This window comes from Pipistrellus kuhlii, unplaced genomic scaffold, assembly GCF_014108245.1.
Source record: "Pipistrellus kuhlii isolate mPipKuh1 unplaced genomic scaffold, mPipKuh1.p scaffold_m20_p_2, whole genome shotgun sequence".
In the NCBI taxonomy this organism is placed as follows: domain Eukaryota; kingdom Metazoa; phylum Chordata; class Mammalia; order Chiroptera; family Vespertilionidae; genus Pipistrellus; species Pipistrellus kuhlii.
Window position 1 is genome coordinate 129,738,998 of NW_023425515.1, and position 203,360 is coordinate 129,942,357.

The 203,360-nt window shown below is 39.2% G+C and overlaps 5 protein-coding genes, 2 non-coding genes and 1 pseudogene across 9 annotated transcripts; 4 read left to right on the top strand and 4 right to left on the bottom strand.

The window, feature by feature from the left end:
- Positions 1-2,492: 2,492 nt before the first annotated feature.
- BTBD8 (BTB domain containing 8) lies at positions 2,493-80,815 on the bottom strand. 3 transcript variants are annotated; one of them, XM_045584352.1, is made up of 18 exons: positions 80,286-80,815; positions 72,066-72,263; positions 69,057-69,289; positions 62,050-62,167; positions 53,034-53,123; positions 39,388-39,468; positions 37,832-37,928; positions 31,599-31,687; positions 31,091-31,193; positions 21,151-21,333; positions 20,358-20,495; positions 19,339-19,468; positions 16,787-16,848; positions 10,063-10,771; positions 9,730-9,814; positions 8,969-9,108; positions 4,761-7,040; positions 2,493-3,485 (listed from the first exon to the last, which is right to left on the bottom strand). In XM_045584352.1, the coding sequence occupies exons 1-18, from the start codon at positions 80,807-80,809 to the stop codon at positions 3,019-3,021; spliced, it is 5,727 nt and encodes a 1,908-aa protein (XP_045440308.1). In that variant the 5' UTR covers positions 80,810-80,815; the 3' UTR covers positions 2,493-3,018. The 3 variants fall into 3 exon arrangements, with proteins under 3 accessions (XP_045440308.1, XP_036301991.2, XP_036301994.1); XM_036446098.2 differs by having other exon boundaries at positions 9,730-9,817; XM_036446101.1 differs by lacking the exons at positions 69,057-69,289; positions 80,286-80,815 and having other exon boundaries at positions 9,730-9,817; positions 72,066-72,253.
- LOC118724817 lies at positions 66,335-67,819 on the top strand (annotated as a pseudogene).
- A 7,183-nt stretch (positions 80,816-87,998) lies between the features above and the next one.
- Positions 87,999-89,693, bottom strand: LOC118724106 (lysophosphatidylcholine acyltransferase 2B-like). The gene is given in 2 exon segments (XM_036447018.2): positions 87,999-89,601; positions 89,604-89,693. Coding segments are annotated over 2 exon segments (1,644 nt in total). The 3' UTR covers positions 87,999-88,047.
- Positions 89,694-92,384: 2,691 nt separating this feature from the next.
- EPHX4 (epoxide hydrolase 4) lies at positions 92,385-125,181 on the bottom strand. Its single transcript, XM_036447019.2, has 7 exons — positions 124,906-125,181; positions 122,182-122,267; positions 116,738-116,895; positions 115,216-115,344; positions 111,313-111,416; positions 108,215-108,363; positions 92,385-92,872 (listed from the first exon to the last, which is right to left on the bottom strand). The coding sequence occupies exons 1-7, from the start codon at positions 125,134-125,136 to the stop codon at positions 92,641-92,643; spliced, it is 1,089 nt and encodes a 362-aa protein (XP_036302912.1). The 5' UTR covers positions 125,137-125,181; the 3' UTR covers positions 92,385-92,640.
- LOC118724108 (guanine nucleotide-binding protein G(I)/G(S)/G(O) subunit gamma-5) lies at positions 106,757-107,173 on the top strand. The gene has a single exon (XM_036447021.2). The coding sequence runs from the start codon at positions 106,848-106,850 to the stop codon at positions 107,052-107,054; it is 207 nt and encodes a 68-aa protein (XP_036302914.1). The 5' UTR covers positions 106,757-106,847; the 3' UTR covers positions 107,055-107,173.
- LOC118725062 lies at positions 109,813-110,015 on the top strand. Its single transcript, XR_004989813.1, has one exon. It is a non-coding gene; the product is annotated as a small nucleolar RNA SNORA73 family (small nucleolar RNA).
- A 9,264-nt stretch (positions 125,182-134,445) lies between the features above and the next one.
- Positions 134,446-164,547, bottom strand: BRDT (bromodomain testis associated). Its single transcript, XM_036447507.2, has 17 exons — positions 164,331-164,547; positions 163,041-163,178; positions 161,503-161,617; positions 160,960-161,132; positions 160,084-160,425; positions 158,231-158,359; positions 157,386-157,574; positions 155,683-155,855; positions 154,925-155,214; positions 154,721-154,834; positions 154,396-154,527; positions 142,511-142,572; positions 140,992-141,163; positions 138,620-138,717; positions 136,447-136,652; positions 135,522-135,696; positions 134,446-134,756 (listed from the first exon to the last, which is right to left on the bottom strand). Exons 1-17 carry the CDS (start codon positions 164,517-164,519, stop codon positions 134,688-134,690), a joined length of 2,766 nt encoding a protein of 921 aa, XP_036303400.1. The 5' UTR covers positions 164,520-164,547; the 3' UTR covers positions 134,446-134,687.
- Positions 164,548-194,841: 30,294 nt separating this feature from the next.
- LOC118725091 lies at positions 194,842-194,976 on the top strand. The gene has a single exon (XR_004989838.1). It is a non-coding gene; the product is annotated as a small nucleolar RNA SNORA66 (small nucleolar RNA).
- Positions 194,977-203,360: the final 8,384 nt, after the last annotated feature.

Below are 203,360 nucleotides of genomic sequence, written 5' to 3' on the forward strand. Positions count from 1 at the left end.
CTAAGGGATCACTACTTAAGCAAAATTCTTCCCTATTACCTATTTAGAGATGTGAGGTGAAATTGAATAGCTTTTTAATGTCTAGCAGTTTAAGAATAATGTTTTCAAGACCTTAACACTGGGAAGGAGATGAAGTTTCAATGATAAATTTCTGAACTTCTGAGGTACAGTAGTTTTATTTAAAAATAACAAAGCAGCCAAAACCGGTTTGGCTCAGTGGATAGAGCGTCGGCCTGCGGACTGAATGGTCCCGGGTTCGATTCCGGTCAAGGGCATGTACCTTGGTTGCAGGCACATCCCCAGTAGGGGGTGTGCAAGAGGCAGCTGATCGATGAGTCTCTCTCATTGATGTTTCTAACTCTCTATCCCTCTCTCTTCCTCTCTGTAAAAAAAAAAAAAAAAAAAAAAAAAAAAAAAAAATCAATAAAATAAATACAAATAAAAATAACAAAGTAATTTCACATTTGGAGAAAAAGAAAACACAATGCCATGGGTATCTGTACTGTTTTTGACAATCATATACCCGGTATTATTTCTTTATACTACAAGCTATCTATGAATGTATTTGTTTCCAGGTTTTATGATAAAAATCAAATGAAGTGTGTTATGTTGTAGAAATACTATCAAACTGAAATAAGGAATACTGAATTGTATTCCAGCCCACAAATTAGCTGTGGGACCATGGGCACTCTTTTCATTCCTCCGGGCTCAGAGTCCTCCTTTGGAATTTGAAGGGATTAGACTAATGACTAAATTTCCATCCAGCTCTACAATACAAAGTTCTTATAGTAATGTATTTTAACCTTTTTCTTTTAAAAAAATGTTTTGACTTTTTTAGAGAGAGGAAAGGAGAGAAAGAAAGAAGAGGGGAGAGGGGAGAGGGGAGAGGGGAGAGGGAGAGAGGAAAACAGGGAGAGAGGGAAGGAGGGAGGGAGGGAGGGAGGGAGGGAGGGAGAGAGAGAGAGAGAGAGAGAGAGAGAGAGAGAGAGAGAGAGAGAGAGAGAGAGAGAGAGAATGAACTGAGGGTCCAAATCTGTAACCCGAGCATGTGCCCTGACTGGGAATCCAACTGGTGACTTTTCAGTGCAAATGACAATGCTCAGCCAACCGAGCTGCACGGCCAGGGCTTAACCTTAAAAAAAAAAAAAAAAAATAAATAAAAAAAAAAAATATATATATATATATATATATATATATATATATATATATATATATATATATATAGATTTTACCTTCAGTAGAAACTAAATTCTCTGAATGGGAGGGGGCAGGAATCAAACCTTATTCATCTTTGCAACTCAGTGCCTTGAACCAATGCCTGTTTGACTTTTTGAATGAATGAGTCTTCTACTCTGCTTCTTGTTAAAAAAGAAAAAAGGCAGAACAAATTTATGGTCTAACAGGTTAGTAGCTAATTGTATTATATAAGAATAACAACTGGTGTGCATTCCTATGATTTTTTATACTCAATATACAGATTCTATTGTTGATCACTTGAAACTTTGTTCAGTTAGAAAAGACATTCTAAACTAAAATGTTTCCTTACTTCTGACATGTTTTAGATAAATTATTAGTTACAAAGCTTTTCAGAAAGGCTAATTCTACTAACTCTCATCATCAGAAGTGCAATGCCCACCAATATCAAGTAGGCATCCAAGTGTTCACTCCCCGGTATCATTTGTAGAAAAGATTTTGATGTTTGCCTTTGTAGCAAAATTGCAGACTGAAAGACAATTTGATCAGCTTTTCAAAGTAGAGTATATAGACACATGGAATAAGCAAGCATACATATGCACGCACACACAGTTTAACTCAACTGTTTCATGTACCCATTTTCAAATTAATATTTAGAGCAGGCATTTACTGCAGGTGCAGTTCCAAAACATCTCTAATATATTGTAGAACGGAAAATGGGAGAAATTACCTAATTATAAAGGGAGTCTGTCTTGGTAAAACGGATGGAGAGTTTTCCCACTTCTTGTGAACAAGGGCAGATGTCTCTCTCTAGATATGTCCCCAAAATTTAGAGTTACAGGGGATTCCATTTCTCTGTTTTAATGACATGGCATTGAAACTTGAAATTCATCATTTCCTAGACCTGAATTATTGGGAAGTGAAATTTTTTCTTTAAAAAAATTTTTTTTTAATTTTTTATTTTTTCAATTGCAGTTAGACATTTATTTTATGTCAGCTACAACATAGTGGTTAGACAATCATATACTTTACAAAGTGAACCCCCTAAAATTTCAAGGCACCATATATAATTATTTCAATGTCATTGACTATATTCCCTAGGCTATAGTTTACTTCCAATCTTGTAACTACCAATTTGTACTTCTTAATCCCTTCACCTTTTCATCCAGCCCCCAACCCATGTTCCCTCTGACAACCATCGGTTTGTTCTCTGCATCTATGAGTCTGCGTCTGTTTCATTTGTTCATTTATTTTGTTCTTTAGATTCCACACATAAATGAAATCATATGGTATTTGTCTCTGTCTGACTTATTTCACTTAGAAAAATGCCATCAAGGTGTTTTTTTTTTGTTTGTTTTTTTTTTAATATTCAACTGTCAGCCTCAACCACACCAACCTACCAACCCAAGTTTGAACGTTACAGATTAACTCTACATAATTGACACAAGCACAATACGTTTTTTATTATTAAATTACTATGTTACCATATGCAGAGCAAAAAGTAAAGGAACAAATCTACTTGTGCATTCACATTTTCAATTCTTGAATGGTAAGTGAACAAATGACCACTTAAAGAAAAACTGAAGGGCTTCCTTATAGTCTTCTAATTTTTCTAATAAAACATGCTCAAAAATGTTAGAAAAACTTGTTTTCTATGAGTGATATAATATTAATAAACAAACTATGCTTACTTCAATAAATTGGAAAGACTCCCTCAATATTAAGGGTAGTGTATCTCTGGCTAATGTAATTATTTGGATACAATATAAACATCAAAAAATAAAGGGGTGGAATAGTTCAAAATTTTCCAAACTATTAGTACTCTTAATGCTGAGTTTCCAATTCCAGAATTGTCCATTCCCCTTGGGGTGAACAATCGTCAGAGGAAAAACTAGCCATGGTGATGCTTGCTGAGGAATCAAGTGGAGAGGTTAGTTCACTCCATCTGTTCAAAGTGTCAACATGTGCTTGACCCTGAGGTTTTGAGCTGTCTCGTGCTAAAAGTAGTGTCTGATTGATTAGATACTGTGCTAAATTTAAATCTTCAGGAACAGAATCTGTGATATTTAAGTTTGAATACTGTTCAGAGAGCAGTTGCTTTAATAGTGTCCAATCTTGTTTTGCAAAGTGTTGATCATCTTCAGAATCCATGTCTGTAATGTGTGTTTCTGATTCCATTTTCTGCTCAAATGCTTCTACTACATCCATCTCATATATTGGAGAGAGGTTTTTTGAAGGCCGATGGTCATACATGTAGTTTTGTGCCAGTGTATCACAATCATCTATGTCTCCTGAAATAATTCATAATACTACACAATGTAAAAATTGCACATGCTGGTACCCTCAGAGTTCTGTAGAACAGTACTTAACATTATAGTCAAAAAACAACAACACAGAATGGGAAAAATTACATTTATACAAAACTGACAAGATTTTTGAGGCAATTCTTTCTTTCTATCTTAAAAAAGTACACAACTCAAAGATAATGTTTAGCAGCAAAATAAAAATTGGTAACTAACAATAATTCTCATACTTTAGTTTGAAAACTTGTGGTACAGAAAACAATAGAAGTTATTTAAATATAAACCAAGAATATGCACATATATCTAATTCACTACAATAAGAACTTAAAGAAGAAGAAAAAAGACATGGCTATTTGATGGTGACTTTTAAGTCAGTTCCAAATGGAGAATAAATACATTCTGTCTAAAGCCTTATTTGTATATTGCACATGCAAAGGAGAATGCAAGCAAGGACAAACAAAAAGAGTACAACTTTAAGGAGCTCGCCATTCTTGCGATTTTGCTCAATAGGGACCATGGATCAGTAATTTTTCTTAGTTCTGATATACAATAGCTACTCAGTCAGTGACTATTGCATATTTTAAATGTGGGTTATTAGTTCAAATTACTATAATAAGGACAACAAACACAAAACAATTAGACAGGAAATCATCTATACATATGAAACAAGCCTGGGCCTTTTCATATTATCATTGCTTCTAAATATAATCTCTTTTAGGAAATTTATCTTTTTACTTGAAAATTTTATAATAGAATTATAGTGATCCTTAAAGTTTTGATCTCTGTAAAATGTATATAAATTGTAATTAATGTAGTTAAAATAGTTCAGTGCATTGTTACATATTACTATAGTTATTGCACAGATCTCTTAGATATATACTATAATCCATAAATTATATCCAATGTATAATAAAATTTCTAATAGTCAAGAATTCCTGTTAAATTAGACATAAATAACTAAATAATAGCAATCTAAGTTTTTCTCTTTATTCTTTCATGTAAAATCTCTTAAGAGTAAGTTAGCTCTAAGAAATCACCAAAATTTTTACTAGATATTGATTCTGCACTAGGATTTTAAGTGAACAATAAAGAGTAACTAGCTCATTTTACTACTACTAAGAAATTTAAGTTTTCATTTAAAATTTGAATCTGTCGCTTAAGTAATTATTCTATCTGACTAAAATATAACATTCAGGGCTACATTTTTAAAATTCTATAAGCTAATTTTCTTATGGATTTAACACCGCTATTTCTGTACATTACCTGCAGATAAAGCAATATTAGCTTTTTCAGTGGCTGTAGAATGGCTCTCTTTCACTTGACTTTCCTGAGGCAGAAGCTGACTCCGATAGGAGTCCGGAAATTTTGTAGAGCTGTTCTTTGGTATGTCAGAACTGGGTTCTCTTTGATGGAGTTCCAAATGACATGGTCTCTCATGAGATTTTGTATCACTATCTGAGAGTTTGCTGCGTTGCTGAATGTCATTATCTATGTTGCTTCCATTGTTTACTTTTTTATTTTCTGGAAGAAGTTGTTTGTCTCCCTTGGATAGGACATTGATTGTATACATTTTTTCTGTGGCTGAAGCATTCTGTTTATCTCTTCTTGAAGAGTCAATGCCACTCAAGCCCAAGAGAAAGCTTTCATTTTCACATACATTATTGCCTTTATCTTGCTTATGTTCTAAAAAACTGCCTTCACTTCCCTGTGAGTCTCTGGAATAGCAGGTCCTTCCGGGATGTTCACGAGAAATGCCACTGAACACATCAGAAGGTGAAAGAGAATCTACGGAAGGCTGAAAGGGAGTATGGACTTCCCCTTCATCAGACCCCAACTCTTCACATTCATCTACTGAAAGTAAAACTGACCTTTTAAAAATTTTAGTTGCAGAAAATGCGTGACTTTCATTTTCAGTTGCATCTTCAAAAGCTAAGTTAATGATCCCCTGAAAATGCTGAGGAGCTGAGTTAGATACAGAGAAATTTTCTACAATGTTTTCAGCTTCAGATCTTTCATCTTCTGTTTCATCTGCTGAGGAGGAAACCTGGTCTACTTCCTGAGCAAAGTGGACACTGCCTCTTGGAATGTTTTCTCTTTCCCTAGGGTGGACTGTTGTAGATCGAGACCAAATTTCTGGCCTTTTCCTAGGAATCTCATCATCACTTGTCGAATTCACTTGGAAAAGATCGTTACTACTTTGCTTTTTCATTTTTACTTCAATTCTTAAGTTACTATCATATATTTTTAATTCTTCGGGAGTGCTGGTGTCACTGCTACTTCTCCCAAGAAAATCATGGCACAGCATAGTGCCACACTTAGAAATACCTCTGTCATTTGAGCCATCATCATCCTGAGACCCGCCAGCATCATAGTCTTCAGACCTGGGCTTTATGTCGTCAGAGGACGTGGTAGCACTGCCAGTGTCAGACTCAGGACTCTCTCTCTGATGCAGAACACCGGTACTCACATTCCAGTGACTTGCAAATGGAGCTTCTGGATTTTCATGGCTCTCTGGAGTTTCTATTGTTTCCATATCTTTAGGAGAATTTTTCCCTGATATTTGTTCCAAAAAACACTGGGAGGAGTCTGCTGTAGCATATTCATCTTCATTCATAGCAGCGCCATCAGATAACTGACTAGAAACTGTCTGTCCTTCATGAAAATTAGATTTTATGTCATCTTGAATACCGTGTGAGGTACCATTTGTCCTTTCAGGAACACAAGGTGAAGCGCCTTTCACATACTTGATGCTTGACTTTTCGTTCGGGTCTTTTTTCCCTACAGGCTCCTCCTTACCTAACACTGAATGCATTTGCTGAGCGTTTGTTGAGTCTAAATCACAAACTAGATTAGAGTTCAAGAGGCTTTCCTTTGGGTTTGAAACCATGGATTTTATGGCAATGGTGCTATAACATTCTGGATCTACACAATCACTTCCATCAGAATGACCATGTAGTTTAGATGTGCTGCAATGATCTGTCTCTTTGTGATTGGAAAACTGTGTTTCACTTTTATCTGAACCACTCTGTCTTGATTCCAATTCATGTTTTATTGCTTCATCCAGATTTGAAATATTTTGGCATTTCAATAACAACTTCTCTCTCTCTTGATTGTTTAATGGCTTTTGTGAGTCAGGTGCGGGTAATGCTTCTGCACCACTGATTTCGGCTGTGAGGTTAGTCAGAGGCTTGTGAGGCTTCTGCTCAGTAACACCGCCATTATTATTACTTTTTTGGACAACTGAAATTTCACTTTTTAAAGGTCTTTGAGAAGAAGGCTGACTCTTCAATATGACCTGTCCAGGAAACATTTTCTGTTTTGAATCTTTATTATTCAAAGTTTCACCTTTCTTAGTTAGGTTTTTAGGTACTGCCACTATTTTTGCATTAACCTTAGGCAAAGTTGTGTGCCCTTGCTTGACACCTATTTTTCTCTTAGGTATTTGTTTATCTGTTGTACTTTGGTTCATCTTTGCTACACTTCCATCAGACTGCCTTGAAGAGACTGAAGATTTTACTGAATTGGGTGATTCTCCTTGGGAACCTAGAAAAAGAAAATTAAAAAGTATAATATACCTTCCAATTTATAAATAAAGTTCAATATTTGGTTTTCAGTTACTTTAGAAGAAATAAAATAATGAATGGTAACATACCTATAATCAAATAAACAACTACAGATTAGGAATTAGTAACATAATCAAATAAAATAATATTTTTTCTATTGTAAATATAGAACTATTCCAGAATCTTAGTAAAATTATTAAAATAGGATCATTCTTCCTCAAGTAAAGAGCCTTAAACTTATTCCAGAATTGAATTTGCATAAATATATAGGGGTGGAAAATTCTAATTTTCTTATATCAAAAGAATAGCACAGGACTTCTTTTATGATCTTTTAGGGAAAAAAAAGACTATATTCCACACAGTTGAAAAGGAGAACTGAGTTAAATATAAATGTTAAAATTGCTGCATTTTCCCCCCAAACATGAACAAAACTAATTTATTTCTCATAACAAGGTAATTATTATTGTAGCATATTAGGGTTAGCAACTTAGGTATGCAGCTGAAACTAAAACTGGTAATGGAGGGTAAGAGGATTTACTTAGGGCGTCTATTTGTTAATACTGGTTAAAGTCCTAGAGATCACTATCAAACAGAATTACCAAATATTTCAAAACCTGAATAATTTTTCTCTGCCTTATTTTTTATTTACTTTCGGTATTAATCCATTATTTAACTCAAAGTTATTTTTAGGATTTTACAAACTGCTCCTAATGCATATTAATTTTTAAATCAGTTATTACATTAGCAGATTATGCATTTTGATCAGCAGGCTTTTCTTTCTTAGAACTTGGATAAACAACAGGCACAACAAAGATTCCAGAGGAAAAATTCTTCCTCCGATGACTTTCAGCTCTCTATACAGTGCCGTTACTTTTTAAAGAACTCTTTATTATTGGTTTTGCAGATGGAATTCCTAGTTATCAAACTTTGTAGAAACATGGATATAACATTTAAAATGACTAGAAATGCAGATAAAGTAGTGACTCCCATAATTATCTCTCACAAAATAACAATAAAAACCAAACCAACACCCCAGAATACCAAAATAGTCATCTGAAAACTAAAGTATAAGATTTCATTTCTATAGCATGAAACGAATGTAAAATGAGTGAAACCATGTTACAGCTTATTTATAACTGGAGGCCGGTACACGGATTTGTGCATGGGCCAGACAGGATGTACACGCCCTGGAGCCAACCTCCGGAGGTCCCTCCCTGGCCGGCTGCACCTGGGGCTGCGCCGGGGCTGTAAGGGTGTCTGCAGAGTGAGTGGGGTCACTCCAGCAGGTTGGGTCCCTCAGCCTGGCCTGTGGGGATTGGGCCAAAACCAGCTTTCTGATATCCCCTGAGGGGTCCCGGATTGCAAGAGGGCAGTTCTGAGGTGACACATCCCAGAATTGAGCTTCCTTTTCTCTGGTTCTGGGTGTGTCACCTGAGAACTGCAGCTGCCAAATCACCAAAGCTTGGCAGCTCCCTCGGTGAGCGTCTGCCCCTGGTGATCAGTGTGCATCATAGCTACTGGTTAGAGCGTCTGCCCCTGGTGGCCACTGAGTGTCATAGCTATCGGGTGGATGTCTGAACAGTCAGATGGTCACTTAGGCTTCTCTATAATAATAAAAGCGTAATATACTAATTAGACCGGACGTCCTTCTGGATGAGGCTGGGGCTGCGAGGGGAGCCTGGGTCCCGGATGCCTGCTGGGGGCCAGAGGGAAGCCTGGGTTCCGGGTGCCAGAGGGAAGCTGGAGGGGAGCTGGTGCCAGCAGCTGGGAGAAGGAAGGCCTACTTTTGCACGAATTTTCGTGCACTGGACCTCCGCTATGTATATAGATTGCTGCTCAAGTTCCAAATTGGAGGTCAGCCTTTTCCACTTACACAAGGAAGGAACACCAGGACTTGGTTAGCTTTACCTTGAGTTTTAGCAAGATTAGATGGGGCATTCCTTGTCCTCTGTTGAGCTGCAGCACATCCATTGTCATTTCCTCTTTTCTTTAAAATTGCCTGAGGTACTTGATCACTATATCCTTTGCTAGCGACCTTCTTTAGCACACTAAGAAAAATGATTTTTATTGAGTATATTCCAAAACATAAGCTTTAAAAGGTTCATACATAAAATACATTTTTTCTCACAGAAATAAAAATATATCTTTTCTGAAAATAAAAAGCAGCCGAAACCGGTTTGGCTCAGCGGTAGAGCGTCAGTCTGTGGACTGAAAGGTCCCAGGTTCGATTCCGGTCAAGGGCATGTACATTGGTTGTGGGCGCATCCCCGTAGGGGGTGTGCAAGAGGCAGTTGGTCGATGTTTCTCTCTCATTGACGTTTCTAGCTCTCTCTCTCCCTTCCTCTCTGTAAAAAAAATAATATATTAAAAAATATATATATATTTTTTTAAAAAAGCACACATATGTGCATATGTCTTTAAATTTATAAAACTGTAGATCAAGTATGATAAAGCAATGCATAATCAAGTGGGACAAGTATAAATTACTTGCAACAATCATCATTTTGCATAACTATACTAACTTCTTTTAGTAAATAAGAAAAGTTTAAAATACCATTGTGTAAATATGTTACATTTTCTAACAAAAAAGATAATTAAAATATTTAGCTAGACGTTAGTAACTTTCAGAGAAAACTAATGGATAGGTAAAATAATGAATGAAGACTTACCTATTATTTATATTAGTTTCTTGTTCGTGAATACTTTTTTTATTGGAAGTTCCATTGGTAACTTTCGAAAAAGGTCGAGATTTTACTGCTGTAAATTAAGGAAAAGTGAATCATGAGATGGAACACTAACCATGTAACAATTATGTAAAAAGTCACTGGTCAGGCAGTAAACAAAATTAAATATCGATGAGTGAAGAACTGGGTTTTCTCTGTTTGCATGAATACATGTAAATAAATACTTTTTTGCATGTGAAACTAAATAAAACAAGTTATTTTTTTCTAGGAACTTCAACTGTCAGAAGCTTTTTTTAAAAAAAGTGTGCTAAAACCCACCTACAGTGGATGTTTTGATTCTCTCTACAAAGTTTTTCTCTGTCTGTCCTGGAGACTCAGAAAAGGACAGTTCATGATCACATGGCTTCTCTTCTCCTATTGATCCGTTTTCTTTTGGCTCATCCAGACATTCAGTGGGAACCAATAATTCCACACTTGAATTTGTAGATCTGCTGGAGGGTCTTGCGATTCCAAGGCATGGAGAATCTTTCCCTGTGGCTTTCTTCAAAGGCTTTGCTCTGGCTTGCCCATTTGAGTTGCCAGTGAGTACCTTGGGTCTGGCACCTGTAATTTGTCCTTGATTTCTCACTCTTTTTCCATTTAGTGCAATTCTGTGTCCATTTGTTGCTGCTATTGCTGATCTTTCCATAACTTGTCTAGGTGATATGTTTGCTGACTTTGCATTATCGTTGTTCTCTGTTCTGGGTTTTATTATAGCTTTGGGCTTTCCAGAAATATTTCCCCCACCAGATTTTAATTCTTTTGTAATCTTAGGTGCTATTTTTATACCATTCTTTTCCTTTAAGTCATCATGCTTCAAAGTTGTATTTATAGTATTTCTATTAGTACTTGATGAATGTCCAGATGCTCCTAATCCATCAGATTTCATCTTTTGATTAGCAGAGGGGCACCTCCAGCACGTTTTCTTATTATTTTCTCTCAAAGATTTGTTTTTTTTAACACCAGAGTCAGAAACTTGTCTCCTTTGCTACAAAGAAGGAAAAAAAAATACTTGTAACTTGACTAGAGTCTTTGACATATACTTAACATTTAAGTAAGCCAGTTCTGCAAAGAAAAAATCCCCAGCAAAGTTCATAATTTAGTTCCATTCAAACATGAATTGTCTTTGGTCACTTTGAGCAATACTTTCAATTTTTATTTTATTTTATCACATTACCTTAATCAAATCTAAAATACAGCATAAAATATTTAAAACCTATACTTCTTTAAAAGGCATATTACTTAACTTTATAAAGTTATGATAGAGAATTAGTACCTGACGGTGTCAGGATGGCTTGAGAGAATAACAACAACCTCTAATATCTTTGAAGGTCCACTCTCAGGTTCTGTGCTAAAACCCTTTTCATACATCATCTCACTTAATCTTAAAATAACACTATGGGATGGTTGCTATCTCTATTTCTTAAGCAAGACACTGGGGATTAAAGCAAGTATGTGATTTACCCATGATCATATGCTGATAAGGAATGGAACTAAGACTTGACTTCATAATTTACTACTTTAAGTAGGTGGTCATTTATATGGTATAATTTGAGAGATATTATCAAGCTTTTCATAAAAAAATACCAAAAAAAGTTTTTTAATAATTATTTTGTTAATCTTCATTTAAGAATATTTTTCCATTGATTTTTTAGAGAAAGTGGAAAGTGAGGAGAAGGGAGAGAGGAGAAGGGAGAGAGGAGAAGGGAGAGGGGAGAAGGGAGAGGGGAGAAGGGAGAGGGGAGAAGGGAGAGGGGAGAGGGGAGCGGGGAGCGGGGAGCGGGGAGCGAGAGGAGAGAGAGGAGAGAGAGGAGAGAGAGGAGAGAGAGGAGAGAGAGGAGAGAGAGGAGAGAGAGGAGAGAGAGGAGAGAGAGGAGAGAGAGGAGAGAGAGAGAGAGAGGTGAAAGACACATTGATTGGCTACCTCCTGCACGTGCCATAACAAGAGTGGGGAGACACAGCGATTGTTTGCCTACTGCTTGCGCCATGACCAGGGCCAAGGATCAAACCTGAAACCCAGGTACATGCCCTTGATGGGGGATCAAACTCAAGATGCTTTAGTGTGAGAGCCAATGCTCTAACCTAGGGGTGTCAAACTCAATCAGAGAAGGGGCCAAAATCTAAAATCCAGCCTAAATTGCGGGCCGAATGGTTTACTGAAGAGTCATAAACTGTCATTGTGATGGAAAAGCAGCGGAGTGCAGTGATGACAGCGCAGTGCGGGCCACATTGCAAGGCCTGGCGGGACGGATTTGGCCCGCGGGCCTTGTGTTTGACACATGTGCTCTAACCACTGAGCACTCCAGAAAAGGTCAAATGCCAAAAATTTTATCCACTGTGGTAAGAATTGTTTACTTTGGAGTCCTCATATAAAAAAAATAAATAAATAAATAAAAAGAAAAAGAAAAAGAAAAAGAAAAAAAGCACTCATGAAAAACATAACACATCACATCTGAAAAGTTTTGTTTTTAAAAGAAACAAGATACTGCCCTGGCCGGCATGGTTCAATGATTAGAACATCAGAACAAACACGAAAGGGTTGTGGGTTTGGTTCCTAGTCAAGGGCATGTACCTCGGTTGCAGGTTTAATCCTTGGCCCTGGTCATGGCGCAAGCAGTAGGCAAACAATCGATGTATTTCTCTCACATTTATTCTCTCCCACCACTCTTTACTCTCAAAAAAAAAAAAAAAAATCATCGGATGAGGATTAATAACAACAAAAAAGGGAACAAGGTAGTAATACAGAAAAAAGATAGTAATACAGTTTTGGTTATCTTAAGAAAGTGGAGAAAAAGGATCCTAAGAATAGGTAAAATAGGGAAAAGGGGAAAATAGAAAGGAACTGAAGACAAATGTACCTATTTCATCATTTTGTTTAGAGCCAACCTTGATATGGGAGGGAGTGAAAAAAATTTTAAATTGGTAGAAAATTTTAAATTATTTTGCCTTTTTAAAAATTTTGAATGCTTTTCCCCTGCTTTGGAAAGCTGTGTGAGATTATAGAGGTGTGAGGTAGAGCTTGTGTTATCTTTATCTTTGTGTCCCTTAGCACTGTGTCCATCACATACTAAATATACAAAAAATATGGTGAATGTTGTTAAACCTGAGCATGTATTGTAAAGTTCAAGGTTTAATTATTTCTAAATGTAGAAAGCTTCCAATTACATTAAAATTTTGTCTAAGTTATAATTAACATCTATGTTTACACATCCATATATATAAAAGCTTAAGTGACCATTAAGACTGAGCAATCGGAACGACCAGAACTACTGGTCAGCCAGTTGCTACGATGTGCACTGACCACCAGGGGGTCAATGCAGGAACTGCCCCCTGGTGGTCAGTGTGTTCCTACAGAGGAAGCGCTGCTCAGCCAGAAGCTAGGCTCACGGCTGGCAAGCGCACCTGCCACAGCATCAGGAGCTTCTCCCGACCCCGTGGCAGCACTACTGAGTGGTGGCGGCAGGCACAGCAGACAGGGGTAAGTGCCAGCGGCGTGGTGCCTGGCCCCAGCTTGGACTCTCCCCTGGCCGTCGCCGCTTGGTGCACTGCTACATCCCTGGGGGATGTCCGATTGCCAGATTAGGCCTGGGGATCAGTCCTAAACTAACAGTTGGACATCCCCCGAGGGGACCTGAATTGCAAGAGGCAGGCCAGGCTGAGGTCCCGTGCATGAATCCGTGCACCAGGCCTCTAATAAATAAATAATAACCTGGCTAAGTTTAGGAAAAAGCAAGATATAAGAAAATCATTAGTTCTTGTCCTATCTCTGCCACTGACTTAGGATATTTAAGAAATCATTAACATCTCTAGGCCTCAAACTATGCATGCTGAGAGGGTGGAGACTGGTCCAATTCAGAGTAGTGTATAATATTTATAAAGTTCTCACTTTTTGTTTTCTTGATCAAATCTTAGCTCAAAAATATTTATTTTTTTAAAATTGGTTTGAGAGAGAGAGAGGAAGGTGGGGAGGGGGGAGAGAAAACACCACATCGATTTGTTGTTCTACTTATTTTTGCATTCACTGGTTGATTCTTGTATGTGCCTGGGATCAAATCTGCAACTTTGGCATATCAGGATGACACTCTAACTAACTGAGCTGACCTACCAGGACTCACTATCTTTTAAGAGACTTCTTTCTTTTTATTTATTTATTTAAAATATATTTTATTTTAACAGAGAGGAAGAGCGGGATAGAGAGTTAGAAACATCGACGCGAGAGAATCATCGATCAGCTGCCTCTTGCACACCCCCTACTGGGGATGTTATCATTTAACAATTTCACATTAACACACTACATCATGATGGGGTTTCAATTTATACACACTTCTAGCAGTCTCGACTTACGTCTGCAAAGTTTCCATATAGGACCCATATACAAATGGTCGACTTGGAATGGCCACATGTGCTATTGACAAAAATAAGGAAGAAGAGGGTAACCCTACAAAGCAATCTCCTTAGATATCCCTTTTGGTTTTAGTACTATTCCTTCTGGTTTTAGCTTTTTAATGTAGAAAATTTAAACAATCAAAAGAAGAAAACAGTATCATGAATCCCCATGTACCTATTACCCAACCTAGACAATCATCAACTCTGGGCCAATTTTGTTTTATAACTACCCCTGTTTTAGTATTATTATTATTATTAAATATTTCTATTTCAGAGAGGAAGGGAGAAGGAGAGAGAGGTAGAAACATCGATGAGAGAGAATCACTGGTCGGCTGGCTGCCTTCTGCACGCCCCACATTGGGGACCTAGCCCGCAACCAGGGCATGTGCGCTGACTGGGAATTGAATTGTGACCTCCTGGTTCTGAGCCATGCCAGTTGGACACCCCTGTTTTATTTTGAAGAAACCCCAGATATCATATGTTTACCCTTAAGTGTTTTGATACTAGTAGTCTTCTTAAAAACTTTTCTCTGCCTATAAATGTGGAAGACACATTTATTCATTCCACACTTATTAAGCACTTACTATACACCAGATAATTGTACATAAATTATTTGACTTAATTTTCACAATAATCCTGCTAGGTTTTATCAACCCATTTTATAGATAAGCATACTAGGAATCAGAAAAGACACAGATAATAAATGTGAAGTCAAGATTTAAACTCTCTGATTCTATGTGCAGTACCCATTTTGGAATATCTCTGCCTTCCTGAAGAAAACATATTAATCTGTTTTTTTCTTTGTGGTTAAGAGTATAAACCCTTGTTCAACCTGAAAATCCGGGGGACACAGAAGAACAATCAGACTCTGTTCGGTTTTGCTGTAGGGCAAGGAAGAAGGAAAAGCCTGGTTGATAACAGTTAGTAGGACAGGGGAAAGGAAGGCAAATAGGCTAATTTTTAGGACCTTAAAAAATCCACAGGGTACACAGGAAAAAATGTCCACAGATGCATTTTCTTGAGTATGTTCAATATAACTATTTAATAAGCCTACAGAGCACTGAGGGGAAGTCTAGTCATGTTCTATGAATATAAAACTTGGGGATAATTTGGATAAAACTGAATTCAATATTGTTCTTTATTGTAGTGCTTCTCAGAGCTTTTGCGTGCTAGTGTGCACCATTGGTCTCTAAGAGGAGCTATGCTGTGCAGCAATTCTCAAACTTAGTTGATGATACATATTGGTAGGTTGAACATGAGGGAGCTGGTATTCTGTGGAACACACTTTGGGAAATAATCCTAGGAATTTTACTGGCAAAACACTCCAGTGTCCCAGTTTTTCACAGAAGACATTTGGAGCTTGACCTCTACGTCAAGCCAGGGGAGCTCTCAGTTGTGGCTTAGAATTGTGCGAGTTCTTACCTACTGGCTGATGAGGAAGAAAAGACTCCCTATCCCACTCTGCAAGGGCAGTATGCTATTTGCATTCAAAACTGGAAATCTCAATGTATGTCTCCCTGTCACTGTAAAATGCACAATACTAGGTTAGTATAATTTCGGACTTCAAATATATTATTGAGTAACCATCTGTAAGTTCGCTAGCTTGGACCTCTAACCATTGCTAATGACATTTTTGGAGAAGAAAAAAGTATTTCATGTTATAAGGAAAATACCAAGTAATTTATGTGTGTGGTAAAAAACAAACAACATAAAATTTACTCATAACCATTTTAAGTGGGCAATACAATCATAACTACCGTGTTTCCCCGAAAATAAGACATCCTCCGAAAAATAAAACCTAGCGCATGGAAAGATAAGCATCCCCTGAAAATAAGACCTAGAACAACTTTGGGAGAAAAAACTAATATAAGACACTGTCTTATTTTCGGGGAAACAGGGTATATGCTTCTTGTTGTGAATAAGATCCACAGAACTTTTTCATCTTACAAAACTGAAACTCTATGTTCTCCCAGGCCCTAACAACCACCATTCTACTTCCTATTCCTAAGGTTTTGACTACTTTAGATACCTCATATAAGTATACTAAGTAATTTTTAGAATATTCTAAGCAACTTTTTGGTACTAGCTGCCTTTTTCACACCAAATATTACATGAATTAAAATCTTAGTATAGAGAAAAGTGGGACAACCAAAATTTCCTTTTGTTAAGAAATAGGTTAATTAGAAAAACAGACATGAATTAGGTCTAGAATTCTAGACAATTTCTGATATACTGGAATAGCTCCAATATGCTAGCTGCCAAAAAAGTTTTCAAGGAAATAAAAAAGGTAGACAATATTATACTTTCTATGCCAGCTGGATATAAAAAATTCACATCATTAAAAAATTTATGAAATGTTCACTAGATTAAAAAAAGACCCAAAATTATTTCAATTAAGGAATAGCTTTAATTGAAGAATAGATTTTTAAAAATTATCTTGATGGGGGAGGGAGGGAGGGGGGCAAAAAAAAATCATTAAAATATGTAAAAAAAAATAAATTAATTAATTAATAAAAAAAATAAAAAATAAAAAAAAATAAAAATTATCTTGAAATAAAATAATAAAATTTAAATTATTTGGTATCGTTTCTCATCCTACAAAATTTTTAAAGTTTACCTGAGAGCTACTGAATATAGGCTTTTTACCAAGTCTTCGATCATCACCTTTGTCAAATGCAGCTGTAAAAAGAAACATGAATTTATTTTTATCGGAGGCACTATTATTAACATAAAAGTAGAGGTAAAATAGTATACTAGCAGAAAAAGGGTTTGTCTTGATAGAAAATAATTTTAAAATAGCTGAAACCCACCTAGTACACACAGACAATTCCCTATTATACTAAATTTTTAAAATCACATTTTGAATCTTATTTTTTGTTCCTTATGAAGTTTGTTATTAAAATTAATAAGAAATACAAAGTTGCACAGAGAAGATTCATACATTTTATAAAAAACAAATTTTTTAAGTTGCAAAATTTTTAAAATAACTGGTTTCATTTAGTATTTCTAATTTCAAAAAACTATAGATTGTGGCAAATGTGATATTTTATGGAATATTAAATATGCGAAATGTTTATCCTAAAAATTGTAAAAATAATATTGAAATTAATTACAAATATTTTCGGTTTTACAAGTATATCATGAGGAAGAAGGAAAGAGAAAAAGATCCTATTGAAATGGAAAAAGAAACAATCCTCAAACTCATGTTCTTTTTAGAATCACATAATCATTTTATTGATTAGGTTTATATTGGGATACTGGAGAAGTCATGTTTATGTTCTTCAAATAAGAATTTGAATGACATCAGGAAAGCATCTAGAAATAATGGTACAAGAGCTGCAGTACAGTTTACCTAGTGCATTTTTGCCTTTTGAAGCTTATGAGGTTCTAAAATATATTTTGAAGAAATACATATACTTTCCAAAATTTATTTTCTTTTTGTTAAAACAACTAATGAAAAATTCATTAAATTATCTGTAACTCTATCATGCATCTTCTACTATCTCTATTCTATAGGATCTGAGGTATAAGACAAAGCAGAGTTGTAAAATGGCATTATCAGAACTGATTTATAGTTAGCAAATGACTTAGCACAATAATACACAGGAAGAAATTTATAATTTCTTCCAAAGGTCAGTAATTCAAACTAGAATAAAGAAATGTTATAAGAAAAACAACCTAGAATCACCCCTTTCTCTGGAGTTTCCCAATACAATAATTATCCACAAGTCAGGAATAATTATAACTCAGCACATTTAAGATTTTAAAAACATTATTTTGACACTGTAATTGATTGAAAAGTTTTTTTTACAATTCGTTGGATTACCAATATTTTGTTTTAGATATGTGTGTATGTATGTATGTATGTGTGTGTGTGTGTATATATATATATATATATATATATATATATATATGTAATTTTAATTAGCATTTTAAAGAATTAAGATAAAGAACATTGTTTGAGGCTCAACTTCAGTATGAAATCCTCTAAAATGGAGAAAAATAAAGTTAACTGCCAATCAGAAGAGAGTTGAATGACACCTACTCTGGGAATGCTGATCTTATTTCTTCACATTATACAGATTTTATAGTAAAGGTTAAATTTTCATTTAAAAATCAGTATAGATAGAGTAACAAGGAATACATTTCTTAATTTCTGAAGACTTTGTGAATTTTGTTGTTCCATGATTTTGCTTGTTTTTGCTGTTGTTTTTGGAATTTCTTTGAAAAGTGTTCCTGAGATCACATCTAGCTACAATGTTATGCCTGTAGCACAAGACAGAGCAAATCATATTCTAATTAAACCATTAAAGAATTCAACATATCTACGTACCATAAGAATATATCATATCACATATGGCTTCCATGTTTTATAATAAAAAATGTCTGTCTCATAAAATACAGTCTCTAGTCTTTCTTAACTTAAAATGTCTCAAAGTACACTTGCTGAATCTGCCAATATATTTTCTAAAGCACCTGCTTTAACCCAAAAATAGTCATGAAGCCATTTTTAGTTCCATACCCTCAACATTTTATTTGAATATTTTTTAAACAAACACACATTCTGAGCTAAATACATCTTTTGTTTAATACTAATGTCTCCAATGTTATCTGTTAAATGTCAGAGACCGCTGTGTGGCTCCCGAGGGACACTCCGCAATAGCACACACCATATCACTGAACCAATCAATTGTGAAATTAACCCCCCTAATCTAGGCAAAAACCACAGGAAAGGGTATCTTATGCAAAAGATGGAAAAGCTTATGAAACAATATTTTAAAAGCAAGAGGAAGTATGATGTTTGGGAATCTGTTCTACATGGATTACATTTTCATACACTTTAATCAGTCTTTTTAAGTAAAACAAGAATGCTTTTAAGCAAATTTGGCTGGAACATTGTTGTTAATATAAAGTAAGATAAAAAATTTATATATTAACATACATATAAAACATACACATATATATATATATGAAATGAGTTTCATTTTCTAAGAATAGCATAAGAGTATGATTTATTAAAACTGCCTAAACATACTATCACTAGTTTTAATCAGCAAGCCATGAATGAACAGAAACAAACAAACATTAATCCTATCACTTATTAGAATCCCCTCAAAATATTCCTTGCCACAAAGGTTATAAGAATAAAAAATCTCAGGGCTAATATACCTGCTTGGATTTTCTGTTGATCATCTGTGCTCATCAGCTTCCAGCTTTCTGTATGACGAACAGCATAGAAAGACTGAACCAGGAAGAGCCACAGCTTATCACGCACAGCCTGGATCTTGCACGTAAAACCCTGCGTTCAAGCAACAAATCAGCAGCTGGTGAGAGCCACATTGTCATAGCAACCAGTCATTATTCCTTTCCGAATCTACTTATTCCTAAGCTAGATCAATGATGTCATCACTTAGATTTTCAAGATCGTCGGGTACATGTTATTTATGAAGGCTTACTCTTCACAACAGAATTTTACAGTGAACATGAAGCTAAACCTTATCCTTTCAAACTAAACATTATTTTAAACCACCAACGGCCTTTACATGAATACCTTCCTCAGCCATTTCAAATCCACTATGACATTACAAGGTCAAATACTCTATGCAGTAGTAAAAATACAATGAAAATTTTTTTTATCACTTTTGTTAAATATAAAAAGTCAATAATTAGCAATTAGCTTAGTAATTACCATTAACTGCATTTAAAAATAAGTAACATTTTAATTTTGCTTTTACCCAGTCAATACTATTTTAATATGATTATTTTAAGACAAAAAGGCATTATGAATATACTACAAAAATAAGATACTGATGATTAAAATTTCTAAAAAATTATTTTAAATCCTGTTTAATATTTAGAAATTTAAAGTAGTGACCAGAGAGAAATACTAGAGCTATGCTATATCAATTAATATTGTTAAATACAAAACTATATCTAGAACTAGCCAGTAAAATTGCTAAATTCCAACCTTTTATAATATGTCCATTTGGAGGAAAATAAAAATGAAAATATTTTTGTATTGTAAGATAATACCAAATATACACCAAAGTAGAGACTATAACCAATCCACATGTATCCATTACCTACTTTCAACCAAGCAACATTTAAAATGGGCATATTTTTTTTTAAATCTTAAAACAGTTTAAATGTTAAACCATTTTAATGAACATTATTATTACATTCAATACCATTTCTTTTATACTGTCGGAGTTCAGTAACTTGTCCAGAGCCATAAAAAGAGAGCAACTATTCTCAGTGGTAATGTTTTCTTCGATTGCTTTTAAAATTTTGTCCAACAAATCAGCTGTGCTGCTCATTGCTTGTGACTATGAAACACAGAAATTGATATTTAATAGAAATATATGTAAAATGTGTTAGAAATGTTAAAGTCTGGCATTACAATAGACCATTCATCAAAACTGGCTGTTCGAAATCAATTAGAAATCTTACTTCCTCTGTTAAAATAATATAATTATAATTATAACAACTATTATTTAATAATCCCTTTCCGTTGTTAAAAATACCTTCACACATACACACACTTATCTTAAAAGCCAAAATCATCTTAAAAATAGAGTTCAAAAACAAAAGTAGTTCTTTATTCAATGACTACATTTGGAGAAAGTGGGTCTCCAAGAAAACAAAGAATTTTGCATGGACCATAATTGTATTAGTGGCCAAAACAATTTATGACTTTAGTTTCTAAAACTTGGCTTATGCTGATAGAAGGTCAGAGTTGGCTAGAGTTACATTGGGCTTTGCCAGGGCACACAAACCTGTCCCTTCCTGCCTTCATTATCTTGTGAGCCAAAAATTCTGTCCGTCACTGCTCCAAATCCTACGCAAACCTGCCATCTGCTATGGAATTTATTTAAGCCATACTAATTTAATCAATGACAACCTGCATTTTAAAGTGTTGCATAATTATAATCTGAATGCAAAGATGGAACTAAACATAGGATATAATTTTAGACAGAGTACCTGTAAGAGAAGAGCAAAATTTTCACTCTGAATGATCTTGGAGAAGTTTTCTACAATAAATGCAATGCATTCTTCCTGTAGCCGAGATGCCATGGTCAGTGCTGCTTCGGTCCACTTCACTCTGGGCAAACTGATGATTAGCCTGTCACTTTCCATCAGAAGAAAAGCAGCATTCTTATCATTCTTTTTTTTTATTTTTATTTTTATTGATTTCAGAGAGGAAGGGAGAGGGAGAGAGAGATAGAAACATCAATGATGAGAGAGAATCACTGATTGGCTGCCTCCTGCATGCCCTCCTCAGGGAATCAAGCCTGCAACCTGGGCATGTGCCTTGACTGGAACTGAACCTGGAACCCTTCAGTTTGCAGGCCAACGCTCTACACTGAGCCAAACCAGCTAGGGCCTTATCATTTTTATAATTTGAAAAATATTGGAAAAAAGTTAGATTACTGCTCATAAAATCATTTTCCAAGCATATAAAATACTTTTGTTTTCTTATAATGCTTCCTGCAAAAAAACCCACAAAATTTCAAGTAGCTAATACCTTTATCATTAGTTTTACATGTAATATTTATTTATTCATTCATTCAGAATTATCCCAAAGGGCAAACTTTGAACTTGGAAGAAATCACCCTTTAAAAAAGCTAAAACAAACCTGAAAGCAAGTTATAACTATAAAGAAAAACTTACTTTTCCTGAGATTTTCACTATCGAATTAATTTTTTGCATTTATAGGTATCATCCATAAATGTATAGCTACACAGGCATAGCCTTAATTCTTTCATGACTATAAAATACACATTCTTTATTACAATTTTAGAATGGCTAAAATTACTTATAATCCCCAGTGATTTTTCCCCCCTCTTCTCTAAATGAGGCAAGACCCCTCGTTTATGTTTTATTCATTTACTGAAGATTCATTTTTTATACCATAGGAAAAATGTTCACAAAAACTAATCTCTATAGATAATGGAATGACAATATACAAATAACATGGGCTCCAAGAAAAAGAAGAAAAAAACAACAACTTATAAATTACATCTTAGTTATATTTGGTTTCTAGGTCTTTAAGAATTTTTTTTTTTTTAATTTTTACTTTTAGAGAAAGGGGAAGAGAGAGGGATAGACATCAATGAGAATGAAGCATCACTGATTAGCTGCCTCCTGCATGCCCCCTACTGGGGATTGAGTCCCAAACCTGGGCATGTGCCCTGATTGGAAATTGAACTAGTGACTTCTTGATTTATGGGTCGACACTCAACCACTGAGCCACACTGACCAGGCTGATTTCTAGTTCTTAAAACAATGCTTGGTAATAACTATTATTGAAATATCCGATAGACTGTAGCAGATTGAAAAACATAGCCATAAATTTTTTATAGCTCCTTCCATCAAGAGGTAAAATCTATTTCCTCATCTCTTGTATTCAGTCTTGCCTTTTCACTTGCTCACACAAATAGTGGTGTTGTGCAAGTTCCAGAGCCTAGGCCTTAAGAAGCCTTGCAGTTGTTTTTACCATCATGGAATTCTGGGACCAGGAGGCCATTACAGAATCCTGGTAAGAATGACCACATGCAACAGGAGGCCCAGCCTCCAACTTAGCTATCAGCTGAAAGCAGTGCCGGACGGAGCTCAGGCAAGATCAACTAAAGATTCACCTCATCAATCCACAGAATTGTAAGAAATAATGAACTGTAGTTTTAAGCCACTTAGTTTTGTGGTGGTTTGTTACACAGCAATAGATAATAAATCTGGAAATAACAGCCTGAAATCCTTAATGCAGGCTGCATGAGATAAACTTTGCATACCCTCTGTAGCTTTCAGATCTGAACTCAAGCACTATTTCTTCCCTGATGTAGGTTCCTGACCTACATCAGATTCCCTTTATACCTGCCTCAGAGAATCTGTCCCTTTTCTTGAAATCATTTCCAATCGTATCCTATATAATAAAAGGCTAATATGCAAAATGTCCCCTGGTGGTCAGTGCACTCCCAGCTCAGCCAGAAGCCCTGAGCTGGGCTCACAGCTGGTGAGCTCAGCATTGCTAAGGATGTCCGTGAAGCGGGTCTAAGCTGTCAGCTGGACATCCCCTGAGGGCTCCAGATTGAGAGGGCACAGGCGAGGTTTAGGGATGCCCCCTATGTACGCATGAATTTTGTGCACTGGGCCTCTAGTATTTAATACTTAACTATTTGATTAATATCTGTCTCTCCATTAGGCCGTATGTTTATTGGGTGTAAAACCATATCTGTTCTTGGCTCACCATTATATCCTCAATGCCTAGTACAGAAATGGATTATACAAAAAACAAAGACAAAAACTAACAAACAACAACAAAAAAAAACACACAAAGAAATGGATCATAGCAGATACTCAAATATTTGTTTATCTCTAAGCAGTATCAGGGACTTAGAATCTCTAAGTGAATTCCTAAGCTGAATTAAGTTTAATTATTGAACATCAAGATTTAAAATGTTCACCCACTTATCAAGAATTTTTTTTAGGTGTATAGCATCATAGTGGGGGCCATTTAATTTTTTTTGTTTTGTTTTGTTAATCCTCACCCGAGGATATCTTTCCATTACTTTTTTAAAATATATTTTTATTGATTTCAGAGAGGAAGGGAGAGGGAGAGAGAGACTGAAACATCTATAATGAGAGAGAATCATGGATAGGCTGCCTCCTGCACATCCCCTACTGGGGAATCAAGCCTGAAATCCTGGCATGTCCCCTTGACCAGAATCGAACCTAGGACCTGCAGGCTGACCCTCTATCCACTGAGCCAAAATGGCTAGGACTCAAGAATTATTTTAAAACATTATATACTTCCCTTGCTTTATTAATTAGAGTAAAAAGAAACCATACTTTGATGTAATTCAAGTCTTTTAAAATTATTTTAGTACCATTATCATCCCTTTTCTCATCTGGTGACTCCTTGAGTAACTGCAATTACTAAGAGTTTTAGGCAATAGCCCAATTTGTTGTACTATAGAGATTTTTTTTTTTTCTGGTAGTAGTGCCAAGTGTAGGGTATTCAAATAAACTTGGCAGGTATCTACAAAATGTTTACTACATACATATGTTATCTGCTCTGACAGTAATATCTTTTTCAAAATACAGATATAGAGTATAGTTATCACGATTTAACTTGCAATCTACTTAAAAATTAAAATAAGTGTTATGTGAGCTTATTCCACACTTATCTGAATCCATGATGATATTAAATGTCAGAATAGCCTGAGGCTCAAAAGAAAATGTAATATAATTCTAGACCAAACACATACAATTTTAATTCAATAGTTAACAGAACACATCATTCAAACTTCAAACAAATATAGGGTAATACCAAGAAAACTGACCCTCTCCTTCCTGCCCCAAGTCACCCATTTTCCCTTATCCCAATCAATATTATTCAATATTTTCGGTATCTTTCCAGAGTTATGTACTAGTGCATACAAACATAAATATATGTAATTTTTCCTTTATTTTCCTCAAACGGAGGCATTAATATGCTTAGTACTCTGTACCTGCCCTTTTACACTTAGCATATATCTGGAATATTTTTGTTATCAGAATGTAAAGAACCTTGTTACTGTTTTAACAATTATGTAATAATCCATAATATGGATATTTCATAAGTCATTCACTCAGTCCTCTTATGGACATTTACATTAACTTTTTTTTGCTATTGCTGTAATAATGTTGTAGATAACATTATTTCACACATATATAAATAAATCTGTAGGATAAATTCTTAGAAATAGAATTGTTGGGCCAATACTACTAGTCTTAGACTGGGTCTGCCTAATAACTGAGCCTGAGAAACAGGCTTGCATGTTGCATGCACATAGTTTATTTTAAAAAGTAAGAAGACTGTTTGCTTTAATATTTTTGGTAACAATTTAAATTTTAATATGAAAATAATAAAAAATATTCTATTTTTTTATCAAAAGCTAAATATATATTTTATTTGGTAGTGAGTTATATAGTAAGTTCTTTATGTATTTTGGAGATTAACCCCTTATTAAATGTATCACTGGCAAATATATTCTCCCATTCAGTGGACTGTCTTTTCATTTTGCCAATAGTTTCCTTTGCCTTACAAAACCTTCTAGCTTGATGTAATCCCATTTGTTTATTTTTTTCTATTATTTCCCTTGCTCTAGAAAATGTATCAGAAAAAAATATGCTGTATTTTTTCACATATAAGATGCTATTTTTTTCTAAAATTGTTAGACTGAAAATTGAGGGGCATCTTATATACAGAAGTCAGCTGTGCAGGTGTGTAGCTGCCCATACCTTGTCAAACAGGCTTCCTCCAATCATGAGCCTTATTGTTAGTGGAGGTGGAGGTGGAGGTGGAGAGTGCACAGATGTAGCAGGGACTGGAGCGTTCTGAGCCCATAAATTTGTCAAAAATTAAAAAGATAAATACTGGTAAGAGGTTGTCTTACTTTGTAAAATTCAAAGTGAATGTAATCAGCTATGCAAAAGAGAATGGAAAAAGAGCTGCAGAGAGACAATGTGACCCTCCTCCCACTGAGAGTATGATCAGACAGTGGAGAAAACAGGAAGAACAACTCCTTAAGATGCCAAAAAAGGTCTTAAGAGGAAAACCAGCAAAATTTCAAAATATTGATTTCTTAATTTGGGGTTGGAAAAGCAGATGGTGTCTTATACATGGGGGTGTCTTGTACATGGAAAAATACAGTAACTTGAGACATATCCAAGATTTTACTATCTTTTCTTCTAGGATTTTTATGATTTTGAGTTCCATTTTTGAATTTAATTTTGTGTATGGTGTAAAAAAGTGATCTAGTTCATTTTTTGGTACATATTTGCCCAGTTTTCCCAACACTGTTTATTGAATGGACTATCTTTATCCAATTGTTTTTGCCTCCCTTGTCAAATATTAATTGACCATAAAGGCATGGCTTTATTTCTAGACTCTTTATACTGTTCCACTGATCTTCATGAAGGCCCATACTTTTCTAAAAATAAAGGATGGAAGCAATTGGTTTTAAAACCTGGCTTTATAATTTACTGGCACTGTGAACTTGAATAAAAGCACTTACCTCTCTGATTCTCCTTTCTCGTATGTGAAATGGAGATAATAGTACCTATTTTACACAAAATTTCAATAAAATAGCCCCAACCGGTTTGGCTCAGTGGATAGAGCATCGGCCTGCAGATTGAAAGGTCCCAGGTTCGATTCCAGTCAAGGGCATGTACTTTGGTTGCGGGCACATCCCCAGTAGGAGATGTGCAGGAGGCAGCTGATAGATATTTCTCTCTCATCGATGTTTCTAACTTTCTATTCCTCTCTGTAAAAAATCAATAAAATATAAAAAAATTCAATAAAAGTGCTTTTTGAACTGTAAAGGTTTAAAAAAAACCCAAAAACCTACCAAATACTACTACTATTACTACTACCACTTGTCCTTCTCTGCTTCCTGTTCCTCCCCCTCCTCCTAATAGTAATAGTAGTAGTGGTATTGGTAGTGATAATGGTGGTGGTGGCATTCATATACATAAAGGAATTGTTATAAGGTCTGAACTTATACAATTGGGGAGAGGGTTAAACCATCTGTGTAGATGATGTGGTAGTTTGAAGTCCACAGGGAAGGCAGTCAAGAAGGGAAGATGGACTTAAAGTGAAGACCAAGGACAAGCCGATATCTAAGAGCAGATGCTGTAATCCACAATGATGGACCCATTTCAGCTCCCACTGACTCCAACCTGGATGAAATGGGGGTCCTTCAGGAGACGTTGGCATCCTTCATCAAGGAGGTAAACACATCCATGGCTCAGGAGAAGAAAGCCCAAAAGAGGATACAGGGCAAGGTGAAGCAATTGCAGGCCTGGCTTCTGTTCCTCGCCAACAAGGTAAGTCAGTAAACAACCAAAATATACAAGCTAAAAGTGCCTGCTCCAATATTCCTGGTATTAAAAAAAAGGCTACTGCTGCTTCACATTTACCTTACAAATCTCATGCCAAGTTCTCTTGTGGCCACTCTAGAAATATACAGAGAAGGAAATTCTGGGAAGCATGGTTCATTCATACTTCCTAGACAAGGTACCATGTCAACCTGGCACCCTTTAAATCATATTTAATTGCCAAATAGGGATAGTAAAATCACGCTTCTGCCTAATGTAACTATCTCCTATACAACAAAGAGGCTAACCCCTTACTTAAAAGAAAACAAAAATTCTCTTGTATTGCCTTTAAATAATGTTCACTGTTCTTCAGACTACACTCCTCTTTGAGTCAGTAACTTAAATATGGAGATATAAAGCTAATATTAACATTGTCTTATATTAGATGGTAGGGGAATAAGACTATAAAAAATACTTGGTTTAATATATATGTACTAGAGGCCCATTGCACGAATAGATTCATGCAATAGGCCTTCCTACCTTGGCTTCCAGCACCAGTTTTCCTCTGGCACCCAGGACCCAGGCCTTTACTCCGGCCGGAGTCTGCCACGTTTGCTGCAGAATCCGGCCAGAGTCTGCCACCTTCACTGCAGATTCTGGCTGGAGTCTACCATCTATGCTGTAGACTGCGGCCAGAGTCTGCCGTCTCCGCTACAAACTCCAAAGTCTGGAGTCTTCATCTTCGCTGAGGCCAGAGTACCGCTCCTGTAGATCCCCTTACCCCTTGCCCTCCCTTCTCATAGCAGGCATCCTGCCCCACCCAGCCACTATGCTCCTGGAGCAGCTGGGTGGCCGCCATCTTTGGCCTTATTTGCCTATTCTCTCCTGATTGGCTAGTGGGAGTAGCGGAGTGATGGTTAATTTGCATGTTTTTATTTTATTAGTATAGATATAAAAAGGGAAATGAATCATATTTATATCATAACTATTACAGTGCTCATTTTTGTAACTGTTCATTTGCTCATAGCTGGCATTTATATCTACCTTTTCCCACTACACTGCATATTCCCTTTGTTCTCAGCAAGTACCTCTGCTATTTGTAGTTTGTTATCTGGGAGTATAACTATACTCTATAATTATTCTTTAATTCCTAAAGAATCTGGGCCATTATCAGCGCTGCCTAAATTTGGTTGTTAGTTTTCCATTGATTTTAATCACAGGACATGGGAACACAGCATTCCAAGTGTATATATCATTTGCTGTGGACTTCCTTAGTAAGAAGTGACGCTGTGTGAAATACCACGATGGTGGAAAGGCATTTGTAAGTCCCTGGATAGTGGCTTTGTCAGAAACACGAGGAGCAATGAAGGCAAATTCATATCCAGAGCAAACGTTCCACTGAGAACAAAGCGCTGCTTTTTCCATGATGTAGTCCAATGTAATTAACCTGCCACCAGGTAGGTAGACAGCCGTTTCTCTTGGGGAATGTTGCCAAAGAGAAATTTCAGTGTTATATTCAAATCCATCTTAGTGAGTAAAAGTTCATGCTGTTGAGCCAATGATGACTTCCATCCCTAGTACCAAGTATCTTTTGTTCATAAACCAGTACATATCTTCCTGCTTCTCTAACTGAAACTTGCCTAATGAATTTGGCACATGGGAAGGAACGTTTAAGGATAGGTTTTTCAGAAATGGCTCTGGGTTATCTGGAATATAGCTTTACCTTTATAATTGAAATATTGAAAGTATCTATATACAAGTGAATAAAGCTCTTGAAGTGAAATACAAACAAGAGTATTCAGGTTATAGGAGGATCCAAGATGGCTGCTCGGGTAGACACCTAACCGCAGCAGCAGACAACAATTTCAATGGAATACAACTAAAATGTAGAGTGGACATCGCCCAGAGCTACAGGTAGTCGACTGACTGAAAATTCTACAAGAAGGAAAGAGAAAACCAGAAGGAAAATCAGAGGAGCTGAAAAAAAGCCTAAGGTACGGAGACATGCTGCGCGCAGCCGGAGAGGAGGAGAGGGCTGGGTGCTGCCTGGCGTTCCCTAGCAGGAAGCAAATAAAACCCCCCAGCCTGGGCTGAACCCCCGAACCGGCAGCGCTGAGCCCGTGATATGAGCCAGACCCTGGGGACCCAGGCTCCGGCGGGGGAGATGGGGCTGTGAGGTGGAACCCCAAGCAAGCAGCAAAAAGCAGGGCCCCCGGAGTCGCGCGCACATTGCGTGCAGAGGACTGAATGTTGACTCTGATGCTGGATTACCCTAGCGGGAAGAAACAAAGCCTCCGGCGGCACTGAGCCTCAGTCCGGACTGCTCTGAACCCCAGTCCTGGACCAGACCCTGGGGACCCAGGCTCGGGCAGGGGGAGACGGGGCTGTGAGGCGGAATCCCAGAGGAGTGGCGAAAAGCGGAGCCCCCAGAGTCGCGCGCACTGCGCGCAGAGGACAGTCTGCTGACTCTGATCCTAGACTCCCCTAGCAGGAAGGAAAAAAAAAAAAAAAAAAAAAAAAAGCTCCAGACTGGAGGAATGCGACAGGGAGCAGGAACCCCTGCCGGACACTAGCCAGCCGGGCCCTGGCAGGGAGCTAGGCGATGGGGCACCCAGGGGGGGGGTGCCCCTGAGCCTTCGACCTCTGAGCGCGGGCAATGGAGCAAAGGCCGGGGGCTGCTTCCTGGGCAGCGCCGACCCCAGCAACAGGCTGAAGCAGCGCAGGAGCCCGCGGAGAACAAAGGAGTGCCACAGGCCAACCTACTGAGCTCCCAGGACAAGGAGGAAGAAACCAAAGTTCTCAATGTGAAGAAATCAAGTGAGAGCAAAAGATAGTAAAATTACTTAAGAAAGAATACAAAGAAGATCTTGAAAAATCAAAGACTAAGTCAGAACTCAACTCACCAGCCAACATTGCAACATAAATGCGTTTAAAAAAAAAAAAAAAAAAAAAAAAAAGGACAGAATGTTGGAACAGCGGCGGCCAGGCCTAGAGTGCCCAGGCACAAAGCAATGGCAACTGGGCCCGGAGCAGCAATAGCCAGGCCCCAGAGCAGCAGCAGCCAGAACCAGAGCAACAACAGCCAGCACTGGAGCAGCCAGACCAGGCGGAGGCAGCCAAGCCCAGGGAGGCCAGTCCAGGAACACCCAGACCCGGAGTGGCCGGGCCCGGAGAAGCCGGGCCCAGAGCAGCCGGGTTGGGAGCAGCCAGGTCCAGAACAGCAGTAGCCAAGCCTGGAGCATCCAGGCTGGGAGCGGCCAGACTCGGAGCAGCCGGGCCCGGAGCAGCGGCTGCCAGGCTGGGAGCGGCCAGGCCTGGAGCAGCCGGGTCTAGTGTTGCCAGGCCCGGAGCAGCGGCTGCCAGGCTGGGAGTGGCCAGGCCCGGAGCAGCTGGGTCGGGTGCGGCCAGGCCCGGAGCAGCGGCTGCCAGGCTGGGAGCGATCAGGCCCAGAGCAGCAGCAGCCAGGTCCAGAGCAACTAGGTTGGGAGCGGCGGTGACCAGACCCGGAGCAGCTGGTTGTGGAACGAACCAGAGCAACAGAGGCCAGGCCCGGAGCAGCCAGGCCCGGAACAGCTTGCTCCTTGCCTGCCCCTGCCCCACGGCTGTCTCTCAGACATGGCTGGAAACTTTTGTGGGAACTTGAGGGTCTGCTGAATCAAGTGATGAAGGCTTAGATCTGGATATGTTGAGTTAGTATAGGGCTGGGGTGTTGATCTGTGTTGATCTGTGAGTGTCTTGGGTGGGGCCTGGATGAGGCTGGTTGACCTATTTGGAAATGTCTTTTGTGTGAAATGTATCATTGGGCATGTGGTGGTATTATTGATATGAGAAAATGCTAAGTAACTGATTTACTATCTGAAAAGGGATTTACTATCGGGGAAAGAGAGGGAGGAAGAGACTGAACATAAACTGCACCTATGGATGAGGACAATGGGGAATGGGGAGGGGGCGAAGGGTGGGGTGGGAACCTGGTGGAGGGGGGAAGAAATGAGGAACCTTTGTAACAATATGAACAATAAAGATTGATTAAAAAAAAAAAAAAGAGTATTCAGGTTATACTTACTAAAGACTGAATCAACATGGTGAGACAACGTTTCTGAATCTCAGGAGGTACATTTGCAAAGTTTCTCTCAGACCAAAACCTTGCAAAATGCTTTACAATCCACCTAAATAAAAGAATCTCAAGTTAGAGAAATAGAAGTATTTTTCATTATAATATTAAAAAATATTTGTGTTTTCAGTTTTTACATATATATGTTTTGACTAATGTTTACAGTTAATTTTGTGAGCTCCACAGTGGACTTGACTATGCTCTTTTTGGTAAATATATATTTTAAATCCACTTTTGTTTAACATAAGTAATAATGGTTGGGCTAAAATAAAATTGATCCCAAGCACCTTGAGCAATACCTAAATCAATATGTCTATAATTATTACAATTAGGTAAGCATTAAGTTACATATCATGCACCCAAGAAAACCAGCCAAGTGTAAAATTTTCCCAGAAAATTAGGAGAATGGAAGAACAGAAAACCTTAATTAATAGTAACAGCACTCCTTCAGATCACTTACTTCATGCAGTCAGCAAAAAGACTTTCCACTCCAACTGAATGAGAGATAATCAGGCATTCTAGTACAGACGCCAAGCTTCTGAGGACGGGCTGGAATTGATAGAAAGCACTATTTTGTTCTTTTTCAACTTACAGAAGCTAAGTATTTGATTCATATAGATGATCTGATATATGTACCCAAGTTGCAGAATAACATATCTGTAATTTAAAAATCTGTTATTCTTTTAAAAGAAAGTATTACTAATAACTTCTAGTTTTATAGAACAGCATTTGAGTTCTTTTAACTGCCAGAATGCACACAATTTCTATTCTAATTTCATTTAGCTTAAAATTTTAAAGCAAAAGTGGCATAATTTCTAGCACATTACATTGCAATATGATTATTTTATCTAATCTGCTTCCTAAAATACAAATATAACTTTTAAGTACCTGTGCAATGGAAGGTCCTACACTGACCTCAGATAATGACAGAATATAATTATATCAGTCGGACATCCTTAGTGCTGCCACAGAGGCGGGAGAGGTTCTCACCACCACTGCTGCGCTCACCAGCCATGAGCCCAGCTTCTGGCTGAGCGGTGCTCCTCCTGTGGGAGCACACTGACCACCAGGAGCAGCTCCTGCATAGAGCATCTGTCCCCTGGTGGTCAGTGCATGTCATAGCGACTGGTCGTTCCACTGTTCAGTCAATCTGTATATTAGCCTTTTATTATATTAGATATATTTTACAAGCACATTTAAGAAGGAGCTAAAATAATAAAATGTAGATACAAATGAAAACAACTCACTGCTCTTAACATTAAGCCTCTGTGCTACATGCTGCCCACTGTCACATATTTTCAATTTGTTTGGACTAGTTCCTAAGCACATTTATTGCCCATTAGGGTAAATAAAGTTCAACTTTTCTTTGTACAAAGTAATTAATTGTGATTTAGGGTTTAGACAATAAAGACCAGCAATTAGCCAATTTGTGTATATAATCTCTAAATACATACTTCTTGAGATACCCTACTTTCAGAATAAAAGTTTCTTCAGAAATGTCTCCATCATAGGCCTAATAAGTTCAGTGATTTCCAGCCTCTTAAATTATGAATTGCTATTAATTTGATTGTTAAATACCCATTTTTCTTAAAGTGTTATATTAGTGTTTAATAAATTTAGTATAACTATTCTGCTTTCCATATTAACTCAGCAGAGCTGAGTAACTGTGATAGTGACCACATGGCCTACAAAGCCTAGAATATTTACTATCTGGCCTTTACAGAAAAAGTTTACTGACCCCTGGCTTAAAGTGTTAACTTTAGCTTTCCAAGAATTTTACTTACATGGAAATGCTGATTCCCAAGTGTTTTGTATAAATGGGATGACTCACATTTAGTTATTTTCAAACCCTACTTGTAGAATGTGGAAAGACATATATTTAAATTATTACTTAAAAAATTTTAAATCAGCCGAAACCGGTTTGGCTCAGTGGTAGAGCGTCGGTCTGCGGAATGAAAGGTCCCAGGCTCGATTCCGGTCAGGGGCATGTACGTTGGTTGCGGGCACATCCCCAGTAAAGGGTGTGCAAGAGGCAGCTGGTCGATGTTTCTCTCTCATCGATGTTTCTGGCTCTCTCTCTCTCTCCCTTTCTCTCTGTAAAAAATCAATAAAATATATTTTTAAAAAATCGGTGGCTTATATAATTAATGTTAATTTGAAAACATAAGATGAAGATCTTTAAAAAAAAAAAATTTAAATCAGTGGCAAAAAATATATAAATCCTACTATAACCCTATAAGTAGAGTCCCAAAATCATGTAAAAGGCAAGACTATAAAGTTAATGAAATAACCAAAGCCAGCTTGCCAGGAGTTCCAGGTCAGTTACCCACTATATTACACCCAAATCTGCATTACTATGGAGAGTTTTATTAAAGGCTTACTATATTTAAGTCACTGCCAAGAAAATGCATAACTGAGATCTAGACATTAAAATTACATATTTAAAGATGTTTCACAAATATATATTATCAAAATATATAAAGCAAATAATTTAAAGATCAGGTCAATGAAAAGAGAAATATGTTACCACAACAATACAGACTATATGAAAATAAGTAAAAAAAAGTTTTCAATAAAATACTGTGTTAATAATTTTTAAAATTTCTTTTTCTGTTACTTTAATGGCATCAAATATTATGCCTTTTGTGTTTTAAAATGGAGGGCATTATTGGAAATAAAATATAAGAACATGCATACAACCCATAAGACCATCCATAAAAGAGATTATTTTTTAAATGTTAGATGTAACTGGTCTATAAGGATTCTCAGTTCAGAGAAGATACTAACATAAAACTTCTTTTTCCCACCTAGCCCTGTCAACCAGGCTGTTTTTAAAATCTCCCTTTGTCTATCCCTTAATGCCTTATAGGCAAATTTCAGTAGCTTGTGGTTACTTTTGATATTGAAATTCAGTATACTGCTGTTAAGCATCTATCTCGTATCTGACTTAAATCATTGACTACACTGATAGTAGAATGTATGGAATAGGGCAGTTGCCCTGCACCTCCATATTCTAGGTCTAACTCCTGTGGAAGAAGGCGATGGGTGGCTATGGTCACCTCAAGTAACTACCAGAGACCAACATGGTAGTAGGGAGATGTCCTTGATTTTTATCTAATTCAGATGTTGGTGTGTTGGTGGCCTGGTCTGATTTGGTGGCTCTTTTAGGAACAGACTGAACTTCACCCTAGTCTGTCAGTGGATAAAGATTCTTCTAGTGGTTCATGATGCACAATGAGTCCCAGATGGGAAACAGTGTCACCAGGCCCATCCTCTAATCTTCATGAACCACTAAGATCCTTCTCATTCAAAACTTCAGTACTGAATCTTTGTGACTCATGAGGCTTTCTTCCCCAAAATCATATTTATTCAGTTTGTAATGAAAAAAAAAACAATGAATATTTAATATTAAAAGAGCATCTTTTACGTTGCTGTTAGAATAGTAATAAAAGGAGAGCATATCCAGAAATTAGATGACCAAGTATAATTCACTCTCCAGTAGGATATCAGGTGTCGAGTAAACTCCCCATACTTTTTTCTATTAATGATAATAACTATTGTCCCTAATCACCAGGTTAATACTGGCTTCTCCAGCAAGCCTCCTCCTCCTTTTAAAAATCTCCACATTCAAATATACTCTTGTTGATTTCTGGGGCATATTCCAGGCTCTCCCCAAAAACCTCTTACCACTTCCTTTTTTACTTTAATGGAAGCTCTTGAGTGGGCTGGGTTTATATCAATAGTTATGGTAGACATCCCTCTGGGGGAGAGAAGACATCTGTAGTCTTTATTTGGGATATGCTTGGATCTCCCTCCTAACTTTCATTTGGCTGGGAAGATGGGGGAAGCAGATGAAAGAGAAGGAAAATATTTCACCAGAATTCTTCACTTTCTATAAAGCTGAAGTCACCACAGACTGCCATCATGCTAGCCCCTTTACTTATAGAAACTGGAATAAAGAGTTGAGTAAAGATAGCTGAATTTAACTGTTCCTCAGTAAATCCTGAGAGTGGTAGTGGTGGTGGTGCAGGACCCATCTCTTTATGGCTCTGTTTCAGTACATGGGGTACTTCCTTAGCTACAACAATATAGAAAGCTAGGAAAAGTCCTACCCAACACAAAAATCTAAATTTAAGTATTATTGAAATTATTAAAATGATCAAATTACAATTCATACAATGTATATTGTTGCTTCAAGTATCCAATAATAGGGGAATCCTATACAATGAAAGAGTAATAAGCAAGTTGACCATCACTCCAACACACAAGATGGCCACCCCATGTGGTCAAAGATGGACGCCCTCATGTGGACACAAGATGGTCTCCACAAGATGGCCAGCAGGGGAAGGCAGTTGTGGGTGATCAGGCCAGTAGGGGAGGATAGTTGGGAGGGACCAGGCCTGCAAGGGAGGGCAGTTGGGGGCAATCAGGTCTGTAGGGGAGCAATAAGGCTGGCAGGGGAGAGGTTAGGGGGTGATGAGGCTGGTAGGCATAAGCAGTTATGGGTAATCAGGCAGGCAGGCAGGTGAGTTGTTGGGAGACAGCAATCCTGGATTGAGAGAGGGCAGTCAAACATACTTTGAGGGAACTCAGATTGGAGAGGGTGCAGGCTAGGCTGAGGGACACACCCGTAACCCCACCTGTGCACAAATTTCGTGCACTGGGCCTCTAGTATTGATATAAACAATTCTTCTAAGATATTTTGTTGTTGTTGATTATAAAAGTAATAAATACCATTGTAGAAAATTTAGAAAATACAAAAAAGCTATAAATCCTATATAATAATAGAGTAATATGCAAATTAACCATCACTCCGTGATAAAATGGCAGCCCCCATAGCCACAAGATGGCGGCGCCCAGTCAGCTCAGCATCGCTGCTGGAGTGTCCGGCCTGTCCGCAGGATCCACCTCCCTGCTCCACCACTGCTGCAGTGTCTGGGCCTGTCAGCTCCACTGGGGTTGGCGGGGACCAAGCAGCGAGGCTTGATCCACCCCCAGACACTGCAGACATAGTCCAGACAGCAGGGCTTGGGGGCATCCTTAGCACAGCGGCAGCAGGGAAGACCCAGGCCCAGGAAACAGAACCAGGACAGCAGGGCTTGGGAACTTCCTTAGTGGTGGCTACAGGAGCACCCCCAGGCCCGGCAGTCAGAGCCCAGGCAGCAGGGCTTGGGGGCTTCCTTAGCACAGAGGTGGCAGGAACACCCCCAGGCCCGGCAGTCAGAGCCCAGGCAGCAGGGCTTGGGGGCTTCCTTAGCACAGAGGTGGCAGGAACACCCCCAGGCCCGGCAGTCAGAGCCCGGACAGCAGGGCTTGGGGGCTTCCTTAGTGTGTCGGTGTCAGCGAATCCCCCAGGCCTGGCAGACAGAGCACACTGCAGGGCATTGGGGCTTCCTTCTCATGGTGCATGGCAGAGGCAGGCAGAGAGCAGAGAGCTGGGTATGGCAGCTTTGTCTCCATGGCTGAAGTGAAACCTTCAGGCCCGCAGAGAGCAGAGAATCATGGGGAGTGGGCCTAAATCATCAATAGGACATTCCCTGAGAGCTCCTGGATTGTAGAGGGTGCAGGTTGGGCTGAGAGACCCCCGTGCATGAATTTCGTGCACTGGGCCTCTACTAAGAATATAAAAATAACCTATAGTCACAGTATAAATTAAAACAATGAAGAATAAAAAATAATGTACAGCCTGGCCAGTGTGGTTCAATGGTTGAGTGTTGACCTATAAACCAGGAGATTATGGTTCAATTCCCGGTGAGGGCACATGCTCAGGTTGCAGGCTTGGTTCCCAGTATAGGGTGTAAGGAGGCAGCTGATCAATGTTTCTCTCTCACTGATGTTTCAAATCATCATTGATGTTTATTTCTCTCTCTCCCTTTCCCTTCCTCTCTGAAATCAATAAAAATATGTAAAAATAAAGTTAAAAACAATGTACAAATGGAATCTGTACCAATACACAGTATAGGATCTTTTTTTAGACAATAAATATATGTTTACATAAACTAAAACTTAAAAGTCAGTATTTTAGAAGAGAAATATATTCTATCCAAGTACATATTATAAAGAGAAGTGGTAGAAAAAAGGAGTATAATTTTAGGAAAGTATAATTTTGGCAGCACTGTGATAATGTACCTTGGTAAATGTAGAAGGTAACCTGGATTCCTGATTTCCTTTCTCTTATTTCCAAACCCTGAGTCCCAGATGTACAATTTTCCATCTTGAATTGTATAGGACACTCCTGTATCCTTTCAACAAACCCCACTTCAATTTAATTTAATTTAAAATGATATTAATGTCTGTTTTGTTTTGTTCTTAAAGTATAGCACATCAGTTACTTGTCAACTAAAGTTCCCACTAATTAACTAAATTTTTAAGATTTATCGTGTTTTCCGGCGTATAAGACGACTTTTGAAACGAAAAAAAAGTCAACTGAAAATCGGGGGCAAAAGACCAAAATTGCACAAAAATTACCTGCAGATCTTGACGGCAAAGTAAGTCTTTTCTTTGAAGTGTGGGGTAGTCTTATACAGCGAATATAGGCCTAAACCTATGTTTTAACTGTAAAATTAGGGGGTCGTCTTATAAGCCGGAAAATACGGGTAAACACTTTACTGTCAGAGTTAAAAATTAGTAGGTAATAATGTGTGACTTTAAGGCATAAGTACTGGGTAAAGATTTCTGAAACTCAATAATTACCTTCTGAAAGAAATTACAGTAATCTCTTCTTAAAATATAGATTGCTACTTCTTTTAATCCTTCTAGTCCATACATATCAGCCATATTGAGTATTTTACTAAAATAAAAGTAGATATTGTGTTAATTCTCCATTTTAAAAACCAAGGCAAATACATAGTAACTTCCTACTAATATATGATGTATTTTAAAAGAGAAAAATATAAATTATTATTATTAATTTAATTATAACCTTCTGCCCTATATAATAAAAAAAAGCCTTTATGGATTACAAAAAGGCCAAAAGTTGAAAGCACTGTCACAAGATTTGAATAATGGAGAATATGAAGAAATAAATTTGAAAATGTTTCAATCAAATTCCTCTCAGATTTGCAGATATATCTCAAAGCCCAGGAAACTGCTTTGAAGCTGTTAAAGTTATAAATGCTTTGCAATAAATCTGTATAATAAAAGTTTTAAGGTAACAAATTGATGCTTATCAGATTGAAATGCTTACAAATGACCCTAAGATTAGAGACATCATGCAATTATTCAAGAGATTTTCAGTCACTTCTTTCACTGGGCAAATATTTCTGAGCACCCATACATACTTTAGGTACTTAGGAAACAAACAAGCCTGGAGAGCAAGATAAAATTCATATAGGTTTCCAGGGGGAAAAACTTCAGTACTGAATCTTTGTGACTCATGAGGCTTTCTTCCCCTAAGTCATATTTATTCAGTTTGTAAGCAAAAGAACCAATGAATATTTAATATTAAAAGAGCAGCTTTCACTTTGATGTTAGAATAGCAGTAAAAGGAGAGCACATCCAGAAAATCAGATGACCAGGTACATTTCACTCTCCAATGGAATTTCAGCAGTTTATATGGCATTTCACTATAGAGCAATTAAGAATCACATCATGCTTTAACCGGTTTGGCTCAGTGGATAGAGTGTTAGCCTGTGGACTGAAGGGTCCCAGGTTTGATTTTGGTCAAGGGCATGTACCTTAGTTGTGGGCACATCCCCAGTAGGGGGTGTGCAGGAGGCAGCTGATCAATGTTTCTCTCATCAATGTTTCTAATTCTCTATCCCTCTTCTTTCCTCTCCGTAAAATATCAATAATGATTTTAAAAAAAGAATTACATCATTGTTGGTCTTTAGGATGCCTATATTCTTAAATTGATTTTAAGGTTTTTCTTTTTCTGTTTTAAGAGACATGCTAAAGTTAAAAAATAAAGTAGTAAAATAATAGTTCAAAATTTAATAAAGGTTCAATCAATTTTGTTTTATATAATCCTCTCATTTATTTTCCAAAACAAATATAAGGTTTTTCTAACATACTTTAAGTCTAATAAAGACCTTTCTTAATCTTATTACTGTGAATTGATAGAACATTTTTTTCTTCTAAAAACAGTAACATTATTTTTAGATAATCCCAAATACACACAAGATATGACAAAACAGGTGATAAAAGTGAAGCTTCTACTTCATTGATAATCTGAAACATAGCTCAACAAAGCAGAAGCCAAAAAATAGTAATACTTTTATATTTAAAATAATCAAAAAAATAATACATACCCAACATTAGCTTTGTCTGGAAAGTCCAAAGTTCCTCCATATATAAAAGACATCATAACATTCATTTCTACATAGTTTATACTGAAAATAAAAAAAAGAAAAAACTAATCGCAAATCCAGAAATTAAGGTTTAACTGATACTAATTATACATTCTATTTTCCCATAAACTTTTAGCCAAGATAAAGTTTTAATCTCACTTTTATCTAAAGAATATATTCTTCAAATAACATCCATGCAGGTATGCCATTAATTTAATATGAAGTATGATTGAAGCTATGGCCTTTTATATGTTTTAAAATATTATTAGCATATTATCACACCACTCATTATTTATTATTTATTGTGGTTTAGCCTCACATTTTCTCTCATCAGTTCTATGATAAAATCCTTTTGATACTGTTGTAATAAACACAGTTATTAACAGGGAAGGAACAAAGGAAGGCAAATATTATAGGCATGCCCAGTAAAGTCTGGTGACACAGGGAAGGGTACTTGTCAGTCACACCAGGGAACAGGGCAGAGTAGATGTGGTGGTCACTGCAAGCACAGGAAGACTTGAGATACATAACTCCCAAACAAAGGAGTTCCCTCTCTTGCCTCTTGCTCGCTCTTGTGTGCTGCGCTCCTGGTCTCTTTTTGCAAGGGGTACACTCCTCTGCATTTGCCCACACAATAGACTGATGGACTGGAACTAGCATGATGCTGTGCTGGATCCAATTCCAACATGGAACGGAAACTAGACTCTGGCTTTGCTTCTAGCACTGCTGAATCCCCAAGTTGCATATTTTCTTGGACTGGTTTAAGGGAAATGGGACTTTAGAAACTGAGGGATATAATTCCACACAAATAAAGCTTCCTACCACATCTCATCCTCCCAAAGGGGTCTCCAGAAATGCTTATTCCAGCCGCACCCCAAGAACCCCACTCTCACTAGCAACAGAAAAAGGCATTCTCTGATAACACTCTCATATGGGTTTTTGGCCTAAAATAATCTCCTTGCTTTCTATTTCTCACACTGCCATTAGAGTGACTTTGCTAAAATATAAATCTGATATAGTCCTTCCATTTCAACAATTATCCATAGTCCACAGGAAAAAAAAGTCCAGATACCTTAGCGTAGTGCACAGTATTCTTTATCATCTGACTCTGGTTCTCCCTCTCTAGCAGCTGTTCCAAGAAAAGTGAACTACTTATTTCCTATACCAGAACTACTTGTAATTCCTTATATCGGGTCTAGTAATAATTGATGTCGTTTTTAAACATCCGTTTAAAATCTTGCTTGGCGTTGACTTGTATTGACATAACCTTCAAACACGTGGTATCTACAGAACGTGTGAAGTGCAATTAACAAGTTTTGCTTGAAAAAGTTTGTGTTTGGTTTGGTTTTTGTTGCAAAACTAGGGCTAAGAAGATAGCGGATGAAGAGCATATTCGGCACTGCATGCTTTACGAGTTCCAATTAGGAAGAAAAGCAAGTGAGGCTGCAAAAAACATCTGTAGTGCTCTTGGTCAAGATGCAGTTAGCGCCAGAAAATGCCAGCGTTGGTTTGAGAAATTTCGCGAGGGAAATTTTTCGTTAGATGACAAGAGTGGTCGAGGCCGTGTGTCCAATTTTGATCAAGAAGCTCTTCAAGCTCTTTTGGTGCAAAATCCTCAAATTACCCAACAAGAGCTTGCAACAACTTTAAATTGTTCACAAAAAACAATTTCCAATCAATTGCGTGCACTTGGCAAAGTCCAAAAGTTTGGAAAATGGGTTCCTCATGAGTTGACCGACAACAACCGTAATCAGAGAGTCACAATTTGCAGTTCGCTCCTCTCTCGTCAAAACCGTTTGCCGTTTTTAGAGCAAATTGTTACCGGAGATGAAAAATGGGAGCTGTATGTTAATTTGAAAAGGCGGCCTCAATGGTTGGACAAAAATGAGGCTCCGCAGCCCACGCCAAAACCTGACTTGCATGCGAAAAAAGTGATGTTGTGTGTTTGGTGGAATTTTAAAGGAATTCTTCATTATGAACTTTTACCATCTAACCAAACCATTACAAGTGCAGTGTATAGTGCCCAATTGGAAAAGTTAGCCCAAGCTTTAAGAGAAAAAGAACCCGCGCTGATTAATCGGAAGGGCGTAATTCTTCACCACGATAACGCAAGACCGCATACTGCAAGAATCACTGCTGAAAAACTGCGCCAGTTGGAATGGGAAGTTCTCCTTCAACCTGCATATTCTCCTGATATTGCCCCTTCCGATTACCATTTGTTTCGTTCTTTGCAAAACTTTCTTCTTGGAAAAAAATTTAATAATGAAGAATGCCTCAAAAATGCATTGACCGAATTTTTTGCATCAAAATCACAAGAATTTTACAACAGAGGGATTAAAATGCTTCCTGAGCGTTGGGCACAAGTAGTAGAAAACAACGGCAACTATATTGTTGATTAAATTTTGTCGTATTGTTTAAATAAATTCGATTTAAAAAAGTATTAGAAAACGACATTAATTATTACTAGACCTAATACATCCATGTCTTAGCACATATTGCTCACTTGGCTTAAAATGCTCCCCTGTCATCCGGCTGGTATGGTGCAGTGGTTGGGTGTCAACCTATGAACCCTAAGATTTTGGTTCGATTCCTGGTCAGGGCACATGCCTAGGATGCCAGCTCAATCTCCAGTAAGGGATATGCAAGAGGCAGCCTATCAGTGATTTTCTCTCATCATTAATGTATCTATCTCACTCTCTCCTTCTCCCTTCCTTTCTGAAAGAAACAAAAATATACTTTTAAAAAATCCTCTCTATTTACTTCATCTTTCAGACACAAGACATATGATTCTTTATCTCTGATTGTTTCCTTAATGCCCTAAGGCAAAAAAAATCACTGACTGTTAAACACAATAATAACTAACATCTATACTGAGCACTTACTACGAGCCAGTCACTGAATTTATATTTTGAATGCCATTAGCACATTTAATCATCGCAACTCAATAGTAGGCACCATTATTAGTCTCATTTTATAATGAAAAAATGAAATTAAGTAACATGCCCCAGGTCAAATGGATAGTGATGGATTGGAATTTAAATCCAGACATTCGAGACTCCAAAGCCTGGGCTCTTTTATCAAACTGACTTGTAATATCTTTATCTAGACTGAGTTATGTGAGGGGAGGGTTTGAATTTTCGTTATCCTTGCATCTCTAGTAGCAGAATGTAAGCACTGATTCACTATCCCAGAATGAGAAGATTTCCCATTTCCCACATAGCACAGGAACTATGCAGTGGAATCAGGGTGGGGACAGTGCTGATAAGACACCCATAGTTTGTTAAGCATAGGACCTAAGTATCTGGAATGAATAAAAGGAGGAAGGCAAGAAGACAAGAAATGGAGTCCCACAGGGCAATACTTAGAAATGTGTTTGTTTTGATTCTATGGCCTTAAATAATACATGCTTAATAAATGTTTGATGAAACGTTTAAATAAATGGCTTATTAGGGCACTGATAGCATCTTTCAAAAACTGAGTTATAATATATGTAAATAATTTAAAATTAATTTTATAAATATAAATTTGTCCTTATTATGGCTAAGTACTGGTTTCTACTGATTCAAAATTCCAATCTTTAATACTTAGGAAAAAAGTCAATCCCTGAATGTTCTCATTTATATACTATGTATATGACAAGAATAATTTTGACATATTATCCATAGCCTATTATTCTAAATACTAGCATAATTACTAGAATGTATACTATTCCATACACTTTTCCTCAAATATCAAGAGCCATTCTTGTCAATGTTAATGAGAATTAGCCATTTATGTTGAAAGAATGGCTTAAGACTTGACATATTTAAGCAAAAAATAATGATTAAATAAAAACAAAAGTAGTTTTGCCAAAACCGGTTTGGCACAGTGGTAGAGCGTCGGTCTGCAGACTAAAGGGTCCTGGGTTCGATTCCGGTCAGGGGCATGTACATTGGTTGCGGGCACATCCGAGGTAGAGGGTGTGCAGGAGGCAGCTAGTCGATGTTTCTCTCTCATTGACGTTTCTAGCTCTCTATCTCTCTCACTTTCTCTGTAAAAAAATCAATAAAATATATATATATATATTTTAAAAAGTAGTTTTATTAACATAAATAGCAAAATCTAGACATATGAGTCTATGTATCAATATATGTGATAGCTATAAAAACAGCAAGAAACCATTTTCCTGCTGTCTTGACAGGTGTTTTACTAATACTTTCTCAGTATTGTGTTGTAAGTCATTTATATTTTTACTAAAAGAGTCTGAAAGATATGATCAACTGACCTAAAAGAGTAAGAAGTTACTCCAAGAGCACTCAGTTTAAATGGGAAGAGTTAAGCACTATTTCCATTTAAACATAATCAGAATAGAAACTTATAGGAAATGAAAACATTACATATATTCAGAATCAGAACAAAGAAAAATGTATGAGGACAGAACTCTAAGATCAGAGAGCAAACATACTCCTATTCTACTAAAATCTCTGTGCTTCCAAAAGTCCCAGATCCCTATGTGTGTGGGTTAAAGTAACATATGCACTCCAGTCATTCGTTCATTCATCTGTTCACATTCAATATTTATTGAATGATAGGTTCTATTCTAGACCTTGAGGATAAAGAAGCATGCATTCTAGAAGTAGGACATGGGCAATAAATATGTAAACAAATATATAAAGAAGATAATTTTAATAGTGAAAAGTATCATAAAGACAATACAACAGGATAATATAAAGAAGAGCAACTGGAAAGTTTGGCTGTAGCTGCTTTAGGGGATCGTCTGGGGAAAGCCCAAGGACCAGATCATGCAGGGTCTTCTGGGTTATGGTAAAGATTTGGATTTAATTCTAATTGTGATGAGCAGGCACTGAGGATTTTATCAGAAGAGAAATATGATCTGATTTATATTTCAAAAGATCATACTGAAGGTTCAGAGCAATCTCCAGAAATCTCCTAAGGGAGATGAGATAATCCAATTTCATGCTTCAAAGCCCCAAGCCACCACTGGAGGACATCTATGTATAGAAAATGGAAATACGTGAGGTTTCTTTACAGAAATACTGCCGTGGTTCAGTTTCCAGTATAGGAAGTGGTAAATCTCTCCCTTCTTCCACCAGAACAGGAGAACTTCCAAGTATACCCTTCCACTTCCCAACTCTGGGACATGGGTAGAAGTAGGGTTGGTTGTAGGACTCTACTATTCCGACCTCAATTTATTGAAGGCTGTCTCACTGGAAAAATATAACATGCATTAATGTCTTTGAGTTATCACTCATTAAGAACACTGGTTCTTTTCTGTGAGGACAGACAGGATTTCATTCTAATCTGTTGCAGAAAACATCCTGCAGACATGTAAGACTGGCCCAGTTCCAAGAGAGGCTGAGGACCAAGCAAAGCAGGCATTGCTGTCCTGGTATCGGGAATGACCCTCACTTGAACCCATTTGTCTCTAGAAAATGAGAACAATCTAATTTGGGGGGTGGGGAGGGGGGGAAAGAAGGCAAATATTATTGAGCACTACATACTATGTACCAAGCACTATGCCAGATTGTTTCCTTGCTATATTTCATTTAATCTTTTCAACAACATCAGAAAGTTCAGGGAAAGTAAGGAATATTCCTAAAGCCATATAAAAAGTTTGGACTGGATGTAGGAGTGCCTTTGAGAACACCAAAGCTCATTCTACTATACTACACAACCTATGGAAACACCTATCCAGATTTACAGTGTAAGTTAATATGAAAACAGAATTTGTTAATATATACAAATCCCTAAAAGATGTGAGTTTTTTTTTAAGTAAAATTTTTAAATTCCCTTTACTCTTCCAATGGCTTTTATTTAATTATGATACTAATAACATTTTAGATAGTAATTTGAGACATTCTTCTTTCATTTTCGTGTTAGAAAACCTTGCTTTATTCATCAAAGTAAGAGAAATGGAATTCATTTCCAATGTGCTAGCATGAGAAGTGAAAAAGCCAATTGGGAGTGAGCCCCCAATGCTGATACAGCAGCTCTGGGTAAGATGAACCAGTAAGAAGCAGAGACTTACAACAGAAGTGAAGAGGAAATACTGAAAGAGGAGTGAGCCTGGTCATTGATGGCATTACTGCACCAATTTGGATGACACTTGAAACAAATTTGGTTTCCTCTATTTGGCCTTCCCTTGAATAAGCTGTTAAAGTCTGTCAGTAGTAGTCAAGCCGTATTATAAAAGTAAATATCCATTACCTCCATCATAATCAAAGATGGGGAATTACAGGTGAGGGAATAGGGACCAATAGTTGTTGCCACTAATTCTTTCTTGTCTACTGATCTCTTAGTAAAGAGACATCATTTTTTTAAAAAAATATATATTTTATTGATTTTGTCCAGAGATAGGGAGAGAGATAGAGAGTTAGAAACATCGATGAGAGAGAGTCATTGATCAGCTGCCTCTTGCACACCCCCTACTGGCATGCCCGCAACCAAGGTACATGCCCTTGACCGGAATCGAACCCGGGACCCTTCAGTCCCCAAGCCGACGCTCTATCCATTGAGCCAAACCGGTTCCGGCAAGACATCATTTTTTAAAGCCTGTGCATTTTGAATGTTTAATGGCTCATGAGGGTTAAGGACTGCCTTTATTCCTATTGCTAAACTCAGAAGTAACCGTGAACAGTATAAACAGATAAAGGTGGAGCAGCACTGCTTGAAGAGGCACCCTTTCTAACGGCCTTCCCCTTGGACCCAATCCCACACCTGTGCTCCCGAGCACACCCACCAGGATCTTTAGGGTCCTGTGAGATAAAGTTTGAAAGTCACTGATTTAAACAGTGGAGGGCTGGTTAGCTAGCTCAAAAGCACATGCCAATAGGGAACTTCTAATTTCTTCAGTGACTGTGATGGAATAGACTCTGAATTAAAACATGAAATGCATATTTAGCATAAGCACTTATTACCCAGTGACCCCCAGGAACACATTTAACTTATCTGATCTTGTTTTTATTTATCTGCAATATGTGACTAGACCTGCTCTCTCAAAGACTGATTATAAAAATGAAAGGGCAAACAAAAAAACAAATAAATAAGTAAAATAAAAATGAAAGGGCATTGCAGAGACCGGTTTGGCTCAATGGATAGAGCGTCGGCTTGGGCACTGAAGGGTCTCGGGTTCAATTCCAGTCAAGGGCATGTACCTTGGTTGTGGGCATATCCCCAGTAGGGGGTGTGCAAGAGGCAGCTGATCGATGACTCTCTCTCATCGATGTTTCTAACTCTATCTCTCTCCCTTACTTTCTGTAAAAAATCAATAAAATATATTTTTAAAAAAATGAAAGGGCATAATAAATGTGAAAGAAGTCTAGAAAATATATGGTGTTATATTGTAAGATATTATTACTGCTGAGGACAGAATTTATTATTGCTGGAGACAGAAACAAATATATAAAACAAAAGGTATCAGGTAGTAAAAATTATCACTAAGTGTACAGGAACTAAGATTTCTTCCAGGAAAAAATTAGACATGTACTTTCTGTAAAATTACTTTCCCTCTCTGTGGAATAAAGTTCCACAATCATATGCTTTTGTTTCAGAATTTACAAACAATATTTCAACTATGTTTAACAATAATTAGCACTACATAGTACATTTATACCTAGACAAAAGGCCCATTACACAAGATTCGTGCATTGGAGTGGGGAGGGATCCCTCAGCCTGGCCTTCACCCTTTCACCCCGATCCCTCGGGGATGTCTGCCTAAGCCAGCAGGTGGACATCCCCCAAAAGGTTCTTAGTGCTGCTGCGGAGGTGGGAGCGGCTCACACCACCACTGCTGCACTCGCCAGCTGTGAGCCCGGCTTCTGGCTGAGCAGCGCTTCTCCTGTGAGAATGCACTGGCCACCAGGGGCAGCTCCTGCATTGAGTATCTGTCCCCTGGTGGTCAGCGCTCATCATAGCGACCGGTTGTTCTGCAGATTGATTGTTTTACATATTACGGTTTTATTATACAGGATTGCAGATACTGTCACAATTTTTTAAAATTTTATTTTTCAAACACAGTTTACATTGACTATTATTTTATATTAGCTTCAGGTGTACAGGATAGTAGGTAGATATTTCCAGTTCCCACCTGAAACCATACATAGTTATTACAATATTATTGACTATATTTCCTATTATGTATTTTACATCCCCGTGACTATTGTATTACTATCAATTTTTACATTTTAATCCCTTCACCTTTTTCACTCAGTCCCCCAAATCTCCTCCTCTCTGGCAACCATCAGTCTGTTCTTTGTATTATGAGTCTGTTTCTGTTTTGTTCATTTATATTGTTCTTCAGATTCCACATATAAGTGAAATCATGTGGTATTTATCTTTCTTTGATGGACTTATTTCATTTTAGCATACTACCCTATAGGTCCATCAATGCTGTCACAAATAGTAAGATTACATTCTTTTTTATGGCTGAATAAAATTCCATTGTAAATATGTACCAAGCTTTTTTATTCACGTGTCTACTGATAGGCGCTTGAGTTGCTTCCATATCTTAGCTATTGCACATAACAATGCAATGAACATAAGGGTGCACATATTCTTTTAAATTAGTGTTTTAGGTTTCTTCAGAAATATTCCCAGAAGTGGAACTGCTGGGTCATAAGGCAGTTCCACTTTTAATTTTTTGATGAAACTCCATACTGTATTCCTTAGTGGCTGCAAGTCTGCATTCCCAGCAACAATGCATTCCCCTTTTCTTCACATCCTCACAACACTTGATGTTCATTGATTTATTGATGATTGCCATTCTGACAGATGTCAAGTGATATCACATTGTGATCTTACTTTGCATTTCTCGGATGCATAATCAGATACTTCTTTTGACCTTTATCTCACTATACAGAATCACATGATTTTTAATGAATACCAAAAAGTTGTACTCTGAGTCAAATTAGTGTTTTCTCTCCATTTACTAGTACATTTTTTATGGAATTCAGTTCTAATGAGAATGGATTAATAGTTTTTAAAAATGATGTCTAAAACATCTGAAATATAATCCCTGAACAAGTTTCCAAAATTATACCCCAGTAATTATTCCTAGGATTGACACACAGAAAGACTCTGGCCTCTGCTAGCACTATCCCTATATCCAGGGATATTTTAAGTTCACCAGAAAACAAGAGATCTTATCAGTAGAGTACATATATCTTTCAGGTTGGTTTTCAACAGTGCAATTCATCCATCTACAATGTTACCAATTCATCCATCTACACATTCCTTTTATCTCAAGGATAAATTTTTTTTAGCTTGGTGATTAAAATCTTCCATAATCAGAAACTACTTGATTGCCACAGAAAGGGGGTAAAGAGGTGAACAAAATGGTTAAAGATGTTCAAAAGATACAAAGTTATAGTTACAACATAAATCCTGGGGTTGTAATGTATGGCATGGTGTTTATAGTTAACAATACGTATTGTATATTTGAAAGCTGCTAAGAGACTAGATCTTAAAAATTCTCATCACAAGAAAAAAAATTACAAGTATGGGTGGTGGTGGATGTTAACTATCATTTCACAATATATACATAATAGAGGCCTGATTCACGAAATTTGTGCATGGGAACGGGGGAGGAGGGTGTCCCTCAGCCCAGCCTACACCCTCTCCACTCTGGACCACTCGAGGGATGTTAAACTGCCCGTTTAGGCCCGATTCCACTGGGATTGGGCCTAAACAGGCAGTCAGACATCCCTCTCACTATCTAAGACTGCTGGCTCCCAACTGCTCACCTGCCTGCCTTCCTATTGCCCCTAACTTTTTCTGCCTGCCAGCCTGATCACCCCCTAGCCACTCCCATGCCAGCCTAATTGATATATTACTGCTCCCCTGCCAGCCTGTTTGCTCCCAGCTTCCCTCCTCTGCCGGCCTGGTCACCCCTAACTGCCCTCCTCTGCAAGGTCAATAGTCTCCAACTGCACTCATTTGCAGGCCTGGTGCCTCCCAACTGCCCTCCCTGCTGGCCATCTTGTGGTGCAGGATCTTTGACTACATGGGGGCAGCCATATTATATTTGGAGTGATGGTCAATCTGCATATTACTCTTTTATTAGATAGGATAGAAGCCTGGTGCATAAATGGGGGCTAGCTGGTTTGCCCTGAAGGGTGTCCCGGATCAGTGTGGGGGTTCCCTTGAGGCATGGGGCAACCTGAGCGAGGGGCCTGTGGTGGTTTGCTGGCCAGCCACACCCCCTGGTGACCCAAGCTGAGGCCCTAGTATCTGGAATTTATTTACCTTTTACAATTGAAACTTTGTAGCCTGGAGCAGAGCCAAGCCTCCTGCTCACTCCGTGGCCAGCAGCCATTCTGTTGGAATTTATGTATCTTCTATAACTGAAACTCTGTAACATGGAGTGGAGGCTTGGGCCAGTAAGGGTGTATGGAAAGCTTTGCTTCCTCCATTTCCAGGGGCAACCCTAGCCTCCCACTCTTTCCAGCTCCATGGCTGCTGCCATTTCTGTTTCGATTTGTTTACCTTCTATAATTGAAACTTTGTAGCCTTGAGTGGAGGCTTAGGCCAGCAAGGGCAGGCAAGAAAGTTTGGCTTCCTCCATTGCCTGGAAAACCCAAGCCTCCCTCCTGCTCTCTGTGGCTGTAGCCATCTTGGTTGGGTTTATGTGCATACTCTCTCGGATTGGCTGGTGGGTATAGCAGAGTGATGGTTAATGTGTATATTACTCTTTCATTAGGTAGGATAGTGAATTATTCATTGTATGCTTAAGAATATTATGCTACATAATAATATCTCAATAAAATGTTTTTAACTAAATGAATAAAAAAGCTCAGTTAGAAAGATAACAAGGTTACATACATAAAACATTCCTTTTTCCTTTTTCTTTTTGTTAATGCCCACCCGAGAACATTTTTTCCATTGATTTCTAAAGAGAGTAGAAGGAAGGGAGGGTGGTTGGGAGTGAGGGAGGAGGTCAGAGAAACACTGGTGTGAAAGAGAGACATTGATTAGCTGCCTCCCACAAGTGGTCAAACCTGCAACCCAGATAACTGCCCTTGACCTAGGAATCGTACCTGCGACCCTTCTGTGCACAGCTTAACATTCTAACCACTGAACACACTAGCCAAGACAGCAAACATTCTTTTTTAAATATCATCAAAGCAGTCATGTTATGTTTTGATAGTATATTAATGAAAAAACAGGGGGAAAAAAGAATTTTATGCATGTGGGGGACAAATTAGTTAGGAAGTTTATTTTAGTAGTAATATCAAGTAAAAACTTGGTGATTTTATATATATCCTATATAATAAAGAACTAATATGCTAACTAGACCGGTGCTGCAAGGGCAGAGCCCCTTGCACAAATTTCATGCATTGGGTCTCTAGTAGATAGATAGATAGATAGATAGATGATAGACACACACATAGATATTTATATCCTACATTATTTTTCTTTATTACCATTTCATTAGTATCTAGTCTTCTTTTTTCTTTTAAAAAAAACACACATACACTGTAATAAAAGCATACACATGATTTCATGGATACATAACTGAAATCACTAACAGTGGCAGTTGCTAAAACTATACCCAAAAGTTAAGCTGCAAAATATATTGCTATATGTGTATTGAAATTGTGGTAATATAATTAAAATGTAACCATGGTGACCCTAACTGATTTGGCTCAGCGGATAAAGTGTTGGCCTGTGAAATCAAAGGTCCCAGATTCGATTCTGATCAAGGACATGTACCTTGGTTGCGGGCACATACCCAGTGGGGGGTTGCAGGAGGCAGCTGATTTATTTTCTCTCTCATTGATGTTTCTAACTCTCTATCCTCCTCCCTTCCTCTCTCTCTAAAAAAAAAAAAAAATCAATAAAATATATTTTAAAAAAATAAATAAATAAAATGTAACCATGGTATGAAAGATAATGGTTTGGGCTCTTTTTTATACATGTTTCATTTCTATTATGTGAATAAAATACAAAAAATAAAACACATTACATATTCTTACAAATGTTTAAAAATTCTATGCTTTATAGAGGGGGATTTGGGGCATATAAGATCTTCCAAATTTGGAAACTACCTGGTTGCCAGAAGCAGGAGGTATAGGATGAAGGTAGCCTAAAGGTACTTTTAGTTGGTAAAGGGAACCAGATTATTGTAACCTAGAAGACTCAAGATTATATGCCTGTGTGACAAATACAAATCCAGTAAGAAATCATGAATACTTTCCATGCATCCACTGTTACAGAATTGCCAGTATCACCATTCCATACCTAAGCCTCTAACCAAAACTGACCCCATCAAGGAAACATCTATGGTGAAAATGATGCAGAACTGAGAAACTCCCTCAGAACTCCCAGGCAATTTTCCTACTGAGAAAGTCCTCTCTCATACTGTACACTATAGAATCTTGCACTTATCATCTGTGACCAAAATGCTCCATTTCACCATTTAAGGAAGTAGTACACCTTTTTTTTTTTTTAATGTTAAAGGCAATAAACTTTAATATTTCAAGAAAAACTGTTTTAAATATGTTACATGCAATAAACATGAATATTTCGAGAGGAAGTAGTTCATCTCTTAATAACTGTCTTGAAAGTTTAAATAAAGTGCCATTAATTATATAGATTCATCATTGTACTATTCTAGATCACTGAAATCCACATCTTTCCAAATTATTCTTTAAAGAAGAAAATTAAGAAAATATATATATTTTTAAATTTAAAAAAGAAAGAAAAAAGAAACTGTAGACAGAATATTTGTATTCCCCACCCTCTTAAATTCATATATTGAACCCTAACTCCCCAGTGTGACTGTATTTGGAGACAGGGCTTCTAAGGCAGTAATAACAAAAACAGATCCAGACACAGGGAAGCATCCATCAGACTGTCAAACCTCAGAGGGAAGGTAGGGGAGGATGGGGATTAGGGGGAGAGATCAACCAAAGGACTTGTGTGCACGCATATAAGCCTAACCAATGGACACAGTACGGGGGGGGGGGAAGGGGGGGGGCATGCGTGTGGCAGTGAGGGGATAAGGACACATATATAATACCTTAATCAATAAAGAAAAAAAAGGTTAAATGAGGTAATTAGGGTGAGGCTCTGCCTGATGTGATAAGATTAGTGTCCTTATAAGAAACACCAAAGCACTCTTTCTCCCTCACCTTCCTTTCACATCCCCACCCCGCCCCCATGCACTGAGGAAAGGGATGAGCATACAGGGAGAAGCAGCTGCCTGCAACCACAAGACTCATGGTAAGACCTCTCACTAGACACCGAAGGACCTCGTAGGCACTTTGAATTTGCAGAACTGTGAGAAAATTGTTGTTTAAGCCGTCTAGCCTGAGAAGATTGATACACTATCTCTATTATTTCTAAACGAGAGGTCCGATGGAGCCTCAGCTCCATCTAGAAGGTCATCCGGAAGGATGTCCAGAAGGTCGTTCGGCTGTCCGGTCTAATTAGCATATTATGCTTTTATTATGATAGATGTTCCCTACTTCCTCATGTTTTCAGAAAATGTACTTTGTAGATTTCCACATGAAAAATATTTCACTGAACTTACAGAAAAATCAGATTCACAAAAAGTGCTTCATATTATTTGTAATTGTTATAGTCAAACTTATAAAAATTATGCTTACCCTTGAAGAGTAATGTACTCTTGAGAACTTTCAGCCCAACAGCCACTCAGCATCGCAGCAAAATAACTACATCTGGAACTTAAAATGGCTCTAAAGAAAGAGGAGGAAAACACAGGTAAACATTTACATATTATGCAAATGTAATTTTTAATGAAACTCTTCATTTTTACCTTTTAAAATATGATAATCTATTTTTCTTGTTCGTATTCACTGATAGTATCATTACCATAAAAATTATACTTATACCTAAGTATTTTGATTGCTTGATTATAACATTAAACCCAATGTCCTTCCTATCTTTATAATTTTTTCTCTTGAAAGCTCTTTAATCTTAATTAAAAAATTGAAACTATTTCCATTAAATAAGAGAGTAAAATCATCTACAAATGGAGAAATAATGACCAAAGGGTATAACTTTCTTGAGGAAATGTCACTAAGAGCCTAGAATTTTAAAGGACCCAAGTTTGAGTTCAGAACTCACCCAATTATGCTCAAGAATGACTATCTTAGGTTTGAGAAAATGACAGTGAAAACATTTTCTTTTGAATCTCCATTCTATCTTCTGAGGTAAAATATTAATTCATTTTTTGTTTTATTTTTCCATCACCATTTATCCCCTCTTTATCTTCTTTCACTTCCACCTCCCTTCACTCCCCTTGCAATCATCATACTTGTCCATGAGTTCTCTCTTTTTCTTTTTTGCTCAATCTCTCCATCCACCCAACATTCCCCCAGCTTTTTCCTTCATTTTCCAATTCCATAAATATCTATTAACTTCTATTCTGTGCTAGGCACTATTTTAGATGCTGGAAATAGCAGTAAATGAGATACTATAAAGAACTAGGTTACATTATAGTAGAGAATGGGCTGGAATAGTGAAGGAGGAGAGGGAGGAGAGAGACACTTTTGGCAATGGCCTACTAGGTTTTCTCAGACCAACCCTCCTGCTGGAAACAGCTAGGAAAATGGGCAAAATGTATATCTTAAATATAAAAAAAAAAAAAGAAAGAAAGCATGACTTGAAGGCATCAGAAAGCTACTGTGATGGTAGCTTTTAAGACAAGTTATGAGAGAGAACACAAGTATTTGAGGTAACTTTTTCCATTGAGGCAATTGCCAAATCCAAAAGCAAAAGCAATGGCTGAGAGGCAGAAAGCTGAGCACAGCTTCTAGCACTCTTCACTGGCTCACATGCACACAAATAGGAATTTGGTGTCCATCAAAGAGGGGAGCCTTTGGTGGGTACCCCAGGATTACAGGTGGGCTCAGAAAGGCTACACAACAAGGGAGAATAGTGAGTGGGAAATGGACAAGCCCTTATTAGAACTGAAGTCTAGATCTGAATCAGCTGAACTCCTGAATGAATTAAAGTGATCTAAATCCAGCCTAACTGCTGGTCAGAAGCAAAAGAAAGTCCTGTAGTCATTAAAATAACTTTACCCAGAGTGTCAAATTACTTTTATAAATTCTCAAGAAAATGTTCAGCAATTAGCCAAAGACTATAGGCCAGGTGCACGAAATTTGTGCACTGAGGGGGTGTCCCTCAGCCCAGCCTGTGCCCTCTCACAATCGGGACCCCCTGGGGGATGTCTGACTGTTGGTTTAGGCCCCCAAGGGGTCCTGGATTGCGAGAGGGATGTAGCAGTGCACCAAATGGCAGGTGGCCAGGGAGGAGCCAAAACTGGGGTTGGGTGCCTCACTGCTCACACTCATCCTGGCCCACCACGGCTGCTGCCTCAGTAGTACTGCCATGGAGTCGGGAGGGGCTCCTGCCGCCGCCACAGCTGTGCTTGTCAGCCACTAGCCCGGCTTCTGGCTGAGCAGCGCCCCCCCCGTGGGAGTGCACTGACCAACGGGGCAGCTCCTGCCTTAAGTATCTGTCCCCTAGTGGTCAGTGCACATCATAACGGTCGCTTAGGCTTTGTATATATATATATAAAATCAGGAATAATAATCCACATCTAGAAAAAGAAGACATTTCATTCACACTGGTATCTAAAAGGTCAAGTACTTAGAACAAATAAACAAAAAAGTGTAATAGCTCTATATTAAAAGCTATTAAACATTTTTGAGATAAAATTTACAATGCCTAAGAGAGAAAGAACTAAACTACACTCATGGACTTGGAAATCCAAAACATGACCATTCTACCTCAATCAATTTTTAGATTGCACACAATCTTGATAAAGTTTTTTTTAGTAGCAATTGGTGACCTTATTTATTTTTTAATAAATCTTTACTGTTCAGATTATTACAAATGTTCCTCATTTCCCCCCCCTCCATTGCTCTTCTCCACCAGGTTCCCACCCCATCCTCTGCCTTTTCCCCACCCCCCACTGTCCTCATCCATAGGTGCAGTTTATGTTCAGTCTCTTCCCGCACCCCCACTCCTCTTTTCCCCGAGAATCAGTTCACTCCCCTTCCATACCTCTGATTCTATTATATTCACCAGTTAATATTGTTCATCAGATTTTTTTAATTCCCTTGGTTTTTAGATTCACTTGTTGATAGTTATGTATTTGTTGTTCATAATTTTTATCTTTATTTTCTTCCTCTTCCTAAAGAACCCCCTTCAACAATTCATATAATTCTGGTTTGGCAGTGATGAACTTCGTTAGCTTTTTTTTTTTTTATTAGTGAAGCTCTTTATCTGGCCTTCGATTCTGAGTGATAGCTTTGCTAGGTAGAGTACTTTTGGCTATAGGTTCTTGCTATTCATCACCTTGAATATTTCTTGCCATTTCCGTCTGGCCTGCATGGTTGAGAAATCAGCTGACAATCGTATGGGTGCTCCTTTATAGGTAACTACCTGCTTTTCTCTTGCTGTTTTTAATATTGTCTTTTGCTCTTGGAATTTTAATTATGATGTGTCTTGGTGTGGTCCTCTTTGGATTCCTTTTGTTTGGGGTTCTGTGCACTTCCTGGACTTGTAAATCTAATTCTTTCACCAGATGGGGTCATTATTTCTTTCAGTATGTTTTTGGTATCTTGCTCTCTGTCATCTTCTGGGACCCCCATAATTGTGATGTTGGTTCGCTTGAAGCTGTTTCTGGATTCTCTTGTCTTCTTGCTTCTTCGGAGGAGTGTCTTCTGGCTCTTTATGCTCCAAATCTTTGACTTGATTCTTGCGATCTTCCATTCTGTTTTTAGGACTCTGTATAATATTTTTTTTTTCAGACAATGTATTCTTTATTTTTAGTTGATCCCTTATTTCTAGTTGATCCCTTTTCATATCCTCATAGGTCTCATTTATTTTATTGGCCTTTTCTAGGAAATTCTTGAAAAACCGTATAAGCATGGTTTTGAACTCTATATCCAGACGCTTTTTGTCCTCCATTTCTTTCGTTTGTGATCTGTTTCCTTGTCTCAGCATGTTCGCAGCTTCCCTGAGTTGGTAGCCTTAAAAGTCTCTGTGTTCAGCTTGGATGGGGTGGAGTTTCAGGGTGGAGGCACCTCTATGAGAAAGGTGCCCTCAAGTTTCACCTGCTACTAAACAGTCTAGGCTCTCCCCCAATGAGCCCGGAACTGGGGTTCAGCTCAGTTGAAAGTGGGGTTGGAAGTGGGGTTCAGAGCAGTCTGGAGCTTTTGTCTGAGCCTGGGTCCCCAGGGTCTGGCCTAGAACTCGGGTTCAGTGCAGTTGGAACTGGGACTCAGCACAGTCTGGAGCTTTTGTCTCCTTCTCGTTAGGGCAATCTAGCAGCAGAGTCAACAGTCCATCCTCTGCGTGCAATGTGTGCACCTCTGGGACTGCCTTTTGCCGCTCCCCCGAGGTTCCACTTTACAGCCCAGACTCCCTCCTTATGTGTCTGGGTCCCCAGGTCTGGCCTAGAACTGGGGTTTAGTACTGTCGGATCTGGTGTTCAGCACAGTCCGGAGCTTTTATCTCCTTCCTGCTTGGAAACGCCAGCCAGGCACTCAGCCTCCCCCTCCTCTCCGGCTTAGTTCTCTCTGCGCGCAATGTACCTCCGTACCTTAGGCTTTTAAAGCTCCTCTGATTTTCCTTCTGGTTTTCTCTTTCCTTCTCATTGTAGAATTTCCAGTCAGTCGACTTTCCTGTAGTTCTTGGTAATGTCCATTTTGTATTTTAATTGTGTTTTATTGAAATTGTTATGTGAGGCTGCAGTTAGGTGTTTACCTATGCCGCCATCTTCGTTTCTCTCTGATTACCTAATTTAAAAATATATATGGATGCCCTAGCCAGTTTGGCTCAGTGGATAGAGCCTGGCCTATATGCCAGTCCCAGGTTTGATTCTTGTCAAGGGCATATACCGTGGTTGCAGGCTTCTCCCTGCCCCTGGTTAGGGCACGTGCAGGAGGCAACCAATCAGCGTTTTTCTCTCTTTTATTCTCTCTAAAAATATAAATTAAAAAAAATATCCTCGGGGAGAGTAGGGACATCTGGGGGAGATAAGAGATCAACCGAAGAACTTGTATACATGCATATAAGTACAACCAATGGACAAAAAACTCTGGGGAGGGAGGGGATGTATGGGAGGAGGGGCAATGTTAAAATATGTACACAGATAATAATTTAATAAAAAAATAAAAAAATAAAAATAAATTAAAAAAAATATATATCCTCCAGTGAGGATTAACAAAGAAAAAAAAGTAAAAGGATGGCTCAGACCTGCCTCCCCCCCCTTTCTCTGCCCCCATCACCTATCCTTCTCTGCCTCCTCCTTCTCTATCCCCTCCTTTCTCTGCAGCGCTGCAGCCTGCTCGAGCTCCAGCTCCTCCACCACCTCTACATGACCTCTGCCCCTGAGAAGCAGCTGCATTGGGTCTCCCCCTGGGCTCGGGCTGCAGGCCTGGCAGATGGCAGATGAGGGATATGGTAGGGGGTAGTGGGAGAAGGATAGGGGGAGGGAGAGAGCGATAGAAACACCAATGACGAGAATAATTGATGGGCTGCTACAGTACTCTGAAATACATACCACCTTGGTTCCAAGACCACCTCTCACTGGCTGTTCCCTGCCAGTCACTTGGCATATCAGGGATAATAAAATAAGCCTATTCCTGGGAGAGAGGGCCTTTTCTGATAGGTGACTTTGGCTTAGGAACTTTCTACCAACCTGTCAAACTTTCCTCAACTGCACTGCAGTCTAAGATGCTTCTACCAAGCTTCCTTGTCTCTCCTGTCTCCCTTACTCAGGGTCCGAATAACATTTCAGTTTAACAGCTCTCCTAGTCACCTCTAGATTCTTTCCCAGGTTCTCTCACATGCATTTACCCTAATAAATTTCTTGCAAGTCAAATTCCATCTTTATGTCTGCTTCTCAAAAGACTTGAACTAACACAGCAGCAAGCTTTTCCATCTAAGTAAGAATAAAAGCATCTGGGGCTTAAACAATTACCCTCACCTGAAGACAGAAAATTAGAAAACATTCCCATTTAAGCAGGGAACAAGCCTCAGTTTAAAAAATAATGCTGTAAATTATTTTTAAAATCTTTGTCAGATTTTTCATTTTCCAACATGCCAAAACGATTTTCTATTTTTGATTACATTTAATTTCAAATGACAAGGCTGCTTCTGGCTCTGTTGAGATGCCCTAATTTCCCCCTCGCTCTTGCTTTAGTACATTGCTATTCAATTCTTCCTGATGTTAGCTGAACTAGATTCACTACTCCAGGCAGAATAATGGCCTGGATTACTCAGAGAAGCTCTAAAAATGATTTTTTAAAAAGAACTGTTTTCTAAAATACTCTTGCTTCCAATATTTTTTTTCCTTTTTATTTCCACATAACGTCATAAGGATTAAATCCAGAGTAGCAGATCCAAACTTTTTGGAGCTGTCACTATTACACACACCAATTCTTGGCAAATATTTTAGAGAACATAAAATTTTAAAAAAAGGAAAGTTAGCTTTCTTTTAAAACATCCACTTTAATATCCAATGACTATAGCTTTCATAGGTTTTGCCTTTCCTAAGTAAAGTAATTATTTGTAAAGTGTAGCAAGTGCCCTATTATCCAACACAATTAGAACTGATAGTTGCTTATTTAATAAAAACAAAAATCAGGGGAGAGTTTTAAAAATGATTTGTATATATCATAATCATTTTATTCTCATTCAAAATATAAATATGCATTCATTCACAAATCTTTTAACATAAGGCCAATCTTTTTTTAAATGTGGATTTATTGTTTGGAGCTTCATATTTCTTGCAAAAAATATACCAATATATGCTCCCTCTGATTTATAGTTAAACTGTTCTAAACTAAGAAGGAAATTTCAAACTTTTATGAAGCAATCTGAATCATTTTAGAGTTTTATAACTTCCCTTCAAATTTTTCTGTTTCATCTATACTGAATTCAATAGCAATTTTTAAAGTGCCTCTCCTTTATTAAATCTTTCCAAAGCATTCACTTTTAGTTTTCATTGGAACAGTACCTCTTTCTTTTCATATTTCATATATCATTGCTTCATGTGATATTTCATTGTTATGACATCAAAATAATAAATTCAAAAGGTATTAAAAGGTTTGCTAACAAACCCAAGTGACTCTTGGAAGACACAAATTCACTAATAGGGAATGGAAATGTGTAGGTATCCTAGAAAATGACCTAAGCCTTGAGAGTTCTGCCTAACATGTTATTATCAGGTTCTATAAAAAAACATCTAAAGAGCAGCTCTAGCCCAGCTGGGAGTGGCTCAGTGGTTATCCGTCAACCTATGAACCAGGAGGTCATGGTTCATTCCCAGTCAGGGCACATGCCCAGGTTGTGAGCTCCATCACCAATAGGGGGCATGCAAGAGGCAATAAACCAATGATTTTCTCATCTTTGATATCTCTCTCTCTCTCTCTCTCTCTCTCTCTCTCTCTCTCTCCCTTCCTCTCTGAAATCAATAAAAAATGTATTTAAAAAAATAAGGAGCAGGTCTAGTCAAATTTAGTTAAGAGGCTTTTATAAGTAGTTTGTTTCCTTACAGGCTTCCAGTGGCTTTTACTTTGTTCCCCATTGCTACTGCCCACAAAGACCTATAGTAGCAAAGAATTTTGCCTCTATTTCTTCTATGGTTCCTGCACATGATTTATCACTGTTTTAAGCCACTCAAGTAGACCATTTATAACTAATAATTAGTATTAAGACTTTAGTAACTCACTTTATTGCATGGTAATTTGGAGTTTTATTATAATTAGTAGTGGCTTGGTGCATGAATTTGTGCACATTGAAAGGAAATTAATTAAAAGAAAATATTTTAATAATGCTATTTGTCCTTTCTCTGTAACAGAAGTGTCAACCAAATTTACAATTGACAATGACAGATAGAAACACATGTGTGTGATTGTATACTAGGCAACCGGCAATCAGAGGAAGGTGACACCCCATCACACCTCTGCTGTTGCCACTGCCGGTAGCGCAAGTCTCGGCCAGCCGTGGTTACTTGAACCTCAGGTGGCCCTAGGCGGTTGGACAGCTGACATCTGAGGCTTGCCTGCACCTCAGACCATCTGTGGGTGGCTGGGCAGCCGCTATCCGAGGCTTGCATGCACCTCAGGCTGGCCCTGGGCGGCTGAAGGTACAGGGGAACTCTGGAGGCAGGCACATGGAGTGGCCGGACCCACCTGGTAGTGGGTCCAACTGTTCCATGTGCCTGCCACCCAGGTGGGGCTGAGGGGACAGGGCACTGCCATCTTGTGGCTGTGGGTGCTACCATATTTGAGGGTGTGGCAGTCAATTAGCATATTCCCTCATTAGATAGGATTTTATTTTATATAATGAAGATTTTATAAATATTAGGAAAATGTGTATGCATGTAATTAAAAATATATGTTCCCAGAGAGAAGTTCAAATTTTGAATGGTAAATAGCCTGACTGAAACTGGCAATCCTAGAGTTTAGCAATGTAATGCTGTCAATTAGTGGGCAAAACCAGTATGAGTTTTTTAAATCCTCACCTGAGGACATGATCCCATTGATTTCAGAGAGAGCAGAAGGAAGAGGGAGAAAAAGAGAGATAATAAACATCAATGTGAAAGAGAAACATTGATTGTTGCCCCCCATATGTGCCCTGACTGGCTAGGTATGTGTCCTGACTGGAAATTGAACCCTTCAGTGCGTAGGATAATGTTCCAACCAATTGAGCCACACCTGCCAGGGCACCAGTATGATTTTTGAAAGCACAAACATTACTACTGTTGGCTTGATGAGTGCCTGAAATCTAAACCCAATGCTAATATTATTAAGGCTATGCACCCTTGCACCTCGAGGACTGCTTCTTGCCACTGCAAATAATCTGGTTCTTCCTCTTCGGGAGCACCAGCATAACTTACCAACATTCTCTCTGAAACACAGAGAGGGAAAGAGAAGAACTGTCTGGGTTCCTGTTTTCTGGTTCTGATTCTAGTCCACTGTGAGGACCAGCTGTACTTCTGTCCCTTGGGTTCCAACAGAAAATCTGCATTTCTTATTAAAATTTTTTCTTCTTTTAAGCAGATTTTAATTACTTGCAAAAAAAGAACTGGACCAACACAGGCAGCAGAATTTAATTTGAATGTCTAAGCAACCTAATAGTAAAGCAGACTTTTTTTTTTTTTTAAGTACATTGAAACCTCCTAATCAATGCTATTCACTAGAATCCATTTTGAATGAAAGACTGAACTGAAATGCATTCAGAGAAAATACATTTCATTTATGTAGAAATAATCATTCTTAATACTATAATGCCTGTGAAATGAAAAACTGCATTTAATTACATTTTCTGTGACAGTGGCTTTCAAATCTATTTTAGGCAGCAGAATATTTTCTTCTAATGAAAGCTTAGGTTCATGCCCAATGCAAAACACAGATCTGCTCTGTCTGAAGCATGTGCACATGCTGGGATTGAGGCTTGTGTGCACCCACAGGCAAAGAACCTGATAGCCAACCCCTCTCCTGTCAGAGACCCCTGAAGGATCAACATGGAACCCCTGTGTAATCAGAGCCGGAAAGCCACTGTGCTAGAAAAACAGTCACCCGTTTACACTTAATACTGCCACAACCGAGACACCAAGCCAATCACATGCCTAGTTACCTGTGAGCTTTAAAACTTTTTCCATCCACATAAATATCAATATCTGGGCAACAATGATTCATGTAAAGATTCAATAAGTCTTTTCCCAATTCAGATGCAGGTTCCAAGTCATGAATATCTTTAAAAGAGAAAACAAAACTAAAAATTAGTTTATTTAATAATATAAATATTTAAAAAATATTTTAACATTAACAAAAGGTTTTTTCACATAGTTATCTCTTTTTTTTAAATTATTTTCTTCTTCTTTTTTAAAAAAAATATATTTCATTGATTTTGTACAGAGAGGAAGGGAGAGAGATAGAGAGTTGGAAACATCGATGAGAGAGAGTCATCGATCAGCTCCCTCTTGCACACCCCCTACTGGGGATATGCCCGCAACCAAGGTACATGCCCTTGACCGGAATCGAACCTGGGACTTGCAGTCCCCAAGCTGATGCTCTATCCATTTGGTTCGGCCACATAGTTATCTTGATTAGCTATTGAAATAGAGCAACAATAACTGGAATATTTAAGTGGAAAGTTAAAAATAAAACAACATCTTAAATCATGTATACTTCTGCTTTGAAATAAGTATTTCCACTTATATTTAAATATAGATATGCCTTTAAATGTAGATACACATTTAAATATAGGTAATGGCATCATAAACTTATAAACCAAAATAGAAACCACTGCATGAACATCTGACATAGAAAATAAGAAAATTTTCCAATTTTGGTATTTTTCCTTCCTATTATTGGATTTATGGCTAGAATTATCAGTGAATTTAATTAAAATTCAACTGAAATAAATGGGATTTATAGAACACTTAGTATGAGTTTAGTACTATACACAGTATGGAGAGGTATAGAACATCAATATTTTATAAATTAGCTCTACTTCAAAAGGTTCACAATTTAGGTAGTGGGAAGTAAAATATAAAACATGTATACAAAAAGGAAAAAGAAAAACACTACTCTGTATGTCATAGCTTTGTCAGTCCAGAAACTTTCATCAGTACATCTGGTAAGGATCAGTCACAGGAGACAGATTCCTACTAACCAAAATTACAAATTAAGTATTTATAACCAGAATGCCAATATTGGCTCTACTTATCAAAAGAGATCCAGAATTTGACCACTGCAAAATGGCACCCCCAAACTCCTTAAGATGGCTTATGAGTAAGGTGACCACATACCTGGTTAGCCTGGGACACTCCCAGTTAATGCCTATTGCTGCCCCAGAATAATTACCAACAGCAGTAATAAATTTTCACCTTTCACTCTCTCATGAGGGTCCCAGACTAGCCAGTAAAATATAAGATCATCCTTTATATAAGGCTCTTCATAATCTGGCTTCTGCTTATATCTCCAGGCTCGTTTCTTATTGTAACCATTTCTATCCTCTACTTACCTCCACTCTCACAACAAACCACTTCTAATTTTCCAAATATGCTATCTACCTGGCTCTGTGCCTCCAGACATGTTTCCTTTGTCTAGAATATTCCCCTCAACTATTCTTCCTTTTAGGACTTAATTCAGACGTCACTTTCTCCAGATAGTTTTCTTTAGAAGTTTAACTCCAGGTAACATATGCCCTATTTGTGTCTTTATCACACTTTGTACATAATCCACCTATCTCCTACTGTTACTGTTGTACCTGTTATTAATATTAATAATAGGAAAGGAGCGATGTGGAGGCCAGACATTATAAGCATGGTCACCTGGTCAGCTTCACAAGGAGGCTCAACTTCATATTCTCCAGGGAACCATGGGCCCATTCCCTACAATCACTAGAGGAAGAGGTCCAACAGAGGGGAAGATGGGTACATGCACAATGAAGTTGGGGTGACACAGGAAAGGTGCTTACCTCTCAGTCTAACCTGAAACAAAGATAACTGGCTAGGGGATGGAGCCACTGCAAGCCCACAATAATCTGGATACACATACTCCCCAAACAAAGGAATTCTCTTGGCTGCCTCGCTCCTCTTGCTTTGCTCCTGCTTCTTGCACTCACCCATGCTCCCTCCATAGCCATGTGGCCTAGAAACCACATGGCCCAGGCCATGCGGACCCTACATGCAATGGATTGCAGCTGTGAACACAACATAACTAGCCTATGCTGGAATGGACTATGCAAATGTGGAGCAGAAACTGGGCAATGCCTTGATCTTAGCTCTGCTGAAGACAAAAATGGAACTTTTTCTATGGTGGGACGGAGGGAGATTGAACCTTGGAAATGCAGGGGTTTAACTCCACAGAAATAAAGCTTTCCATGATACCTCATCCTCCCACGGGGGCCTCAGGGAGTTCTTGTTCCTACGGCACACCAAGAAGTTCACTTCCATCAGCAACAGCACCCCACAGATAACACTACTACATTGTAGGACAGGAACACTACCTGTTTTGTTCACTTGTAAATCTTCAACTCCTAGCACAAAGTTGATACTCAATTGAATACTGTGATGAATAATTCAAATGACCTTCCAGGAACAAATAGCAAGTGCAAAAGCAAAGTGACTAAATATAGTTTTTTGGAGGGAAATACCAAGTAATTCAGTAAGACAAGAGCTAATGGGATACAAGGGGGTTTTGAAAACAGGATGGTGTAAAGTTCTAGACAGGAGCCAGCTCACAAAATCCCTTTACACTGCAGGAAAGAATTTGAGATTTATATTAATGCTGTGTGACACCACTGGAGAATTTTAGTAAGAGGAGTGCCACCAGTAGATTTGCAATCAACAGACATTGTTCTATATGATATAAATGGGTGGCACAATGAGAGGCCTGGCAAGCAGCTGGGATGCAAATTCTCAAGGAAAATAGCAAAGTCCTAAAATAAAGAATTGGCAACATGATATATAAGAGAAGTTTTTACTTAGGAGGTAAATCAATAGACAGGTTAATAAATCAACAGAAGGGTACAAGGAGAGTAAATGAATAGAAACATAGTATAATACTAGGAGCCCAGCGTATGATGTGACACCGCCCACCATGAGTTGCTCCCCAGATCCTGCAGCAGCCACTGCGGTCCAGCCCTGCCTTGTTCTCTGGGCCCTGCCTCCCTCTCCAGCCCTTGAAGCAGCTGTGACACTGCTGATCAGACCCTCCCCTAACACAGGCACGACCTCGACGCTGCGCACACAACCTCCTCCTGTCTGGCTGACCCGTTCCAGTGTCCCAGTTAATTAGCATGGTTCTCTATTTTATATATGTGGATAATTCACACTGATGGGGTATTCAAATAAAGAGCAGGTTGGGAGAGGTGGATGATAATGTCAGGTTGGGGAAGGTTAAATTTTGAGATATTTAAGGTATACAGGGTGGAAGAAAAGTAGATTTACAGTTGTGAGATTATTCTTGTATTATTAACTGTTGTATTATTTTTCATACAAACAACTGTAAACCTACTTTTGCTTCACCCTGTATTTAGATATATGAAGTTCAAAAAAAATAAGAACAGCAATTATCTAAAGGGCAGAAAGATGGTGTGCTAGTTAAAGAGAATGAGGAAAAACAAAGAAAATCAAGAGAGCACAATGTCATAGAACACAGAGGAAGACTCGAGGAGGGTGGTATTGGCAGTATGAAAGACTGCAAAGAAGTTAATAAAATATGGACAAGTGTCTGTGAAACTGGTAAACATGGGCATTTTCTAAGGAATGATGGAGAAAGTGGTTAAAAGGCAGGGGGTTGAGGAGTAAAAGAACTCTTTTCACTTATACTAACTTGTTTGGCTGCTTTGCTGGGTTGTGGTGGGGCCACTGCAGAGCTCTAAACTACAGGCAGGAAAAATGGGTAACAAATACCAGCTCTGCCCAAGTCTATATGTATGGCTTTGGGAATGTCCTTTAATCCTGAGCCTTGGAATCCTGCCTATAAAAGCAGTCTGTAACCACTTCCGTCTTTGTTTATCTGAGACTAAAGGAGATAAAATATATGAATGAATATATCTCAAACCTAGAATAGACATTCATTCGTTCGTTCATTTTTTTAAAATATATTTTATTGATTTTTTTTTTTTTTTTTTACAGAGGAAGAGAGAGGGATAGAGAGCTAGAAACATCCATGAGAGAAACATATATCAGCTGCCTCCTGCACACTCCCCAAGGGCAACCAAGGTATGCCCTTGACCGGAATCGAACCCGGGACCTTTCAATCCGCAGGCTCATGCTTTGAGCCAAACCGGTTTTGGCAAGGTGAGCATCCTTCCACCCAATTTCCATACGAGGCCACCAGGGCCCAGGGAGCATGCCCACCCATTCCCGGCACCTCTGATGGTTCTGCCCATCTCTTGTCCCTGCAGGTTCGGGGTGCCCGCCCCCCACTAGCCCCAGCGGAGGGGCTGTCCCCGCCCATGGGCCTGGCCGAGGCCCTGCGCCACCTGAGCGGCGCCCTGGCTTCCGAGGACGGCAGGGCGGGCGATGAGGAGGCCGGGTCGGGGCTGTGCCGCAACGGGTGGGCCCCGGACCTGGCCCCGGCCCCCGGGCGGTGCCGCGGGCGCTTCGTCAAGAACGGCCACTGCAACGTGCGCTTCGTACACCTGGGAGGCCAGGGCGCGCGCTACCTGAGCGACCTGTTCACCACGTGCGTGGACGTGCGCTGGCGCTGGATGTGCCTGCTCTTCTCCTGCTCCTTCCTGGCGTCCTGGCTGCTCTTCGGCCTGGCCTTCTGATTCATCGCCTCGCTGCACGGCGACCTGGCCGCGCCGCCGCCGCCCGCGCCCTGCTTCTCGCACGTGGCCAGCTTCCTGGCCGCCTTCCTCCTGGCGCTGGAGACGCAGACATCCATCGGCTACGGCGTGCGCAGCGTCACGGAGGAGTGCCCGGCCGCCGTGGCCGCCGTGGTGCTGCAGTGCATCGCCGGCTGCGTGCTCGACGCCTTCGTCGTGGGCGCCGTCATGGCCAAGATGGCCAAGCACAAGAAGCGCAACGAGACGCTCATCTTCAGCGAGAACGCCGTGGTGGCGCTGCACGACCGCTGCCTCTGCCTCATGTGGCGCGTGGGCAACCTGCGCCGTAGCCACCTGGTGGAGGCCCACTTGCGGGCGGGGGAAGGGTCATTCGTTCATTCTTATTTATTCACCACTAGAGGCCCAGTGCATGAAATTCGTGCACGGGGGGTGGGGTGGGATGGAGATGTCCCTCAGACGAGCTTGCCCCCTCTCCAACCCAGGCCCCCACAGGAAAATCCATAAACCGGCCATCAGACATCCCTCTCACAATCTGGGACCGCTGGCTCCTTACCACTCACCTGCCTGCCTGCCTGATTTCCCCTAACCACCTCTGCTTCCCTGCCTGATCGCCCCTAATCACCTCTGCCTGCTAGCCTGATCTCCCCTAACCACTCTCCCCTGCTGGTCTGATCGTCCCTAACTACCTTCCCCTGCCAGCCTGATGGCCCCTAACTGCCCTCACCTGCCAGCCTCATCACCCCTAACAGCCTCTGCCTTGGCCCCCACCACTGTGGCTTTGTCCTGGAGGACCAGACGACTGGAAGATGTCTGGTTGACCGAGTCTAATTAGCATATTATCCTTTTATTATAGATAATACAGTATGGTGAATAATCAGAGTAATATAACTGAGCTAAAATCACTTTGTTATTATTATTGAACTAATCAGTAACAAAATCCTTTACTTAACTGATCATTCCATATACATTCAATTCTGCTGTAACACTTGTTTTGAAAACATAAGTTTGACCCAACAAAATTGATATATTAGGGAACAATCTTAGCATAACAGAAAATTTTCATTTGATTAGGTACAAGTTCATCCACGAGAAACACTAGGTCAATGCAGAAAACTGTACCAACTGAACTGAGCCATGGAAAAATTCACAAAGCACACATAAACACCTAAAACATCCACTAGATACCAGTTCACCGCATGTTATGAGCCACACCCATACATACCTGGTGTTACAAATTCCCATCTTATTTTAGGGGGAGTTCAACCAATATTTGGGAAACTATATATTCTATTAATATATTTGTATTTCTACATGGTCCGGTCTTTCAGAAGGGAGTGCTGGCAAATTTGGATAAAAGATTAACAGTAAATATGCCTTGGAAGCCAGAGATAATGTGATGCCCCTCACCCCCAAACCATTTATTTCCTTACACTGCCTTCCTCTCCCCTCACCAGGGATGTATTTACCTTCCAAAGTAAAGTTCTGTCTGTCTGTCTGTCTCTGGTTTGGAGGACGGGCAGATCTGCCAGAACACTGCAAAAGTCACTGAATTTCCATGTTCCTCTCCGTGGTGCAATCCCCCTGCATGTGAAGGATAGCATCCCGGCCTCCCCACAGAACCTTATGGGAACTGGGAGCAGAAACTAGCACTAAAATGCTCTGTGCATCATAAACAGCTTGTTCTCTGACTCAGAGATATCAAGTTTCCTGTTAGAACAGTTATTATTTCTACATATCTGTATGTCTATAGCTATATCCTTAACATCCTCCTTCCCCACCATTCCACAATTCACGAGCTGCAATTCCTCTGACATGCACTCTCACAAACAAGTAAAGGTTTTTTTCAAGTCAAATGCCATATTTATTGAAGTATTTATATATTTCTTAACCTTTAAACATGTTTAAAATTAAGCTATCATTTTTACTATGTTCCTATCTTTAAAAAAATGTGTCATGGCAAAATTTTTAGTAATTTTTTGTGTCATGACAAAGAGTAACAGTTATTTTTGTGTTGCATGGTGTTTTTTAAGAAATGCATTACATTGTATTATAATAGAACGGACTATGATTAGAATAAGGATAATAACATGTGGAGGCTTAAAAAGATAAATGTAAATTATGTGTATTTATTTATAATAATTCCATCTCCAATTACTTGGGAATATGAGAGTTGACCATATTATTATTTTCATTTACCCATAAAATTTACTTTCATTTAATTTATAAAAAGAGCACTAGAGCTTATATTTGAAGTATGCTTTTATCTAATTATATCAAAATATAATTACTTTCATGTCCACAAAATTTTATAAAAATCAACAAATAAAATGCCTTACCACTGGAAATAAAACTGTCCTCTTCATTGTTGATATCTGGAATTTCATGCTTCAGAAGAGAACAATCAGGTGATGTTTTATCTAAGAGCTCTAAAGATGGTCTTCCATCATTGTCAGTATACTTTCCAAAACTGAAGTCATGTTTAGTTTGTGGTAACCCACTCTCTCCTATCTTTTTCCTAAGAATTTCCTTTTCATAGTTTTTTAAGTTTCTGTTTGATGAGTATACAATCCTAAAATACAAAATGTAAAATATTAATAGAAAGAATGATGGTTCTTAAAAACTAGTTTCTTATTGTGCAGCTTTCATATACAACAACTACATAATTTAAAAACATTTAAGCCCTAGCCGGGCTGGCTCAGTGGATAGAGTGTCAGACTGCAGACTGAAGGGTACCAGGTTTGATCCAAGGCACATGCTGAGTTGCAGGCTCGATCCCCAGTAGGGGGTGTGCAGGAGGCTGTACATCAATGATTCTCTCTCATCATTGATGTTTCTCTCTCTCCCTCTCCCTTCCTCTCTGAAATCAATAAAAATATATTTTTAAAATTTAAAATCTGAACTAACTGTAGAAAAGTCTATCTAAAATAGCAGAAAGTTTGAAAAGTAGTCTATAAATTTTTTTATGTTAAAGAGGAATATATAATGCCAACAAATTAGATAAACTAGATGAAGTGGACAATTCCCAGGAAGACACACCCTACCATATCTGACTTAAGAAACAGAATAGCCAGGCCAGTGTTGCTCAATGGTTGACCCACAAATCAGGTCATGGTTTGATTCCCAGTCTGGGCATGGTTTGTGGGCACTATCCCCAGTGTGGGGTACGCAGAAGGCAGCCCATCGATGGTTCTCATCATTGGTATTTCTTCCTCTCTCCCCCTCTCCCTTCCTCTGAAATCAGTAAGAAAAGAAGAAGAAACAGACTATCTGAGTAGACCTAAAATAGATAAAGAGATCGAATTAGTAATCGAGAATGTACCACAAAGTAAAACCCAGAACAAGTTGCCTTCACTGGTGAACGCTACCAAATGTTCACAGAAGAATTAACACCTTTACAAATTTTTTCAAAGAGAAGTAGTAGTTCCCAACTTATTCTGTGAGGTCAGTATTATCCTGATACAAAAGCACACACAGACGTTATAAGAAAAAAAACAACCATAGACTGGTATCTTTAGTAATAAAAATGAAAACATCCTCAACAAAATAGCGAATGGAATCCAGCAACATATAAAAAGAATTATACATCACGACTAATTGGGATTTAACTTAGGAAATCAAGGGTAGTTAAATATATGAAAATCAATGTTATATGCCATATTCTATGGCCTGAATGTCTGTTCCCCACCCCTGCAACCCATCAAAATTCAAATGTTAAAACTTAATGGTCAGTGTGATGGTATTAAGAGGTGAGATCTCTGCTAAGTGATTAGGTCATTAGGACAGAGCCCTCATGAGTGGAATTATTACCCTTATAAAAGAAACTTCAAAGCTCTCCCTTGTCTCTTTCTACTATGTGAGGGCACAGTGAGAAGTCAGCAGTCTGCAACCCAGAATAGGGCCTTCACCAGAACCCTACCATCCTGGCACTCTGATCTCAGACTTCCAGTCTCCAGAACTGTGAGAGATAAATCTCTGTTGCTGATAGGCTACCTAGTCTGTGGTATTTTCATATAGCAGCCTGAATCCAGCCTGAATGGACTGAGACAGCATATCAACAGAACAAAACCTACATGATCATCTAAACACCAATAAACACCAGAAAATGCATTTAACAAAATCCAAAATCTATTCATGACAGAATACTAAACAAACTAGGAATAGAAGGGAACATGCTCAGCCTGATTTAAAAAAAAAAAAAGAAAAAAAAAAAAAAGAACACCTATAGCTAACATCATACTTATCAGTGAAAGACTGAAAGCTTTCCTTCTAAGGTCAGCAAAGATATCAGCTCTCACCACTTCTATTCAATATTTAATTGGAGGTTCTAGTTGAGGAAATTAGGCAAAATAAATAAATAAATAAATAAAAGGTGTCTGGATTGGAAAAATAATACAAAGCTTAGCTGGTGTGGCTCAATGGTTAAGCATCGACCCATGAACCAGAAGTTCGTGGCTTGATTCCCAGTCAGGGAACATGTCTGGGTTGTGGGTTCAATTCCCAGTAGGGGGTGTGCAGGAGACAGCCAATCATGATTCTCTCTCATCACTGATGTTTCTCTCTCTCTGTACCTCTCTAAAATCAATATATATATATATATATATATATATATATATATATATATATATATATATTTTTTTTTTTTTTTTTTTTTTTTAAAGAATACACAAAGCTATCTCTATTTACAGATGACAAACCCATATTCAGAGGCTGAATTAATCAGTAATGGTCAATGATTTAATCATTTGTGCCTATGTAATGATGCCTCCATAAAAACCCTAAAGGGTGGGGTTCGAAGAGGTTCAGGTTGGTGAACACGTAAAGATATTAGGAGAGTGGTTTGCCCAGAGAGGGCATGGAAGAACTTGTGGCAAGGTCTGGAGATATTCTGGTTGTCACAACCTGTGGGGGAGGAGCTCTAGGAAGGATGTGGAGGGGAAGTGCTACTGATATCTAGTGGCTACAGGCCAGGGATGCTGCTAAACATCCTAAAATGCACAGCACAGCCCTTACAAGAGAATTATCTAACCCAAAATGTCAACAGTGCTGCTGTTGAGAAATTCTGGCAGAGAGTAATTCACTCAAATTAACAGATAGCTCACTACTCATTTCTTCTCTCTCAGGATCAATCTCAAGTTAGTATGTAGCCTCTACCAATACTAAGTCTCCTGATATTCTAATACTAATACTTAGCCTCTACTAATACTAAGTTAAGATAATTTGGAATTTAAATGAATGGATTTTTCTTAGAAGTTTATAAAAATATATGACATGACATATACATGTTTTAAAAATGATTACACATTAGACTTAAATATAAGAGAAAAAAAGGTAAAGAAAGCACTTACTGTAAAAATGTTCTAAATTCTGAAGCTTCAAAGTTCTCCACAGCAATAGGCTCATGATTTGTTAAATTATTTGATATTTGTCCAATACTATGAAAATAGAAGTCAGGAACCCTTGCAAAAAGGACTGCTCTGTGTGCTTTGAACACAGTACAACCTATAGAGAAAGTAACATCTGTATGGATTTCTTCCCTTAGAAGCCTGTCAGGAATAAAAAGGAACAACAGTTTAATTAGTGATACTCACTGATATATAATACTAGAGGCACGAAATTTGTACGGGGGTGTGTCCCTCAGCCTGTCCTGCACCCTCTTCAATCTGGGACCCCTCGGGGGATGTCCGACTGCTGGTTTATACCTGCAGGATCAGGCCTAAAGCAGCAGTTGGAAATCCCTCTCACAATCCAGGACCACTGGCTCCTAACTGTTCACCTGCATGCCGGCCTGATTCCCCTGCCAGCCTGATCCCCCTAACTGTTCTCCCCTGCCATCCTGCTCACACCTAACCACCTCTGTCTTGGCCTAGCCACCATGGCTTTTGTCTGGACGGATGTCCGGAAGATCATCTGGAAGATGTCCAGTCTAATTAGCAAATTACTCTTTTATTAGTATAAATACCCATTTTTATAAAGTAAGATTTAAAAATATCACAAAATAAATGCAGAGGTAACATAAAATAAATATGTTAATATAAAAATGAGTTTGTTCTTGGTTCATTTCGAAGAACACTATTTAATATTGGCTATGAGTCTAATTTTCCAAAAATTATATGTGAAAATCAAAGTAATTTCACTAAACGAGTAAGACTACTTTTTCAAAAAATATTTTTTATTCCTTTTAATAATAGTAATATTTATTTCCTGCTATTTGTGTTGATTTTCTATTTTAGGTTTATTTTGAGAAAAACAAAGTAATAATATAGTTGACATTGTGCAGAATCAATTTTTTTAAAATCTTACTAAAACTGAAGTAAAAAAAGTAAACAGTTAACAACGCCAGCAAACCAGATACAACAATAGATAATACAGATTAGAAACCGGTACATTTTGTTCTGACCACTGTTAAATACCAAGTCTGAAATGCAGACTTGGCTTCAAAATGTGACATTTAGCCCTTTTCCACCACCACCCCCGTAACCAACACAACTAACCATTCTCTGATCTATTATTAAAATGATTTTAAACCCATTCAAATTATTTTATTAATGTACAGACATAGCCCACTGATAATATGTGTGGTAAGGTGAAAAAAGAACAGAAATCAGCATAATAGAAACTGTGATAATATAATCTTTGTCTCCATGGTAAGTTTTTATTTTACTTCATATTACTATAACATTATCATCAACAAGATATGTATTCTCAGAGGACTTGTATTTGCAGGGTATAATTGGCAATCACACCAGTTCACTATAGGAGTCCAAGTAATGGATAAAGATATCCATTACAGTGAAAGCTTAGAATGTTGCCATTAACACACTCCCCTAAGACCAAGCTAATGGCTCTTTTTCTGTTCCCATCGCACTCAGTACATACCTCTATTACAGTACTTCTGTCATTGCATCATCATTTTTTATGTGTCTTTTTCCCTATTAGACAATGAACTTCTCAAAGGCAAAAATTGTGTTATCTATGGTATACACTAAAAGCTCAATATCTGCTGTTAAATTTTGTTGTATTTTATCCTAAACAAGACAAATGCTTCAGAGCAAAGCTTTTAGAAAGTTGGAAATGATGAGCAAACAGATGCATTTTAGTCAACATTTTCATCAATAATTTATTCTCATAGTTGATTTTTAAAGTTATGCAAAAATATATTGGTTTCACAAAAATTAATACAAATTCAAATTGTACAAATAATTATTCATTCTTCCCACCAACCTTCTTTCCATCCCCCACTTCACCAAGGAAGTTGGTAGCCATATAATATTCACTAGAGAATCTGTTTTGCTCATAATAGATGCTCATGAGTATTTAAAATGTTTTAAAAATTAATGTGTTAAAAATTGTTAATGTGAATAGTTTTTTATTTTATAAAACTACTTATATCAGTTACAAGTAACAACATCTGACTTGGACCTCTTAAGAGAGGTTTATTGGCTCAGCTAATAGTAAGATCTAAAGGAAGGACGGGTTAGTGCAGTGGTTGGCAAACTCATTAGTCAACAGAGCTAAATATTAACAGTAAGATTGAAATCTCTTTTGAGAGCCAAATGTTTTAAACTTCTTCTAACACCACTTCTTCAAAATAGACTCGCCCAGGCCGTGGTATTTTGTGGAAGAGCCACACGCAAGGGGCCAAAGAGCCACATGTGGCTTGTGAACCGCAGTTTGCAGACCCCGGGGTTAGAGCAAAGACTCAATGATGTCAAGGCCCAGCTTCTCCCCACATCATTTCTCTACCAACAGCTACTATATTAGCCTATCTAAAGCATTTTAGACTGCTGATTGAACCTAATTATCACTAAATATTTATTGGACAAGTACTATGTACTAAGCACTGGGGACATAAACATGCCTAAAACAAACAAAGTATCTGCCCTCAAAGAGTATATAAAATAATAGTAGTGAGGGCATGCCTGAAAATTGAAGAGCATGATATATTCAATAACACAAATAAGTAAATATGTCTGTTCAGAGACAGACATAAGAGAAACCTTATAGAGAACATGAAAACCAAATGGGATTTTCAAGATTGAGTAAGAGTTGGTCAGAGAAACAAAGCAAGGTAGAAAGGAGTTCCTGATATCTATGAGTGTAGAGCTACAAATTGGTCAGCAAAGTATTGAGATGAGAAATGAAAGATGAAGCTATAGGGATAAAGATGAATAAGAGGCAAAGAGCCTGGCTCAGTGGTTGAGTGTCAACCTATGAACCAGGAAATCATGGTTCTATTACCGGTCAGGGCACATGCTTGGGTTATGCGCTTGATCCCCAGTGTGGGGCCTGCAAGAGGCAACTGATTAATGATTCTCTCTCATTATTGATGTTTCTATCTCGATCCCCCTTCCTCTCTGAAATCAATAAAAATATATTTCTTATAAAAAAAGAGGCAAAGAGGCTAACTCTATCTTACAGTTGAAGGGGAATCACCAAATGGTTCAAAACGTGAATAAATTTATTTTTCAAAATATCACCTGTTAGCTGTGTATTATAGAAAAGGAATTATGGGAACATGAGAATGAAGAATGAAGATGAGAAGACTACTATACAGCCCAGATGAATGATGTAAAGGAATTATGCCAGGAGAAAATGAATGGTGACAGAAAGTAAGGATATAATTAAAATATATTTAGGTAATAAAACTGGCAATAGTTGGTGACTGGATGTAGAAGATGATGGGAATAAGCCAGGATCTCTCCATTATTTGGTTTGGACAACTGGATGCTGGTGATGCCACCAACCTTTAATCTATTATATATCTGTCCTCCCAATTTCCTTACTATACTCCAGACATATTTCCAAAGGTCTCTTTGATATGGCTTTCTGAACATTCACCATGTTCCTCCCTTTCAAATGTCCTAATATTTGGCACCATCTTCTATGTTTTCCTCTCCCTGTTCCTCCACATGTAACTGGTCACCAAGCTCATCGATTGCCATATGAATCCCTTTCACCTTTTCTACAATATTTATGCCACCATTATGTATCTCCAACTATTACAAAATCTCCTGGCTTGTTTCCTTTTTTCAATTTCTCTTTCCTCAGTTCAAAACCTAAATACGTTGATCCTTTATTTAAAAATAAAAACCACCAATCGGGTGTACCTGAAACTAATCCTATATAATAAGAGTAATATGCAAATTGACCATCACTCCAACACACAATAGCTGCCCCCATGTGGCCAAAGATGGCTGCCCCCATGTGGACACAAGGAGGCCACAACAAGATGGCCAACAGGGGAGGGCAGTTGGGAGGCACCAGGCCTGCAAGGGAGGGCAGCTGAGAGGGACCAGGACTGCAAGGAAGGGAAGTTGGAGACAATCCTGCAGGGGATGAAAGTTAGGGGTGACCAGGCTGGCAGAGGAGGGAAGTTGGGGGCAAACAGGCTGGCAGGGGAGCAATTAGACATCAATCAGGCTGGAATGGGAGTGATTAGGGAGTGATCAGGCTGGCAGGCAGAAGTGGTTAGGGACAATCAGGAAGGCAGGCGAGCAGTTGGGAGCCCAGTGGGATCGGGCAGTCGGACAGCCCTCAAGGGGTCCCATATTGGAGAGGATGTAGGCTGGGCTGAGGGTCACCCTCTCCCAGCCACGTGCATGAATTCTGTGCACCGGGCCTCTAATATAAAATAATACTTGATGTTAAAAAAAAAAAAAAAAGCCCCCCTAAAACCAATGGCTTTTCATTGCCTCCACATACATTCCAAACTCTTTACTGAAAAAATGGCCTCCATAATTTAGTGTCACTTTATCTATTTACCTCATCTACTGTCACTCTGATTGCCTGCCAAACCCACAATCCCCTCCTAAATAAAGCTGCCAAATTTGTTTATTATTTATATACTAGAGGCATGGTACATGAATTAGTACACCAGTGGGGTCCCTCAGCCTGACCTGCAGGGATTGGGCTGAAACTGGCTCTCTGACATCCCCCAAGAGAGCCTGGATTATGGAAGGGCACAGGCCAGGCTGAGGGATCCCACCGGTGCATGATCGGAGCTGGGGAGGGACCATGGGAGGGCTCCAGGATGTGCCTGGCCCATCTCATCCAGTCCCAATCAGCTGGACCCCAGCAGCAAGCTAACCTACCAGCTGGAGCATCTGGTGGTCAGTACATGTCATAGCGACTGGTCAAACAGTCGGACACTTAGCATATTAGGCTTTTATTAGCACCACACGATCCTAATACTCTTAACCACATCTGAATGGGCACAGACTGAGCCAAGGTTAGCCATTAGCCAATGTGGTAGTTAAACAAGTAAACTCTGGCAGAAATATTCTATAGTAAACAGGGACCAACTGACCGCACTCTAAGTGTTGTAAAGCTGACCCAAAGTAGAGTAAGAAAAAGAAATGTGAGAAGCAAAGATGAAGGAACAAAGTTACTGGAAGATCAGTTTATATCAGAGAAAGCAGATTGGGTTCAAATTCTGGTCATGTCACCTTGGGCGAGTAACTCTAATATCTCTGGAGCCAGACTGTCAACATTCTTCTTCCAACTCCACTGCTTGTTCTCTAATGCTCAGTTTCCTTGTATGATGACAGGTTTAGCTCTGTGGATGGAGCGTCGGCCTGCGGATTCAAGGGTCCTAGGTTCGATTCTAGTCAAGGGCATGTACCTTGGTTGCGGGCACATCCCCAGCAGGGAGTGTGCAGGAGGCAGCTGATTGATGTTTCTCTCTCATTGATGTTTCTAACTCTCTATCCTTCTCCCTTCCTCTCTGTAAAAAATCAATAAAATATATATTTTAAAAAAATGAATGGGGATAACAAGATTTACCTTACAGGGGAGTTTATAAACCATTATGTATCAGTCCAGGGTCTAGCTAATAATAGGATGGCAAGAAGTATTATATATTTTTACTACAATTGTCCTGAATAATTGTCCATTTCACAGTTGCTGTTATATCCCCAGCAACTTTCCAATTCTCCATCAGATCTCAGATTTGGCTTTTTTTTATGTTGAAACTGTTTCCTGTTTTGCCTTACTTCTCCATATTTCCTAAGGCCTCAGGTAATCCAAAGATGTTTCTGTTCCTTGCTGTTTAGAAGAATCTAATACAACTTGCTTCCCAAGATTATATCAAGCTCTTTCCAATCTCCATTCCCCTCTGCTTTCTCCCTTACTAATCTCTACCTAATCAATTTTAATCAATCCCCAGAGATCATTCAGATGCTACCTTACAAAGCTTTCTACAACTCACGGGGGTCCCAACATCACTTTAGTTTGGTTATTCTCTCTCTCACTAGAGTGTAAACACAAACACCAAAGCCATATCCTATTAATCTTTAATTCTACAGGAGTTTGCTCCTAACAGAGCCAGATAGGTGCTTCATTACTATTTGTAAAATAAGTCAACGATATTGCTGTGCTTGAAGAATTTAGCATTTAAGGTGGCTGGGTATGTGAAGATTTTTTGTAATTAAAAAGATGCTGCACCTATTTTTTAATTTTTACTTTTTTAGAGAGAGTGGGAGGAGAGTGACAGAGAAGAGATATATCAATGTAGAGGTACATGCCCTTGACAGGAACCGAACCTGGTACCCTTCAATCCAAAGGCCTATGCTCTATCCACAGTCAAACTGGCTAGGGCGTGCACCTGTTTTGTTTTTCAACTAGAAATCCGGTGCATGAAAATTCGTGCACTCAGGGGTCCCTCAACCCAGCGTGCATCCTCTCACAGCCCAGGATCCCTCAGGGTATGTCCACCTGCTGGCTCCCCAGGGGATTGGGCCTAAGCTGGCAGATCTCTCTCTGGTAGCCTGGGAGCCCTAGGGGGATGTGCAACTGATGGCTTAGCCAGGGGTCCTCAAACTTTTTAAAGTGGGGGCCAGATCACGGTCCCTCAGAGAGCTGGAGGGCCGGACTATATGAACTACTAATTCCTACTGTAACACCTCGGCTGCACTCACTGCCCAAAAAACCTGGCGGGCCGGATCAGGCTCCTCTGCGGGCCGCATGTGGCCCTCGGGCCGTAGTTTGAAGACGGCCGTAGTTTGAAATAGCCTTAGGTCTACTCCCTGCAATCACATATCCTTGGAGCTGTGGAGGAGGCAGGAGAGGCTCCAGCCACCACCGCTTACAGCCATGAGCCCAAATTGTGACTGAGCAGAGCTCCCCCTGTGGGAGCACACTGACCACCAGGGGGCAGCCCCTGCATTGAGCATCTTCCCCCTGGTGGTCAGTGCTCCTCACAGCAACCAGTTGTTCTGGTCTTTCTGCCCTTATGGTCAATTTGCATATTACCCTTTTGTTATATAGGATAAGAAGTTGGGAGCGCAGGGTCCTGTCCTTAACTGCTGCTAGAATGAAGATAAATTCTTCACCTGCTGTACTTTGAACCTAATTTTCTTTATATAAATTAAATACATTATCTTCCTTAAATTCATGACACTTTCTGCTCACAATGCAGCCAGAAGAATAAAGTCACTGAAGAGGAGCACCTCATCCTTAGATACTCGCCCTAGAAACAGAACAACTTCAGACTTGTTTTCCCCATGTTTTCCATCCATCCACCACTGGTGGAGACAAAGGAGCATCTCTGGTGGATAGGTCCATTCAAATTTAAAGGAAATGTTTTTAACCTTATAAAGTTCATTTTATAGCTGCTGGAGCCTTTCAAGTGTGAGTGAAAGTGCTTTTTAAAAACGTAGAAAGCTGCACAGCTGTTATTAGTAGTAACTAAGTTTACTCTAGCTCAGTAGTTCTCACAGTGTGGCTCAGGCCAGCAGCATCAGCATCACCTGGGAGCTTGTTAGAAATGCAAAAACTTTAGGCCCCACCTGGACCCAATGAATCAACCTATGGTCTGGGTCTGGGACCTGGTACATGTAAATTTTAACAGGCCTCCAGGTGATTTTCATGCACGTTAAAGTTCAAGCATCAATGTTTTGGTGAAAATGGAAATTAGCTGGAGGATACTTCTAAGCTTCATTTTCTTTAGAAACTGAGGTGACTTTGGCTAGATTTACCGTAGTCTGGGTTAAGTGTCACAACAACCCTCCCTCTGCTTGGGTCTGCAGGGAGCTGCAGCCGCTGGGAGCTGTGGAGGGTTGTAGGTGGAGAGGGGAAGCAGGTGGCAATAGGGAAGTATTTCTATGTCAGCATTTGTGATGCATTGTTTAAAGACAGCTTGGAAGAAAGAGACCTCCACGGCTCCATCCAGTAACTTGTCCTATTTTTCCTCACTCTAAATATTCTTTTTTTTTCTGCCTAATTTTATAATTTTTTCATAAAACTGCTTAAAGCTTAGCAAAACGTTTACGTCCCAGGACCGCGAACCCTGGAGGCACCCCGACCTTTGGCATCCATGGGCGCCGCAGGTAACTATGGTGTTGATTTTGGTTTTCTTTTGGAACCTGGTACGCGGTCCCCGCGCAGCTCGGGACAGGTTCTTGCGGGGAGGCGAGCCGCTCCGCGGGGAGGAGAGCGCCGGGCCCCGCGCGGCGGCCCGGGGCGCGGAGAAGCAGGCGGGACGGCGCCGGAGAAGAGCCGCGGCGTGGTCGGGGGGCGGAGATGGGCGCGCGGGGAACGGAAGCGGCTGAGTCCCCGCCGCCTCCTACCTGAGCAGGTCCTGGCTGAGCCGCTCCGACACCTCCGCCTGCAGCCGGCGCCGCTCGCACGGCCCCCTCCGCGGCGGCCCCGGGGTGCCCGCTGCGGGGGCCCCCGCCGGCGCCGTCGGGGCCGCGCCGCCCTCCCCGCGCCGGGCCATGTCCCGCGGAGGCTGGGGGCGCCGGCGGGCTCCCGGGGCAGCCTCACGCTCCACCTCCCGGGGAAAGGGGCGGCTCCGACCGACCGCTCGGCTCCGACCGGAACCCGCCCCCTCGGGGGGAAGGGGGCCGCCTCCCGTCGGTGTATAGACGGTCGCTGACGGCGGAGCCCGGGACAACCCGGGGGCGGGCCGCGCCGGCACGTGACCCGGGAGGCTGTGCGCAGGCGCAGCAGCTGTGTTTACCTCCGCCGGCCGGTACCGGCCCCTCATCGCTCCAGCGGCAAACTGTTCCCTCGGGACTAGCCAGCCCTTGGTGTTCCTCATCCCCGCTCCTCTTCGTTGCTTTCGGGTTGTTGCTAAGTCATTCATTTTCATAAATGTTTCATTGAGAGCTAAGATCTAATCAAACCTGCAGCCTTTCTGTGCTATGAAGGATGTCCAGAGATCACAATAATCTAGTCACTCAGTGAAATGGTTAATATTTATTGAGTGCTTATTAGGTGAGAAAACTGCCCTACCTGCTTTACATCTATTAATTCAATTAATCCTCACAACCACCATTTAGGTAGGTACTGCTATGAGCTCAGTTTACATATAAGGAAACATGCACATTTAAATGATAAAAATGTAAAGAAACACAAGTGAGTGGAAATATGAAAGTCAGGAAAATAGCTTGATTTTGGGGAGAAGGAGATGATTGTAATTATGCTTGGGGGGCTGGGGAGCTGAAAAAGTTTTATGTCTTGATCCAAGTGTTAGTGACAAGAATGCTCATCTTTAAAAATATTACGTATATTAATGCCCTAGTGCAGTGTTTTTCAACCTTTTTTGGGCAAAGGCACACTTGTTTCATGAAAAAAATCACGAGGCACACCACCATTAGAAAATGTTAAAAAATTTAACTCTGTGCCTATATTGACTATATATAAAGTAATTCTCTTGAATAGGAATCAAATAAACACAAAGAAAGTATTTTATAATTACTTTGTTATGAAATATTAAGTAAACAAAATAGTGAAAAATTATAAAATTCTTGTCTTGTCTGCACCTACGGCACACCAGGCAACATCTCGCGGCACACTAGTATGCCGCAGAACAGCGGTTGAAAAACGCTGCCCTAGTGGGTTTGGCTCAGTGGACAGAGCATCAGCCTGCAAACCAAAGGGTCCCAGGTTTGATTCTGGTCAAGGGTATGAACCTTGGTTGTCTGGGAGACCTTGTTGCAGGCTCCTCCCCAGCCGGACCCTGGTGGGGGCTCCTACAGGAGGCAATCAATGTGTTTCTCTCACGTCGATATTTCTCTCTCTTTCCTGCTCTCTTACAAGCTCTCTAAAAATCAATCGAAAAATATCCTCACATGAGAATTTAAAAATAATTAGAAGAAAAATATTATATGTATTTAATATATATTATATAGTTATGTATTAACTGTTAACTACAAATTGGTTTAATCTGTATCTGTTTTACAATAAAAATAATTTTGTGTTACGTATCATGTTAAACATTTGAGTAAAAAAGTAGAGTATAATAGCCCAGCCCATATGGTTCAGTGGTTGAACATTGGCCCAGGTACTTAGAGGTCACCTGTTGGATTCCAGATTAGGGCATATGCTTGGGTTGTGGGCTTGATCCCCAGTAGCGGGTGTGTACTAGAGGCAGCCAGCAGCTGATGGATGTTGATGTTCTCTCTCATCCATCCATGCTTCTATCTCTCCTGCTCTCTTCCTCTCTCTCTCTCTCCCCCTAAACTCAATAAAAACATACTATGTTTAAAAACAAAAAACCTGTAGATTATAATAAATGACCCGGAATTCCGCTTATGGTTTGATGGAGGGGGCTTTGCTGAGGGTCACATTAAGCTTCGAGTGGTTTCAGGGGCGTCTTTAAGAGTCAGCAACATGGCAGAAGACATCAAGACCAAAATCCATAGCTACCCTTTTAACAGCCACTTCAGCCAGAAACTGTTAGCCAAACTACCTGGCCCTCCTCCACTGTGAGAAGGCAGTGACCGCTAGGGGGGGTGATGTCTCCATGTGCAAATGGCACCAGCCTGTGTGCAAGTCCCTCCACCCCATATCCTGGGACCACCACAGGGCAAAAGGCAGCTTCCTGAGAAGATCTGAACTGGTTACATCCCACCCTGGGATCCTGAACCATGGGTTAACTAATATTAAATACTTGCTGGAAAAGTGAAAAATAAATAAATGACTGATATTTTATATAGTTCATTTTCTAATTAGATAGCGTTTTAGGGTTAAGCAGATGTTTGAGTAATGTACCATTTTTTTTTTTCAATAAAGATATACCTTGGCATCTGCTTTTAAGTGAAAATCTCTTATTCACCTTACTATTTTCCAGAGCATCTAAAAACTTACTGTATTTGAATTACATGTGTGTACTATTACCATGGAAATATTTGTATCCTCCCCGAATTCAAAAATGGAAATCTAATCTTCCATGTGATGGTATTTGGAGATGGGGCCTTTAGAAGGTGACCCGATTGTAAGGGTGAAGCCCTCAGGAATGGGGTTAGTAACTTATGAAAGACACTCCAGAGAGCTCTCTCCTGGTTTACTGAGGACTCAGCAAGAAGATAGTCACTCATCTACCTACCAAGAAGCAGGCTCGCACCAGACACCAAGTAGGGCAGTGCATTGAACTTCCCAGCATCCAAACTGTGAGAAATAATTGTTATTTAAATTACTTAGCTATAGTATTTTAGTTGTGGCAGCCCAAATGGACTGAGACAGTAATGATTATGAAATATCATTTAATGATCCCCTCTTCTTGAATGAGACCTACATGGAAATTATCTGAAAACAATCATTGGTGTTTTTCTTTCCCTTTCCTTCAGCTTTCCCCATCTGCTTAACTTTCTCCCATTCATTTCTTCTTTAAAATACCAGGAAGCTAACTAATGACGTTTAAGCTTTAGGGGCCCTATTTGCACAAGCTCATTCCAAATTTCTCTAAGTAAGGTTCCTAGAAATGTGTCTACTTGAGTAAGTTGTGGTTTTTTTTTTGTAAAGTTGCAAAACTAAGAGATGGTGACCAAAAATGATCAAGACTTACTTCTTAGTCAAATGTCCCCTCATATCTGATGACACTGAGTGGCTACAGGCAATTTTGAGACTTGGCCACAATGAAACTAAGTTGGGGATACAGTAGTTTAGATCAGCAAGGAATATTTATTGAATATTTATTGAAAATCACTTCCACATTTATGAAAGTTGCTCCCTGTTCTAGTGTAGGAATGTCTTCTAGGAATACCTGTTGATTCATCCCATGTGGTGACCTGAAGTGACAGAACCCAAAGTCATGTCATTATGTGAAGATGTCTTATAGCAAAGGGTGCTGGAAGTATACGGGTAGTGAAGGGGATGCACAACAGTAAGTAGAGGCTTCAGTTCTCATTGGTATCTAGTCAGAACAAAAGGGTTATTCTCAGTAATGCAGAACATGCAGTTTTTCCCTTTCTTTGAGAATCACACAAATAGAATTTGTCAGAATTCCTGTATTTATAACCTTTGTTTGTGATATTAGCTTTCCAGAAGTTGTAGACTGCCCTAGCCAGATGTATCTCAGTGGTTGAGCATCAACTCAGGAACCAAGAGGTCACGGGTTCAGTTCTTGGTCAGGGCACATGCCCAGGTTGCGGGCTCGATCCCCAGTGGGGGACATGCAGGAGGCAGCCAATCAATGATTCTTTCTCATCATTGATGTCTCTATCTCTCTCTCTCCCTCTCCCTTCCTCTCTAAAATCAATTTTAAAAAAAAGAAGTTGTAGTCTGTTGTGATTTTTCTCTCTCATTTTATATGATACTTCCATACCTAATAATAATAATAATAATAATAATAATAATAATAATGGACAGCCATACCATATATAACTGTTTCAATGGTATTCCCAATACTATATCTTCCTCTTTATTTTTATTTCCTCTTATAGAATAAGAACATTTGGGCTACTTTGAGAAATGGTAAGGAGACATTTAGCCAGCAAATCTTTTTTTTAGAGAGAATAAAAATAATTTAATGTACTTATTTATTGCCAGTGGAGCTCTTAATGAGATATTTTCTCTGCAAACATGAGGGAGAAATGATGGGCTATAATGTTCCTCTGGCCTTTCTTGAGCAGAATAAAGGCACTTATTTTCCCTTCTGGCAGTACTTCACAATCCCCACTGTTTCAGCCCATGTGGACTGCCATAACAATATCGGTGCCTTTATTTTACTCAAAGTAAGTAAAATAAAGCAGTGTTTTTCAACCTTTTTTGGGCAAAGGCACACTTGTTTCATGAAAAAAATCACGAGGCACACCACCATCAGAAAATGTTAAAAAAATTTAACTCTGTGCCTATATTGACTATATATAAAGTAATTCTCTTGAATAGGAATAAAATAAACACAAAGAAAGTATTTTATAATTACTTTATTATGAAATATTAAGTAAACAAAATAGTGAAAAATTATAAAATTCTTGTCTTGTCTGCACCTACGGCACACCAGGCAACATCTCGCGGCACACTAGTGTGCCGCGGAACAGCGGTTGAAAAACGCTGAAATAAAGGCACAAGATATTTCTCTGTGCCTCTCTCTTCCTCTCTGTAAAAAATGAATAAAATATATTAAAAAGGAAATTTTACTCAAAGTAAGTAAAATAAAGGCACTAAGTAGAAGCATGCTAGGTAAACAAAGTTTATGACTAGATCTCTTATTCTTCTACCACTAAGTTACACTAAAATAACTATATTGATCCTGGAAGGATGGCGTCTGTGGTGCAGGAGTGTGACTCTGCACAGAGGTCCTGGGGGATGTCCCCTCAGCTCCCTCTCCAGAACCACAGACCCCAGTCTCTCCTCACACAACTGGCTTCCATCTGGCCTCCTTACTCTGGATTCCAGGAGTTGTGGTTCAGGCACAGCAAGGTAACTTCCATTGGACAAATCCTCATACTGATAATAAGTTTAAAAGCTAAGAAATATGTAAGAAAATAAAAATTTTGCCGAAGCCGGTTTGGCTCAGTGGATAGAGAGTCGGCCTGCGGACTGAAAGGTCCCAGGTTTGAGTCCGGTAAAGGGCATGTACCTTGGTTGCGAGCACATCCCCAGTAGGGGGTGTGCAAGAGGCAGCTGATCAATGATTCTCTCTCATTGATGTTTCTAACTCTCTATCCCTCTCTCTTGGTAAAAAAATCAATAAAATATATTTTAAAAAATAAATAAAAATTTGAAGGCCCTAGAGAGGAACCAAACTAAACAGAAACTGGTGGCTATGATCCAAGAAAGCGAGCACACAGATGTCACTAATCAGAGACCCCATGCCCAAAGGAGACATCACCCCTGTGCGTGAGGAAGCAGAGAAAAGGCAGCAGTGCATTTCATGTACTAGTAGGTTTATCATTGAAAGGGCAGAGCAAGGCTATAAGAACTTCCCTTTTTGTCGGAGAGCCAACCCTATGTGCACTTAGTGGTTATCTCGATGCTGGCCTTGTGCGCCACCCTTGACCAATCAGGAGGTAGCAGGGCATAGCTCAGACCCAGGAATATGTTAATCATTTCCTGTCCTTTGTGCCGTAAGAACCTGCTGTAAAACCCTGACCTGGAACTGACCAATCGGGGTCAGCCAGCTCGGGTCTGACCCTCCCCCTCCCCCATACCCCTATAAAGCCCTTTGTTCTGTTGAAGCTCGCTCTCTTTTCCACTTTGCTGCTGCGCTGGTGTATGTGGGACTGAGCTTGGGCTAGCTTGAATAAAAGGCTCTTTGCTTTTGCATCGGACACGGCTCCCTGGTGGTCTTTGGGGATCACAAAATCTGGGTATAACAATCATGATAAACTCTCAGGCTGACAGAGGGTGGACTCACGTGGACTGATGAACAACGGGTGGTGCCATTATCAGGTACTTTTCATATGGAAAAAAAAATACAAAATAGACTATAGAATTGAACCACCTTACATGACAGAATATTAAACACATATTTCATATGTCCACCTACTGATCATTTGCTCAGATGAAACATTAAGGTTAGCAGTTTACACATATAACATTCTGTTGGCTATTCTGTCATTATTGCAAAGAACATGTTTGCACTATGTACATTTATTAGACTGTCGGTTACTGTTAAAATCCCATAATGGTGGAGAATCAAAACCTCCCAGTTAAAAATAGCTTTTGTGAGAAAAAAACAAACAACAACATACAAAAAAACAACTACCATGATGAGAATTAGGTCTTCTGGACATACGGGAGGGGAGAGAGGGGTGAGCTGTGCGGACACCAGTGGTCGCTGATGAACGGGATTTTTGACCTGGAACAGGCAGTGTTCCCCTGAGCAGCATGGCTTCCCCGGGTTCTTTGTCCACTGGAGTTAAAGAATGGAGCCATGGATGGAAGAGGGTAGAGGAAAGGTGGAGATTTATTGAAGAACAAGCACAGACTCCCGCGTATGGAGGGGAAAGAGTCCCCCTGAGTTCCTTTTTCCCGATTTATAAAGGCTGCAGTTCTTGTGCCTTCATATCCCCTCTGATTGGCCACCATTCCCTTTGATTTGGTCACTATAGCAACTCCTGAGCTCAAAGATCAAACTTCACATGGGATGTGTGAGGCCCTCCTACTTTATTTTATAAATATAGACCTTTGGCTACTCGCAGTTCCCTTATCTTATGGAAATGTAACTTCTGCCTTTCCCTTGTCTTATGGAAATGTATCATTTTGCAACTCCGTAGCCCTGTGTTTTTTCCCACGGACCCCCTTCATTTTAAAAATTCCCTAAACCTGCCTATTTCAACCCTAAACATTCCTATTTCACCGAGGGTGTCAAGATGACTCCTGACCCTTCTCTTTATCTGTTCGTGGGGCAATGTTCTACCTCTTCCATCACCAGCTTTCTCCTGACACAACAGTTACTGCTTCACATTGCTACACATGACACATCCCTTCTTAGATTCTAAAGTACACATTTTCTCATCTTTCAAATATCTAAAATAATTGTAACATATCTTTAAAACCAGATATCAACAGTCCTAGCTGGTTTGGCTCAATGGATAGATAGAGCATCAGCCTGCAAACTGAAGGTCCCCAGATTTGATACCAGTCAAGCGCACATGCCCACGTTGTGGGTTCAATCCCCATTGTGGGGTGTGCAGGAGGCAACCCATCACTGATGCTCTCTCATCATTGATGTTTCTCTCTCTCTCCCTTCTTCTCAGAAATAAATGAAAAATATATTTAAAAAAGAAATTCTTTAAAAACAACAACAAAAAAAACAACAACCAGGTGTCAACAATTGTTTTATAATAGAAGTATACATTTAAGGATCTTTTTCCTTTGTCCCTGAAATTATGTTAAATCAAGGAAATGAGATATTTATTAATACTGCTGCTATAGGGGGCAATTCTACCTTAAAAAAAGAAAAGAAAAAAATAGATGCTATAAACTCTAATTGAAATATACATGCCTTAAGTACATTTTAAATATCACAATTAAGTGCCTAGGCAACTTCGAGTAAACACAATTGTGTTCTTCCGCAAAGGAATATTTTTATTTCATAGCGTCTACTTGGAAGGTACTTGCACCATTTTCAGGGCTGACTTTAACCTTTCGATACAGTGATTAAACTTGTTCTCGTGGTAATGTATATATATAGGCTGCCTGGAGTTCTAAATATGACTTAAATAGATTGGCATATATTGGGTGCTTCAAAGCAAATTTCCTAAAGCTCCTGAATGAAATGTACTCTGAGTTCCGTCTCGCTATTCCCTGAAAGAGATCGGAAACATCCAGGTCGGTCACCCCGAAAGCTGCCTGAAGTATACCGGCGAGCTCCGATTGCGTTATGTAACCATCCTCGTCCATATCAAAAAGCTTGAATGACATCCGCAGGATCTTGTCCGTGTTGGCAGGATTGCACAGGACAGCCAGCCCTACCACGTACTCCCTGAAGTCTATGCTGCCGTCGTTGTTCCTGTCGAAAAGGGCGAAGAGTTGTCGGAAGGGCTCTGAGATGGGGAGTTTCAGGTAACTTGCGAACTCTTCGATCCCTATCTTCCCTCCTTTGGAGGCAACCGCGATGGCAGCGTACTCGTCCAGATGCTGGTGAATGCTATCCCAGTCTAACTTCAGCTTCCGGCTGATTTTGGTGAATTCCACCAAGCCCGCTTCCATGGGCAGCTGCAGGTGGCCTGCGCTGATCATCAGCTTGCAGTCCTCGAAGGTGTGGTCTGTCACGGGCACGCCCAGGGCGTTGGCCATGTTGACCCTCACCGCGTTGGCAAAGAGGATGGGGTCCTTCTTCTCCTGGTCGCTCGGGGTGTACACGGGCATGAACTCGACTTCCACCCTGGTGAAGAGCTGGCTCAGGGTCAGCATGCACAGCTGGAAGGCCGTGAAGCCCTGCCAGGTCCAGGTCACCGTGTCCAGGCTGTTGGGGTACCGGAGCAGCACGGGCTGCACGGGGACCCCCGGCGAGAAGGCCCCCAGCTTAAAAGTGACCAGACACGTGCGGTTGGTGCACACGCCCTCCGGGAAAATCATGATCTGCGGCCACTTGGGCTGGGCGATCACGCGCTTCAGGATCTCGTCCCGGGTGGTCTTCCTGGAGTTGGGGTCCTCCCGAGTCACCAGCACCGGCTGGGTGCTCAGCAGGAACTTCCCCGCTATCGGGATGCGGGCGTTCTGGCTCGCCGAGACCACGGAGGGGATCCCGGCCACCACGCAGGCGATGGCATCGAAGAAGGAGGAGTGCGGGGCGGTGACGAAGATGGGGGCCTCGCTCCACCTGGCCTTCTTCCCCTTCACCTTCACCAGGAAGCCCAGCACCAGGAAGCACGCGCGGAACAGGAAGCGGAGGGGCCGCTGCACCAGCTTCCTCCGCCAGCTCCGGGCGGGCTGGCCGCGGCGGGCCGAGTGGCCCAGGGTGGACAGCACGGTCACGGGCCAGAGGATGGCGAAGAGCACGGCCATGCAGGACACGCGCACCGGCACCAGCAGGGTGCCCAGCAGCAGCAGGGAGGCCCAGCGCCACGCGCTGATGTGCGTCTGCTGCAGGAACGGGTTGGCCACGGCGGGCGGGTACAGGGACTTGCTCCGCAGCAGCCGGCTGCAGGCCTCCCACGCGTCCGAGTCCGAGGAGGACGGCTTCTGGGACATGGGGCCGAGTCCTCGGGGAGGTCTTAGGAGGCCAACCCCCAGAGCGGGGACCCGGGCCGGCCCCCAGAGCGCACGCCGTCCCCTTCCTGCTCTTTCTGGTCACACATCATTAGAACTTAGAGGCAATTGTGTGTTAATAGGACGTGATGTATTACCTTTAAAACCCCAAAACATGTTAAATGGTGAATGATGTAGCAGGAGGGTTAGAATCATATCAACGGGACAATAAGTCTTTGCTTTTTGTAAACATCTTCATATATATATATATATATATATATATATATATATATATATATATATGTATGTTATGTGAAGATTTTCACATAACAATTGCTGACGTTTAAATTAAGCACATAGTATATAGCTACTAGGGCTATATTCATTTAAATATATAAACCTTAAAGACAATTTTTACTGTGAGATTTGGCAACTGGTAAGTCAAATTCAATTTTCTCTCCCTACAGTTGATTTCTACAGAAACGTTCTCTGGTTTAACGGTGGCACCCTTCAGCCTTTATCTCTAACAAACACTCCTCTACAGCCATTGGAAATTAGGCCATAGCCATGGTCATAGGCCAGAATTAGCCATGGAGTGTTTGCTTCAGACTCTTAATACTATTCCACACGAACCAATCAGCATTTGAGACAGACATAAGGAACAACAGCAAACCTTGCGATTACCTTTGTCAGTAACAAGTTTTCATTAAAGTACATCAGGATTACTTCATTGCGCCAACCACGGTCAGCATCCTGTCTCTTCCCTTTATTGCTGTCTTTTGGAAATGATCAATGGGAAGTATACTCAAAGCTGGTGTGAACCAGGCTCCCTCTATACTTTGTAGCATTTGCAACTCTGACAGTGCTCTATCGAATATTCCTGTGTTCACTACTGGCTAAGTTAAATTCGTTTTCTTAGAGTTAAAAACCTTAAACTGAAGGTTTCTGAGATATGTTTCTATTTCTTGGAGCATACCAGATTTGCTCCATGACCCTCCAATCTGCAGGCCAGTGCTTTAACCACTGAGCCAAACTGGCTAAGGCAATATGACTAATCTTTCCTCTACATATGTGGACACCAGAGCCTGTTAAACAGAATGTGATCTGGGTAAAGATGATGGGTTTACAACCAGATGGATCTAGTTCAGATCCTGGTTCCAACACTGTGGTCATTGGCCAACCTCATTTTCTCATCTGTAAGTTGTTGATACTCCCTACCTGGGAATGTTGTTATGAGGCACAAGTATAATATATATAGAGAAAAGTGGGCTTTTATTAGTAAATACAAGTTGTTAGGATCCAATGATGAGAATTCTTAGGGACATTCCTCTTTCTTCTGTCACTATCAGAACTATGCTTAGGGAGGGAAACATTCCTGTCACCAAGGAAACACAAAGTAGTCTCTAAAGGCCATGGCCTGGCAACAGCAGTGGTTGCCTCCTTTGCCAGAGCGACCCAAGAGAATGAATAGTCCCTTGAGCTGGTATTGTTCTCTATTCTGTAACTCTTCCCACTTCTATTTGTATTCTCATCACTATTCTTGAACCCTTGTTTAATTAACTGCATTCTGTAAGGGAAAGTTCTATATTACCATGACATCTTTCCTTTATATTTCTCCCACAGTGGGAAGATATTTATTAAGCAGTATTTGAATTCCCACAATGAACCAGTCCCTTTTTCTAGATGCTGGACGTATCAGTTAACAAAACAATAAAAAGGCTCTGCCCTGGGGAGCTTAGAGTCTAGCGCACAGAGGAAGACAGCATTCAGTTCTTGTTGCCTGGAGTGGGGCAAACTGACACTTTGATACTTTTTCTAAATCTTTCACCAATTTAGCTGAAGAATTAAGGCAAATAATTTAATGCATATGCTTTCCTACTTTGCAATGATATATATATACATATATATATATATATATATATATATATATTCATATCATCTCTTTTTAATCTTCCTAGTATAAGTAGTATTTATGGTCTGTTTTAAGAGTGTATACTAGTACTTATCTAGTCATATTTGCCTTCAAACTAATAAATATACTCTAAATACAAGAAACCTGTTAGTAGAAAATTTTAATGGTTAAAAAATAGTTAAAAGAACTTTTGAACAATAAAATAAAAATTTATACCATTGCAGGTTTGCCTTTTAATATGGCTAATCTTTTTATTTGTTTGTTGTTGTTAATCCTCACCTGAGGATATTTTTTCCATTAATTTTTTAGAAATAAAATGGAAGGGATGGGAAGACACACAGAGAGAAATATAGACGCAAGAGGGAAACATCAACTGGTTGTCTTCCGAAGGTACCCCAACTGGGGCTGGGAATCGAACCTGCAACTGAGGTATGTACACTTGACTGGAATCAAACCCAAGACCCTTCAGTCCACGGCTGACACTAACTACTGAACAAAACTGGCTAGGACAATATGACTAACCTTTAATATAATATATGTAAAAGGCACCATATGTTAACAGGGTAAAGAATGCAAAAACTTGCCCTAGCTGCTTTGGCTCAGTGAATAAAGTGTCTGCCTGTGAACTGAAGGGTCCTGGGTTCGATTCCAGTCAAGAGCATATCAGGTTTGCTCCATGACTTCAATCTGCAGGCCAATGTTTTAACCACTATGCCTGGGTTGCAGGCCCGATCCACAGTAGGGGGAGTGCAGGAGGCAGCCGATCAAAGGTTCTCTCTCATCATTGATGTTTCTGTCTCTCTCCCCCTCTCCCTTCCTCCCTGAAACCAATAAAAATATATTGGGGGTGGGAGGATGCAAGAAACCAAAACTAGCCACTCTACCCAACTTGCTTTTTGTACAAGTGTGTGCATTTTAAGGCAGGTGGTTTTCTGTGTAAAATACAATAGAGGAAAATCGACATTATATTACCAGTTCACACACATTCTCAGATTTTTTTTTTTCCAGCAATAGTTGTCAGGATATTTATTGATGATAAAGCATGTGAAAGCAATGTTTTCCTAGTGAATTTCACAGAAGTTAATGAACAATTTAAAAAATATATTTAGAGATTTTATTACCGACCTCCCATAGCAGATAAAGACAAGTCAATCTTTTTTCCTGGTTTCTTCTTTTAGAAATGTCCATATCAATTTGTTCACTATGTCAGGTTGTTCTTGCTGAAGCCAGTGACTGGCTTCTGACAAAATAGTTAGCCTGAAATAGTTTTTAACATAAATCTTTGTGACTTCAGCCATTTCAACCTCCATAAATGCGTCTTTGTCTCCCCACAGTAGTAGTGTTGGAGTGGTCACCGTGTGATGTTTGAGAGGCAGGCAGCTATAAAAACAAAACACGTGGGCTTGAGACTCATTTTAAAAGCTAATGTAACTTTTTTTCATAATGTTCCTTTAGGTCACACATTCTCAAAGGGAGCTAATATCGCCACCAAAGGGGTGACAATTGGCTCTTAAAAGATTGAAAAAAACATCTGACTCTACACATAAACCACGGATATTCATACAGTATATAAGCAGATATTAAAATTTCATGGGGTGGGGGCAATTAGGGAAAAATGTCTGCAAAGGCTCCTTAGGGAGGTGATGAAAAAAATGGTTGAGAAACACTGCTTTAGGCAATCTATACAATAAAGTATTTAAACAGCTACTTAAGAAAAAAACCAATAAAATTTTTTAATTGCAGGAGGCTAGCAAAATTTATAATGATATCTATAAATTATATACAAAATTCATTATTATGAGGAATAATTTGCTTTAAAAAGACACCAAAATTTCTGAATGGTGTGATGAAGAGAGATTTAAATAGTGGTTTTGTTTAAATATATTTTAAATTGTTTGTTAGATAAGTTAAAGCATTTTATGTGAAAATTGGAACTAGAAAGTCAGAAAATATAGGGTGTCTCCCCCCAAAAAAGGCACTTTGAATAATTAAAGGCAGTGTTTATTAAAATACATTTCATTTTCAAAATTGAGCTATCAGCTGTTAAAGTGTATATACATTTTGGAGGACACCCTGCATATATGGACTTAGCTTTCATACTATATGACACTATATTTATTTTGCAAAAAGAATCTTTTTAAAACAAAGTTTTATTTTATATTTTCTTAAATACAGAAAAGTATAAAGAATAAAATCATGCATGGTTCCATCATTAAAAGATAATCTTTGGTCATTTTCTATGCATATATTTAAACCCATATTATGAATACAAGGCAATAAATATACACAGTATACATATTCAAATTTTATATTAAACAATAACTTAAGACAGCATAATAACCCAAAAATGACTTGACTATTTTCTTATAATTGAATTATTTAGATCATTGCATCACTTTAAGCATCCCCTTATTTTAAGTAATGATATTATGAGCATTTTGTGCACAGTGAATCTTTGTTGGTATTTCAGATCATTTCTTTGGGTAGCCTTGAAAGAGGAATTCCTTGGGTAAAAAGTATAAGTACTTTTAAAGTTTCTGATACCTTCTGTTACACTGTTTTTCAGAAAGGTCGGATGGTATTAATTACATTCTTGCAGAGAAGAATGAGAAGGAACATCTAGCTACACACTCTCCAGCACTGACAAAGATTTTCACTACTTATCCAAAAGTTTGACTTGTGGTTACTTGGGGCTGGTAGATGCAGCTGGGATGTGCAGGATATAACATATGCCCACCAAGGACTTACCTTTTAAAGCCCATGCAAGTGGCCATCATTTGGCTGTAATGCTCCTAAAAATTCTTTGTGAATGGCTAACTGATAGAGAAATATATTCTATACTTAATTGCTATACAAACTTGCATGCCACTTAAGTTCTAGAGCTCATAAAATGTTCAAAGGTAAACCATTTTTTAACAGTTATCTGCATAGCTGAGCATGTTATAACACAATCAGTAAGACAAGGGGTGTTTTAAAAAGCTATTGGTCAAAAAACAAAGAGAAACAAATTCTTCACCAGATCAAATTAAAATTAAAAGGGAGGAGTTTCTAGAAAACTAAAAAAACACACATATTCTCTGGTCCTGAGAATTCAAACTGCTAAATTTTACATGAATTACAAGTTACATGTAAAACAAAGAAGGTATAGCTTTGTGACTACAGTTACTAATATTGATTGCTTATTTGAAAGTGGCTAAGAGCGTAGATCTTAAAAGTTCTCATCCCAAAAAACTAAATTTCATGATGATATGTGGTAATGAATGTTAACTACTTATTGTGGTAATCATTTTGTGATATATGGAAATATCAAATCATTTTGTTGTATACCAAAAGCTAATATAATGCTATATGTCACTTGTACCTCAATAAAAATAAGTAATAAAATAAAACAAAGGAAAACATTAAATTTTTTAAACAAAATTGGTTTTAGTATGTTAAGCTAAAAAATTTATTGGGAAACACAATAACATTTTCTGATTAAAAGTGATTTGAGTAAGTATAGAAACAATTTGAAAGACCTACAAAACTGTAACAAGGAGTAACAATTATTGCTCTACATTCTTAATTATTTAACCTATAAAAACATATTTAACATACTTATTCCAAATCAATCTGAATTTAAAATGTTACTCCTCCAGAGTCTGAGTAATCAGATGATTTGTAAGTATGAAGGCAGCATTTTCCATTACTTTTGTATGTGAAAATATTTCATTAGTTTGATTTAAAAAGATAATGTAGAAAATAATAACACTCACCACTCAGCTCAAGAAATAAAACACTGTCCTGGTTGGCATGGCTCAGTGGTTGGGGCATCAGCCAGAGTACCAAAGGATCATGGATTTGATTTCTGGTCAAAGGTCGGCTCTGGCATATGTGTATGTGGGAGGTAACTAATCAACGTGTCTCTCTTACATTGATATCTCTCTCCTTATCCCTCTCTCTCATCCTCTCCCTCCTTTTCACTCTCTCTAAAAATCAATGGGAAAAATATTCTTGAGTGAGGATTAACCAAAAAATCCTATATAATGAATGCCTAATATGCTAAGTGTCCAGTCGTCCATTCAACCAATCAAAGCGCAACCAATTGCTATGATGTGCACTGACCACTAGGGGCAGATGCTCTGACCAGTAGGTTAGCTTGATGCTGGGGTCTGGCTGATCAGGACTGAGCAAGATGGGCCTGACATGCCCTAGAGTAGGGGTGTCGAACTCAGTCAGAGAAGGGGCCAAAATCTAAAATCCAGCCTAAATCGCGGGCCGAATGGTTTACTGAACAGTCATAAACTGTCATTGTGATGGAAACGCAGCAGAGTGCAGTGATGACAGCGCAGTGCGGGCCACATTGCAAGGCCTGGCAGGACGGATTTGGCCCGCGGGCCTTGTGTTTGACACATGTGCCCTAGAGCCCTCCCAAAGTCCCTCCCTGGCTGGCCAACCTCCTACATCCCTCCCCGGCCCTGATCATGCCCTGGTGGGGTCCCTGGGCCTGGCCTGTGTCCTCTTGAAATCTGGGACCCCTTGGGGGTTGTCGGAGAGTCAGTTTCAGCCTGATCCTGCAGGCTAGGACTAGGGACCTATTGATGCATGAATTTGTGCACCATGCTTTTAGTAATAAATAAAACACTAAAAATATAATTAGATCTCAGCCCTCTACTGGGGACTGAGCCTGAAACCCTGGGCATGTGCCCTGACCAGGAATTGAACCATGACCTCCTGGTTCATAGGTCAATACTCAACTACTGAGCCACAGAAATGCCAATTTCTGGACCCTATCCCAGGTTCACTGAATCAGAAACTCTCAGGGTGGGGTTGAGCCATTTATGTTTTAACAAGCCCTCCAGATGATTCCGATACAAACTAGACTGAGGATTAGGAGCAAGGATTAGGTTGAATTTGGTTCTTACAATCCCCATGAATATTTTAAACTCATATGTGTTAGGATACCTCGACCCCATTCCTCTGGTTCCTTAAGAAGAGATTTTACTTAAGCCCTCCTGGATCTTTGCCCCACACTCGATTGGTGAGTGACAGTTGTTGGTTCTGGGTTTTGGGCTGGTAGGTCTATTCAAATACTATGTCCTGAAGATAAGAGGTTTGTTTTTTTTTTAATTATTATTATTATTTTAATATATTTTATTGATTTTTTACAGAGAGGAAGGGAGAGGGACAGAGAGTCAGAAACGTCAATGAGAGAGAATCATCGACCAGCCTCCTCCTGCACACCCCCCACTGGAGATGTGCCCGCAACCAATGCACATGCCCTTGACTGGAACCGAACCCGGGACCCCTCAGTCCGCAGACCGACGACGCTCTATCCACTGAGCCAAACCAGTTTCTGCAAGCTTTTCTATGGGCAAACTGCTCTAAAGTCTCCACTGGCAGTAGGGAGTTAGCAAGACCATTTCAGTTTCATAGTGAGCCATAGCCTTCACGCTATCCTTTGTCAGTAATGCAGGTGACAGTTTATTTTTCATCTACCGACTCGTGATTGATTTCTCAACTAGTTCAGATGTTAGGCAGGAAAAGGGGGTCCTCTGGTCAGATGCCTCCAAACACAGTATATGTATTTCTGTAAACAATGTAGAGAGAGGTGTTTGGCATTTTAAAACTTTATTAAATAGCATATGGCACATATCCCCCCACAACTTGCTTTTGTGCCTTAGCATTACATTTTTTGAGATTTATCCATTGGTGACACATGCAGTTCTTCGTTTTCACTCTTGTGTAAAATTCCATCATATGACTATACCACAATTGATGCACTCGCCTGTTAATGGACATTAAAATTCTCCCAATTATTTTGATAATTCAAATGATATCGAACTCATTCTTGTACATGTCCACTTGTGCACATGTGGAAGAGTTTCCTCACAGTCCATCCCAGAAACAGAATGCTTCCTCAGAGAGGAGCACGTCTTCCACCTTACTCGATATTGTCAAGTTGTTTTCCAAACTGACTGAATGCTTCACAAGCAGCATATGAGAATGCACTTTGCTCCACATCATTGCCAACAGTTGTTCTCAAAAGTTTAATTTTTTTCCCCCCAATCAAATGAGTGTGAAATACTCCTCATTTATTTGATGTGGCAGAGATTGCTTCCCCAAACTTCTTCCCTTCCACTCTAGTGATAAAGCCCCCAATTTTTAGCCGGACAAAAGGCCACCAGAATAAAGACTTGACTATAATACATTCCCCCGGCTTCTTGCAGCGAGGATATTATGAGAAATAGTGTGTGTAGCTTCGGAGTTGTTCCCATTCCCCAACTCTGCCCACCCACTGCCACTTCTCTTTTCCCCGTTTATACTGACTAACACGCAGATGTGGTGGAAAACCATGCTGGTCCACACAAAGAAGGGCAACACTGTAGGAGTGGCAGAAAAACAAGACAAAGTGTGCAGGTCTCTGACCAAAGAATAACAATAACTTTGATGACTTCATGGGACCCAGCCACTATACCAGCCTAGACTTTCTCTGTGAGAGAAATAAATTCTATCTCTTTTTGTATTACTTTAGATCTCTGTGACAAGCAGTAAAACTATGTTCTATAGCTGACTGCTAGTAAGGTTGACCATCTTTCATGGTACTGACCATTAGATTTCTCTTCTGTGAACTGACTTTTATCCTTTACCCATTTTGGGATTGGACCTCCTTTGTCTTACTGATTTGGAGACATTCTTTATAAACTCTAGATATTATTAATTCCGGTTTAATTATGTATTGCAAGTAACTTCTCCCTCTCTGAGGCTGCTTCATTATTTTATATCTTTTTATATAGTGACTAGAGGCCTGGTGCACAAAATTGATGCACGGGGCGGGAGGGGGTGGGGACTTCCCCTCAGCCCAGCCTGCACCCTCTCCAATCCAGGACCCCTCGGGGGATAACTGGGACTGCTGGCTCCTAACCACCCACCTGCCTACTTACCTGATCATCCCTAACTGCTCTCCCCTGCTGGCCTGATTGCCCCTAACTGCTCTCCCCTGCCAGCTTGATACCCCTAAGTGGTCTCCCCTGCTGGCCTGATTGCCCTAACCGCCTCTGCCTTGGCCCCCGCCACCATAGCTTTGTCCAGAAGGATGTCCAGAAGACGTCTGGTCTAATTAGTATATTGCCCTTTGATTAGTATAGATATTTTTAATTTTAATGTTATCCAAGTCACCAGTCTCCTTAATTTGAGCTATTTGTGTTCTATTAAAGAAATTGTGCCTTCGCTGGTTTGGCTCAATGGATAGAGTGTCAGCCTGCACACTGAAGGATCCTGGGTTTGATTCCAGTCAAGGACACATGCCCACGTTGCAGGCTCAATCCCCAGTAGGGTGCATGCAGGAGGCAGCCAACCAATGATTCTGTCTCATCATTAATGTTTCTAACTCCCTCTCCCTTCCTCCTGAAATCAATAAAAATATATTTAAAAAAAATACCTTTCCCACCTATGGTCATTAACATTTTCTCCGATATTATCTTTTAGACCAGTGGTTCTCAACCTTTCTTTAATACAGTTCCTCATGTTGTGGTGACCCCAACCATAAAATTATTTTTGTTGCTACTTCATAACTGTAATTTTGCTACTGTTAATGAATCATAATGTAAATATCTGTGTTTTCCGATGGTCTTAGGCTCTACGGCAGTGGTTCTCAACCCGTGGGTCATAACCTACAGGTTGAGAACCGCTAGCAGGGTCTCCTGTTAATGGTTATAATTAATACATAATCATAGTTGTTTTTAAAATAAATCCAGCTTCCATTTAAATCTCCATTAAATAAATGCAGCTGCCATTTAAATCTTCCATTAATATCTCCAATAGTAATTGTGGGTTTTCATTTTTCCTTGTAAGTTTGTCAGTTTTTGCTTTATTATTTGATGCTTTGTTATAAGTTTACATGTATTCACTTTTTTTGCAGGCTAGGTCCTGTTGCTAGTCTGATTCCTAGTTCATTTTGGTTCTTTGGCTTCAAAATCTGAAAAGTCCTTTGACAAGGCTATAGCCCTGGGGAGCCTTAGTGTGATAAATGGAGGAGATTTTCATACCTGTGTATGATGTGCTGTGCCCTTCTGTAGTCATTATATATGGTAGAACTCTGATTTTAATGATGTACTTAATCTCGATTACCCTATATAAAAGAATGGTCTGAGGGAGTCATCTGAACTTTGAGGAAGTCTGATGTTACCTTCATCCAGCTAGATTTAACTTACAACAACCCAGGCAAAAGTGTCTTCGCTTTTATATAAAAGTATGAGCTTATGCCGTCACAGGCTTGCTCCCCCACCCCACCCCTCACACCCCACCCGCCCTCTCTCTACACTAATTAACAGGATTCTTTAGTGATTACTCTTGGGAACGCAGGTCCTCCTAATGAACAAATGGTTGGTAAAAGAACCTAAGCAAGATGAAAATAATTTCCCTTTTTCCTGATAGCTGCTTAAAACATAATAGTTTGTATCACAGAGCTCTCTTAAAACTATCATTCCTGTCCCGTCCAAAATTTAGACTGCATGAAACTGTGTCATTCTACTTTCTCTTACAGTTATCTTTACAAATGTTATTTGTAAAAAAACAACAACAACAAAAATAGAACATGGACTTCAGACAATGTTGCTATATCCTGTAAAATGGAACCAGTAGCCTCTGTCTGCCTTTCTGATCATTGCCTTGGTTGATAAATTATTACCTACAAGTACCTTTTATGTTTAAAAAATATATATTTTATTGATTTTTTACAGAGAGGAAGAAAGAGGGATAGAGAGTTAGAAACATCAATGAGAGAGAATCATCAATCAGCTGCCTCTTGCACACCCCCTACTGGGGATGTGCCCGCAACCAAGGTAAATGCCTTGACTGGAATTGAACCTGGGACCTTTCAGTATGCAGGCCAATGCTCTATCCACATCTATTACCCTGCTTCGGCTACAAGTACCTTTTAAATGAACATCTCTATTTGCCAAAGTTATAACTATACCTACATGTAAGTCTTGTTAGTAAAAAAAAGGCTTGGATTTATTTCTTCTCCCCTCATTTATATAATCTCAGGACTCCTCTTGGATTCCACATTCAAAGAGCTTGAGAGATTTTGTTTTATTTTTATTTTATATTTTTAATCTCTATTGTTGAAAGTATTATATATTGACCCCTTCTAGCCTGCCCCTGTTACCCCGGCCCCTTTCCGCCCCAGCCTTTACCACCCTATTGTCTGTGCCTATGAGTTATGTATAGATGCATACAAGTTCTTTGGTTGATCACTTCCCACCCTCCCCCACCTTCCCTCTGAGAGTCTACAGTCTGTTCTATGCATCTATGTCTCTGAGTCTGTTTTGTTCATCAATTTATTTTCATTAGATTCCACATATGAGTGAGATTATGCAATACTTGTCTTTCTCTGATGAGAGATTTTGTTTTATTTAGAATAACACCTACTATAACTTTTCCCTATACACTTAATTTCAACTTTTGTGTGTCTTTTTGCTTTAATTTTTACTAAATCCAATTGATATTTTGTTTTTTAACTGGAAAATTGAATATGTTAATATTTCTTGAGCATACTGAAATTGTTGTCAATATGTTTTCTATTTACCCTGCTTTGCTTCCTTTTTCTCCTTTCTTGCCTTTTTATTTTTTTTAAATATATATTTTATTGATTTTTTACAGAGAGGAAGGGAGAGGGATAGAAAGCTAGAAACATCGATGAGAGAGAAACATCGACCAGCTGCCTCTTGTGCACTCCCTACTGGGGATGTGCCCGCAACCAATGTACATCCCTTGACCGGAATCGAACCTGGGACCTTTCAGTCCGCAGGCTGCTTCTCTATCCACTGAGCCAAACTGGTTTCGGCCTTTCTTGCATTTTTAAAAAATTATAGTTTTTTTTAGCCCTGGATGGCATTGCTCAATGATTAAAGTGTTGGCCTGCACACCAGAGGGTCATGAGTTCGATTCCCAGTTAAGGGCCCATACCTGGGTTGTAGGCCCAATCCCCAACTCTGTCAGGGTGCATGTGGGAGGCAATCAATCCATGTGTCTCTATCACATGATGTTTCTCTCTCTCTCCTCCCCATCCCTCCACTCTATTCTCTCTAAAAATAAATGAGGGAAAATTAATAGTTTTCTTGTCCCTCTCTATTAATTAGAAAATAATACGTTATATTTCTATTATTTTATTTTTCAAGAAAAAATTCTTAGCATATACCATATATTATATATGAATGGTTTCTAATTATCATCTATCTATAATTCTATCCTCTATGTCAAATATAAACTGTCTTTTCTATTTTCACTTTTTTCTCTCTCTCAGCTACATTTTGGTTCTCTTTCAGCTCTTTCTGGTCTCTCTTGATATTACCTTATTCTTTTCTCACATTTTTTATTCTTTTATGTATTCAATAATTTGAACATGATTTTTAATCTCTGTCCTAGAATTTGAAATATTAGGAGTTCTGCCACATTAGATCTAACTCAATGGTGGATTGGTATTTGGATTATGAACTCATCTTTAGGGGACTTAATCTGTGAGAACAGTGTGAGTCTGAGTTGAGATGTATTCTCCTGAGAAGCTTTTTGTTTGTTTCTGCCAGGCTTCCTAGAGAATATTATAATCTACGATCACATTAAAAAATATTTTTCCCTAAGAATTCCAATATTATGGAACTAGCATAAATTCAAGCCCCTAAATCTTTTCAAGGCAGGCTGTAGTCCCCAATTCTCAATGGAAATCCTTTTTCTCCTTTCTGGAGTTCAAACCCAAATAGACAAGCCCCCGTGTCTTACCTTTTACTCTATACTTTCTCCTTGATAATACCTTCTGCAATGAACGTTTCAGTTGTCTCTGTCAACAGCTCCAATATTTTATCTATTTTCATCCTAGATTCCCTCCTGCTTCCCAGACCCTGGTATCCAACAACCGATTTGAATATCTAAGGCACCAAATCAGATTCAACTAGTTTAAGATCAATAAAATTTATGACCTTCCCCTCAAAAGTATTATAGCACCCTTCTAGTGTTTTCTAGTTTAATGAATGGCACAATTATGCATACAGTTGTTCATTCCACAAATCCAGGAGCCATCTTTGCCAGCTCCTCATCTCCCCACCCAACCTATGATATGCCTCTATCAATTACGTCTCTTATTTCACCATATCTCTCTTAAATCTACCCAGTTTCCCAATCTCCACTGTTTTCAGAGTACTTCAAGCTACTTGTTCCCCACATTCATTCCTCCAATGCATTCTCCACAAAGAGTGAATTTATCCAAATACAAATTGAATTGTTTCTTTTTCCTGCTTGAAACTCTCATTCACTGGCTTCACTTTCATGGCTATCAAGTCCTTAAATGGTCTACTTGGCTTTGGGTGACCAGTGCTGCCTATCTCTCAGACTCAGCCTCATTCCACTGTCCTCTTCTCACTCTCACTTTCTATACTTCAGCCAGATTGGCTCTCGTTGTGTTACTTAAAACCACAGCCCTCCATCTTCCCACACGGTTTTGGGACAAGCTGTTTCCTTTCTCTGGGAGGCTAATTCCCCTACCCTGAACTTGGTCTAGTCAGTACTTAACTCATCTTTTATTTATTTGTTCAAGCATCATTTCTTGTCACTTTCTTTCAAAGTTTTTATATTAGTTTATAACCATATAGTTATTACTGTGAATATTTGCTCGATAGCTGTTTTCCCTACTTGACTATAAGTTTAGTCAAATCAGGGACCTTATCTAGTTATTTTCATTACTATACTCTGAATTCTGGCATAGCCATAACATAAAGAATGCTTAATAAATATTTCTTGAGTGAATAAATAATCATGAAAAATATAACTAAAATATACATCTGTTTAAACAATCTAAAGGGAGAGATGAAGTGAATAGAGTTATGGATAAAACTAGTGACAACTATGTTGGGATCCATTATACTATTTGTTCTACTTTTCCAGGTTTTTGAAATTTTCCATAAAAAAGATTATTCAACTTACAAAGTCATAATACTTCATTTGAATTTGATAAGTGGTGAACTTCATATTAAAAAAATTTAGGTAACAGTGGCTTTGTAATACAGTTTGAAGTCTGGTATTGAGATCCCTCCTACTTTACCCTTCTTTCTCAGGATTGCTGTGGCTATTCGGGGTCTTTTATTGTTCCAAATGAACTTTTGGAGAGTTCGTTCTAGGTCCGTGAAATATGCCGTTGGTATTTTAATGGGGAGTGCATTGAACCTATAGATTGCTTTAGGAAGTATGGACATTTTGATGATGTTGATTCTACCAATCCATGAACATGGTACATTCTTCCATCTCCTTCCATCTTCCTCTATCTCTTTTTTCAGTGTTGTGTAGTTTTCTGCATATAGGTCCTTTACTTCCTTAGTTAAATTTATTCCTAGGTATCTTAATTTTTTTGGTGCGATGGTAAATGGAATTGCTTTTTTAGTCTCTGTTTCTGTAGTTTCACTGTTGGTGTATAGAAATGCCATGGATTTCTTGGCATTAATTTTGTATCCTGCTACATTGCCAAATTCATTTATTAAGTCAATTAGTTTTTTAATGGAGTCTTTTGGGTTTTTTATGTACAATATCATGTCATCTGCAAATAAGGATAACTTTACTTCTTCTTTTCCAATTTGGATGCCTTTTATTTCCTCCTGTTGTCTAATTGCAATGGCTAGTACTTCCAGAACTATGTCAAACAGGAGTGGCAAGAGTGGGCATCCCTGTCTTGTTCCTGTTCTTAGAGGGAAAGGTTTTAGTTTTTGCCCATTGAGTATAATGTTGGCCGTGGGTTTATCATATATGGTTTTTATTATTTTGAGGTATGATCCTTGTACTCCCACCTTATTAAGAGTCACTATGCTCAATTAATATTTGACAAAGGAGGCATGAATATACAATGGAGTCAAGACAGTTTCTTCAATAAATGGTGTTGGGAAAATTGGGCAGACACATGCAAAAGAATGAAACTAGATCACCAACTTACACCATACACAAAAATAAACTCAAAATGGATGCAGGACTTAAACATCAGACGGGAAACCATAAAAATACTAGAAGCATCCACAGGCAGCAAAATCTCAGATGTATGCCAAAAGAACTTCTTCACTGATACTGCCCCTAGGGCAATGGAAGCTAAAGAGAAAATAAACAAATGGGACTACATCAAAATAAAAAGCTTTTTTACAGCAAAAGAAACCATCAACAAAACAACAAGAAAGCCCATGGTGTGGGAGAACATATTTGCTAATAACACCACTGATAAAGGTTTAATCTCCAACATCTACAGACAGCTGATACAACTAAATAAAAGGAAGGTGAATGATCCAATTAAGAAATGGGCAATGGACCTAAATAGAATATTTTCAAAAGAAGACAGAAGGAAGGCCAAAAGGCACATGAAAACATGCTCAAAGTCACTAATTATCTGAGAGATGCAAATCAAAACAACAATGCGGTACCATCTCACACCTGTCAGAATGGCCAACATCAACAAATCAACAAACGACAAGTGTTGGCGAGGTTGCGGAGAAAAAGGAACCCTCGTGCACTGCTGGTGGGAATGCAGGCTGGTGCAACCACTGTGGAGAACAGTGTGGAATTTCCTCAAAAAACTGAAAATGGAACTCCCATTTGATCCAGTAATCCCACTCCTAGGAATATATCCCAAGAAACCAGAAACACCAATCAGAAAGGATATATGCACCCCTATGTTCATAGCAGCACAATCTACAATAGCCAGAATTTGGAAACAGCCTAGGTGCCCGTCAGCAGATGATTGGATCCAAAAACTATGGTACATCTACACAATGGAATACTATGCTGCCATAAAAAAGAAGGAATTCTCAGCATTTGCAGCAACCTGGATGGAATTGGAGAACATCATGCTGAGTGAAATGAGCCAATCAATGAAAGAGAAACACCACATGACCTCACTCATTTGTGGATAATAAAGATCATTATAAACTGATGAACCAAAAGATAGATACAGAGACAGTAAAGCAACAAGCAGCTTGTCAAATTTCAGCGGGGAGGGGAGGAGGATCTGGGGGAGATAATAGATCAACTGAAGGACTTGTATACATGCATATAAGTACAACCAATGGACATAAAGCTCTGGGGAGGGAGGGGATGGCTGGGAGGGAGGGAGGGGGGAAAATAAAATAAAATTAAAATTAAAAAAAAAAATTAAAAAAAAAATTTAGGTAATGAGGAGAATCCAAGATGGCTGCTCGGGTAGGCAACTAGCCGCAGCCACACACAACAATTTCAACAAAATACAACTAAAATATAAAATGGACATTACCCAGAACTACAGGAAAGTCGACTGACTGAAAATTCTACAACAAGAAGCAAGGAGAAAACCAGAAGGAAGCGCGGAGGAGCTGTAAAAGCCCAAGGAACGGAGACACATGGCGCGCGCGTGGAGAGGACAGAGCCGGAGAGGAGGGAGGCCGAGTGCCTGGCTGGCGGTCCCAAGCAAGAAGGAGAGAAAAGCTCCGACTGTGCTGAGCCCAGCTCCAACTGCTCTGAACCCCAATTCTAGGTCAGACCCCGGGGACCCAGGCTCATCCATAGGGAGCCGGGCTGTAAGGCAGGACTCCGGGGAAGTGGTGAAAGGAGGTCCCGGAGGCGCACACACTGCGCGTGCAGAGAAGGGCTGGCCGGCTGTGCCGCGGGATTGCCCTGACGGGAAGGAGACAGGGGCTCCAGACTGCTCTGAACGCCACCTCCAATCCCACTACCAACTGAACTGAACCCCAATACCGGACTCATTGGGGGAGAGCATAGATAGTTTGGCAGCAGGCGAAAATCGAGGGCACCTTTCTCTCAGAGGCGCTCGCAACAAGTACTGAAGGACCCTGAGTCTCAGGAGTCGCATAGGGCGGGGCTGACGGAAGCCAAGGCTGTAGGCTCCACCCTGAAACCCCGCCCTATCAGGAAAGCTGCCTGCGAAAATGCCTAAACCAAATAGATCACAAACGAAAGAAATGGAGGACAAAAAGTGACTGGATATAAAGTTCAAAACCACACTTATAAGGTTGTTCAAGAATCTCCTAGAAAAGGCCGATAAAATAAACAAGACCTATGAGGATATGAAAAGGGATCAACTAGAAATAATAAGGGATCAACAAGAAATAAAGAATACATTGTCTGAAATAAAAAATATTTTATGGAGTCCTAAAAACAGAATGGAAGATTGCAAGAATCAAGTCAAAGATTTGGAACATAAAGAGCCAGAAGGCACTCCTCCGCAGACGCAAGAAGGCCAGAGAATCCAGAAAGTTGAAGATAATGTAAGAAACCTCTGGGGCCCCGCCGTCTGGCCCCCGCGGACCCGCGACCCGCCACCCGCTTCCGACCCGTCAGCCCGGCTCTCGTGTGCACCATGTCTGGTTCCTCCAGCGTCACCGCAATGAAGAAAGTGGTTCAGCAGCTCCGGCTGGAGGCTGGGCTCAACCGCGTGAAGGTTTCCCAGGCAGCTGCAGATTTGAAACAATTCTGTCTGCAGAATGCTCAACATGACCCCCTGTTGACTGGAGTATCTTCAAGTACCAATCCCTTCAGACCCCAGAAAGTTTGTTCCTTTTTGTAGTAAAATGAATTTTGAAGGTGTTCCAAACCACTTTTCTTAAACCGGAGAATATTCAAAGAGAGCTAAATCTGAAGCCTGTACAAAAAGCTTATCCTATAACATGTGCCATACTATACAAACTTCTGCTTTTGTCAGTCCTTAACATCCACCTCTCTGAATTTTCATAAATTTCTATTTCACAAGAATGATTATTTTATATACACTGGCAGCAGCATACAAATAAAATACTTAGTATAAAAAAAAAAAAAAAAAAGAAACCTCTGGGACAACTTCAAGCGAACCAACATCAGAATTATGGGGGTCCCAGAAGATGAGAGAGAGCAAGATATCGAAAACATACTGAAAGAAATAGTGACAGAAAACTTTCCCCACCTGGTGAAAGAATTAGACTTACAAGTCCAGGAAGCGCACAGAACTCCAAACAAAAGGAATCCAAAGAGGACCACACCAAGACAAATCATAATTAAGATTCCAAGAGCAAAAGACAAAGAGAGAATATTAAAAGAAGCAAGAGCAAAGAAGGTAGTTACCTATAAAGGAGCACCTATACGATTATCAGCTGATTTCTCAACAGAAACCATGCAGGCCAGACAGGAATGGCAAGAAATATTCAAGGTGATGAATAGCAAGAACCTACAGCCAAAGATAATCTATCCAGCAAAGCTATCACTCAGATTCGAAGGTCAGATAAAGAGCTTCACTAATAAAAAAAAGCTAAAGGAGTTCATTAGCACCAAACCAGAATTATATGAATTGCTGAAGGGGGTTCTTTCAGAAGAGAAAGTAAATAAAGATAAAAATTATGAACAACAAATACATAGCTATCAACAAGTGAATCTAAAAACCAAGGAAACTAAAAAAAAGAAAATCTGAGGAACAATATTAACTGTTGAATATAATAGAATCAGAGGTATGGAAGGGGAGTGAACTGTTTATTCTTGGGGAAAAGGGGAGAGGGGGATGTGGGAAGAGACTGAACATAAACTGTGCACCTATGGATGAGGACAATGGGGGGTGGGGAAAGGGCAGAGGGCGGGGTGAGAAGGGGGGGAAAGGAACATTTGTAATAATATGAACAATAAAAATTTATTTAAAAAAAATAAAAAAATAAAAAAATTTAGGTAATGAAAATATTATTCAACCGAAAATATTATACTGACCTGAAGATATTTCGGAAATGGTTAATTGGACCAGTTAATGCTCCAGGCTGGGAAAACACATAAATATAAGCTTCAAGATCTTCCGTGGTTAATTGACAACCTTTTCTTCTAATGCCAGTGCGATGGCTGGTAAACAGATGTTTCAAAGCCTAATTTAAGTGGAAAGAGAATGATTAAAACTTTTTGTTTCCTATGGTATACTCTTGAGTAGAAAAGAGGTAGACTAATATATAAATATTTGCTTATATTTTTAAAAAGAAAGAATAAAAAGATGAAACAAAAACTAATTAAAATGGTTTTCTATGTGAAAGGGTAGAAACAGAGAAACAGGGGAAACAGAGATGTAAGTGAGACCTCTCTGTCCCTTGTTTTAGAATTTTGACTTAAAGTCATATAAATATTTGATATTGAATGTTTTATATAAGTTTAGAAAAAAACAATGTAATCTTAAATTTGCTTTGAAAATATGAATAAGAAATCATGATTTATTTTTATTTTATTTTATTTTTGTCTCTAAAAAATAGGTATGTCCAAATTTGGCCCAATGGAAAGATCTACAAACAATGAAAACCCAGTTGGACACTCAGATTGTGGTCTCTAAAATACCATTTTCTACTAATAGGTCACTTCCTTTGATAAATGTCCGATTCCAGGTCTGGGGCAGAAAATAAAAGAAACCTAGATCATTAAAAAGCAAACTATCACTGACTAAAGTGCTTCTGTCAAAAGGACACAGGAGCTGCCCTGGCCAGTGTGGCTCCGTTGGCTGAGTGTTGTCCCATGCACCAAAAGGTTGCTGGATCTATTCCCAGTCAAGGGCACATGCCAAGTTTGCAGGCTCGATCCCAAGTAGGGAGCGTGCAGCAGGCATCGGATCAATGGTTCTCTCTCACCATTGATGTTTCTAGTTCTCTCTTCCTCTCCCTTCTTTTCTGAAGTTAATAAAAATCTATTTTAAAAGAAGAAAAGAAAATTCTTCTTTATAGAATTCCAGTTCATAAAAGCAGAAAGAATAATAGAATTAGAAAACCACCAATTTGCAAACCCTAATGAAATAATGTACCAAGCAATGATGATCAAGTTCTACTAAAATTATTTAGTGAAAGATTGCTTGGAAATTTTGGATAGGCTGACAACTTGTGAGCCCACTGTTCAGTGTAAGCATAATTACAACAGACACCTAGACATTATGTACTCCCCTGATGTGATAACAGGAAATACACAACTATGCTTATCAAATTAAATGTATAATCAAGCCTCTGGATCACTAACATCTGCAGAGTAGAAAAAAAACAAGGTTTAGCAAAATAACACCATATTGAAGAAGTCAGCCAAATTAAAAATGTAGATCATTCCTCAGGACAAATTACTAAATTTCTTTAATAATAATCAAAGTTGCCCGGAGGTCACATGAATCAATTCCTGGTCAGGGCACATGTTCAGGTTCCAGTCTTAATCTTCAGTGTGGCGTGTGCTACAGGTAGCCGATTAATGATTCCCTCACATCATTGATGTCTTTATCTCTTTCTCTCCCTTCCTCTCTCTGAAATAAATTTAAAAAAAAACTTTTTTTTTTAATTGTGTTAAACAACAGAAACCCAATGTGGATACCTTGGGAGGTTACTCTTCCAGACTCTGTCCAGGTGGCATACGGAAGCATAAGGCTCTGCCCCAAGACGGGCAATCCTTTTCCACGACATTGGAGATAAGCCTGTCCCTTGAATTTGTACCTACATATTCCTATGGCTTCTCAGAGCCCTATAGATAATGACTGAGGAGACAAATCATTCAGGAAACATCTGGTATACTAAAATTTAAATCTTAAGTAATATCTTAAATAGTCTAATCTTCTGGGGTGGGTGTTGTTATGTTTTAAAAACAAACAAACAAACAAACAAACAAAAATAAGGAACTGTGATAATTTTAAAAGCCATCACAACCAAATACAATGTTTGGATCTTGTTTAGTTTCTGATCCAAACAAATAAAGTGTATAAAGACAACTGAGACAGTAAGGAAATTTAAATGGGTATTAAATGATATGACAGTTTTTCATTTTGGTAGGTTTGTTAATGGCATTGGAGTTATGTGGGAAAGACAAGTCATAATTAGCAGAGATATATGCAGAAGTATTCTTCAGGTAAAGTAATATTGTCTTTTTTTTCTTCTTTTTTTTTTAACCTCCCTAAATTCTTACTACTATGTTGGACATACAAGAAGCAGTCAGTGCCCTTCTAAGAAATAGGACTCCTGGTGTCAGGGTACATGGTACCCCAATAACTGCTTATTTTGTTTCAGGGTTTTGTTTACCTCCAAGGGCTTCCACTTTTTCTGTCAAACTCTCTCACCTGGCATTCATATTCCCTTATCTCCCCTATGGGTTGTTCTCTATAAAGAGGTATTCCTATAGGCCAGTGGTCAGCAAACTCATTAGTCAACAGAGCCAAATATCAACAGTACAATGATTTCTTTTGAGAGCCAAATTTTTTAAACTTAAACTTCTTCTAACTCCACTTCTTCAAAATAGACCTGCCCAGGCCATGGTATTTTGTGGAAGAGCCACACTCAAGGGGCCAAAGAGCCACATGTGGCTTGCGAGCCACAGTTTGCCAACCACGGCTACAGGCTGTAGGCTCTCAAAAAAAACCCCCAAAAACTGAGCACTCAAATACATAAACAGATTTTAAAAATAAGTAAGCCTATAAATGAAGCCTTAAAAGCATTTATTAAGTTTTAATATTTTGTCTACTTTTCTTTCTTAAGATGGAGTTTAATTAAATTTTTTTTTTTGCATAGGAGGAAATACCTAACACAATATAACAGATGTTCAATAAATGATTATTTAAAATACAGCAAAACAACACAAGCAGGACCAGTTCTTTTCTTTTTTTAGTGTTTCAGTCTATCTTTATTTTTAACTTCCTAATTTTGTCATCTTGGTGCACCAAATTTTTTTGTTTTTTTTTTTGTTAATTGAGGTATAATTGTCTTATAACAGTTAGTTTCAGGTGTCCAACATAATGATTTGATAGTGTACATGTTGCAAAATGACCACTTCAATAAGCTCTGGCTAACATCTATCACTTACATATGACTCACCTTGAAATCATTTATTGAGAACATAAATTCTGGGAACCATGGTATCTGGAAGAAGTAATAACAGCTGGATTTGAACAGCTGGGTAGGGTGTCGTAAAATATATTCTGAAATTAAAATGTCATGTTAGACCTTCTCCAAGGAATATAAAAGTAGTTACTATTGAAAGATCTAATTTTTTAAGGCAATTTCACCCTTGAGATAATCCCTTAAAAGCATTCACAAATAAGAATTTCTGTGTAATTTCTCTTTGGAACAATTTTTAAGTTCTTATATTTTATTATGGGTATTTCTGGTATTTAGAAAAATTTATAGCACTTCAAAGAAAGAAGGAAGTTTCCCTTTGTGAAGTCTTGACTCAGAACAGAACAGGAAACTCAAACAACACCGCCATTCTTTTAAGGTCATTATCAGTGACCTAGCACTTTCCCTAGGGATGCAAAGGGAGGTCATTTTCAACTGCTTAAAAGATTTTCCTTTTGGGTTGATTTGAATGCCTTATCCATTTGACCTCAACAGAAAAGAAAGTGACCCCTATAAATTTACTCATGAATTCAGAAGATTCATACATTCAATGAATATTTGAATAGCTACTGTGTTTGAGGGGATTTAGCAGTGAACAAGACAAAAGATGTTCTCATTAACTCACACAATAAATAAATAATGAATACTTAAAATAACATTTTGATAGCAACAATACCATAAAGAAAACAAAACAAGGTAATTTGATTAAGAGTGATGGTTGGGCAATCATGCACAGATCTAGAAAGAGCATCCAGAAACAGAACGTAGATCCTGGGCCTGGCACATTCAAGAAGCAGAAAGGCTATGGTGGCTGGTGGGTAGAGAACAAGAAGGAAATGGTATGAAATGTGTCAGAAAGAAAAGCAGAGGTGTAGGCAGATAGTGCCAACAGTGATAAAGATTTAAAAATGCTTTGGGAAGACACTGAAGTTTTAATTTGGAAAGTAGTGAAATCATGCATATTAAATGGGCATATTCTTGGATAAGTGGAGTATTGTCATCATTGAACAAGGTTTTGTCAGCTCTGCATTAAGAGATATCAATACACCTTTAACAGATTTGACTCAGTGGATAGTGTCAGCCTGTGGACTGAAAGGTCCCAGGTTCGATGTGGGTCAAGAGCATTGATTGCAGGCACATCCCCAATAGGATGTATACAGGAGGCAGCTGGTCGATGTTTTTCTCTCATCGATGTTTCTAGCTCTCTATTCCTCTCCCTTCCTTAATGTAAAAAAAATCAATAAAATATATATAAAAAAAAGAGCGATCAATACAATTATAAGCATACTATTGACAACTTCATATTGACCGGGGTTGATCCCATTGATAAAACAGTTTTAGCAATATTCCAAGTTTTTGCTGAAACGACCAGTTACAGTTTATCTAAAACAATATTGACTCTGGGTCCTGATCAATTGAGCAAGGATGTAGTATGACTTCTGTTGATTAATGAAATGGGAAAAAACATGACATATCTCAGTTTGATATTTGAGTCCTAAACATCCATCCTATTGCCTCAACAGAAGACAGGTCAATTGGATATGAATCTAAAATTGGACTCTTACACGTCCTTATAATGTATAATATTTAGGTAGTCATGGTCTCCTTTTCCCTGACCTGCTTAATTTTGAGGAAGAAACAGAAATACGTTGTTCTGAATTTTTTGTTCCCAGAGGTTGCTGTGGGTTGTAGCAATACCCGAACCCCCGAAAATTTGACAAGTCTAGTTAAAGAGGACAAAACTACAATTTCTGCCAAAATCAAATAAAAATGTTCCTACCCATTGTTCACAGGTCTTTAGTCAGTTTTAAGATTTTATGAATTCCCTTTATAACAGAAGTTTTCAAAATATACCATAGTCCATGTATATCCCTGTGGATCCCAAAGACCCTTTTAAGGAATCTGGATGGTCAAAACAATTTCATAACAACACTAAGACATTATTTAGCTTTTCGCATTTGGTTGCCATTTGCACTGATGTTCCAAAAGCCATGGTAGGTAGAACCTGTGCGCAAATCAAGGCAGTGTCACGAAACAATACTAGTAGTCATCGTTTTCTTCACTACCACACACTGGCAAAAACAAACAAATACATAAAACTAAATGCCAGTTTCACTTAGGAATGTCCTTGATGAAACAGCAAAAATTATTAACTTTATTACAGTCCCACCTTTGAGTACTTGTCCTTTTAACATTGTGATGAGACAGAATGTACACACAAAGCAGTTCTGTTGCACACCCAAATCCAACGGAAAAGCACCTCTTAAGGAAAAGCACCTTTGCAACTGTTTGAGTCTATAAATGGAATTGGCTGCATTTTTTACGGAACATCATTTTCACCTGAAAGAAGGACTAACAAACTATTAACAGTCAGACCGGGGCATGTGGCAGGTTGACTCCTTGAACATCAACAGAGCAAGCCTTTCACTTAAGGGGAAACGATCAGCAGTATTTGCTGCCAAAGATAAAATTCAAGCTTTCAACTGAAAATCAGAATTTTGGAAACTTGAATCTGCTGCTGTGAGCTTGACAGTTTTGGAACACTTAATGGCTTTTTAATTAAAAAAAAAATAAAAATTGGGGTAATATTAATGAACATGAGATATAATGAAATGTTTCAAATTATTGAAGATCTAAATAACTCAACCACTATCTTCCAATGCATGATGAAAAATCCATTCAAAGTGATAGAGACACCAATGGATTTTAACATAACCGAGCACAAAAAGTTCATTAATCTGACATCAGATTTCACATTGTTACTAACCTTTACGGGACTACCAATTTTTGAGTTTGATGTAGTGGTAAAGAAGAAAATCCACAATTCTCTGAAAAGGCTATTAAAATACTCCAGCCTTTTTCAATTATAAATCTGTGTGAGACCAGATTTCTTCATATCCTTCAATTCAAACAACATATTGCAACAGATTGAATGCAGAAGCAGATCTGAGAATCCATCTGCCTTTTATTAAGCCAAAAATTAAAGAGGTTTGCAAATATGTAAAACAATGACACTATTTTCTCACTAAAATTTTGTTTTGAAAGATGTAGTTAGTTTTCATTAAAATGTTGTTGTTTTTTATGTTAACATGTACTGGAGTTATTGGTGTTTTTTTTTTTTTTAAGATAATTTCACACATATATTTTTCAAAGTCTCATTTTAAATTTCTAAAAGCTCAATGGGCAATGGGTCTTTAATAACTTTTAAGATATAAAGGAATCCTGAGACCAAAATTTGAGTACTGCTGCTTTAAAAAATGTTGCCATTCCTGATAGCGAAAGCTGTCAGGTGAAAGGAGAACTTACTTCTAGGCTGTCAAAATCCATTACCACCTAAGACTTAGAATCTAAGTTGTGTTACTGCATCTCCTCCTTTAACCCTCTGCAAGTTAGCAGTAAATTATTTTCTAAAAATAAAATTATGCAAGCAAACATGAAGCTATAGTTTCTTAGACTCTAAATATTAAATATTTAAAGCACATTGTCATGTGCTAACATATTTTAGCCATTTCATTTTTAAAATATTATGTAATTTTTTTAAATGTTGATAATTAAATTTTGCTGTTTTTATTTTTATTTTTAAAAAAATATATTTTATTGATTTTTTTACAGAAAGGAAGAGAGAGGGGTAGAGAGTTAGAAAAATCGATGAGAGAGAATCATCGATCAGCTGCCTCTTGTACACCCCCCTATTGGGGCTGTGTCCGCAACCAAGGTACATGCCCTTGACCGGAATCGAACCTGGGACCCCTCAGTCCGCAGGCTGATGCTCTATCCATTGAGCCAAATCGGTTTTGGCAAATTTTGCTGTTTTTAATCCAGAGTGTCAGTGGCAACAGTGAATTGTTGTGTTGGCAGTTCATAATGGAAATTTAAGCTCACCTGTAAATACATTTGGATGAGGGAAGTTAATAACAATAAGCTTCATCACCATTTCAGGATAACAGATGGCAATTAGCCAGGCAATCATGCCCCCCCAGTCGTGGCCAATAAGAACACATTTGCTATAACCTGTAATCAAGAAATAAATATTGACATCATTGAAAAGAAACAGGTAGGCTCATCATTAACTCACATAAAATAGGTTCACTTCTGAAACTAATCTTCCCACTATTCTACCCTAATTATTCACCCACTTTGTGTAGGCTCTGAGTTTGGTATTTTCAAAACCTGTAGGTATGTCTGCATCACCCAGGTAACTTTAGAAAATTCAGGTGCCCAAGCTCCACTCTAGACTTAGTACAAATTCAGAATCTCTCCAAGGAATATAAATATATTTTAATCTGAAATAGTTTGGACACCACTATTACATGTGATTAACCTACCATGTAATTAGGTCATAAACAAGATTATTTGAGTTATTTTTGAATGTTGGAGAATTTCTAATTACAGTAAAAACCTAAATGTCCCACCTATGTCCAACTAGTAAAACTTTATTTCAAAGAAGCATCTATTTTTCTCCCTAATTTTCCAAATTCAATGTTACAACTCAAAACAGTAAAACATCACTAACTTGGGACTGTAAGGTCAAATTGAATTAGTGGAAAGTCTTAATTATTGTACTAAGTACATACAAGTTTCATTTCATGTAATCATTACAGTTACTTGAATTAGGTTAAAATACTGATTAGTAGTGATTTCCTACAAGATTTTCTTTGTTTAGATGGATAAGATTAATTTGTAATTTATTTCTATAGTACTTCAAATTAATTTTTTCAAATAAGTATTTTTCATCATCATCCCACCACTATACTAACATGCACACACATACACACACAGAAGAACATCTTGTTTATATTATTGATTTGCCTAGAAAATTGTACGTTGACAAATTTAAGCCAGGTCTAAAATATAAATGAAATCTGGCTGTTGGAAATCTGTGTCTCGGAGTCTATTTTATTGTAATCAGGCTAAAGGGTAACACTGCATTGATACCCCCAGACCCATTCATTTTTTTCTCCTCTAAAAATATTAGCTAGGCCTTGGCTGGTTTGGCTTAGTGGATAAAGCATCGGCCTGCAGACTGAAGGGTCCTGGGTTCGATTCCGGTCAAGGGCACATGCCCAGGCTCCATCCTCAGTAGGAGGTGTGCAGGGGGCAGCCAAGCAATGATTCTCTCTCATCATTAATGTTTCTCTCCTTCTCCCTTCCTCTCTGAAATCCATTTCAAACCAAATTTTGAAAGTAATTTTTGGCTAGTGGAGTGAATAATTATTCTGGATGTGTTATTTTAAATTCCCTGAATAAGCATTTTGATCTGGAACCCCAAACCGTAGTAACAGAATTCAGATAACAACCCAGGTAGGTGAAAAAGGCATCCTCCCAAGGAATTAGGTTAGCACTTCACAATTTCTTGAATCATAGTCCCTTAAAAAGAATTAATACTATTCTTTTAGTAACCCACCTAAGGAGTCTAAAATATCCTTTATATCTGTAATTAGACAGTCCAGTTTGTAATTCTCTCGATGAATGGGAGCGTCTGTTTCTCCATAGCCTCTCAAATCCAGCGCCACAACTCGGTATTCACTTTTAAACTCCCTTAGCTGGTGACGCCAAGAATACCTGCAGGATATAAGGAACATTAAATATACCACAGTGACTATTACAAATAGTAGCATTATAGATTTTCTAAGTGGAAAACTACTAGAAACTCCTTATCTTGAGAAAGGTTGTAGAGCTTAGTATAAGCAGGAAAGAAGAGACCTGTTTGAGAAGGGAGCACTGACATTCTTTATTACAATTATTTTTTTTACCAGCTCCAGTGGGGCTGTATTTACAGGAACTTCAAAATACCAGATATTAAAAGCAATGTAATTATATCTGCACTTAAGAAATCAATTTTCTAAGCTTTTCTTAAATAACTAGAGGCCCAGTGCATGAAAAGTCATGCACTGGACGAGGTGGGGTGGGCTCAGCCTGGCCTGCCTCCTCTCACAATCCGGGAATCCTCAGGGTAGGAGGCGACCCAGTGACCAGGGGAAGGAGATGCCCCATCACACCTCTGCCGCTGTCACTGCCTCAGCCAATCCTGGTTACACCTCGGGCCAGCCCTGGGCAGTGGGGCAGCCACCATCTGAGGCTTGCCTGTGCCTGGGGCTGGCCCTGGGAAGCTGGGGAGCAGAGAGGACTGGGGGACTCTGGAGGCAGGCAGGCCCAGCCTTGCCATGCACCTGCCATCCCAGCGGGGCTGAGTGGAGTAGGTGCCGCCATCATGTGGCTGTGGGTGCTGCCATCTTTGAGGGCGTGACAGTCAATTAGCATATTCCCTCCTTATTGGCTGTGGACACCTCCATCTTTGTGATGGAGTGAGGGTCAATTAGCATATTCCCTCTTTATTAGATAGGATATGGGCAGCTATCAGGGAATATATACCTATAAATACTTCTGTTATTGCAGAAATATTTGATTCTCTAAAAAAATGTATAAGGTGAAAATTTATTTGCCAAAAAGTAGATTTTACTCATCTTACTCCACTGTTAGATAGGGCTCAGTGTTTTTTAGTAATAACAGTTTACTTATGAATGAAAAAGTCTGAAGATTCCAGGCAGATTATGGCTTAAAGAATCCAATAAAACAATTGGTTAAAATAAACCTCTTCTTGCTAAAACAAAATTCTTCTGTGGAGAAGATCCTACACAAGCAAGCAAGCAAGCATGATATTAAAAACATTTAACCATCAAAATGGTACCAGCGCTGACCAATTAAAATGGTCATATTGTGATAGTCATATTCTGAGATGTCTGTTGGGCAGGTATTCCATTTGTGCTAGTTCATGGAACAGCAGAATTAATTTAAATACAGAGATCCATGAGCTTTTCTTCTTCCAATAAGCAAAATCATTTTGGATAACAGAAATAAAAAGACAAAATTTTCAAAGTAATTCTCTATGTTATGGAGCTCAGAATACGCATTAACAATTTGCATGCACATTTGTTCATAAAAATATAGTGTAAAATTATCTATCTGACACAAGTCAAATGGAAGATTGTCTGAAAAGATTTTTGAAGTGCAATAGGCAAGTGAGATTATAAACCAACTAGAGGCCCAGTGCACAAATATTCATGCAAGAATGGGCCTGCCTTCCCCTGGCTGCCATCACTGCCTTCACTCTAGCCTAGAGTTGCCTTTCCACCTTCCCGCCTTCCCCATGCTGCCCAGAGGGCCGGAGTGGCTGGGGTGGTGCAGAGCACATGTCTTGTTGCCATGTCGTCTGTGTATGCAAATTAACGTGCCATATTTGTTGGGTTAATTTGCATACTCACTCCTGATTGGCTGGTGGGTGTTGTGAAGTTATGGTCAATTTGCATCTTTCTCTTTTATTAGTGTAGTGAGAGACTGCAATGTGATATGATACAAAGCAATAAAATCAGTGAAGCAAATCAACCACTTTATATCAACAGACATCAGGAAGGGTATCAGACACATATTTGGAATTATGAATGGATACAGAATCTTTGATCTATGATTTATGAAAATCTACAAAATCATTACCAATTAAGATGGATTTTAAAATGTTAATAAAAGTATCTTTCTTAGCTAGGCCATAGTAAAATTATTAATCTTTTCTTTTAAATATATTTTTTATTGATTTCAGAGAGGAAGGGAGGGAGAGACAGAAACATTTATGATAGGAAAGAATCTTTGATCGGCTGTCTCCTGCAAGTCCCACACTGGGGATCGAGCAGGCAACCTGGGCCTGTGCCCTGACTGGGAATCAAACCATGACCTTCTGTTTCATAGGTTGACACTCAACCACCTAGCCATGCCAGCTGGGCAATATTGTTAATCTTGCCGCTGGGTTGTAACAAACAAATGAAGCATTTTGTTTCCTTAACATACTCATCTGTCAACACATCTGATATTATTATTTTCTCATTAGCTTTACTTAAGATTTTGAATTAATTTTTTATGCCTTTGTACCTAATCAATAAAGTTCTGAAGATTTAAGCTATTAAATATTTAATTAATCACGTTTCCTGCCCATCCTTGCTAACATGATCTTAATTCAGGCCTCCACTGATGCAACAACCTATTGATTGGTCTGAGTCCACATCATTCCCTTCGGTTCTTTCTTCCATGAAACCAAAGTGATGCAGCAAAACCACACACTCTCTCGTGTAATTTCCTCACTTAAAATATTTTCTCGACACCTTATTAATCATATGTGAAGTTCAAACTCCTTCTGGCAGACAAAACCTCCAAGATTTGACTATTACCCAATTTTCCAGCCCAGTTACTTTACACCCTGTCATCTGCTATATAATAAAAAGAGCTAGCATCTACATCATTCTCACCACGGGCCTGCACCTTTTGGTATACGGGACTATCTACTCCAACCTACTGAGCCACACTGGCCAAGGCCCAATCTGTACTTCTTAATCCCTTCACCGTTTCACCCAGCCCTCTGCCCCCTGTTAAAATGTGCATTGTTCAATGGGGGGTGGGGAAAGGACAGAGGGTGGGGTGGGAACCTGGTGGAGGGGAGCAATTGAGGGGGGAAGAGGAACACATTTGCAATAATCTGAACAATAAAGATTTATTAAAAAGAAGAAGAAGAAGAAGAAGAAGAAGAAGAAGAAGAAGAAGAAGAAGATAAGGGTAACCAAGGAGCTCAGTACTGAGTCATTTTGGGGACATCCTATGATCATTATAGAGTTATGACATTTGTATCTCTTACCATATGTTGATTCCTTCTTGTAGATGTGTAACCCTTGTTTGTTAATAGAGTAGTGCCATATTTTTAAGTGATTAGCATTTTTGAAGGTGAATGTGCACATTAAATCTCATTATAGCAAATAACTAGAATAAATTCATGATGGGGGAATTTTTTGACAGACAAAAGTAAATAAAATAAATAAATAAATAAATAAATAAAATGTGCATTGTTTTAATATCTTAAGTATCTGTGTTTTCATTCAGAATTCACTTAAATAGAGATTTCAAGGTAGAAATTTGATTAAAGATGTTTATAATCTCACAATACTTTACATTTAAAATTGTATTAGAAACTATGCAAACATAACACCTGCATTCTCATATTAATAATTAAAATAGCCTTACAAATAAATTTAACTATTGCCATTATCAATGAATGGAGTTAACAATATCTTAAACATTTCTAAGAAATAGCACAACTGCGCCGGGACTGGTTTGGCTCAAGTGGATAGAGCATTGGCCTGGGGACTGAAAGGTCCCGGGTTCGATTCCGGTCAAGGGCATGTACTTTGGTTGCGGGCATATCCCCAGTGGGGGGTGTGCAAGAGGCAGCTGATCGATGATTCTCTCTCATCAATGTTTCTAACTCTCTATCCCTCTCTCTTCCTCTCTGTGAAAAATCAATAAAATATATTTTAAAAAAAAGAAATAGCACAACTGCTATTTTAATAAACTTCAGAAAAATAATTTATAAATGTAATCTTCCTAGAGTTCATAAATAAAGCATAATTGACTTACACTTCAAACTGAAAAAGAAATCACATCAGTGATTAGATATAATTAAAACAAAAACAACCCCTTTGATACAAGAATGAGACATATTGCAAAATCTGTAACTCCTGGAAATATTATAAATAGACAAAATAAACTATTTCACCCACATTTTTTTTTAAGCTTTTGGGAAAAGCAGAGAACTCTTTTTAAGAAACCTCTTTCCTAGTTATTGCTCTTAACGTAAGGAGGGCTCTGGTTTCCCAGGCTGGCCGTTTTCAGATGCAGACCATCCTTTCCCCCTCACAACAGAGGCCAGCAGTCATCAGCCTCTGTGCTCAGCTGTGCGGACGAAGAGCCCTCGTTTGCCTGTGCACTTGAATAATGACAAACGCGTTCCATACAGCTGGTGATGAAGATGACCGAAGAAATTGCTGGCATCAACTCACAGTATTTTTTAAATGATGCAGCAAGTAAGTGACTGAGGCAGAAGTCACTGCCCATGTTACTTTATGCAGATCTGACTAATGCTTCAGACTTACATTTTATAGCTGGACCTACATACACATGCTGATTTGCATGGGCTATTTACCACCCAATTGTCTCCAGATGAAAGAAAATAAAAAGTTAACATGGAAATAACTTATGTTTATTTATGCAGGAAAATCCAGAGTGGAGAAAAATCTTATTTGGGGAAAATCTTCTCAGGATAAGGCATCCATAGTCTTTTTTACTTTGGAAGAATGGTGTTTTTGTTTGTTTGTTTGTTTGTTTGTTTTTTGCCATCCTCCATTCTTTTCTTCAATGCCTAGTGCACTAGCATCATCAAAGCTCCTATATGATAAAAGCCTAATATGCAAATTGTTTGACCAGGAATTTGTTCACTATGATGTGCGCTGACCACCAGGAAGTGGCGAGGAACACAGCAATACTGGCAGCAGGTGGCAGTGGAGGTGCTGCCAGTGCCAATGGGTCCTGATGGGTCCCAATGAGAATGGGACCATGGCAGAATGGCAGAACAGGTGGGTGTGAATGGGGGCCGATCACCCGGCAGATAGTGACCAGCCGCGGTGGCAGCGGGCGGTGCCACTATGTGGCTCCCAGATGTTGAGGGAGCCAGGGCGGGGGGGCTGGAGGGGGGCAGCCTTGATTGATCACCTGATAGGCAGGTGAGATAGTGGAGCAGATGAGGGGGTGATGCCAGGCCATGGTGGGGTGCCAGGTGGGGCTTCAGGGCTGCGAGGCTGGGGGCACGAGCTGAGGCCTGATCCCTGCAAGCCCCCCTGAGGGACCCCACCAATGCAGGAATTTTTGCACCAGGCCTCAAGTTTCTTAATAAAGTCCCTGTATGTATGGCACTCTGATAAGCAAAGTATTTAATGCTAAAAAAAAAAAAAAAAAGCATTAAATTTGTAAGTTTACCAGAATTCTGGAAATCCATGAAGTAGCAGCATGAGTGGTTTGCCTCTTTCTCCAGCAGCAACATAATGAAATCTCAGTCCAGAATCCTGCAGTAGAAAACATGAAGTTTAAGTCATGATGTATGTTGTTAAAGTAGTAGTTAGTATTTCCATTTCATAAAAACACACACTCACTTGCATTATTTTTAATATCAAGAAATAAAGATCCCATAGCCAGTTTGGCTCAGTGGACAGAGCATCAACCCGCAGAATGAATAGTCCTGGGTTCGATTCTGGTCCAAGGGCATGTACCTTGGCAGCAGGTTGGATCCCAGGCTGGGTGGGTGCGTGCAGGAGGCAACCAATCGATGTGTTTCTCTCACATCGTGTGTCTCTCTCTTGCTCTGTTTTCCCCTCCCATTCACTCTCTCTAAAAATCAATGGAAAAATATTCTCGGGTGAGGATTAACAACACAAAACACCTTTTAAAAAATAATAAAATAAATATTACTTTTCAAAGAGAAAAAAACTTTATGATTTATCAGTAGGATGAATTGACAGACTTACTTTGTCAACATTCCCTTTATGGTACCTTCCCTTCTTCTACTGACAAAGTCAGTTTACATATTACCAGCTTCTGAAACAATGTCACAATTTGTGACTTTCATTTTACTGCTGTGTCACATCTCATCTCATTCTATTTTTATAGGATGTGTAAATAATTCCGATTTGAATTTATATTCCTGCCATGTTTACCCCCTACTCAAGTACTTTTCTCAGCTTGCCCGTCAAGAGCTATGCCATCAGTTATGTAATTCACACCTTCCTTCCTTATTTTTAGTCCTCTCCTTCCCACATTTTTATTTTAAGTTGAGAGTAGCATGCTGCTTGCTCCTCATGTCATCTCTGTGTATTTGTAATAGCAGAACGCTCTGAGTCCCCAAGTCTTCACTCTGCATGTGGGAGACAAGACTGCCCAGGGAAATAAAAAGCATGGGAATGAGACAGGAATACAGTGAATCAAAGCAAACCAAAGGGAGAAGAGTGGATGTAAAAAGCAAGAAAGAGAAACAAAAACTCATAAAGAACTGAGAAAAGAAAGCAAGAACCCAAAGCTGGGCACAGACACTGGCATTATATCAGGTTACCCAAGTACTTGGGTTTTCAGATATGAAAAAATCTTAAAAGGCATCTAACCCAACCCCATCATTTTTGCAGATTTAGAAACCGAGGACCAAAGATGGTAACACAGATCATGACATTGGTTAGGAAGAGGGCTGTGGCTAGAACCTACCAGGACAATGTCTTCCACTCCTTGGTCTGTGTCTCTGGGAAACCCTTTAGATGGCCAGTGAGAAGAAAGGCATTTCAGATGAGTTTTACACTACTTTTTCTCCTCATGTAGAATGAAGAAAGTAAATCTGACTTTAAATCTGACTTTGCCCTCAACTGCAGAATGCCTTCCTAGCACAGTAACTTCTTTTCTTGGTGGTGAGTCATGGAAGGTAAAATACTGTGGGCACTTGATTGAATTTAGTGAACAAATTACTTTACTGCACTTACCAAGTGCCAGACACTGTTTTTTGTTTGTTTGTTTGTTTGTTTTTGTTTTCAATTTTCACCAGAGGATATTTTCCATTGATGTTTAGAGAGAGTGGAAGAGAGAGGGAAAGACAGAGAGAAACATCGATGTGAGAGAGACATTAATTGGTACCTCCTGCATGAGCCCTGCCTGGCCCTCTACCAGGGCCTGGGCAGGGAAGGAGTCTGCAACCAAGGTACATGCCCTCGACCAGGGTTGAACCTGGGACCCTTTAGTCCACAGCCAATGCTCTATCCACGGACCCAAACCAGCTAGGGCCAGACATTGGTCTTTTTGGTGGTTGTTTCACAAATCTGAACTCTTTAATGATGTCATGGGCTGAATAAAGGCAAGAGAGGCATACCCCTTGGCCTTCTGGACTCCAGCTGCCGGATAATCTAGCTCCTAACAGGAATCCTCCACGTGGTGACACACATGTCCCCTCATTTGAAGCTGGTTTTGAATCGCCTGCGAGTCAAACTGTAGGGTGCATTGCAAAGGGCCCCGCCTGAAGCCTCAGGAAACAGAACATCGTGGCTGCGAGGAGCCCTGGGACCAGCGCGGACATGGATGAGTCTGCATGCATGGTAGGCACTTACTTTTAATTCCACTCCTCTGGACTCTAAGCTCATTAGTTGGCTTCCTTGTCCACAAACATACACCACTTACTAATGATTTCATGCCGCTTCGGTCATCTGTGAATGTTTTATTCTGCTGATCTGAATAAACTCCTGATTTCCAACGACTTATTCTATTTGCTCTCTTAGTCTGTCATTTGGGCAAGGACAGACTCCTGAGTCTTTAGGGCGCCACCTGGAACAATTCCCCTACAGCCGATCTGAGCTCTAAAGGGCAAAAAGGGTAAGGGAGACAGCTTCCCCTTCCCATTTAACCTATTCCTCCTCCTCCCTTCTCCTCCTCCCCCTCCTCACCCCCTACCCCCACCCCACACCCACACACAAGAAACAGAGGACGTAAACACTCTGCGGCCACACCTCTCCCCTCTGGCCTCCCTCTGGCGTCTTGGTGGTCCCCACCGCGTCCCCTGCGAGCCCGGATCCACCAGGGGACGCCGGGCCGGACGCCTGGGAAGGTGCAGCCCCGAGCCCTCCGCTCTCCCCGGAGCCCCGTTCCCTCCCGCCCCGCCCGCGGCCCGGCCTTCACCTTGAGGCGCACGTAGCAGTGGGTGCCCAGGGAGGGGTCGCTCAGGCACCGGGGCGGGTGCCCCCGCGCGCCCCGCCGGAAGGTGCGCGCGGGGCCCCGGCCGAGGCTCCACAGGAGCTGGAGCAGGTGGGCGGAGGCGCAGAGCCCGCCGTAGCCGTAGACCAGGGACCAGAAGAGCAGGGACCGGATCGCGAGCAGCAGGCGGGGCAGGCAGTCCCGCAGCCTCGCCATCGCCCTGCGGGCACCGGGGCGGCAGCGCTCACACCGGCCGCAGCGAGCGCCTGTCCGTCCGTCCGTCCCGATCGCCGGATCCGCGCGCACCTCCTGGAGGCCCCGCAGCCGCGCCCGCCGCCTGCCCGCGTCGCAGTCTCGGGAATTGCTCTCCCGGGCGGAGAGGTCCCTTGGGACCGGCGGGGCTGCGTGGCTGGCCTGCGGGGAAATGGTGAGGCTGCCAGGCGCCCCAGGTGCCCGGGGGGCAAGAGTCTCTCTTGTTTTTTATTTTTTAAATTTTATTTTTATTGATTTTTTTTTACAGAGAAGAAGAGAGAGGGATAGAGTTAGAAACATCGATGAGAGAGAAACACTGATCAGCTGCCTCCTGCACACCCCCTACTGGGGATGTGCCTGCAACCAAGGTACATGCCCTTGACCGGAATCGAACCTGGGACCCTTCAGTCCGAAGGCCGATGCTCTATCCACTGAGCCAAACCGGCGGCTTCGGCAAGCCTCTCTTGTTTTGACCAGTGTTCAGATGTTCTCCTGCACACTTGCCTGTTGGAATTTCATTAGGCCTTGATCTGGATCATGGGATTATGATTCAGAGAGGGGCAGAAACTGGTTTTCCTACTACTCAGCGGACATTGTGACTTGATTCGTTCCTAACACTTTCTGAAGATGCTGATATTCTGCAACTATTTCAGTCGTTATGTTGAAGAAGACCGGGGACACACACACACACACACCAAGCAACACTTGGAGAGTCTGGTGGGCTTCGAGAAAAATGAATTCAAATTCTAAGCAGAATTTTTCTTTTTAATTAAAGAACTAGCCCTATGTGTGCTTAGCGGTTATCTCGTTGGAAGCTTGTGGTCTTGAAAACAACACTGTTCTATCCGATTAAAAAATACACCTGGCATGGCAAGAGAGTATGGGCGTATCTAGTCTCTGGCCTACAAGGTCAGACAGCTAAGTTTATCTTCCTTATTATGCAAGCAGGCTAGAAAGCAAAGTTATTTTTATATTTTATATTTCATAGAATTTCAAACAGTAGTTTTATAAAACAGAGGTTAGCCTTCTCAGTTATTTAGAGTCATGTCTGGAAACCCCTGGTCTGTTCTCTGTCCTTAAATGTTTTCCCTTTATAAGAATATTGTATAAATAGAACCATCTAGTATATAACCTTTTGTTTTTGGCTTCTTACACTTAGCATCATGTGTCTGAGATTCAATCATGCTATTACATGTATTGTTCCTTTTTTATTGCTGAGTAGTGTTTCATTGAATGGATGTACGGTATTGTTGATCCATTCCTCAGCTAAGGGACAGTTGAGTTTCTTCCAGTTTGGATGGCTATGAGTAAAACCACTATGAACATTCATGTAGAGTGGTTTGTTTGTTTTTGTGTGTGAACATATGTTTTTATTTAAGTTGGCTAAATACTGAGAGTGGGAATGCTAGGTGGGGTGGCAAGTGTGCATTCAACTTTATGGCGAACTGACAAACTGTCCAGTTTTGAGTTTACATGGGCAGTGTGTGAGAGTGATGGTTGGGTCAGTCAGATTCCTGCAAGCACTGGGATTGTAAAAAAAAAAAAAAAAAAAAAAAAAAAAAAAAAATTAATTTTAGCCATTCTAAGAAGTGTGTGGTATCATTGACACTTTAATTTGCATTTCCCTAATGGAGAATGTTGGACATCTGTAGCACTTGTGTGCCATTCGAATACATTCCTCTTTGACTGCTTTTGTTACTGTGGTAGGAAGTGCAGAGGGGCATTCTCTGCTGTCCTAATTCAGCCTCAGAGGCAGGCACTATGTCCTTGGACATCAGGGCGGGACCTTCTCCCTTATCCTTCCTCACCCCCAGCACCTTTGATAGTCTGCACCTGAGATGCATTTCCTCCCCCCCCCCCCCCCCCCCCCCAGCAGCATTGGCTCTTCATCAGAGCCTTAAAGGTGAGGTTTGTATTTTGTCGTGGTTGTTAATCCTCACCTGAGGATCTTTGCCCATTGATTTCTAGGGAGCGTGGCAGAGAGGGGGAAGACAGAAACATCATGTGGGAGAAACACATGCATTGGTTGCTTCCTGCACCAGCCCGGATAGTGCGGGAATCGACCTGGGACCGCTCTATCCACTGAGCCAAACTGGCAAAGGCAAGGCTTATATTCTTTAGGGAAGATAGGGGAGAAAGATTTGGGGGTGAGGGGTAGGTGGGGAGGGCTCTTCGCTTTTCTTGTATCTGCCACCATTGAAGGATGGCTTCCTTAGAATCCTTATCCTGCACCCCACATCTTCTTTGTGAAGTACTGATGCCCGGATCCAGTCTATGGAGAAGAGCCGGTAAGTGTTTGCAGATTTCTCTAGTGTTCCCAGGGATTCTACATTCTCAGCTCTTCAGCCTTTAGCCTTTTGATACAACTTTTAGGTGATTTTTGTTGTTATTATCAGATTATATAGCATTTGATGGTATCTGCTCAGGTAAGCCAGTACTTATGTCCTGCCTCTACTTTGATGTGTTTGTCTTTTCTTAGATTTCAGGGTATTTTGGTTACCTTGCAATCTCAGCCCTCAATTATTATTTTTATAGCAAGGCCTACACTTGCATGAATTTTGTGCATTGGGTCTCTAGTTAATAAATAATACAAGATATATAAAAGCCTAAGCGATTGCCCAGTAGCTATGACATGCAATGACCACTAGGGGGCAGATGCTCAATGCAGGAGCATCTGTGGTTTTCAGGTGATGCACCTGGAACCAGAAAGAGGGAGTCTGATTCCAGGGTGTGTCACCCAAGATGGGGGAGGGTAATCTGGGACTCCTTGGGGGGTGTCAGAGAGCTGGGTTCAACCTGATCCCTGCAGGTCAGGTTGAGGGACCACACCAGTGCATGAATATGTGCAATGGGCCTCTAGTTCTCAATGGGCCTGAGAATCATTGATTGGCTGCCTCCTGCATGTCCTCCCTCCACTGTAACTTTGTGTATTCACCAAGATAAACTCACATATGTAAATCTACTTTTACCAAACCCTGTAATTGACATATAGCATTATATTTGTTTTAGATATATGATTTAAGTATGTATTGTACAATGATCACAATAAGTTTAGAATTTTTTGAGTATTATCTTTTTTAATTTAAAATTTTAATAATATAAATTTATATCCTATATATTAAAGAGGTAATATGCAAATTGACCATCACTCCACCACACAAGATAGCCACCCCCATGTGGCCAAAGATGGCCGCCCTCATGTAGACACAAGATGGCCACCACAAGATGGCCTGCAGGGGAGGGCAGTTGTGGGCAATCAGGACAGCAGGGGAGGGCATTTGGGAGGGACCAGGCCTTCAAAGGAGGGCAGCTGGGTGTGATCAGGCATTTAGGGGAGGGCAGTTAGGGGTGACCAGGTCGGCAGAGGAGGACATTTGGGGGCAACCAGGCCTGCAGGGGAGGACAGTTGTGGGGGAACCGGGCCTTCAGGGGAGGGAAGTTAGGGGTGACCAGGCCAGCAGGAGATGGCAGTTGGGGGTGATCAGGCCTGCAAGGGAGGACAGTTAGGGGTGATCAGGCCTGCAGGGGAGGGCAGTTGGGAGTGACCAGGTTGGCAGGGGAGGGCAGTTGGGGGTGACCAACCCTGCAGGGGAGGGCAGTTGAGGGGTACCAGGCCTTCAGGGGAGGGCAGTTAGGGACAATTGGGCCAGCAGGGTAGGCTGGCAGGGGAGAGCAGTTAGGAGCAACCAGGCTGGCAAGAGAGGGCAGTTGGGGGAGGGCAGTTAGGAGCAATCAGGCCAGCATGGGAGCAGTTAGGCATTGATCAGGCTGGCAGGGGATTGGTTAGGGGTGATCAAGCTGGCAGGCAGAAGCAGTTAGGGGCAATCAGGCAGGCAGGCAAGCGGTTGGGAACCAACAGTTCCAGATTGGAAAGAGTGCAGGCTGGGCTGAGGGGGTCCCCCCACCCCCCATGCATGAATTTCATACACTGGGCCTCTAGAGAATAGAGAACATGTGGACTCTTTATGCAATGTAACTTACACTCTATAATTTTATCATATATGTAACTTTGTATATTCACCAACTTTGTGTATTCACTAACAATGATACAGATCATTTCTATAACAAGGATGCTTTCTGTTGTCCTTTTATATCACCTACACCTTTTCCCTCCTAGCAAGCACTAATCTGTTCTGTTTCCAATTTTTTGTCATTTCAAAAATATTATGAGATCATATAGCCTATAACCTTTTAAGATTTTTTTCATATGGCTTTGATTTTTTTTTTTTTATATAAGAAACTGCCAATTAGTTTCTAGTGTGGCTGTATCATTTTAAATACCACCAGCAATGTATGAGTGATCTATTTCTCTGCATACTTATCAACATTTTGTGTTGTCACTATTTTTCATTTTAACCTTTCTGATCTCATTAGTCACTAATAGTTAATGATGCTAAAATTTTAAAAAATGTTTTTATTAATATTTATTTCAGAGAAGAAGAGGGTGAGAGAGATAGAAACATCAATGATGACAATCATTGATTGGCTGCCTCCTGCATGTCCCCCACTGGGGATTGAGCACACAACCCAGGCATGTGCCCTTGACTAGAATTGAACTGGGACCCTTCATTCTGCAGGCTGATGCTCTATCCATTGAGCCAAACTAGCTAGGGCTAAAAAATATTTTCATATATATACATTTGCCATATGTAAATTCTCTTTGATAAAATTTTGGTGTTTTTTTTTTTGCCTATTTTTTTATTTATTATTTTACTATTGAGTTTTTCTAAATATATTTATTATTGATTTCAGAGAGGAAGGGAGGAGAGAGAGAAACATCAATGAAGAGAATCATTGATTGGCTGCCTCCTGCATGCTCCCCACTGGGGATCAAGCCCACAACCCAGGCATGTGCCCTTGGCCGGAATTGAACCTGGGAACCCTCAGTCCGCAGGTTGACGCTATATCCACTGAGCCAAGTTGGCTAGGGCTACTGTTGAGTTTTAAAAAGTAATTTATTTTATAGATTTTAGAGAGATGAAGGGGGACAGAATAGATTTTGTTGTTCCAGTTATTTATGCACTCAACTTTTACAAATTAGATAAGTGATTAGAAAATAATAGAGTGACAGCTATTTAATTCAGTAAGTACATTGTGATAGCATAATTGATAGTTCATTTAGAAAGAGAGATATGTTCCCCTACCTCATAACATATATAAAAATATTTTTGATCCATCTGGAATTTTAGGGTAAAAATTAAATCTGGTTATTTTTAATGCAAAAAATTATAAGACTATTTTATCATCTTGATATGCAGGATACATTCCAAAACAAATAATATCCTGATACTATAAAGGAATATCACTAAAATGACTATATAAAGTAAAGAACTTGCATGCATATCTTGTGGACACAGACAATAGGGTGGTGGAAGTTTGGGGGAGAGGTGGGGTAGAAGTCAATGGGGAATATAAGGGGACATATGTAATACTTTCAAAAACAAAGTTTTTTTAATTTTAATTAAATTTTTAATTTAGAAAAAAAAGATAAATTTGAAAAGCCAAACAATGTTTATAAGCTGAAGAGCTAACATCTGAAGGAAAAAAAGTCTATGAAGCCCAAGTGGAGGATGACTAAAGGATATTAGTGACTACACAAATCATATGGTTAACAAATATAAGATGATCAACCCCACTTGTAGTCTGGGAAATGTCAATTTAAAAAAACAATTATTTTTTTAGTCTAAGTATCAAAGAATGTGAGGGCAGCAACATCTAATGCTAGTGAGGATAATGGGAAAGTGGTACTTACACCTAGATAGATTCTTGTGATGCATTAATAAAAAACAAGCCCCTCAAAGCCTCTTGAGCATATAAGCTAATTTCTCAACAGCTGGGGTGGGAAAGAAAAATTCTTACTGTCTCTAAATTTTGTCTTTAAATAAAAGCTTTGGGATTTAAAGTGAGAAATTACAAAATTTATAATTAGATATCATATTCTTTAAAAATATATATATATATTTCATTGATTTTTTACAGAGAGGAAGAGAGAGGGATAGAGAATTAGAAACATCGATGAGAGAGAATCATTAATCAGCTGCCTCTTGCACGCCCCCTACTGGGGATGTGCCCACAACCAAGGTACATGCTCTTGACTGGAATGGAACCTAGGATCTTTCAGTCTGCAGGCCAATGCTCTATCCACTGAGCCAAACCAGTTTCGGTGATATCATATTCTTATATATGTGATTGGCTGGTTTGCTCAGTTGGTTTCAGCCTCATCACATACCTAATATACTATGTGTTTGATTCCCAGTCAGGGCACATGCCTAGATTTCAGGTTCAATCCCCAGTGGGGGCACATACAGAAGGCAATCCATCAATATTCCTCTCTCATATCAATGCTTCTCTCTCGCCCCTTCTCTCTTAACCAATAAAAACTTATCCTGGGATGAAGATTGGGAAAAAATAATCCTGGGCCAGTGTGGTTCAGAGGTTGAGTGTCAAACTATGAACCAGAGGTTCTGGTTCAATTCCTAGTCAGGGCACATGCCTGGGTTGCTGGCTGGATCCTTAGTGGGGGATGGGAGAGTTGTGCAGGAGGCAGTCAATCAATAATTCTCTCTCATCATTGATCTCTCTCTCTCTCTCTCTGAAATCAATAAAAATGTATTAAAAAAAACAACTACCCTGTTTCCCCGAAAATAAGACAGTGTCTTATATTAATTTTTTCTCCCAAAGTTGCACTAGGTCTTATTTTCGGAGGATGTCTTCCTTTCGGGGAAACTTGGTAGTAACATGATCCCTAATATGGAGTGTGCAGAAAATAGCCTATCAATGATTCTCTCTCATCATTGATGTTTCCATCTCCCTCTCCCTTCCTCTATAAAATAAAAGTATATTTTAAAAATAGTAACTTTGAAATTCCCATAAAGAAAAGAATGTTTAGATCATAGGTTGATGATGGGGAGGTGGTATTGGTTAGGGTTCTGAGCACAATAGATATAACCGACAGCCTAGTGAGAGTGAATGGACCAAGGAAAATGTAAGATTTCTGGGCAGATATAAAACTAACGAGTTTATGCTCATGAATTTCAAGTGAGATGAGTTATCATGGTTGTATGTCTTTCTCTAGCCAGTTAGATTCACCGAGAAGTCAAACAATTTCTTACTGAGTATCTAAAAGCCTAATATGCTAAGTGTCTGACTGAGCAACCAACCAATAATCAGTCACTATGATGTGCACTGACCACCAGGGGGCAGATGCTCCAACCAGTAGGTTAGCTTGCTGCTGGGGTCCAGCTGATAGAGACTGGGCAAGATGGGGCCAGACAAGCCCTGGAGCCCTCCTATTGTCCCTCTTGCGCCACCAACCCTGATGGGCCCCTATTGGGACCAGGTGAGATGGCTCCACTGGTCTGCCAGGCAAGGGGACTCCGCCCATGCATGAACTTTTTGAAGGCACCAGGCCACTAGTAATGTTATAAACTGATATTTTTCTCTCATAAACTGACTTCAACCACCCACCAAAAGTTTGTTGAACATCTACAATATGTCAGACTCCTTACAGACCAAGCAAAGATTAAAGTTTAAGTTGGTTAAACTAAATACTGATACTCATAATACAGCTCTCTAAGTGCTGTTCCAAGTGTTTAAGAAAGCCATTATCACCCTGGCTTAGTAGCTCAGTTGGTTAGAGTGTTATCCTAATACATCAAGGTTATGGGTTCAATCCCCAGTCAGGGCACATAGAATAATCAATGAATGGGTGCATAAAGAAGTGGAACAACAAATTGATTTTTCTCTCTCTCAAATGAATAAATTTAAAAAAAAACCACTCATTGTCAAAACCAGTTTGGCTCAGTGGTAGAGCGTCGGTCTGCAGACTTAAGGGTCCCGGGTTCGATTCCGGTCATGGGCATGTATGTTGGTTGCAGGCACATCCCCAGTGAGGGGTGTGCAAAAGTCAGCTGGTCGGTGTTTCTCTCTCATCGACGTTTCTGGCTCTCTATCTCTCTCCCTTCCTCTCGGTAAAAAAATCAATAAAATATATTAAAAAAACACACCCATTATTATTTAATATAAAAAGATATGTTAAAGTTACAGTTTTTTTAATCTAATCTATAGACAAAGATAATTGATCAATTTTTATTAATTAAAGACAGTTGAAAGATTGAGTGTGTGCATTTGACAGAAGTAAATTCTCATTCTTTCTCTTCAAAATGGAAAATTTGTCCTGGCTGGGTAGCTCAGTTGGTTAGAGCACTGTCCCTAAACATCAAGATTGGAAGGAAAGTTTCCCAAATCTTAAGTGTCACATAATCAATATTAAAAAGAACCATTAAAATACTGAAGTATAAAGGAAATAAAAGCAATACCTGTTACTCCATTATCTAGAGGTAACCACTATGTATTTCTCATGTATGTTAATATATATATATATATATATATATATATATATATATATATGCATACACAGATTACATAGAGATATAGCTCTATGATCTTTTAGGAAAATAACATAATTCATACTGTTAGTAAACAATACAAATTCCTTGGTTAAAAATAGGGTTAGTTGAATAGGTATGATATTATTTTAATATTGGCTGTTTTACGAAGGTATTAACATCATTTTAGCTACTAGTTTATCATGTTTTTTAAACGGATAACAGTTTAGAAGTGTTTCTAAAAAGTATATTATAAAAAAAACAAACTCAAGAAACATTTTTGTTTCTATACATAATAATATACATTTTTAATTTTTACTTTAGATGGTATCAGAATAGTGCCTGAATTGTATAACACTTTAAGAGTCCAAAATCTTAAAATACATGGAGCTGATACACATGATTTACACATAAATAGCAACTTGAGAATAATGAAAGAAAAATATTGTACAGATATAAAGATCTTACTACAATTAAGATTTACACATCAATTGCTATCACATATACAAGTTAAGAAATGCTGTATAAGTTCCTATAGAAACTTATATACATAATTAATACTTACTGTTAGTTATTTTGCCTCAAGTTTAACATCTTTCAAACCATAGGTAATCTTTTCCTTATATTAATTTCAATATAAATTTTGAATATATAACCCGCAGAAATCTTATGCAACCTGACACTCAAAGAAACTATTATTTGTTAGTGGTTCTAAATATTTTTGAAGGCAGACAAATATTTGTTTTAAAAGTTAAAAACTCAACAGGAACTATGTTTTAGATACACCTTTATATATTCTTCATTTTTAAACAAACAGGGACTATCTCTTTTGGATTTTCACTAAGACAAGGCCTATAATACAAAGCAAATAATTATTTAGAAAATGAATAATATCTGGTAATTTATTCAATTTTTAGGGATCCAATATTATAAAAGTTCCTGTAATGTCATTAAAAAATGAACATATACCTATTATGAAATGTAATGAAAAATGTTTAATCATTTTAGAGCAGTCAAAATACAACATTAAGATTGGTGTATTGATGTCTGAAAGCAATAATTTGCCATATGCATCTTAGTCTTTTATATTATTCATTTTAAATTGATGGTTAATTCAAAAACTGAATTTCAATCAAAGTTGTTTTCAAACATTGTCATAATGTCACGTTGAAGAGTCATATCAATGGTACCAGCCATCTATAAAAAAGAAGAGAAAATTTAAATGTTACATAAAAAACTTATGACTTTATTACATCTATATAAACATGATTATGCAACATTTGGATGAGATCATACAATATGGATCCAACTTATTTAAACATAATGCTTTTGTATGTAATTTTATTTCTGTATATATACTGTATAATTTTTGTTAAATATTGTTTATGTGATAAATAATAATTAAAACTTACAAGAACACTAAGAACAAACTTAATCTTTCTCTCCGAGATAAAATTCTCAGTGTTGGTATTAATAAGAATATGAACTGAGATTACATTATTTCATGTATCTCTGTAACCAATATAATGCTAGGCACAGGCACATCAAATTATTTTCTAAATGAACCAATATCTTACCTATAAGTCCACACTACTTTAAAGTAGACTCACCAAGTGTAACAACATTGTTAAATAAGTGATAAGTCACTTTACCTATGTGCTAAATATTGTCCTACATACTCAATACATATAAATTAATTTCATCTTCACAATAGGCATTATTATTCTTCCTTATAGATAAGGAATTTGAGGCACAGAGAGGTTAAATAGCTAGCCCAGACCCAAAAATCTAGCAAATGGCAGAATCAGTATTTGAACCATCATGTAGTAGCTCCAGAAACTGATCCTCTCTAAAGAGGTAACACTTCATTAAAAAACTATCTCAAGTGCATGTTTGAACATGTGAAGACACTGCTCTTTAAATCTTTTCTTTGTTAGATTTAGTAAACTAAAATTCACTTACTGCTTCTCTCCTCCTCCGCTCTTGCTCTCTCTCTCTTGCTAGATTACGGTCTTTGAGAAGTCCGAGTCTACTGTTCTCTTGAGCTTCCAATGACTTCTGATGTTCTTTTTGCTTGTCTCCAAGGCACTTGTTTGGCATCTTATTTGAACAAGGTTCCAGAGTGGAGCCAGGGTGCCTGAAAGAATAGTAGGTTTCAAATTCCTTAAAAGTTATTACAAAAGTATGCTATTAAATGACAAATATAAAGCAATGTTCTAGAAACCCTTCTTTATATATCATAACATATCATAACATTATTTTAAAGATTTATTTTTGAGCCCTAGCCAGTCTTGCTCAATGTTAGATCACTGGCCTGCAACTGATGGAGCAGGTTCCATCTTTGGCCCTGGTTGGGCACATGTGGGAGGTAACCAATCTGGGCGTCTTTCTCCCATTGATGTTTCTCTCTGTCTCTTCCCTTCCCTTCCATTCTCTTAAAATCAATGGAAAAAATATCCTCAGGTGAGGATTAACAAAGACAAACAAAAACAACCCCCCCCCCCCCCACACACACACACAACCCAAAAGGCATTTTTTTTCCTTTGGTGTCTAACACAGTGATGGGTTTTGAAAACTGTGATCAAGATATACGACTATCTTTTTACATATAGATTGGAAACACTAAGACATTTCTGTTAAATTATGATATATTTATCATTTAGAAATACTAGTATCTTTAGCAAATCAATGAATAACTTGGTTATTTCTATCCTTTTCAAAGCAAACTACTACTAATAAAAAAAAATTAAATTTACTCTCTTGCAATTATAATTTTCTCTATGTCCTACTAAAAATAGGTAAATCATGTAACAGAACATAAATTTAATATATTTAAAATATATGTCTAAATCTCTCAAGGCCTCCTTTAATCCAGTAAATTACACACCTTTGATTTTCTTGAAATACTTTGGGTTCCTTTGTATTCTGTTCCAGATGTTTCCGTATTAGTTCCTCTGTTCGAGCTTTTACTTCCTTTTCTATTGCTGCTTTTCTAAATTGATTGAAGAGCTCATCTGAGGATTTCCGTACACCTGATGTTTTAACTGGTTTGCCTAAACTTTTCCAAGAGTCAGCATTCTTGATTTTTATATCCTAAAAACAAAACAAAACATCTGATTCAGTCTATGTCTGCATATATCATTCAAATTTTGGAAGGATAACAATGTTTTTTTGATAGGGTAATAGATAAAGGCTTAATGTAATTTTATAAAAGGTTGCTATAGTTAGAAAAGATATGAAAACAGATAAGCTAACTTCTAATTATTCATCTAAGACAAATTAAAATAACATGCATGACAAGGATTTCAATTAATGTGTAAAACATGTACTAAGGCATAATCCGCAAAAAATATAGAAATAAATAAACCAGTCACTGTAATATTTATCATCATATAGGAAAAATAAAGCAAGTATAAAAATGATTAATGAGACAAAGTCAGATGATACCATAAGAATGGCATAGGTTTGGGCACGTGGGGCAGAAGGCAACCAATCGATGTTTCTCAAGTATGTCTTCAGGTGAGGATTTAAAAAACAACAAAAACCCAGTTATCTGGCAAATTCCAGCATTATAGAATTTATTGGGTTGGCAACTAAGTAATTGCGGGTTTCACACATATATGGCTTCAGTTGAATTTTTAGGTTTGCAGACATAGTACAAATGTAAAACACATTTTGTTATTTGATAGTTGGCTATTCAGCTGTTAATCAGTAAAAAAAGTTTTTTGATGTGTTTTGTAGTTTTCGTTTGGCGTTCGTTGAAAAATGGAAAATCAAAAGGAACATTTTCGTCATATTTTGCTTTTTTATTTCCGCAAAGGGAAAAACGCATCGCAAGCTCATAAAAAGTTATGTGCTGTTTATGGTGACGAAGCCTTAAAAGAACGGCAGTGTCAAAATTGGTTTGCCAAATTTCGTTCTGGTGATTTTTCACTCAAAGATGAAAAACGCTCTGGTCGTCCAGTTGAAGTTGATGACGCCCTAATCAAAGCAATAATCAATTCGGACTGTCACAGTACAACACGTGAGATTGCAGAGAAGCTTCATGTATCACATACATGCATTGAAAATCACTTAAAACAACTTGGCTATGTTCAAAAACTCGATACATGGGTTCCTCACGAACTGAAAGAATCACAGTTAACGCAACGCATTAGCAGCTGCGATTTGCTAAAGAAACGTAATGAAAATGATCCATTTTTAAAAGGACTGATAACTGGCGATGAAAAATGGGTTGTTTACAACAATATCAAGCGGAAAAGATCGTGGAGCAGGCCAGGTGAACCAACTCAAATAACATCAAAAGCTGATATTCATCAAAAGAAGGTTTTATTATCAGTTTGGTGGGATTACAAAGGAATTGTCTACTTTGAACTCTTACCACCCAACCGAACGATCAATTCTGATGTCTACATTGAACAACTAACGAAATTAAACAATGCAGTTGAAGAAAAGCGGCCCGAATTGACAAATCGAAAAGGTGTTGTATTCCATCATGACAATGCAAGGCCACACACATCTTTGGTCACTCGGCAAAAATTAATGGAGCTTGGTTGGGATGTTTTGCCACATCCACCATATAGTCCTGACCTTGCACCATCTGATTACTTTTTGTTTCGATCTTTACAAAACTCCTTGAATGGTAAAAATTTCAATAATGATGATGATGTCAAATCGTACCTGATTCAGTTTTTTGCTAATAAAAAACAGAAGTTTTTTGAACGTGGGATTATGATGCTGCCTGAAAGATGGCAAAAGGTCATTGATCAAAATGGGCATTACATTACAGAATAAAGTTATTTAGTTCCATGAAAAAATTGTCTTTGATTTTCTTTAAAAAATCCGCAATTACTTAGCTGCCGACCCAATACAAATATTAATAAATACAGTCATAAGAACTAAGGATGGGCAAAGGTGGTTGTTCACAGGCAACTATTTTTTTAATAGGCAAAAATTAGGTTTAGAGATCCAAAATCTCATTCAAGTTCTTAGGGCCATTACCATATTAAATTTTAAATCCCTTTATATACTTGTGAGAAAAAAAATAACATTACTCTTACCTTCTGCACAGAAACTTGACATTCAGATTCGATCACCATTGTGTCATCACCCGACTGATGCGTCACAGTTAGGCCATTCAAGCGATTTTCATAATCACCTAGATGCAAACATTTTAAAAACAGTATAATCAAAACAGTTCATCTTGCTTGTCCAGAATTTGTCTTTGTTCCCCTCTCTGGGTCAGAAACTTTAAAAAAAATATGTATTTTATTGATTCTTCACAGAGAGAAAGGTGAGGGAAAGAGTTAGAAACATTGATGAAAGAGAAGCATCGAGCAGCTGTCTCCTGCACACATCCTACTGGGGATGTGCCTGCAAGCAAGGTACATGCCGCCCTTGACCGGAATCCAACTTGGGACCCTTGAGTCTGCAGGTTGATGCTCTATCACCTGAGCCAAACCGGGTAGGGTGCGTCAGAAACTTTTGATGCTTCTCAACTTTCCTGGGAATCATTATATTGTAAAATAAACAATTCTCACTTGAAATTTACCACCTCTATTTCTGTCCCTTCTCCCTCCTTTTTTTTTTTTTTTTTTTGATAGCATAAATTAAAACTGACATTGTGGTTCACCCACCAAAATATATTTTATCTGTCCCAAAACTACTGCAGTCCTCCAGTGTGTAGGGTGACCCCAGCTCTATTAGAACAAACCAATCCAGTAATCCTACTCAGATGGATCATTTAAGAAAGAGAAGGTGTAAGCCAATGTAGGGCTTCTAGGGAATGATGCGTCCTGGTGGCTAAACTGAGAACAAAGGAAACTCAAAAAAAAATGGAAGAAATAAGACACCAAACACCTAGAATATACAGAAACTCAACTGTAGGTCAATGTAACCCAAGAGTCAAACCAAAGAACTGGAATATGAGGAAACAAAAGTCACCCAACCAGAAAGACAGAAAGAAAGAAGAATCCAAAAGTATGAGGATAGTGTAAGGAGCCTCTGGGACAGCTTTAAGCCTACCAGTCCGGATTTTTGGGGTGCCAGAAGAAGAGAGAGAGCAGGATATTGAAGGTCTATTGAAAGAAATAATGACAAAACTTTCCCTACTTGGTGTAAGAAATAGACTTTCAAGTCCAGGAAGCGCACAGAACTTCAAACAAGAGAAATCCAAAGAGGACCACACCAAGACACATCATAATTAAAATGCCAAGGGCAAAAGACAAATAGAGAATCTTACAAGCAGCAAGAAAAAAACAGTTAGTTACCTACATAAGGGATTGCCCATATGACTATCAGCTGATTTCTCAACAGAAACCATGCAGGCCAGAAGGGAATGGCACGAAATATTCAAAGTGATGAACAGTAAGACCCTACAACCAAGATTACCCAGCAAAGCTATCATTCAGAATCGAAGGTCAGATAAAAAGCTTCACAGACAAAAAAAAAGCTAAAGGAGTTCATCACCACCAAACCAAGATTACATAAAATGCTAAAGGGTATTCTTAAGAAGAGGAAGAAGAAGAAAAAGGTAAAGATAAAAAATATGAACAACAAAAAGACATCAAATACATACCTACCAACAAGTGAATCTAAAAATCAAGTAAATAAAAAGTCTGAAGAACAGAATGGACTGGTGAATATAATGGAATCAGGAACATAGAAAGGGAGTGGACTGATAATTTTCAGGGGGAAGGGAGACTGAAGGGTGTGGGAGAGATTGGACAGAAATCTTACACCTATGGATGAAGACAGTGGTGGGGGGTAAAGGCATGGGGTAGGGTGGGGAATCAGGTGGAGGGGAGCTATGAGGGGGGGAATAATCTGAACAATAAAGATTTATTAAAAAAATTTTTTCATTCAAATGTAAAGAGTGCCTTTGGGTATGAAGCATATAATTTTTAACAATGAGTTTCAATGATTATTTCTAACCTGAAATGTACTAGTTATGATTTTCAGTATCTCAGATACATAGCAATTAAGATGACATTAGCAATTTAAAAAATATATTTTTATTGATTTCAGATAGGAAGGGAGAGGAAGAGATAGATAGAAACATCAATAATGAAAGAGAGTCATTAATCAGTTGCCTTATGCATGCTCCCTACTGGGGATCAAGCCCACAACCTGGGCATATTGACCAGAATTGAACCTGGGACACTTCAGTTTATTGACACTCTATCCACTGAGCCAAACCAGCTAGGGTGACCTTAGCATCTACGCTAGTAAAAGAGAGACATGCAAATTGACCATCACTCCATTATGCCCACCAGCCAATCAGGAGGGAATACACAAATTAGAAGGACAAAGATGGTGGCCAACCAATTGTTCCAGGTATGGTGTGGCTGAGCGGGGTGGGAATCTCTAGTTTTCATATGTAGATTTTGAAGTCAGTTTCTCATTTGCAGTCATTTACTTGCTAATTTATTACCCGAGGGAGGCAGGATTTGTAAAGGTGATATCTTTTCCAAACTCTGTTTATGTTCTAATTCTTGATGATTAATTGCTAACTGGTAGTGACCTGGTGCAGTTCCACTTGAATGTGTAGTCTGATGAAAAAGGGCAGTGGTACTAGAGGTTATATCTTGCATAGAAGATTGTATCTGTTAAGACAAAGTTAAATAAAATTACCTTTACTGTTCTAACCACACACAAAACATAAGAATATAGAAATATGAGAAAAGAATATAATTTAACACTATCTTTGTATATGAAATTATTTAAGTCACACAAATTTATAGGGTATAATTATTCCTATCTTACAAATGAGAAAACTAAGGTTTAGAAAGATTAAATATCTTGGCTATCATAGACATAGCTTATACTAAGTTAGTCAAAGCCTAAAATCATAATTACTAGTACACATAGTCTTACATGTATATTATCAAACAGTGCTACTTATTTTTAAAAAATATATTTTATTGACTTCTTTACAAAGAGGAAAGGAGAGGAATAGAGAGTTAGAAACATCGATGAGAGAGAAACATCGATCAGCTGCCTCCAGCACATCCCCTACTGGGTAGTGCTACTTATTTTTAAATGCTTTCCTGTGATCTACTGAAAATAAAAATTTAGCTTTTATACCAAATCTAGAGACAAATCTTTTATCCCTTTTTCTTCACTGAATTACAAACCAAAGGGAGAGGTGGTTAAAATCACATGATGGTTTGAGCCATATGACTACCAACAAATTCTGATTCAGTACTCAGTTAAAAAGCTATATTATAATAGCTAACACTTAATGGTTATGCTGAGAAAGGCACTAGGCTAAACCCTTTTCCACCTACTGTGTATTATATATAGGAATACCAAGGCTGCCCTTTATATTTAGACTTATAAGACTGAGCCAAAAATTCTATAATTTGTTCTATTTATTTGTTTGACTTATATAAGTTATATTTTATTAGAAAAATGTAGCCTAATACTTTATTCAATCTTCTTTCATAAGAAATCTTTGAACATTTGACAAACTGAAAAGAGTGACAAGTTTTCATGTAAATCAAACAAACAACCAATTGCAAAGAAAGCTACTACTATACTAGTGAGTTATAGCATACACTAGTGGCCCGGTGCACAAAATTTGTGCACGTGGGGGTGGGTCCCCTCAGCCCAGCCTACACCCTCTCCAATCTGGGACCCCTTGGGGGATGTCTGACTGCTGGCTTAGGCCTGATCTCTGTGGGACCACTGGCTCCTAACTGCTCACCTACCTGCCTGCCTGCCTGATTGCCCCTAAGCACTCTGCCTGCTGGCCTGATCGCCCCCAACTGCCCTCTCCTTCTGGCCTGATCTGATCACCTCTAACCACATCTGCCTCGGCTCTACCACCAAGGCTTTGTCTGGAAGGACATCTGAAAGGTCTCCTGATGTAATTAGCATAATGCCCTTTTATTAGTACAGATAATTTTAAAATTCTAAGGTAGAGAAAAAATGGAGAATTAACTTACCACCTTTACTTTCTTTTTAGGAGGAGATCCATTCTGTTTCACTTCAGTAAATTTAGGTAACATTTCTGCAAAAGAAATGTTTGCAAGCTTAAAATTACTTTTAAATTACAATTATTTTCAATTTAGAAATAAAATGGTGAAATGTCTTAACTGCAGCCTCCTAAGAGGTTCTTACACTCTCTAGGATTTTGCCCTCTTTGAATCCATCAACATTTCTAAAGGGATACTTGCTTTTAAAAGGGATATCTCTTTCCCACATAATAGAATACATATCCACTCACAATTTTCAATTTGCATTATTTAGGCAAAAAAGAATAGTATTACTTCACTGTTAAAAGCTCAAATCAGTGATATTTTTAAAAAGGAACAAGTCACAAAATAGAGAAGGTTTTAAACAAACAGTACCAATTATGCTAAAACAGCATTTACCAAGTAGGTGTTAAGAGTTAAATTAAAATAAGAATTTACTAAGACAAGGGTATGTTAAATATCTGAAAGGATATAGTATTTTATTAAAAGCAAAGCTATTTGATTTCATGGCAAAGTCTGCTTTGCTTGCTAAGCATTATAATAAAGATCCCATATGATTAGTACTCTAGTTACATCTAAACTATTTAACAGCCTCAACCATATGGCTCCAAAGGGGTTTTATACTAATTTAACTTGACAAATACCTTTACAGCTGACACTGGCAGTAGAGTAGGTATAAGAACAGATCTCTGACATGGTGCTCATAGGTTCCTTTCTTTATTAAAACTAGAGTCCAGAGCACAGATTTGTGCAATAGTAGGGTTCCTCAGCCTGGTCTGCTGACATCCCCCAAGGGGCCATGGATTGAAAGAGGGTGCTGGCCAGGCCAAGGGACCACACTGGTGCATGATTGATAGTGGCTGGGGAGGGACTGTGGAAGGGCTCCCGGGCATGTCTGGCCCACCTTGCCCAGTGCCATGGGTGATTTGAGTCAGCTGGGGAGGGACTATGGGAGGTTGGCAGGCCAGGGAGGGGCCACAGAATGGCTCCAGGGTGTGTTCAGCTTGTCTCGCCCAGACCACAGCAGCAAGCTAACCTATGGTCAGAGCATCTGCTCTCTGATGGTCAGTGTGCATAATAGCAACTGGTCAAAGGGTCAAACCGTTGGAGGGACAATTAGCATATTAGTGTTATATAAATATATATTCTGGTGCTATTTTCCCCAATTGCAAGTCCAGGTCAGTGTGGTAAAGTTCCAAACTATAGTTAGTGCCTTGATCCCTCTCTCCAGGTCACTTTGCATGAGCAAGTGATCATTATTTGCTTCAGGCTCCAGGACATCAAGGCTGGTCAATACAAAATCTTATTCAGACTAATACATTTAAAATTTTTAAAAATCATCACCTGAGGATATTTTCCCATTAATTTTTAGAGAGAGTAGAAAAGAGAAGTAAAGACAAAGAGAAACATTGATGATGTGAGGGACACATCGACTGGTTGCTTTCTGCTTGAGCCTTGACCAGGGCCTTGGGCCAGGGAGGAGCCTGCAACTGAGGTACAGGCCCTTCACCAGAATCCAACTTGGGACCCTTCAGTCCACAGGATGACGGTCTATCCACCAAGCCAAACTGGCAAGGGCTACATTTTAATTTTAATAATTACCTTCTGCCTCCTGAAATGTAATCATTTGGATATGTTACTCTTCTTTCCTTTCCTAAAATGATTGGTGCTGGACATTGTTAAAATTGCTAAATGCTACTCAATAGTGTGCTTTTTTTTGTTTGTTTTGTTTTGTTATTGAAATAAAGTTTATTAAGTGAACTACAATTAAGTACAAAATAGGGTAAAATTGTTAAGAAATATCAACTTAAAAATTGCCTGTATAAAAAGATATATTAGTTTATAAACTCTCTTAGGGGAATAGAATGCACTCACAGCTTATGTTAGAAAAGTGCTGTGTGAACGAGTAACACCTACAATGGTTGATAGTATACTTTAAAAGTTCAGTGGACAAGAGGAATATTCCCAGGGAAGTTTACTGTTTTTATGTCTCAAAAGCCCGAAGGCCTTCTTTTTTGAGTGATGGGTACATTCTCTTTTGTTCTACAAAAGCATAATCATACAGACTGATCTGACATTAGTGGATGTGTCAGTGTTTAAAGCCTGAGGCCAGCAATAGATGTTAATATTTTTATGGATACTCTAGAAAACTGAGCAAAATGTGCAAAGGAAACAGAAATGGCTTTATTTTTTACATTATCTATAAAAGGCCAATTGTGCTGCTCAAGCGAATCAAAATGATTATAGATGGCTTATGATGCAGGGATGTTGTGAATGTGTGTGTGTATAAATAAGCAAAATCTTTCTTTTTCCAAGAACATATCTCTATATCCACTTAACATGAAACCTCCGATTTCCTCAACTTACAATCCAATTGAGAAGGTTCTCTTTTTCCATGTGTCCCAGACATAGGCAAAGCTTGAAGGATAGTGATGTTAGTCAAGGGGCCTGTGGCAGTTTTCACCCTCTTGGTTACCTGCCTTCTGAGACCTGGCCTGGTTTGTGGTTGCTGCTTATGGTTCTGAAGTACTTTCTGTGTTTAAGTTGGCAAAAAATGTGCTTTAATTTAAAGGACTCAAGTATTTTCAATTATTTTAGGTCTAGTAATAATTAATGTCGTTTTCTAATACTTTTTTTAATTCGAATTTATTTAAACAATACAACAAAATTTAATCAACAATATAGTTGCTGTTGTTTTCTACTATTGTACTTGTGCCCAACGCTCAGGAAGCATTTTAATCCCTCTGTTGTAAAGTTCTTGTGATTTTTTTTTTTTTTTTTTTTTTTTTTTTTTTTTAAATTTATTTATTTATTTATTTTTACATATTTTAATGATTTTTTTTTGCCCCCTCCCTCCCTCCCCCATATCCCCTCCCTCCCCATAGTTTTATGTCCATTGGTTGTACTTATATGCATGTATACAAGTCCTTCGGTTGATCTGTTATCTCCCCCAGATCCTCCTCCCCTCCCCGCTGTAATTTGACAATCTGCTTGTTGCTTTACTGTCTCAAAGTTCTTGTGATTTTGATGCAAAAAATTCTGTCAATGCATTTTTGAGGCATTCTTCATTAGTAAATTTTTTTCTAAGAAGAAAGTTTTGCAAAGAACAAAACAAATGGTAATCGGAAGGGGCAATATCAGGAGAATATGCAGGTTGAGGGAGAACTTCTCATTCCAACTGGCGCAGTTTTTCAGCAGTGGTTCTTGCAGTATGCGGTCTTGCGTTATCGTGGTGAAGAATTACGCCCTTCCGATTAATCAGCGCGGGTTCTTTTTCTCTTAAAGCTTGGGCTAACCTTTCCAATTGGGCACTATACACTGCACTTGTAATGGTTTGGTTATGGTAAAAGTTCATAATGAAGAATTCCTTTAAAATTCCACCAACCACACAACATCACTTTTTTCGCATGCAAGTCAGGTTTTGGCGTGGGCTGCGGAGCCTCATTTTTGTCCAACCATTGAGGCCGCCTTTTCCAATTAACATACAGCACCCATTCTTCATCTCCGGTAACAACTTGCTCTAAAAACGGCAAACAGTTTTGACGAGAGAGGAGCGAACTGCAAATTGTGACTCTTTGATTATGGTTGTTGTCGGTCAACTCATGAGGAACCCATTTTCCAAACTTTTGGACTTTGCCAAGTGCACGCAATTGATTGGAAATTGTTTTTTGTGAACAATTTAAAGTTGTCGCAAGCTCTTGTTGGGTAATTTGAGGATTTTGCACCAAAAGAGCTTGAAGAGCTTCTTGATCAAAATTGGACACACGGCCTCGACCACTCTTGTCATCTAACGAAAAATTTCCCTCACGAAATTTCTCAAACCAACGCTGGCATTTTCTGGCGCTAACTGCATCTTGACCAAGAGCACTACAGATGTTTTTTGCAGCCTCACTTGCTTTTCTTCCTAATACGAACTCGTAAAGCATGCAGTGCCGAATATGCTCTTCATCCGCCATCTTCTTAGCCCTAGTTTTGCAACAAAAACCAAACCAAACACAAACTTTTTCAAGCAAAACTTGTTAATTGCACTTCACACGTTCTGTAGATACCACGTGTTTGAAGGTTATGTCAATACAAGTCAACGCCAAGCAAGATTTTAAACGAATGTTTAAAAACGACATTAATTAGTACTAGACCTGATATGAACCCTATCAATGTCATTCTATTAAGTATAATTTAAGTGTTGGGGGTTAGGTAGGAAAAGGGAGGAAGATAGACTGCAGAAACCAAAGATATAGAACCAGGTAGCTTTTACATTTTGGGAAAAATTATGATTTCACCTTTGAACAAAATCAGACTTTATTAATTATAGTATATGCATATCTATACATGTCTTAATTGTTCAAATATGTATCTAAACTACATTATTCTATGATATAAACTCTTAAGTATAATAAAAATATGACATGCCATGTTATTACTCTGCTAAAAATTCAAGAGTATCATCTTGGTTTTCTGATATATAAAACTAAAGTTCTGAATTATTATACAAATTAGCACTTGGAGATCTGAAGACACCAGCAAAAGGCATAAAAGAATTTATTAAAAAACAAAAAAAACAAAAACCAAGCCAGGCTCACTCTTCTTTGAGTACAGTTGTACCCTTTTCTTGGATGTATACCTGTTTCCTCTATCCTAAACTCTAAGTGTTCCAACAAGGTTTGCAACCAGGGAGCAGTGGGCAGCGGCAGCTTCTCCCCTGTCCCCACATCCTGTATCCAAGGGCCCTTCCTTTGTCTCACTATCCTGAGCTTCAAGAAACTTACTTTTACTTTAAGAAAAAATAATCAAAGCTACCTAATATAGTATGTCTTTAAGTCTTACAGACTATAGGTAGATGAAAATGATAGCCAACACTTAGCATTTTGCTTCTCATTCTACTCTCAAATCACTGACATTCCAGAAACACAGAAAAGTAAAACTGCATATTTCTGTTTATATTTCTGGCCTTTGCAATGAAAATACAAAATATATATTTTCACTCTCAAGCTTAAGAACACATTTCACTTAGAAAAGAAGTCTTACCAGGTCTTACAAACATAAATGAAACAGGGACAGCAACATGCACACCTCTCTTTATAAAGATCAAATTACATAATGTATATAAACTACTAAACAAATCATAACAAAAATGTTAGGTAATGTGTTCTGTTTTCATATCTTCAAAAAAATCCTCAATATGAAAGTTTGATTGGAAAGTTTTCATTTTAAATAAGGCAAAAACAAATTATAGAAAACAATAGAGTTGGATAAAGGGTTTAATAACCATCACTATCAAGCACGGAGATAAATGCTCCAGAGTTGCCAAATATTATCAGCAAGACTTAAAACTTGGTAAGTTGATATAAATATAATACCATAAGGCAAAACAAGAACATAATGCCGTATTCAGAAAAAAAAATTACTGAAGGTTTATTAGAAAAACAAATTACACTTATGTCATATGACAGGGATAGAGGAGTGATTGAAAACAACTACCTGCTTCTCCTACCTTATTTTATAGGAAAGAAGGCATGTCCAGAGGTGCTAAATGATTTACCCAAGCTTATCACCTAAGTCATGTTCTATTGGTAAAAATCAAGCAATTTGTTCCTGAACGGAAAACATTTGCTCCTTTACAGAATGTTTTGACAATTTTCATCTAATTATTTGGAACTTATTTTAATATAGAACAAACTGATTGTAAATTGCCCGTTCCTTTTACTAAGGTCATTTTAATTAGAATTAGAAAGTGGCAACAAAACAAGAAACCTGCATTAATAGTTACAAACATGGCAGCACATAAAGTCACCTGGGTTACTTTTAAAACTGCATATAACTTGCTCCACTCTTCATTCAACTCATATTTGGGTACTTTTAAATGTTCTACATGTGTTTTTAATGTACGGCCAAGCTCAGTGTATAGAACTTCGGCCTGTGGACTAAAGGGTTCAGGGTTCGATTCTGGTCAAGGGCACACGGACTCGATCAGGGGCATGGAGGAGGTAGCCAATCAATGATTCTCATCATTGATGTTTCTATCTCTCTCTCTCCCTCTCCCTTCCTCTCTGAAATCAATAAAAAAATATTTTTAAAAATACATTATTAATGTATGGCCAAAAATGAGAAACACTATTTTACAAAGCCTGTTTATTTAAGAAGGTCGAGTTTGAATAGAAAAATTTAAAAACACAAGTCAAAATATATCACTATTAATAAGACTCAAGGCTCAAATATGGACTTCAATATATGCAAATTTTTCATCAAGCCTCAATCCTTGAATTTATCCTTTTGATACTTTGTAAACATTTTGATGAGAACCTAATACATATTTTAAAAATTTAAATGATAAACTCGAACCATTTCTCTTAAACTCTCTAGCTTGAATAGCAAAGATTACTTCAAAGCTGACATTTTGTACTTCCTACATTTCCTAAACCACCCCGTACTAAAAAGGTAGAACAAAATCTATACTTGAATGTTTGCCCTTTTTCCCTTGGGTGGAAAAAAAAAATCACATTCTAATTCTATAGAAGACCTAGGCTGTAATACCAGAGAACTTTTCTTTTTCTTTGTTTTTATTTTCTCACCTACAAACAAGAAAAGTTATTTTAAAAAGAAACAATTGTTAAAAAAAAAACAACCCTTAATTTTCTGAACATCACACCAAAATTTATGATTCTCTCACATTATTGATGTTTCTATCTCTCCTTTTTTCCTCTCTGAAATCAATAAAAATATTAAAAAAAAAAAACACGTATAAAAGCAATAAGTCCAGAGGATGAACTGATGTGTTCACTTTGTCTTAAACAGGTAAAGAATTGATGCCATAACCTTTGAGTTTCTTTGTGTATAACTGTTTAGCAATTGGAATTATAAACATTTCTGTACATTATTCTATTTCACTGTAATCCAGGATCTGTGCTTACATTTAGACATTTTCTGAAGTTATTTTCTATTAGGTATAATTCAAAAGCACTATTACCGCTGAGTTGCTTCATTTGATTGTTTCCCAGTAATATTATCAGCCACAAGATTAGTTCTAGTAATTATATTCCTTCTTATTATTATCACTCAAGATAGCTAAGGTTGTTGAGCATCAAAAAATTCTCAATAGCTTATATGAGCATACTAGCACAGCCTAGCTTACATAGGAATATATATATCTGGAATTCATTTTATTATCAAGCTTCATTTACATCTTTGATTTGACATTTAATGAAATTTTGAGATGATGAAAAATAAAAAGGTCTTATATTTATACCAACGTTCAATAAATTCTCATCACATATCTGCACATGATAATTTTCACATGCTGATCAGAAGAAATTTGCAAGTTAAGTACCACTAACCCACAAATTTCTCATTAGTTTTTTCAAAGATTTGGGATTTCATTACTATTCAATCTTAGAACTGACTTAATATCTTGTTTGCAATGATAAAGAATTTTTTAAAATAAAACTTCCCTTGAAATAACTGCTCTGTCATTAAATTGCCTTCTTAACAAAGCAGGATTAAGAATTTAGTCCCTGGAGAGAACCAAGATGAAATTGGACAAAAATCTTACAACTATGGACAAGGACAGTGGGGGAGAAGGAGTAAGGAAAAGCAGTAGGGTGGGAACTGGGTGGAGCTATAGGGGGGAGGAACATCTGTAATAATCCGAAAAATAAATATTTACTAAAAAAAAGAATTTAGTCCTTGTTTTTCAAAATTGTATAAGTGTTTGAAAATACATAGAATTATTTAAGTAATGCAAAATAAATAGCTCTAACAACACTTAACTGTTTTTTCACAGATGTTACCCTTAAAACATATTAGCACATCCAAACAGAACTATGGATATATATATAAGCATAAGTGATCGTTTGAATAGTTGACCATTTGCAATGATGCACACCGACCATCAGGGAGCAGATTCTCAATGCAGGAGCTGCCTCCTAGTGGTCAGTGCGCTCCCACAGTGGGAGGAGAGTTCAGCTCACTGACAGGAGCCAGATGCCAGGCTCACAACTGATGAGTGCCTCAGTGGCAGTGCGGTCCTCTCCCTGGGACACTCCTCCAGTGCCCCTCCCCCATCCAGACCAGGACCAGGATTGGGACTGGCAGCAAACTCAGGGCCGTTTCCTGGTCCCGGGAGTGTCAGTATCACCCTAGGTTGGACACGCGAAGACCAGAGTGGAGCTGCAGCAAGCCTACCATGCCGAGACAGGTGCAGTGCAGCCGGCATGGTAGGAGTGGCTCAGAGCTAGGCCTGGGCTCAGGCTTCTCTTGGGCTGCTTGCTGCTTAGCGCACTAACGGGGTTGTTGGACCGCTGGTTTCTGCATGATCCCACAGGCCACGCCAAGGGATCCCCTTGGTGCATGAATCCGTACACCAGGCCTCTAGTATTGTAATAAAGATGCCAACTCATAATACAGAATAGCTATTAGAACCTTGAGTGTCAGTAACATTAAAAATTCAATTTAGAGACTTGTCTCTGATGAACAAATTTTATAAGAAATTATGGCTTGACTAAGAAAACTGTATAAAATCAAGTTGCTATAAAAATCCAGGAGGACAGGTATTAAAAAGGATTAATAAAAAATTCATAAAGATCAATGTATTTCTATCAGAAAATAATTTTTTACAGATTTCAGAAAAGTTTCCTCTAACAAAATTTTGAAGAAATGAAATCATATTCTTATCTCCTATCATGAATAATCAAAAACCTTCTTACCTAGAGTGCTGGGAAGCCAGATATTCATAGTCACAATCAATTTTAAAACCACAAAATCTTGGCATGCTCTGCCTCTTGGGAGTACACCTCTGTTTCCCTCAGACACATTACCTCTGCCTTTCCCTCTCTTAAACTCCAAGGGCCATATTTTTATTTCTGAAATTTGTTTCCTGAGCCTGCCCAGTCCACCTGGCTCACTTCAACTACCTCTCTAACTTTCTATATAAACTTTCTCTTACAATTTGGGGGGAAAAACTACAAAATCTTATATTTATTTTCAATTAATTTTTACTCATGTTAGTGAAGTTTTTGCTCAATATGCCTCATTTTCAAAAATTATATTTTTTCAGTGAATAGACCTATTTTCTTCCATCTTTAAACTCAAATTTGGGATTTGTTTACTCCCTGAAAATGTCATGTGTATTTTGAAGAATGGTAGATGTGTAACTTATTTCTACAATAGGTATTATCATTGATAACTAATGATTACTTTTCATAATTTACAAACCATTTACCGTATTTTTTGGACCATAAGACGCACTTTTTCCCCCCCAGAAGTGGGGGGAAAAGTCCCTGCGTCTTATGGTCCAAATATAGCCTACACATATACTTTAAAAAAAAAGTTTTTTTACTTGCCCGGCTCTAAAATGGTTCTAAATGCTGCTGTTTACTTTACAGGGTTGATTACATGTGTTTATGACTATGATGTTGGGTTTTAATGCACATAAAATATTTTAGGACACTATTTGTTTCAGAATCTTTTTTTCTTCATTTCCCTTCTCTAAAAACTGGTGCGTCTTATGGTCCGGTGCGTCTTATGGTCCGAAAAATACGGTATATATTTCTATTGTTCTCAGGAGAAGTAAAAATGTTCTTAGCTAACACACTAGAAATTAGGAGTCCTATAGTATTTTAATGGGCACAACTAAAGTTAATATTTAGGACAAAAGTTCCTATTGCTTTCATTTACTAATTTATTAAGCAAAAATATAATTTTTTTCATTGAAATATACAATCTGAATATTCATAAAATATACATTTCAAAGGTAAATGATAACTCATACTTTCATGTGAAAAGACAAACTGATCTTTGTGTCACAAACCTATATACTATCATAATGTGGAATGAAGTATAAAACTTTTGCTACTTTAAATATGTAGTTTCAATTTTATATACACATTTTTAATTGATTTGAGAGAAAAGGAGAGAGGGAGTGAAATATTGATGTGAGAAACATTGATTGGTTGCTTCTTGTTTGCATTACTATAGGGAATCAAACTAACAACCTGGTTATGGTGCCATAACCAGAAATTGAACCTGCCATATTTCAGTGTATGGAAAAACGCTCTAAAATCCAACTGAGGCACACTGGCTAGGGCTGCTAACTGGATTTTTTAAATAATGATTTTTAAAAATAGTTCCTGCTATTTGAAAAAGATGACATTAAACAATAATGTCATAAAATAACAATTTTAAAGTTAGAATTCTGAGGCCAAATTATTCTGCTAGAAAATTAGAAAAACCTAACACTATACAGAGGGAATAGGGGTTGAAAGGATAGTAAGTGGTAAAAGGAGTCAAATATATGGCGATGAAAGAAGATTTGACTTGGAGTGGTGGGTACACAATTTAATATATAGATGACGAATCACAGAATTGTAAGCTTGAATGTACATAATTTTATTAACTAGTAATCCCATAAATTTAAAAATATACATAACAGCCCTGACCAGTTTGGCTCAGTGGAGAGAGCGTCGGCCTGCAGGACTGAAGAGTTCCAGGTTCTATTCCGGTCAAGGGCATGTACCTTGGTTGCGGGCACAACCCCAGTAGGGGGTGTGCAGGAGTCAGATGAGATACTCTATTAAAGCGCTCTGTATATAGTACTTTTCTTCTAATACTCAAAAAACTTACTGATCAGAATTCAATATATAATTAGATAATTCAAACTAACTGTTCCAATATGAGTTTTATTCTACAAATAAAAGACAAACTGCTCTAACTTATTAGGCCAAAAATGCTTTATTTATTAAATGAAATTACAAATGCTATTACAATTTAAAACCCTAAATGTAACTTAAGAGTTTTCCCAGCATTGTTTTATGCTTAAAAGTAAAATATAAGGAAATAAGGTATAATCAAAGGCCTAAATTAATTTTTTTCTGGCATAACAAATTCCAACAAAATTATAAGTTCTGTTTATTCTAACAAAAATATTTACCACTATGTACTTTAGAAATGTAAAAACAAAATACAGAAATAAGATCACATAAATACTAACTAAACAAAAGCAGAAGTGAAACGTAGTGCAAGCCAGCAAACCCTTACTGCAAGAGTGAAATAAGGATATTCTAATAGTTGGTAGGAATATCTGATGTGCCAATAATCTATGTGAGATATTTTTTGTTTTTTAAAAAGATCTGAATTTCATGACAAACATCTCATTTTAAAATAAAGCAAAATTTTAGGCACCAAAGTGTTCTGTATTCTGAATTTGCCTTTTGGTGAACAATGATGAATGCTACTACCACTTTGGTCCTTGGGACAGAGGTTACTTGTCTGCTATGTAACCATCAATGAAAGTGCATTAAGAGAACATGAATGAGTTAAGTTTGATACAGCTGACAATAAACTGCACAAAGTAATGTGGTACTTTAGCATAAGTGAGAATCTGAATTTAAAATACAATTTTCTATAAATGAAAGAAACTGTTTTACAGTTTCTAGGATGATTCGTTTAATTCAAAATGATTATCTGAATCAGAATATAGTATATTGTCACAATAGGACATGCTTTGCAACATTAGAATGATCTGATATATATATCATGGAAAGTAAAGTGAAAAATGTCCTCAACCTTTTATCTTAGAAACAGAAAACCAGCATTTTGTTATTTGATATTTTTTGGTGTTAAGATTTGATCTAATATTATGTACTAAGAGGCTATCCCATCTTTAGTAAAATTTTCAATATTATAAGCCTATAAGCCATATACATATAATATGAATTTTATTTTACACAGTACCTCTTAAGGAAAATAGTGAGATCATCAAACATGGGATTAAATAAGTGTGGCATCCAAGTCATACTTTCTCGGTAAGTAACAAACATTTCAAAAATTTTCCCACAACCAGAGGTGTGCTTAAAGGGATAGCTAACCTGATTCGGAATCACTGCTGTCGGAAGAACTTGAACTACTGCTACTACTTCCAGACTCTGACGAACTGCTGCTACTGTCAGTCAATCGGGAACCAATTCCAACAGCAGCTGTGGATGATGGCGTTTTCTTAGCTACAAAATAAGGAAACACATTGAAATGCCAATAGGTGTCCCCACAGAATGTATACACTTTAATAGCTAGTAGCTCAATTTTGAAAATGAAATGTATTTTAATAAACACAGCCTATATAATTATTCAAAGTGTGTATATACATTTTGGGGGGACACCCCATAGTCACAGGAACATTTGAAAATGACCACTTACATTTTGTTTGGCATTTTCTGGAATTTAACTGATTATTGACATCCCGTAATCGCTTTTCTAACTCCTGTTTTTTCTGTGCATGAAAATCTTCATTTGACTTCATTATTTTCTTACCTGTGTGATTTAGGACACAAGTAAAAGAATGAGCAAACTTAAAACTACCAAACAGCAGAATGATATCTACTCAAGTATAGAAATACCTACCACGAGGTTTTAGTGGTCTTTTTCTTAGACATGCAGCAACATATTTTTCTAGCTCTCTCAGTGTTGTTGTTTTCAGTGTTTCAAAGTCTATCTCTATCTCCTCATGGTTGGAATTTCTCAGTGAAGGTTCTCTTGAATGTATTATATGAACAACTTTTCCAAGTTTTTCTCCAGGGAGTTTGTTTATATCCAAACTTAATCGCCTTTTCTCATCATGGCTCATAGGTTTAGCATTATCTTCATCCTCAGATTTCAGAGCCAATACTGGTTGTTGCCTCTTCTTTGGCTCACTGCAACAAAATTAAATTTAGTCAAGTCTATTTTACAATATATAAAAGTGTAAGTGACTGTTACAACTGAACAACAGGTCAACCTGTTGCTATGATGTGCACCGACCACCATGGGGTACACGCTGTTGAGAAACTGCCCCCTGGTGGTAAGTGTGCTCCCATAGCCAACGTCCCATGGCCAGGCCACCCTCTGCGGTCCCTCCCCCAGTGGGCCGCCCCCCAAGCTGGCTGGCCCTGCCCTGCCCCATAGGGGCCGGCTGGCCAACTTCCCACGGTCCCTCTCCCCTTCTCTCCCTCTGGGTGGCAGGCCTCGATAAGATTAGTCTGGCCCTGATTGGGACTCAGCAAGATGGCCCCAATAGGCCCTGATCACCAATGAGGCCTAGGGACTCCACCAGTGCATGAATTCATGTACCCAGCCTCTAGTGTTACATATTCTTTTAATAAGGCATCATGAAAGATACTTACTTGATCTTGGATTTCTCCTTTGATTTCATTTGCTTAAACTTCTTTCTTGGATTTTCATCTGTGTTATTAACCTTTTCTTTTCTCTTTTCCTGTTTAGATTTGTCATTTTTTTTCTTTAGCTTATGGTGTGGTGCTCGGGATAGAACCTGCAGCTGATGACGAACAACTTTAATCTGATAAAGGAAAAATTCAATAATAATTAAATAAATTAAAGACACTAGAAAAAAAATGCACTCAAAAGTCAAGAGTATCCTTCACATTTATTTTATTATTATTTTTTTAAAATATATTTTATTGATTTTTTTACAGAGAGGAGGAGAGAGGGATAGAGAGCTAGAAACGTCGATGAGAGAGAAACATTGACTAGCTCTTCACATTTATTTTAAATTCATTTAATATAACTTTTCTCTTGGGTTCTAATTTCATTTCATGAATTCATTATATTGACTTACAAACTCTATCATGTGCTCACCCATAAACTTAAATATTCATCTAAATGAGACCAAGAATAATTAATATTTCGGGTAGTCTTAAGTTTTAAATAATTGATTTTTCAGGCTTTAGCTTAGAGAAGCTTAACATTTTATCATAAAAGATAGCAAATATTAAAGATATCATCCATAAAATATCTTTGATTATGATATACAGTATAAGCCATTTCAAAGCAAATTAGCTCATTGTGGTTAAAAATATAAATAGCCCTGGCTGGTTTGGCTAACTGGATAGTGTTGACCTGTAGACTGAAGAATCCTGGGTTTGATTCCTGGTCAGGGCACATGCCCGGGTTACAGGCTCGATCCCCTGTAGGGGCTGTACAGCAAGCAGCCGATCAATGACTCTCTCATCATTGATTTCTCTCTCTCTTTCTCTCTCTCTCTCTCTCCCTCCCTCCATCCCTCCCTCTTTGTCTCTGAAATCAATAAAAATATATTTTAAATAAAATAAAATAAAAATATAAATAATAGGATTTTAAGATATATATATATTTTAGTAGAAAAAATATTAAACATTATAAATGTGTCAATAGTAAATAGAGCTATAGTTGCTAGTGATCTAGATGTAACAGCTTTTATGCTACACAATCTATAATAATAAAAGCATAATATGCTAATTAGATCAGAAACCGGGCTGCAAGGGCCAAGCCCCTTGCTTGATTTTCATGTGTCGGGCCTCTAGTGGATTTTATAATAGACCAGAGGCCCAGTGCACAAATTCATGCGCTGGCCAGCGATTGGGGCCGATTGGGGCTGGTGGGCCAGGGCAGGACTGCAGAAGGGCTCCAGTGCATCTCACCCAGTCCCCCAGCAGCAAGCTAACCTACAGGTTGGAATGTCTTCTCCCTAGTGGTCAGTGTATGTCATAGCAACTGATGGAACAGTTGAACGAATGGTCTAAAGCACATGTGTCAAACACAAGGCCGGCGGGCCAAATCCGTCCCGCCAGGCCTTGCAATGTGGCCCGAACCGCGCTGTCATCACTGCACTCCGCTGCGTTTCCATCACAATGACAGTTTATGACTGTTCAGTAAACCATTCGGCCCGAGATTTAGGCTGGATTTTAGATTTTGGCCCCTTCTCTGATTGAGTTCGACACCCCTAGTCTAAAGAGTGGTCAGACACTTAACATATTACACTTTTATTATATAGGAAGGATCAGCAGCAACAGCTCATATAAATACAAAACGTATCAATACACTTAGCTACCTGTTCCCGAATATCTGCAATACGCTGAGCTTGTTCATCTTCAGAATCACCAGAAGAGTTGTCTTCAGAGGAAGTTTCAGTACTGCTTTCTCTACCAAGGGGCTTTGTAGTATTTGTTTTGATATTATATACAGGCTTAATCTCAACAGGTTCATCTGGGATCTTTGCAAAATGCATTTCAAAAACATCCTATAATGGAAAATTAGACTGTTAAGTTTTTCTGTATGTTTTATTTAATGCAGCACTGTTTCCTTTTAACAAAAGCTACATTTTGGTATCATATTTTTAGGACAATCTGGTTTTCCTTGTGGTCATCATTTTGTAATATATACATTTTTCAGGCTATTATGTGTACAACTGAAAACATATACAGTGTTATATACCAATTATATCTCTATAAAACCAGAAGAAATATAAGACTCAAGGTTACCCTCCAGCCAACCATAGCAACATTTCTCACTTTTTTCAGTAAGGTAGACCAAATTATATTGGGAATCTTCTTCACAGATTTCCTGTCCTATTGTATTTATCAGTCTACTGCTTCCCAATAGTTCAGCCTCAAAAATTCTTACGTCTTTCCTTTAGTGGGACATGGGCTCCAGTGAACCCTATTTCATATATCTATTATCCTGTCTTCATTAACATTTTCCCCAATATCTTCTATATGCTGGGCACTTCATTAAAATATTTGCTACTAAAGGATGCTATACCTAAAAAAATAAGCAATCCTATCAAAATTGTACTTTACTACTTGGGTGTTATTCTTTATCTTTTGAGTTATGGTTCTAAAATTTCCAAACTATATTCAGAGGAAATTCACTTTCAAAGCACAAGTAACAACTTACCTGGAGCATTCTTGCCATTGTCACTATTTCATGATCTCTAGGATTATATCTGTAGCAATTCATGAACATTAATCTGACATCTTTAGCAAATTCACATGCATTCTTATATTCCTGGTTGTCCATTTTTCTCTAAATAAATGAAAAATTATAGGATTCACAAGCAACTCAATAATTATTTAATCATCTATATTAAATGGTTAGAATAAGGAAGGAGGGCATTACAAGTTAAAAAAAAAATAGGAACAAAATCACAAAAGCAGGAAAACAAGATGTTTTCAGATAATCTTTGAGTGACAAGTTTGATCATAGAAAAGCAGTGAAAAGAGCACCTAAAATCTAAGATGTATATTATAACTGTCCTAGGAGTGAAGACATTTAAAAATGAACAGAAAAGAAATTATTAGCAAAGGTTGCATTTTTAGGTAGCTACATATGAAGTATATAGAAGAATGAGGATGTAGAGTAACCAGTTGGGCAGACACTATAAAATAAAAACTACCAACAGACAGGTAAATCCTTTAGACTGCTGGGCAAAATGTATTAATGAGCAATTCATAAACAAATATAAAAGACTTATAAACAAATGTAACATGCCAGACCTCAGTTGTAATTGAAGAAATGCAAAACAAAAGCATGAAATAATTTTTTACCCATCAGATCATTGGATGTTGGAATGTGCTCTGACTGGGATCAGAGAATAACTCCAACCAACAGAGCCATAGTGTCTGAAGCTAAAAAATTACTTAAAAAAAAAAAGAAAAAAGAATAAAGACACAATATAACATCTAAGCCCTCATGGAAGAGCCACAATGTTTGCACTTTTGTGAAAAGAAAAAAACTGAGATGGAAAAGTTGAAAAAAATGAGGGTAAACAAAATTTAGTAACTTGTTAGTAAAATTGAAGTTGATACAAAATAAAATAAAACTGTGTTAAATAAAAGCCAAACTTCCAGACCAGTGATTTTTCAGCCAGTGTTCGGTGGCACACTAGTGTACCACAAGATTTAAAATATATATATATTTTTTATTGAATTTTTACATAAAGGAAGGGAGAAGAACATTAGAAACAATGATGAGAGAGAAAAATCAATCAGCTGCCTCCTGCATACCCCATTCTGGGGATGTGCCCACAACCAAGGTACATGCGCTTAACCAGAATCGAACCTGGGACCCTTTAGTACACAGGCTGATGCTCTATCTATTGAGCCAAACTGGTCAGGGCAGCCACAAGAATTTTTAAAACATACAATACTTAATTATAAGAGGACTGACCTCTTTTCCTTCAGATTGTCAAGTGAAAAAATGACAACAGCTAATACAAGAATAGCCATTGGTGTGAATGAATAAAACTCATACTTTGCTTTTGTGAGATTGGCAAAAAATATAGGACATTTTTGGAGGGCTCAGTTGGTTAGTGCATTGTCCTGCACACCGAAAGGTATGTGCTGTCAGGGCATATACCTGTTTTGGGTTCAATCCCTAATTGTGACATTTTCATGGGAATAAACAAATTGATTTTTCTCTCTTCCTCTCTCTCTAAAATAAACATATCCTCAGGTGAGGAAAAAAGTTATTGCATATATAATGAGATACTGTTTACAATATAGTAAATGAAAATTCAGGGTACAGTTATATACTGTAACTCAAATATATAGGAAAGAACCATAGATATGTTTGATTAGAAGAAAATAAAAAGATACACTTTAAAATGTTCCCATGATTCGCGCCTGGTTGTGAGACTACTGGTGATTTAAAATTTTCTTCTTTATCATTTTCTGAATTTAAAATTTCTTACAAGGACACAATCACTTTTATAATCAGGAAAAAAACCTCCCTCCTATTAAGACATTTACCTTGATAGTTCCAAGATCCATTGGATTTTTCACAATATCGTAGTAGTTATGGAGTCCCAATGCATTAGCATCAACAGGATTATAAAAGGGCCATGCATATGAAAAGTGCTTCTTTGCAAACAGTTCTTTCAGAATCTCACTACAGTGCCTTAATTGTGCAGTTACTTTAACTTTATATTGTTGCTGAGAATTTGGCAAAACATTCTTCCCCCAACTTTCTTTTACAGGTTGCATTTTTGCTGGGTTTTTTTCTGTAAATGCTGGGGAAGATGCACCACTTGCTTTAACTACTAAAGTTGTAGGAGTTGTTGTATCTGCTTTCCTCTTTACACCCTTTGTAACCTAAAACAAAGCAATTCAACAACAAAACTATAAGGTGACATTCAGAGCAACAGTTTCTTAAAAAACAAAGGTAAGGATTATTAGCACCAAGTTTCCACATATTAAATATTAGTAAAAGTTATTTTCTTTTTTATAGGCAAAATAAGTAATTTACATATTCTCACACCCCAAGAATTCTCTTGTGCAAACCTTTGAGACCAATGAAAAATAGAAAAAAAAAAAAGTCAGTTATACTAAAAGTTTTTGAATACCTGATTCAACTAGAGTGTATGAATTTTAAAAGTTATTGATCCACCAAATGTTGAGTAAATAAGTTACATCACACACATACAAAAGAAACTACAAAGATTCTAAATCCTACCTAAAAAATCTCCAAAATTTGGTTCTCATGTAAGTTTCTGTTCACAACATGTATATAGACAACAAGATTGACCACTGTAAATTAAAGGTCAATTTTCATATTAACTTTTTAAAGTATAGACATCACAACAATCAAACGTACACTCAACTATTTTAAAACTACAGTAAACTTACCTGGGCCACTGTTTGTGAGGTAGAGTTGGGTGGAGCATCTTGTGCCATATTTAAAGGAGAAGTAGATGTTTCAGGAAATACAGAGGGACTCACTTGCTGCTTAAATACTTTTTCTGATCCTTTAAGAGACTGTTTTTCTTTAACAGAAGAAACTGCTACATTCTGTTGAGTGCCTGGTAAAGTTTGAACCAATATTTGAGTGAAATATAAAACTAAGATATTTTTCTCTTAATATTTTAAATTAATTCATTTAATTCAACTTTTTAGCAATACAAACATGGCACATTCCCACACCCCTTTTAACTCCCCCCTCCCACACACACACCTGTTGAATAGTGTTAGACCAATTTAGATTTAGCAAAGACTTCAAAACCTATTATTAATAGTGGGCTTATCAATTTTACTCAAAAAGATGTGTAACAAACTCAGACTAACAGACAGGTGGTAGTAAACATAAGCAAGAATTTCAGACATCTTGGACACACACACACACACACACACACACACACACACACACGAGAAAGAACATAAACTCTGGCTTACCTTTCTTTAGTCTTTCCTTACCACCCACAACTTGTTCTACTTTTGGCATCTGTAATAATTTCTGTTTAAATAAATTCTCTAGAGCTTGTACCATAAGAACAATGTCATCTCCAGGCTACAAAATATATAAAATATGCCATAAGGTAACACAGTATGGTCACTGTACCAAGTACTTCTTAATAGTACTTAAATCCATTAGGTTTTTTAATAATGGTATATTATACATTAATCCAATGGTTTTCAAGAAGACATTACAAATATTAGTACCAAGTTTCTATATTTGTATATTTGTCAGGCTATCTTATAGAAGGCAATAACTTTTTGTCTATCACTTCTAAATTAAGTTTAGAAAAAAAAAGTGTAGCAGCTCATATTTTAAATTCTAACAAACTACTCCTTTAATTCTAAAAAGAACCCATGATGCCTTCTGAGCATTAAGAGTTACAACTCAACCAATCCCATCAATGTGAAAGGTATTAGAAATTAAAATTTCTACCTCACAAATAGGTTACAAAACTTATTCATGGCTATGCAAATTACTTGTCCCAATTCAGTTTCCAGTTAACTAAACCATAAAATGACATTATTGAACTCAATTTTTAAATCCTAACTACTTTGCTTTGCTTTACTTCTTTATTGAGGGGGGAAAAACCACAAATAAATTACAAAGCAAAAGTCTAAAGCTGAGAATACTTATTTCTAAGACAGGGAGCTCAGGAGAATTACTGAACTTTATTTTTAAATGTTCAATGTGAAATTGTTAACAATGAAGAATTGTTAAATTAAAATGAAATTGCCAATGATATTTTGTATCAATGGTTCTGAATTTTAAAAAATGACATTTGCTAATAGTCTTAAATCTTTTAAACATATAAAGTGGCACTGATAATTACCTTGGGAAGCAAATAAAAACCTTTATTACCTTTCTGTGTAACTAGTGATTTTGAATAAATAGAACTAAGTTTAAAAATGATTAGATATCTCAGAATAGTTAGGAATCCAATTTCATGGTTGAAATGTGAAGATCATGTTCAAAATGACCACATATATTATCAAACAAGCTAATGCATTAATTGATGCAAATACTAATATTGGGCTATAACAGAGAATGTCTGATCTTAAATTTATTATGAAGTTTGTAATTTATTTAGCATCTTAGATTATGGCCAGGGATTCACAACAAGAAAATCTAAACAAGATTAGTATATACATAATGATGTTTATCATTTCATAACAAAAATGGCAGAAGTGCGTTGAAGAATATTTTCAAATAATACTTTACTCACAAAAGCCAGCTATCACTGGCATTTCATTTTTAAAAACATAATAAGTCATTACAGCTATTCAGAAAAAAATATAGCAAATAGATTGAACAAATATTGATAGGTAAAAATTAGGAAAACTGGTAAAAAAAAAATCATTATTCTTAAAAGTACGTAAAATACCCCAAATCAAGACTTGATATCTGAAATTAGCTTACTTATTTATACACATCTATATATAACAGCATAGAATTAGCAACCATAAGGCTTACATACCTTGTTGTATAGATAACAATTCGAGAACATTGTTTTGAAGTCTTCGATGCACTCTGAAGCCTGCACATAATACTTATTTTCCAAGCGCTTCTTAATTGTACTTAAATCCATTGGGTTTTTGATAATGGTGTAATAATCCTATAGTTTAAAAAAAAGACATTACAAATTATAGAATTAATGAACTACAACAATTGGCACACAAAGAAATTTAAGGAATGACATAATTTGGAAACCAAAACCATCAGTTATGAGAAATACTGTAAGTCTGATTGTCATGGCGTTATTTTTCAGAGAGGAAAAAAAAATCATTAAAAATAACAAACACAAGAATGTAAAAGTAGAATCATACTGGAAAATAAAAAGTGCATGAAGATAAATAAACTAGTATTTATCAACTCTTGAGAGATCCAGAGTGTAATCCCAGTTCCATGATTTACACTCTATTTTATACGTTTCTTAGCCATTCTGTTATAAGATGGCTAAAAATTCCTAAAGTTGAATTCTATTTGTGATGCAACAATCTGCAAAGAACTGTCAAGAGCGACATTCATGACAACCCACATTAAAAAGTCAAGTGATATCGTAGCTGTTTGGCCTAGTGGATAGAGCATCAGCCTGCTCTATTGGTTCCCGATTCAATTCTGGTCAAGGGCATGTACCTCAGTTGCAGGCAACAATCAATAAGTCTCCCTCACATCAATGTTCCTCTCTCTGTCTTTTCCTTGCCCCTCCCTACCACTCTCTCTAAAAATCAATGGAAAAATATCCTTGGATGAGGAGTAACAAAATAAAAGTGACATAAAATATAATAAGGAAGCATGTACTATAATTTAACACAAACTACTAAAACAATAATTTCAATACTCAGAAAAATGAGTTTTGTTGTTTAAGAAAAAATACTCATTGGGGTATTCTTTAGTGGTGCTGAATAAATCAGGTGCTTATTAAATATCCCTCTATATAAAAGGCAAATATGCAAAGTGTCCCCTCGGGATTTCCATTGGGAGAACGGGAGTTCGATTGCTCGCTATGAAGTGCACTGACCACCAGAGGTGACAAGGAACATGACAGGTGACCAGAAAAGGAGGGCGGGGAGAGTGGGACACTGATGGAATGAGGGAAGGAGGAGGCGGAGAGGTGGGGAACCTGATTGGTCCTGATTGCTGGCCAGGCCTAGGGACGGGCCTCTGGTATTTCATATTAAAGATTAGTTTATTTGTTTCAGAGATTTACACGGTTTTCTTTTGCTTAAAAAACCCCCTAATACAATTAATTATAAGACATACTTACGGGCAACTCTAGTTTCACGGCATCCACAGGCTGCTGAAAAGGCCAGGAAAAACTATGCTTCCATAAAGCCTTCAAGACAACTCTTTGTAGATACTGCAGTTGATTTGTCAATCTCCCATTTTTCTTAGTATTGATATACTCTGGTGGTGGAGGGTTAATAATAGCTATTTGTCTACTTGGCAGAGACATTCTTAATTGCTTCAAATCCTGATATTCTAATGTCCTGAAAAATAAAACAAAACAGAATTACTTTCAAATGGTTCTATAGGAACTGAAAGTATTATTCAAGAATAACAGAAAATAAACAAATGGGACTGCATCAAAATAAAAGTCTTCTGTACAGTAAAAGAAACCATCAACAAAACAAAAAGAAAGCCCACCATATGGGAGAACATATTTGGCGATGATACATTTGATAAAGGGTTAATGTCCAATATATATAAGGAAGTCATGCAACTTAACAAAAGGAAGACAAACAATCCAATTAAAAAATGGACGCCCAAGCCTGTTTGGCTCAGTGGATAGAGCATTGGTCTGTGGACTGGGAGGCTCCATGCTTGATTCCAGCCAAGGGCACATACATGCCAGGTTGCCGGCTCAATCCCCACTAGGGGGCGTACAGGAGGCAGCCAATCAATGATTCTCTCTCATAATTGATGTTTCTATCTCTTCCTCTCTGAAATCAATATATTTTAAAAATAATTTTTAAAAAAATGGGCAAAGGACCTAGTCACTTCTCCAAAGTGAGCATATTACAGCCAAGAGACATATAAAAAAAATGTTCAAAGTCACTGATCATCAGAGAGATACAAATTAAAACAATGAGGAATCACCTCACACCTGTCAGAAAGGCTACCATCAACAAATGACAAGTGCTGGCAAGGGAGTGGAGAAAAGGGAACACTAGTAGTACACTGATAGTGGGAATGCTTACTGGTGCAACTATTATGGAAGACAGTATGGAGATTCCTAAAAAAATTAAAGATGGAACTGCCATTTGACCCAGTGATCCCACTTATAGGAATATATCCTAAGAAACCCAAAGCACTAATCAGAAAGAATGTATGCACCCCTATGTTCATAGCAGCAAAAGGTAGAATAGCTAAGATCTGGAAACAGCCCAAGTGCCCACCAGTAGATGAGTGGATAAAAAAGCTGTGGTACATTTATACTATGGAATACTATGCAGCAGTAAAAAAGAATTACAGCTTACTCGTGAGACAATAAGAGTGGGCTAAAGGGAGTAGATGGGGGGCAAACAATAAAGATTTAAAATATAAAAATAAAATAAAATGGTCCTATAGGACTGAAAGTATATTTAAGAGTAACAGCTATTGTACTTTAAAGCACATGCTTTTTAAAAACCAAATGATAAATGAGTCCATTTTTAAACAAATACAAACCTTTTTCTATATAAGTACTAGAAGTTGTTTCATTATGTATGCCTTAGTTTTGGATGATTTAGGTTATTTCAATCTTTCACAGTATTTCTGTTTTTCTAAGACACAAATATGTCTTAGCAGGAAAAGTCCGTATGTTTCTGGAAAAATAAAATAGGAGGTGAAGTTAAAATAATATTCATATATAGTTATTCTATAATTATTAGTTCAATGTAGAGGAAATGGCAAAAATAAAGGATTTTCTGACTAATTTAAATAAAATGATTTTAAAACAATTATTAGAAAAACATGTTAAAATGCTACTTTTTAGTGCATATTGCTACACCTAAAGTAAAAATTTAAAATTTCATAAGTATTTTCAGAAAGACAGTATCTAACATAATTAGTAAGCATTGCTACTTTTATGGATTAGAGAACAAAGGGATTACACCAAGTATGTTAGCAAAATGAAAAGTATAATTAACAAATAAAGTATTCATTTTTAGAGATCAGTGTTACATTTAAGCCATTATCTGTTTGCATTAATGTGGTGTTAGTTCTCAATTTCTTTTTAATTGTGATAAAATACATATAACATAAAATTTACTATTGAACCATTTTTATGAGTATGGTACAGTAGTGTTAAATATATTCATATTTTAAAAAATATATATTTTATTGATTTTTTACAGAGAGGAGAGTGATAGTTAGAAACACCAATGAGAGAGAATCATCAATCAGCTGCCTCTTGCACCCCTCCCACTGGGGATGTGCCCGTAACCCAGGTATATGCCCTTGACCAGAATCGAACCCAGAACCCTTGAGTCTGCAAGTCGACGCTCTATCCACTGAGCCAAACAGGTTTCGACTATATTCATATTTTGACAAACTATATTATTTTCCAGAACTTTACCATCTTGTGATACAAATTATACCTATTAAACAACTCTTCTCCACCCTCCCTAACCTCTTGCAAACACATTCTATTTGCTTTTTCTATGAGTTTGACTACTCCAGGTATCTCATGAGTAAAATCAGAGTATTTAATCTTTTTGTGACTGCCTTATCTTAGGATAAGGCTCTTGAGCTTAACTATATTGTAGCATATGTTAAAATGTTTATCTTATAAAGTTCAACTGTATGTTTGTACCATATTTTGTTTATCCATTCATTGATGGACACTTTGGGCCACCTCTTGCCTATTAAGAAGTGTTGTGAGCATGGGTGCATTAATATTTCTTCAGAGCCCTGCTTTTAGAAATATGTAACTGGAATTTCTAGGTCATATGGTAATTCTATTTTTTTATTTTTTTTTTAAGGAATTGCAGTGTTTTCCTTAAGTGGCAGCATCATTTTACATTCCCAACATTCAACAGGGTTCTAGTTCCTCTTTATTTGCATATCATATTACTTTCTGAAATTTTTGTTTAAAAGTAGCCATTCTAATGGATGTGAGCCTTGTCAATCACTTTAAAAATAGCACTGCCCAGGCCGGTGGGACTTGGAAATCAGTTTTTATTACTTGATTTTTAAACTAATTTGGTGGAGTGGCTCAGTTGACTAGAGTATCATCGTGTACACTGAAAGGTCTCAGGTTTGATCCCTCCTCAGAGTGTATAGGAGAGGCAACCAATTGAATGTCTCTCTTGCCCACTTCTTCCCTCTCTAAAAAGTTTCTTGGTGTCTCTGATGTGTAGCTAGGATTAAGGATCACTACCACTACATTAACTTGGAGGTGATTACCAACCTTATAATTTATTTCATCTTATGATTGGACTTTTCTCATATACACACACAAAAACCCTCAAAAATCTTTAAGAACCAAGATGATATTCTAAAATATCACAACTGAAAATGGCTCTTGCTCAGCTGATGTGCCTCACTGGTTGAGCATTGACCTGTCATGATTCAATTCCCCGTCAGGGCACATGCTCAGGTTGTGGGCTTGATCCCCATTGGGGTAAGGGGACATGCAGGAGACAGCCGATCAATAATTGATGTTTCTATCTCTCTGCTTCCTCTCTAAAATAGTTAAAAAGAACATTAAAAAAAAGAAAATGACTCTTATCCTAATTTTTTTAATTTTTTTAATTTTTTAAAGCTAGACTACCTTTTGAGTGTCCCAATTATAAAGATAACCACTATGACTTCTATCATCATAAATTAAAGTTTATTGACTGTTTTAAAACTTTATAGTTTTGCTGTGCATTATATTGTGTCTGGCTTCCTTTCATCGATGTTATGTTTGTGAGATTTAGCCACATTATTTACCTACGTTGTCCGTTCATTTTCATTGCTATATGGTATTCTACTATTGAATTATCATCCATCATTCCTATTGGGACCTTTGTGTTTTTCCAAATAATTGACTATGACAATTAATGCTGTTGTGAACATGCATGTCATGTATATGTGCAACATTATGTTGTGTATTAACCCAGAAGTAAAATAGTTGAATCACAGATTATGTGTATGTTCAACTAAAGAGAAACTAAAACATAACCAAACACAAGTTATTCTATATCAAATATTTGCAGTAAGCTATTAAATATATTTTGGAGACTAGGGAAATTTAGGGAATTGTTCATTTTGATAGGTATGAGAATTACATGGTGATTACATAGGGAAAATGTTTAAATGTATGCTCAAAAAATTGGTGTGAATAGTCACACCTGTATAGTATGTGCTAAATGGTTTTTGCAGAAAACCCTATATAGAAAAGCAAAGATGACTACATAATTTTCCCTATATGTTAAAAATTTTTAATAATAAAGTGTACTGTGATGGAAGATACAGATGGACTGGCCAAGAACAACAGCTGATAATTATCATTGGGCAAAATAATAGCTAATATTGGTAATCTGATCTTTTCAAAGTAAATGTTGTCTTACTGTTCAAAGTATTTTTTTAAAATATATATTTTATTGTGTTTTTTTTTTTTTTTTTTTTTACAGAGAGGAAGAGAGACAGACAGAGAGCCAGAAACATCCATCAGCTGCCTCCTGCACACCCCCTATTGGGGATGTGCCTGCAACCAAGGTACATGCCCTTGACCTTTCAGTCCGCAAGCTAACACTCTATCCACTGAGCCAAACCAGTTTCGGCTGTTCAAAGTATTTTAATTTTGTTTATTCCCAAAAATTTTAAAAAAGAACTTATGTGTGCCCAGGTGGTTTGGCTTAACGTTGGCTATGAACCGGTTGATTCCCAGTCAAGGCACTTGCCTGGATTTCGGATTTTGGGTTCCACCCCCAGGGGGAGGCATAGAGGTGATTTTCTCACTTCATTTGTTTCTTTCACACTCCCTTCCTGACTCTGAAATAAATAATAATATATACAAACTCATGTGGCTTTTTATGATTCTTAGCAAATTTCTGTGTTAGCTGCCAATTACACTTTTTTTTTTACTGTCTCTAAAGCCTTTATTATTTTTATTAACAGGAAACAGAAAATGCCAACATAATGGCCCAGCAACACAGACCAAGAGATTTTCACCTTATCTTGACATAATGGTGGGTCATGTTCAGTTGCAAGGTATCAGAAATAGTATCATTCATTTAGTTTGTTTATCTCTAAAATCACTTGTACTCCAGCATGCTAAAGTATGGAGTTACAAATATTCTGGCTAGTATGTATAAGCCATGACTATCTTGTAGGTATGAAAGTTCACTGTTGTTTCTAATGTTTATGGTGAGTTGTCATTTTATTGTTACTGCTGCTTTCAAAGCAGTTTTTTTGCCCATTGATTCCAACAATGTTTCATTTTCCATTCTTGTTCCCAGCCAACTGGACTCTCTCCTAACTATTAGCATTTTCCTATGTATTTTTTAGAAACTATATGGGTGTGCTTTTTGTTGTTTTTTTTACACAAGAGTGCTGGTCATTACCAGAACTTAATTCATCTTAGAAAAATGTCTTTCCCCAAAGAAAAATCTTTTAGGGTAGCCACCCTTCCCTTTAATGGCTGCATAATGTCATATGGATGTGGACATAGGAGATATTATATGCAACATTGCAATGAATATTCTCTATGTACATTAATGAATACATATGCCACTACATATATATATATATATATGAAGGGAGCTGGTCTATTTCTATTAACAATTTCTGGGGCAATGTTTTTAAATTTTTCTAGATGTTTTCTTGTTCTCCTGATGCATTCCAACTTCTAGTTCTACCCACAATGTACAAGAGTAAAGTTTCAAACTTCAAGTGGTTGTGAATATTTTAAAGTCATTTCTGACAAATACCCATAGATCAAATATTTCTTGAAGTGCATACATAAGCTTAAAGTTGTTTCCAAAATGTTCATAGAAACATAAAAGTTCACATCTAATTCAGAGGTTTCCTCCTTTCAAAAACACCAGGACCAACCAATTTCTTGTGTTTTCCAAGAAAAAAGTTTAATTCCTCAATTATTACTACAGCAGATATTAAATTGTGCTGCCCAATATGCATACTGAAGCATCAAGGAATCAAGCTGATAAAAAAAAAATTTAAGTTAAGGTATGGTGAACCAGGAAGGCTCAATTTTATGTAGTTGCATGTTTTGAGGCTTTGAACAAAGCTGGTTTAAAACTATTTTCCACACATTTCAACAAATGGCAGAGAACGTTATTCTGCTGTTTGGTGGCTCTTCTGGTGGGATCTCATAGATCTTACACATGCAGGAAGGAAGTAGTGTAGCATAGAGCTAAAGAGTTTGGCTTTTGAATATCAGATGGTTTAGAGATTAGTAAGGTTAAAAAAAAAAAAGGTAATCTGCTGTGATGAGCTCAAACACTCTAAATCCTGCATCATCAAATGAGCTGCCTCCAATCCAAGGGAGAAAAAAGTTTCTTTAAAATAAAATCAGGGCCCTAGCCAGGGAGGCTCAGTTGGTTAGTGTCATCCCCCTAAACCAAGGTTGTGGGTTCAACTCCTAGTCAGGGCACAAAAAACACACCCATGAACGCATAAATAAATGGAGCAACAAATCCATCTCTCTCCCAAATCAATAATAAGAAATAAAGCCCTGGCTGGTTTTTCTCAGTGATTAGTGACAATCTGCAGACTGAAGATTCCAGGCAAGAGCACAAGCTCTGGTTTTGGGCTTGATCCCCGTTAAGGGGCATGCAGGAGGCAGCCAATTGAAGATTCTCTCTCATTATTGATGTTTCTATCTCTCTCTGAAATCAATAAAAGTATATTAAAAATAAAATAAATATAAAATGAGGCTTCAATTAAGGTCAAACCGGTAATCTAGAAAATATATCTTCCTCGCAATCATCCAGGCTTCTCATCTGCTCCTCCCTGCAATCTGAGTCCTGTCTAGAACTCTTCTCTGTACTCTAGATAATGACCTCCTTCTGAAGGTCCCTGCTCTCTCTTGATCGGATCTTTAATATTTCTATCCTAACTTACCCTCCCATATAAACTTTCTCAAGTGTCCCCAAAATTCTTCTCTTGATCCTATTGTCTCCTCGTAGCCCCAATCTTCTTTCTTTGGTACCTCACATCAGAACATCCTTAAAAATGGCCTCGTTTTTTTTACCCCCCCCCCATCTCACACTCAACTTTCCCCCACAATTTCTCTAACTCCCTTACATTAAGGTTAATACCATACTTAGTTGTTAAAGCCAATGGGTTCTTTTTGACCCCTATTTCATTTGACCTCTCAACTACATCTGTCACTAGACTATTGTGACTCTCTTAAAACTCTTCTCTAGTTTCCAGGATACATTTTCCCCCAGATTCTATTTGTTAAATATTTATAAAGCATCTTCAATGAGGTCAAAGAGTGAGCTAGAAATTGGGGATACAGTCTCTTTACAGAGATTATAAAACACACAAACAAACCCAAAACAAACAAACAAACAAAACACCCAGCACCAGCACCACCACCACCAACAACAACAAACACCCAGCACCAGCTGATTTGGCTCAGTGGACAGAGCATCTGCCTGTGGACCAAAGGGTTTCGGGTTCAATTCCAGTCCAGGGCATTTACCTTGGCTGCAGGATCCCCCCCAGCTCAGGGCTCATTGATGTGTTTCTCTCACATCAATACTTCTCTTGCTCTCTAAAAATCAATAGAAAAATATTCTCGGGTGAGGATTAAAAACAAAACAGGGTTCTATGGGAACAAATAGAGGGCCAGAGTGGAATTCCAGATGCTATTTGCTTCATAATTTCATTTGGCTAGTCCATTAATCTCCCCTCCTTTGCACCCTATTTATATGTCATCTACAAACTCCCGGGATATGGTCTCAGTCACTGCAAGATTTCAAATATCTCTACACAAATGACTAACTACATATTCTGAATACTTCTGGTGGCCTGGCCAGAGGTGGCTGAGAGCTGACCAATGAAGCAGGAGGTTACCTTTGGATTTCTGGTCAGGGAATATGCCGGGATTGCAGGCTCGCTCCCCAATGTGGGGCAGTCAGGAGGCAGTTGATCCATCGATCAGCGATTCTCTCTCAGCATGGACGTTTCTCTCTCTCCATCTCCCTTCCTCTCTGAAATCAATTAAAAAAAAATATATATATATATATTAAAAATACTGTGTTCCTATTCTCTGTCCCCCAAACCGTTTGGTTCACTCGTCACTTCCCACCTGAACTAACGCAATGGTTTGATTCCTAACACAGGCTAGCGGCACCTTGAGCTCAGGCCCAACCCGGATTCTGCCACTTTTAACCAGAGTTAAGCTTGTTCCAAGGGCTTAACGGTAGTTGAATGTTAGCGAAACGAATAAAGGAGTGGAGGACAGGGATTTCCCGGTCCCAGATGCTTTTCTCCATCACACACATAACGGAAATGCCAGCTGCAGCCAAGGCGCTCCTGAGACCTCCGTCATTGGCACCCGCCGTCCGCTCCGCTGGGAGGCGGCCGTTATTTCACCGGACCCCCAACTCCTTGCTAAAAAAGTCCCCACACCGAACCACAAACACACACACACGGTGCATAGAACAGCCTCACACACACAATTTAAAAGGGTCGATGGGGTCAACGAGCTTGCCCTTGATTGAGGCCAACCGGCAGCTCACCTGGGCGGCGGGCGGCGCGGGCCCGGCCTCCCCAACCGCCTCCCCGGCCCGGGCCGGGGCCGGGGCCGGGGCCCGTGGGGGAGGGGCGGGAGGAGAGGCGGTTATTCCCCACTCGGGGTCCCCCCCAACACCCCCCCCTACAGCCGGGCCCCCCCCACCCTGCCAGTGCCCCCCACAGAAGCTCTTACGTCGTGTAAGAAGGATCTTGTTTGATCGTCCCCTTGAATTTGCACGAGGTGAAACGGTGCAGGCAGCGGCCTCTCCACGGTTCCCCACCAACCGTCGCCGCTAGCTCTGGCCCCGATGGCAGCTGGCAGCGCCTTTATACCAGAGCTCTCGCGCGGGCCGCCCTCCCATTGGCCCTCGCACGTCACGTGGGCGGGAGGCGTGTCCAGGGTGTGAGCACGGCGGTTGCGCGCCTGCGCACCGCCTGAAGGCTCTCACGCCCGGGGCACATGGTGGCTGAGCAGCTTACGGGCAAGCCAGTTAGGGTTGGGAGCAGGAGCACCGCCCTGGAGGCATTAACTGTAAAACTGCGGCCCAGAGAGGCTCTTTGGGAAGTTCCTGAGTTCGGGCTTTGCAGCGTTTTCATCACTTGCACCCTTCTCTCCAGTCCTCCCTCAAACTTCCCATCCTTTGCATCTAGCGAGAACTCAACAGGAGGTAGTGGCTGAGGTTGGAGCCCATATGGACTCACTGAGTTTATTATTTATTTTTTTCTTTAATGCATTTTTATTTGTATTTGAAAACAGCTTAAAGTAGTTCATTGAGGTTTTAAGTGGCACTTAAGAGCTGTTTCACAACAGCTGCCGGCCGGAGGAGAGTGATTTAGTGACCACCTCATCATTTGTGACTGTATTAGAAGGATGTATTTTGCTCGGTAGTTGCCTTCTGGATCCTATTGCAGTCATTCTGAATTCTTAATACATTGATTCCTAGGTGGGGAAAGGAAGGACAAAAACAGCAGAGGAACTGCCAGAGATAAGCTGTCAAAACCAATCAACCTCATTTCCTGAAGCTCAAATCTAGGGGGGTGAGGGGTCATCACAGACCTTGGGCATATCCCAATTTGGTCGTTCACAAAACAGCAACACACTAGAGGACACTTAAAGGAAGGGATTTGTAGGCATGTTTACATTAGTATTACATTCTTATTCAAAACACTGGAAATGGCTGGTTTTAGTAAAAGAAAGGAGTAGAAGGCCTTTATTTCCAAGTAACTCAACTGTCAATAAGTTTAAACAAATACACCCCATGGAAGAGTCAATTTTGATTAGATTGGAAGTGTCAAATTTGATTAGATTTAGTATTTGCATTCTTGTTTTGGTTGTCTAAAATCGAGTTATGCAGGGAAAAGAAAGGATTTAGGGTGTGACCCAGGTACAAATCTAGGTGTGGCCCTCACATCAGGAAAGGTTTAAGGGAAGCCAGAGAGAGTGAAAGCCAGCGATTCATGCAAGTGCAAATTTCTTCAAACAAGTTTTTGGCTCCCCTCCTGAGAACCAGTGGAAGGGAGAAGTGCATGCTCCAGAGAAGCCCGAGTGATTTTTTAAAAAAGGCAAATATCATTATTAACAAATTTAAAATGGTCCAATTACTTTTCATTCGTTTTAAGATAAAGATCAAGGCCCTTGAAATGAGCTAGAAGGTCCTAAATGATTTATCTGCCCCCAGTTCCCATCACCCCTCCTGCTGTACACCTAGCTTCAGCCACACTGACAGCTTAGCTCTCCCCAGCGCCCTGTCTTCTCTCGGGGCTTCTACAACAGGCTCTTCTCTTTTTCCTCCCACCCCAGACTCAGGTGTCAGCCTAAAGTCATTCCCTAACTGAGGTCTCCGTTAGATTAGGTCTTCCTGTTAAGAACTTTCATTATGACCGAATTTAATATGATTATAATTATATAGCCAGGGGCATATTTCACATCTCTTCTCCTTACTAGATAGTAAACACTCTGAATTAAGGGTGGGTGGGGAGGGAAGAGAAAGACAAAAGCAGATTTGAAGTTTTATTCCAAAAAACTTAAAATGGTTGCAGAGTTAAGAATATAGAAAATGGAATTTATTTGGTGTTAGAGTAGATATAATGATGATTTGGGGTTTATGGTTTGAGTACATGGAGGGGAATTTACTGGGAAGGGAATTGTAGGAAGGAAGCCACGTTTGAGTGAAGGAAAAGATCATTAGTTCAGTTTTTAAAAAATTATTATTGTTGAAAGTATTACATATGTTATCATTCTCCGTCCCCCCTTTCCCCCTTGATGCCTTCTAGTCTTCCCCCAACTCCCACCCCAGGCCTTCATCACTTTGTCTGTGCCCATGGGTTATGCACATATGCACACAAGTTCTTTGGTTGATCACTTCCTATCCCCACCTGCCTTCCCTCTGAGATTTCGAAGTCTTTGAGCATAATGAATTCAGGGCACCTCTGAGATATCGGGGTGGAGATGTTAAACGGAGAATTTATTGCACAGTTCTAAGTAGCCTAGGTCAGTGGTCGGCAAACTCATTAGTCAACAGAGACAAATGTCAACAGTACAATGATTGAAATTTCTTTTGAGAGCCAACTTTTAAAAACTTAAATTCCTTCTAGCGCCACTTCTTCAAAACAGACTCGCCCAGGCCAGGGTATTTGTGGAAGAGCCACACTCAAGGGGTCAAAGAGCCGCATGTGGCTTGAGAGCCGCAGTTTGCCAAACACGGGTCTAGGTTGAAGATGGGAAAAGCGGGCAGGAGATTAGGAGAGTGAAAAAGGTTTGAGTATTATGGAGAATGGAGAAAAAGCTGACCGGGCAAAGGTGTTGGTAAGATACATATTTGAAACAGTTAAGACTGAGAAATTGGTGAGTGTTCAAGGGGAAGTGATATAGCTGCTTTTCTCCAACACTGAGATTTGCCAGGGATGTGTTACAGAGACAATAGAGAAAAGTAGCCTCTAAAATATTGAAAAGAAAGTAGCTGGTAGTGACACTAGGATATCACAGGGCTATACTGTGTCATATGGAAACAGTTGTAATTATGTATTTTTTTTAGCATCAAACATAGTTACATAAAGTATGCATTTTTGTTTCAATCAAGCTACCACATCAATATAGCTGAGTAACATTTTAAAGTTTTCATCCTTCATTCTAACATCAGACTCAACAAAAGGAAGCCTAACTTTCTTATCTCCTATGGATTCATGTGTGCCCAGAACTCAGTTAAAGAATTTAAATTTATAAATAATAGTTTTGTGTAGGAATTAGGAGGCAAATAATACATTTAGACATAGGAGATGATGGATTACTAAAAATAAAAGTATTTGTTACATGCCCGGCCAGTGTGGCTCAGTGGTTGAGTGCTGACACATTGGTTTGATTCCCAGTCAGGGCATATGCAGGCTTGATTCCCAGGAGGGGGCATGTACTAGGCAGCCCATCCATGTTTCTCTCTCTCCCCTTCTCTTCCTCTCTCTAAAATCAATAAAAACATTTTTTTTTAAAGTATTTGTTACCAAAATCGGTTTGGCTCAGTGAATAGAGCGTCGGCCTGTAGACTGAAAGGTCCCAGGTTCGATTCCCGTCAAAGGCATGTACCTTGGTTGAGGGCCATCCTCAGTAAGGGGTGTGTAGGAGGCAGGTGGTCGATGTTTCTCTCTCATCGATGTTTCTAGCTCTCTATCATTCTCCCTTCCTCTCTGTAAAAAATCAATAAAATATATATATATATTTTTAAAAAGTATTTGTTACTCTAACTGGTTTGGCTCAGTGGATAGAGTGTTGGCCTGTAGACTGAAAGGTCCCAGGTTTGATTCCCATCAAGGGCATGTACCTTGGTTGTGGGCACATCCCCAGTAGGGGTTGTGCAGAGGGCAACTGATTGATGTTTCTCTCTCATCGATGTTTCTAACTATCCCTCTCCCATCCTCTCTGTAAAAAAATAAAATAAAAATTAATAATATATATTATATATATATATATATATATTTTTTTTAAAGTATTTTTTACTTTTGTGTTGCTAAATCCCAGTCAGTTCTTGCTAATCCTTCTTAACCTTCCATTCTCAGTGCTGGAATGCTCCCATGCTTAGTCCTTAGACTTTCTCCCTATTGATCCACCACGTTTTGGAACACTTCTAGTCTCAAAGCTTATCTGTTTCTAGCTCCCAAATTTCCATGTCTAACCTGAACCCTTTCCCTGACCTCGACTCATTCATCCTGCCTCATAAACTGACTATGGGACATGTCCATGTGAAGTCTAATGAGCATCTGACACTTATTTAGCTTGTCCAAGCATGAACTCAGGATATCCCCTTTCAAACTGCTCCACCCAGTCTTCTCCATCTTAGTAACCCACAACTCCAATCCTAAACTCACTTAGGCCAAACATTCAGTTATCCTTCACATCTTTCAGCTAATAAAGTCCAAAAGGACTTGATTCACCAGGAAATCTTTATGCCTACATTTTTAAAACCTATCCACAATCAAGCAAGCAAGCCACAAAGGAACATATCCAGGATCCTGACTAGTCCAAGTCAGTGTTAATTTTTCATCTAGTTTATAGCAACAGGTGTCTAACTAATCTCCAGTGCTTCTGCTTCTTTACTCCTTCATAGCCTCACACAGCAAAGGAATGATCTTGGTATTCAATTCTGTCACTCCACTCCTCACAACTTTTCAGTGGCGCCCCTTTTCCCTCACAGTGAAATCCAGTGTCCTTGCAATGGTCTTCAAGGCTCTCTGTCATTGGCTCCTTCTCTCCTCATGCCCCATTGTATTTGATCCTATTGCCTGCTACTCATGCAGCGCACTGCACTCAGCCAGACTTTCCTCCGTGCTGATCCCAGACACTCTAGCTGTGCTTCTGCCAGAGCCTTCACTTGAGCTGTTCCCTTTGCCGGGAAGGCTCTTGCCCCGGAGTGGATTGACTCAGTCCCTCATTTTCTTCAGACCTTGCATAGTTAGCTTACGGAAATTAAACATCCGATACATACACACATGTATGTCTTATTTCCATTTCTGCTTTACTTTTCTTCTCAGTTCTAACCACTAGCATACTTTATGTCTGCTTTTATCTTACTTATTGTCTCCTTACCCTACTAGATTGTAAGCTCCCTCTTGATTTTTATCAGTTTTGTTCAGAATGAATCCCAAATATTTAAAAACAGTGACTAACTAGCATATAGCAGATACCCAATAATTATTTGATGAATGAATTATTTAATACACATTTGGGTTTTTCTGCTCAGAAAGGCATACACTTATGACCATAGAATAGGGAAAAAGACAGTTGGAACAAAGAACTGGCATAACCTGTGTTTATACATATGTCGTTACAGGTAAGTTTACCAGGGAACACCCGCTTAGAGAGTCAGATATTAATAAGTAAATTCTGAGCAAGATGTTCAAAAGTATTACAAATACGACTTTGAGAGAATAGTGCTATGACAGGCAGGATGTTCCATAATTATTTGAAGAAATCAGGCCTATTAGTTGAAATAGGTTGAGTCAAGTAACACATACATTACACTTTAAAGGAGGCATAATTTGTAGCCCTAGTCTAGGGGTGTCGAACTCAATCAGAGAAGGGGCCAAAATCTAAAATCCAGCCTAAATCGCGGGCCGAATGGTTTACTGAACAGTCATAAACTGTCATTGTGATGGAAACGCAGCAGAGTGCAGTGATGACAGCAAGGTGCGGGCCACATTGCAAGGCCTGGCGGGACGGATTTGGCCCGCGGGCCTTGTGTTTGACACATGTGCCCTAGTCTTATTCCCTTCCTATTCAATTTCATGGCTTCAACATTTGACTTCTGACTTGCATTTGACGTCGATATTTTTATTAGCAGCTTTTCCAGTTCTTTTTGTTTGTTATAAATATTTCTCTCTTTTCCACATCCAGCACAGCTAGAGAGTGGTCTGGTTCCTGATTAAGGGGCTGCTGGGTATTGAGAAAATGAAGGAAAGAGACAGACCCTGAGATAGAAGGAAAACCCTGGGGTTGCATGGGACAGCTGTCCTCTGATGAAGAGACAGAGACCCAGAGCCAATACAGCACTTACAATTTTACAGCCTGATTATAACAAGATTAACATGTAGGCAAAAGTTCTTGTTTTGGCAACATTTGCTGCACCTCCCACAGCCGGTTAGCCACTCAGGAAGGAATTAGGGAGGGGACAAGGTCAGGCTTAAGGAGGCTAGGAGCGCTCTGCCCTCAGGCTGGGGCTCCTGTGGCCCTGCCACTGGCCAGCCGGAAGCTTCACCCCAGAGCCGCTCCCTACAGTTCATTTCGTTTTTAATTTGTATTGATTGCAGTTTCACTTTCCCTCCCTCTCTCTAAAATCAATGAAAAACATATCCTCAGGTAAAGAAAAGAAAAAAAAAAAAAGAAGTTAACTTAAATGGATTTTTAAATTATTTTGACATTGAGCTGGGTTTGGCTCAGTGACTAGAAAGAGGGTCTGTGGACCAAAGGGTCCTGGGTTGGATTACGGTCAAGAGCACAAAGCACATACCTTGGCTGCAGGCTCCCCCTGGCCTGGGCCCTGGTTGGCGCTTGTGCAGGGGCCAACCAATCAGATGTGTTTCTCTCGAGTAATGTTTCTGTCTTTCCCTCTCCCTTCCCTTCTCCCTAAAGGAAAAAAGAAAAAGAAAAGAAGAAGAAAAAAAAAAAATCAATGGATTAACAACAAAAAGGAGGGTACTGTAAATAGGTCCATCTCTGGGTCCTCCTCCCGCACAAATTCACTCATTTTCTATCCTTCTGTTTCTACTTTCTTCCTTTAGTTCACTTAATAAACAAGACTATTTAAATAAGGTAACTGATAAGATAAAGTCAGGCTTTAGATGAGTACTTAATTCGATGTAGCTTAAAATCTAGGTTGAAATTGCTGCAGATCAATGGATCAACTTGCAGAAAAAATTTTACCAGTGACGAGATATATTTCAGACAAGCATTAAATATCAGAAAATCAAAATGCTATGTTTTTTTATGTTTGGTTATCTTTCCATTTTTCTTATTAAACCCAAAAGAATATCTCAATTTGGTGCTGATATTGAGACAGGCCAATAAGCCAGGACAAATGGAAATAGGGAAACTGAGACCAGATAGTTACTAGGTGTACCGGTATATAATAAAATATATATTTTATTGATTTTTTACAGAGAGGAGGAGAGAGGGATAGAGAGCTAGAAACGTCGATTAGAGAGAAACATCGACTAGCTACCTCTTGCATACCCCCTACTGGGGATGTGCCCGCAACCAATGTACATGCCCTTGACTGGAATGGAACCTGGGACCTTTCAGTTCGCAGACCGACGCTCTACCATTGAGCCAAACCGGTTTCGGCTATAATTCAATTTTTTTTAAATAGATGGGGTTACATATATGTTGATGTATATGCAATTTGATATGTATGCTATTTTGTTGTATTGACAACAAGCTTAAACACTTCATATGTCAAATTTTCTGAAGTTGTTAACATCATAGATATTTTTATGCCTAAAAATGTCAAATTTCATGCCAAAAAAAAGAGCATTTTCAGAAGTTTTAACTCATTACTTTATCTTGAAGAAAAGCGCTAGTGATGGACATTATTTTCAATAAAGCACTTTTGATGTTTCTCTTGAATTTTCTTTGATTATAAAATCCAATTAACCAGTCAATAATTAATCACCATTATTAGCATGTTCACCATAAGGTTCCTGAAGTATATGACCTTTTCTTCAAAATAAATGAATTACTTCTCGCAAATGCTTTTTTCTTGCATGAAATTCGACCTTTTAAGTGTAAAAATATAAAGATAAAAATATTAAAAAGAGTGCATACTTAGCACTTTTCCTCCCCAACCAGAAGGTAAATAGTTTAAATCAACCTACTCAGGGGGACAGATAGCAGAAATCCAATCAGTGCCATTTGACAATCACACCCAAGGACAGATGAATAAGTCTCATTTGGTAGGTCAGCATAAAGCTGATGGATGTTATATTGAAACCCTAAGACTTCCCTTACACCCCCAGCCTCTTCCTCCTTTGCCCCACACCTTCCCCAATTCTTCGACAGGAATGTATCGCCTAAACCTGTTGTCGGCAAACTCATTCAACAGAGCCCAATATCAACAGTACGACGATTGAAATTTCTTTTGAGAGCCAAATTTTAAAACTTAAACTATATAAGTAGGTACATTGTTAAAAGGCTTACAACCAGGCAGCAATGAGCAGCAGCAGTCCATCCCAGGAGAACTCTCTGAACCTGTTTCTCCCCCCTTCCCCGCCCCCCCCCCCCCACCCCTTTCTCTGACTTCTTAGGGAGCCAAGAAGAGCTGCCTAGGCTCATTTCCCCAGCCCTTCCTTGTCTCATTGTCCCCGGCTTTAATAAACATCCTCTAAAATTCAACTGGACTCACTCAATCAGGAACTCACATACTACCACCTGGCCCTAGGGGTAACCCCTGAGGGCTAGGTCCCTTTCACTAGTAAGTTATGCCTTGAACACAAGGCTCAGGAAACAGCATTTAAGGGCACCCTGGAGAATTCTGATGCAGAGATCCATGGACAACACTTTGGAAAACCCCAGCCTAGACCAGTGGTTGGCAAACCGAGGGTCGTGAGCCACATGTGGCTCTTTGGCCCCTTGAGTTTTTAGCAAAGGCCAGGTATGGAGTACCCTAACTAAGTTAATAACAATGTACCTACCTATATAGTTTAAGTTTAAAAAATTTGGCTCTCAAAAGAAATTTCAATCGTACTGTTGATATTTGGCTCTGTTGACTAATGAGTTTGCAGACCACTGGCCTAGACCAATCCAAGATTGTGGTCAACTACCCTATTAATAAAAAAAAATGTTACTATACACCCACAATATGTAATGAGTGATATGGTAAAAGCAATACATTTACATATATTTGCTATTTTTAAAAATATTGCTTAACACTCTGTGATGTGACAATTTAAAGACCTAGTTCAGCCCAAACCAGTATGGCTCAGTGGATAGAGCGTCGGCCTGTGGACTGAAAGATCTCAGGTTCGATTCCGGTCAAGGGCATGTAGCTTGGTTGCAGGCACATCCCCAGTAGGGGGTGTGCAAGAGGCAGTTGATTGACGATTCTCTCTCATCGATGTTTCTAACTCTCTATCCCTCTCTCTTCCTCTGTAAAAAAAAAAAAAAAAAATCAATAAAATATATTAAAAAATAAAGACCTAGTTCAGTTTATTTTGGTATTTGGTTTTAATGAAGTTCTAGCTAATAAAGATATCTCATTGTGGTACACAGATTCCAATGGAAATACACTATTGCTTAGAGTTATGACATCTTGATACTCATTCGGTAATTCAACCCACCAATTTTGCAAAGTTCTTGTTAAAATCTGGCTAGTAACCATCTTTCCTGGTATGTCAGTTAATATTTTGTGAACTAACTGAGAGACTATGCATTTTTTTAATGATTTTAACAAATAGTTTCAAAACCCATTGAAACTTCTAAACAAATGATAAAATAGTCTCCAAGTCTTTTTTAGCTTCTATTTGCCTTATTATTACAATTCTACAGTACATCTCCTCTATATTATGTTTGTGTTCATCACCCAGCTTTATTATTATTACCGCTATTGGTTTTCGAGAGATAGAATGGGAAAGGCAGAGAAAGGGAAAGGGAGAGAGAGAGAGAGGAACATGGATGTGAGAGAGAAACATCAATTGGCTGCCTCCCGGACATTCTCTGTTTGGGGATCAAGCCCACCACCGGGGTATGCGCCCTGAGAGGGAACTGAAGCCAAGATCCTTTGGTCCAACGGATGATGCTCCAACTGAGCCACACTGGCCAGGGCTTATTTTTAATATTTCTTATTTGCTTTTAAGATCAAACTAGATAATATACTGTGTTGTTTTTCTGACATGAATTCTTCAATGGCAACTGGATTTCCCATAATTTAATTAAATTCTGACACTGACTCCGGGGAGTTCACACAGACCCCACAGATTGAGAACTGCCTAGACCACATGTGTCAAACACAAGGCCCGCGGGCCAAATCCGTCCCGCCAGGCCTTGCAATGTGGCCCGCACCGCGCTGTCATCACTGCACTCCGCTGCGTTTCCATCACAATGACAGTTTATGACTGTTCAGTAAACCATTCGGCCCGCGATTTAGGCTGGATTTTAGATTTTGGCCCCTTCTCTGATTGAGTTCGACACCCCTAGCCTAGACCATCGGAAAACACAGATATTTACATTACAATTCATTAACAGTAGCAAAATTAAGTAGCAAGGAAAATAATTTTATGGCTGGGAGTCACCGCAACATGAGGAACTGTATTGAAGGGTCATGGCATTAGGAAGGTTGAGAACCACTGGGTGAAGGGCTCGGTCCCACAAGTCTGACCCTGTTAGATGCCAGATGCACATGGGCGTGCTCAGGCCACCCACACTTCTGCCTGGCAGACTACAAACTGGGGGGTTCCCAGGACCTCCTCCTCGGGTTCCTGGTATAACAACTCACACATCTCACCCCCCCCACCCCCACCCCCACAAAAAACACTGTACAGTACTTACCTTTCAAGGCTCCTGATAGAGGACACAACTCAGGAACAGCCACGTGGAAGTGGGCAGAGGAGGCCAGGGGGTACAGGGCTTCCATGCCCTCTCCCATCTCAGCACCTCCACGTGTTCACCAACCTGGAAGCCTTCCGATTCTCTCTCTCTCTCTCTCTCTCTCTCTCTCTGATTCTCTCTCTCTCTCTCTCTCTCTCTCTCTCTCTCTCTCTCTCTCTCTCTCTCTCTCTCTCTCTCTCTCTCTCTCTCATCTCTGGACCCCCTCCCCTCCCTAGAGGTCAGGGTGGGGCTGAAAGTTCCAAACCTCTAAGTAATTAAGTGTAAGTGTTTGGTCTTTCTGGTGACAATCTCCCATTCTGAGCCTATCAAAGGGGCCTCACCACATTGGAGTAATCTCAGGGGTGGTGGCAAAGGGGTCCTTTGAATAACAAAAGCCACACCTATCACCCTCCTGGCTCAGGAAACTCCCAGCATTTTAGAAGCTCTGCTAAGAACAGGAAAAAGACCAAATATTTAAATTTTTATTATAGCACACGATACTCTATTATACAGCTCTTAACCAGGCTCCCCATAAATGGAAACTGTGGTGTGCTTAAAGTGAGCAACTGAGTCTGGGTGCCACTATTAGCTTCCACTCACCACCCACACACCCCCTGCATCAGTCAGTCCTCCAATCGGGAAGAACAATCTAAACCGTAAAAGAGCTTCTGAGTTTCGGGAGCCGACCGAGTTGTTGTGAAGCTTGGAGAAACAGACTCAGAAGAGAGTAGATTTTAAAAGCTTTCTTCAGCCAAAGCCGGTTTGGCTCAGTGGATAGAGTGTCAGCCTGCGGACTGAAGGGGCCGGGTTTGATACCGGTCAAGGGCGTGTATCCTGGTTGCAGGCACATCCCCAGTAGGGGGTATGCAAGAGACAAATGATTCTCTCTCATCGATGTTTCTAACTCTCTATCCCTCTCTCTTCTTCTCTGTATAAAATCAATAAAATATATTTTAAAAAATAAAAATAAAAGCTTTGTTCACAAGAAAAAAAAAATTTGTAACCAGGTGAGGGGATACCAAACTTACTGTGGTAATCCTTTTGCAACATATCAGCTCATTACGCGATTCACCTTAAACTTGGGCAATGGTATCTGTCAATTATGTCTCAATAAACCTGGAAGAAAATAAAAACAAAATCAGTTTCCTTCTAGAACAAAAGTGACAGGCATACCCTTGGCAGGAAGAAAGTTCCCCACCCCTGGAGGGCCGGGGGGGGGGGGGGGGGGGGGGGGGGCCTAGCTCTGTGGGAGGTCAGAGAAAGGGGCCTTGCCTGGGGCTGCCCATTGCTCCCCTCTTTGTAAGTCCTGTGGGCCCCTTAGAGTTTAGGAGAAGAAGTGGGGGAAGTAGATGATGGGATAGAGGGGAAGGGGGAAGGGGAGCTGGTCCCCAGAGGAAGAGTGAGAGCTGGGTCTTTTGTCTTGAGGCTTTTATACCTCCCTTGCAGGCAGAAATCTTCAGGGAGGTCTCAGGGGAGGGTTTTAGCAGAATATGCATCAATGTGGTCTCCGCTGATTGGTCAGTGTCAGGGCAGGGGGTTGTCAGTCATCGCAGCTGGTCCTGGTGTCACCCCCTGGTTTTCCAGCTTTTCTGGGCTTTGAGCTGGAATACAACTGAGGCCTAGATGTTGTTATCTCCAGGGAGGGGACCTTCTGTATCTGCCAGATAGGACACCGCCTGCCTCAGTTTCCCCATTCCACTTGTAATGGCTTAGTGGCCGGTCTCACTACCAGAGCAGCATTAGATTCGACAGTGGGCTCAGTTCCATTTCAAATGCCAATCACAAGCCCAGGTTTTTACTTGTGCTTCTGACCGACTGGCCATAAAGCGGAGCTTCTCACACTCCCGCTTCAGGTTCGGTTAATTCGCTAGAGTGACTCACAGAACTCAGGGGAAAATGTACTTGCCATTCCTGGTTTATTATAAAAGGATACGATAAAGGATGCAGGTGAACATTGGATGACAGATGCTTAGAGCCAGGCTGAGGTAGTGGCTCAGAGCCTTCATGCCTTCAGCCACACCACTCTCTCAGCACCTCCAGGTGTTCAGCAGCCTGGAAGTTACCCGAATTTTGGGGATTTTTATGGAGTCTTCATCCATAGGCATGATCGATCATTAACTCCTTTTTTAGCCCCTTTTCCTTCTCAAGAGCTTGGCTTGCTTTTCCCAGTGATCAGTCCTCATCCATGAGCCTCAGTAGAACAAAGACATTCCTATCACCCAGGAAATTACAAGGGCTCCAGAAGCCCTGGGTGGGGAACCAGGGTTAAAGAATAATTTGGGAACAAAAGATGCTCCTAGAGCTCTTATCTCCTAGGTTAGGGGTGTCGAACTTAATCAGAGAAGGGGCCAAAATCTAAAATCCAGCCTAAATCGCAGCCCGAATGGTTTACTGAACAGTCATAAACTGTCATTGTGATGGAAACGCAGCCGAGTGCAGTGATGACAGCGCGGTGCGGGCCACATTGCAAGGCCTGGCGGGATGGATTTGGCCCGTGGGCCTTGTGTTTGACACTTGTGTCCTAGGTCCTAAGGAGATTACAAGGGTTGATGGAGCTCTGTTGCAGGAAGTGGAGGCAGGAATAGGTTTCCATGGTGTCACACCTACTGAATTCTTCTCAAGTTGCTGACCCTTTAGCTCCGAGGCCTGCATACTCTTCTAACCATGAGGCTCCACTGCAACCTGGTTCATAAAGTTAAGAATTCCATAGGTTCACTGTCATTTTCCCGGCCTCCTGTGTTTTAACCCATTGCTTTTGGGTATTAACACAAGAGGCCTTGTTTTTGGTTCAGCTCTGTCATCAACCAGTGAAAATTTGATTGATCTAATTTTCTTCTTTTGTAAAACAAGAGCTCTGACTTTAACTATCTCTAACTTTACTTCCAGATCTTTTCTTTCTAAATTGAGATATAATTGACCCATAACATTATATTAGTTTCAGTTGTACACATAATGATTCAATATTTGTTTTTAAAGAAAATATGTTTTTATTTTTAGAGAGAGAGGTAGAGGGATGGAGAAATAGAAACATCGATATAAGAACATCATCAATTGGCTGCCTCCTACACGCCCCTTATTGGAGATCTAACCCACAACCCGGGCATGTGCCCTGACCAGGAATCGAACTGCCATCTCTTAGTTCCCAGGTCAACGTTCAACCACTGAACCACAATGGCCGGGCTGTTTTGTTTTTTACTGATTTTTTTTTCTTCTTTTTAGAGAGAGAGGGTAGGGGGTGGGGGAGAGGGAGAGAGAGATTAATTATTGTTCCACTTATTTATGCATTCATTGGTTGATTCTTGTATGTGCTCTGACAGGGAACCAAACTCACAACCTTGGAGTATCAGGATAATGCTCCAACCAACTGTGCTACCTGGCCAGGGCAATGATTCAATATTTGTAATTCAATATATTGCAAAATGGTCACCACAACAAGTCTAGCTATCATCTGCCACCTGACATAGTTACATTTTTTCTCTTGTGGTGAATTCCTTCTAGTCTAAAATTTTGTGAGTCTAGCCGAAACCGGTTTGGCTCAATGGATAGAGTGTCAGCCTGCGGACTGAAAGGTCCTGGGTTCAATTCTGGTCAAGGGCATGTACCTTGGTTGCGGGCACATCCCCAGTAGGGGGTGTGCAAGAGGCAGCTGATCAGTGATTCTCTCTCATCAATGTTTCTAACTCTCTAACACTCTCTCTTCCGCTCTGTAAAAAAAAAAAAAAAAAAAAAAAAAAAATCAATAAAAAATATATTTAAAAAATAAAATAAAATTCTGTGAGTCTATAACCTCGGGAACAGCATTTTGACTTTCTTAGATTTTGTCCTGGACCCAGACCACCTCTATTGCCCTTGCCCTGTTTTCCTGCCTCGGTTCCTGATGGACGGGTGTCCCTCTGTGGCTCCTGCATTAGCGCAGCCCCTTCTCCTAAATGCTCTTCCACAGTTTATATTGTTATCTTTTATGTGCATGTGTTTTATCTCCGCAGAAGTATTTTCAGGTTACAGCCCTGTTTTGTAAAACATACCGACCACTTCAGGTAACCTGGACATTTAGTAAGTATTAATTTCTTCATTGAAGAGTGTCTTGACAATCTATGCACCATTGTTATGAAAGTTTTTTTAAAAAATAAAAAACACAGTGTTGAGTAAAAATAGCTTTGGCTTGCCTGACTTAACTTGTTTCAGTGTAAAGACGCTATGCATTCTTCCTCTATGGTCCTTCCTGTGAGTTCCCTTCCAAGAGCAGTTTTCATAAATCTTCTGAAAATGTACATTCTTATGGGAACTATTTCTCCCCAGGCATTCCATTAAACTTGTCTGTCAGGTTATTCGGCATTTTATCTTGTTCCTTAGAGAGTTACTCAGCACTGTTAGGCCATTCCACTACTCAAGACCCCTCCATGTCTTCCCTTCTCTCACTGAGATTCCAATGTCAAGTGTGAGTTGCTAACCATGACTTGTACTGGCCTGGGGCCCCCACCACCTCTCCGGCCTGGCTGCCCCTTTCCTTTCTGCTCCCGGGCCTCTTTGCTGTTCCCTTGGCCTTAACTACTTTTGGCCCCAAAATGTCAGCATGCTGTGCCCCTTCACCTCCTTCAGGGCTTTTATTGAGAGGCTGAGAGGGGCCTTCCCTGACAGCCCTGACCCACCCCACCTGGCGAGCCACTCTCAATCATCCCTGCTCGGTTTTGTTGCTCTTCAAAGAATTCATCATCAACTAACATATTTCATATTTATTCATGGATTGCCTGTCTCCCACGCTGCTGCTAGTTTTTCTGCTGCATTAGTGAAACAATACTGATAGAGTCGGTAAAGATTATAAGAAGCTGCTGAAACGGGTTTGGCTCAGTGGATAGAGCGTCGGTCTGTGAACTGAAAGGTCCCAGGTTCGATTCCGGTCAAGGGCATGTACCTTGGTTGCGGGCACATCCCTGGTAGGGGGTGTGCAAGAGGCAGCTAGTCGATGTTTCTCTCTCATCGACGTTTCTATCTCTCTATATCTCTCCTTTCCTCTCTGTGAAAAATCAATAAAATATATTTTAAAAACATAAGACTTTTTAAAAAAAATTATAAGAAGCTGGATAGATTGAGAAAATTGGTTCAAAGTTCTAAAAATACTAAGTTTCACTTCATTGATTTCAATACCAGGAGCAGTTAAAGGTGACTTCTTTGTGTGGCCACTAGGTGGCAGGACGTGCACACACACCAGACTTCGCAAATGGGAGCGTTGATCTTAAGTTCGCCTTCAGCGGGCAATAATAGTACTAATCCCTTATGTTTGCAGGAGGCAGCTGGTCAATGTTGCCTTCTCACATTGATGCTTCTCTTTCTCCCTCTCCCTTCCTCTCTCTCTAAAAATAAATTAAAGCCAAAACAGGTTTGGCTCAATGGATAGAGAGTCGGCTTGGGGACTGAAGGGTCCCAGGTTCGATTCCCATCAAGGGCATGTTCCTTGGTTTCGGGCATATCCCCAGTAGGGGGTGTGCAAGAGGCAGCTGATCGATGACTCTCTCTCATTGAAGTTTCTAACTCTGTATCTCTCTCCCTTCCTCTGTACAAAATCAATAAAATATATTTAAAAAAAATAAAAATAAATGAATATATATATATTTTTAAAAAGTAATTTTTAGCTTAAAAAACAAAAACGAAACCAAACTCAAACCATGAAAGCGTCCCAGCTTCTCCCATGGATTTGGGATGGATCCTAAAATGCTTCTCCTTTCGGATCTCTTCAAACTTCAAACTATGTTTAGGGGGAAAGGGTTTAAGTTAGGAAGCTTCCCATAGACAGCGCCAGTGGGCAGCAGTGTGTCTGTTTATGTGACAACACACATTCCTGCCTCTGGCATGGTTGAGTGCTATAGGTGTGTTTTGTGTGAAAAATGAGGGTGTGTGATTCCCAATAGTATTGATAGGAACTGCACTGCTATCCCACTTTAGTGTTTTGGAACACTAAAGTGGGATAGCAGAAAAGTCACCTACATGTAAACATATTATTTAAATCCATTAAATATTATTCTTAGGTTTTCTAAGTTTATAAGAGGCAACCACTGGTGCAGAATTTTATTGGCAGAAATGTGATCTTTAAAAGCCCATTTCATTAATTGTCTTTGCTGCAGTGCCTATGGCATATTAGAAATAACTAAGGTTTTGAGTCTAAAATCTGGGGTGCGGTCCTAATTTAGCTCCTGGTGTACGACCTTCAGCACATGATGGAACCCCTCTGAGCCTCACTTTCCTTCTGTGTAAAATTGGTATAATACTACCCGATTAACAGAATAGGTATGAGGATGAATGAGATAATAGTAATGAAAACAGATATGAAGTAAAATCCCTGTATGTAAGGTGATTGTTATTATCACAGAGGCAGGGGGACAGTGTGGGTTTTTTAAAAATATATATTTTTATTGATTTTAGAGAGGAAGGGAGAAGGAGAGGTAAAAACATCAATGATGAGAGAGAATCTTTGATTGGCTGCCTCCTGCATGCCTCCTACTGGGGATTGAGCCTGCAACCCTGGGCATGTACCCTTGACTGGAATCGAACCTGGGACCATCTGGTCCACAGGCCGACACTCTATCCACTGAGCCAAACCAGCCAGGGCCACTGTGGGTTTTTTAAGCTGGAGGACCTAGGTTTTGTCATTACTCACTGTTAACCTTGGGTTACTTTGTTCAAATTACTGAACCTTAGTTTTCTTGCTGGGAGAAAAAAAAAAGAAAGAAAAAAAGAACTAATCAGCAACTCATTTACTGAGTATTTTCTAAGTGCCAGAGATTTCATTCTTAATATCTAAAATGTTTATATAACAACTAACTTAATCTCTATACCCATTTCTGAAATAGATTTGTTAAAATTGATTGATTATTATATAAGTACTGCATGTTAACTGATTGTGCCACTGGAGCTCCGAAAATTGATTGATTATTAAACTGTTGGTATTTTATTTTATTTTTTAAGTTTTTTAAGTTTTTTTTTAATTTTACTTAACTTATTCTTTCTTAAACTGTTGGTATTTTAGATCTAAAAGAGCCTTAAAAGCAATATGGTCTAAGCACTTTATTTTTTTTTTTTTATTTATTTAAAAAAACTTTACAAGTTTTTAAAAAATATATATTTTATTGGTTTTTTACAGAGAGGAAGAGAGAGGGATAGAGAGTTAGAAACATTGATGAGAGAGAATCATCGATCAGCTGCTTCTTGCACAACCCCTACTGGGAATGTGCCCGCAACCAATATATATGCCCTTGACCGGAATTGAACCTGGGACCTTTCAGTCCACAGGCTGATGCTCTATGCATTGAGCCAAATCGGTTTTGGCTAAGCGCTTTATTTTTAAAATATATATTTTTATTGACTTCAGAGAGGAAGGGAGAGGACAGAAACATCCTACATAATAAAAAAAATAACATGCAAATTAACCATCACTCTGTTATACCCATAAGCCACATCCACCAGCCACACCCACCAGCCAATCAGAACAAGTATGCAAATAAACCCAACCAAGATGGCTACAGCCACAGAGAGCAGGAGGGAGGCTTGGTTTCCCAGGCAACCGAAGAAGCCAAGCTTTCTGCCTGCCCTTGCAGGCCTAAGCCTCCACTCAAAGATACAAAGTTTCAATTATAGAAGGTAAACAAATCCAAACAGAAATAACAGGTGCAAAGGAGCAAGCAGATGTCTTGGCTCCGGTCCAGGCTACAAAGTTTCAATTGTAGAAGGTAAACAAATTCCAGATACCAGGATCTTTGCTTGGGTCACCAGGGGGCATGGCCGGCCTGTAAACCACCACAGGCCCCTCGCCCTGGCCACCCCACACCCCAAGGGAACCCCACCCTGATCAGGGACACCCTTCAGGGCAAACCAGCTGGCCCCCACCAGTGCACCAGGCCTCTATCCTATCTAATAAAAGAGTAATATGCAGATTATTGACCATCACTCCAACACACAAGATGGCTTCCCCCATGTGGTCAAAGATCCTGCTCCCATGTGGACACAAGATGGCCACCACAAGATGGCCAGCAGGGGAGGGCAGTTGGGAGGCACCGGACCTGCAAGGGAGGGCAGTTGGAGGCGATCAACCCTGCAGGGGAGGGCAGTTAGGGGTTACCAGGCCGGCAGAGGAGGGAAGCTGGGGGCAAACAGGCTGGCAGGGGAGCAGTTAGACATCAATCAGGCTGGCCGGGGAGTACTTAGGGGATGATCAGGCTGGCAGGCAGAAGCAGTTAGGGGCAATCAGGAAGGCAGGCAGGCGAGCAGTTGGGAGCCAGCAGTCCTGGGTTGTGAGAGGGATGTCCCAGATTGGAGAGGGTGCAGGCTGGGCTGAGAGACACCCTTCTCTCCCCTCCTCCTCCCAGGCCTATGCATGAATTTTATGCACCGGGCCTCTAGTCAATGATAGGAGAGAATCATGGACCGGCTGTTCCTGCACACCCTACAATGGGGATCAAACCCACAAACCAGGCATGTGCCCTGGCTGGGAATCAAACCTAGACCTCCTGGTTTATAGGTTGATGTCAAACCACTGAGCCACACCAGCCGGGCATATGCACTTTATTTTACTCGTGAAAAATAAAACTCCAGAAGAAAATATACTCCAGAGGTGAGGGAAAGTGCTTGACGTCCTAAGCTAATTGTGGGCAGAACTGAGACTAGGAAATAGCCAGTGGCTAGTTTCCAGGATATTTCATTGTCTCCATTCCTATCAAGGATATTCAGAGAAATGTGAGACCGAGAGTTGCTCTGCTATCTTTTGGCCCAGTTAGAGGTGTGAGTGAGGACCACCTGAGGCGGTGATATTGTGGTGCACAGTAGCTTAGGGGAGAGCAGAGAGGTGGGAAAGAATAATGTGGGTGGAGTGATGACAGAGGGCTACCTGGAGGAGGAGAGATGTGAACTGGGCATAGAAAAGCAACAGGAAGTGGTAAGCAGAAAGAGAGGATAGACATTCCAGAAGGAGAACATGGCATAAGTCAAAGAGGGGAAAGAGGTAAGAAGACGGAATTTGCAGGAGCTAACGCTTCCATAGGAGGCAGGGTAGGTGGTGGGTGAGGACTAGAGGCCAGAGACCTGGAATACCAGGCAAGGTTTCTTCTTAATTCCATAGCCAATGGGAACCATTGATTAGTTAATGCAATCATTTGTTTAATAGAGGTTTATTGGGCATCTACAGTGTGCTGTGCTCAGCTGGGCACTGGGGTTTTGTCCCTGCTTTCAGGCAGGTTCAGTCTAGTGTGGAGAACCCAGCAGGTGTAGCTCAGGAGATCACGGTTTGATTCCCGGGCAGGGCACATATAGGTTTGCGGGCTAGATCCCCCGGTGGGGGCTTGCAGGAGACAGCCCATCAATGATTCTCTCTCATCATTGATGTTTATTTCTCTCTCCCTCTCCCATCCTCTCTGAAATCAAGAAAAAATAAAAATAAAAAATAAAAAACAAAACATGTCTACTGTGAAGAGCTGGGTGATAAGCTGGTAAATGAATTCCATATTGAGAAATGCTCTGGCTGGCAATCCTGGACAGGGTGCCATGTTAGAGAGTGGCAGCGAGTGCATTCTCACACAGGTCAGCCAGAGACAGCTTCTCTGAACAACTCGTAGGAGGTCCATGTGGCTAGAACACTGTTAGCATGAGGGACTGAAGGAAGGGTGCTGGGGCTGGATAACACCGGAATGTGTTCTAAGTACATTGGAGGTTTTTAAGCAGGTAAGTGATTTGGCCTGGTTTTATTATTTATATACATAATTAATTGATGCATATTGAAGCCACTCTTCTTGTTTGCACTGTAGGGAATGAACATAGTGGAAGCAGGGAGACCACTGCCGGTCGGGGCCATGCAGAAATGCTCAAGAGAGACAAGGCGACTTTGATGGGGAGGAGAGCAATGAGGCACAGCATCTTCATGGAAATGAATGTGGGGGGCGTGGCTGAGAGAGACAGTGTAAAGGTACCGTCTCCAGGGCGTATGGATGGGTTGGCTCTGAGGAGTAATAGAGACTTCAGTGGACTGAAGGAGCCCCAAGAAGATGCGTCCATGTCTTAATCCCCGGAGCCTGAGAGTGTGACCTTATTTGGGAGAAAATGTCTTTGCAGATGTAATCAAGTTAAGGATCTCCAAATGACATCACCCTGGAGTACCAAAACAAACTCTAACTTCTCTGACAGTGTCCTCATAAGAGACACGGAGGAGAGACAGGGAGAAAAGTGGAGAAGGCCGGGTGAAGATGGTTGCAGGGGTTGAGGTGATGCAGCTCAGGGGACTCCTGGAGCCACAGAACATGGGCGGATGGAAGGACGAGACAAGGAAGGGTTCTCCCCCAGAGCCTCCAGGGGGAGCGCAGCGAGGCTGACACCTGGTTCCCAGGGGCCTGGCCTCCAGGACAATGAGGGAGTAAATGCTGCTGTTTGAAGTCACCAAGTTGGTGGTGATACTTGATGGCAGCCACAGGAAACTACTGCAAAGAGGGGGGAGTCTGGGATGGCCCCCAGGTTTCTGGCTTATGGTGTTGCCATTTACTGCATTGGGCAAGTCTGGGGTTGGGCGGTGCTGGTGCTAGGACTAAGCGTTAGAGTTTGCCCTAGCCGGCTGCTCAGTGGTTAGAGCTCTAGCCTGCAGACCAAAGGGTTTCGGGTTTGATTCCTAATCAGGGGCGTGTACCTGTTGCAGGTTCAATCCCTGGCCCCAGTTGGGGTGCGTGCGGGAGGCAGCCAATTGATGCGTTTTTCTCATGCGGACGTTTCTCTCTCTCCCCTCCCCTCCTTTCCTTTCACTAACTCTAGAAATTAATGGAAAGGATATCCTTGGGTGAAGATTAAAAAAAAAAAAAAAGAGTTAAAGTTTGGACATGTTCAGTTTGAAATGCTTGTGAGAAGGCTAAGCAGAGAAGGTGGCAAGTAGCTGGATGGAGGAGTCGGAGCTCAGAGGAGGGTCAGGAGAAAAGAGAAAAACCCAGAATTGCCGGCCTACAGGTCACATTTAAACCACAGAAATCGATGCAACCTCCTAGGAAGAGGGGGAAGAGTGGAGCTGGGGAAGACCCGCGGACAGTGCCATGTGCTTCTCAGTCCATTTGTGGGAAAACTGTTCAATCCTTTACCTTCTGTTTTTTTCTTTCCCTTACCCCTGGTGCCCATGTGTTGTAAGAGAGGTGAGTTATAGAAGAGCATGCTAACTATAAGGTAGTTAATTTCAGGGCAAAACAATGGAATCCTGCCTTCCCAAACACTTTCTCCATCTGTTGACTAATGCTTGGCCTCCTGTGATTAGAGATTCATTTCTTCAGGCATCAAAACCTACATATTCTGCCAGGACCGGTTTAGCTCAATGGATAGAGCGTCGGCTTGGGGACTGAAGGGACCCAGGTTCAATTCCGGTCAAGGGCATGTACCTTGGTTGCTGGCATATCCCCGGTAGGGGGTGTGCAAGAGGCAACTGATCGGTGACTCTCTCTCATCGATGTTTCTAACTCTCTATCTCTCTCCCTTCCTCTCTGTACAAAATCAATAATAAAAAAATAAAATAAAAAAAAAATTAAAAAAAACAAAAACCTACATATTCTGTCTTTGCATGGCATTGCAGAAGTGATGGGAACCAACCAAGTTTGCTAAAGTAATTGTGATAGAACTGTATTAGCCTCAGGGGCTACTGGGTGGTCCATTTTATCATAGCACAGTGAAATGAAACAAAACAAAACAAAACAAAGCAAAACAAAATGAAATAAAATAAAACCTACATAATCTTTGTTAGAAGTCACCCATAACTTTTCCTTTACGTCTCAGTGAGAATTGGTGTGTCAGACACTTTCCCCAGAGCAGGTTGTGATGCCCGGGTGACAGGAGTGCGGGAGAACAAAAGCATGACCTTTGGGCCATGCCCTGGGTGGCTGAGTAGAAAAGGGCGATGATGAGGATGTGGGGACCCTGAAGCCTGGCCACACCTGCCCCACCACTCTGCATGGGGGGCGGGGGGGACACGCCTGCTAGAGAGAGGCTCCTCCCTTCCCCGAGGCCGTGGTCTGAAAACTCAGAACCAAACTCCCTCCCGCACCTCTGGTTTCCTGCTGGTGGGATCTCTGCCCGAATTCAGAATGAGACGTGAAAGAAACATCGGTGACATGCAACAGGCGGCCTCACAATATCCGAGAGGAAATTGACTGCATGGACTGTGCAGCGTTTCAAGGGCTGTTCTGGAGTTTCCGCTTTTCTAAAGTGATGGGCACTCTCACTGGCCCATGGATGCTACCTCGAGTCTCCATCGCTACCATCAGCAGCCCCACTGGGACTCCTGGCCAGGGCCCCTGAGTCCCCTCTACCTGCTCCCAGACCATTCTGCTAGCTCTGCTATGTGAGTGAGGATTTCAAAATCCAAACATGCTTCTTTCAGTGTCCTCCTGCTGCTCCTTGGATAGGAAACTATAAAGCTCACAGGGATGTAAAGTACAGTATAAGGAATCTAGTCAATAATACATATGGTGTCAGGTAGGTATTAGACTTACTGAGGTAATCCTGTCTAATAAAAGAGTAATGTGCAGATTGACCATCACTCCAATACACAAGATGGCTGCCCCCCATGTGGTCAAAGATCCTGGCCCCATGTGGACACAAGATGGCCAGCAAGGGAGGGCAGTTAGGGGTGACCAAGCAGGCACGGAGGGAAGTTGGGAGTGACCAGGCCAACAGGAGAGGGTAGTTAGGGGCAATTGGCCTGCAGGGGAACAGTTACGCATCAATCAGGGGAGTGGTTAGGGGGTGATCAGGCTGGTAGGCAGAAGTGGTTAGGGGCAATCAGGCAGGCAGGCAGGCAGGCAAGCAGTTGGGAGCCAGAAGTCCTGGATTGTGAGAGGCAGTTGGACATCCTTTGAGGTGTCCCAGATTAGACAGGGTGTAGGCGGGGCTGAGGGACACCCCCCACCCTGTGCATGAATTTTGTGCATCGGGCCTCTAGTGAGTTATACAAATGTGTAACCACTACATCAAAATTAATGTAATATGGAATGTCAACTGAATTTGAAAATTAAAATTATAGCTCTTTCCCAAAGTGGCCATAAGTAACTTCTGAAAATGGTTCGGTATTCACTTGACCCAGAAAAACCCGCAAAAATTATGCAAATCAAGAGATTCGAATCTTCATGTTCACTTTAAGAACACTTGTGAAACTGCTCAGGCCATCAAGGGTATAAATGTTTGAAAAGTCACCAAGCATCTGAAGGATGCAGAGCGTGCCATTCCGTCATTACAATGGTGGGGTTGGTCGGTGTGGGCTGGACACAGAGCTGGTGGTCCAGAAAGAGTGCTGAATTCTTGCTGCATGTGCTTAAAAGTGCAGAGAGCAAGGCTGGACCTATGTGTGGGGAAGCATGGGACTTGATTGGAAAATCTGTAAGGGGGAATCTCTTGGGGGACCTTGTCGAAGGCAGCAGACACTGCCTCGACTTTCCCAAACAAGTCTAAGGTCCTGGGTGTTTTACTGGAATCTTTATGCTTAGTCTTCAGGCGCCCTTGCAGACGCATGTGTGTTCTCAAGGATGCTTACCCTGCTGATAGTGTCTAATAGTTCATTTTAGTTCAAACTGTTATTACAATAAAAGCCTAAGGAGGTAGGCGAACAGGGCTGTTTCGGTTCCCATAGCCAAGCAGTCCCTTTGCCCGCTCTTTCTCAGTGACGTGTGTCAGAATAACCCGCTCATCCATCCCTCAGGGTTTGCTGATCAGCGCCAGCAATTAAGGGTTTAGATGTAGACTCTCTGGTCATTGAGCACACCCAGGTGAACAGAGCTCCCAAGATGCAGCGCAGAACTTACAGAGCTGGTGGGGGTGTTACCCCGTAGGAACTTCCCTGCCACGCCGGGAGGATCCTTCCTGAGTAAGAGCTGATCGCTCATAAACCAGAAGAGGAAGCTGCACAGAAGAAAACGTTATCCCAGAAGCAACAGAAGAAACAAAAACGTATGGCCTGGGAGTAAATTCAGCATAACATAAATACTAATAAAAGTAAAGGAAAAAAAAAGCTTTTTAAAAACTAACTATTGCCTACATTTCTGGCTTCTTCTCATCCCCAACACTCGCTTGCTTTGCTCTCTGAGATCTAGATGCGCTGACATTCATTCAGTTTCTCCAGCTGCAGAAGCCCTCTTGCTGCTCCCTGGGTTGGATTGCTCTCGCTGCCCTTCCCCCACTCCCCCACTCCCTCCTTCCCTGCATTCTGCCCCCATCCTCAGTACTCAGAAGCACACACTTCATTAGGACACTGTCCTGACTTTCCACCTCCCCTATGGGAAGTTAGGGGTGACCAGGCCAGAATGGGAGGGCAGTTGGGGGCGACCAGTTGGGGGACTGCCCTCCCTTGCCAGCCAGGTCACCCCCAACTGCCTTCTTTTCCTATTTTTCAGCCTTATGGCACTATATATCTTTTTTTTGCCTAGTCCTTATAGTAGTTTTAAATGTATACAAACACACACACACACACACACACACACACACACACACATTTAAATAGAATTATTTAATTGATGTTTCTCCCTACCAGACTTTACTTTTTATGAGGGCAGGCATCTTATTCATGGTGGCATCTCTACTAGCATTCTGCTGCCCTTGGCCTGTTATGGGATCTCATTGAATGTTGGCTGAATAGGTAAAATGAATGGACATATATTGCCACTAGTTGTTGGTTACTCAACGAATTCTAAGAATTCTCAGGATGGGTCACTTCTATGCTGCTCTTTGGGTTTTGAAAAAGCACTTAGTAATAATAGTGAGTCTGATTCTCCCCTCCTGGAGAGCACTCACTCCTGGAGCATACTAAGGAGAACAGTGTTACCTATCAGTTTCCACGTGTGGGCATCAATTCCCACGCCAAATAAAAGGAGAGAAATGCTTGCAGGCCCAGGAGAAATGGTGCTGATTTGGTGCTAGCAACACCGGGTTTCTCTGTGGCTGTCCTTTATGAAGGAAGAGAAAGCCCAGGGAAGGTGGTGGATGTCCCAGCAGCCCTCGCATAGCCACCGCCCACCGCTCACTCACACCTGATAATGCGCTCTGGCTGTTTGAGAATGTGTTTGGCCTCCCCGAATCAAAAGAGAAGATGATATTAAACGAAATCACTTTACATAAAAAGGAGAACACAGCGGCTAAGCATGATAAAATGACCACAAAACATTAAGAAAGAGATCAGTGACAGGTCTCAAATGTAATCCAAACGGTGTTTCCTTTGAATGTTAAATCTCCAGCCTGTGGCCCTCATCCTCAGAGCGATGAAAATATGGTGGACACGTGTACATTTTCTTTCTTATGGCTTATGCTTAATTATCCATAAAGAAAAAAAATTCACAAAATGTTTCATGTTCTTCTCTTTTAACTGCCAAAACAGGAACTTCTGAGGCTTTGACAGAATTGGCTACAAGCCCTTTGAAAGTTTTATTAACGCAGAGAGAGTATGTTTTTAATCTTTTGTATGTTGATCACTAAAATGTATTTTCTATGATTCATTCATTCTTGCTTCTATCGTATTTTAAGTAAACAAGGAGTTAGTGACTTTGAGCTTGTAAAATATATGGGGCTTTTTTTTTTTTTTTTTTTTTTAAAGATGCAGAGTGATAATGAACAAGCTAAATAATAAATCAGAGGATTCTTCTCTATCTAGGACAGAAAGGAAGTCTTGAGATCCTTTGAGAGATTAGAATCTACTTTCATTTTAATGTAAACATCACAGACATTCCACTCTGAGCATATTTCTCTCCTCTAAAAAATTCTGTAGATAGATGTTGTATTTTCTGTGCATCTGTGGATGTCGAAATATAAATAAATCAAAGTGCTTACTTTTTTTTTTTGTCTCTATTGATATTCTGAGTCAACAGTTGAAAGTTAAAGCAAGAAGTGTGTTTTTCATTTGCAGTGTACTTTTAAAAATAAGAGCATGCATCAGAAAATACTGAACTCTTGCTATAGCTAATCTATTATCATAATTGTCTTTTGTTACTCATATTTTTCAAAGTTCCATAAACTCATTGTTTGGGGTCTATTTAAAGTGCTCGGAACATAACTACTATATCAATAGTTGCCTGAACAGAAAAATAAGGTGTCTTGTCTTCTAGATGGATCTGTGAGAAGTGTTTATTTAAAACAAAACAGAATTCTTGGGTTAAGTCTCAAAATAGACATAACTAAGGTAGTTGTAATACAATGCCCAAACAAGAAGGTACTTTAATAAAAACAGAGGTCAAGATATGTGAAATAAGATAATACCATCCTTAAAAAAATTAAAAAAAAAATGATTTCAGAGAGAAAGGGAGAGGGAGAGAGAGAAACATCAATGATGAGAGAGAATCATTGATTAGCCACCTCCTGCATGTCCCCCTTGGGGATTAAGCCCACCAGCCAGGCACGTGCCTGACTGGAAATGGAACCGTGACCTCCTGGTTCAGAGCTTGATGATCAACCACTGTGCTACCACGGCCAGACACCATCTTTTTTTTAGATAAAAGTTTATTTTTAATTAGTTATATTGACCTTGTAGAGTCAAAGCCTCAGATCTTTATTTCTTTCTTATTGTTAAAACTGCACTGTAACTTGTACATACATAAGTTTATAAAAACAAAACAAACAATATTTGACCAGATCTTACCTGTGTTAGGCTAGATCCACAGACCACTGAAGGATAAAGAAAATGCCAAGGTATGAAAGTTAATAACTTCTAAACATCAGGTGATCTGGAATAGGTGACAGCGTGTCATAAAGACCCACTTTCCATCATTCTCTTATTCACCAGTTGAGCAAGTATTTAAGTGCCTCCCACAATCAGGCACCACTCAAGGTGATGATACATAAGTGAACTAAAGAGATCAAAAGAAGCTTCTATTCTAGTTGGTGGACATGAGATGCTTAACCTTTAACATCTTTTCTTTAAGCAAGAATAAGGCATATGCTATTAAAATAATCTCTAGATCATCAGCAAAGATTGAATTTCAAGAATAGCTATGGAGCCCTAGACGGTTTGGCTCGGAGGATAGATCATCAGCCTGCGTACCGAAGGGTCCCAGGTTCCATTCCGGTCAAGGGCACATGCCTGGGTTGCGGGCTTGGTCCAACCTGCAGGAGGCAGCCAATTAATGATTCCCTCTCATCACGGATTTTTTTTTTTTTAATCTCTCTCTTCCTCTCCCTTCCTCTCTGAAATCAATAATATATCTATATATATATATCTATATATATATATATATATATATATATATATATATATTAAAAAGGAATGATCAAGCCCTGGCCAGTTAGCTCAGTTGGCTGGGCATCTTGTGCACAAAAAAAGAAAAAGAAAAAGAAAAAAAAAAGCCAAAACCGGTTTGGCTCAGTGGTTAGAGCATCGGTCTGCGCAGTGAAAGATCCCAGGTTCGATTCTGGTCAAGGGCATGTACATTGGTTGTGGGCACATCCCCAGTAGGAGGTGTGCAAGAGTCAGCCGATAGATGTTTCTCTGTCATCGATGTTTCTAGCTCTCTATCCCTCTCCTTTCCTCTCTGTAAAAAAAATCAAAAAAATATATTTTAAAAAAGAAAGAAAAAGAAGAAAAGGAAAGGAAAAAAAAAAGAATAGCTATGGAATTAATATTATATCACAAGATACTATTTTTCTTAATTTAAAAAGTATGAAAGTTCATTTTGTTAGTTCATTTGACTTTTACTAAGAAGTGGTTGCTTTTTCTATAACTAAATTTATATACACCTCCTTAGAAAACTATGCTTTTCTTTGTATTTTACAAAGGAGAGCAAAAAAGTATTAGGTTACCAGCAATAGTTATCAGTTGGTGGCAGATCTGATAATAGATCTTAGTGTTTTATCTGTACCCTTTGTTCTTATTAGTCACTTCATTTAATTTTAATACTAGAGGCCCGGTGCACAAAATTCATGTACTCAGTGGGGGTTGGGGGGTTCTCCCTCAGACCAGCCCGTGCCCTCTTGCAGTCAGGGAACGCTCGGGGGATGTCTGACTGCTGCATAGGTGAGAGAGGCTCTCACCAGAGCTGTTGGGCTTGCCAGCCATGAGCCTGGCTTCTGGCTGAGCAACACTCTCTCTGTGGGAGTCATTGACCACCAGTGGGGAGCTCCTGCACTGAGTGTCTGCCCCCTGGTGGTCAGTGCGCATCATAGTGACTGGTTGGTTGTTCTGCTGTTCGGTTGATTTGCATATTAGCTTTTTATTGTTGATAGTATTACAGATCAATAAGGGACAGTATTATTACATTTATACCCATTATAGGTAAATTGAAATAGTACAGGTTAGGTACTGAAACTTTCATGATAACTTTAGTAACTATTTTGAGAACATTAGAAGAAAATTAGATTTTTATAAAGTAGCTTTAGTTACTCGCCATGTATAACAGGGTATACAATGCCCATTCTCCTTTAAAAGGGTGATAGAGATATACCAAAAAGGTCTTGATGTTCAGTTCACTGGTTGCAAAAGAGTTTATGATTGCAATATCTCATTTCTAGGAGGCCAGTTTACTACATATTAATTCATGTTTAAATGTGACGCCTTCCAGATGAGAGTTTTTATGCAATATCTTGGTGATTTAGGAAGATACTCTAGTGCTATCATGTTTCAAAATTAGGATGTGTCACTCTTGGAAAGAGATCTTCAGATGCTTATCTCATTCTCCTTAAAAAAAATTTTTTTCACCCCCCACCTTCCCAGTCCCTGAATTCCCTCATCTCATTCTTTTTTGTGTCTTCATTACAAAGGGTGAATTGACTATTTTCCAACTTCTTCTCCACATTCTGTGGCTTTTCCCTATTTGGGAGTGGGTAACCCCACATATTAAGTTCAGAGAGTTTACATACATATGTTATGGATTTTTTAAAGTTGTATTATGGAGCTTCTATAAATATTTTCTTTTTTTTCTTCCCTGAGCACAAACTTGCCCTCACTCCTGGATCTGGAACATAACCAAGCTGGAAGATGAAATCATGTTTGCAGAGCACAGTGAGGTCTCAGCAAGAATCTTCTAATTTCAGAGCCATCAGTATTTTATGCACTCGTATGCTAAAATGCTGAAGAATAAAATCAGCAGTTTAAAAGTTATTTTTAGCCTTGGGACTGAATAAAGGAGACAGGGTTTTCTTTTTTCCTATTCTTTATATTCAAAATAACTTGTAATTCTGTTTTACTTAGAAAAATTGACTCAATAGTCATTTGCTAGTGCAAATAATGCTAATGTTTTATTTTATTTTATCTTGATATTATGTATCATGTTAACTCTTTGGTTCTTATTTTGAAGTTGACAAAATTTTAGACTACTATTTTCTAATTGCCTGATTAGAATTTAAAAAAATATCCTTACTGGGAGAAACCAAGATGGTGGCATAGGGTAGACACCCAAATGCAGCCAACCACAACAAATTTGAATTTAGAACTGAAAAGCAGGGGAAACATCACCCTGAAGTGCTGGACGGCTGGCAGAGAGGAGGCTCTACCATCTGGGAAGGAGAGAGAAGGGGCGCTGAACCTCAGGAACTGTGAAGGTGTGGAGAACTGTGCGCTCAAAAAGGCAGCCACAGAGTTCGCTGCCTGCTTGCTTGCTTGTGGAGCGCGAAGAGGGCAGGCTGAGTTTGTTACTGGCTTACTCCCTGAGTGCAGAGAGGGAGGACAGCTAATGCGTGGCTGGCTTTCTTGTTAGGGAGGAAAACAGAACCACCCTATTGCACTGATAGACGGCCCCAGACAGGAAGAGGCCAGACTGTCAGGCAGTGGGCAGAGATCTCTCAGAGGTGTGTGAAGTCAGCGGCCATTACTGTGTGACTCAGAAACCAGACCCTCGTAGGGAGGGGCTGAATAAAGCTTATCTGCACCACCTGAGACTTCATCTCATCCAAGCAGAGGACAGAAGCCTTTCCAGTGGCTGCCAATAGGACTCTCCTATGGAGAGGCAGACAGGAATCTAAAGCTTATCTGCAACCAGTTGTGCGGGATTCAACAAAGCTTGTCTGTGCCACCCCGAGACACTGCCCCATTCAAGTGGAATACAGAAACCCTCCTAGCTGAGACACTTCTGATCCTCACAGCCAATT

What these genes read in the sequence shown, in the direction of transcription:
- EPHX4 (XM_036447019.2), bottom strand. Translation starts at nt 125,136, where the DNA reads ATGGCGAGGCTGCGGGACTGCCTGCCCCGCCTGCTGCTCGCGATCCGG. An exon ending in ACTGCTACGTGCGCCTCAAG is followed by an intron (nt 122,268 to 124,905) that starts GTGAAGGCCGGG and finishes TTTCTACTGCAG; the next exon opens with GATTCTGGACTGAGATTTCA. An exon ending in TCATCCAAATGTATTTACAG is followed by an intron (nt 111,417 to 115,215) that starts GTGAGCTTAAAT and finishes TTTTAATTTCAG; the next exon opens with AATATATTTTACGACACCCT.
- LOC118724108 (XM_036447021.2), top strand. Translation starts at nt 106,848, where the DNA reads ATGTCTGGTTCCTCCAGCGTCACCGCAATGAAGAAAGTGGTTCAGCAG.
- BTBD8 (XM_036446098.2), bottom strand. Translation starts at nt 80,809, where the DNA reads ATGAAAATGAATGACTTAGCAACAACCCGAAAGCAACGAAGAGGAGCG. An exon ending in TCAACAGAAAATCCAAGCAG is followed by an intron (nt 16,849 to 19,338) that starts GTATATTAGCCC and finishes TTCTTTTTACAG; the next exon opens with CTGCATTTGACAAAGGTGAT. An exon ending in TAATATTGCTTTATCTGCAG is followed by an intron (nt 3,486 to 4,760) that starts GTAATGTACAGA and finishes GAATTATTTCAG; the next exon opens with GAGACATAGATGATTGTGAT.
- BRDT (XM_036447507.2), bottom strand. Translation starts at nt 164,519, where the DNA reads ATGTCTCTGCCAAGTAGACAAATAGCTATTATTAACCCTCCACCACCA. An exon ending in CCTCACAAACAGTGGCCCAG is followed by an intron (nt 160,426 to 160,959) that starts GTAAGTTTACTG and finishes GCTTTGTTTTAG; the next exon opens with GTTACAAAGGGTGTAAAGAG. An exon ending in AGCGGAGGAGGAGAGAAGCA is followed by an intron (nt 134,757 to 135,521) that starts GTAAGTGAATTT and finishes TCTTTTTTATAG; the next exon opens with ATGGCTGGTACCATTGATAT.